The 236,619-nt window shown below is 52.5% G+C and overlaps 83 protein-coding genes across 83 annotated transcripts in view; 40 read left to right on the top strand and 43 right to left on the bottom strand.

Moving 5' to 3' along the window:
• Window positions 1-3,581, top strand: part of BO66DRAFT_426335 (putative HEAT repeat protein (DRIM)) — a gene marked incomplete at its 5' end in the record, with an annotated part of 7,962 nt that extends 4,381 nt beyond the window's left edge. The window contains one exon of the mRNA XM_025650283.1: window positions 1-3,581. This exon is cut by the window's left edge and continues 2,301 nt beyond it. Coding sequence (XP_025507206.1) covers window positions 1-3,452 — 3,452 coding nt within the window. The 3' untranslated portion in view covers window positions 3,453-3,581.
• A 36-nt stretch (window positions 3,582-3,617) lies between these two features.
• Window positions 3,618-4,680, bottom strand: BO66DRAFT_388966 (DNL-type zinc finger protein). Its single transcript, XM_025646687.1, has one exon. The coding sequence runs from the start codon at window positions 4,599-4,601 to the stop codon at window positions 3,864-3,866; it is 738 nt and encodes a 245-aa protein (XP_025507207.1). The 5' UTR covers window positions 4,602-4,680; the 3' UTR covers window positions 3,618-3,863.
• Window positions 4,681-5,009: 329 nt separating this feature from the next.
• On the top strand, window positions 5,010-8,212 carry BO66DRAFT_342604 (cullin family protein). The gene is made up of 4 exons (XM_025644467.1): window positions 5,010-5,182; window positions 5,376-5,762; window positions 5,830-7,703; window positions 7,766-8,212. The coding sequence occupies exons 1-4, from the start codon at window positions 5,141-5,143 to the stop codon at window positions 7,935-7,937; spliced, it is 2,475 nt and encodes an 824-aa protein (XP_025507208.1). The 5' UTR covers window positions 5,010-5,140; the 3' UTR covers window positions 7,938-8,212.
• A 36-nt stretch (window positions 8,213-8,248) lies between these two features.
• On the bottom strand, window positions 8,249-9,587 carry sld5 (putative GINS DNA replication complex subunit Sld5). Its single transcript, XM_025644468.1, has 2 exons — window positions 9,267-9,587; window positions 8,249-9,153 (listed from the first exon to the last, which is right to left on the bottom strand). Exons 1-2 carry the CDS (start codon window positions 9,441-9,443, stop codon window positions 8,512-8,514), a joined length of 819 nt encoding a protein of 272 aa, XP_025507209.1. The 5' UTR covers window positions 9,444-9,587; the 3' UTR covers window positions 8,249-8,511.
• Window positions 9,588-10,330: 743 nt separating this feature from the next.
• Window positions 10,331-12,668, bottom strand: nimT (putative tyrosine protein phosphatase MIH1). Its single transcript, XM_025642684.1, has 4 exons — window positions 12,248-12,668; window positions 12,104-12,171; window positions 11,816-12,032; window positions 10,331-11,746 (listed from the first exon to the last, which is right to left on the bottom strand). Exons 1-4 carry the CDS (start codon window positions 12,499-12,501, stop codon window positions 10,615-10,617), a joined length of 1,671 nt encoding a protein of 556 aa, XP_025507210.1. The 5' UTR covers window positions 12,502-12,668; the 3' UTR covers window positions 10,331-10,614.
• A 5,641-nt stretch (window positions 12,669-18,309) lies between these two features.
• On the top strand, window positions 18,310-19,304 carry BO66DRAFT_221194 (uncharacterized protein). Its single transcript, XM_025642685.1, has 2 exons — window positions 18,310-18,731; window positions 18,913-19,304. Exons 1-2 carry the CDS (start codon window positions 18,529-18,531, stop codon window positions 19,199-19,201), a joined length of 492 nt encoding a protein of 163 aa, XP_025507211.1. The 5' UTR covers window positions 18,310-18,528; the 3' UTR covers window positions 19,202-19,304.
• A 4,093-nt stretch (window positions 19,305-23,397) lies between these two features.
• On the bottom strand, window positions 23,398-23,667 carry BO66DRAFT_285178 (ankyrin repeat domain-containing protein; the record flags this gene model as incomplete). The annotated part of the gene is made up of 1 exon (XM_025643117.1): window positions 23,398-23,667. A coding segment is annotated over one exon (270 nt), but the record flags the coding sequence as incomplete, so codon positions are not given.
• Window positions 23,668-25,514: 1,847 nt separating this feature from the next.
• On the top strand, window positions 25,515-27,306 carry BO66DRAFT_388973 (zinc-dependent alcohol dehydrogenase family protein). The gene is made up of 7 exons (XM_025646688.1): window positions 25,515-25,856; window positions 25,921-25,978; window positions 26,041-26,110; window positions 26,161-26,446; window positions 26,497-26,642; window positions 26,695-27,007; window positions 27,065-27,306. The coding sequence occupies exons 2-7, from the start codon at window positions 25,941-25,943 to the stop codon at window positions 27,256-27,258; spliced, it is 1,047 nt and encodes a 348-aa protein (XP_025507213.1). The 5' UTR covers window positions 25,515-25,856; window positions 25,921-25,940; the 3' UTR covers window positions 27,259-27,306.
• Window positions 27,307-27,514: 208 nt separating this feature from the next.
• BO66DRAFT_418031 (uncharacterized protein) lies at window positions 27,515-28,880 on the top strand. The gene is made up of 2 exons (XM_025649713.1): window positions 27,515-28,212; window positions 28,366-28,880. The coding sequence occupies exons 1-2, from the start codon at window positions 27,791-27,793 to the stop codon at window positions 28,820-28,822; spliced, it is 879 nt and encodes a 292-aa protein (XP_025507214.1). The 5' UTR covers window positions 27,515-27,790; the 3' UTR covers window positions 28,823-28,880.
• Window positions 28,881-29,090: 210 nt separating this feature from the next.
• On the bottom strand, window positions 29,091-30,554 carry BO66DRAFT_315065 (DnaJ family domain-containing protein; the record flags this gene model as incomplete). Its single annotated transcript, XM_025643459.1, has 2 exons — window positions 29,091-30,281; window positions 30,375-30,554. 2 exons carry the CDS (start codon window positions 30,552-30,554, stop codon window positions 29,091-29,093), a joined length of 1,371 nt encoding a protein of 456 aa, XP_025507215.1.
• A 385-nt stretch (window positions 30,555-30,939) lies between these two features.
• On the top strand, window positions 30,940-32,033 carry BO66DRAFT_388975 (mitochondrial 37S ribosomal protein mS37). Its single transcript, XM_025646689.1, has 3 exons — window positions 30,940-31,202; window positions 31,384-31,463; window positions 31,608-32,033. The coding sequence occupies exons 1-3, from the start codon at window positions 31,085-31,087 to the stop codon at window positions 31,704-31,706; spliced, it is 297 nt and encodes a 98-aa protein (XP_025507216.1). The 5' UTR covers window positions 30,940-31,084; the 3' UTR covers window positions 31,707-32,033.
• A 198-nt stretch (window positions 32,034-32,231) lies between these two features.
• BO66DRAFT_367119 (cytochrome P450) lies at window positions 32,232-34,261 on the bottom strand. The gene is made up of 3 exons (XM_025645284.1): window positions 33,613-34,261; window positions 32,456-33,558; window positions 32,232-32,401 (listed from the first exon to the last, which is right to left on the bottom strand). The coding sequence occupies exons 1-3, from the start codon at window positions 33,942-33,944 to the stop codon at window positions 32,265-32,267; spliced, it is 1,572 nt and encodes a 523-aa protein (XP_025507217.1). The 5' UTR covers window positions 33,945-34,261; the 3' UTR covers window positions 32,232-32,264.
• A 181-nt stretch (window positions 34,262-34,442) lies between these two features.
• On the top strand, window positions 34,443-37,100 carry BO66DRAFT_342625 (F-box/WD repeat-containing protein). The gene is made up of 3 exons (XM_025644469.1): window positions 34,443-34,696; window positions 34,755-35,918; window positions 35,976-37,100. Exons 2-3 carry the CDS (start codon window positions 34,858-34,860, stop codon window positions 36,769-36,771), a joined length of 1,857 nt encoding a protein of 618 aa, XP_025507218.1. The 5' UTR covers window positions 34,443-34,696; window positions 34,755-34,857; the 3' UTR covers window positions 36,772-37,100.
• Window positions 37,006-38,813, bottom strand: BO66DRAFT_418035 (nucleolar and coiled-body phosphoprotein 1 family protein). Its single transcript, XM_025649714.1, has 2 exons — window positions 38,672-38,813; window positions 37,006-38,589 (listed from the first exon to the last, which is right to left on the bottom strand). The coding sequence occupies exons 1-2, from the start codon at window positions 38,729-38,731 to the stop codon at window positions 37,408-37,410; spliced, it is 1,242 nt and encodes a 413-aa protein (XP_025507219.1). The 5' UTR covers window positions 38,732-38,813; the 3' UTR covers window positions 37,006-37,407.
• Window positions 38,814-39,857: 1,044 nt separating this feature from the next.
• BO66DRAFT_388979 (GTP-Rho binding exocyst subunit SEC3) lies at window positions 39,858-45,117 on the top strand. The gene is made up of 4 exons (XM_025646690.1): window positions 39,858-40,316; window positions 40,384-42,686; window positions 42,754-43,874; window positions 43,938-45,117. The coding sequence occupies exons 1-4, from the start codon at window positions 40,118-40,120 to the stop codon at window positions 44,863-44,865; spliced, it is 4,551 nt and encodes a 1,516-aa protein (XP_025507220.1). The 5' UTR covers window positions 39,858-40,117; the 3' UTR covers window positions 44,866-45,117.
• A 1,926-nt stretch (window positions 45,118-47,043) lies between these two features.
• BO66DRAFT_221502 (guanine nucleotide exchange factor DCK1) lies at window positions 47,044-53,756 on the top strand. The gene has a single exon (XM_025642686.1). It carries the CDS (start codon window positions 47,182-47,184, stop codon window positions 53,548-53,550), a length of 6,369 nt encoding a protein of 2,122 aa, XP_025507221.1. The 5' UTR covers window positions 47,044-47,181; the 3' UTR covers window positions 53,551-53,756.
• A 443-nt stretch (window positions 53,757-54,199) lies between these two features.
• BO66DRAFT_408754 (40S ribosomal eS8 domain-containing protein) lies at window positions 54,200-57,007 on the bottom strand (the record flags this gene model as incomplete). The annotated part of the gene is made up of 5 exons (XM_025649143.1): window positions 54,200-54,586; window positions 54,929-55,636; window position 56,064; window positions 56,327-56,851; window positions 56,934-57,007. The coding sequence occupies 5 exons, from the start codon at window positions 57,005-57,007 to the stop codon at window positions 54,200-54,202; spliced, it is 1,695 nt and encodes a 564-aa protein (XP_025507222.1).
• An 828-nt stretch (window positions 57,008-57,835) lies between these two features.
• Window positions 57,836-59,153, bottom strand: BO66DRAFT_388983 (DUF2470 domain-containing protein). The gene has a single exon (XM_025646691.1). The coding sequence runs from the start codon at window positions 58,897-58,899 to the stop codon at window positions 58,129-58,131; it is 771 nt and encodes a 256-aa protein (XP_025507223.1). The 5' UTR covers window positions 58,900-59,153; the 3' UTR covers window positions 57,836-58,128.
• A 603-nt stretch (window positions 59,154-59,756) lies between these two features.
• Window positions 59,757-60,660, bottom strand: BO66DRAFT_388985 (uncharacterized protein; the record flags this gene model as incomplete). The annotated part of the gene is made up of 2 exons (XM_025646692.1): window positions 59,757-59,949; window positions 60,162-60,660. Coding segments are annotated over 2 exons (506 nt in total), but the record flags the coding sequence as incomplete, so codon positions are not given.
• Window positions 60,661-61,038: 378 nt separating this feature from the next.
• Window positions 61,039-62,357, bottom strand: BO66DRAFT_221674 (uncharacterized protein). Its single transcript, XM_025642687.1, has 2 exons — window positions 62,029-62,357; window positions 61,039-61,522 (listed from the first exon to the last, which is right to left on the bottom strand). The coding sequence occupies exons 1-2, from the start codon at window positions 62,152-62,154 to the stop codon at window positions 61,154-61,156; spliced, it is 495 nt and encodes a 164-aa protein (XP_025507225.1). The 5' UTR covers window positions 62,155-62,357; the 3' UTR covers window positions 61,039-61,153.
• On the top strand, window positions 61,999-63,565 carry BO66DRAFT_388987 (uncharacterized protein). Its single transcript, XM_025646693.1, has one exon. It carries the CDS (start codon window positions 62,434-62,436, stop codon window positions 63,319-63,321), a length of 888 nt encoding a protein of 295 aa, XP_025507226.1. The 5' UTR covers window positions 61,999-62,433; the 3' UTR covers window positions 63,322-63,565.
• An 819-nt stretch (window positions 63,566-64,384) lies between these two features.
• BO66DRAFT_315108 (putative plasma membrane phosphate transporter Pho87) lies at window positions 64,385-67,241 on the bottom strand (the record flags this gene model as incomplete). Its single annotated transcript, XM_025643460.1, has 4 exons — window positions 64,385-64,530; window positions 64,593-65,715; window positions 65,777-67,010; window positions 67,159-67,241. 4 exons carry the CDS (start codon window positions 67,239-67,241, stop codon window positions 64,385-64,387), a joined length of 2,586 nt encoding a protein of 861 aa, XP_025507227.1.
• Window positions 67,242-68,013: 772 nt separating this feature from the next.
• BO66DRAFT_388990 (mitochondrial 37S ribosomal protein uS7m) lies at window positions 68,014-69,669 on the bottom strand. Its single transcript, XM_025646694.1, has 3 exons — window positions 69,252-69,669; window positions 68,812-69,150; window positions 68,014-68,743 (listed from the first exon to the last, which is right to left on the bottom strand). Exons 1-3 carry the CDS (start codon window positions 69,591-69,593, stop codon window positions 68,321-68,323), a joined length of 1,104 nt encoding a protein of 367 aa, XP_025507228.1. The 5' UTR covers window positions 69,594-69,669; the 3' UTR covers window positions 68,014-68,320.
• Window positions 69,670-70,108: 439 nt separating this feature from the next.
• On the bottom strand, window positions 70,109-72,014 carry BO66DRAFT_221792 (calcium/proton exchanger). The gene is made up of 3 exons (XM_025642688.1): window positions 71,298-72,014; window positions 70,383-71,233; window positions 70,109-70,320 (listed from the first exon to the last, which is right to left on the bottom strand). Exons 1-3 carry the CDS (start codon window positions 71,685-71,687, stop codon window positions 70,248-70,250), a joined length of 1,314 nt encoding a protein of 437 aa, XP_025507229.1. The 5' UTR covers window positions 71,688-72,014; the 3' UTR covers window positions 70,109-70,247.
• Window positions 72,015-72,263: 249 nt separating this feature from the next.
• On the top strand, window positions 72,264-73,109 carry BO66DRAFT_388992 (uncharacterized protein). The gene is made up of 2 exons (XM_025646695.1): window positions 72,264-72,323; window positions 72,652-73,109. The coding sequence occupies exon 2, from the start codon at window positions 72,671-72,673 to the stop codon at window positions 72,953-72,955; it is 285 nt and encodes a 94-aa protein (XP_025507230.1). The 5' UTR covers window positions 72,264-72,323; window positions 72,652-72,670; the 3' UTR covers window positions 72,956-73,109.
• Window positions 73,110-73,809: 700 nt separating this feature from the next.
• BO66DRAFT_315483 (glucan endo-1,3-beta-D-glucosidase) lies at window positions 73,810-77,000 on the bottom strand (the record flags this gene model as incomplete). Its single annotated transcript, XM_025643475.1, has 6 exons — window positions 73,810-74,233; window positions 74,295-74,356; window positions 74,412-76,136; window positions 76,185-76,297; window positions 76,353-76,782; window positions 76,836-77,000. 6 exons carry the CDS (start codon window positions 76,998-77,000, stop codon window positions 73,810-73,812), a joined length of 2,919 nt encoding a protein of 972 aa, XP_025507231.1.
• Window positions 77,001-78,755: 1,755 nt separating this feature from the next.
• Window positions 78,756-81,992, bottom strand: BO66DRAFT_388996 (UTP14 family protein). Its single transcript, XM_025646696.1, has 2 exons — window positions 79,160-81,992; window positions 78,756-79,093 (listed from the first exon to the last, which is right to left on the bottom strand). Exons 1-2 carry the CDS (start codon window positions 81,875-81,877, stop codon window positions 78,911-78,913), a joined length of 2,901 nt encoding a protein of 966 aa, XP_025507232.1. The 5' UTR covers window positions 81,878-81,992; the 3' UTR covers window positions 78,756-78,910.
• A 152-nt stretch (window positions 81,993-82,144) lies between these two features.
• On the top strand, window positions 82,145-83,242 carry BO66DRAFT_426357 (mitochondrial 54S ribosomal protein mL41). The gene is made up of 2 exons (XM_025650284.1): window positions 82,145-82,407; window positions 82,472-83,242. The coding sequence occupies exons 1-2, from the start codon at window positions 82,225-82,227 to the stop codon at window positions 82,835-82,837; spliced, it is 549 nt and encodes a 182-aa protein (XP_025507233.1). The 5' UTR covers window positions 82,145-82,224; the 3' UTR covers window positions 82,838-83,242.
• BO66DRAFT_221868 (uncharacterized protein) lies at window positions 82,721-83,308 on the top strand. The gene has a single exon (XM_025642689.1). It carries the CDS (start codon window positions 82,942-82,944, stop codon window positions 83,245-83,247), a length of 306 nt encoding a protein of 101 aa, XP_025507234.1. The 5' UTR covers window positions 82,721-82,941; the 3' UTR covers window positions 83,248-83,308.
• Window positions 83,309-83,826: 518 nt separating this feature from the next.
• BO66DRAFT_468725 (uncharacterized protein) lies at window positions 83,827-87,941 on the top strand. The gene is made up of 2 exons (XM_025652671.1): window positions 83,827-86,953; window positions 87,014-87,941. The coding sequence occupies exons 1-2, from the start codon at window positions 83,963-83,965 to the stop codon at window positions 87,683-87,685; spliced, it is 3,663 nt and encodes a 1,220-aa protein (XP_025507235.1). The 5' UTR covers window positions 83,827-83,962; the 3' UTR covers window positions 87,686-87,941.
• Window positions 87,942-89,319: 1,378 nt separating this feature from the next.
• On the top strand, window positions 89,320-91,732 carry pab1 (polyadenylate-binding protein; the record flags this gene model as incomplete). The annotated part of the gene is made up of 3 exons (XM_025650840.1): window positions 89,320-90,816; window positions 90,870-91,495; window positions 91,573-91,732. The coding sequence occupies 3 exons, from the start codon at window positions 89,320-89,322 to the stop codon at window positions 91,730-91,732; spliced, it is 2,283 nt and encodes a 760-aa protein (XP_025507236.1).
• Window positions 91,733-92,399: 667 nt separating this feature from the next.
• BO66DRAFT_418043 (transcription factor) lies at window positions 92,400-96,357 on the bottom strand (the record flags this gene model as incomplete). The annotated part of the gene is made up of 4 exons (XM_025649715.1): window positions 92,400-93,124; window positions 93,280-94,952; window positions 95,233-96,032; window positions 96,111-96,357. The coding sequence occupies 4 exons, from the start codon at window positions 96,355-96,357 to the stop codon at window positions 92,488-92,490; spliced, it is 3,357 nt and encodes a 1,118-aa protein (XP_025507237.1). The 3' UTR covers window positions 92,400-92,487.
• Window positions 96,358-97,008: 651 nt separating this feature from the next.
• On the top strand, window positions 97,009-98,180 carry BO66DRAFT_468728 (Zn(II)2Cys6 transcription factor domain-containing protein; the record flags this gene model as incomplete). The annotated part of the gene is made up of 4 exons (XM_025652672.1): window positions 97,009-97,168; window positions 97,253-97,266; window positions 97,354-97,416; window positions 97,472-98,180. The coding sequence occupies exons 1-4, from the start codon at window positions 97,094-97,096 to the stop codon at window positions 98,178-98,180; spliced, it is 861 nt and encodes a 286-aa protein (XP_025507238.1). The 5' UTR covers window positions 97,009-97,093.
• A 1,111-nt stretch (window positions 98,181-99,291) lies between these two features.
• On the top strand, window positions 99,292-99,609 carry BO66DRAFT_435359 (uncharacterized protein; the record flags this gene model as incomplete). Its single annotated transcript, XM_025650841.1, has 2 exons — window positions 99,292-99,528; window positions 99,586-99,609. 2 exons carry the CDS (start codon window positions 99,292-99,294, stop codon window positions 99,607-99,609), a joined length of 261 nt encoding a protein of 86 aa, XP_025507239.1.
• Window positions 99,610-99,756: 147 nt separating this feature from the next.
• Window positions 99,757-101,705, bottom strand: BO66DRAFT_389001 (3-oxoacid CoA-transferase). The gene is made up of 5 exons (XM_025646697.1): window positions 101,340-101,705; window positions 101,090-101,284; window positions 100,299-101,030; window positions 100,143-100,240; window positions 99,757-100,075 (listed from the first exon to the last, which is right to left on the bottom strand). Exons 1-5 carry the CDS (start codon window positions 101,608-101,610, stop codon window positions 99,848-99,850), a joined length of 1,524 nt encoding a protein of 507 aa, XP_025507240.1. The 5' UTR covers window positions 101,611-101,705; the 3' UTR covers window positions 99,757-99,847.
• A 1,376-nt stretch (window positions 101,706-103,081) lies between these two features.
• Window positions 103,082-103,423, top strand: BO66DRAFT_435361 (uncharacterized protein; the record flags this gene model as incomplete). Its single annotated transcript, XM_025650842.1, has 1 exon — window positions 103,082-103,423. One exon carries the CDS (start codon window positions 103,082-103,084, stop codon window positions 103,421-103,423), a length of 342 nt encoding a protein of 113 aa, XP_025507241.1.
• A 426-nt stretch (window positions 103,424-103,849) lies between these two features.
• On the top strand, window positions 103,850-105,665 carry BO66DRAFT_389004 (class-II fumarase/aspartase family protein). Its single transcript, XM_025646698.1, has one exon. The coding sequence runs from the start codon at window positions 103,976-103,978 to the stop codon at window positions 105,404-105,406; it is 1,431 nt and encodes a 476-aa protein (XP_025507242.1). The 5' UTR covers window positions 103,850-103,975; the 3' UTR covers window positions 105,407-105,665.
• A 438-nt stretch (window positions 105,666-106,103) lies between these two features.
• On the top strand, window positions 106,104-109,284 carry BO66DRAFT_367166 (FTFMHR domain-containing protein; the record flags this gene model as incomplete). Its single annotated transcript, XM_025645286.1, has 7 exons — window positions 106,104-106,485; window positions 106,538-106,592; window positions 106,658-107,741; window positions 107,797-107,919; window positions 107,966-108,016; window positions 108,072-108,196; window positions 108,243-109,284. The coding sequence occupies exons 1-7, from the start codon at window positions 106,410-106,412 to the stop codon at window positions 109,282-109,284; spliced, it is 2,556 nt and encodes an 851-aa protein (XP_025507243.1). The 5' UTR covers window positions 106,104-106,409.
• A 188-nt stretch (window positions 109,285-109,472) lies between these two features.
• BO66DRAFT_426365 (uncharacterized protein) lies at window positions 109,473-110,700 on the bottom strand. The gene has a single exon (XM_025650285.1). The coding sequence runs from the start codon at window positions 110,405-110,407 to the stop codon at window positions 109,574-109,576; it is 834 nt and encodes a 277-aa protein (XP_025507244.1). The 5' UTR covers window positions 110,408-110,700; the 3' UTR covers window positions 109,473-109,573.
• A 254-nt stretch (window positions 110,701-110,954) lies between these two features.
• On the bottom strand, window positions 110,955-113,001 carry BO66DRAFT_342672 (NAD(P)/FAD-dependent oxidoreductase). Its single transcript, XM_025644470.1, has 3 exons — window positions 112,785-113,001; window positions 112,597-112,722; window positions 110,955-112,430 (listed from the first exon to the last, which is right to left on the bottom strand). Exons 1-3 carry the CDS (start codon window positions 112,893-112,895, stop codon window positions 111,441-111,443), a joined length of 1,227 nt encoding a protein of 408 aa, XP_025507245.1. The 5' UTR covers window positions 112,896-113,001; the 3' UTR covers window positions 110,955-111,440.
• Window positions 113,002-113,455: 454 nt separating this feature from the next.
• BO66DRAFT_342675 (putative GARP complex subunit (Sac2)) lies at window positions 113,456-116,042 on the bottom strand. Its single transcript, XM_025644471.1, has 5 exons — window positions 114,945-116,042; window positions 114,597-114,891; window positions 113,762-114,546; window positions 113,677-113,712; window positions 113,456-113,624 (listed from the first exon to the last, which is right to left on the bottom strand). Exons 1-5 carry the CDS (start codon window positions 115,809-115,811, stop codon window positions 113,583-113,585), a joined length of 2,025 nt encoding a protein of 674 aa, XP_025507246.1. The 5' UTR covers window positions 115,812-116,042; the 3' UTR covers window positions 113,456-113,582.
• A 188-nt stretch (window positions 116,043-116,230) lies between these two features.
• On the top strand, window positions 116,231-117,273 carry BO66DRAFT_389008 (Eukaryotic translation initiation factor eIF-5A). The gene is made up of 4 exons (XM_025646699.1): window positions 116,231-116,379; window positions 116,638-116,904; window positions 116,956-117,088; window positions 117,148-117,273. The coding sequence occupies exons 1-4, from the start codon at window positions 116,368-116,370 to the stop codon at window positions 117,216-117,218; spliced, it is 483 nt and encodes a 160-aa protein (XP_025507247.1). The 5' UTR covers window positions 116,231-116,367; the 3' UTR covers window positions 117,219-117,273.
• A 456-nt stretch (window positions 117,274-117,729) lies between these two features.
• Window positions 117,730-120,161, top strand: BO66DRAFT_389009 (TFIIB-type zinc finger domain-containing protein). Its single transcript, XM_025646700.1, has 8 exons — window positions 117,730-117,928; window positions 118,041-118,131; window positions 118,197-118,306; window positions 118,394-118,638; window positions 118,701-118,806; window positions 118,864-119,002; window positions 119,056-119,442; window positions 119,499-120,161. The coding sequence occupies exons 1-8, from the start codon at window positions 117,824-117,826 to the stop codon at window positions 119,915-119,917; spliced, it is 1,602 nt and encodes a 533-aa protein (XP_025507248.1). The 5' UTR covers window positions 117,730-117,823; the 3' UTR covers window positions 119,918-120,161.
• Window positions 120,162-120,845: 684 nt separating this feature from the next.
• On the top strand, window positions 120,846-121,860 carry BO66DRAFT_222092 (uncharacterized protein). Its single transcript, XM_025642690.1, has 2 exons — window positions 120,846-121,405; window positions 121,506-121,860. The coding sequence occupies exons 1-2, from the start codon at window positions 120,963-120,965 to the stop codon at window positions 121,672-121,674; spliced, it is 612 nt and encodes a 203-aa protein (XP_025507249.1). The 5' UTR covers window positions 120,846-120,962; the 3' UTR covers window positions 121,675-121,860.
• A 438-nt stretch (window positions 121,861-122,298) lies between these two features.
• Window positions 122,299-123,290, bottom strand: BO66DRAFT_315411 (Yip1 family protein; the record flags this gene model as incomplete). The annotated part of the gene is made up of 3 exons (XM_025643472.1): window positions 122,299-123,035; window positions 123,107-123,158; window positions 123,246-123,290. 3 exons carry the CDS (start codon window positions 123,288-123,290, stop codon window positions 122,299-122,301), a joined length of 834 nt encoding a protein of 277 aa, XP_025507250.1.
• Window positions 123,291-123,625: 335 nt separating this feature from the next.
• Window positions 123,626-125,404, bottom strand: BO66DRAFT_418050 (uncharacterized protein). Its single transcript, XM_025649716.1, has 3 exons — window positions 124,855-125,404; window positions 124,666-124,797; window positions 123,626-124,613 (listed from the first exon to the last, which is right to left on the bottom strand). Exons 1-3 carry the CDS (start codon window positions 125,108-125,110, stop codon window positions 123,727-123,729), a joined length of 1,275 nt encoding a protein of 424 aa, XP_025507251.1. The 5' UTR covers window positions 125,111-125,404; the 3' UTR covers window positions 123,626-123,726.
• Window positions 125,405-126,587: 1,183 nt separating this feature from the next.
• On the top strand, window positions 126,588-130,658 carry thtA (the record flags this gene model as incomplete). The annotated part of the gene is made up of 5 exons (XM_025650843.1): window positions 126,588-127,153; window positions 127,204-127,318; window positions 127,382-128,942; window positions 128,999-129,171; window positions 129,222-130,658. The coding sequence occupies 5 exons, from the start codon at window positions 126,588-126,590 to the stop codon at window positions 130,656-130,658; spliced, it is 3,852 nt and encodes a 1,283-aa protein (XP_025507252.1).
• A 223-nt stretch (window positions 130,659-130,881) lies between these two features.
• Window positions 130,882-135,092, top strand: BO66DRAFT_367191 (putative mitochondrial translation initiation factor IF-2). Its single transcript, XM_025645287.1, has 4 exons — window positions 130,882-130,983; window positions 131,245-131,746; window positions 131,855-134,337; window positions 134,395-135,092. Exons 2-4 carry the CDS (start codon window positions 131,285-131,287, stop codon window positions 134,636-134,638), a joined length of 3,189 nt encoding a protein of 1,062 aa, XP_025507253.1. The 5' UTR covers window positions 130,882-130,983; window positions 131,245-131,284; the 3' UTR covers window positions 134,639-135,092.
• Window positions 135,093-135,324: 232 nt separating this feature from the next.
• On the bottom strand, window positions 135,325-136,154 carry BO66DRAFT_367195 (rhodanese-like domain-containing protein; the record flags this gene model as incomplete). The annotated part of the gene is made up of 2 exons (XM_025645288.1): window positions 135,798-136,154; window positions 135,325-135,735 (listed from the first exon to the last, which is right to left on the bottom strand). Exons 1-2 carry the CDS (start codon window positions 136,071-136,073, stop codon window positions 135,325-135,327), a joined length of 687 nt encoding a protein of 228 aa, XP_025507254.1. The 5' UTR covers window positions 136,074-136,154.
• A 192-nt stretch (window positions 136,155-136,346) lies between these two features.
• On the bottom strand, window positions 136,347-138,655 carry erg5 (C-22 sterol desaturase erg5). The gene is made up of 4 exons (XM_025645289.1): window positions 138,406-138,655; window positions 138,178-138,328; window positions 136,863-138,111; window positions 136,347-136,811 (listed from the first exon to the last, which is right to left on the bottom strand). The coding sequence occupies exons 1-4, from the start codon at window positions 138,563-138,565 to the stop codon at window positions 136,776-136,778; spliced, it is 1,596 nt and encodes a 531-aa protein (XP_025507255.1). The 5' UTR covers window positions 138,566-138,655; the 3' UTR covers window positions 136,347-136,775.
• A 2,046-nt stretch (window positions 138,656-140,701) lies between these two features.
• On the bottom strand, window positions 140,702-141,696 carry BO66DRAFT_435376 (RTA1 domain-containing protein; the record flags this gene model as incomplete). Its single annotated transcript, XM_025650844.1, has 4 exons — window positions 140,702-141,108; window positions 141,170-141,395; window positions 141,456-141,478; window positions 141,534-141,696. The coding sequence occupies 4 exons, from the start codon at window positions 141,694-141,696 to the stop codon at window positions 140,702-140,704; spliced, it is 819 nt and encodes a 272-aa protein (XP_025507256.1).
• Window positions 141,697-142,118: 422 nt separating this feature from the next.
• On the top strand, window positions 142,119-143,231 carry BO66DRAFT_367202 (RTA1 domain-containing protein; the record flags this gene model as incomplete). The annotated part of the gene is made up of 3 exons (XM_025645290.1): window positions 142,119-142,407; window positions 142,465-142,707; window positions 142,765-143,231. Exons 1-3 carry the CDS (start codon window positions 142,242-142,244, stop codon window positions 143,229-143,231), a joined length of 876 nt encoding a protein of 291 aa, XP_025507257.1. The 5' UTR covers window positions 142,119-142,241.
• Window positions 143,232-143,481: 250 nt separating this feature from the next.
• Window positions 143,482-144,874, top strand: BO66DRAFT_408777 (Zn(II)2Cys6 transcription factor domain-containing protein; the record flags this gene model as incomplete). Its single annotated transcript, XM_025649144.1, has 3 exons — window positions 143,482-143,550; window positions 143,635-144,353; window positions 144,442-144,874. 3 exons carry the CDS (start codon window positions 143,482-143,484, stop codon window positions 144,872-144,874), a joined length of 1,221 nt encoding a protein of 406 aa, XP_025507258.1.
• On the bottom strand, window positions 144,711-145,353 carry BO66DRAFT_222306 (uncharacterized protein). The gene has a single exon (XM_025642692.1). It carries the CDS (start codon window positions 145,252-145,254, stop codon window positions 144,901-144,903), a length of 354 nt encoding a protein of 117 aa, XP_025507259.1. The 5' UTR covers window positions 145,255-145,353; the 3' UTR covers window positions 144,711-144,900.
• Window positions 145,354-145,919: 566 nt separating this feature from the next.
• BO66DRAFT_468747 (signal recognition particle subunit SRP68) lies at window positions 145,920-148,237 on the bottom strand. The gene is made up of 3 exons (XM_025652673.1): window positions 147,810-148,237; window positions 146,587-147,729; window positions 145,920-146,529 (listed from the first exon to the last, which is right to left on the bottom strand). The coding sequence occupies exons 1-3, from the start codon at window positions 147,998-148,000 to the stop codon at window positions 146,019-146,021; spliced, it is 1,845 nt and encodes a 614-aa protein (XP_025507260.1). The 5' UTR covers window positions 148,001-148,237; the 3' UTR covers window positions 145,920-146,018.
• Window positions 148,238-148,519: 282 nt separating this feature from the next.
• Window positions 148,520-153,058, top strand: BO66DRAFT_315244 (putative translation regulator (Cya5); the record flags this gene model as incomplete). Its single annotated transcript, XM_025643467.1, has 3 exons — window positions 148,520-149,001; window positions 149,119-152,398; window positions 152,885-153,058. The coding sequence occupies 3 exons, from the start codon at window positions 148,520-148,522 to the stop codon at window positions 153,056-153,058; spliced, it is 3,936 nt and encodes a 1,311-aa protein (XP_025507261.1).
• A 400-nt stretch (window positions 153,059-153,458) lies between these two features.
• On the top strand, window positions 153,459-156,900 carry BO66DRAFT_367208 (MCM DNA helicase complex subunit MCM3). The gene is made up of 8 exons (XM_025645291.1): window positions 153,459-153,647; window positions 153,709-153,727; window positions 153,798-153,849; window positions 153,912-153,958; window positions 154,015-154,120; window positions 154,177-154,440; window positions 154,502-156,561; window positions 156,631-156,900. Exons 1-8 carry the CDS (start codon window positions 153,581-153,583, stop codon window positions 156,665-156,667), a joined length of 2,652 nt encoding a protein of 883 aa, XP_025507262.1. The 5' UTR covers window positions 153,459-153,580; the 3' UTR covers window positions 156,668-156,900.
• Window positions 156,901-157,489: 589 nt separating this feature from the next.
• On the bottom strand, window positions 157,490-159,270 carry BO66DRAFT_222329 (Spo7-like protein). The gene has a single exon (XM_025642693.1). It carries the CDS (start codon window positions 158,977-158,979, stop codon window positions 157,600-157,602), a length of 1,380 nt encoding a protein of 459 aa, XP_025507263.1. The 5' UTR covers window positions 158,980-159,270; the 3' UTR covers window positions 157,490-157,599.
• Window positions 159,271-159,643: 373 nt separating this feature from the next.
• Window positions 159,644-161,844, top strand: BO66DRAFT_389022 (putative alpha/beta hydrolase). Its single transcript, XM_025646701.1, has 2 exons — window positions 159,644-160,046; window positions 160,135-161,844. Exons 1-2 carry the CDS (start codon window positions 159,891-159,893, stop codon window positions 161,620-161,622), a joined length of 1,644 nt encoding a protein of 547 aa, XP_025507264.1. The 5' UTR covers window positions 159,644-159,890; the 3' UTR covers window positions 161,623-161,844.
• Window positions 161,845-161,908: 64 nt separating this feature from the next.
• Window positions 161,909-163,633, bottom strand: BO66DRAFT_389023 (uncharacterized protein). Its single transcript, XM_025646702.1, has one exon. The coding sequence runs from the start codon at window positions 163,475-163,477 to the stop codon at window positions 162,095-162,097; it is 1,383 nt and encodes a 460-aa protein (XP_025507265.1). The 5' UTR covers window positions 163,478-163,633; the 3' UTR covers window positions 161,909-162,094.
• A 247-nt stretch (window positions 163,634-163,880) lies between these two features.
• On the top strand, window positions 163,881-165,253 carry BO66DRAFT_389024 (TatD family hydrolase). Its single transcript, XM_025646703.1, has one exon. The coding sequence runs from the start codon at window positions 164,039-164,041 to the stop codon at window positions 165,215-165,217; it is 1,179 nt and encodes a 392-aa protein (XP_025507266.1). The 5' UTR covers window positions 163,881-164,038; the 3' UTR covers window positions 165,218-165,253.
• A 312-nt stretch (window positions 165,254-165,565) lies between these two features.
• Window positions 165,566-168,886, top strand: BO66DRAFT_222381 (acetamidase regulatory protein). Its single transcript, XM_025642696.1, has 3 exons — window positions 165,566-166,006; window positions 166,080-167,259; window positions 167,314-168,886. Exons 1-3 carry the CDS (start codon window positions 165,946-165,948, stop codon window positions 168,401-168,403), a joined length of 2,331 nt encoding a protein of 776 aa, XP_025507267.1. The 5' UTR covers window positions 165,566-165,945; the 3' UTR covers window positions 168,404-168,886.
• Window positions 168,887-169,148: 262 nt separating this feature from the next.
• BO66DRAFT_222353 (nuclear transcription factor Y subunit beta) lies at window positions 169,149-170,279 on the bottom strand. The gene is made up of 3 exons (XM_025642694.1): window positions 169,989-170,279; window positions 169,798-169,925; window positions 169,149-169,701 (listed from the first exon to the last, which is right to left on the bottom strand). Exons 1-3 carry the CDS (start codon window positions 170,086-170,088, stop codon window positions 169,438-169,440), a joined length of 492 nt encoding a protein of 163 aa, XP_025507268.1. The 5' UTR covers window positions 170,089-170,279; the 3' UTR covers window positions 169,149-169,437.
• A 3,379-nt stretch (window positions 170,280-173,658) lies between these two features.
• Window positions 173,659-174,220, bottom strand: BO66DRAFT_435387 (putative prefoldin subunit 2; the record flags this gene model as incomplete). Its single annotated transcript, XM_025650845.1, has 4 exons — window positions 173,659-173,691; window positions 173,755-173,947; window positions 174,026-174,116; window positions 174,181-174,220. 4 exons carry the CDS (start codon window positions 174,218-174,220, stop codon window positions 173,659-173,661), a joined length of 357 nt encoding a protein of 118 aa, XP_025507269.1.
• Window positions 174,221-178,122: 3,902 nt separating this feature from the next.
• BO66DRAFT_315462 (putative oligosaccharyl transferase subunit Dad1) lies at window positions 178,123-178,961 on the bottom strand (the record flags this gene model as incomplete). The annotated part of the gene is made up of 3 exons (XM_025643474.1): window positions 178,123-178,209; window positions 178,420-178,527; window positions 178,662-178,961. 3 exons carry the CDS (start codon window positions 178,959-178,961, stop codon window positions 178,123-178,125), a joined length of 495 nt encoding a protein of 164 aa, XP_025507270.1.
• Window positions 178,962-179,326: 365 nt separating this feature from the next.
• Window positions 179,327-182,298, bottom strand: BO66DRAFT_367232 (putative C6 transcription factor). The gene is made up of 2 exons (XM_025645292.1): window positions 181,546-182,298; window positions 179,327-181,468 (listed from the first exon to the last, which is right to left on the bottom strand). The coding sequence occupies exons 1-2, from the start codon at window positions 182,176-182,178 to the stop codon at window positions 179,606-179,608; spliced, it is 2,496 nt and encodes an 831-aa protein (XP_025507271.1). The 5' UTR covers window positions 182,179-182,298; the 3' UTR covers window positions 179,327-179,605.
• A 913-nt stretch (window positions 182,299-183,211) lies between these two features.
• BO66DRAFT_435391 (putative mannosylphosphorylation protein (Mnn4)) lies at window positions 183,212-184,475 on the bottom strand (the record flags this gene model as incomplete). The annotated part of the gene is made up of 7 exons (XM_025650846.1): window positions 183,212-183,329; window positions 183,382-183,509; window positions 183,561-183,872; window positions 183,931-184,075; window positions 184,135-184,158; window positions 184,225-184,234; window positions 184,319-184,475. The coding sequence occupies 7 exons, from the start codon at window positions 184,473-184,475 to the stop codon at window positions 183,212-183,214; spliced, it is 894 nt and encodes a 297-aa protein (XP_025507272.1).
• A 3,816-nt stretch (window positions 184,476-188,291) lies between these two features.
• On the top strand, window positions 188,292-190,668 carry BO66DRAFT_315055 (C6 zinc finger domain protein; the record flags this gene model as incomplete). Its single annotated transcript, XM_025643458.1, has 3 exons — window positions 188,292-189,343; window positions 189,395-189,672; window positions 189,731-190,668. The coding sequence occupies 3 exons, from the start codon at window positions 188,292-188,294 to the stop codon at window positions 190,666-190,668; spliced, it is 2,268 nt and encodes a 755-aa protein (XP_025507273.1).
• A 1,678-nt stretch (window positions 190,669-192,346) lies between these two features.
• On the top strand, window positions 192,347-196,794 carry BO66DRAFT_389035 (TMCO4 family protein). Its single transcript, XM_025646704.1, has 2 exons — window positions 192,347-194,996; window positions 195,048-196,794. The coding sequence occupies exons 1-2, from the start codon at window positions 192,765-192,767 to the stop codon at window positions 196,353-196,355; spliced, it is 3,540 nt and encodes a 1,179-aa protein (XP_025507274.1). The 5' UTR covers window positions 192,347-192,764; the 3' UTR covers window positions 196,356-196,794.
• A 320-nt stretch (window positions 196,795-197,114) lies between these two features.
• BO66DRAFT_389036 (RTC4 family protein) lies at window positions 197,115-199,325 on the top strand. The gene is made up of 2 exons (XM_025646705.1): window positions 197,115-198,737; window positions 198,796-199,325. The coding sequence occupies exons 1-2, from the start codon at window positions 197,482-197,484 to the stop codon at window positions 199,076-199,078; spliced, it is 1,539 nt and encodes a 512-aa protein (XP_025507275.1). The 5' UTR covers window positions 197,115-197,481; the 3' UTR covers window positions 199,079-199,325.
• Window positions 199,326-199,549: 224 nt separating this feature from the next.
• Window positions 199,550-202,563, top strand: BO66DRAFT_389037 (M28 family metallopeptidase). Its single transcript, XM_025646706.1, has 3 exons — window positions 199,550-200,649; window positions 200,719-202,094; window positions 202,153-202,563. Exons 1-3 carry the CDS (start codon window positions 199,770-199,772, stop codon window positions 202,207-202,209), a joined length of 2,313 nt encoding a protein of 770 aa, XP_025507276.1. The 5' UTR covers window positions 199,550-199,769; the 3' UTR covers window positions 202,210-202,563.
• A 173-nt stretch (window positions 202,564-202,736) lies between these two features.
• On the top strand, window positions 202,737-204,946 carry BO66DRAFT_389038 (MFS transporter). The gene is made up of 6 exons (XM_025646707.1): window positions 202,737-202,873; window positions 202,971-202,994; window positions 203,096-203,124; window positions 203,190-203,708; window positions 203,789-204,164; window positions 204,220-204,946. The coding sequence occupies exons 1-6, from the start codon at window positions 202,825-202,827 to the stop codon at window positions 204,795-204,797; spliced, it is 1,575 nt and encodes a 524-aa protein (XP_025507277.1). The 5' UTR covers window positions 202,737-202,824; the 3' UTR covers window positions 204,798-204,946.
• A 293-nt stretch (window positions 204,947-205,239) lies between these two features.
• Window positions 205,240-205,936, top strand: BO66DRAFT_389039 (TMEM14 family protein). Its single transcript, XM_025646708.1, has 2 exons — window positions 205,240-205,262; window positions 205,473-205,936. The coding sequence occupies exons 1-2, from the start codon at window positions 205,260-205,262 to the stop codon at window positions 205,779-205,781; spliced, it is 312 nt and encodes a 103-aa protein (XP_025507278.1). The 5' UTR covers window positions 205,240-205,259; the 3' UTR covers window positions 205,782-205,936.
• Window positions 205,937-205,974: 38 nt separating this feature from the next.
• BO66DRAFT_389040 (putative C2H2 finger domain protein) lies at window positions 205,975-208,044 on the bottom strand. The gene is made up of 3 exons (XM_025646709.1): window positions 207,785-208,044; window positions 207,340-207,719; window positions 205,975-207,274 (listed from the first exon to the last, which is right to left on the bottom strand). The coding sequence occupies exons 1-3, from the start codon at window positions 207,945-207,947 to the stop codon at window positions 206,453-206,455; spliced, it is 1,365 nt and encodes a 454-aa protein (XP_025507279.1). The 5' UTR covers window positions 207,948-208,044; the 3' UTR covers window positions 205,975-206,452.
• A 704-nt stretch (window positions 208,045-208,748) lies between these two features.
• Window positions 208,749-211,140, bottom strand: BO66DRAFT_222739 (uncharacterized protein). Its single transcript, XM_025642697.1, has one exon. The coding sequence runs from the start codon at window positions 211,005-211,007 to the stop codon at window positions 208,785-208,787; it is 2,223 nt and encodes a 740-aa protein (XP_025507280.1). The 5' UTR covers window positions 211,008-211,140; the 3' UTR covers window positions 208,749-208,784.
• Window positions 211,141-213,158: 2,018 nt separating this feature from the next.
• On the bottom strand, window positions 213,159-214,358 carry BO66DRAFT_389042 (carboxymuconolactone decarboxylase family protein). Its single transcript, XM_025646710.1, has one exon. The coding sequence runs from the start codon at window positions 213,922-213,924 to the stop codon at window positions 213,355-213,357; it is 570 nt and encodes a 189-aa protein (XP_025507281.1). The 5' UTR covers window positions 213,925-214,358; the 3' UTR covers window positions 213,159-213,354.
• Window positions 214,359-215,448: 1,090 nt separating this feature from the next.
• BO66DRAFT_342761 (DUF5427 domain-containing protein MTC1) lies at window positions 215,449-217,442 on the top strand. The gene is made up of 2 exons (XM_025644472.1): window positions 215,449-216,095; window positions 216,153-217,442. The coding sequence occupies exons 1-2, from the start codon at window positions 215,540-215,542 to the stop codon at window positions 217,133-217,135; spliced, it is 1,539 nt and encodes a 512-aa protein (XP_025507282.1). The 5' UTR covers window positions 215,449-215,539; the 3' UTR covers window positions 217,136-217,442.
• A 280-nt stretch (window positions 217,443-217,722) lies between these two features.
• On the bottom strand, window positions 217,723-219,333 carry BO66DRAFT_389046 (5'/3'-nucleotidase SurE). The gene is made up of 2 exons (XM_025646711.1): window positions 219,032-219,333; window positions 217,723-218,877 (listed from the first exon to the last, which is right to left on the bottom strand). The coding sequence occupies exons 1-2, from the start codon at window positions 219,041-219,043 to the stop codon at window positions 217,963-217,965; spliced, it is 927 nt and encodes a 308-aa protein (XP_025507283.1). The 5' UTR covers window positions 219,044-219,333; the 3' UTR covers window positions 217,723-217,962.
• Window positions 219,334-221,813: 2,480 nt separating this feature from the next.
• BO66DRAFT_315174 (uncharacterized protein) lies at window positions 221,814-224,479 on the top strand (the record flags this gene model as incomplete). Its single annotated transcript, XM_025643464.1, has 5 exons — window positions 221,814-222,070; window positions 222,144-223,287; window positions 223,346-223,454; window positions 223,506-223,831; window positions 223,883-224,479. 5 exons carry the CDS (start codon window positions 221,814-221,816, stop codon window positions 224,477-224,479), a joined length of 2,433 nt encoding a protein of 810 aa, XP_025507284.1.
• A 519-nt stretch (window positions 224,480-224,998) lies between these two features.
• On the bottom strand, window positions 224,999-225,514 carry BO66DRAFT_435403 (DUF2462 domain-containing protein; the record flags this gene model as incomplete). Its single annotated transcript, XM_025650847.1, has 3 exons — window positions 224,999-225,121; window positions 225,213-225,297; window positions 225,459-225,514. The coding sequence occupies 3 exons, from the start codon at window positions 225,512-225,514 to the stop codon at window positions 224,999-225,001; spliced, it is 264 nt and encodes an 87-aa protein (XP_025507285.1).
• A 1,611-nt stretch (window positions 225,515-227,125) lies between these two features.
• BO66DRAFT_315388 (GPI anchored serine-threonine rich protein) lies at window positions 227,126-227,881 on the bottom strand (the record flags this gene model as incomplete). The annotated part of the gene is made up of 1 exon (XM_025643471.1): window positions 227,126-227,881. One exon carries the CDS (start codon window positions 227,879-227,881, stop codon window positions 227,126-227,128), a length of 756 nt encoding a protein of 251 aa, XP_025507286.1.
• A 2,822-nt stretch (window positions 227,882-230,703) lies between these two features.
• On the bottom strand, window positions 230,704-232,550 carry BO66DRAFT_468772 (aldehyde dehydrogenase; the record flags this gene model as incomplete). Its single annotated transcript, XM_025652674.1, has 4 exons — window positions 230,704-231,042; window positions 231,105-231,547; window positions 231,609-232,002; window positions 232,087-232,550. The coding sequence occupies 4 exons, from the start codon at window positions 232,548-232,550 to the stop codon at window positions 230,898-230,900; spliced, it is 1,446 nt and encodes a 481-aa protein (XP_025507287.1). The 3' UTR covers window positions 230,704-230,897.
• A 1,828-nt stretch (window positions 232,551-234,378) lies between these two features.
• On the bottom strand, window positions 234,379-235,356 carry BO66DRAFT_315119 (protoglobin family protein; the record flags this gene model as incomplete). The annotated part of the gene is made up of 3 exons (XM_025643461.1): window positions 234,379-234,808; window positions 234,906-235,176; window positions 235,242-235,356. The coding sequence occupies 3 exons, from the start codon at window positions 235,354-235,356 to the stop codon at window positions 234,379-234,381; spliced, it is 816 nt and encodes a 271-aa protein (XP_025507288.1).
• Window positions 235,357-236,619: the final 1,263 nt, after the last annotated feature.

Consider the following 236,619-nt stretch of genomic DNA (forward strand, 5'->3'; position numbering starts at 1 on the left):
CGGATATCTTGTTCCCTGCTTTGCAGGCCGGTGTTCGCCAGAAGTCAGAGCTTATCCGCGCCGAATTTGTTGCTGCGCTCGGGTACTTCATCAAGCTGAACCCTGAACGCCCAACTGTGAAAGACATGCATGTCTTGCTTGTGGGTGACGATGAAGAAGCCTCGTTCTTCAACAATGTCCTGCACATCCAACAACATCGTCGTCTGCGTGCACTGCGCCGTTTGGCAGGCGAAGCAGCCAAGGGCAATCTCCAGGCGTCCAACATTAGCACCATCTTCATTCCTCTCAATGAACACTTTGTGTTTGACGAAGAGGTCGATGAGGCGGCTCACAACTTGACCGCCGAGGCTGTGAATACCATTGGCACTCTGGCAGAATCATTGGAGTGGCCCCAGTTCCGTGCCATCTTCCGGAGATATCGCGGCTACATGCAAAGCAAGTCGGAATTGGAGAAGAGCATTCTGAGACTTCTTGGTAAGATGTCTGACTCGTTGACCAACGCCATGAAACAGCATAAAGCTATCAAGGATGCTGCTCAGAGTGGGATGGACGGTCTTGAGACGTCAGAGCCGACCTCTACTCTCGCACGAACCATCCCTTCAGCCGCAAAGGTTGCGAACGAGCTTACTTCTAATTTCATCCCTCAGTTGACCACCTTCATTCACCACAAGGATGAAGCGCAGATGAGTCTACGTCTGCCAGCTGCGGTCACGACCATCAAGCTTTTGAAGTTGCTGCCTGAGGAAGATATGGCCATCCGTTTGCCCCCAGTTCTTTTGGATGTTTGCAGCATTCTTAAGAGTAAGGCTCAGGATTCACGAGACACTGCTAGAAAGACACTCAATGAGATTGCACTCCTGCTGGGTCCTAGTTACCTCAGATACATCCTGAAGGAACTGCGTACCACTTTGACCAAGGGCTATCAGCGTCACGTGCTTTCATTCACCGTTCACTCTATACTCGTCGGTACGACGGACGTGTTCAAACAGGGCGATCTGGACGACTGCCTGACAGAACTGGGCTCTATTATCATGGACGACACGTTTGGCGCTGTGGGCCAGGAGAAGGAGGCAGAAGAGTATGTGAGCAAGATGACGGAAGTCAAGAGCAGCAAGAGCTACGATTCGATGGAGCTCTTAGCAAAGAATGCTACTGTCCCCAACCTTGCCAGGCTCCTCCGACCTCTGCAATCGCTTCTTCTGGAGAAGCTCAACTCCAACATTATCAGGAAAGTCGACGAGCTACTGCGAAGAATTGGCGTGGGTCTTTTGAGGAACCCTGGAGTGGAAAGTCGCGACATCCTGATGTTTTGCTACGAAATCATCAAGGAGACGTACAAAGGACCCATTCAAGCGGAGAACAAGACTGTCAAATCGGCACAGGAAGAAAATCTGTTGATTGACCTCAAGTTCCACAAGCGAAGCGACAAGAAAGGAAGCACGACTTCTTATCTTTACAAGTTGACGCGCTTCTCTCTCGATGTCCTGCGTACTGTCTTGAACAAGTACAATTCCTTGCTCACGCCCGGAAACCTGGCTGGGTTCATTCCTGTCATCGGCGACTCACTGGTCCAGGCACATGAGGAAGTTAAGACTTCAGCTCTCCGCTTGTTGTCGACAATCATCAAGCTTCCGATTCCGGAAATTGATGCCAATCATCACGTGTATATCACAGAAGCTGTCAAGGTCGTCAAGGAGGCACCGAGCACCAATACGGAGGCTGCGCAAGCGTCCTTGAAACTGATTACGGCCATGCTACGAGAACGGAAGAGCACCAAAATCAAGGACGGTCACCTTGCCTATCTCCTCCAACGTCTCAACTCAGATATTGAGGAGCCTGACCGTCAAGGTATAGCCTTCAACTTCGTCCGTGCAGTGATGTCTCGCAAGTTTGTGGTGCCTGAAATGTATGAACTGGCTGATAGCATCGCTACCATGATGGTCACCAACCAGACCCGCGCCGCTCGTGATTTAGCACGGGGCACGTACGTCCACTTCTTGATTGAGTACCCGCAAGCCAAGAACAGATGGACCAAACAGCTTAGTTTCTTGGCCAAGAACCTGGAATATAAGCACCAAGAAGGGCGCCAATCAGTCATGGAGGCCATTCACTTGTTGCTGTCTAAGACGGGCGATGAGCTGGCTCAAGACATTGTCAGCACGTTCTTCCTGCCCATGGTCATTGTGATGTCGAATGACGATGCGCCTGAGTGCAGGGAGATGGCTGGTCACCTATTGGGCGAGTTGTATTCCAGGGCCGATAGGGAACAGATGAAGTCTATGCTTACGCCTCTACACTCGTGGCTAGAACAGACGGAAAACATGCTCTTGAACAGCACTGGCCTACAGGCCATGAGAATCTACTTCGAAGTCGAGGCGACAGAGAAAGACAAGGAGGCTCGATTCGTTCTGGATATCTTGCCGTCCATCATGCAGCCAGTCCTCAAAGCCGACGATAATGAGAATTGGCAGACCCTGTACTTCGCTCTCCAGCTTTTCTCGAAGCTCTGCAAGACCGTCCCCGCTCTGGCGCTTTCCCCGGAGCGTGCGCCGATCTGGGCTGCCGTCCGCGAGAGTCTCTTCTACACCCACGCCTGGGTCAAAACCTGCGCCTCGAATCTGGTTGGTACATGGTTCGCGGACCTCGCACGCTTCAACGCCACCAATGGCTACGCGTCAATCCCGCTGGCTGGTTCCACGGGGTTGTCCCTCGACAAAGATGCTATGTTGCAGCTGATCCGTGCCAGCTTGCGCTGTCTCCACACCCCGGCAGTCAGCGAGGAGCTTGCCATGCAATCCGTCCGCAATCTTATTTTCCTGGGTCGCTGCTGCGCTCAGAACGGGTTGGAGTTCACGCGGTCGGGTGGCAAGGACGCAGAGTCGGACGCTAGTGACAGCGAGCACGAAGATGACGAGGAGGAAGCCCAGCGGTCGTCCTCTTCCAAGTCCAAGCCTGCCATTCGGTATATCTTCGAGCAGACGTCTTCCATTCTCCGCCGAGAGCTCATCACCACACGGGCGGAGTCCTTGATTCCCAAGACCGCTGCCATCGGTCTTCTCGCTTCGCTGTGCCGCCATCTCGAGGTTGACCAGCTCAGCGGATCTCTCGCGGTCATCCTGCTCCCTCTCCAGCACATGACGGACAACACCATCCCGGCGCCCCGCTCCTCGGACGAGGCGTTCCGCGAGTCGTACAAATCCCTGGTGGCCAACTGCCACGAAGTGCTCGATATTCTGCAGAAGAAGCTCGGTACCACCGAGTTCGTGAAGCAGATGGGCGAAGTCCAGGATGCAATCAAGGAGCGACGTGAAGGCAGACGCGTTAAGCGACGCATCGAGGCGGTTGCCGAACCCGAGAGATACGAGAAGGACAAGAGGAGGAGGAACGACCGCAAGCGCGAGAAGCGCAAGGAACGAGGAGCCGAGCACCGCGGCAAGAGACGTGGTTGGTAAGAGGAGTGGGTGATTTGCTAAGCGAATTGTTTCCTTTTTCTCATCTTCTGGTGCTGTCATATAAAAAGTCCACGGCGTTGACGGTGAGGATAGGAGATTTCTTTTCTTTTTCGTTCTAGTACATTATTTTACATGATTTTCTTTTTTTTTGTTCACTTCCATCATTTTCAGAGTCCAGCCCTAAGTAAGTATGTAGAGCAGAGTGTCATTGCACCTGAACCTCCCCAAAATTCTATCCACAGAAGCAAGTAGCCCAACCCAAACACGTCCATGACAGACAAGGATCCAAAACGCCTCTAGCACCACGCTCCACGCTTTGCGGAATACCTCCAGCAGAATTTCACAACCCCCCACTTTTTCTTTTCCCCCTTCACTTGATCATACAGCACAACCTCAGCCCGGGAAAAAAAATCAAGCAATCCGACTCTGCGCCTGCCCAGCCTCCCCACCCTTGTTCTTTCCATCCGCAGCCTCCGCCTCCTTCCCCTCCCCATTCTCCCAGAACTCCATGTCCCCATTGGTGTACCCGCGCATCAGCTTGTCCCCCTGGCGCGCCAGGATATCCTCGAGGGTGCTCTTCTCGTCGAAGAAGATGTTCAGGTGGTCGGCGATGACGTGCCGGTTGCTGCAGGTGGGGCACTGGATCAGCACGGTGCCGCGGTGGTAGCCGTGCTTGGACATGCGGTGCGACGACCGCCCGCCGCACGGCTTGCAGGTGAAGGTGATCTGGTAGGCGGGCTCCTGCTCGCGGCGGAGGCGGTTCTGCTCCGCGTGCGCCGCGTCGGTGGCGGCGTCGCCGTGGCGGTCGGTGAGGGTGTTGGTGTTGCTTTCGTTGGTGCTGGTGTTGCTCTCCTCGGTGGTGGCGGTGGGATCTGGTTGGCTGGTGGTGGTGGTGGTGGTGGAGTTGTGGCGCGCGGAGAGGAGTGCGGTGGTTTTAGTTGTGGTTCTTGTGGTTGCGAGCGGGGAGGAAGGGGCGAGGTGGGTGAATGTGCGCGATGACGCTGATGCTGATATGGATGAAAATGAGGATGCGGGTGTGAGAAAAGTGGCGCCGGCGCTGGCGCTGGCGTTGGAGATGGTTGCTGCGCGGGGGAGGGAGCGCTGGGTGAGGGCGCGGAGGCCGTGGGAGAGGGATTGGATTGAGCGCATTGTTGTCTGTTTGGCGTTGGAAGGTATTGAGAGAGGGAGGTGGTGTAGATTCAGTGAAGGACAATCGAAGAAAGAAAAAAATAAGAGATTGGAGTGAATACCTCCAAAGGTTGTAGAAAGCGGGAGAATGACGGAGTTTCCGCGCCGCGGAGTTTACATCGGAGATAAGTTCTTCCAGGCCCCTCGGCGGGTCTCGGTTTCCCCTGCTCGTCACTTTACTTTACTTTACTTGACTTGACTTGACTTACTTTACTGTACAATAAGTTACTATCTATCCATTCTCATATCTCATTTCCTCGAGCTTGATTTGCTCGCAAATCACCTTGATGTGTTAACTTGCTTTGACTATACCCTTGTTCTTCTCCAGCGCTAACTTGGGCATCTGGATGATCCCCTCTCGCCACTCTCGCTAGCTACTTTTCTCCGTTCCCTAAGGCACTCACTCTATCTTCTCTCGGAATCTTATCCAAATCTTATCCACGCCGGAGCTTTGCCCCGCGCATGCCAACGCCCGAGTATACAACGTCAGTCAAATTGAGATGGCCATGAGAGCACGACAGCGGATTCGCGCTCCGCGAAGGGTGAGTTTACATGTTTTTGGTTAATATTGTGTTCCTCTTCTATCTCTGTCGTCTATTATCTCAAGTCAAGAGTAATCCCTCGCGCGGAACAAGTGGTCAGTAGTAGGTGGCGATCAACGACCGACTCCGCGGCCACAACCGTTGACCTCCAGCCATACCCACCCGACATCTTCGCTGACTGGAAGAAATATAGGGCCTCACAGCGAATAAAGGCGACGATTTTGAGACGAATTGGGCCGATCTCTCGACCTCGTTGAAGAAGATCCACACCAAAGATGCCTCCAACCTCTCTTTCGAGCAACTGTATCGCAACTCCTATAATATCGTCCTGATGATGCGCGGGGAGGACCTCTACGAACGAATCAAGAAATTGGAACAAGACTGGCTCGACGATGAGGTCAAGACCCGGGTGACGGCGGCAATCTCGTCCAGCCTGCTGCTCGCGAAAGAGCTTGCGGAGGTGCAAGATCAGGCCAATGAGCGTCGGGAGGCCGGGGAGAGGTTTCTGGCTGCCATGAGGGAGGCCTTCGAAGACCATCAGCTGTGCATGGGTATGATCACGGACGTGCTCATGTATATGGTATGTTCCAAACATCGAGATCGGACGGAAGGCTTGACTATTGGTAGCTGACCTTTCTGGGCTCTAGGATCGAGTCATGTCGACCGACCACCGCAAGCCGTCGATTTACGCGGCAGCCATGGCACTATTCCGAGACCATGTATTACGGTCGCCGATCCGATCGGATGCCAAGACGACGGTAGTGGATGTGCTCGAGTCGACCATTCTTTTTATGATCCAGCTCGAACGGTCCGGGCAGATCATCGATCGCCCATTGATCAGCCATTGCGTCACCATGCTGGAAGGACTATACGAGACAATCACCGAGGAGGAGTCGTCGAAGCTCTACCTGACCTTATTCGAGCCGGCGTTCCTGGACGCAAGCAAAAGGTTTTACCAGGCGGAAGGACGACGCTTGCTGGAGACGGGCGATGCCGCGACATTCTGTAAGGTTGCCACAGACCGCCTCGCCGAAGAGACGGAGCGGTGCATGTACACCCTCGCATCATCCACCGCGCCGAAGATCAAGGAGGTTCTGGATCGAGAACTGATCGAGAATAATATCGCGGAGGTGGTCAATCTGGAAGGCACGGGGGTCCGGCAGATGCTCGACAATGATCGCCTGGATAGCTTGCGGAGTATCTATGTGCTGAGCGCACGAGTCGATCCGAAGAAGACCCCTCTCACAACGGCGGTCCAGAAGCGCATCGTGGAAATGGGCAAGGAGATCAACGCTGGGGCAGTCGAATTGGCACAAACACCGGCAGAGCCTAAGAAACCGGCAGACAAGGGCGAAAAAGCAAAGAAGCCGGCCGAGAAGGAGAAACCGGTCAACCAGCAGACGGCTGCGGCTATCAAATGGGTGGACGACATTCTGGGTTTGAAGAAGAAGTTCGATAACATCTGGGAGGACTCGTTCCAATCGGACCATGTCATGCAGAGTGCGATTACTACCAGTTTCTCGGAATTCATCAACTCGGAATCGCGCAGCTCGGAGTACCTGTCTCTGTTCTTCGATGAGAATCTGAAGAAGGGCATCAAGGGGAAAACAGAAACAGAGGTTGACTCGTTGCTGGACAACGGCATCACGCTGCTTCGCTATGTCAAAGACAAAGACATGTTCGAGGCGTACTACAAGAAACATCTTTCTCGTCGTCTGCTCATGAAGCGCTCGGTAAGCATGGACGCGGAGCGGCAGATGATCTCGAAGATGAAATTGGAGGTTGGCAATCAGTTCACACAGCGCTTGGAAGCGATGTTCAAGGACATGACGATCTCGGAGGATCTGACGGCCAGCTACAAAGAGCACGCCAAGAAGACTGGTGACCCCAACACGAAGCGCATCGACCTGGACATCAACGTCCTCACTAGCACTATGTGGCCCATGGAGATCATGGCCAGTGCCACCCGTGATAACGTGCAACTGGGCTGCATTTACCCGAAGGAAGTAGAGAGCGTCAAACAGAGCTTCGAGCAGTATTACTTGGGCAAACACAGCGGGCGCAAGCTCTCATGGCAACCCACCATGGGCACTGCGGACATCCGTCTAGAGTTCCCGCGATCGAACGGCAAGATTCAAAGACACGAGCTCAACGTTTCCACATACGCCATGGTCATCTTGCTTTTGTTTAACGATGTGCCCACGGGCGAATTCTTGACCTACACCGATATCAAAGAGCGCACGCGGATTACCGACCATGACCTCATTCGCAACCTGCAAGCACTTGCGGTGGCGCAGAAGACCCGGGTCCTGCGCAAAGAGCCGATGAGCAGAGATGTCAAACCCACGGACAAGTTCTTCTTCAACAACGACTTCCAGAGCCCATTCTTGAAGGTCCGCATCGGCGTCGTGAGCGGCAGTGCCAACAAGGTCGAGAGTCAGGATCAGCGGAAGGAGACGGAGAAGAAGATGAGCGAAGAGCGTGGCGCCAGCATCGAGGCCGCTATTGTGCGGATCATGAAGTAAGTTTGCACTGCATCTCAAGCCATTATACCATTAAGGTGGTGCTAATCTTCTGGGCCAGGCAACGCAAATCCTTGACCCATTCCAAACTCATGACGGAAGTCCTGAGTCAGCTGTCTGCGCGGTTTGTGCCCGATGTCAACATGATCAAGAAGCGCATCGAGAGCTTGATTGACCGCGAGTATTTGGAGCGTGTTGAGGAAGATCCTCCCACGTACGGATACGTCGCATGATTGGAATGATCTTTGAAAGTTGGTTTTTTTTTTCTTCTTGTGGGTTTCATTTATCGCCATCGAAGCGAATTGAGAGCAGGGAACGAAATGGGTCTTGAGCTTAGCGTTGAGGGCGCAAAGGCGAACCATATAGACTTTTTTCTGTCTTGTTGCATTTCCACCGGCAGGGGGTTCTGCTTTTGTTTAATGCATTTTCTGGGTTTAGTTTGCAGGTTGTAGGCGTGTTGGGATTGAGCCTGAGCCTGAGCCTGAGCCTGAGCCTTAGGAATTGTTCGGTCCAAGAATGGTCAGACATATGAAATGAAGTCTGTCACTTGTGCAGTGCAGTATACACTGTCGTATGCAGTAACTGTAGAAGCATGTATGCAGTAGGTATCATCGGGAAACATAACAACAATCAACGAAAAGAAGCTCACAACGCCACCATGCACCATGCAACCATGCAACCATGCACATTGGTATACAACCATGTCCCGAGCCCGAACCTTGCCAACAGTCCAACATAACATACAAAGAAGCTCATCCTGGCCTCCTCCTTGGCCCCATCTCACAACCCCAACCTCAGAACCCAAGACTAAAGAACCTCCACCTCGCCCCTGCGCCACGCATCCCTGACCCCCTCCCACCTGACCGCCCAAACATCCCCCATCCGCATCGCCGTGCCGCCCACCACCTCCTCCTCGACCCCATCCCCCGGCGGCACCACCACCCGCACCTCCTCCACCAAACACCGCACAAACACCACCTCCCGCACCTCCGGCCCCTGCACCATACTCGTCCCGCCGGCATTATCATCCAACCGGCGCAGCTGCGGCGGAAACGACCCCAGGAACGCGTCCCCGTAGTGCTTGGCCAGGAGGTGCTGATGCGCGACCAGGAACCTCACCTCGGGGGCCGAGAGAGGCGGGTGCGGGGCGTCTTGGCCCACGGTGGGGATGGAGTCCTCGGGGCGGAGGTCGTGCTCTGCCGTTTGGGATTGGGTTTGTTGGGTGGTGGTAGGCGGCGAGATGCGGAGGAGGTAGTGCATGCTGTGTTTTGTGAGTTTGGAGAGGCGCTGTCGGAGGAGGCTGCGGAGGGTGTATTGGGTGCGGGAGAGGTCGGTTTGGAGGATCGAGAGGGTGAGGTTTATTGTGGTGTTGGTTGTGGTGGTGCTGGTGGTGCTGGTGCTGGGGAGGGGGTCGGCGGAGGTTGCGGCTAGGTCTTCGATTGTTTCGATCTGGAATTTGGGATTTGTCGTTAGATGGGGTTGTATACTGGATACAAGGCTGAGTCTGGTGGGGAAGGGGAAGGTGGGGGGAATAAGGGATTATGTGAAGGCAGAATAAATACCTGTCGTCGAACGCGGTCCATCATGCGGTCCATCAAGGGCCCCGGCCAGGGAAGCAGCTCCGAGACGCCGCGCTCGGCCACCCAGAACCGCGTCAGCAATTGGTGGTCCAGCGCCGTGGACTCCGGGGTGGTCGGGTCGTGGCGGTCCACGGAGGCGAGGATGTCGTCGATATCCATGGCGGTCGGTGCATTGACTCCCCGCTGAGGGTAGTTGGTGTCAAATGGTTGAGTCGTGACTAGTTATGGGCAGGAGCAGAAGAAAGAGAGGAGCGGAGCGGAGGCGGAATCTCCGAGTCAAAGAGATCACCGCCCCGCTTGTGGATGCCTCAGGCTTGAGTTCCACCCTAGTACTCAGGGATCTACTCTCTCTACTCTATCTACTCCGTACGACTCAAAAACCATGTAGAAGTAATTCGTTTCTTCATTCCAACAAAGGAAATCTGTCTCTAATCTTCACCTCCCCCCTCCATTAATGGCCGGGCCAATAGCCGACCAACGCTTCATCTATGTACAGCTGCACTGGCAGCCTCCGTCAATCACTTATTAGTCTGACTCCGAATGCTTCATCCAAACCAAGTCAGCGCCGTGTCGACGAGGCCGCCGCGCACAACAAAAATTATCGTCTGGCAAGACGAGCCGTACATCGATATATACTTCGTACGGCGAGCAGTGTGACACTCCCTCGGGATTGTACAGGGAACCGGGAGGATGATTAAAGACGGTAAAGGAAAATAGGAAAAAAGTCTTCGAAAAGGAAATTGCCGGACGGCGAGGTATCATCGGTGGAGGGAAGTCCCTCGGATGCAGGTAAGATTCATCCTGAGGGTGCCTCGTTCAAAACAAACATAGGAAAAGGTCCGAAGGGAGTGATCGGTGAGAGGGATGTCGGTTCAAATAAGTCGTGATTGGGAGGTATTCTGTGTCGTGTTCGAGGGTGAAATCATCACTGTAGGTATGACAACGAACCGAGTAAGAAAGGTCGAAGCTTGGGGTGTCATCAAAAGTGCCGAATCCAATTCTTTCTTCACCACATCATCCCAAGGAAATAGGAAAGAAACCGAGAATCAAAATGAGCGGAACGGGCTGGTCAGGTGAGACGCTGCCTTTCCCAAGGTCCAATGCGTCTCCCTCCAAAGCCCAAGGATGCAAACCCTTTTGCGCCAAAACTCGCAAATGCACACGTTCAGCCAATTGACCTGCACTGGCCATTTTTAGGAAACGCCGAAGGGCAGATGGAAAGAGCCAGGTGCAAAAGAAAGGCCATCAGGTGGTCGCAGCGTGGCTTGTTCCAAGTCGGTCATAACATCATTGCGTGGTGCACGGTGCACTGCACCAAGGTTTCGTAACTTTAGTAAGAGAGCATCCGACGGCCGGAGAGTCGACTGGATGCGGGGCTTTCGGCAAACGGGGATCCCAAAAATCGGTTTCGCTCCCCGGGGCCATTGCGACACCGTCCGGTCGGGCTGTCTTCCATTTGAGGCGAATTCTCCCCGAACGCGAAAGTCTGAGCCCGATTCAACTTGGACCGTTGCTTCACCTTGCCGAGGCCTCGCTCGCAAGCGAATTCGTGCTCCTTGGCAGACATCTCGACATAGTTCTGCGGGTAGCACAGCGAGCGGTGCTTGGAGAAGAAGGAACTGTAACCACCGTCCAGGACATACAGATCGGGGTAGGTGAGTTGCGGGTAGTGGTCCGCGTTGAAAGCGCGATCCTGGTGACGAATGTACTTGGCCATGATCGGGGCGCGATGGGCCGAGTATTCGCAGTGGAGGATCAAGGCCGTCCGCGGCTTGGGTGCGGTGAAGAGCTCGGCGGCCAGGTGGTCCTTGTCGTTGTAGTTGACAGCGCCATTGATATGGCCTCCCTCGTACTCATATTCAAAGCGGCAGTCAATAATCATCACGTTGTCAAAACGATCGTTGTATTTCCCATCCAAGAGCTCCACCAGGATGTTTTTGTCGATACGAGGCAATGTATCTGCCTGGTCCTCCGAAAAGACGTGAGGAAGCTGCAGGCTGGGGGATCCTTCAATGTCGATGATCGACGGGAGTGGTGCATTTGTAACTAAAGTTGCCTCTTTTTCGACGACTACATCCTCGGGATGCTCAAACATGCTCAACGAACGTCTACACTGCTTGCGTGGGCGCATCGTGGGGTGTGAATTCTTGCGGACTGACGCCGCGGACGGGGATCCATTTCCCCGCACGTGGCTGTTGCTACTGCCAAATGGTGGTTTGAGACGAGAGCTGCTCAACAGATTGCCGGTCGAGTGGTTCTTCAACGACGGACGTTCTCTTTGGGGTGACTCGCAAAACATATCCTCCAACGATGCAGATGCGCTAAGCGACGTCCTGTTTCCCCGGCTCTGAAACTTGAACGGCGGGGCTTGACTCTCTGGGGCCGGCTTGTTCATTCCTAGTTGGAAACTCTGTGCTTTGCTCCGTGCTAAACTCGGCCGTAGAAATGTTGGACGCTTTCTCCTACAGATAACCATGTGATTAGATCCACGCAGACCTGCAATGACTCCAGTCTTGGGCTGCCTCTCTTACTCTTGTAGACCGTCTTTCGAGTTCACCAGCGGTGACTCTTCCAACGGGCTCGGGGCGGCCGAGATCATAGGTGTATCCATCGAAGAATCTAGAGAGGGCGATTCCAGCTCGACTTCGTTGACCAGCCCGAATGCTGGCTTGTGCGGCAAGGGAGACATTTCCATAGCGTCCATCATGGGAGCTGGCGAGGAGGGAAGCGGTGGTGTGGTCATTGACTCTATCGAATCGAGAAAAAAAGAATTGTGAGCTGATAGCACATTTTTAACACATGGAGTGAGTATCACTTACCACACCGATTGGCTTTTCCCAGCAGGCTGGAGGAGAACAAAGACCGCCGGGGCGTCGCCAATTGCGGACTATTTTTGGTCAGCGAACCCTTTGTCCATGAACACACACACATGGCCTAACAAAGGCCAACGACATGCGACAAACCTTTGATCAATATGAAAATTCTGAGAGAGGTCGGCCGCAAGACTCGCAGTTGGTGATGAGCCCCGCACAGGTTTCACATTGAAGTAGTCCCCATGGGCCTTCTTCATGGACAGTTCCTTAAAATTGAAGGTGCTATGTGCCAATCCAGCCATGGGACTGAAGGACGCATAGGCTGTCGAGGCATCGGGACGAAAGCAATGGCCGAACATCACAGACGGCGGCTGCATTGCAGCCAACGGGGACGAGTGTTCCATTGTAGCCGGCCCAGGTTCCTTGTAGTTCTTCCTTGCCGATCATTCACACGCACGGATTGGGCCCAAGTCGATCACTAGTCGTCAGAACGCGGCGAGTGTCTCTCCCCCTTGTATGCAATGCACGGCAGATGCGGGGACAATGGGAGCCGATCTAGATTGACCACCACCGAGCTCCTCTTTTTGCTCCTTCGTTTCCCAACTGTCAAAGTGGGAGATCCAACCTCGGAAATCGTGGTACCGGCTTTTGTATGTTGTTTCAGCTAAGCAGCCTGTACCCAGACCTCTCTCGCAGACGGGGGACAAGCGTTTAGAGCGACATGGCTGGCTGACGGGAACTAGATCAAGGTGCTTTGAGATAGGATATAGGTTGAAACAGGAAGTAGGCCGGACGGGAGGAAGGGCTAAAGATACGACAGGATCAAGTCAGCAATAGTCGAGAGATCTCAGCCAGTACCAGGGAGGAGGTGGGTGGTGAATGAAGAGGGAGGGGGGGGATTGGCAGCATAGATATGGTACGCTAATGCACTGGGAGGGAAAGGTTACCGAAGGGACGAGGGCTGAAGACGGGATCGGACCTGAAGCATGAGAATGCAATGCAACGGAAGGGCAGAGGCTCTTATGAAGAAGAAACAGAGCTGTCTGGGGTCGAGAAGGAAGAGAAGGAGAAGAAGAAGAGAAGAAGAAAAAAGACAATGGAGAAAGTGAAGCTGAAGGGATGCCCTTGTTGCAATGGCAACGCAAAAGTGGGGAGGGATCTCCAGATACTCGAGAAAGAGCTTAAGCGACGATGGGTTTAGTGCTTCCTGGGCTGGGCTGGGCTGGGTTTTGGTTTGGGGCTTTTGGTTGTGTCAGAAACGACTACGGAGGAGTAGTTACAGTAAGTAACTGGTAGTACTGGTACCTAGTATAGCAGTTACATAGTAAGGCAGGTTTAGTACTAGTCACTAATCTAGGTAACTGACCTAGTAACTGACCTAGGTAGGTAGGTCACTAAGGCTACCTAGTAAATGGTCGAACCGGTTTGGGGGTCGAAGACCAATCCATGATTGAATAATGAATGAATGAATGAATGACCGCATAAGGCCTCAGGCCTTGGTTCGACAACGAGTAGTTCCTTAGACCCTTTCTTCCCTTTCTTCCAATCTATGCTTCCATCCTTTCGATTCTTCCCCTTCTTTCATGAAACTAGTTTTCTAGTCCTTCCAAGTTGCCCTGCTGTGGGGGGGGTAGGTAATTCCCTGTGCCTTAACTTATAGCAATTGACTTCATACTACTGACCTGACACCTGTAGGTACCAGTTCGGGGCAAAAAAGAAGATCCATCCAATAATCATTTCTGCAATATTTTAATTTTTGCATTTGACATTTTCTTTTCCCCTTTCGAATTTTCTGATGAGCAGAAAATTTCTCCATCTGGATCTGGATTTTGCCTACCGGTACGTACAGTTGCTGGGGAATTAGGTTATGTACTCGTACAGTACAGATGTATGTATAGTAAGTAAGAGAGTTCGGTAGGTACCCGTACAGTACTTGAGTAGTACTTATTCATACTCATCCTCGTTGCCGGGACTCCCTTGCCGCCATTATAAACGCTAGCCGCTGCTCAGCAACCCCCCGCCTATCAGCGTCCTTACACTCCCTATTTCGCTGGCCGATGCATGGATCGTGCCTGTCTCATCACCGAACAGTCGTCCAGAGAGGAAGAGGACAAGAGGGCCCATGTCGGAGACCACACCTCCAAAGACCATACAGAATTGAGGTGTCTCCATCTGTCCCCTCTTGTGGACTTTGGTGGACTTTTCTTTCCTTTTTCTTTCCGCCTTCTTTGCTTTCCATTACTAACACCACACTGGGTCGCCCCGGTGGTATTCTCAATTTTTTTTCTGACAGGTTTCATCTGTGTAACAGTCGCACTACAATTGCTGTAGAAACCGTTGTCCATGTTTGACATTTGCCCCAGTAGTACCAGCAGCACCAGCAGCACCAGCAGCGCTATCAGCACAGCACGGCACTAGAACCTAGAACCTGCGGTCTTCAATCCGACCGGACCAGTGACCAGCTGCCTCTTTCGGGGATCATCGGTCATCCTGTCGTCGCACTGGTATGGAGGAGGGTTCTATTCTACTTTTAGCTCGATTCGGTGGTGTCGCTTGCTCGCTTCATTCTCCTAGCATAGGCCATGTCAGTCTATCACTTTGAAGGAGGCTCTATATCTATCTCTATCCACTACTAAGGTTTTTCAGGACCCAGATACCTCGACGATACAGTTAGTCTACGGAGTTCTTATCCCTTAACTAGTCTCGAAACTCGATTTAGATGAGGGGGCAGAGGGCTTTCTCGTTGACGAACCCACCAGTAAGACGACATGTGGCCTGAGGATAATTTTTGCATTGGATCAATAAATTTTGTTCCCGTGTGTGCCGTTCGAATTTTTTATGGATTTTCTTTTTTAATTCCTATATACATCATTCTCATGAACCCCAAAAGAGAAGATCGAATCTAATAAAATTCTCCACCGGGGTCCACTCGGTCGGAAAAAAGAGCTTGTCCGGCCGGTATCTTCTCAGGAACGAGTGCCTTCGATTGGAAGCTGTGGAAAACCGAGAACGCTGTCATTCATACGTAAGGTGTCGACCGTTTTTTTTTTCTCTTGACTCTCTCTCTCTGTCTCTTCCTCTCCCTTTCCCTCTTCTTGGCTCTACAATCCAAGTTCAAGTTTCGAACAATTCCATTCATTCCTGCCGGTGGAACAGGGCAAAGGGCGAATGAAGCCTTGGGGAATCTTCTTCTTCTCCAGATTGCTGTCGATCCTGCATACCTACTTAGCCGGACTACTACGTGGTTGCTAACTTGCTACTCTTCGTTAGCTCATTACTGTCGTCCGGTTGGGAAGCCAGAGGAACGGGTTCTATTCCCCATTCGGAAGTTCCTGCCTCAGGAAGAACATCGGCCGAACATACCAGGCGCTTAATTCTTCGATGGCTGAACCTGAAGAATAGCTGGTAAGTTAGCTGGTAGCTTCTATTTACCATCATTTCTCTCCTTGAGTGAGACAGCAACCTTGTACCGATCGGCATTGTAGATTTACTTTGGCAAAATTCCTGTCTACCCTGTCCATCTTCCAGGCTCATTACCATCTGCCGATTATCCCCGTTATCTCGGTCATTCGATAATGGGAAGCCGCCCTTCAAGCGAGGTATGTACAGTACTGTCTATGTATTGGGCGAACCGCTTGATCTACCCTACGACTCAACCATCTACGGTACCTTTGCCCGGTTCCTGGTGCACAGTCGTTCGACGCTTTGATCAAGCTATTGGGCTAACAAAATTTTTCCAAGCGATGACGATGGCTGAGTGCCCAGTGGTCGGACGAAAAGTTGTCTAGAAATACCGTGCTCGCCCGCGCACTGTTCGCATGGCGGACCGTTCACCAGACACGCGCCCAAACCCTTATTTGTCTCAACTCTCGACATTCCCGCCGATCATGGCCAAGGGTGGTCTTTTCCCTTCGGCTGCGAGCATGCGCTGCTCTCGGATTCCCAGAATCAGTGGTTTAATCTATCGTCGGCTCGATTTCTCCAGTTGATCTTACAAATCTTATCATTATCGCAGATAATGGGCAAGAATCCCCGAGCCGGGTCAGGCCCCATCTCAGCTGAACGAACTTGAGCTGGTCTGACAGCCCAGCTCTAGCACGCTTGCCTGGTGTGGGGTTAGCCAATTTCCCCCAAGCTGATGCCGCAAGCTTGCCCATCGTACCCGAGGTTCTGACGACGTCACCGACAAGTCTATTTCTTCCTCGGCCGGACGGGTCACAACCATGAGAGTCTGGAAATCCGCCATCTTCACGGTTGTTTCGGCAGAGTGAGAGACCTTCTGTCCCATGGTCTCCGCTCTTCTGGGTCTACTTCTCCCGGAGTCAATAAATCGTGCATCAGATCGTCACGATGAGGGCACAGAGGCTAACAGCTGCCCCTCTCTCACCCCCCGTGGGCGCCGAAATCCGCAATTGCCCAATCAACCCCTCTCAGGATTGCGATTTGATTTTTAGCCTCGAATTGTTACTATTTACACCGCCACAAATGGTGAGATCGGTAAGCTCGTATGCACAGCGATCACACCTGGTGGCCCCCCTCCTGTGGCCTTCAGATCCTTTCCCACGCCCAAGCCCCTCATCTCTGAGACACCGGTCGGCCCCCGTGCAACTCCCTTCTCGCATCGGAGGGGTTAGCGTTGGAGCTCATGAGGGTCCAGAATTGAGCCATGTTCTAATCACCATCTCGGTGCTAGGTGGCCTAACCGGACTTGCGGCTCAAGGGTCGGCCTTATCCGCCAGCAGGAGCGCTAGCCCCCAATAATGACTATTATCTTATGCCTCGCGTCGCGACACTGCGGTGCGAGTGGTAGGTGTCGGCGGATACGCCAGCCCGTCAATCCGTAAGCTTCCGAGCTCTTGTCGAAAGGTCAGCTCGGCGCCGTGCGGCTGAGTCGTCGATTCGCCGACCAGCCGCGTTGGACATTGCTATGGGCGGAAATTCGCGCGACGGTGAGCCGTCCTGGCAAACTAGTGCTCATACCTCGGATGGGTTGGTGGGGTCGCTGACAAGGATGGCTGACTCGAGACGCTGTGCCGCAGTGTCATGGCCATGTGCGCGTTGTTAGCAGGGTTAGCCGGGTTAGCAGGCAGTTATCTGTCGGGCAGGCCGCCCAGACACCCTGGAGGACCGAGCACCAGCATCGGGCGCACTCAAAAAGCACCACAGAACGTTAAACTACTAGCTCATTCAGCCAGCCAGCCAGTGAGCAGCCTTGGCGGGTCAGCAGGAATTTGGATTGTATGAAGGAAGCGCTGGTGCGGGGGGAGCATTCTGTTCTAGATGGAGACCGATCTGCTCACTGATTGGACCAGCAGTGCAGCCCTAGTGCTCGTGCTCCAGCGTGACTGTCTGCAACTTTATTTAGCTACGGCGCGGAGCGAGTGAGCGAGTGAGTGAGTGAGTGATGTCGTCGATGGTCTTGCAGTGACCAGTGACGGACTGGTGTGCTCCCAACCGGTTTCGCCAGTCGTGATGTCAGTGAGGGGGAGAAAGTCAGTTCTGTCCTTCACCTGCAGGAGTGGTCGATTGCTTTATCCCCGCCAATGCCAATGTACAATGTATGTATGTGTTGGCTGGCCTCAGGAAGTCAGTCGGTCTACGATCCGTATGTATAGCTGCCCCATTGTTTATCCTTCCGGTTCCGCGTTTCGCGTGTTTTGCAATGTAAACATAAACATCGAAGGGGTACAATGAGCCATGGTACTCTGGAAGTACCCCGACAACTGACTGACACTTGACAGTCAGTGAGTGAGTGTCAGTGAGTGACGCGACCGGCGAAGGCCGTCCCGTGACTGTTGCCTGAGGTTTCCACTGCTCGCGAGGGATGCTTGGTATGACATCACATTTCCCCAGCCTCCCTTCTTTCCTCTGCTTGTCCCCCTCCAGTCAGTCCAGTTATCCCTCTCTCCCTCTCTTCCTCTCTCTCCCTCTTCTCCTTCGTCCTCACCTTGCTTGCCTTGCTTGTTATCTTTTCCTTGCCGTCCCCATGACATAATACGGCGTACGGTAATAACGACCCCGACGCGTCTATTCCCCACCTTCTCCTATGAAGCTTAATCTATCTCTCGCTTCCACTCCCAGATGACGATATAGCGTACCTACCTTGAAAGTATCCAATCTTGCGATTCCATCTCCGATACGATCGTGGGAGCGGTTGGAGCGATTGATCTGCAAAACAATTCAAGACAGAACAAAACAAAACAAAACAACAATACCGTTCTCTTTAATCAGTCAATCAACAACGGTGACGTACTGTAGTCGCGTCTCTACGGAGTCCAGACTTGTCTGCTTCATTTCTCCGGGCCACTTCTCGGCCGTGGACCACACGCGTGCCCCAAGACCTCATCCCACCATGCCCACCTTTTTTAACCGGCTTAGAGTTTGCCACCGGAGCCCGATTCCTCTTCTAGTGCCCGGGCTAAAATGTCCATATGGGTCACACCCAGTGCCGGTTTTACCGTAGGGCCAGAAAAGCCGCCAGATGTTGGGGGCAAGGCTCCATCACGCTACATACACCCTCACTTCTTCTGCTTGGACAGGCTCCAAAGGTGTCGCTTACCCTAAAGGGGAAACCCCCTTCCATGCACAGCGGAAGACTAAGGAAAGCTTATGTGAACAAGAGACGATTATGCAGGTATGCACCTCTCCATCCCTTCTATCCCTTGTTTAGAGATCTACTGGTAAAACGCTTCTGGATGTTGGCACCACGAGTGTGGGCATGCACAGATCTCTCTCATGTCTGATTTCTTGCTCCCGGCGATGCAAGTTAATCAAGGTTCCTACTACCGAACAATCAATTGAACTCAATCTGATAGGGAGTTATCGAAGAAGCTTCAACGTTCAATAGCATTGCCACTATTGGGTCTGCAGGGACCTCTCCCCCTGCCCCCCCTTTCTTGCAACCCTCGTGGGACCCCCCAACTTGCTGCTCCTCGCAATAATCAAGCTAAAACAATCTATATGCAAGTCTATCTATCTCTCACTGCCCCTCTTCCCCTCCCCTCTGGTCCACTTTCCATGGTTTTCGACTATTGGTTCAAGATCTTCGCTGCACCCCATGTCGTGGGGAGAGAGGGGTGGAAGAGGGGAGATACAGATCGGTAGATCGATCAAGATAATCGCCAACGCCACCCGCAAGTCTATTCCCTGTGCTGGCTCACTTCAGTGCAAGCCAACCGATATCGAGGAATGGACAATCCCTCTTTCTCCCGAAAGAAAAACTCCGCAAGGGCACGTACCCACCGTATCAATCAATGCACCGCATCTACCCCTTCTTTCCCTTTTGTCATACAATACCCCTGCAACAATTTTCAAGATAGGGTCTGAAACCCTAAGCTGTAATTATCAATATAACCTGCATGAAATCCTCCGCAGTAAGCCCCAGGTTTCCCACCTGCAGCTTGGGCAGGGGGATGATGCCAGGCATACATCGACTTAAACATGCATGTAAGTGCTGCAGGTAAGCGTAACCCTCCAGTCGGTTCCTTGCTTGTATTTGCCTGGTGCTGGCATGTATTCAGCGCGGAGATGCACATACTTGGGACCGTCTGTTTATATGCATGTACTGTACAGTATACTTCCATGGTAGTCGAGCGAGGCAAGCATTCAGTCCATCGACTCAGAATGAACAGAACGTCGCTGCTGTCTCCACGGTAGAGTATACACAAGAAGGGGCCAGATACCCCTCTCACTATCGTCGAATAGGGCTTATTATTGTAGGTGATGAGATGATATTTCGCGAGCTCGAACACCCCCCATATTTCGAAAGTGCGGGTTGGCAATTGACGATATACACTATGACTTAATTAGATAAGATAGTATTTAGAACCGTGACAATGTGACCCATAGTCTGAAACTGTCGCCCATGAAATGCACAAGTACTCAAACCGCATCAATCCCGACCTACAACCTAGGTAGTATCCCCAAGAACAGCCAGCCCGGAAGCATGCATATGCATGTAATGCAATCAAAGCGATAGCTTCCCAAACCAATATAGTCCCAAGTAACTAGCTATCATACTAACCGTCCGGAAATCCAACACACCTCCTACGTCGTAATCTCCTATCACATTCCAGAAGACCGACCCGTCGTCAGCCCAAGAATGCCCAACCCAGCCAACCGCGCAGCCTCAACGGTATTGTACAGTCAGTCAGTCAGTACGTTCGTAGTCCCTCATCTCGCCTACTGGGTCCTTCCATTCCCCATCTACCTGCATAGTGCAGAATAGCGAAGGAAGCAATCGATCCTCGCATTCCATTCCCCCCTTCCCTGGACCAAGTCCCGAGCAAGCCATTGCCGGCGCTGCCTGTGCCTGTACCTGTACCTGTGCCTGTGCCTGTGCTGTACCTGCGCCTGTGCTATGCCATACCCCCACGCATCCCCCCCTCCCTCCCTTGACTTTGCCTGCTGCCTTCGGATAGGCCAGGCTCGCACTTCACAAACCCCTGCCCTGCACTGGCTGAGTGGTCCCGCGTGGGCGTTCCGTCATCCAACATTCTTGGGGTCAGGAACAGGGTTCCGTGTGTCGATCTGGGACCTTTTACCGAAAAGAGAGATGGGGTGTTTTCGGTCCCTGGGTGGATGTGGGTGGTAGGTCAGGGGAGGTTTTATTTGGTATTAGTTGTAGGGTGGGTGTATTCTGTATTCCGTGGTGCCGTGATAAGGTAGGTGGATTCTTGGAACCTGGAGGTTCGCGTAAGCGGGACTCGGATTTTGGGGTTGGTTCCAGGGTGGATGTTGGGTCGAGGGGAGGGAGGTGTGGATTTGGGCTGGGATTTGGTTGGGGAGGGTTGGTTGGGTCGGTATGTGCTGGACTGTACACAGATATAGCGGGTTCGTTTGGGTGGGAGGGATTTGGTGGTGGTGGTGGTGGTGAGGGACTGGGTTTTGCTTATAGAGGTTGACTCGGTTTTTGTGTTCTTTCCAAGGAGAGTGGGTGAGTGGTGACTTGGAAGAGATTGGTACTACTGTGTATACATGGATTGCATGTTGTGGTTTTACTTAGCGGGCATGTTGCTTGGTATACTGTTGTCATGACAGTTCGAGATCGATGTATAACCACAGCGCAACTCATTTCTTGGTTGGTTGGGATATGGGGTTGGATCACTGATCCTCATGTACTGTAGCTTATGATATAAGTGATTACTACCCACACAAAGAGCTGTGAAACTGGTCCTGGTTACGACACTTTCTGCCGGATCGCGCGGGATAGATATACACTACCAAGTGCCTGTTTGGCCTGCTGCACAACTCTTTCGTATGCGGTTTATGTTTCCTTCCTCTCGCCAGCCCAGAAACCGCCGTGGCCTCGTTCGCCAACTGTCTTTCAGTCCCCCTTGATAACCAGGATGCTGGTTTTAGATGTGTCTTGGCCTAGGGCATGGACTGAGTAGCTAGCTGGTAGGGTGGCTTCGGCCCTCGGAGGGGACGTGGTTTGTTCTCTCGGGGTGAGGATGTGCATATGCACTACATGACTCGGCAAGTACAGGGTTCTTATAGTCGGTGTTTTTGTTCGGGCCCTGGTTACATGCAACCATCGCTGCATGCCCATCGTGCTTCATGTTTTCTGCTCAGCATAATGTTGCGACGCGCTGTTCGTCAAACCACTCCCGTTGGAGGTGATTTGATAAATGAAGAGGACGATGCCGTCTTCGCACATTAGATGCAGATGTATGTGACTGACTATATCAGAGAATATGGACTAGTGGTTACGCGCGTGGTCGCGGTAGTAGACAAGTCAAAGTATGCACCACGATGAAAGATATATAGGATTCGATGGCGGTCTTGAAGAAGTATGAGTCAGTGATGAACCGCTATTGCATATACCGCACCAACAACAAAGGGATTCACAAAATGAAGGGGAAGCTAGATGAACAATCCCCAGAATCCATCTATCACGCCGCTGTGTCGACCTCAAACAAGAACGAGATATCCAGGGAGTCTGCGCCCCAATCGACCACACCGCACCGAATCTGCTTCTTCTGCTTCCACCGAGTGGTGTTCCCCATGCAAACATCACATCGTTCATGGTCCGCCGCTCCGAGGTGAGCAAAGTAATCCAGCGCCGCCTCGTTCTTGCTACAGACCGCATAATGCGCGGGCGGATTGCCTGCGTCATCCAGAAGCCATGGGTTCGCCCCAGCTTCTACCAGCAGCCGTATGCATCGGAAGTTCTCTCCGCGTGCGGCCCAGTGTAGCGCTGTCATCGCCTCCGAGTTGCCAGCGTTGACGTCGAATGATCCCTGCGACAACCCTAGTGCTGTGGCTCCATCTGCTGATGCTCCCACCGTGTCGTCAAGAACGGGTCTCGACTCCCCTCTCATAAGAGCTAAAAGCAGTTCCACTATGTCGGCAGCGCCTGTTCTAGCTGCGAAGTGTAGATAACCATTCCCCTCATTGTTGAGTTTGTGCAGAGCATTGCTGGCATGGATCATCTTCTGGATGATTTCGATATACTCTCCCCGGTTGCTGCAATCATTCACCAGACGCAGCATGATATGAATCGGCGTATCGCCGCTTCCGTGCTCTGCGATGTCGACGTCTGCGCCCGCATTGACCAAAGATAGGATTAGTTTATGAAACCTACGATGCATATATGCCCCACTGGATGCGACGTGGAGGATTGTGCGCTCCGAGTCAAAGGGGGCGGATAGATTCACCGCAGCTCTGCCGGTGCTGACCAGTTCTATGATCCGAGTGACTGCTTGCCATCCGAACTCGGTCGAGAGCCGCGACCAGAGTGAATCCAGGGACAGTCGGGGCTGCAATCGATGCCCCGGCCAGAACGCCGGGCCTCGACGGAGAAGCAATTGAAACACGTCCTCCGGGCCGTCTAGTGCTCGATCGATGGCACTTTTGCCATAGACATCCACGGCCAGAAGATCGCTATCGGAGTCGAGAAGTAGCTCAATCAACGATACACACCCGCAGGCAACGGCGTTGTGGAAAGGAGTGACGCCCCGGAGATTAGGGGCGAGGATGTCACTGCGCGATTCTGCCCCCGCCTCTAAGAGAAGCTTCACGACTTCCGTATGCCCTTGTTTACAAGCCAGGTTCAACGCTGTATCGCCGGTGGAGGTCCTCCCGAAAGGGTCGGCATGGTGAGCAAGCAAGTACTCCACGATGGGGATGTATCCCTGCCAAGAGGCTAAGTGCAACACGGTATAGCCCTGCGCGCCGGGCGTGTTGATGTCGCCCTTAGCGCTGGTGATACTAGAGATGAAAATCCTTGAAAAGTCCGTCAGGCCGTGAATGACGACCATTTCAAATGGAGACGCCCCATCAGCGTGACTTGTGAAAACGTCCGCACCCAGCTTGAGCAAGTGCGCCGTTACATCTAGATGACCCCCACGGACCGCCATATGCAATGGTGTCTGACAGTATCGATCGACTGCGTTGATATCTGCCCCAAGGTCTGATAAAGCTTGAACGACATCAAGGTGGCCCTGATACGCCGCTAGATGCAGGGGAATGACTCCATCCTCGTTCTTTGCGTTGACGTCCGCCCCTTGGCGAATAATGATATCAAGCAGGTGCAAATTACCTGCTCCTGCAAAGTGGTGTACCAGCGTAGAGCAATCTTGGCCCAGAAAAGTATGGGTTGGGACTCGAGTAAAGTAATCAACTGCATACTGCGATGTCCAGGTCTTGATGCTACTCCAGGAAGAGCGGTAGGTGACAGGCCTGGCACAATAGAGTTGGATCCATTGGGTATAAAGCTGCGGGTACAACAGCAGTGCAAACCTCTTTGCGGAGCTGGTCAACGCGGCGAGAGATTTGGGGCCGAGGAAATTCCCCAGATACAAAATAAGCTCGGGAGGAAGACTGTCCAGACTCATACTGACCGCTGAAAGGAGAGGAAAGGTCGGGAAGGAAGAGCTCCCTGCTAAACTTATAAGTGAAGGGGGCTGGCTTCATGGAATGTCCCCTAATGCACTCTTGCAGGCTTGCTGCTGGTCCCCTTGCGCATGAAAGACCCCCTGGTGGATTATCATTGGGCTAGTCTGCAGTGAAGGAGATGAATACGACCATATGGCATATCGTGCTTCCACCGAGACCAAGGAAAGGATTGATGCGCATGGAAGAGAAGCCATTTTTAGAGGGTCACATGGCGTTGATGCTTCAACAAGCTTCGTGACGGTAAGCTTCCGGTAGAGGCGTCCCTTGAAATCATGTGACCATTCTATGTACCGATGCTCTCACATATTTGGTAGTTATGACAAACACTGCCCGGGGCTTGAGTGTATGATGAAGTTATCCGCGAAGAGCATCCGGTTTGCTGATTGGCTGTTGTTGAATGTATCTTGGTGCAGTGAATGACTGGACATAGTCCGTCTCATATGCTGATTTGCCAGGCAGCCTTACATCCTGTCGTGCGGAAAGGACTCTCAGTGGCTCCTTTGTTCTTCTCTTAGCCTCGTTTGTCTTGTCAACTGGGCGTGCTCTGTACCCAAGTCGGACGACACGGGCAGGCAGCAGGCTTGAACCGTGGGTGCATACGTACACACACGTCCGTAGTGCATGCATCTCTCCGAAGGGTGGGTGGATGGCCCCCATGCTCTTGTGTAGCATCCCCCATCAGTCAATGTCTAAATCAGACTGAGAGCCAGTGTCTGAGACGTGGACCCGTTGGTTTACCACTGACTAGTGCGGTTGTGGTGGAGCAGCGGTGAGTGTTGCTTTGGAAGCATCTAGATCCCTCCGGACGAGTTGGTTTGGCTTCCCCGACTTCCCCTTTGTCGGGGAACAACCCTCCGCTCAATTATCGGCTCATCTGTTCTTTCTTTCCGAGAAATGGGGATTGTAAAGTGAAAGAGTCGAATGAAATCATCGGGATCGTGTGTGCAGTACTCGCCGACTGAGTGTCGTGATCAGCCTCCTGCTTGGGAGATCCAGGGACAGATGGGATCTGGAGACAGGAACAGGAACGAAGGAATCAGACGACGCGGAGAGCATGGAGGAAAGGAAAAGAAGCCAGTCAAACAAGGCAGGGCTAGAGAAAGTGGGGTTGAAAGTGAATCCATGAAGTCACTTAGTGGGGGGGGAAGTTCTTTAAGTTGGGTTAAGTTGAGAAACTCGGGATGAGTTGGGTTTAGTGTGTAGTCTCGGCACGGGATGAAGTCATGCTACCAGAATCCCGAGGTACTGTGTACTTTCCCGATACCTGGCCGTCACTGTTCCGAAATTAGTCCTGCCGGGTACCGAGAGGTACTGTATACACAGTACACAGTACATTAGTGTCTGGGAGTTTGTATGTCTCTCTATCAATTTGTTTGTATGTCAAACTGCCAGTTTGATTATCAAAATGGACGGTCATGCTGGGCCGATGTGCTGTAGCTTTTCTGGGGTCAGGGATAGATAGGCATTTTGCCCGTACTGCTGTTCTCTCGATTGGTCTCAACCTACCAGACCTCACACACACCCTGTCAGCCCATGCATGGGACCGGGATGAAAGAAACCACCAGCCGTCCGTACAGCACAGACAAACAGACAGTCTGTCTTGGATTCAATCGGGCAATGCACTGGCAGTCTCCTGTCCCCACTCTCTATACTCCTTGTCCCTGCTCTGACTTCATTTTCCATCCCCAGTCTTCGACCCCTCAACCCTCTATTGACTTTTCGCCTGTATTCAAATAGCCTCAACTTTCTCTTCGATCATGGCTCATTCTTCATCTCATCTTTTCTTCCTGTCTCCAACATTCATCTTCACAGATACACCCCTGATCGCTCCCTCTTTCCTTCTATACCCTTTCTTCATCTTGTAGGTCACTTCTTGTCCTGCCAGTGATCGGTTAGCCTAGCCAACTTGACTAACATCTCGATAGCATATCTCACATCAATCAACATGGCTGCTAACCTCCCCAAGACCATGAAGGCCCTCCGGTAGGTCCTGAACGGTTCTCCTTCGTTGACTGTCCTTTCAACCAATGCTGATCCAATCCTAGCTATGAGGAGCCCCTGAAACACGGCATCGCCGAGGTTCCCCTGCCCACTATTCGTGACAACGATGTCTTGGTAAGCCTCACAGACATTGAGGGTGTCAGACCTCGACTGACACGCAACAGATCAAGGTCAAGGCCTGCGGTGTCTGCGGTACCGACTTGCACATCCACGAGGGTGAATTCATTGCCAAGTTCCCTCTCGTCCCCGGCCACGAGACGGTGGGTGTTGTGGCCGCTGTCGGCTCCAAGGTCAAGGGCTTCGAGATTGGTGAGCGTGTGGTGGCCGACAACTCTGAGCTTTGCGGCGAGTGCTTCTACTGCCGTCGGGGAGACGAGCTGTTCTGTGAGAACTTCCAGGCTCACGGCGTCACCATGAACGGTGGCTTTGCTGAGTACTGCGCCTACCCTGGTATGCTCATCCATTTTTCTGGTACCACGGCATCGGCTAACACAGCGTAGCTGGCAGGGTGTTCAAGATCAAGAACCTCTCGGACGTCGACGCCACTCTCCTGGAGCCCGCTTCCTGCGCCGCGCACGGTCTCGACAAGATCGCCCCGAAGATGGGCTCGTCCGTTCTCTTGTTCGGTGCTGGTCCCACTGGTCTGGTAGGTGGCTCGCACCCAAGTGTCCATTCCGAATCTGGCTGACCTCTTTCAGATTCTGGCTCAGTTGCTCCGTCAATGCGGTGGCTGCCGTGTCGTTGTTGCTGCCCCTGAGGGTCTCAAGATGGATCTGGCCAAGTCGCTCGAGGCCGGTGATGAGTACATTGCTCTGTCCCGCAGCGACCCCAGCGCCCAGTTCCAGAAGCTCAAGGACGAGAACCCCTATGGCTTTGACATTGTCGTTGAGGCTACCGGTAGCGTCAAGATTCTGGAAGACTCGATCAACTATGTCCGCCGCGGTGGTAAGCTCGTCGTGTATGGCGTGTACTCCAACAAGGACCGTGTTTCCTGGCCTCCTAGCAAGATCTGTAAGTCTTCTTGCCTGTCTTGTCTCCAGTGAGTGCAGGTGCTAATGCTTTATATAGTCGGCGACGAGATCACCATCCTGGGTAGTTTCTCTGAGGTGTACAAGTTCCCTGCTGCCATTGACTACTTGGACTCTGGCAAGGTCAAGGTCAAGGGCATTGTCAACAAGGTGTTCAAGATCGAGGAGTGGGAGCAGTGCTTGGAGAGCATGAAGAACAAGTCTGCCATCAAGGCGGCTATCACTTTTGATTAGATTAGCATAGCTGGCTGTGCTTCTAAGTAATGATTAACGAATGAATATGTATGATACACTCGTGTGCTCGTCGACAACGGATCCAGTAGGCTTTGATGATTTTTGGACGCTGTGGGAAGGTGTTGTAGTATTTATAGAGGAGTAGTTGGTGGGTCGCGTCACCAAGGTCCTTACCCTGACTGCATCACAGTGACCTCAATTATGACCTGTCAGACATTGGATTTCTAACTCAGTATTATGTCAAGTCAACTAGTTAATTTACATAGCTTACTGTTTTTGCATCGACTAGTATTTGTCCATCCAAACGAGTGTAACTCGTCTCTAAACCCATCAAGCACAGCTCAAGTGGATCCACCTCCCTTATCGATAAGCAACTCCAACCCGTCACCTTCTCTCTTTCTCTCGCTCTCCCGCATGCACTGCATCTTTCTTCTCACTTTCTAACCCAGCTCAAGCCTCCAATTTCCCTTTCCGACTTCCACACTCGCCCCTCTCAAACATACCCCTCCTTTGTCCCAATACCTCGAGAAAAATGGTCAAACCCCTAACCTTCAAAGGCGACAAGCCCCACAAATCCAAGAAGCGCAAAGCCGACCCCTCCCTCCCGAGCAGCACCGCCAAAAAGCCCTCTTCGACACACCCAGCATCCGAATCCTCCGGCGCCAATGATGTGGTGGTGGCCGCCGACCACGACGAGGACGAGAACCCCGAAGACCAATCGTGGGTCTCCGCCGACGTGCCCTCCGACATCGCCGGCCCGATCCTCCTCGTCCTCGCCAGCCAACCGCCGACCTGCATTGCCAGCGACGCGCACGGGAACGTGTTCGCCTCGGAGCTCGAGAATCTCATAGACGGGGACCCCAGCACGGCGGAACCGCACGATGTGAGGCAGGTGTGGGTGGCGACGAAAGTGGCGGGCGTGGAGGGGTGGAGTTTTAAGGGGTCGCATGGGCGGTATGTTTTCTTTCCTGGGTCATATGAGTTCGCCCTGCTGCTATGTGTGGCGGGGTTGGTTCGAAGCGGGTGGGGGAGGGAGGTCTGCGGAGCTGGGGTGTTTGAGATATGGATTATGCTAATGTGATGTGTGATCGTTCCCCCCAAAATTAGTTATCTATCGAGCGACAAACACGGTATCCTGAGCGCAACCTCCTCCGCCGTGTCCCATTACGAAACCTTCAATGTTCATTCCGCCGCGGTGCCGCGCACGTTCTCCATTCAGACGGGCACCAGCGAGTCCGAGGAGAGCACCTTCATCAGTGTGGCGGAGGTAGCCTCGAAGACGACGGCGTCCGGGGTGAAGCTCGAGGTGCGCGGGGATACGGGGACGCTGTCGGCGGATACCAACGTCCGGATACGGATGCAGGCCCGGTTCAAGCCCAAGATCAAGGCGAGTAAGGAGGTCAAGGCGCGGGAGAAGGTCAGTCGGAAGGAGTTGGAGGGGATTGTGGGGAGGCGGCTGGAGGACCATGAGGTGCGGAGGCTGCGGAAGGCGAGGAGGGAGGGCGACTTCCATGAGGTGGTGCTGGATGTGAGGGTGAGGGGCAAGCATGATAAGTTTGCTTGATCCTCCTTTTTTGGGTTTGCTCGGCATGTATGAGATATGGTTGGAGCTATAACTATACAAGATAATATATCCTGCTTGTTGGTTTGTTAATGCCGTCGCTGTGGTATATGAAATTTGATTATAGGTTGTCTTCATTTACTATGGACATGGACTTTGGAGACAGTGTGGCTTGGTAGCTCATGATGAAAAGAAGACTCCTTTGTGCTTGTATAGACATGGCTGGATTGAATATGGTACAGATTCATTATACTTATACATATACACTGGTCTATTCTTTCTTGGCAAAGAGGTCCCGCCAGAACTGCTTAAATCCATAGCCCTTCGAATGATCCTCTTCGTACACCCGCACCGTATTCGAGGTACTCAGAGACTCTAGGATGCTAGCAGCTTTGGGCCCGTCCGTAGCCGGTCCTCGAGCCCGCTCAGTTGCTCGTCGTTTGATCTCCTCCGCCAGACCAGGAGCCACTTCAGTATAACAAGCGTTCAGCTCCCGCTCGAGGTTGAGATACGGCTTTTGCGCCACCGGTGGAGCCATTAAATTGTAGGACCGTGTTTGCGCGTTCAGATTCTTGACCATGAGTTCCAGGAACGAGCGCTCGGTATTGAGATACTGCGGGTCACGGAGAGGCGAGACATGCGGCAACGGCTCCTTCTCTGGAATCTCGTCGGCTAGTGCTTCAGTCGTACTCGCATCGGAAGAGTCCTGCTCTTCACCGCTGCTCCCGCTGCTGCTGCTGCTGCTGCTGCTGGAGTCTCTAAAAGCTTGCTCGATCTTGGCCCGTTCGGCCAAGCGAGCCTCCGCCGCGGCATACGCCTGCGCCCGACGCATCTGCGCTTCCAGCGACCCTCCCTCACTGGCAATCAGTCGGGCAGCGTGCCGTCGCCACTCAGCCCTCAGCCGGGACCGGAACCGATCGACCTCCCTCGCCAGATCCTGTTGCTTTTCAATCCAAGGCGGCACGATCTCCTGTTTCTGGATGATCTTGTTCATGAAGTACTCCGTCGTGTCGATAAAGGGACTATTCGCATTATGATCAGTGGTCACGTTCACCCCTTTGCCCCTTTTGATCTTGTTGAATTGCCCGCGCGCGATCGCGTCCTCGATCCGCTCATTCGCCAACGCCGTCAGTCCTTGCAAGGTGGCCGGCATCGGCCTGGCCCCGGGCGAGAACCGCTCCCTCATCTCCCGACGCATTGCCTCGCGCTCTTCCTCCGACGGCCCCGAGCTTTGCGCCTGAGTGTATGTTGCCGTGCGCTCCTTCGCCCTGGCGAGCCGCAAGCCGGCCGACTCGTTGGGCTTGGGCTTTATCCGCATGTCGACGGGATTGGGGATCTTGAAGGGCGTGCGCATCGGTTTGATCGAGCTATCCAGCATGCGTAAGGTGACGTCGTGGAGATTTTCTGTGCCGTTCCAGGGCTCCGCACCGGCGATGTCTCGTGTGCCTTGTCCAGCGCTAGCCTGTACAGCGATAACAGTTCTTCGTATTAGCAGTAGCACACTTCACGATCCCCGTTAAGCTGTATAGTAACAAAAAAGGATGCAAAACTATACCGGCGTGTTGACTGTAGCATGCGCACTCGCATACTCGCTCTGGAAAGCCGCCGCCGCCACCCGTTCCTCCAGCTGTTTCTTCAGCTCCTCCGAAAACCCGGCCGACTCGAGATTCTTGCGTGCGGATCGCCCGCCTTCGAGTATAGCTTCCTCGGTCATCTCGGACAGTCGACGAGCCATGGCCCCTTGCTCCGGGGACTTCTCATTTTGGGGTTCGCTGCTATCGCTGCTGCTGCGGTCATCGCTCTGTTTCGCGGTTGCCGCATCTTGCCGCCCCCGCGCACTGCTGCCGGAAAGACATCGAAACGTCGAAGGGGGGAGCTGAATGTGGCGCGTCGTCCGCGGCGCAACAAGAGTATTCACGTATAAGGTGCACGCATGCCTTTTGCTCATCCTTGTTCGTGTTAGCGATCTTACAATGCTGAGCGTTGGATGTTGTATCCGCAAGCATCGCACCTAGCTTCTTATCAGCCAGCGAACGCCGCTGCCGCCGGCGGGATTATGTCAGCGCGTCTCCATGCATTGCAAACCTCCGCGGGCAAAATTGTCCAAAGGTCTTGGCATGATTGATTGCCCTTCTCTTTTCGACCCGGTAGCATATTCGACTTTGGCATTGAGCTTGTCGCATCAACGATTCCTACTTTCGCTCTTCTTCTGATAACACCGCTTCGTCTCGAGCGTCTTACGCACATTCAAAAGAATCGCCCGCCATGCCTGCCTCCACCCGCCTCACCCCTATCCGTCTCCAGACCATCAACCACCTGCGCGTCCGAAGACCCAACAAGAACGAGCCCAACGGCTGTGTCAATGTCATGTCCGCGATGCTGAGTACGTCTTCCTCCTTATCCATCACCTAGGAAAAAGGTCCCGCAGATCTGGCCTGAGCCCGAGTCTTCGGGGCCCTCATCATCTCCAAGCCTTCGAGATTCGCTATGACCAGACAAACAGACCCCGGCCCTCCCCCACCTTCAAGAAAACCCCATCTCAGCTAACATTCCCATTCAATCAGGTTGCTGGGCTTCGGCCGGTGGTTCCGTGGAGGGTTGCGCAGCCTTGGAACAGCAATTGAGACAGTGCATGGATGCTCCTGTACGTTTTCCCTTGTTCTTTTTCCCCGGGGGTCTTGTTTCGGCCCCTTCGCATTTCCCTCCAACCCCCGTCATCAAATACTGCCTTTCCATTTATCAGGATGAGAGAGGGCTGGGCTAACGCTGCATTCGCACAAAACCACAGAAACCCAAACGCCAGGGCCGCAGCACCATCAACTACCACCTCATGAGAATGTTCCCCAACGTCCGTGGACCGCAGAAGAAGGATGGTGTTTTGGGTTAAGCAGCTTTCCGCTTTTATTTTTGGGTTCTTTCAATGTCGTTGGGAGCGAAGTTCAAGCTGAGCATTAAAGGTCCTGCTGTGGTTGGGAAGGGGTCGGGGCGGCCCAGGTTCGGGTTGCTTATGGCTACATACGTTCTGTTGTGGTGGGATGCAGGTGGATGGATGTAGGTCAGGGCAGGATCACCGAGCTCCGGTGCTGGTTCGGGTGCATAGGACAGGTCGGGCTGAATCAGGGCATATGGGCTTGCAGCTGGCGGCCGCGGCCGGCGATTGAACATACTGTATTCTATTGTGCTAATTGGAGTTTATTTTTTATGGTTCGAAAAACACGTTTGAAGTGTTTGTGATAGCGATTAGTGCGTAGTTGGGGTCTTGCGGCTGAGTTGCTTTAGTACAAGGTTAAAGGCTTCTGCACTTTTGATGGATCACCAGTGACTACGCGATGGCGATTATGGTGTGGTGTTGTTTTACTCCGACTGTGATGTTACTGGGCACGGGGAATAACTGTTACATAGCGTATATTCCATGAATAGTGGGTCAAACGAGTAATCTGATCTATCAGGCATTTTCGAACCGCAAGATCAGCTTCTCGCCTCGAGGTTTGACGGTGTAAGCATCGATCGCCTCAATGTCCTCGTCATCAACGATAAAGGTCTTGAAGTTTGTGTAGATGGCTGCCACGGCCAGTTTCATTTCTGACGAGAAATCGTTAGACAAGCACCGCCCAGATTACAGATCAAAGGACTCACCTTGCAGGGCTAAATTGCTACCCACGCACATCCGTCCCCCGCTGCCAAAAGCCCAAAACCACCGTCTGCGCTCCTCCAGCTCGGCGGCCGAGTTTTGGTCTTTAAGCCACCGCTTCGGTTCCCATGATTCAGGCTCGGGGTAGACCGTGGGGTTGCGGTGCAGCGAATAGGCTTGCGCATTCACCCGAGTGTTTGCAGGAATATCGCTGTAGCCTGCAAGCGTGCAGCTTGGAGAGGGCGTCACGCGTGGTTGGATCCCTGGAATCGGCGCATGCAGGCGCAACGTCTCCGTGACGATGGCTTCGAGGAGAGGTAATGCGTCAATCGATTTGGGAGACGGGAGTTCTCGGGAGGAATCAGACCGGGGATAGGTGAGTCTTGGCTCAAGAGTCAGGAGCTCCTTGCGGAGCTCTTCCTGCAGCTCGGGGTGCTTGGAAAGCTCCCAGAAGAGGTAGGTCAGAGCCACGGCACTAGTCTCGTGGCCAGCTGTGAGATGATCGTACAGCTCACAGGCAATCTCGCACTTCTGTTTCTCGGGGTCTTCGTCTGGCAATCCAGTAGCCTTCTGCTGCTTGAGGATACCTTGCTTGAGCTGTTTGTATACCATCGGTTCAGTTTCCAGCCTGGTCGACGCCATGCATTCGTCGGCCTTGTCGCAGAAGCCTAGCCCCCATGCGTCCAGTACCTCGTTGGCCTCATCGCACCATTTAGGAATGAGGCGGAGTCCGACCTTCTTTGTCCATGCCAGCAAGTCAGGGACTTCTTGGTGGTAAAATTCGAACGGTTTTCTGCATTGGTAAAGGTGCAGCATCCTGCGGCGGAAGGCCTCATCTTGAAGAAAATTCGACCCATTGGCCAACCCGTAGAGATACGAGGATACGAAGTCCATGGTCAATCCTTGGTTCAAATCGTGCATGTCCACCAGGGCATTATCTGACACTGCCTTGTAGATTAGAGGCAGAAAGCGGTCAAGCATTATCGTTTCAGAGATCAGGTGGATGTGTGGTGATGATTGCAGGAACGACTTGCTGTAGATGTTGGACAGCAGCCTTTTGCGGCTCGAATGTGCCTTGTTATCGGTCATGGTGAACATGCTTACGGTTCTAGGTGCTACTGTTAGTACTTCGACGATGATGAGGGCCTTGTAATGACCTCACCCAAAAGACCCGAATACACGTGGGTACCATTCATGTTTCTCGAAGCCGCCAGTGTACACACTTTTGATGCCGCCATCAACGCAATTGATTGAGATCTCGGAAGGTCCAAGTCTCACAATAGGCCCATGCTTCTCATGAGCTGCCTGGATGGTTCGATTGTTCAGGGCTCGATATCTTTTCCAGATAATCCAAGCGGGAGATATGGGTGCTGTCCAATGTGCGTTGGGGATTTTGGACAACGGTGATAGGAATGCCGGATATATGATTAGTTTGTAGGCCAACACGAGGACGCAGGTGAGGGCTGCGACAGTAGTGACAGCAGAAACCGCCATGATGCTGTGGGAATTCAGATGCAAGTGTAGATCGCGCTGGAAGTTTGCAGCGTCCTCCAGTAATGGTCTTTGACAATCTGTGACTGCACCTCGGCAAACAAGATTTGCGCAAGTAGATCGGCTATTTGCCGGTATACTGAGTAGTATGGAAGCTACCAAGCGCAAGAATCTTACCTTGCGCCTGATCCTTGAATAGTCTTTTGACAGTACTGTAAGAGCACAAGAAGTATACCATTTCAAGATCCTTCCAGGCAAGCAAGCTGAGACCAAAACAGGTGCAGCATGACTCACTTGAAGACAGACAAAGCTTCTTTAAGCGGGGAAAGACGCAGCAGTCCAGCTGCGATAAGACAATGTCGCCAAAGATAGGTAGATAAGAGCCTGTGGATGACTGCTTGCTGACATAAGTCATCCAATAGAGTCACATGTTTATTCATGGATGGAATTATTGGCTCTGTGCTCTTCTTGTAGGTCAAGCGACAGTATATTTTACTCAATTCATGAGTCAATCTTGCATGCTGTTATAAATCGAGTTGTTTGTTCCCATTTCTGACTGGAGCTCGTCAAGCTTGGCAACATGCAGAATGTTTTGCGCATTGGGCTGAGATACCTCCTTCTAGGCCCGTGAAGGGATTGACTACTACTTACTAGGTACCCATATTTTTTTCCATTCCACAACATGTCCATCGCGGTAGGATATAACAAATCCACTCGGTAGGACCAGGAATAACCACTTCGGTCTCTTCTATGAGGTGAGTATTGTGATCTTCTTACTGCGCAGCAACAAGCATAGCTGACTCCGTGGCAAAGAATATTGCATTACACCATACGTCATTTCTGGCCCTGATCTGCCTGGGAACCGCCAAACGCATTGGTGCATCAACACCAATCTCCGGCTTCTTCACACCACATCATGTTAGAAAATCTGCCTGCTGAGATTCTCTACCTCATTGCATGCCACTTGCCTACCGTCAATGCATTGGTGCAGCTCTCTCGGACCAGCAGACGTCTGCATGAAACCATCGCCGTTGATAATTGGCGGATCTTTCGTGCCTTTGTACAGAAACAGTTCCCCGGTTCGAAGATCCCAGATTTCTGGAGAGAAGCAGCTCACTCGCTCACGTCTCGCTCGCGAGCCTTGGACAAACATGCCGTCCTAGGTAGGTTTGTCTTTCCGCCCCAGGCAACCAGAATTGGATCTGAAAAAGCGATCCGGGGTGACAGGCCTACGCTTGGCTATCGCCCCGCCCTGGACACATACGAGACATGGAACGGTTCAGCGTGGAATGACCGCCGAGAAGTCCTTGCTTGGGGTGCAGCAGACGAAATCTTCCTACGAGCCAAGCATACAGGCTCGAAACCCCATGAGCAGTGGATTATCTTCAGTGATCTCGAGCATATCAGCAGTGTAGACGATATTTGCGGCCTACACCTTTTGAAACCAAACCATCCGGCCTATGAAGAAGGCAAGGAGCATCTGATCTTCGCTCGTGCTCGGGGTGAACTGCATCATCTCGCAATTACGATCGACGAGCCCTCGCATAGTTACCAGCAAGTATTCGAAACGTATGGCTTGGGCATTGAGCGCACCGACTTGAGCAACGGGGAGGAGCCGATACTCGCAGCGCACTGGAACAACGGAACCATCGCGCTGTACAACACGGTGTCAACGAGCTCGAGAGTCTCGGAATTTGCACGTCTTCAGATCGACCCGGCGAAGAGAGCTCGTAATCGATACTCCAAATTCCTCTCACCTGATCTACTCGCCATCGGAACGGGGCGCATCGACGATGCAATCGCAATCTCCTCTATCACCAGTGAGCGTGTATCGCTCGACCGACAAATCAGCCTGAGCCTGGTCGACTATGACAGGCTCGATTCCTCTACGGCGATCAAGTCAGACGTCAACGCCATCGCACCTTTAAGCACCACCGGACAGGTCTTTCTCGCCGGATGGGGCGATCGAGCCGTCAGGTAAGCACACATTCCCCTTCAAACACATACCCCCCAACCATTAACTTCTTGATCCAGACTCCACGACCTGCGGTCCAACAAAGAGCACGAGCTGACCTACCGCGACCCCACCGACGACAACCCGATCTACTGCATCCAACCCTTTACCCACAACCGCTTCGTAGTCGGCTCCGGCGGCGAAGCCCTTGTCAAGATCTTCGACCTCCGCATGGACCGCGGCTACAGCTACCTTGACGCAAAGCCCACAATGCGGAGCTTCACACCTCCCTCCCGACGAACCACTCCCACCACCTCTACCAAGTCCCTCGACAACCAACTCCGCCACCTAACTCTCGACTCCTCCAACGGCATCACTAACCACAACCCCCGCAAGGAGATGTCCATATACCTCTCCCACCCGGCCCCGACCATCTACCACCAACCCCGCAGCCAGCACCACCGCCCCTACCGCGGCGCCATCTACACCATGAGCTCCCCCTCCCCCAGTTCCCCGACCATCTACACCGGCGTCGCCGACGGCGTGATGCGCCTGGACTTCGTCGCGACCGACGACCTCACCACCGGCGCGGACTGCGCCTGGTTCGCGGGCCCGCTCTCCCTCAACCTGTCCTCGTCCTCAACAACCCAACCCTCGCGTCATCATCGTCGTCGTCATCACGCCGCGGACCGCATCCTCGATCTATCGGGGTACGAGCGTCCCGATCCCGCGAACAGCACCGCGGTCGTCCGGCTGCGGACGCAACAGCCGTTCGACGCGGTCACGGACGAGGACGTCGAGGATGAGCTTGCGACCGGCTGGGATCGTCGGTGGACGCAATTGAGGGATTTCAGCTCCTGGCGACGGGCTGTCTGATCCGAGGGGGAGTGGGGTTCAGCAGGGTTCTCGAATGCGCGTCATGCGGATTGAGTTTCCGGTTGGGGAGAGGGGCTCTGGTAACAGGATTGCATACACCTCAGGTAAAAGGTAAACTTTCCTTTTGTTTGTTTCGCTTGCTGTACAGTCAAACAGCAAGAACTACATGGATAGACTGGATGAGCTCGGGAAGTTGGAAAGAACAATCCATCATAAATATTGTAGGTAGACGTTGACCAACTTCGTTCTTTTGGTTGCTGAAAAATCAGCAGAAGACGGTTTTAGATACATTTGGGGGGGAAAGGCAATCAGAAATGACGTTGATTGAGAAAAAAGCAATAAGAAAAAAAGCAAAATTCCGACCCGGCTCCATTAGCGCCTTGCTGCAAGAAGCAAACATTTTTGAGGGACCCCATGATCTAAAGAAAAGCATCTAGATCTGATTATCTAATAATGTGACAGAGAATGGCTTTTTTCTCCCTGGGATCGGTTGACGTTGACCAAGTCCAGCAGCTTCTGCGATGTAGGCCAGTGCACATGGAAAGCTAGACCAAGTTGATCATAAAACCCCTCGACCAAATCGATGGCGGAAAAAAAGCGAACAGAATGGTGGACTTGACGACTGAAACGCATCATCTAGTCATCGAACTTGAATGACTTGCCGCCAGAGATGTCAATGGGACCGCCACGGTAAGATCCACGCTTCTTCTTGTTCTTCTCCTTCGTGAAACCCTTGCCGCGGGTGACGGACAGATCCGCCCAGGCCTTCTCGGCGTACGCGTAGGGGATGTACTCGTTAGACGGGTGGTGGTCGTAAGGCTGCTCGCTAAGGAGAGCCAAGGGCGTGGGGCGGGCACCGGTGTGCTTTTTCTTAGGATGGTCGTTGCCAGGGGCAGGGCTGGCGCTGGCAGAGGGAGTCTGGCTCACTTTAGCAACGGGTGCCGCCTTCTTCGAGTCAGATTCGGAGTTCTCGACGGTCTCGCTACTCTCGGAGTTAAGAGTGGCTTTCCCGCTCTCTTCTTCGGAAGAGGATTCAGAATCGGAGGAAGAAGAGCCGGAGGAAGAAGAGCTAGAGGCTGAGGTGGTCTTCTTCTCCTTCATTTCAGGTTTGGCCGTCTCCTCCTCATCACTGGAGGAATCAGAGTCGGACTCGGATTCAGACTCGGAGCTCGACTCGGAAGAACTTTCGTCTTCGCTGGAAGATGACGACTCAGACTCGGAAGAAGAAGATGAAGAAGATGAGTCAGAAGATTCAGACTCGGAATCGGAGGAGGATGAGGCCTCAGCAGAAGAGAGCTTGGTCTTCTTGGACTTGGGAGCCTCCTCCGCCTCGGACTCAGACTCGGATTCGGAAGAGCTAGATTCAGCCTTGCGCTTGGTGCCTTGGGACTTGGAGGCAGGGGCAGCAGCAACCCCTTCCTCCTTCTCGTCATCCGCATCGCTGTCGGAATCGGACGAGGAAGAAGAAGAAGAAGAAGAAGAAGAAGAAGAAGAAGAAGAAGAGGGTGAAGAGCTTCTGGACTGCTTCTTCTGCGTCTTCGGGGCATCATCCATCTCAACATCGGAATCACTGGAGTCGTCCGAGCTGCTGTCGCTGTCTGAAGAAGAGGGGCTAGACTCATCCGAGCTGTCGGACTTGGAAGACTGGGACTGCTCCCAGGTCTTGAAAAGCTCCAACAAAGAAGGCACGTTCTTGGTATCGGCACTGATGGACTTGCTGCTCAACTCTTTGGCGAGAGCCTCGTGGGTCTTCGACAGTCCATTCTCGGACAAAAAGGAGGAAATTGCGGCGACGAGGGGCGCAGGAGGGGCAGGAGCCTGTGATGTAGAGAATTTGTGAGTATACCCGCCCGGCGCATTCTAACTGATCTCGAAAATGAGTCAGTCAAAATTTGCTTACCGTCTTCTTGTCCTTAGACATCTTGGTGGGAGTGGATTTCTGAGCCTTCTTGCCGGCCATTGTAGCGCTCTGGTGCAGGAAATCTGAGGCTTGAGCGAAAGACAAAGACTCTCGGGCAGTGACTGGATGTTTTCGATCTTTCCTTTATCGGACTGACAGAAAAAAAAAAAGTTTAGAAGGAAAAAAGGGACGGCGGTCCGGGAGAAGGCGGTCAGTGGTTTGTCACGCTTTGACTGGACGGTCGGTCCAAGTTGTGCTTTCACGTGGCATCCCGTGACTGAGGCTTGAGTAAGAGTCACGTGGCTTGACCTGTACGGTAAATCAATCTGGATCGACCGATGAAATGCATCATCTTAGTAGTCCATGATGAACAGCCAAATAGCAGCTGGAAACCCCGGGTGAGGGATCAAAGGCGTCCTGAGGTTGCCCATCATGGTGTGTCTAAAATCTGAGACTTGTTTCATTAGCAAATCAGTTCTACTTAAATGCTATGCTTGACTGCGGCAATATATTTGTTCACCGGGTTCATCAATTGATGTGATGGCAACTTAATTTGGACATCATCTCTAAATCAGTACTGCCTCACCTCTCTCAACCCTCTGCATTGATATCTCACTCAACAATGCCATCCAGGGCAAGTTCTAGATTGGTTCCTACCTTCATAGTCTAAAAGTATCTTGTGCAACACTACTCCACTCTTCGCCAATGACATCTGGCCGCGACGCGCGGGGAAAAACCGTCAAGGAATCAATCAATGCACATGATTAGAAGAGGGCAAGATCAAGAGAACTGATTCTACTGGTAAGGTTCCAGTTGTTGGATCATATTTAGATACAGCTCGATATAGATGAGCAGACTGAGCGATGACTTTTGGTCATCGTCGTAATGTGTAAGCAGAGCTAAGATGAACTTGTCATTCCTCAAACTGTGTTGTGAGGCGGGTTCGGGTTTATATATTGTGTGCCTGAAAACCGACCTGAATCCTCAAATGATGAGTCGAGTTAATGCATGTCGAGTCAGCCTCGTTCTGGTGTCGAGTGTGCGCTGCCCGCGCACGAGCTCCTCCGTCGACTCTCCGCCTGCGACAGCTGCGGTTCAGTTAGTTCAATTAGTTCAGTTAGTTCAGTTAGTTTCCGCTGCCGCCCATACTCTCTCACCACCGATCAATGACCTAATCCAACTCTCCGCCTCCTCCACCTTGGTTGTATTTCGCATTCGAGATTACTCTCAACGTGAGTATATGTCGCTCGCCCCCTTATACTGAGAGTGCCCGCCTTATTCCAAGCTCTGGCTTGCTGCGACTTTATCCTTCCACGGGCTGTTCTAATCCATCCCCCCCCCGTCGCGCTGCGCCCCTTCTCGTGTCTTCCTTGCCCTCCCCGACAATGTCCACTTGGTGTCTGGCACATCCTGAGTGATCCAGGCTTCCGTGCTTAAACGATAAATATGAGCAGCCGTGATCGTCCACGGGGCCCTCCATCGAGTGATTTCCCTCCTCAAAGGGATCCGCGTCGTGGAGGCGATGGTCGCAATGGCGGATTTGCCGGGCCCGGGGATGGCTCCTTGTCAAGGGCGGAGAAGTTTGAGGACGAAAAGAGGCGGATCATTCACAGCTGCTTCTCAAAGAAAGATAGTGATGGGACCTGTATGCCATCCGCCCCTTCAAGGTCAATTGTACTGAGCCAAACTGATTGCCTTTTTCTCTGTTCCAGTGGTCGAGTCCTACATAACACATGTCCGCATCATTGAAGATGCGGCGTACCCGTCTACCCCCGCTCCCCCGAACTCGCCGCCCGAAAACAAGAAGCCTAGAGTCATCATTGTCGCAGTCAGAAGATCGGGCAGAGTGCGCTTGCACAAAGCGAGGGAAAATAACGACGGGTCTTTCTCGATTGGGAAAACATGGATGCTGGACGACTTATCCGCCATTCAATCGTATAACGCCCTGGTACCGTCGACTCCATTAGAACAACAGCAGAAGCAGTGGGCTCTCAATTTCGGATTTGTGGTCACCGTGGGAAAGCCCTATTATTGGCATGCACGGACCTCGAAAGAGAAGGACTTTTTCATAGGCAGTTTGATCAAGATCTATCGCAAATACACCGGCGGCAAGGTGCCCACGCTTATCGGATTCGACGATCGTGAACGACAACTGCTGGCTGGGCCCCCTCCGACTGCACCGCCTGGCCCTCAAGCCCCTCATCCTGGCCCTTCTCGATCTGATGTGACCTTACCTCCCCCTCGCCCACCTTCATCCCAGGGCAGTCGACCCCAGTCTCCGTACACAAGCCGTGCCCCTAGTCGCGATGGGCCCAAGCGGCCTCCGGCCGAGGAACACACTCTTCGGAGTCAGAAGAGTCGAGAGCAGATGGCAAGGCCATCCACTGGTCAGTCTGCAAAAAGCGGGTTTTCACCACTCGGTCCCCCGCCACACCCGCCGCCGATACCCCCGGACCATCGTGAGCAGCCTCCCCCTCGTGCGACCGAACGATTGGCAACAGATCACAGGGGCCCGAAGGCACCGCTGCCCCCTCCGCACGAATCTAGAAGTAGGGACTTCCCTTCAAGTCTGCAGGTTGTCCCTTCTACTGGGTCACTGGAGAGGTCCAATGGCCACACCGCTCAGATTGGCGAAATCAGCTCTGGGGTTTCTAACCTGGATGTCCGGCCACCGTCCTCCCGAGATGGAAGGCCAGGTCCCGAGTCCAGACCTGCTATGCTTCGTACCCATGATTTACACACTAGTCGCAGCAAGGATGGTCTTCGACCTACCACACCCGGGTCGGTTTCCGGAGAAAATCGCACTTTCTTGCACAGTCCAGCAAGCAGTGCGGGACCGCGGTCACCTCTGCGAGAAGCATCAGAAAGGTCGTCCAGGTCAGATGTACAGATAGAGCCCCAGGAGCTGGAGGCTCCTGTCAGCTCGATGGTCGGAAACCTGCCGTCCACTTTGATGCCCGGCATGTCAGCAGGCAATAAGACGCCAACGACTCCCCAGAATCCCGAGCCTATCACTGTTCCAGTTCCAGCACCCGCACCCGCACCTGCACCCGCACCGGAACCGGCACCAGCACCGGAGTTGATCATAGCACAACCAGAACCTCCACAGTCACAAGAGGCTGCCGAACCAGCTACAGAAATGGAACCTTCAATGCCGACTAGTTCTCCAGATGAATCTGAAACTGTAGCTGAAGACCTCGACACGCATCGCCCGGGCCTTGGTCCGATGGTAAAGAAAAAGCAAAACAAGGACATTGCTGGAGCATTCCGCAAAGCGGCCACTGCTTACGGCGCTTTCAAGCCAAGACCCGGAGGTGCAGGCGAGAGGCTTCTTGCTGCGGCAAAAAAGCAGAAAGCAGCTACGGATGAACCCGACGGTATCACGAGCGTTGTTCCGGCCCCATTCTTGCTTCGGACGAACAGCGACAACACAACGGCTGGCCCCGACAGCCCGGACAAAGAGGAAGCTCCTGCTTTGCCTCCAACCACGGAAGAACAGCCCGCTGCGCCTCCACCAATAAAAATTCCTGTAACGGAGCCTCCTACGGTCGAAGTAACCCAAGCTCCTCCGCTTGAGCCCCTCGTCGACCCCGTTGAGGCACCCAGTGATACGCGGAGTACATCGAGACCCGCGGTACAAATTGTCACGGATGAGAGGTCAAGGTCTGTGTCACCTTCACCACATGACCGTCGCCGTCGACGTCACGAAGACAACACAATCAAGTACTGCCAGTCACTTGGGATTAACCCCAGTATTTTGGTAGGGCGTGGTGTGGAATTTGATGATATCTTAACAGACCTTGGCTGGAACGGACGGCTGAGCGATGAGAAACGGATCGAAGATCTTGAAGCGGATATTCGTCGTGAGATTGGGCGGGTTGAGGCTACCAGCTGGCTTGGTAATCTGGAGCAGCAGGAGGGGAAAATCGATCAACTAGCCAGACTCATTGACAAGACGGTCGAGGAATGCGAAGAGTTGGATAACCTTCTTACTCTGTACGCGCATGAACTGAACGTAAGTCATAGATAGCCCCTGGCATCTCTTTGGACTGACACGCAACATCATGCTAACCGAGCTATAGACACTTCACGATGATGTGGCCTATATTGAAACACAATCGCAGGGTCTGCAGGTGCAGACGGCTAACCAGAAGCTACTTCAGAACGAGCTACAGAACCTTCTGAAGACACTCTCTATCTCTTCTAATGATCTACGTGCGCTAAAGGAATCGTCGCTCAGCAATCCGGATGGTCTACGAGATACTGAAGTCGCGCTGTCAACATTGTACAAGGCGATGCTGATGATTGATTCTGATATACGGCAGAACAAGAGACGGCTGGCCGACTCTGCCGGAGATCATGGCAGCCTGGGCGTTTACGCTGATACAGAAATTGGACAGATGCGAGCCATTCAGGAGAAGAAAGAGGAATATCGCACCCATGCTCGTGTGTTCTTGCAGCGACTGAAACAATTTATGACGATCGCCTACAGAATTGCAGAGCAGAAGAGGATCGACGCTGTAGCTGCCGCTGCCCAAAAGGATCCGCTTAAGCTCAACAGCGAAGCTCGCGCGTACTGTCGTCGAGAGTTGTGGCAGTACCATGCAGTGATCCTCTTTGCGAGAGAAGTCAGTGGGGGAGAGTGGCAGGCCTTGATCAATCTCTACGAACAACAGGCTAAAGCACCTTATCAGAATGACTTCCGAGATAATAATTTGTCTTGGAAGAAGATGGCAAGAAAACCCACAGGGGATGAGCAGGAACTTCTTTTCACCCATCAAGAGAAGGAGAAGGAGAGTGAAGGTATTACGATGGCTGCTCGCAAGCTCACCGTCCGAAGAGGCAAGACCATCCGAGCGGCGGCAGGACTCAAGCTATCCTCTAGTGATAAGCAACACGGCAAGCTTGAGCCCTGTGAAGCATTTGCAGGTACACTCCAAGAGACACTGAGAATGATTTCTGAGGAGCAGAACTTCATTGTTCATTTCTTCCACCTGAACTCGCTCTCTACTGTCGAATTCCCTGACCTAGTCGCTTCGGGCGCTCCCGACGAGCGCCGGGTTCCTAATTTCAGCGTCAAACAATTACATGACCCGGATCGAGGCATGGCAAAGAAGGTGGAACAGGGTATGGACGAGCTTTTCTCATTCTGGCCCACTGATATGCAGAATCTTGTAGACTGGGCTATCCAAGCCGATCCACTGTAAGTGTCAATTGAGCGTGCCCCACATTATCACTACCCGAGATGCTGACTCGCATAATACAGACAAGGAATTGGCATTCTACTAGCGTTAGAGAAGGCTCTATCGGAGTTCGATGATGCAAATCAAGATTTCATTGTTCACTCACTTCAGAAACTGCATTCTCGACTTCTTGGCCTATTCAACCGTTTTGTGGATGAACAAATCCGAGGCATCGAAGAAACCAAAGTCAAGGTGAACAAACGCAAGGGGGTCATCTCTTTCATGCGAGTGTTCCCGAACTTTGCCACCGCAGTAGAGAATCTCCTTTCGCAGCAGTCGCAGGAATTCTATGACATCCGGATCAGTGTCAATGAAGCTTACGATCGCATCAATCGTGCCATGTGGGAGTCGCTCAAATTCATCGCCAAGGAAGCTCCAGGCCAACCTTCAGCAGCGACAGCCGCGTCTGGCGATCCAGAGGATAAAGAGATCCTGAACTATCACATTCTCTTGATCGAGAACATGAATCACTACGTGGAAGAAGTCGGGATCCGGGATCTCCTGGTTCTGGAGCGATGGCACGCCCGGGCGCAGCAAGATATGCAAGAGCACTTGAAGCTGTATCTGGATTCGGTCATCCACCGACCTCTAGGTAAGCTGCTCGAGTTCGTCGAGTCTGTTGAGAATCTACTGGCGAGCGGTATGAGCCCCACGGACATCGCCAGCCGGCCCAGCCACTCGCGATCGGTGGCGAAGAAGGTGTTGGCTGCGTACGACGGGAAGGAAGTGCGACGAGGCATTGAAGGGCTAAAGAAGCGGGTTGAGAAGCATTTTGGTGATGCGGACGATCCGGGCCTGAGCCGGAGTCTGGTGTTGAAGGTGCTCCGAGAATGCGAGGGTCGTTACGGGGAGGCGTACGACCGTACCCGGCGCATCATTGACACAGTGTATGAGGCACAACTGGAGCTGGAATGGCGCAAGGAGGAGGCAGCTGCCATGTTTCAAAGATGACAGATGGTTATTATTGGTATTTTTAAGTTTCTGCCCTTGCTTGGCTGTCTGCTACCTGCTGTTGAGTGCGAATCATACAAGGGGCGCATGGATCTGGGCGTTTGCTTCTTCATTTTCCAGGTTTACATCTCTTGTTATAAGCCGTTGGCTCGTCCGAGTACCCTTGTCTATTTCTGTACTTATAGTTCATGGATGGTTCGTTATTGTTTGAGTGTGGGAAGGGGATTTCCCGCACTCCTGTATTGAAGAACTACTACACATCAAAGAAGGATCGATTCTATGGCGTTGCTAGCTCAGGCTAGACGTCGTCTCCGGCGGGCTCACGCATGGTCCGAAGTAAGGACTCGGCCCCTAGTTAAGGTACTTAGCCAGTGGCCCATGCGGAACGCGGCAAGTACCTGTAGATGGAATCGCGTTTGGTGTCGATCCCTCGGCGAGAAACTTCCAGTGAACTAATAATGTCAGCGGCTGACCCCTGGTTCTGTGTTTGCAGACAGCCGATCTTCACCTGGTCCAGGTAAACGGCCAAAATTGCGGCCGCGACACGAGCCAGTATTGGAAGGATTCAGGGGTGGGAATGGGGTCTGTGCTGGAGGTGAAAGAGGATCTTGGTCAGGCACTTGTGTCACTGTGGCCACTGTGGTGTGCCTTGCCTGTCAGTCACTAGCATGAATCAATGATTAGATATGCCATTGCCAGGACAAACCAACAGATGGATGGATGGATGGATGGATGGATGGATGTATTTGACCTGCCAGAAAAAGCAAAGAGCTGGAAGGGAACAGTAACGTGCTGTTTGTTGCAGTGCAGTACTGGCAAGAAAAGCCACCAACCGGTGAGTGAGAGTCGATCGATCGGCTCGATCCCGATGGATCCATGGATGGGCGATAATAATTAGTCTCAGATCCCGTGAACTGGGCGGGCAATGGGCAAGGGAACCAAGGCTCAAGCTGGAAGCAGACAAGTTATACTAGGTAGAAAGAGTTGTTTGACGCCGAATTGTTGACAGGAGGCACGTCAATAGCCAGATACTGCATATAGCAGCAATAGAATAATAGGTAATCAAAGTTAATCTCGCAGGTAATTGCATTTCCTTAAGGAAATACTGAGTACGAGTCATTGATCAATGTTAAAATGAGATAAAAAGTGGCCCGGCCAAGTCTAGCCTCTTCTATAGACTGGTTTGCCTCAGGCTTCCTCCTCTGTGGCTCGAGTCTTCCCTCTCACTCTTTCCCGATTGATTATTGTTGTCTCGACTAACTAACTTACACTACACTACACTACACTACGATACACTATACTACTTGTAACTAACCAGTAAGTTAACTACCTTCTCCGTACTCCGTCCGTACCCTTTCAGTTACTTCTCGACTCTCCCTCTTCTTCTCCATCCACTCCTCCTCCTCCACCCCCCCCCTCCCCCCTCTCCCCATCTTCCCATTCAATCATTTCCCCATCCTTTTCGGGCTTCAACTATCTTCTCCCCCATTTCTCAATTCCTTTCCTTCTCTTCTTGCTTATATTCTTTTGTCCTTCCCTTCTCGATCTCTCCAACTTGGTAAGCTTCTCCCGCTCCCCCTGCCTACGTTTCAGTTGTGTGAGGTTTCTCCACAGTTCCTGCCAAGTGAACAATTGGGCTCCACTCCCATTCCAACTGCTTAGGGGAAAAAGAGGGCGCGCGTCCGCCGCACCCACGAATTCATTCAAGCTCCCCAAGGCAGAAAGCAACCTCGAATTAGTCAAGTCGATGGGGCTGACTCGTCCCGTGTGAGGGATGCTTCAATCACCGACCTCATAACTATTCCTTCTACGTTATACCTTGTGCAATTAACAGGGTAGTGGTCACGGTCCCGGAGACCCTGCGCGATTCCCGCTCCTTGATGGACACACAGCTCTTTACACTTCCGCTTATCATGACCCTACTGACTCCTTCGACTCGCATTGAAACATCCTACGCTTGCGTTTCGCTTATGAGAAATTCACTCACTAACCGCACAATTTCCGCGACGTATCTAGTGACCACAGAACCACACCCCTAAACCAAAATAACCTTAAGAGAGAAAGCACACCTCCGGGTCGCAATCGAATCGCGCTCGCACACGCCTGACGAATTGCCCGCATTCCTTCCCTTTCCACTTGTTGCAGACGGCTGCATGTAGCGCGCCCCCCCTTATCTCTATCGATCAGGCCACAGATTCCCTTCTACCCCTCGCGACCCCGCTTTCGTGCTGCGCTCCTCATTCCTGAGACGATCCCCCTCCCTTTAAAAACCACCGCGGCGGGGTGTTTTCGCAATTGCCGCCTCGCATCGCAGTTATGCCCTGGCGGCCTCTGCCTCGCATTGCTTTTGCTGTGGCCATCTATCCCTTCCAGCCTTCCACCCCGGCAGACTTACCTCTCGAGCTTGGCGATGAACTATACATAATTGAGCAAGGAGGCGCTGATGGGGAATGGTGTCGCGGGTATTTGGTCGCTCCGCCGTCGCTACTGGCAGGACTGACCAGCACCAAGGGACAAACACTGGAGGCGAGGGTCTTTTCGGGCATCTTTCCGCGGAATTGTGTCGAGATTCGCGAGGTCTTGGGCGACGGGGAGAGGACTATAACCAATGGAGACCGGTCGAGCTTAGTCCTGACGCCTGGTACGGACGGAGATGTGCGAGACAGCATCACTTCCTACCACGACGATGAGGGCCCGCTCGGGGAAGTCTCCGATGTGGTGATTGCGAAGAAAGGGAAGCCGTCGCAGATCTTCATCCACAAAATCGACGATGATGATCAGTCGAGTCCACGCTCACTTGTGAGCCATACTTTCGGAGTAGTGTCGGTACCTTCGACACCTGTCATTGTGGCTCCGCGCGACCCTAACGCACCCAAACCGGCCGCACCAGTGCCAATGCTCAAAATTGGTGATGAAACGCCCACATCGCTTTCAGAACCGCTCGTCGATGAGATTGCATCCTGCCTGCGCGAATGGCATTCGACTAATTTGCACCAATTGCTACTGTCGCGCCAGTACGAAACCGTGGAGGAATTGTCGAAGATCGTGAAAGAACTCGACCTCGCAAGGCGACAACTTCAATACAATGTGCTCACAGCCAAGGAGAAGGTTCATTTGCGACAAGAGGTAGTGTGGAAGCTGGTACAGGGCAATAAAACGTTGGGGGGAGAAGTCATTGTCAGAGATCCCCTGCAAAGGGGTCGTCTGCTCACGGGTGACGATTCTGCGGTGCAATTGACCAAGTTACAATCCGAAATGAGTATGCTCGAAAGTACTCCCACGCAGCAAGCCGACGCGGCTTCTCTGCATCATTTGCTGTTGGAAGTGAACGCTGTGTCTGGTCATGCGCCAGGGCCCGTGACACTGGCACTCTATTTGTGTTCACAGTCGGAGACTGGTGCTCTGACTCCGCTGTCAGAGACCTACCTCCTGGACATTCCTTCCCCCGACAAATTCGCAAATATGGGTCACAGTAACAAACTAAAGACTCTTTTTACCGACATGAGCAACACGGATTTCGGCGATGACACTTCAAACGGTTCAAAGCTGTATCTGATCGTGGCCGTTCGAGCATCGGAAACCGCCTCTGTGGCCAGCGCCGCAGCTCAATCAAGGTCTTCACTCTCGCGCGACGGCTCCACGATCAGCAGAACCCCCACTGTAGCCAATCACGCGGCGAAGAACAGTTTGAAATCTCGTCGCAGTATGATGTGGACATCCAAGCGCGGCGCGACAAGCACTGAAGTGCTAAAAGAAGCTAGCAAAGGACCCCCTCGGTCTTCGGAGAGTGTCTCAAGCATTAAGGAACGGGCCAGTGGTAGCCAACCTACAAAAGAGTCAACTCATATTCGGACATTAGGGATCGGCTTCTTGGAAGTCTCTCAAATTTTACGCTCAGAAAAAGATGCAGAGGAAGTGATCAATATTTGGTCACCGTCTGACGATAGCGATGAGAAGGAAGGACGCGCCGACAATTTCGACAGCGTGGTTCGCACCCTAATCCCAAGTTCGACAGGCAAATATGTTCGATCCCAGCCAGCTGCTCGGCTCCATCTTCATCTTTCTCCGCACACCAATCCCGACGCAGATGCTTTGGTCCGAAAGAATCCCACAACCATGCTGAACGTCACCCAAACCAGACGCATTGGCTTTTCTCAAGCCCCGACCAAACCCAGATCTGATATTTACGTCACTATTTCTCACGCCACTTTCCCTGAAGATGCCCTCCTCTCCCATCCCCAGTCAGGTCAAGTCCCTGTACCGACGCTGACTGGCCTTCGTAACCTGCAACTGACTCTTGAGGTCCGGACCTCATCAGGAGCACGCGTTGACCGCTGCGTTTTTCCTGCATCTAATCAGCCTTCACAGACCGCATGGCGGACCACGGTAGCTGAACGAGGCGCACCGTGGAATCAGACAATTCGGCTCAACATCCCGACGGACCAGATCCCAGGATCGCATCTGATAATGAGTATCGCAGATGCCCCGGAATTCCCCTTTGCTCTGGCCTGGATGCCTTTGTGGGACAACAAGGCTTTCATGCGAGATGGCCCTCATTCACTTCTGCTGCATGCCTACGACAAGTGTACCTCGAGTATCGAAAATGGGAAGGGCGCTTATTTGTCTCTCCCGTGGAGCTCACTCGGTAAGAATGAGTCAGCAAAGGACGAAGCTATCACAGGACCCTTGGCTACACTGCGCCTGGACACGCACTTGTGCAGCACCGAATACTCTCAGGACCAAGTGATACTCAGCCTTCTAAACTGGAAAGAGCGACCCGTCAATGAAGTTTTGGACACCCTGAAGCGGGTACTATTCGTACCAGAGATCGAAATCGTGAAGCAACTCAGCAGTGTCTTGGATTCTTTATTCGGGATATTGGTTGAGAATTCTGGAAATGAAGAGTACGAGGACTTGATTTTCAACAACTTGGTGACGGTTTTGGGTATCGTGCACGACCGACGGTTCAACCTTGGTCCGCTCGTTGACCACTATGCTGAAAACCAATTCAACTTCCCTTTTGCCACGCCGTGTCTGGTTAGAAGCTATACCCGCCTTCTTCTGGCCAACTCTGACCCGCAACAGTCGCGCAATTTGCGCGCCACGTTCAAGGTGGGCCGACATGTTCTGAAGTTTATCATCAATGCCCGACAACAGCAGAAGGCCAAGGAAGAAGGCATTGGAATTACCCGAGTGCAGTCAACCTTCAATCGCGACTTGCATACCATCTTCAAATCACTTGAAGCTCTTATGAAAGACACGTCGCCTGCGACGGTGGGCAGCAAAACGCTCGTGGTCCAGCATTTTCACACCTGGTTGCCTGAACTGTCAAAAGTTCTCGGGCGAGATGAGACGATCATGATTGCGCTCAGTTTCATGGATGCCTGTAAAGACGTCAAAGGTATGCTGATCCTGTACAAGCTGGTTCTCATTCAGCATTACACCCGCCTCGAGATATTCAGCTCCGGCTCGGAGAGACGGAGCCTGATCTCCAGCTGCATCAGCTGGTTGGCTCCGTACTGGGGTGCGACAGGGGCTGTATCTGACCTGTATCGCGACCAAGTACGCTTGTGCTGCGCGGTGGTCGCGGAGCTGTTAAAGCAGCCCGATTCTCTTATTTATGAGCTCATGCCAAATATCGTTTCATCCTACTATTCTATTATACCCGATGGGGTGGAAGAAACCAGCTACCTCTCCTTACTCTTCAGCAAAACGTTCCCGTTCCAAGTCAAGTCCTCGAAACACTCGCAGCGGTTTGATGAGGCTTTGGTTGAACTTTCTGCGATCATGGCCGCTACGGCAGCGGTGCCCAACCCCAAACGGCCCCGCTTGAGGGGCTTGGAGCTGTCTGCTTTCCTCTCCCAGGCGTTTGAGGTTCATACCTCGATACTGAACTGTGAAGCCTACCCTGAAAGCTGGCTAAGTGTGCATGTTTACAATCACCGCGCGACAGTCAAGAGTCTCGAATTTCTTGCAGGAATCCTTATCAAGAAGTTTCTTCCAGCCCCGGAAGAGGCTGAGACTTTCGACACAAGACTCTGGGAGAGTTTCTTCATGACTTTGCTCAAGGTGGTTTCGAGCGAGGCGCTTGCCCTTGAGACTTATCCAGAGCAGAAGCGACGTGCCATCTGGAAAATTGCCGGCGATGTTCGAGAACAAGGCGCGGATCTACTACATTCCAGCTGGGAAGCCATTGGATGGGAGACTACCGACGAGGAGAGTGAGCGCTACGGATTGAGTAAGCTCGGGGGCTACCAAGTGCAATATGTTCCCGGACTGGTGGCACCAATTATCGAACTTTGTCTCAGTGTCCATGAAGGATTGCGACATGTTGCTGTCGAGATCTTGCGGACGATGATTCTGAGCGAGTGGGGACTTAACCAGGATTTGTCTATCATCGAGACGGAAATTATTTCCAGCCTCGATAACCTATTCAAGCGGAAGAATATGAGCGGAAGCGTGGTGCAAAAGTTGTTCATCCAAGAATTGATGGATCATTTTGAGGGCTACTCTGTGTTCGATGAGGATCTTTCCGAAGCAGTCGGGGCTTTGATTGCTACGGTGGATGAGCTTCTGGATCTCTTTGTGGCGTCACAAGGTGGATCTATGGCTGAGAGTCTGCATACTCTTCGATTAATGAAGTATATGAAAGACATGGGCCGAGAGGATATCTTCATACGTTACGTGCACGAACTGGCTCAAGTTCAAGCCGCCGCAGGCAACCTCACTGAAGCTGGCCTGGCGCTTCAATTCCATGCTGACTTATATGACTGGGATCTGAGACGGACACTGCCGGAGCTGCTCAATCCTGCTTTCCCTGAGCAAACGTCATTCGAAAGAAAGGAGTCGCTGTATTTCTCGATTATTCAGTACTTCGAGGACGCCAAAGCTTGGTCGCACGCGCTGGTGTGTTATAAGGAGCTCACGCAGCAGTACGAAGACACGACTATGGATTTTGCCAAGCTTTCGAGGGCCCAGAGTTCCATGGCCAAAATATGCGACCACATCGCGAAGCAAGACAAGCAGATCCCGCGATATTTCCGTGTGTTGTACAAAGGACTTGGCTTCCCACCTACTCTGCGTGACAAGGAATTCATCATTGAAGGTGCTCCGAACGAACGAATGGCTTCCTTTGTGGACCGTATGCAGAAGGAGCATCCGGCAGCGCAGATTATGTCGTCAGGTGAGATTCAAGACTACGAGGGTCAATTCCTGCAAATCAGCTCTGTCAGCATCTACCGGGATGTGGATCACCCAGTCTACCAGCGGTCCAAGGTTCCGCAGTCAGTCAGAGATCATTTGCTGGTTTCTGAGCCTTCCCAGTTCACAACAACGCTCAGGAGACATGTGCGCGACACGGATGTCACGCAACAGTGGGTGGAGAAGATCATTTACACCACCGCAGAACCCTTCCCCAACATTTTGCGTCGTAGCGAAGTGGTGGAGGTGAAGGAAGTCTCGCTGTCGCCGCTGCAGAGCGCCCTGGAACGGACTTGGCGTAAGACTCAGGAGCTGACGTTGCTACAGCGGCGGGCTGCATCTGGTGAGGACACTAGCCTGAACAATCTTACGGAGGCAGTGCAGCAATTACTAGATCTCAATGCATCCACTCCAAACTGCGTTGCGTCTTACCGGCAATTCTTGTCGGATGTGCCAGACGAGGACGAGGGTGGACTAGTGACGCCCAAGCCCGCGGATCCGATGAAGAACGCACTGGCAGTAGCTCTCATCGACCATGCGTTGGCGATCAAGCATGCTCTGGCGCTTTATCACCGCCCGGCCCACCAAGCCACACAAGCGGAATTGATGCGTCGGTTCGAGGAGGCATTTACGCCGGAAATCGCCTCACTCCGTCCAGTCGAGTCCGAAACTCCTCCAAGGTCCCCACGCAAGTCTCCCAAATCGGTGGAAGGGCGTCAGAAGGCGTCTAGCTCGCGAGCCTTGAGTCCGGAGCAGGAGTTGATTCGCAACTCGCGCAAAACGCATGGTCGTAAGCACTCGGCGAAGCAATCAGTTAGCCATCGGATTAGTGTCATGAACCCTTTCAAGCGGTCCAACCATGCGGCAAGCAATTCGGTGACTACCGTGCAGGAGGAGCCGAAGAAGCAGCCAGGCGTCAACGGAACCCAGGCAGCGGAGCAAGGTCAGGGAGAATCCGTAGAGCATGATGATGCGGCCACGATTCACAGTCGCACTACGACCCAATCGCGCGATACTCAGACCAAGCGACGGAGCCTCTTTGGCGAAGTACTGCACAAGCACGGCTCATCCTTGTCCATCAGCAGCAATGCTCCCGAAGAGACCCAGAGCCAGAAGGAACAACGGTCAAGAAGTGCTTCTCGGGACACTGTTGCCATCTCACAAGACTCTGTCAGCCGCACGACTTCTCGTACCAACGGAACTGTTGAAGGGCGTCCCTCGGTGAGCGGTCCGAAGACTGGGGGATGGTCGACTATTCCTTCAATCAGTGACTACCCACGGCCCGTGACGCGGAGCAGCATGGCGTCTGTGCGCAGCCCGGAGATCACTAGCCCGACAGGACATAGCAACGGGCACAGCAATGGCCATGGTCATGGCCATGGAAAGCGCGATTCGATGATGAAGCGATTCAGTCTGCTCAAGGGCGTCACTCGAAAGAGCAGCCGTCATGACTTCAAAACGGAAACTCCTCTGCGGGAGGAGTGACTTTATTTTTTTTTCCGAATTCTCTCCCTGGCCTTCTTTTCTTCTTAATGTCTGGACATTAACCTTTTTAATTGTGCGTTTTTTTGACCGATTCGACCAGCGTTGAATTCGACCTTGTCTTGCATTGCAGCGATGCTTTGATCTTACTTGACTTCACTTCACTTCTCATTCTCAACCCTTTCGTCCACCGATCCAGGCACGATACATCTTTTTTATTACCGAGATACCTTATTTCTCTTTCCCTCCTTCTTCCTTCCCTTCTATTGGATCTCATTTGTGATTAGAATATTCTTTTGTAAGATATTTCGACTATCTGTCCGGACCTTGCATTCAAAACTATACCCTGGAGAAGGTGAAACGGAGTGAGTCCCGATAGGTGTATTATTAGGTAGTTCGGTGTTGTATACAAGAATGTTGCCGAAGTCCATTACCAGTACACAGTTGTACATTCTCTTGATAATATCGAATGGGGAAGCAAAGTGGATATATAACAATAGAAACAGAAGCAGGCCACAAACAAACAGCAAAGCAAATAGCAAAGACAGCCAACAGACATTAAGGTCATTTCTCTCCCTCTCTCTTTCTGTTTCTCCCCTCCAATTGAAGTAATCTCCACCCCTTTCATCTTGAGCTTGGGGTTGGATTACCCTCATTCCCCTTCGACAACCGGCAACTCCATCTCCACCAGCCACGGCGCATTGATGGGATGATACTGCACGTTGACGACGCTGGCGTTGACGAACAGGGTCTCCTGGCCCGGGTTCAAGGGCATCATGCTGGTCTTGCTGACGTCGACGCGGGCGCAGTGCTCCTCGCGCGTGCGCGGCTGGTCGCACTGGATGATCGAGTCGTTGCCCGTGCTCCACTCGCGGCGCATGGCCCCGTACCCCTCGTGGATGTGGCCGAAGACGTGCAGCCGGGGGCGGGCCCGCTTCACCGCGCGGTACAGGTGCTCGCACCCGACGCTGACATGGTTGGGCACGACCTGGTCCAGGATCCCGTAGGGCGGGCCGTGGGTGATCACGATGTCGATGCCCTCGGGAGAATCGGGGATCGGCGCGGGGGCGACGAACCCGCCGCGGCCGGAGTTGGCGGCGATGGCGCCACGCGCGCCCTCGCCGCGCGAGCCGGTGCTGCCGTGCGTGCGGGTGCGTTCGCGCGTTTCGGCGGTGGTTTCGTTGGGTTGGGAGTTTGGGGGTTCGTTGTGGTGGTGGTGGTGGTGGTGAGCATGGCCGTTTGTATGGTGGTGGTGGTGGTGGTGATGGTGATGCGCCTCCGTCCGCGTTCCAATGGCCGGATTCTCTTCTTTCGCCCTATTATTCCCCTGACCTTCCTCCTCCTCCTCCTCCTCCTCCTTCTTCTTCGTCTTCCCCTCGACAGTCCCAGACGAAGAAGCAGCAGCAGCAGCAGGCGGATTGAACCGATCCACGCCGCGCTCATACCCGAACGCCCACTGACAGAACTCGGGCGTCCAACTCGACGCATACACCCTCAGCCGTCTCTTTTGTGGTGCTTCCCCCGGTAACTCGAACTCATGCACCCCCTCCCCCAACAGCCGGATCCCCGCATCCCACGCCTCCGGACCGGTGTACAGCCGGCGAATCGCCTCGGGATCCTCCAGCTGGCCCGGCTCCGCCTTCCCCGAGCTGATGTTCGCCGCGGACGCCGTCGCCGACGGCGCCGTGTGGTCCGTCCGGTTGCGGTGGCGGTGGTGGCCCAGCGATTCGTAGTAGGGCGCGTCGAAGGTGATGTCGTGGTTGCCCGGGATAATGAGCTTCAGGCGCGCCGGGTGGGATTTCAGGTACGACAGGGTGGTGAGGTGTTCGTGGCGCCGCGAGACTTTGGTCAGGTCGCCGGCATGGATGAGGATGTCGGCGGCCGGTAGGGGGTCGAGGAAGGCCGGGGGTGGCGGGGAGGAGTCTTGGTCTCGGGAGGAGGGGGAGGATGATGGGGAGGGTGAGGATGTTGGGGGTTGCGGGGTGAGGGTGTGGGTGTCGCTTAAGAGGAGGAGGGTGGTCTTTTGGGTGGGTTGTTTGCGGTTCATTTTGGGGTGTGTTGCTTTGGGATGGGGTTTCGCTTTGGGTGTCTTATGGGTGGTGTCGGTGGGAGGTAACAGGTAAGTTGATTAGAGGTTGGTGTTTGGTGGTGGGATTGGGGTTGTATGTAGGAGGATGTAGTGGGATCTTGGAGAGATGGTGTGATTAGTTAGGTGACTGATGGAAGGAAAGTGGGCTGAACCAAGATTGTTGTTCTGGGGACTGGCTGGGGAAGAGAGCGGAATAAAACACCGGGAACAGAGGGGAGAGAGAAATTATATCATCGATGGGGTGGTCAATGGGGTATAACAGCGACGAACGAAGTATAAGATGAGGGGAGAGAGAGGAAGGTCCGCGCGGGTGAAGTCTCTCTTTCGTCATCAGACGATCAACCCACAGGCATTCATTCACTAACACCAAGACCAAGTCCAACAAGTCCAACAAGGTAACATACAACTTCACTACTCATACATTCACTCTATTCATACCAATACCAGTACTGTCTGTCTGTCTGTCTACGACCTACTCCTACTGAAAAAACCCAGTATCATCAAATCTGAACTTTGCATAATTCATCCATTGCTCAGAGCTACCAGTTCATTACTTTGCTAACTCCGAAGAATAATAATTCATTCCCTCCCAGAGACCACAACCACACCAGCACAGCGCGCGAGATATCCATTTTTTGTAAAATTTTATGAAATTGGAAAAATTTTATATGAAGTAAACACGACGCTTACTTGCGGATAGCACGCTGGTAGAAAGCCAACTCCTCACCCTCCAGGATGTAGCCGTCCACACGGCCGCTCTGGCCGGGGCGGGAGGAGACAACGGCGTAGAGGCGACCGGACTCGAACTGCTTCTCAACGGCGCCCTCGACCTTGCCGTGGTCGGCGAAGCGAGCAGCCTGCTTCTTCTGGACGCTGTTGCTCTTCTTCTCCTCGGTGACCTCGGTCTTCTGCTGGCGTCTGCGGCCAAGGGGCTGACCGTAGTGGGCCTCGTACCATTGACGGAAGGGGGCGGCATCGATCTGGACAACGGCGGACTTGGTCAGGGTGTTGGTGCGGACCAGCTCGTTGTTGGAGGGGTGGTAGGCCACAACGATGACACGGGTCTTGCGGGAGACACCCTCGGAACCCCAGGAGAAGTTGCCGGAGTCGAGACGGAGGGCACGGAACTTCTGGTTACCACCACGGGTGCGGACCAGGTGGATTCTCTTAGCACCGATACGGGTGTTGGCGGCCTGGCGACCCTTCTCGAAGGCTCTTGAATTCGACCAATGTCAGTGCACGTTCGATTGCTTCGCAACTGGGAGCAGTGCGTGTACTGGCGACAGGTGTTGCATACCTCTTCTTGCGGTAAGTGGCCCGCTTGGCACCGGTGGCCGAGCGCTTGTGGCGCGAATCACGAGAGATACCCATATTTGCTGTTCGTGGGGACTGAACCAAGAGAGAGAATTAGTGACCTTGTTTCGTACGGAGCCTGATGCGATCCCCTTCTGTGTGGGCCACAAGAGATTCTTCCTTCTTTCCTCAAAAGTCTCGTATTTGATGCCGTCGGTTGGGTGGATTAGAGCGAGCAAGCAAGTAATCAATCGATCGTCGATTGTGTCGTCACAGAGTTGTTGAGTCGAAAGCAGGAAAGAAGATAAAAAAAGACTGATGTTGCAATTGTGCGATCCAACCGAACGTAGATAGACGGAGCAACCGATCACAAGGAGACTTATCGAATGATAAAAAACTCTTCTTGTACCGGCTTCCTTGCAAATCGTGTCGATATTTCACCCCAACTATCCTGTCGTCGTATTCTTGCGCCCGTTCTTCTTATAACGGCTTCAATTCGAGATTCGAGACCGAGACTTGCACGCGCACCAACCGACTTGTCGAACGAGACCGGAGAGACAGAAAAAAAAATCCAGAGCTTGACGAAAGGGATCGCAAATGATCACGGAGACTGTTGCAATAAACTCACCTCTAATCCTGCAGCCCTTCACCAGGAACGCAGCGGGCAAGGGTCGATGGGGTTGGTCGTAGGAGTTGTTGATGCTGGTCGTCGACTGTCTCGTGAATTTCGCACTGTGGCTCGCTTGTTGGGGGGGGACACTTGCCCTACCCCGGGCTAGTCTGCATGGGGCTAGTTCTGTCAGGTGATGTGCTGAGTCATCCCGCCTCTCGCCAGGCGGTTTTCGGACGCACTGTCTGTCCGCCCCTCTTATCTAATCGGCCGCCAAGGACAATAGCCACTTGCCCTATCTCGGTAGTTTGGCGCTAAGCCTGAAACGGGCTTCCCAGTAGAGCTCCAGGATGGCACTGAACCGAGCATTAAAGAGCCTGGAGGTTAAGGAGCACAGCCGGACAAAGCACCATAGTGTGAACTACTACTGCTACTACTACTACTAGAGTACCTCAGTACCTCAATGCATAGCATAGCCTATCTACCCCAGATCTCATCAAATGAACCTTTCAACCACCGCGCTCAATCTTTCCCACATCCACAACTAAAAAATATTCGTAAAACAGTCCTACCACCACCACTACTACTACTACTTCTTCTTCGCCTCCTCCTCGCGCACCAACCGATCAAACCGCTTGAACCCCTGAAACCCCTCGATTAGCGTCGACAGCACCCACGCCCACCACACGCGGGACCCCAGCGCGACCCCATGCCTCCGTAGCCGCGTGTACGCCAGCACGGATGCCTCGAACGCATGCACGACCAGCGTGAACGCCAACACCGCCGGCTGCATCCTGGCGCAGAACCCCGCGAACCCCTGGGGCCACCACCACCCGGTCTCCAGCCGCAAGCCCTCGCACACCCACCCGCCCGGCAGCAGGTTCTCCCGCCGGCTGAACGCCAGGATGCCCGAGAGACAGATCAGGAAGGCGAGGATGTCGCCGGGCCGGGACGGCACACGGTAGGCGGTGATCTTGATGTCGGAGAGGTCGAGCCGCTCCAGACATTCCTTGTGCATGGCGACGAGGCGGGCGCGGGTCTCGCTAAAGGACTGCAGCGGCGGGTCCAGCGCCACGGTGTAGCGGGTGCCGGTGTTGTGGTTGTGGTGGTGGTTGGTGCGGAGGACGAGATCGGAGAGCGTGATGGTTTCGAGGGTCGCGGTCGAGGCCTCGGCGGCGGAGACGCCGTTGTACACGCGGAGGTAGTAGGCGAGGGAGTCTTGGTGGTTGGCGTTCATGTGGGTGATGGTGAAGGAGATTCCGTTGTTGTTGTTGTTGTTGTTGTTGTTGGTTTTACCAGCGGAAGAAGAGGATGAGGCAGACGAGGAGGGGGTTGATGATTGGGGTTGTTGAGGAGACATTTTTTTTGTTTTGCCCGTCGTTTCTTCCTCGCTCCTCTGGTCTCGATTCGAATTATAGGTTAAGTCACTCGATGGGAGATGTCACAAGTAGCGGTCTGTGAGTTGTGGCTATATACTACTCAATGACCGGCGAGTCAGGCGAATACAATAATGTAGTGGTGGTGGATGTGGTAGGACACTGTTGGACATAACCGGAGTGATGGATGAGCTGGACTCCCTTTTGCGATGCCAAGAATCCACAGGGGCCGCCGGAGACCTCGGGCTAAAAGTCACCCCATGCTTCGCATGTGTTTTCCCCCGTGCAACCCCATTTATGGGTTCTTGCATTCGACCATGGATCATGCTGTCTTCTCGGTGTTCCTGTGCTCACAACAGTTGGACGGCAGATCTGTCTGTTTCTCGGTCTTGGATGGTCGCCAGTGTTGTTGGCTCGAAATACGCCAAGCCGTTGTATAGTCGGAGAAGCCCGCACCACCTGGGAACTCCCTCTAGCAGTACAACTTGTTTTGAAGACAACCCTGGGATACTATGTGACAGGATCACAGACCATTGGTCAGCCAACGGCAAGCCCGCTAAATCTGTCCGACTTGATGTCAGCATGGTTCACGCACGCATCCTTGTCATGAAAGATAGACATAAGCAGCGGTCCCCCTATGCAAGAATCACGAAGGAGGATCGATAGTACACCGTGCCAAGGACCGGATGCATTGACTTGAAATAGATTATTACATTTACCGCTATAACGCGAAATGACCAACGATGGGAGTATAATTATGCACAATAAACACTAGCCAAAGCTCTATGAGAACAGCTGACAACACAAAGAATAAAGCGACAGTAATCAACCAGTCAGGTAAAGATCCTTTCATAATCGTCGTAACGCGACAAGCACAGGCGGCGGAAACGGGATGTTTTGCGATGGCGAGGAAACTCTCGAGAAGAGATTCGGATGGCACGGTCGCTCTCGAAGCACAACAGAATCGAATCGGTGAAGAGCATGTCGGATCATGCGCTGCGTTCATCAAAGAAAAATCGTCAATCCGTCAGGTTCTATTTCAGTTGCTTAAGCGGAGTCCAACGGGAGTTTTTTGTGGGGTTGTTGTTGTTGTTTTTCAGTGTTGCCGGGTCGGAAAACCCCCGAAGACTCTCTCATAGGAAAGATACCTCGAAGGTTCTCTTCGAGGCGAACCACAAGAAAAGCAGACAAGCACGAGAGAAAGGAGGGAGTATGGGGGTATAGTGCAGGAGTGGGGGTCACTTACAGCAGAGCCAATGTCAAATCACCGTGGATGCGAGCCTTCAGCTCAACCTCGATCTCCAAGTTCAGTTCCAACTTCAGGCGCATACCCTCCTCATCTGCGCCCTTCTGGTCGTTCGAGGGTGCCGGATCCATTGCGCCGTTGGAGAGGTTCTTGTTGTCACTGCTGCTTATCGTAGTAGGCTGCCAGCGCTCCATCGCTTGCACAGCTTCTTGCTCGTCATCGTCATATTCATCGTTGTAATCGTCGTCATCGTCGTACTCGTCCGAGGCATAGTCATCAGAGTACTCTGCATCGTCATCGTCATCGTCGTAAGTCTGGCCCTGGGCTTGAGGTCGCCGGCGACGCTGGGCCGTCTGCTTCTGTTGTTGCGGTGCTTGATCTTCCTCTTCCTCAGAGATGTAGTCATCCGAATCGTAATCAGTCTCCGAGTCGTCAGGGTCGTTAGTGTAAGTGGGAGGCTGTTGAGTCTTGGGTTTCTCGGCTTGTGCGGTGGCCATGGTGTATGCTTGTTGCTGCTTGTTGGTGCAGGGAAGAGGCAATTAAAAGGTAATCAGATTGCGGTTTATACTACTTGTATATCTGTGTATCTTCCGAGGGATCAATCGTGGCTAGTGCCTAGGCGCGTCAGGTCAACGACGAGTATGAGTATGTAATCAAGCAAAACGAGAGGAAGGGAAAGAAGAGGAATAGAGCGAGCCGGAGCGACAATGGTGGGTTTACATACGAGATGGCTCAACACCGATGGGACGGGACTGACAAGTAGAAGGCGAATCGTCAGAGGGCAGAGGGTCGAAGAACGACAGAGACGAATAGGGTGAGTGGTACGAGCAAATGGTCTGTGAGGAAGGACAGGTCTGGAAAAGCAGGCGTAATGGGCAGGGAAAGACTGCGATGACTTCGCATGAGCGACTGGAGAAGTCGAGCGATATGACGTCGGAGGGACAGGGAAGGAGAGCCAAAGAAGCGCCTCCGCACCACGGACATCAACGACATCATCGTCGTTGCAGCATCGCTCCAGCTCTCAGGTCAGGCGATTCCTGATCGGCCGGGCCACGTTGTCTGGACCCTCGTTTGAGGACGCAAGGGGTGGTGGTGGTAGTTGTGGTGGTGGGGTTACAATGACCACCGAATGAATTCATCGTCATCATGGGGGGGGGGTTGTGTTTGGAGGGAGGAGTACGTAGACTGCACTGTTCGGACATACTGAGTAGTACATTTTCATAGAGTACAGTAGTCAAGTTACGTACCGGAGCATAGTCCACGGTGTGACCATCGGGTAACCAGAATAGCATGCCAGGTGTAGTTACTCGGTACCTGGAAATGGCAGAGGTACGGCCGAGAGAAGAGCCATGGAAAGTGCACTGCGGGTCATTCCAAGAAGTCAGAAAAAAAGAGGCAAATCGGCACTGCGTATCCGATCCTGACACATTCCTATACTTTTTATCTTGACTCCTATCAACTCTTATGTGCTGTGAAGAGCAGCAATTCATCAAGTGAATCCCACGTACTGAGCTCCAGAGGTATATTGATTGTACTTGTGGTAACAATGAGGGTATTGTCCGTGTAATCAATCCATGACTTCTCAAGCCGTTGGAGAGTGACGTCTGTTGGCCGCGGGCGTCATCCACAGTGACTGGAAAGGGCATAAGTTGGTGGAGACACACGGCACAGTCAATCAAACAATAAATAGCATATTGTCCGATACCATCTTCTTATTGGATGATTTGGTATGCCATTGGCAATGAACAAGAAGAACAAAAGGCCCCTGTCACTGTCAAAAAACACTAACTCCCCTCCCTCCTCAGCAATCGACGTCATCATCCCCAGCCCTGGCAGCAAAAGCAAAAAAAGAAAAAAGACCACCTACCAACGACGATCGCCTCCCTCGTCGGCGGCGCAAGCTGACGTCGATGGCAGTCCCCCCCAAACTTCCCCCCAACCCACAATATGCCCAGATCCTTGCATGACTGAACCGAGCGGGGCATTTTCCCATCTTGCAATCGAGGAATTGAGGTAATCGAAAGTAATCAAGGTAAACCGAAACAAAACGACCTCTGGTCCCAAATAACCGGCTGGGATTGGTGGTGAAAGGGGTTGGTGGGAGTGGTGGAAGCCTGTATGTAACATGCACAACGCAAAGGAAAGAAAAAAGCCCTATATAGATCTGCGACCCCGTATCACCAGACCGGTAACATCACCAGATATATTCGTCCTTGTGCCCCCCGTCAATCCTCCTTGAGATTCTTCTTCTCTTTTTCTTTTTTCTTTCATCATGTCCGAGCAGACCAACAATCCTTCCTCCAACCCTTCCACCCCTCAACAAGAGAACACTCCAGGCTCCCCCCAGCCCCAGGAGGAAGACCAGTCCGAGCAGCAGCAGCAGCAGCAGCAACAACCTGACCAGTCCAAGGAAGAAGACAACAACGACAACAACGAATCGGAGCAAAAGCCCGACGAGGAAAAGGAAGACGATAAGGATAAGGATCAAGATCAATCCCAAGAACAAGATCAAGATCAACCCCAAGACCAAGACCAATCCAAGGACCAAGATAAACCCGAGGAGAAGTCTCAAGAACCCGAGATAAAGCAAGAAGAAGACAAAGAAGAAGAAGCAGCCGAACCCCAGCCCAAGAAAGAAGAAAAAGAAGAGCCCCAACCCAAGAAAGAAGAGCCCGAATCCGACGCTCCTCAACCCAAGCAAGAACCCCAATCCGAAGAAGCCGACAGCAAACCCAAGAAGGACCCGCAGCAGCGCAAACGCCGTTCGCGTCCTCCCCAGAAACTTCACAGACAACAAGAAGAATCCGACACGGAATCGATCCCCCGCAACAACATGGACAACGGAGCCGTTGAGAAGCCCCGCCGCCAGCGCCGCCAGCGCACCCAGCAGCAGCAGCAAGGCGGCCAGGACGGCGGTCTGGGCGGCCTCCCCGGGGTCGGGCAGGCGGGCGATCTCGTCCAGAACACGGCGGGTCAAGCCCTAGGCGGAGTCACCGGCGGAGCGGGCAAGACCGTCGGCGGCCTCCTCGGCGGCGGCGGCAAGCAGGAGGAGGGCGATGGCAAGGACGAACAATTGCGACTGCGGCTGGATCTTAACCTGGACATCGAGGTCCAATTGAAGGCCAAGATTCACGGTGATTTGACTCTGGGCTTGTTGTAAGTTTTCCCCCCTTCACTCTTCCCTATTTATTCCCTCTTCTCCCTCTCCACTCCGAATATATATTTGAAGCCAGCTCATAGTGCGAATAGTAGCTAACCACGTCCGAAAACTCACCGTAGGAACTAAACAACGACAACACACCCCTTTTTCGATTCGAAATCCGCCCTCCCCTTCCCGTTTTTTCCCCACACTTTCCCAGTGACTTTGAAGCTTCATTTTCGATTTTCATTTCTTTTCTGGTTCTTCGTTCTGCTGCAGAATGAAAAATCGAGGGTCTCGATAGAAAAAGTGTTATCCCGCACGGTTCCTACCCCCCACCCCCAAACACACCACACCCTCCTTAGCGGGCGGTGTTTCATGCTTATGCCTTGACGGTTTTGATACCTCCACTTTTCTTTCGCCTTGAGAACTTTATTTCGTCGTTGTGCTTGGTTTCGAGTTTTCTTGATTGTTTCTTCATCATGCCTGCATCCTCCTAGAAGATATTCGTGTGTGTGTGTGTGTGTGTGTGTGTGGTTCCTCCTTGCCTGTCTAATAACTCGCTTATCTTCATTACTCTACTACCTCCTGTTATGTCGATGAAACGAATGTGATGAACCAGCTATCCTATAAGATTGATCTGATAATGTAGACACATGCCAATGACTGTAGGAGTTTGTCAAATGGATGAACCATCAATGCGCCTGGGTTTTCAAACGTTCGAATGCTGTAAACATCAGAAGAAAGGTCTGACAGTAACCGCCATCTTGTCTTAAGCCAGATATATGAACAACACTCTATATATTTCCCATCTAATTGAAACAGTTAAGCAAGAAAGGTTAGGTAGGTAAAACAAAATAAACATGAACAGAACCGATAGATCCCCCCTCCCCTCTCCCCCCGCCACCGCGGCTATTGGCATGCATACAATACACTCCAAGTCCAGTACTAGACCTCAAAACTCACCCACCGTAACGACACCGTTAGCCATGGTGATTCGAAGTCATTGCGCCAAGAACAGTCATGTACCGCAGCCCAGCCACGCAATTCCCAAACCAAGCATACCCTCTCATGTCATCCTCGATTACAACCCCGCAATGTACATCAACCCATAGCCTACCGTCACGACCACGACAAACGCCATAAGACTGGCCGGGATACCGCGCGTAAAGAAGTGCCGGACTTGCAGGTACCGCTGGCCGGTTTGCGGGACTTCAGTCATGATGGCGGCTAGAGACAAGTGTTGGTTAGATGCATGGTAAGAGTCAAGAAGAGAAGTGCGGGTCACGTACTCATATTAGGGAAGCCACTGGTGGGAAGTGCCATGGCCACAGAGCACATCAAGGCGCTGGCCATCACGAGCAGGTTGGGGTGAGGATCCGCCATGCTGACGCCGATCTGGCGGACCAGAGGGAGCATGATCAATGCCGCAACGGTGTGGGAGATAAAGGTAGCGATGACCAGAATCAATGCGGAGAAGACGATTAGCACGCCGTAAAGACTCAGATGCTCCACGCGCATCCGGATAGCATTGGCGAGTGTGTGCAGAAGCCCAGACGATGTGACGGCCTTGCCAAGACAGAGTCCGCCCGCGGCAAGGATGATGATGGTCCAAAGAAAGTTGTTGAAATCCTCCTTGTTGAGGATACCAGTGCCGAAGAACAAAACCATGGGAATGATGGCGATCACGCCCATGTCGCCGAAGATATGTTCGAGTTGGTGGCTGCCACACCAGAGGCCAATGGTCGACAGAGTCACAATGGTGATGAACCATTGCACGCCCGTGAACTTGTCCTTGAGTGGTCGAATCGGAACAATGGTCGTATCCTGACCCACATGGAAACTAACCAACAGAAGGACCCAAATCAGCAGGATAGAGATGATACACACAGGCAAAGAGATGAAGAACCATGTACCCCAACTGATGCTCGGATACATGTTCTGAAGTGCAATGATGTTCTGTGGAGAAGCGATCGGCGATGCGGCGCCCCCGACGTTGGCCGCCAGAGCGATTCCGAGGACAAGGGCCTTGGCGAAGTTCGAATCCGGTGACAGGTTGCGCAAAAGCGGCTGGATGATCGAATAGCACAAGACTGGGGAGGCGACGTTACTGATCCACATACTCAAGAACATGCTCACGAACATGTTGGTGAGAAGGACCACTCGGGGATTGGAACCCGCTTTGCTCAGCACGAACATAGCCATCCGACGGGCAATATCGTACTTGGACAACGCTGCTGCAATGGTAAACCCGCCGAGTAAGAGCATGATTACCGGCGTCCACATGGCACTAAAGGCGGCGCTGGTGGCCTCCTTCGGTCCCAGCCGCTGGTGAGGCTTGTCCTCGGACTTCATGATACGAAGCATCACGACAAGGAAAGGGATAAGTAACGAAGTCACGAAGAGAGGAATGACCTGCAATCAGTTAGCGCTGTCCGTGATAATGTCTGACAGCCCGAAACGTGGCCAAACATACCTCAGTAGCCCATAGCAAACTGACAAACACAAGCATAGCCAGACAATTCTGTTGCTCCGGCTTTTCCAGGATAGGAACAGAAAGCAAAGTCGTAAAAACAACCAAGATAAAGACAAGTGTACCGAAGCTCAAGCTGCAAACCCACTGAGGGAGGTGGTAGACACCAATCGGCGTCCTCACCACTGTACCTTTGGTTTCTTGCTCGTCACCCTGGCGGCGTGCGGCTGCTGGATCGTTGTCTCCCCCAAGTAGAGTGCGACGAATACCAACGTTAGCAGCCTGAGCCTTCCGTTCGATGCCGATCATCTCCCTCCAGACGGTGTTCCTCTCCCAGACAACATGCTCTCTCAGATGCAGTCGCAGTTCACGCTTGGCTAGAGGCAGGTTGCCCGTAGTAATCACCTCAGCGTAAACAGCCTCGATCTTGTGGATGTGATCATCTACCCTTTCCATGGTGTAATCCGTAAAGGGGTAGGCCGGAGCCACAACCGCGTTCATGTAATCCCGGCGCAAGTTACGGTCCATGATCTTGTCATACTTCTTCAGAGCCTTGGAGAAGCCCGTCTTGTTCAACTGAATGTACGACTTGAGCCCGCAGATGGAGACGTAGGCGGTAACAGCCTGTTTCTTGAGCGAGACACCATCGTTATAGAGATCCACCACGGTGGGATCGGCGCTTTGCTCGTCGTGGGCGCCTGCACGGCTTGTAGATTGGCCGTGGTACCCTAGCAGCCTAGAATCTGCCGCCCAGACGCTCGAGTCCCTCATATCCTCCGTGCGACTACCGTCGTGATTACTGGATTCGGCCCCATGCGACCGAGGTCGGTTCTGATCCGTCGGCGCGGCACGGTCATCGTCACTGTCTGCATCGTCATCATCGTCATCGTCTTCAACTCCGATCGTGCCGCTGAACGTGCTACGCCGCCGCTCCTGTCGATTCCTCGAGCCGGAACTCATGGTCCTAGCCTTGATCATGTTCTCGCTCATTGGGTCGATATTTGCTCTGTCGGCCCTAGACACATAATCCTCCGCAAGTCTGGCCACATCTTCGACCTCCTTGAACACCTCCACCTCCTTCACTTGGTAGAAAGAGCAGATTTTCTCCAGCTCCGCATCTAAAGCCCGACGGAAGATCGCATCCGGGTTCGGCGTGTTATCGAGCAGCGGCGCTGACTCAATATCGGGATGGCTCTGACCAGTCGAGCGGTGCGCTTCCTGTTCTAGGGAATATATCCTACCACAACAGGTTAGCTCAGCACTTTGACGCCTCGCAAAGGAGACCAGTGGATACAACGATTCTCCTTCCCCCCAACGAAAGCAATGTCGCACAACGCGAGCATTGTGCTAGCGGAATTGGGAAGACGGGGTGTCGGACGACGTACAATTTCTTAAGGTTGCTGTAAGCGAGGTAATAGGCACTCCAATCCGGGACCGCGTTGAACTGGATGCTGTGTGAGAACTTCATCTTGGGCGAATGGGTGCGCTGGTGGTGATGAGCGCAGCGTTGGAGAGCTTCTATCCAAAACTTGATTCTATCCGGCCTTCTGTGCTGGGTGCGCCGGGGGACCCTCTTCTCGTCGTCGGTGCCGTGTAAGGTACTGTCCGGGTGGTGCGCAACGGCTCGAGATCGCGGATCGTGTGACTTGGCCGATGTTGTGACAGGAAGGGATTCGGGGAATTCGACGAGTTCGATAGCCTGATGACCGAGAGGGGTTACGGTGTTATCGTAGTGCGTGGAGGCACCCCTCGCAGAAGCGATGCGTGCCACAGATCGGCCAACGGCATTCGACGACACGGTGTCGGACGAGAAAAAGAATGCGAGGGAGGAGCGGGGCAAGACCGGCAATGATTTAAATATCGGTTCAATGCACTCGCACTCGTGGATTTGACGGTCTGGCTGAATGTGTATTTTAGGTTGCACCTTCGAACGCTAGCGCACTAGTGTTGGTTGATAACGACTCTCGTTTCGTGGTTTAGTTAATGGTATCGTTATCGTCCCCGGGTAGTTAGTCGATGGCTGTGCAAGACTCCGGTCGGCGAACCGCCAACGCACGTCTACAACTGCAATGTGCCAGGGCACCTGTCAAAACCAGAGCTGATGAGAAGCAGTGAGAAGCAATGAGAGAGAAGTGGGCTAGTTCTCATCCTAGGGAAACAAAAAGTCAGATTGAAGTAGGAAACGTTGGAGATGAGCTGAGCTGAGCTAAACTGCTACAGCTGACGCCGAGACAACCCAATCGGGAAGGGGGCGTTAGTCATCCGGAGGTTATCGGGGAGCTTCACCTTTCCGGCGATTGCTAGAAGATTTAGATCGGTGAACATTAAATATACAAGACTCTTTGAAACAGTGACTCGGCTTGTTGAAGAAAAAAACAAACGAACAAAGTAAGGAATACACACTGGGAGAAAATAAGAAAAAAATATACAACATCCCCCAAAAGCAAGTTAGCCAATTCCTGAACCCGTATTCCATGGAATGCAATTAGATTGAACCCCATCGCTGCAATCATGGCATAATCAAACTGAACTGGTGATACAAAACAACTATCTCCGGTTCATGAGGTATCCAAGGTTCGACCGGCCTGCAACACCAAGCTTGTGCACCATCTCCCTGCGATCCCACGCACCACTACGGCCCTCCGCAACGGAAACCAGCTCCTGTGCAACTCTCATAGCGAAGTTGCTGTCCCGACGCTTGTCCGAAGCGTCGATGATCCACCGAATGGCCGTCCGCCGACGCTGTCTGAGAGCGAGGGGCACAGGGATCTGCACCGCTGCACCACCACCAGCAATACCCTTCTGTTGGCGGATCTTGACCAAGGGAGCAACGGAGTCGATGATGAGAGTGAGGTAGAGGAGAGGGTTGAGAGGAAGCTGGGCGTTAGGGGGGCCGGGAAGCAAAGGTCGCCTCGGGTTCCTGTTGGGTGGAGGCGAAGTCCGCAGGTGGTCCAGAATGAACGACATATCCTGCCAGAGCATCGCAGTTAGCATGACTATGGCTCAGAGGACCAGGTCCGATGGAGTTAGCCACATACCTTGTAAGCCCTGGACAACTTGCCATCACGCATGAGCTGCTTTGTGAGCTGCTCCAGTAGCCCGTCGTATCGGGAACGGAAGTTATCGGTCTTGCCCAAAGGCTTGCTGGGCGCATCGAATTTAAGTCCAGGGTGCAACTCGGCAGCTTGCGCGTTAACCTGAGAAACCATGTTCGCCACAAGGGCAGCCGAAGCGTCGTCGAAATCAGCCGACTTTTCTAACTCTGGTTGCATGCGACGAGCAGATGTTGAGAATGAGCGCTTGCCCGACTGATTCTTCATTTGGTCTTGCATGACCTTGGGGGCATGTTTTTGAGCATTCTTATCACGCTGCAAGATCTGCGCGGAAAAGTAGTCAACGTTAGTGTTTAGACGCTACCAGAAGCACGGGGGAAGACATGGCGCTGAAGAGGCAACAGCAGTCCAGACGAGCTACTCACCTCAGAGATAGGCGTTCCCTGCTCCAGTTCCGGGCTGGAGACACCGCCATCGCATCTCTTGTCCATAATCTTGCTGACCTCGGCGGCCTCTTCACTAACATGAGGCAATGGGTCCTCGGTCGGGCCCTTAAAGCCCTCTGACTTTTCCTTTCCATCGCTACCGGACGAGTTCCAACGCTTCGTCATCTGGGCCGAAGCTGAGAGGCCGGATTTCACGCCATTGGTGGTCGAGGGCCGGTTGGCATTCCAAATAGTCGCGATGCTGCGGCGGGCAGCGGCCGTCGAAGGCTGGCATAAAGCGGGAACCGCTCTTGCGGTGAAGAGATTGAGACGCGGCGGCATGGTGATATGAGGTCTTCAATGACCGGAGACTATCTGTCAATTGGAAGGGAATGAAAGTGGATGAAGTCACTCTAATCGGGCCTGGCTCCTTGCCATGAAGTCCGGCGAACGATTTTCCTCCTCCACATTTGCTGAGTCATCGATTGCCAAGATTCCAGCGAATGTGAAGAAAGAAAACGAGAACCGCCACAACTATGACGATGTTTTTGTACACTACATCATTCTTAGACTTGAGTTATCGAAGATCCTGGACACAATTGCTAATCCCAAAGGATTTGCACTCTACAGTCTAGCACCTTCAATACAGTCAATCTTACGCCGCAATTGGACTCACCAAGCTTATTTAAATTCCGTACGCACCACGGCACGCTTGTAGAAGCAACAGAGTACGATAACTACTTAACTGGCCAACAGCGTTTTTCGTCCAGCAGAGCAAAAACAAAGAGCCACCAACAATGACACCGAGAAATGAAAATCGCCGCCGCTTACCACACGCGAGAAATCACAGCTGTATTACATACAGCATGACCTAGATGCACAAAATGAGCAATTGAAAAAGGACGGAAGATTGTCGAGCGAGCGCGAGAGTTTGAGACCGAAGAATGCTAACAGCATTAACAAAATAGGCTCTCACATCGCTCTGAGATGCTACATTCAATGATTGAACAGAGCATCGTCGCTAGCACTGTCCGGATACACGTAGAAAGCGAGTGCGAGAATGATGTACCTATGATGATAGTCAGTAAATTGAGCGACCAGTCACCATTGGATGGGGGCTCGGATGCTTACATTCCCAGACATAGCCCGCCTTCAAGGTAGTTAGACTTTCCATCCTGAATCAGGAAAGTAACGACCAAACCAGAGATGAAGAACGCGACAGTCTCGAAGATATGGAAATGCAGTGTCATATCCACATTCATGATCCAGCCAAGAATGACGAGGAAGGGAGTAACAAACAGCGCGATTTGGAGACTGCTCCCGATGGCAACTCCAATAGCCAGATCCATTTTGCCCTTCCAAGCAACAACCACGGCGGTGACATGTTCGGCGGCGTTGCCGACAATTGGAATCAAAACAAGACCAATGAACGTACGACTCATGCCAGTCTTCTGTACAATGCTGTCGATACTACCTACGAGGTAGTCGGCGCAGATAGCCACCAGAATCGTCACGACAATCAAAGCAACTGTGGCAGCCCATGGGTTGAGCAGTCTTTCTTCTTCTTCCTCCTCCGCTCCCGCGTCTCCCGCTTGGTTTTCGGCGTCATTAATCTCGTTGTTGGCTTCTTCGAAAAGTTCCGCGTGCGACTTGAGCTGGAAGTATAGGTACATCACATAGAGTATCAAAAGGATGATGGCGGTTCCGTGGGAAAGAATCAGGATGTTATCTCTCCTTTCCCCTTTGTCAGACCCGCTCAGAGAGGCATAAAGCGTAGCAGGAATGATGAGAGAAGCGGAAGCGACGGTCATCAGCGAAGACATGGTTGATGCCACTGTACTGTTAAAGGTTTGCTCGGAGTAACGTAATCCTCCAATGAAGAAGCAACATCCAAGGACGAGCAAAATGTTGGACAAAATGCTTCCAAGCATGCTGGCTTGGACAACTCGAATCTGATTGTCTTTCAAAGCGATTATGCTAACCTGGAATCGACCATTCGTGTTAGACCAAACACCATTTTGAGAGGGCTCTAGCGAGCGGGCTTACAATCAGCTCAACGGCATTGCCAAATGTTGCATTCATCAAGCCACCTAGAGCCTGACCCATCGTCGCGGCCAGCTCCTCGGTTGCGAAACTCAGGAGCGAGGCCAGAGGAATGATTGCCAAGAAATTGAGCGTAAAAATGACGGTGCTATCCCAGTGCAGAACACCTGCGATGATGCCCAGAGGCACGAAAACGAGAAGGACGTTGACATAATCGCGGACCAGTGTCGACCATGTTAGATGCGCAACTCGTCTAGGCCAATGAGACCAGTGGTGTCGAGGCTTCTGATGTTGCTGGCGAAACCCAGAGTTGATGCGAGCTGTATCGCTGATCAAAGCCTGTCTCTCATCTGGCGGCTCGACGGAGCCATTTCTTGACGAGAATCCCGTCATGTTTCTTCTGGGTCCCCAGGAGACCCTTCGAACTGTCGAGCGAATGCTTGTAGCCGCTGCGAGGCCAATGACAGAAACTTGTTAGCGAAAAGTGTTGAGTGGACTAACTATGGTGGATGGCGCAAAGCGGACTAGGGAGTATGAAGATGTAAAAGAGAAAAAAATTCACAGAAGCGACAAGAGAATGTGGATAAAATAATCGACCATCCAACTTTTGCTTTATAACTTTCAAGCAAGTCTAAGATGAGTTTAAAAGACCGGAATAATAGTTGGAGGGTGATAGAATGAAACTAATTGTAGAATGATGGGGTAATGATGGGGTCGGAGTGGGAACTGCTGAGGGAAAGACGACCAGTTTGCGCCGTCGATCAGAAGGAAAGACGCGGAAAGGATTGAAGGGAAGTAGATAAGGGTGAGGAAATGGGGGTGGAGTAATTGGAGTTGAAAGACAAGGTGGTAGCACTACTGCTTCCCAGAAACGGTCGAAACATGGATTGGCAGAGCCAAGGAACTGTGGTTCAAACACTTACACATCGGAAAAGATGTAGTGTGGCAAGGAAACAAAGCCACAACTCTGCGACAGTCGGGGAATTATAAGAGGGGGAGATTTGACAGTAGTATGGATTGTCCTTGGAGCTGTAAGCCGGTAATTAGTTCAAATCTGCAGGATCGATTGACAAAAGTCAGAGCTCGTGATCGGATGTGCTGGGATTGAACGTTGTGTGGCTTGTCGCGGTGGGTGGTTCTTGTTCCTTTGCGAGTCCAAGCAGGCCTAAAGCACAAGCCACGTAATTCTCGGTGGCCAGAAAACCTTGTACTGAGGAGTATAATAATGGGGAGTGAATGACCGCGCGGTTTGTGATGAAGCTCTCAGTCCAACGACACAGCTAGGGTCTCGAAAAGAGGGGATTGGAACCAGGGGGTAAGGGAAGCCAAGAGGATGGGCTTAAGAGGGTCGACGTACCGCAATAAGTCGCTAAACAATGAACAAGATTCCGGGAGTTCCACTAGCCACGACAATTGGTTGTGAAAGGTCGGGTGGATCGAGATTGATGGCTGGGACCACAAGAGCAGGTGGCAGGTGCGGTGCACAGCCCCAATTCGAGTATCTCACGGTGGTGTCTGCTGCTTGGGTACCGATCGACGACCTTGAGGGAGAAGATCAGGTTGTCAATTTTAAAGACTTGAAGAAACCTTGTAGCGACAAGTGGGGTAGAAGGGGGTGGGATAGCAGCACAGCTTTTAATATCGAGGTTATGCTCGATTGAGATGACGTTGGGTCACATCGTATGGAGATGTTGATGAAATCATGGCTGGCTGGCGAGGAGACACGACAGTCAACGAGGGACACTGACACTGACACTGACGCTAGCCGCTCAGCGATACGAATTCCTAAACGATTTGTCTGGACCGAATCGTGTGCCACCATCAACAATTGATAATTATTAACCGGGCCCAGAGGTCCAGAAAATGCCTACCCCAGGCAGTGTAGACACACTTGCTGGAAAGCTTGACATTTGAGAGAACAGACCATTGTACGGAGTACTAAGTAAGAATCACTGCATGCATGCATCATCGGCAGCTTCAACACTCAAGCTTGACCCGATTGGGGATGTTGGAGGTGGGGCAGAGCCGAGCTTAACTCCCACTGCAAGTCTCGATCAATACCACCTCTGTACGGAGTAAGGTATCTACTAGTAGCGACGCTAGAATGACAATGTGCGAAAGAATCATTTGTATCACCTATCGGGCCCATGCTGAAATTCCCAGGATCTATCTAGTATGCACCAAATTGATGCACTGCCACGCTAATGTCAACGGTCTGGTCTCATGCGTTGGTCAGGGCTCGCTTGGCATGCTGATGTAGCCAATAAATAACCCTGCCCATGCTTTCCTACGACTGAGAACTCCGTGTCAAACAAGCCGTGTGCAAACAAACGCTGCAGCTGCACTTGGAAATACACCATACAAAACTAAGACCAGTACCTCACTAGTATGGATTGGTCATTCTGACACGAGCTCCTCGTCATTTGCAGTAATCCATCATTGCATTGACACGAAAAGGCCTATATCGACAAATGGTATAGATTGTATAAGATAAGAATTTGCAGGCACAGACATCTCATTCATGTCGCCCGAGCAGAACGGAAGTCGAAGCCATAAATAACGAAAATATATGAAATACATCCTCCACTAACACCGACCTCTCACGGTCTAGGCTCCTCCCAAAGCTATCGATGTGGTCAGTACTAAACTGTGTCAAGCTACCCAAAGTATCGAACTTACCGGCTGCATAAGCCAGATACCATGTCCGAGAGGCACCACCGTCAATCCAGCTGTAGTCGAAATTGGACTGCGCGAAGAAATTCCACGAGGTTGTGGGATCGATCAGAGCCAAGTTGGCATACAAAACACCCTTCCAACCCCCAACCACGTTTGAAGCAGGGGTACTGGCAGTGCTGGCGAAGAGAGCATTCCACTCTTCGCGGACGAAGTTCTGCCTTCGAGTAAATCCGGAGAATGGCATTAGTGGCAACATGTGAATTCTAGATGAGTTAGTCGTTGATCCTGGCAGAAAGACGAAACAAACGGGAAGCCCCAACATACCCTTGAACATATTCAAGATTGGCACCAAAGTAGGTAGTGTGATCTACCTTGTTCTCAAAGAGCTAGATATTGTGTAAGTCATGCAACCATGAATGGGCCGATGGGATTGTCACTTACAATACCAGTCACCTTGTTCGCAATGAAGTTAGCAGGCTGGTTCTTATTGTCGCTTTCCAATAGGAAGTAGTTGTGCAAGCTGCGCCTCAGAATTCCCAACATCAAATTGCCTCGAGCTTCCAAACTGGGGTCGCTGATGGTCTTTCCCCACATTTTGAGCGCATAGGCAAACATAGTATCCTCGGAGGTAGACTCCTGGTCCTTGCCATCGAAGGATTCAAACAGTCCCTTGGCCCACGAATGTCCATTGAACCAATCGAAAGCGCGGGAAAATGGGAAGTAGGGATCGTTAGCGGCGGAGTTTCCAGCATCCCGAACAAGCATGTTGACCCAGTCCTTGTTGGATGACAGCCAAGTCGGATCCAGAGAGCCTATGATAGCAGCTGCATGGATGAAGTAGCCATAGTGAAAATGGTGGTCATTGTAATAGGTATTTCCGAAATCAGCACCCGAATCACCGCCGTAACTCGCCGATGACACCACGCCTTTCCAGACTGTGTCATACACCAATGGGAATTGCTGCTGATTGGTGCTGAAGCGCGAAAAGGCAGTTTTCAGATTCTGCAATGCCGAGGCGGCCAGAGCAGGATCCCCGCCTAGCTTGTTCACAGTGTACACCAAGGTTGCGAACTTGCTCAGAGCTTTCCCACTGTAGTACATGCTGTTCAAGTTGGTCTGCGCGTCAATGCTCTGGTTGAGCTCCGTCGGTGCGACAGCCAAAATAACCTTCTGCGCTGCCGCCGAAATACTGTTCACATTACCTGAAGACGCGGACCATGGAGCAAATCCCATGTCGGTAGGAAGATCCGACTCGACCATAGTCCACGTTTCTCCAACGACCGCAATCGCATTCCCCTTGGTGGTTGTGCGAAGATTGATACTCGTCATCCGACTCTTCGTCGTAGCATCGAACGACTCAACATGATGAGGCAGAGCGTACATCATCAAGGGTGTATCCTGGGTCTTTGTCCCTGACTTAGCCCACGACAGCTGATACGTGCCTGTACGCGCATTCACGGTTCCAGAGATAGCAGCTTCGAGAGCAAAAACACCGGCTGAGCCGTCGAGCAACTTCTCCCCAGAGTCTCCACCAGGGTTTTTGGTGATTTGCACAAACCCAGACCACCCAGCTGGGCCACGGAAGTTGGTGTTGGACTCCAACTGGAAGTTAGGATCCTTGCCATCCTGCGGAACGGCATAGATAAGCCAGATGCTTCCATCCTCCATGGTGGCCTTATACTTGAAGATACCAACTCTTGGAGAGGCGGCCGTAACGACCTGTCTGAAGAAAACCCCAGTCTGAATTAGAGGCTGCAGGTTCGTGTACAGGCCGGTCACAAAGCCCATGCCTTGAACAAGGGGGACTGTGAGGCGCTGGCTAGACCCGCTATCTGGTTTCAGGACAGCATCCGCAGAGAACGGCAGGAGGTTCTCCCCAGTAAGCACCGTGGAAGCCTTAAGCTCTGTTGCCGATAAGATCAAGTGCTGAATGCCGATCGGGTTCACATAATACGAAATCGGGTTTCCAGGAATCTTCGAATTCGTCGGCCCGTTGGCGACTACGTTGGCCTCGTTGTGCCAAACTGCCATACCGTAGCTCTGTGCACTACCACTGCCTTTAGCCCAGGCAACGGCATATGGGTGAGTGAAAGTAGCATTAGTCTGCGATCCCAGGAAGATACCACTGTAGAACTTGTTGGTCTCAATTGGAGTGTTGACATTTTCCTGTGAGAGTCAGTCGAGTGCTCTAACAGAATTGACCATTCGACTTACGATTCCTTTCTTTGGCACGGGGTGATCACCTCTCGATGTTACAACTGGAGGGATTGCCCCCGTAGCCAACGGAACAAATACATCTTGACCGCCAGACATTTGTGTAACTGAGCCTAAGGCCAGTCAATGTCAGACAGCATGCCACATATGACTCGACGCACAACTTACTTGGCAAGACGGTTGAAGGGGTGGAAGTAGCAGCGTTAGAAGTTTCGCTTGGCTCAGTGTCAGAATCAGTCGTAGTCGGGGTTGCAGTCGAAGGCTTGTCGGTGGAGGACACAGAAGTTGAATTATCATCCAAATCCTCAGATTCGTCGTCGGCGTCGTCGTTATCGTCAATGTCAGTAGGGGTTGGTGTGGGTCTGTGCCCAGTCGGCCTATGAAAAGGACTGTCTTCTGTCGAGGTAGAATCTGCTGCTGGCGCAATCGCTGGGGAGTCGGAATCACCGTCTTCGAAATCGGGTAATAGAAGATCAAGCAGATCTGCAGGACTCTCTAAGTCATGTAGCAAGTCGTTGAGATTATGCGGTACGTTTGTGACTGTCGGATAAGGTTGTAGCGACGTGCGGCCCTCGCGTTCGAGACTGGTAGGGTAATACTGGTTCATAGTGAGCAACAACAGATCATCAACCATATGATGGTCTAACTCACACCCTGCGCTTCGGGAATAAGTAGCCTCTCGTTTTGGGCCGGGGGGAACTGAGTCCTCAACGCGGTCGACGCGGATGATGTGATCTGTGGTGCTGAGTAGACCTTCTCTGCGGCCAACAGCCACGTTAGCAGGAGTGACTGGTGCCATTTCATTCGTCTCTCCATCTTGACTAGATGCGAAGACCAGAGCGCAAATTTCAAAAGCCAGCAGTCTCGGGATCGGTTCAGGGATAGTATCTCGGTCGTTGAACTCGACGACAATGACCGGAAATGAGGTGTCCAAGCGATGCGAAATCAATGTAAAATGTAATGCAACTCGAGCGAACGGATATTAAGTAACAATTAAAGGTGTATATAGAATAGAAATAGGGAAGAATTGGCTAAAGAGTGCATCCAATTTCTTCCTCTGGTAATGGGCGCCAGTGCACTAGACACAGAGGAGGCGCCGACGCACACCAAAATAGATATGAAAAAGAGTGTAAAGAAAGATTGAAGAGGAAGACGGGGGAAACAAAAGACTAAACCAGACGGTACAGAAGGATTGCAGGTCCAAATAAATAGAAGAATGTCAACACTGCTTACCTGGTCAGATGTATAGATTCCCGTCTCGGCCAACAAGAATCTCAGCAGGCGCGAGATAAACTCCGCTCCTCGTGCATCAAGATACCAAGAAAAATAGTGATCTCCCAAGTCAATTTACAGAAGGGGTATCACAGCACGTCGATCTGTCAGGGTATTAGCGACCACGAAGGCTTTAAAGCATAACAACTCATGGAGCGGAATGCAGGGTCGAGGAGGGGAGGAATGCATTGAAAGTCAGGCACAGCGGCAGCGGCTTATGCAGTGCACCTGGAGTCCGGCGGGTATGTGCATGGGATCTAGGTAGATAAAACTTACAGGCAGACAGCTGATGGGAGCATATGATAATCAGATAGAGAGTAGAGGTACAATTGGGAAGAGCAATCTGAGAGTCGAGACAAGAAAGGTTGTATTGAGGTGTGTGTGTTGTGTAGAGTAGTTACTTGAGTAGCAATAGAGGTGTGGGTGGACGGTAAGAAAACCATGGGATGACGGCGATGGCTGCGGGATGGAGCCGGGAGTGGAGCCCTAGGAACAAGGCAGCAGCGGCAGCACCAGCACCAGCACCAGCAGGAGCAACAATGATGATTCAGGCACAGTAACTTAACAGGTACCTACTTCTACGGAGTAGTATTCTTGTGAATCCTCGCGACCCCTCCTTCTGACCTCTTCTACTCCGTACAGAGTACGAATACTAACTCTCAACTTCTACCTACTAGGATTGTCTTCCTTCCTAAAATTGACATCAGTGTTACAGTGTGCCCTTACCCAAAGAAAATGACCACCAGCCTTCCTTTACGAAGGCTGGAAGGAACCTACCCCCCCCCCCCCCCCCCCACTACTAAGGAAAGCCTAAGCTTAATGTCTGCCTCCCAGCCATCGTCCGGCACATTCCACCCGTCAGCCTTCACTGTATACGACATGAGTTCAAATGCGAAGTAGCCTGGCTGGTTGTGTCGATGTGACTGTGACAATAATCTGTTTCAAACTCAACGTCCATGTGGTCCGGCCTGCAGTCCCGGAGCTGACTGTCGCATGAGGCTGACGGTTCACCCGACCAGATCAGCTCCAGCCAAGCACTGCTAAACCGTCAACCTTAAAACCCAATTGGGGATGACCAACCCCGGAGACTACTAAAAAACCAAACCATAGATGGCGTTACTATGTTTTAATCTCGAACTTGTTCTTGGTTTTTCAGTCTGTTTCTTCTTAGAGGCAGACGCTTGTCGACGATCGCATGCACCGACAGGATCGAAAATTGCACCCTGCTTAATTGCCGCATCATGCGGAGATTGCTACAGAATCAACTTTCTTTGACAGTATTCTTCAAGCTGACTTGGTATCATGACTCCATTCGACTCCACAATTCTTCATAAGGACAATGTACAGTGCGGGCAAGACGGTACAACACCGTCGAACCCTATCAAATGAGAAAAAGCCCACCAATATCTTGTATGAAATGAACCACTGACCTGCAGTCAAAGCAAACGATGCATTTAGACCATGGGCTTCCGCATGGGCTTGATGACACCCTGCTTGATCATCACGCGAGGCTTGGTTGCAATCTGGAAAGTCTCCTTGGTAGACCATTCGGGACCAATAGGAAGACGGAGGGACCTTTCGTATTGCTGTCTGGTCTCGAACTGGTGAGGAAGCTGAGTGGCCATATACTTGTTGTTCTGGGACGGCATAAGACATTAGTTTGGATATTCGCATGCAACTGATCTGGAGGCGATTATTCTTACCTTCTTGATTCGTTTCTCATTGATGATGACTCGGGATAACTTAGCATCTTTCCGGTCTTCAGGCTTGACTCCCTCCACCTTGGTCAAGAAACGCTTCTGACGCTTCTGCTGTTTCTTGCTGATACCATCACCAGCCCAACTGCCCCAGCCAGGCAGGGTGTTGTCGATAATCTGGTCACCCTCTTCTTTGATGGTATCAAGCTTCTCTTGCTCGAAGTCCTGCACGACCTCGTCACCCGCGAACGCTCTCTTCACGAGATCGTGATTCTTGAGAAGCACCGGTACACCGTCTTCATCGCTGTCGTAACCTTCGGCGTCAACGGTCTTGGTTGTTGCGACTGGTTTCTTTTGAACCTTGGAAACACCCTTAGCACCAGCAGGGCTCGGCTGGGCATCTTCAAGCGTGATGTCGACCGTCTGCTGAGTGTCGTCTGCTGTCACCCGGCGATTATTCCTGGTAGTTTGCACCAACCATGGGTTTTCCTCCACTGGGGATTCTTCTCGTTCCGCAACCTGGCTCAAAGGCCGAGCGTTGGACTTGTTTTTGTTGGGAGCCGGTCCCTTCTTCTGCGGACGGTCAAGAACAATCTTCACGTCCTGGTCGATTTCGTGCACGTCCGGCTCCTCGTCTGATCCCGGAGCTTCTTCGAACTCATTGCGAGGCGCTGCTTTGAGCTTGCTCTCTTTGGCAGACTCATCCTTTTCAGACTTGCCGAACTTGCGTCGTCCAACCTCAGATTCGGCCTCTGACTGGGATTCCTCACCATGTAATTCACGGTTAAGACGTCGGATCTCTGCATCATTCTCTGCTTTGCGAGCAGCCTGTGCATTCTGCATGAATTTCATGTTCATCAGGTTCGCATGAGGACCCTTGTACTCCCCTGCATCGTCTTCGTCGTCCCCTTCAAGCTTGCTGAGTTTCTGGCGGATCTTGCGCTTCTCAGCATCGGAGGCAGCTTCCTCGTCCCAGGGATCCTCGTCCTCCGACTCGGAACTAGAAGATCCGAGATAATCTTCGTCGCCGGTTGTGACTCTCTTGCCTTCAATTCTCTTGCGTAGTTCCTCCTCGCGCAATGCTTGCTCCTGCGTACCACGTCGAGCATCTTCATCCCATGCAGTGCGACCGGTCTGCTTCAGGCTCTTTGCCCACTTGCTTTCCTTGTGCTTGGAGCCCATTCTCGCCTCCGCTCTCAACCGTTCGTTCTTTTCTCTTTCCAGCTCATCTAGATCAACACCGGCTTCCAGCAGAGCCTGTCTTTCTTGAAGTTCCAGTTTCTCGCGTTCCTTTCGATGAACCCGGCGATAAGATTTGCTCTTGATCTTCTTGATCCGTTTTGCGCGTACTTCCTCCCGAAACAATAGATCACGCCTTTTCCGTAGTTCGGCTCTGCGGGCCTGAATTTCTTCAATTGGTAGTCTGCGCTCCTGTAATTCTTCCATTTCCTGCAACTGATCTTCAGCCGACTTGCCATTCGTCTCCGCAAGCCCACTCTCAACAAGAATATTCTGAATCGTACTTTCGAGGTCCGTCCGTGGCTGAGGTGCGCTCATACGATGCGCCTGGTTCGCATCTGGATCAGGCAAAGGAAACATAAGATGCTCAGCCCGACGATTGGCCTTGACGGTCTCGAGCCACCGGTCAAGTGTTTCCTTGCTCTTTTCATATGCAGCCGCTCGATCCAGGCGATCCTGCTGGCGCTTTGCGAGGGGAGCATCTAGTTTCCCGGGGATACCGGACAACTTCTTAGGTGCAGATGCATCGGAGTCAACGTGCTTCAATGAGCTTTTGAGCCGAGAGTCCGTGATGGAAGGCAGAAGATCGGCAACTGTCAGCTTGCGCGTAGATGTCAAGCCGAATTCAGTCGGGGCTCCTTGTTCTTGCCCACCACCTGTCTTCCGTTTCGATTTGGGGGCAGCTTGCGTATTCATAGAGTCGACGAAGCTTTGCAATTTCGCGAGCCCATGCTGCTGATCGTCATCGTTTTCGTCTTCGGAGACAGATAGAGCGCTGTCATCGTCGGAGTCGCTTTCTTCAGTATCGCTGTCATATTCTTCGGAATCATCGCTTCCTGGCGCCTGCTTCGATTTGGACTTTGCATTCTTGGCTTCCTCCTCCTCCTTTTCCATGGCGGTGTTCATGTCCCAGGCAGTGGCCAGGTCGACTGCGTCCTCTCCGAGGTCATCATCTTCGTCTAGCTCGTCGTCGTCGTCTTCTTCGGACTCATCCACATCTTCAGACAAGGTAATCTCACGAACACGCTTTTTCTTCTCGGGAACCTTGTGTTTTGGCTTGGAACTGCCACGGAAGGTGAAGCTCTCGAATCTTTCCTCGTCGCTAGAGCCTAATGCTTCGTCACTGTCAATATCCTCGTCATCATCGCTGTCCACCTCGCCCAGTCTCCACCGATTTCCTTCACCGTCGCTGCCGAAATTCGATCCCATCTCCGACTCGTCATCGCCGGTTCGACGGCGCTTGTTATCCGGTGTGTCTGAGTCTTCGGGATCGCGACCGATGTTTCGCTTGCGTTTGAACTGATCGTCATCTTGTTGTCCGAAACGACTCCGTCTCATCTTAACTTTCGTGGGGTATTGACTTTCGGCGATGGAAAAGGCATTCAGCATCTTTCCGGACGTCTTCTTCTGGGAGGGTTTCTTCGAAGAAGACTGGTCGCGGTTCCGGTCTTTCGGACCGCGCAGTTGCGTCTGTTGGCGAGGCATGGTTGTTGGCCCTCGCTCTGGGCGGCGATATCACCGGTGGAATTTTCTGTATGGGTGAAAGACACTTCGATGGAAAGATATGCTGATGTGTCGTGGATTATATGACCATGCACCGGTTTTGCGCAGGGATATTGTTGTTACTATGCGACTGCAATGCGGTCGATTTTTTTTTTCTAATGCGGAACAGAGAAAAAAAGGTTCTTGGCGGGGCGGAGATACTCCTAGCGCCGCCCGACTTCCAGAAGAGCCTTTTTGTCCGCTGACCGTCCGCCCGTCCCCCCATTCTCCGCAAAACAGTGATTGTGAAGGCCCACGCAAAGACTGTCGACCGCTCCAATCCTTCCGCCATGTTCAAACCCTCCAAGCCGATGATGGCGCGCTTGCGCCTGACCACGAAGCAGGTCAATGGCGGCTACTACAAAGGAAACCGGACCGGCTCCATGGGTTACTTCGCAAAGAACGGATCCTACGTGATCGACTGGAAGAAAGTCCGCACATATGTTGTCCCCGAGAACCTGGATCAATTCAAGGTACGAGAGTCAGGCTTAACGTGGATGATGATTCCATGAAGCTAATTTGTCTATCCATGATCAGCTCACCCCGTTCGTCACGAGAGTCATGAGCCCGACGCAATCCAAGTACACTCGACAGCTTCAGAAGAAAGGCAGGATCATCACGGTTGAGCGCGCTCTCGAGGGCAAGGACTACCTGGATATGTGGGCGCTTGATAACGGCCGGGAGGTCCTTGAACAGGAGCAGATTGACAAGCAGCTCGCCATAGAGGAAGAGCGCAGGGCTGCCCAGGCCGCGAAGGCCGCGAAGGCTGCGGAGGCTGCCAAGGAGGCTGAGGCCGCTGCCAGGAAAAAGGCTAGAAAGGCGGCTTGGGCAGTTATCCACAAGGAACAGGAGCAGGCCAAGCTTGCCGCCGAAGCCGCAGCGACTAAATCGACGACATCATGAAATATCCGCAGAAGAAATACGTTGACTCCGAACCAAGTCTATCACTGCTTACGGCAGTCGCTCACCCCTAGCTACAGCGGTAGCCAACGGTGATTCAACGAGGCATGTTGGCTCTCACGCTTGGGGGGGGGGGGTTCAGCTTGTCCTCATGCGCTGGTTTGTGTGGATTGTATCATATGTATAGTGGTTTGTTTGTGGTGCTGGAGGGCTGTCGCGATGGTTCATTTGGACTTCACATCAGCCAGGGCGCAGAGGGGCTGACAGGTTGCTATCGCCTACTGGGTCAGCATCTCATAAATGCATGTATTGGTTTTGGGGCGTCTCTCGGGTTTTCTTGCAGTTCAGCAGTTGATCATACAGTCTTGCTTTCTTCTTCGAGTACCTGGATTTTCTTGAATCGAATTGAATAGACCTTCGATCTGGGAATAGATGATCTGCTCAGAAGCAGATCACGGCTGCGGTTCATTGATAACACACTTCTTCTGTATCTCGCATCCATAATCTGCTAGGTTGGCACGGTTTGCCAGTAGCTCATAGGTCTGCAAGCGAGTACAATGGTTGAGCCTGTTTCACCGAGCTTGCAGCCAAATACCCGGTGGTAACCAAGTATATATATATCCAACTCGCGGCCCGTGTAGGCTTCAGCAAGCTAGAAGTTACCCACACAATGTTGCTAGCTTGATTCATAGTCCCCTCCTATTGGGATTCGTCGAAGGCGTGGTCAACAGAATAGCACTATTAAAGCATCATCATATGCATGGTTGGTAATCTGCAGCAAGTAACTAAAAGCCCGTGCCCGTGGCATTGTGGAGAGTGGCATTAGTGAAAACGGTGCGGCAGATGGTGCGTGGCCGTAAAAGGCCGCTCCGCACCCGCTCGGCCAAGTCGGCGTAAGTTAAGTTAGTAGTTGGAAGTAACTTAATAATGGCATAAGAATAGCCCAGTCCATCATCCACCCATTTCCCCTCCATCGCTTCCAAACGCTTCGCTGCATATCCGGGCCTTTTTCTTACATTCTGCGGCATGGGGGCGTCTGTGTCATGCTTATCCCCCCCCTCACAATAAATTTAATCTTGTCATATCGATCATTGCTTCCTCCGGACTCGACGTGCACTCGGGCGAGCTATGTTTCAGTCATTTACGGGGAACTCCCGCCGTCCACGGCAGGTCAACCTTGGAGGCCGCAACACGAACCCTTTCGCCGCATATCCCTCCGGCAGACAGAATCCTCACGGCGCAGGGCCTCAGAATACGCTTGCAATCGCCCAACAGGAACGGGCACTCAGACAACAGGAGAGAGAGCGATTAGGGGCGAGCCGGACCATACAACGGACATGGAGGGGTTATCGGAGCAGGAAGATAACGCGCAGTGCGTGGCGGACCGAGTGGGATGCCACGGAGACGCAGGCGACTGAGGGGCTTTTCTCCTTCGAAAGCCTTCTCAAACAGCAAGATGCGTTTCTCCAACGGCCTCACCGCTATGGAACGGCCGCGGCTTGTTTGTCGCAGCTGCGCTTGCTGGTGCAGTTCTTGGAACCGTGGAACAGTGAGGACGTTCTCCGGCTGGCGTACTTCTCGGGCGTCTTCCAGAAGACCTTGAACGAAGTCCCGACGATAGCGACCGAAGGAGAATGGACGACGCCGTTGAATCGACTGGCACGATTGACCCTTCGTGTGCTACGTACCGCGACCACCCCGACGCTGCCGGCGTTCGCGGTCGGTCCCCTTCTCCAGCTGCTTATCTTTCTTACGGGTCTCATACCGAAGCAAATAGCTCGTCTCGCCCATGACTATTACTCTGTCATGAGGATCCTGACAACAGACAGAAAGTCTCAACTCTCCGGAGACAGCCTTGTCGAGTGTGTCCTGGCTGTGCTTCGACCTATCACTTCCAAAACCCTCACAGCTTATGAGTGGTTTGCGAAGTTCTATTTGACCATTCCAAACCTTCCGCAGTATCTCGGTAGCTTGGATAGCCTGGCCAACAGTATCAACTATAAGCTTCTGACTTCCGCTCTTAATCCGCTGCAGTCGTATTTTCGTGACCGTCAGCGCGAGGATACAGATTCTTGTCTCTGGATGCTCGCTTACTTTATCTACTTCCATCGTTTTGTATTGGGAAGCCAGGCCGGGCAGCAAGCTCCGGATACTGGCTTCGTCAAGGTCGTATCTGACATGCTCAATTCCACTGCAATGCATATATCACGACGGATGGAACAGGATGACCCTAATGACATCGATGACGACTCCGAAAGAGCTCCCCTGCATCCTTTCATCAAGGATCAACTCATCAGCCTTGTCAATCAAAACAGCATTACAGGCCTTCTTTCCCAACTCCAGTCCACACAGCTTTCACAAGGTGAGCTGGCGGATTCTCAGTCGGATGCATCTCGAGAAGCAAAGATCCTCGCTACCTATGCACTGACGTTGTTGCGGGTGTTCCCTCGGCGGGGTGACGATATCCGCATGTGGCTCTATCTAGGCTCAGCTACATCAGATCAACAATCGATAGGCCAACAGGGCACCAAAATCCCAGCCATCAAGTACTTCTGGCATGCATCCAGGTCTAGCCGAATCTTTACTGCCATCAGCCAAGACTCAACCAAGGTGTTGCCTCTCTTGAAGCCCGTCGAGGACTCAATGGATTCCAGATTTCGGGGAATGTCCCAGACAGAGAGGGATGAAGAATGGACTATCATCCTTCTCTTCCTTGAGCTCTATACATTTGTACTCAAGGTGATGGACGACGAAGAGTTTTTCTCCAATGAGTCGTCTTTCACTGCTTCCTCAAATACCAGGGTGTCATGGACTAAGGAGAGTGCATTGCCATTGACAGACATCAAGGAGATGACACTCTTCCTGAAGAATCTGGGCTTCACACTGTACTGGAATTCAGCCGATTTGAATGAGCACGAAACTGTTCAGGGTACTGGTGGAATCCGAAGCTACTTCAGCTCCTCCGCGCTACAGTCTGATCCTGTGGCTAGCGTCAAAGAGATCGAGACGAAGAACAAGGAGAAAGGTCTTCCTGGCGTTACGGGCATTCCGCTTGACTACTTCAAGGGTCTCGTCACAGGTCTTCTGAGGATGATTCACGAGCGAGATTCGAGAAGGAAGTTTCTCCCCGACGGGCACTGGTTGATGACAAGCCGTTTCGACATGGAGGGGTTCATCCCCGCTGTTGTTGCGGAGGAGGAGAACCGACACCAACTTCAGGATGAGGATGACGAAGGACAGGGCGATCTCACGCCTGATGCTCTTCTTGAACCATCTTTAGGGCTCATCGGCACCGGCCGTGCTCAGCAAACCCGTCGGATTGAGGCTTTAAGGCGCCGTCAACAACAGGCTGCTCGCCGGAAGCAGCTGGAGGCAGTAGCACCGCGACTCGAAATACTAAGGAACATGCCCTTCTTCATTCCATTCGCAACAAGAGTCCAGGTATTCCGCGAGTTTATATACCGCGATCAGATCCGCCGGAGACACGGCTTTGTCGATCCAGATGCTTGGCGTATGTCCGTGGCCGAAGCCACTATGGGCCGCATGATTGACGGGCGCCCTGCTGCACAAGATGTCCTAAGTCGGCACCATGCGAATATCAGGCGCGAGAGTGTGTTCGAGGATGCATTTGAGGAGTTTTACGAACTGGGCGAGGGTCTCAAGGAGCCGATCCAGATCACCTTTATCGACAAGTGGAACACTGCGGAAGCTGGGATTGACGGTGGTGGTGTCACCAAGGAATTCCTGACCAGTGTGACCAGCGAAGCTTTCAAATCCAGGAACGAGATGAGTTTGTTCGAAGAGAATGACCAACACCTGCTCTATCCCAACCCGACAGCGGTCGAGCAACGGAAAGAGCTACTAAGACAAGTAGGCTTCATTGAAAACAGCCCAGATTGGAACGAAAAAGTACGGGAGTTACTTAGACGATATGAATTCCTTGGCCGGATCATTGGAAAGTGCATGTATGAAGGCATCTTAGTCGATGTCAACTTCGCGCCGTTCTTCTTGCTCAAATGGGCATTGACAGGAGGGGCAGGTTCGGCTCAGCGAGAATCTGCTTATCGTGCTAATCTTAACGATCTGAAGGATCTGGACCAGGGGCTCTATCAGGGCTTGGTAAGTTTCTAAGTAGTGAACGACCTTGTGCCACAGTCACTGATTCGTATTTGATTGCAGCTTCAATTGAAGAACTACCCGGGCGACGTGGAGGATTTTTCGTTGAACTTCACTATTACCGACACTATACCTCTCCCTGGTTCTGGCAGTCGAACCATCACTCGCGATCTAAAAAGCCAGGGGTCCGACATACCCGTCACGAACCAAAATCGACTGGTATACATATCCTACATCGCTCGTTATCGCCTCCAGGTCCAACCTGCACTGCAGACCAACGCTTTCCTGCAGGGACTCGGCCAGATCATACAACCCTCTTGGCTGTCCATGTTTAATCAGACGGAGCTGCAGACTCTCGTGAGCGGCGACCGAGGGGACATTGATGTCGCAGACCTGAGACGTAACACGCTCTATGGCGGGGTATACACAATTGGAGATGACAACGAAGAGCATCCTACGATCAAGCTATTCTGGGAAGTGATGGAAAAGATGACCAATGAACAAAGACAGAACGTGCTTCGGTTTGTTACCTCCACTCCTCGGGCGCCTTTGTTGGGTTTCAGCCATCTCAACCCCCGCTTCAGCATCCGTGACTCGAGTGAGGATCAGGAGCGACTCCCTAGTACCAGCACCTGTGTCAATCTCCTCAAGCTTCCACGGTACAGCAATGCTGACGTATTGCGAGAGAAACTTCTTTATGCTGTCAACTCTGGAGCCGGCTTCGACTTGAGCTGAGTTTTGAGACTGTTTTTGTCAATAGAGCTTTTGCATGCGTGTTTGGCGTGTGCCCATTCGGACCTCTTTGTTTTTAGGTGGCATAGCTAAGGCGTCATGGTGACCCATGTTTCATTGTTCTTGTCGTTCTTTATCTTTGTTGATTGCGAATTGCTCATCCTGGTCCCATATTGCACATGAGAGAGAGAGAGAAGAAGAGTACGTATGGATGATGAGTATTTCCGGAACAGCTCTTGTCCAGTTCTAAGTTTCGGGGATCATGACAGCTAATAATCATACTGTTTAAAAGTATGGTACTCTATCATCACTGCCAGGCTGTAGTATTTCAGGTGTCCAAGTTGACACCTGAGGCATGTAGTGGGGGTGGTGGGAACAATGGATAGAACCTGAAGAAGTGGAAGTGGTGGTTGCCATTGCTCTCAATGCACAGCAGCACATTTTAATCCCGGTTGACTTTTTTGCGTTTCTTTGCCGCTGGAAGCTAAAAATTTCAGGTAACAAACGACAGGCAGAAAAACCCACCATCCCGTAAAGAGCCGTTGAGGCGGCGATGACTATCGCTCAAAACAGACTAGTCTGGGCGTCTGACCCAAAGAGATTCTGAGAAAATTCTCTTTTTGACTTTTCCAGAACAGACACTGTAAAAAAAATTAAGAGTGAGTAAGAAAAAAAAAGAGACGAAAAAAAGACGAAAAGAAAAAAAGAAAGAAAAAGAGAAAAAAGAGGTTGTTTCATTCTTCGCCGTCTTTTTCTCTCTCTCTCTCTCTCTCTCTCTCTTTTCCCTCTTTCCTTCTCTTCCTCTTCCATCCGCTTTTCTTTCTTTTCCTCCTTCCCCAAAAAAATAATAAAAGCCTTTCTTGCTGCCTCATCCCCAGCAATTTCTCTTCCCCTCTTCTTCTCTTCCTTTTCCCATATCTCTCTCTCCCTTATTTTCGATCCCCTCAATCGGAAAAAAAACCTATAAAAAAACTGGAAAACCTACAAAAAAACTAAAGTATAGCTCCCCTCTTCTTCCCCTCCTCCTCCCAATATCTTGTTCTTGTGATCTCGTGGTGTGTTCTGCTTCCCGACTGTCACTTTTCCCACACTACTTCTAAGTTGTGCGGTGTGTGTGCGTTCGTGCGTGCGTGCGTGCAGCTCAAGAAATCTTTCCACTTCCAACTCACCTCACCTTCCCTTCTTCTCTGCTGTCCACTACTTCCTGTCTACATCTTTGTGATCCTGTGTTGCTTGGCTTTTCCCATCTTATTGTCGTCTGTATCTTCATCATCTCGACTGTCGTCTATAGACCTACCTGGTATCTTATCTAGGTTGTACGTCTGTTGCTTTGATCATCAAATTCCCCCCCCCCACCACTACCGCAGAGCACTTTGCCTGGCTTTTCATCCTATCGGTAGAAAAGCAAGACACCAGCCGCCTCTCTCTGACCTTGCGCATCTTTTGTGCTTGTCATATCTGTCCATCTGATTTTGTCACCACTTCAAGTGGATGAAGCTATACCTTGTGTCTTGTGATTCTCGCTTACAGCCGAAACCCTGTGATTGCACGCTTATCCATCCACTTCCGCTGCCTGGCTCAAATTGAGCTTGAACTTCGGCTAATCTGCCTTCTCTCCCAACAGTAACACCATAAAAATGTCTTCCGACGCTGCTACCACCCCTGCCACCGACAACACTGTCAACGGCACCCCCGAGACCAGCCCTGCTGCTGCTGCCCCCAGCGAAGCCTCCGAGGTCACCGCTGTTGAGAACGCTGCTCCTGCCCCCAACAACAACCAGCCTCACTCCGCCTCCCTCTATGTCGGTGAACTCGACCCCTCCGTCACCGAGGCTATGCTCTATGAGCTCTTCTCCTCCATCGGCCAGGTTGCCTCTATCCGTGTCTGCCGTGACGCTGTTACCAGACGCTCGCTCGGATATGCCTACGTCAACTACAACAACACCGCCGACGGTGAGCGCGCCCTCGAGGACCTTAACTACACCTTGATCAAGGGCAAGCCCTGCCGTATCATGTGGTCCCAGCGTGACCCCGCCCTCCGCAAGACTGGTCAGGGCAACGTTTTCATCAAGAACCTCGACAGTGCCATTGACAACAAGGCTCTTCACGATACCTTCGCTGCTTTTGGCAACATTCTGAGCTGCAAGGTCGCTCAGGATGAGTTCGGCAACTCCAAGGGCTACGGTTTCGTTCACTACGAGACTGCCGAGGCTGCCAACAACGCCATCAAGCACGTCAACGGCATGCTGTTGAACGACAAGAAGGTCTTCGTCGGCCACCACATCTCCAAGAAGGACCGCCAGAGCAAGTTCGAGGAGATGAAGGCCAACTTCACCAACGTCTACATAAAGAACCTGGACGCCGACATCGATGACGAGGAGTTCCGCAAGCTCTTCGAGAAGTTCGGTGAGATCACCTCTGCTACCCTGAGCCGTGACCAGGAGGGCAAGAGCCGTGGTTTCGGTTTCGTCAACTTCGCCACCCACGACAGCGCGCAGGCCGCCGTTGAGGAGATGAACGAGAAGGAGATCCGCACCCAGAAGCTCTACGTCGGCCGTGCCCAGAAGAAGCACGAGCGTGAGGAGGAGCTGCGCAAGCAGTACGAGGCTGCCCGCTTGGAGAAGGCCTCCAAGTACCAGGGTGTCAACCTCTACGTCAAGAACTTGACCGATGACGTTGATGACGAGAAGCTGCGCGAGCTCTTCGGACCTTATGGCACCATCACCTCCGCCAAGGTCATGCGCGACAGTGTCAACGGTGAACGCACCCAGTCTCCCGACTCTGCTGGTAAGGAGAAGGAGGCCAACAAGGAGAACGAGGAGGCCGAGGAGGCCGCCGAGAAGGCCGAGGAGAAGGCTAGCGAGTCCTCCGATGAGAAGGACAAGGAGTCCAAGAAGTCCGACAAGAAGGGTCTTGGCAAGAGCAAGGGCTTCGGTTTCGTCTGCTTCAGCAGCCCCGACGAGGCTTCCAAGGCTGTCACTGAGATGAACCAGCGCATGATCAACGGCAAGCCCCTCTATGTCGCTCTTGCTCAGCGCAAGGATGTCCGCAGAAGCCAGCTTGAGGCCAGCATCCAGGCTCGCAACACCATCAGACAGCAGCAGGCCGCCGCCGCCGCTGGCATGCCCCAGCCTGTAAGTGTTCTCCATCCAATCCTCCCCCTCGATTTCCAAATTAACATATCCAGTACATGCAGCCCGCCGTCTTCTACGGTCCCGGTCAGCAGGGATTCATCCCCGCTGGTGGCCAGCGTGGTGGTATGCCCTTCCCCGCTCAGCCCGGCATGGTCATGGGTATCCCCGGTGGACGCCCTGGCCAGTACCCCGGTCCTTTCCCCGGTCAGCAGGGTGGTCGCGGCATGGGTCCCAACCAGCAGATGCCCCCCAACTTCGCCCAGGGCATTCCCATGGGTGCCATGCAGGGCCCTGGTGGCATTCCTAACGGCATGGGTTACCCTCAGATGGGTCAGGTTCAGTTCGGTCGCGGCGCTGGTGGCCGTGGTCAGGTTCCTGGTATGCCCATGGGTCAGGGTATGCGCGGCGGTCCCGGCTACGGTCGCGGCGGTGTTCCCCTCCAGGGACAGATCCGCCCTGGCCAGGGTGCTCGCGGACAGAACGCTGCTCAGCCTGCTGCCAACCAGGAGGGCGCTACTGGCGGTCTGAACGCCCAGACCCTTGGCGCTGCTCCTCCTGCTCAGCAGAAGCAGATGCTTGGTGAGGCTCTTTACCCCAAGATCCAGGCCCAGCAGCCCGAGCTTGCCGGCAAGATCACCGGTATGCTTCTCGAGATGGAGAACACTGAGCTTCTCAGCCTGTGAGTATACCCTTGCAACTATACCCCGCCCTTTCAATTCTGGGTCGCTTGGAACAAAGCTAACACATCTCTTACAGGCTCGAGGACGAGGAGGCTCTCCGCGCCAAGGTCGACGAGGCCCTCAGCGTTTATGATGAGTACATGAAGAACAAGGGTGGTGAGCCCGAGGCTCCCGCCGAGGCTGAGAAGCCCAAGGAGGAGGCCAAGGAGACTGCGACCGAAGAGAACAAGTCGTAAATTATCGTCTCAATGCCTACCTACTTTTGATGACCTCGATTACTCCTTCCTACTCAATTAACGATTTATCTCCCATTTTCTTAACCTCTTTATTACCCTACCTCTTCACCTCTCTTCCTCCTATTTCTTCTACCTTTTTTTTTCCTTTTTCCGTCCTGGTCTGATATCCCTGGGTTACTAAAAGTTTCTTTGTGCGTGGTGTCGTCGGGCCTTGTTCAGTGAGCAACATGTTATTGGATCCTTCTCATACCATTCAATTTTTCTTTTCTTTCCCACTCTTCAAGGGACCGAGCATCCTTTGTGGTCGACTTCTTCTTTTTCACGATTCAACTGATGGAAACGGTGTTGCGCGCAAACAGGTTGATTCCATGATGCCAGCGGGGAAAAAGCTTCGAACTGTTACAAGACTGGGATCGGAGATAAAAGTTGCTTCGGATATGCCATGGTTGTAATCGTCTTTTTCATTTTCATTTCATGAACCAGACAGGGGACGGAGGTTGCGATAGTGCTTGTATCTCTTCCTATCCCGTCAGAACTTCAACCTACCTCGTATCCGATGGTATGACACGAGTGTAATATAGACTTATGACTTCCTCACGGGACTTTACGATCTCTGGTTTCTGATTCTCCAGTAACATATCCCAGCCAAGCTTTTGTAGTTGATTATCATGAAATCTCACTAGCTGCCCACGTGGCGGCAGCTAGCAATGTGTACAGTATATTTACTATACAGGGCATGCATGCCATCCCTAAATCTAGAAGGTAGGGAACTGCTGTCCAAACATATCCGCCAGATCGTCAAAGTTACTCCTCTGCAACAGATCCATCATGTCCGCACTCACGCCGTCCATGGCCGCGAACCCCGACATTGTTGAACCCGGGTGATCATCGTCGCCCCACGTGAATCGATCGTGATTGTCGCCCCCCACGAGTCCAGCGTCCAGCGAGAATTCCGCCTGAACATTGCTGTTGCGCGTGGTCGTGGGATGTCGATGTCGGGCATCTCCCTCGTCATTATCAATATGGATGTTATTCGTGGTGTTGGTTGGATTGATGGTGGCCGTGATAGGATCGTGAGCAGATAGGTGGTTGTTTGATGGTGGATTGGTGCTTGCTGCTGCTGCTGCACCAGAAGGAGGAGGAGGAGGAGGTCTGCGATGGCGACCACTGGGTGCTGGATGGTCTGATGTTTGCTGCAAGTCGTCATTCAAGTTGCGTTTGCGCGTGAGGGGTGGTGTGTCGGTTGAGGGTCGTCGTGCGGTGGAATCTGTGGTATTCTGGTGGTGGTGGTGGATGTAGCGGGAGAGAAGGGAGAGGGATTTGTGGCATTGTTTGGCGGTTTCCCATTGGTGGGCCATGGTTTCTAGGATGGTGAGGCATTTGGAGATTTCTCTGTTTGGTTGGATTTAGTCATGAGGGTGGAGATGCGGAGAGAAAGGGGGGGTGGGGGAGGGTTTGGTTGGAGGTTGGGAGGATTGCAAGGAGAGGAACTGCTCTTGCTATGCTATGTAGACGGTGGATTGGAGGGGTTAAGATGAGACACATACTGGGATCCTTTGGACAACACGTATTGGCGGAGTTGACATGCAAATGCGAGCACGAGACCGGACATCCATGCCGCCGATAGGAACCCGGGCCAGAAAAACGCCTGTCCGCTTTCTTGCTGGGTGGTCAAGGCTGCGAGGATCTCGCGGGCGGCGCCGATGCAGGTTTGGAGGCCGGAGCAGAATTCCGGGCTGGACGGATTGAGGGAGAGGGAGGGACGGTTGATGAGGAGGATGAGGTGTTGGTAGAGGACGGTGAAGAAGGGGGCGAAGTTGAACGGGGCGTTGGGGTTTGTCGTGACTGTTGCTGCTGGGTTGGGGTCCTCGGGGGAGGCTGTTGGTGGTATTGCGGCAGGTTGATGGGCCCCTCCTTGCTGGAGAGACTCGATCGATAGACTATTCCACCACTTGTGGACGTCGGTGACGAGGAAGAGCACCGAGCTGTGAGGGACGGAGCGGACAAGGATGGACTTGTGGAACAGCTCGATCGCTCGCCCTGTTAGTTTCCCGGACTCGACGTAACTTGCGAACACGAGCTCACGCCGGTGCTGTTCGTTGTCTTCGGCGGGATGTCTCGGTGTTGCGGACAGTGGCTGTTGGCCATACGCTGACCTCTCGAGCCTGCGCAATCGGTCTTCTGTAGAGATGGGCGAGGATCCTGCAGTGCTGGGGGTAACGGCACGTCTGATGGCATTGATCCTCTCATAAGAACCTGGGATGTGGATCTCGGAAGCCAAAGGCGGGCAAACGTCAATATCGGAGTCTTGGATTCCAAGAGGCAGACCAAGCGTTTGGCTCAAGTATCGATCGATGGCGTATGCAGACCAGAAAATCCGCTTGCGTAGCTGCCGATCATGAGAGGTAAGTTCCTTGTAGCGATATGGACAACGATGTAGGCCCGCATGCAGTATAGATCGAAGCATACAGCCACCGACGGTGGAGGCTGTCCGAAGTGACATCTTAGCTACGAGATATAGTTGCGAGGCGAGCAGCGCCTGCACAGAGAGGATATCATGCCTGCAGGATAGAGTCCCAAGTAAAGCGTGCATGTTGTTAGATGACTCGATGCGCGATTCACGAGGGAAATCGATCTCTGGACAAAGTACACTGGCTAGATTGAAGACACATTGGAAGATGGTCGTCCAGCAAGCACTTCGATGCTCCTCCAAAGGCAAAGCCTCGGTGGCCGACTGATGTCGTTCGGAGCATAACGCTTCCATGGCGTTCAAGAACGACGGACCGTGCAAGAACGGAAACAGTGGATGCCAGACTTTGAAGTACATCATCATCAGCTCCCGGGCTATTTCCAGCGGTGGGAACTTCCCCAGGATTGCTGCCACCGTGGGGTCATATCGCCATTGTCGCGAGGCATGGCCATGCCCTTGAACGGTTGGAGATGTTGCGGCAGGCAATGACGTTGATCTTCGGGCAGATGGTAAGCCCCCACTGCCTACTAGAGTATCTTCCGGAGGAGGGAACCCCTGGCTAGAAGACGAAGCATCCAATGGGCCCAGACTGTGGGAAAAAGCCCGTCGGACTGTCTTGATGAAGTAAACGCCGCTGGAGCTGCCGACAAACTCACTTTCTTCCAGCGAGTGTGCAGTCAAGGACCCGATTTCCGTCGGGCCAGACGCGGGTACTGGGAACTGCATCTTGACAGGAGCATGATGCCCGTCCTAATGGTGAGTTAAATCCGGATTCGAAGGATATCAGGACTCTGAGAATTGAAATTGATGCGACTGTCGGTCCATCACGCTGACTCGGAGATCGGCCGGAGCGGAAAAGCCGACCTGCTTAGTCAGATCCCGCCTTGACGCCTACCACGCGGAGTATACAACTTACTATACAACAAAAGATCTTAGACAATAGTGATGTATACCGTATTTTGTATTTGGCTCTAAGAAGCTACTAGATCTGAAGCTAATCCGTCTTCAAGTGTTCAATCTCCCTCTTTACTGCATCGACCACGTCTTGAGTGGTGGCCGTGCCTCCAAGATCAGCAGTCAAGACACCAGCTCTGCACACCTTCTCAACGCATTCTATCAACTTCTTCGCCGCTTCCTTTTCGCCCAGCCATTGCAGCATCTCGGCAGCAGACCAGAAAGTAGCCACCGGATTGGCGATGCCCTTGCCCATGATATCGAAGGCACTGCCATGTACCGGCTCAAAGATGGAAGGATTCTTCCGAGTAGGGTCGAGGTTTGCCGAGGGAGCCACACCAATTGACCCTGCTAAGCCAGCAGCGAGGTCAGACAGAATGTCCATGTGCAAATTGGTGCCCACGATAGTGTCCAGTGACTCCGGCTTGTTCACCATACGGATAGTCATGGCATCCACCAACATCTTGTCCCAAGTCACGTCGGGGAAATCTTTGGACACTTCCTCTGCGATCTTGTCCCAGAGGACCATGCCATATCGCATGGCGTTGCTCTTGGTCACCACCGTGAGATGACGGCGTGGCCTCGAGCGTGCAGTCTTGAAGGCAAAACGCATGATCCTCTCGATGCCGACTCGAGTGAAGATCGCCACCTCTGTCGCAGTTTCCCATGGCTGATCGATATGACTGATTCCGCCTTGCCCACAGTATTCACCTTCTGAGTTCTCTCGCACAAGCATCCAATCGATTCCCTCGGCTGCAGTGTTCAGAGGGGACTTGGTACCCGGAAACGTGCGTACGGGACGTACGTTGGCATAGAGTTGTAAGGGTCCGCGGATGGCTAAGAGGAGGCCCCAAAGGGAGACATGATCAGGGACATCTAGGGGACTTCTGTTAGCTCTACTGCACAAATCTGGCAGCCGTTGAGGCGCCCTCAACAGGGAACGGGTCCAATTACCTGGATGTCCCACTGAGCCGAACAACCCTGCGTCAAATTTCCGCAGGATGTCTAAGGCATCTTCGGACACATATCGACCGTGTTGCTTGTAGTAGTCTGTTCCCCACGGGATGTGCTCAAATTCGATATTAAAGGTACCGAGGGCTTGCGCGAGTTTGCTGACTACTTCAATGGTCGCTTTCACCACCTCCAAGCCAATTCCGTCACCGGGAATAGATGCAATCCGGAATGAAGTCTTTTCGGCCATTTCGTTAAGGAAGAAATAGTTTGCCTGAACAGAGTCAATATTGTTTCATTAGTTGCTAGCATGCAATACACCCTCATTCTTCGTCGAGTCTTTATACTTCGTACTTTGCATATGTTCTGCCTGAAAGTTCATCCATTCTAATTCTGACGATCTATATCCACTCGGACTGCATCCGAGACTTTCTCGATAGGTCTCTCCATCTAATGAAAGCTATACCAAAATCTCGAATCGAGCCCAACATATGAAATGAAGGACCCACTGGTACAGTATTGTTGAAGTCATTCTGCGTTATCTTATCCATGCCTGCGGCAATGGTACGTATAGCCTACCGAATTCTGCTGGTCCAAATTCCATGGCCACAGCTGGAGATGTTGCTTCTCTGGAAAACAATCATCGAAAGCTATCACAGGTGTTACATTGCTTCAGATGTGATAAAGACGACATCATCTACCAGGGATACAAAATCCAGGAGGATGATCGTTGATCCATGCAGCATTGCCGGGACTTCCCAACAGGGCAGGAAAAGCAGTTGTCGGCTAACCGTTCAGCCGGCGACTTCTCCACTGCTTCCCGCACTTAGCCGAATCGGGGGCTTTGCGACCTCCTCCATGCGATAATAATATGGGGCAAGAAAGGTCGAACTTCCCCGATTCCCACAGGCGTGTGACTTTGGCCTGCAGTCCCAACTTTCCCAGGATCTCTATCTGTATTGCTGCAATAAGTTCTGCCTGAAGAAATGGCCCCTAGCAAAGCGACCAAAGTCTCTCGGATCACCGTGGCATGCAATTCCTGCCGGTTCAGGAAGCAGAAGGTAAGCTCCACCCATTATTTGCTATCAACCAAGTTAGGTTCTTATCGCAAGATGCGATGCTAACGTGAACCCCGCAATTCGCAGTGCAATGGAAATAAGTGAGCAGCTTCCACTCGCTCCCACCCGAAAGACATTGTTCGAAAGTGAAAAAAGACACCTCAGAGCTGACTATCATGGTTGTTAAGACCGATTTGCACACAATGTCATCAACACAACCGGCGTTGCGATTGGCCCGAACAACTGAAACGGTACGCCGACGCATTGTTTCCCTCAATCATTTGACATGCTTAACATTCCCTACAGAGGCCCCGCCAAAGGCTACATCGAAGCTCTCGAGCATCGGCTTCAAGAGACCGAATCTCTGCTTTTGAAATTCCTGGCACACATGTCCGACGCCCAAATATCATCCTCGATACATAGTGCTCAGTCAGATATCCACCCCGGCATGACTGCGGCTCGAAGTCCTCCGCCGTCGTATACGCCGTCCTCGCGATCGGGGAAACGAGGAACGGAGTATTGGAAACAGTTTCCTCTCAACAGCGTACAGGATGTCAGAGCGTGGCAGCAGGACTGCCTGAATCAAGAACAACGACCGGGCTCAGGACGAAACTCGGCGGACAGGGCGGTCACGAGCGTCTCCGACATCCTCAATTCCAGGGATAGTGAACCTTTGAGGGAGAATTCACACGAACCTAGCGACTACCAAGCAGCGGCTGCCTCCAGATCTGAGCTTCCACCGCTAACCCCATACCGAGCCAACGTATATGCGAGACTGGACGAAGGAAGCGAACCGGTGAAAGAACCGATCAGTAGCCTCGAGAATCACCCCGAGGCGTACCGAGAGAGGGAGGCCGAGCCACATTCGGGTCCGATGTTCCCCGCCATACAGCTCCCTCGTATCAGTTGTTCTCAGTCGGACCACTTGCGAGGGCATGGGCTGAGCACACCACAAGCACCGAGTTTATGGAGGGGCGCACCTTCTGTGAGTTTTCAGCAGCAATATCTTTGGTAGTGACGGGCAGGAGCATATTACACACATATATATACCTAAATGGAAATATTTTCAGATTGTTGTATGTTGGCCATGGGATCGAAGGACTGATGCTGTTAACGGCGCAATGTGATTCTTGAAAGCGTTCTCGCATGTGAATTGATACTCTCAGTCACCATGATATAGCTATTCTTCTTTGATAAGTAAGTAACAACAAAACTGACAGTAGTTATACTCTCTTAGTTCAGTCTGACAAAGCCATTGGCGGGTGGCAGTAGAAGACAAGATACCCGTAGACCTCAGAAGTACTCGTAGTAGGCCAACCGCTCGGGCCCCACGAGGAACCCCACATGCGGGGATGGCAGATGACATGATCAAGTGATGCAAGGATTCTGGACCAGTAGCGATACTTTCCAATCTCAAGGCTCGACTAATATCTGTTGATTCGACCGCTAACTGAATACATCTAAGTCAGTAACTAATACTAGTTTGGTGTGGCTGACTCAAGAGAAGGGAGGGCATCGTATACCCGCTTCAAATAGTCGCATAGCGTTTCTTCACAAGACCCAGCCAGGAAATATCATCCCCTGCAAAGAACTTCATTACGCCGAGACTTTTGCGTCACATTCGACTTCACCAGAGTACCTCCGCTATCAAGGGCTGACGAGTATCCTCGAACCACCAATGCGTCCTTACATCGCCATGACGCCATGCCCTCTAAAACACAACAACCATGCAACCTTGAACAAAAAGCCTTCCATTGCCATCTGGCATGATACAATATTCTTATCCTTTCGACCCAGTTATCTATGAGTGTTCCATAGATAGCTCCATCAACTCAGAAGTACGGGGAATAACTCGCCATCGAGTGGAGCAAGGCACAGATACTGTACTATGAAAGTAGCATGATCTCATCCCCTATTCCTCCCCGGGGCCGGGGGTGGGGGGAAGGCAGCATATAAGCCCCCATTCCAGTACTGTACAATACCCCCAAAGAAACGATCTCCCACTCCAAAGAAAAATCCACTATCTCAAAATCTTAGTCTCATATCTCCTTAGTTCATTACCGAGCACCCACACAGATATTCAAAACTCAAAAGAGCACTCAGCTATTTGAAGAAGGGAAAGAAACATGCCCCCTAAACCAATCAACTCGCCCCCGCTGCACCCCAAGAAGGTCGACGGGTTCGTGCGCCACGACGACGCCCCGCTCGATGACTACGAGAAGGAGGCGTGGAAGTCGCAGGAGGAACACGAGAAAGAGAGTGAGGGGCTGGCGTTCGACGCACCGAGACGCCTTACGGCGAAACATATCACTCATCAGCCGGTGATGGATCCGGAGCTGCGTTTTTATGCGGGTTGTTACGGGGTGACGAGGCATTGAACCCTTTTCTTTTGTGTGCTTGAAGGGGCTGGCTGGCTCTAGGGTGATGTGGTGTTTGGGGGGTGAAGTAGCTTTGCGTTCTGTTACATGTTGGGGATGGATTTGTCTTTTTTTTTTGCTGTTGTTGCTGTGATGAAGTATTGTCTAAGACATGATAGATGTGGGATTGTATGTGTAGAGTTGAGTGGGTGGAATGGTGGATAGTTCTAAATTTGTTTGTCTAATTCCGATGGTAATTCAATAGGTCATTCTCACATTATATACACAAATATCTATCAAGAAGTACTAGGTCCTCTAAAAGTTTTTACAGCATGGGCTTGAGGTCCTCGGCGACCTTGAAAGGAGCAGCAGTCTTGCTGCGGATCTCCTCGACGCTCACGCCCTCGGCGTGCTCGACCAGGGTCAGACCCTCGGTGGGGCTGACCTCGAAGACGGCCAGATCGGTGATGATCTTCCACACGCAGCGGGGGCCGGTGAGGGGGAAAGTGCACTCGGACAAGATCTTGGGGTTACCCTTCTTGTCGGTGTGTTCCTGTTTTTCGAGTCGAATTAGTGAACTGCATTGAAGATTGAAGGGGGTTTGGGCGGGGAGTGCTTACCATAGTAACAACAACCTTGGTCTTCTCGGGGTTGGCGACCAAGTCCATGGCACCACCGACACCCTTGACCTTACCGGGAAGCATGAAGTTGGCCAAATCTGGAGAAACCGAATCAGCAATTGCGATCGACGTAGACACCGGTACCGGGATACTCACCTCCGTACTGGCTGACCTGCAGAGCACCGAGCATAGTCAAGTCAATGCGACCAGCGCGAATCATGCCGAAACTCTCGTGGGAACCGAAGAGGGAAGCACCGTTGTCCAAAGTGACAGTCTCCTTGCCGGGGTTGATCAAGTCGGGGTCCTCCTGGCCGGGCTGGGGGTAGCCACCCAGACCCAGGATACCGTTCTCGGCCTGGAGGACGACCTCCACACCCTCGGGGAGGTAGGCGGGAGCAATCAGGGGCATTCCGATACCGAGGTTGACGTACATGCCATCGCGGAACTCCTTGGCGGCACGCTTGACGATGCGCTCGCGGCGGGCGGTGGCGGCGCTGTCACCGGCCTGGAGCAACTCGCTGGGGTCCTTGGCGAAGGTGAGCTTCTCGATTTGCTTCTCGCCGGTGCTCTTGATGACCTTGTTGACGTAGATGCTCTGGATGTGGATGTTCTCGGGAGCGATCTCGCCAACCTCGACGATCTCATCGGCCTCGACGATGGTGTACTTGGCGTTCTTGGCCATGGCCTCGTTGAAGTTGTTCATAGCCTTGCGGAACTGGCAGTTACCCAGCTTGTCGGCCTTGTGGACCTTGACCAGGGCGTAGTCGCCGAAAATCGATTCTTCCAGGAGGTATTGCTTGCCGTTGAATTCGCGGGTTTCCTTGGGCTTGGACGTGAGGGCCACGGTACCATCCTTGTTGTAGCGGACGGGGAGTTCACCAGTTTGTACTATGTCTCTGGTTAGCTGAAGTCACTTCGGGCTGGTTGGCAGTCATGCGCAAACATACCGATAGTTCCATAAGCAGCGGGGGTATAGAAAGCAGGGACACCAGAAGCGCCAGCAGCGCACTTCTCAGCGATAGTGCCCTGGGGAGTCAATTCCAATTCGAGATCACCGTTCAAGTACATCTTCTCGAAGACCTTGTTTTCACCGATGAAAGACGCAATCATCTTGGTGATCTGCTTGGACTCAAGCAGTTGACCTGCTCACAGTCAGAATGAAGTCCTCCGCTATGTCTCCGGTGCAATTGGACCTACCAAGACCACGACCAGGCATGCCAGCATTGTTAGAGACGACAGTCAAATCCTTGATATCCGGGCGATCGCGCACAGCATCGATCAATGTGTTGGGGACACCCGAGAAACCGAAACCTCCGACCAGAACCGTGGAGGCCCCCTTCATTTCCTTGATGGCTTCCTGAGCCGACGGACAGATCTTGTTAATAGCTCTTTGCGAGGTAGACGCGGAGAAGTTCCGCCGCCATACGGGGCGGAACACGGCGGGGACCGCAGGGAAAGGCCGCGACATGATTGTCGATCAGCCTGGCCAAATGTGAATTGAGTACAAAACTGGGGAAGGAAGAAAAGAAAGAGAGTAAAAAAAAAGAAGGGGAGGAATTGGGGGTGTAGAAGTACTAGTCGAAGAATCCCCGGGTCTTGTCCTTTGGGTAACCATTAGCTGCATAGCTCGTCTCCGTTTCGGCTAGTGACCACCGCCACGCAGCCGACAAAAGCGATTATCCGCCGAAACTCCAACTTCGCTTTGCCGCCTTCCGAAGCCGACCCCACTGCGCCCGTGACTGCTGGCTTGTATTGTTTTGTACGTCTTGCCCGCCCATGGGGGAGAAACGTTCAACCCTGCGGGGGTGGACGGGGGATCGCGCACAGGGCTCACGCGACTCCGATCGGGCTCGAATAAGGTATTCGCCATTCCGATGAAGAGTCACCGAGGCTAGAACATTTTCAAGATCATTCGGAGTCACTCGCGGTGAGATTCATGGTTTTCTCAGGATTTGTAAACCAGAAGTCCCTAGGCATGCTCACTGAACGAACCCCGTTATGAATACCGCGTATTTTACGATTCCGAAAGCGGGAAGGGCATCGGCAAGCCTCTGGAGGCGATGGCAGTTGGCCAACTGCGAGATCGGGTGAAATCGCACCTGCTCACGGGATCTCAAGGAATTCATTGCCGATGGAATCCGACGAACAGACAGACTGTGGGGTGGATCTGCCGAATCCTGGGGTATTCCTGCCCATTGAGTCTCATCTTACCGTCTCAGCAATAAAGACCAGGGACTTATGACTGGCGATACCTGAAAGACAAATCTTCAGTAGCGCTGCTCTACAATCGTGCCGTGATTGCGGCAATATCTTATCAAGATGGTAATGGAACTGCCGAGGTGCATTAGCATCATTTTTCCTCTCCTTCCATTGGTCGAGGCCAAAGTAGATTTCAATCCTCGGTCTCGGTTTGCCTAACCTAGTGTCTTCCCGTCTAAAGTTCCCCACATCTCAGTAGTCTGTGCCTGAGGATGAGCATAATCTGTTTTTCAGCACGAATTGGCTCAGCAATTGAAGCTCTCAACTGGTCTCAACTCCCAAGCAGCATTCCTTTTCTTCTACCAAGATCCTTACCTAGTATGAGCGAGCGGAAGTTGTTCTGTGGTTGTCAATACCCACGGAAACTATACCGCCAGTGTCATCTTGCGAGCCATTATGACGTGAAAACGATGAAGACCATACATGGCTCGGAATTGATGAGATTCACATGCCATCATCTCACATATATCAACTGAACTACCTATCAAGGTGCCAGCTTACGCATAGTCCGGCAAGACAATCACCCAACTCGTTTCGACTCTTAGGTCACAAGCGAGGCTCACCCACCAGAAGACTCAAGTCCACAGCCCACTTATCGCGGACAAACACACTCGCGCACCCGACAGAATGCCCTTCTACGTCCACATTTCAAACCGTCACAATGGCAATTACCCCGGCGAATGGCATCGCTGGCTGTTGACGGCCGCCACCCGGGACGATGCGAAGAGGTTCTACTGGGGCTGCACAAGTACACCAAGACAGACAATGCAAGCATCAAATCTGTCCAGGCCGAGACCATGGAATGGTGGAACTACGACGCCAGTGACGGCTTCAGTCTCCAGAAACTCTATAAATGGATCCAGCAGAAGCAGACGGACCAGTACAAGAACATCCAAGAACTTACCGACACCCGCGAGAGGACCCTTCTCACCATACTGCCGGATACCAACTTTGGAGACAGATTCTGGCTGGTTCTGCCCGGATTTCAGGATACGTTGATTGAGGATCTGTGGGAGGATTGAGCTCGTCTTTGAGGGACCAACCACAATGTGGTCAGGATGGCAATTGAGTGGGCTAGCTGCAAGTCTGATCTTGAGCATCTCTTATCGTGACCCTAATCTATGTCGTGCTCTTGGGTCGATATAATGGTATTTCATTGAGCTCAGGCTGTTTCAGTTTCAGGAATAATCAAAATATCCAGTTGCAAAGGAAGTCTATCGGATATAAGTTGTATTAGTTTATCGCTGAGGCTCTTTATCTACAAGTCTGTTTGTACAAGATCTTTAGGCGCAGATTACTACTAGAAATAGGTCGGTTGAACTTATAACCGATACACCTTCAAGTGCATGCTGTCTAGCGGGCCCCACACAATGACGACAAGTCGCTGGGTCACTAGGGTAAGTTGATGTTCTTTCTCCGCATCCCCGCAATGGGATGATGTCCCAGGGACACTCACGAGTCGGGACACATTCCAATCGTCAGCAACTAAGCGTCAAAACTCTAGACTATCCTGGCTGTTCACCAATACACGTTTGCTAGTAATCTCTGCCTATTTCGCCAAAGTAGCAGCAACAATGTTAGCATCACGCTCACTTGCTCAGATAGCTCGTCTGCTTCTACCGCGAGTCCAGCAGGTCACATCTCGCAGAACAATCGGCTCTGTCAGTGCAATCGACTCGGGCATCTTTCGCACCTTATTCGGAACAGAGGAGATCCGGAAAGTGTTCGACGACGAGGCATATATCCAGCGATGTATCGACGCCGAGGCCGCGCTCGCCAGAGCCCAATCACGATGCGACGTGATACCCCCACGGATCGGAGACCTCGTGACGCAGAAGATACGTCAATCGCAATTGGACATGGACCGTCTGCGACAGGAAACCGAGATTGTGGGATACCCGATTCTGCCGCTTGTTCGTCAATTGTCGACGATATGTGGCGAGGAGGCTGGCAAGTACGTTCACTGGGGGGCCACGACGCAGGATATCATGGATCTTGCCAGTGTCCTGCAGATGAAAGAGGGTCTGAATATTGTCGAGCGACTTCTCAAGGAAGTCATCTGTACTCTACGCGGCCTGTCCGTAAAATACCGTGACACGCCCATGGCAGGCCGCACCCATCTGCAGCACGCCCTGCCCGTCACCTTCGGCTACAAGTGCGCAGTCTGGCTGTCTGGTTTCCAGCGCCATGCTGAGCGCTTAGAGCAGCTGAAGCGTCGATGCTTACTGGCTCAGTTTGGCGGAGCAGCAGGGTCTTTGGCGTCGCTGGGCTCCGGGGACGACGGGCTCCGCGTACGCAGAGCCCTGGCGGAAGAGCTGGGACTGGAGAACCCGTCTATCACTTGGCATGTCGCGCGAGACGGCGTGGCGGAGATTGTGAACTTCCTGGCGCTGGTGGGAGGGTCGATGGGCAAGGTGGCCCTGGATATTATCATGATGTCGTCGAATGAGCTGGGGGAGGTGTCCGAGCCGTTTGTGCCCCATCGTGGCGCCTCCTCCACTATGCCACAGAAACGCAATCCCATCTCGAGTGAGGTGATCCTTGCTGCATCCAAGATCTTGCGGTCGAACGCAGGCCTGGTTCTCGATGGCATGGTGGCAGACTTCGAGCGCGCATCAGGTCCCTGGCATTTGGAGTGGGTAGCAGTGCCGGAAAGCTTTGTGATCACCGTCGGGGCGCTGTCGCAGACGCAATTCGCGCTGTCCGGCTTATGTGTGCACAGCAAGCAGATGATGGCCAATCTGCACTCGACCAAAGGGATGATCGTGGCGGAGGCAGTGATGATGGGTCTGGCACCGCATGTGGGTCGCCAGAAAGCACACGATATTGTCTACGAGGCATGTCGGGAAAGCATCGAGTCGCAGCAGACATTGTTGCAATGCTTGACGCAGAAGCCGGAGGTGACCTCGAAGCTGACAGAGGAACGCGTGAGCCAGCTCTGTGACCCGGTAAACTACCTCGGTGCATCGATGCGGATGGTGAATGATGTATTGGCTGTCGATTGAGATATGCTGTTTCCTGAATGTATATGGAGGGGACTGGAAGGAGTGCTTTCCTTGGCGGTGTTGATAAGAAGTGAGGGATTTCCGGGAGCGTCCACCATCCTGGCACCATCCACCATCCACCATCCACCATCCACCATCCACCCTCTCCCACATGGCCCCACGCTAAGGTAGTCCCTCTGCACGGACGCAGACCATGACAGGCATGACAACTGGTAAGCATAAGTAAAGGGGCTACCCCGCATGATTTCATACTACTCCGTAGATAATGTACATAGAATCATCATGGATTGCTTTCTTCCCTTCCTCCCTCGACCTCAAGTATTACGCTCGTTGAGCTGGTGATGATTGTTCTACCATCATCAACTTCAAGGCTCGAAGACTGCTACCTAGCACCAAACCAAACCATGGCCTTTTGAACTACATGCGTATCGCATACTGCCCAATGAACATGCATTAATCGACTCACTGTTTTGAGGTCACTTACTTGGAACATAAGAAGGTAAATTAGCGGACGGTGGCGCATGCACTAAACCCCATGGGGAGGCCACTCTTTGCAGCCCAGCTGAGCCCGGCTCTCTGGGAGCTTAATTTAATCCAAAATCGCAATTTGATGAATTCAAGTCATGACGATGGCATTTCCCTTGTTACCCCATCCCATAGGATCGCGATTTCTAACTAAGGTACTCAATATTCATTGCATACCTACAGTTCACTCACTCCGGAACTCGTTTCGCCCCACTGTTTTTAGGATCGGCGAGAAACTCAGCTGGAAACCACGCTTGACCAGATCGGAGATAACCTGTCCCATTTCCCGACGGCTTGATCTTCGAAGCTCTTCAGAGTTCAGACAATCTTCCTCTTCCCCTCACACTTTGGTTGCAAGAATCTTTCCCTCCTTGGATTTCGACCTATACTCCTTCCGCATGGTGCAACCTCAATGCATTCTTCTGTGTGACTGTCTCTTTGACATACCCACCTCAGTGGCTCCCCGACGAGCAGAATCATGGTCATGAAGCAGTGCACTATCTGCGATCGGCAATTCAAGAAAACAGAGCATTTCAAGCGCCATGAACGGTCGCGTAGGGCAATCTCCCCGTGGGGTTAGTTCACACTGATGCTCATATGTACTAGACACGAAAGAGAAGCCCTACCAGTGCAGTGTTTGTTTGAAGCGGTTCTCACGGAGGTGAGTCTGGTGCCCCAAATTGTTGCGCGCGGTCTGGTCACTGACCCCCCGGGGCTCTCTTGCAGTGACGTCCTGAGTCGCCATGCCAAAGGCCACAAGAACCCCCGCAAGGAGGAGACAAGCGAACCAAAGAGTCTTCAGGCTGCCTCGCCGGCCACTATACCGCATAATGATCCAACACCGGTTATCTCGCATGCGAGCCAGCAGGGCATGCAGGGAATGAGCCCCAACGATCTCCAACAGATGCAGAATCTCCCGTCGCACCGAGGCACGTCGCTGTCCGCAACGCCGGGGATCCCATCATCGTCTTTGGACTTCTTGGCCAATATATCCACCCACCAACCTCGCACGGAACCAGAGGTCAATCAAATGATGCCTGACGAGCAACAACATCAATACTTCGGATGGAACCACATCTCCGGCCCGGACCAGCAATACTTCAGAGGAACCATACTCGATCCAATGCAGAATGACTTGCTGCAGTTCTGGCTGGAGCCCCGTGGAGACTCGATTTCGCACAATGGTTCCCTGGACATGATGGGAGAGCCAATTGGCAGCCTGCCAGGTGGAGATTCCGTGTCAACACCTCAGCAGCACCAACAGCAATTCTCAACCGATGGTGAGACCTCAAAATCGGGGAACCTGATCCCGAATGAGCGATTCTCTCGCGTACAGCGCTATTGGCTCGCTCCAGCAAATAACACCGGTCGCCTGATGAACGGCCTGTGGCGAGATGTAGCCAGCAGTGACATGAACAACATATTCACCCTGTCGGCAACACCCCCGTCAGATGGCCCAGTCGGACCACAGGGATCGAGGTATGGGCTTGACGAAGCGTGTAGGCAACGCCTCTATCTTGCTTTTGGACAGACCGAACAGTCGCAGCTACATGCGCTGCCTGGGACCAACACGCTTCCTTCCTTGGCTTCGGGCTCCATTCCAAAGAACCACAACTTTCCCCCAGCCGAGGTACTTGATATGGCGCTCGATCTTTACTTCCGCGAATTCCACCCACTGGTGCCTTTCATCCATGTTCCTACCTTTTCTGCAAGCGATACGCAGCCTGCGGTACTGTATGCTATGTGTCTCATTGGAATGGTCTTACTGGGGACTAGAGGAACAATGGATTTCGTTTGCAGGAACTTCTCGGTGAGTGAGCAGGACTTCACACGCTGGGTGCTTTGCTGATCAACGAGCCCAACAGTTGATGCTTGAGCGCCTCACGGCCGATCTCGCTAAGTGTTCGGTGGGCGTGGAGAACTCGGTGTGCACCGTCTCTACCTTTGCCGCCTGCTTTCTGTTTCTCAACCTGGCTGCTATGACTGGGGTATGTCATTTCCAATAAGTATCTAGGACTTGCTGACAGTGCGCAGGAGAAGGAACATCTCGAAAAATGTCAGATGCTCTATGTCAATCTCATATCGGTAAGTACCGGAAGACATGATAAATGTTGGCAGCTCGGCGCTAATATCCTTGCAGATCGCGCAACGGCATGGTCTTTTCGCCGCCACAGAAGGACAAGTGCTTGACATGAACCTTTTCGACACCTTTACTGATGTTGAGACGAGGTGGAAAGCCTGGAGCAAGGTAGAGTCTGTGAAAAGGTCGGTACATCGCACCATTCTTTTGTGGACTTGGCTAATTGTTTAGATTAATTACCGGTCTGCTGCTATTGGACTCTTGGTATTCTTCATTTATGTCCACGAGTCCCATTGTCGTGCCCGATTCAGTCCAGTTAATACTGCCATGTGACGACGCACTTTTCCGAGCCATCACGGCCATGCGATGGATGCAGTTGATCTGTAGCGGGAAAGGCATGCTAATGCCTACGATTGTGGCACCGTCAGAAAGCGTGGGCCTTCCCGAACTGGAGAGCCCGGTCGACGACTTTTGTATGCATGCGGTGCTATCACTGGTGCAGTTGCGGCTCTCTGAAGCCTACTACCGTCTTCTCTCGAACAGACCACAATTCCCCTTCGCGCCGTGCCACACTTACAGTATGGATCCTCGTGCCAGGTGTCTCGCGCCCCTCCAGCTGCAGATCGCCGACAAGTATGGAGACTTACTTGCTCGATTGAATCCCAATGCGGCTGTGACGTGGCACAATATGTGCTTGACGCTGTCGGCAGACACCCAGATCTTTGATCTAGCGGCAGGGCGATCAGGTCCAGCTCCTGGCCGGAAAGCTTTGGCCGACATTGCCGCGTGGTCGCAGACACCGGCTGCCAGACGAGCCTGTCTACATGCGGCTCATATCTATAGGGTGTTGACGAACCGCAAGACTTCCGACCATATGATGTTCCACTCAGTCTTTTCTCTCTTCTCCGCGGCGCTAGTCCTGGGACTCTATGTTTTCATGGTGCCGAATGTCGCTGATTCGCAGGGAGGGGGCACTGCGATCGAGCTTTTCGATGACATCGACTGGCAGAAGGTGGGTACTGAGGGACTTACCAATTACATGGTCCCGCACGGCAGTCAACCTTTTTCGCTGTCCGATGAGCCGGCTGTGAACTTCATCCGCAACGGGGGGACGGTGTACCTCCGAGGGATGCCCGTTCAAGGCGGATATCAGTCCGCACGACGCGTTCTGCTGGACTATGCCGGGTTGTTGAGAGACGCTGGCAAATGGAGCGTGCGCAAGTTTTCTTATGTGCTTCACATCATGAGCGATGTGTTAATGGATGTAGAATGAAGCGTCAAGTGGCCACTGGCAAGGGTTATTGACGTTCATTCTATGCGTGCTTGGATTGACTGGCTCAGGTCACAGTCACAAGTCTAGCCTCGAAGACGCTCCGGTATGTAGTGGCATTGATCAGCCGGCTGAACAATCCCCACTGGTGTCATGAGCGCACAAATGGTCACTTTGCTTCAAAAGTGGTTGCAATTATGATCCAAACTTCTGTACAATAACAAACAGGCCAGACGCCAAACAGTATCCCATGAGAAATACGAATGAAATGATTTAATCTTTTTCCGAATGTTCAGACCCAAGACCGATTCCTGACCCTCTCATTCAAAAGCTCCAACTCCTCCTTGGAGACGACGAGTCCTTTCAGCATTTGCTCATTTGCCATTTCCCCAACATCAAGCGACTGATGATGATGATGATGCTCCCCGGCCAACACGACCCTCGAACACCCCCTCTCCGGTCTCCCTTCCGCAAACCACAACCCCTCCCCTCGATCCTCCTCCCCACCACCGCAGCTGCTAATCGTACTGGTGGTACTCGCACGCCGCACCTGCAAATGCTCCGCCTCGCCTTCCCCTTCCACGCCGACCACCACCGGCAAGAGGCCCTCGATCTCCCCTGCCCATTCCCCCTCCTCACTCTCACTCTGCCCTCCCACACTGCCCCTCCCACTCCCCCTCCGCCACCCCCCATTACCACCACGACCAACACCGCAATCAAGATCGCAAAAATCCCCCGTAAACTTCGCCACGCTGATCCCATTGCACCGGGCGTGCGGCATGTGCAGCACGTCGCGCAGCACGAGTGTCGTCGTGCGCGGGTCGTTGGGCGCCCGCCGCACCCGCAGCTGCACGGTCCCCACGCCCAGCACCCGCTGGTTGGCGATCTTGCACGGCGCCCGCCGGTACGTCTCGAACGAGGCGCGGTTCTTGGCGAAGTGCGTGTTGCTGCTGGCCGGGAGGAGGAGCCAGTCCCAGCATCGCGCCGAGGTGGGGGCTGGTTGGTGTTTTCGGGCGCGGCGGGTGGGTTTCTGGATCTTGGTGGGCAGGGTGGAGGTGGTTTGGGGGGGTTGTGACGGGGTGTGAATGTTGTTGGGTTTGGAGGGGGATTGGAGTCGGGGAGGCATGTTGGGGTTATAGCTGGCTGGCTGAGGTTGTGTGTTGTTCGATATCGGTTGGTTGTTGGGAGGTTGGTGGTTCTGTGGAGGATAAGGTGTGTGTGTTGTCGAGGGAGGAGGTGGTTATGCGTTTGTGGGATGTAGGATAGTATAGTATAGTATAGAAAGGTATACCAGTGAATGTAAGTGACGGGGAGTATATGTATACCAAAGATGGAGTATGTACTCTCCAAGAATTGGAAAAAAAAAAAAGGTATAGGTGCAGAGTAGGAAGAAGCTGGGAAACAAAGAATCGATTGACTACCTCCCTCCCTCCTTCTCCACCTCCTACTACTAAAGTACAGAGGAAAAGGAAAGGAAAGGGTCTGGTGGATCAGCCACTGCAGGGTCTCCTCCAACTGCACTGCACAACGCGTCAACCAGCAAGGGTCTGGTCTGGACTGGACTGTGGCAAACCGCAAACCCACCCTGCCGATTCGGGAAGGGATCCATTGTCTCAGCTTTCACTTCACAGTACGTAACATGGATGTGACTCCTTACATGAACCCCCGTATATATTGGACCTATGCGGAGATGGACAGTATACGTTCTCAATTAATGTCTTAGAATAGAAGTGTAACTAGTGGGTTGTTTGTCAAACGAGCCCCCTTTTGATGCGGTGATTGTTGCAATGGCATAACCTGACAGACGTCTTTGCCAGTTGTGTTCACCCCCCCGAAAGTCTTGACGTCACGTCCGCTGCGATGGCGAACCCACTTGAGCTTGCTGAATAAGGTTGTGGGGAGGGAATGCCGCTCTTTGACAGGAGACCCGATTTGAGGGTTGATTTGGGTCTTCCAGAACATACCTTATCGAGTACTGTGTACGGAGTACTGTGGTAGATAATGAATAAGGAATAAGGAATAAGCAATCTGCATTGCTGAGATCTGGCTGCCAATTCCTTCATCAAACTAGCCCGCTTGTTCTTCCATCGTTTGCTGTATGACTTGGTTTATGTATCTACAACTGGTTTCTTTGCACTATATACATGGACTTGATCGCTCTAGTAGAGCATCTCCTTCACCATCTTACCAATGGCCAAGCTGCTGGTCAATCCGGGGCTCTCAATGCCCAACAGATTGATAAAACCCGGGAATCCCTCCTCTTCGCGAATCTCAAAGTCCTGCCAGACCTTCGATGAGCCGAAAGAGGAACCGCTGGTCTTGCTCAACTTGGGCCGGATTCCACAGTAAGACACGCTGATCGCGTTGACATCCACGTTCGGCAGATACTTCTTGATCAGAGGCAGCGCCGGCTCGAGCCGGGCTGGGTTAGGCGCCAGGTCCTCCGGGCTATCCACCCACTCGGAGTCGGGGCCGAACCGGATCTGGCCGCCCATGTCGAGCGTCAGATGGATGCCCAGGCCGGCCTGCGCCTTCGTCACGGCGGGGTACACCAGCACGGAGGTCTTGGGGAACGAGGCCGCGTACGAGAGGTAGGTGCCCTTGGCGTAGTGCATCGTGCGGTGGCGCTCGGCGGGCAGCAGCATGTTGCTGACCGCGCACGCGCCGAGCCCGGCGCTGTTCACCACCGTCTCCGCCGTGATGGCCGTCTCCACCCCGTCGGCCGACACCGCCGTGATCTCGTAGCCCTGCCCGGGGCCCAGGTGCCGCAGCCCCGTCACCCGCGTCAGGAACGCGCAGTCGCCGCCGCGGTGCTCCAGGTCCCCCTGCAGGTACGTGATCAGGCTGTGGCTGTCGAAGATCCCCGTCGTCGGACTCTCGAGCACACCCGCCAGCGCCCGCACCTCGGGCTCCCGGCGCTCCTGCTCCTGCCGGCTCAGAAACCGCGTGGGCACCCCAATCCGCTGCGCGTGCTCGTGCATCCGCTCCAACGATTCCCGTTCCACCGCGTCCTGCGCCACCAGCCATTTCCCCGTGTTGCGGTACGGGAGCCCCTGCCGTTGCAGCAGGTCGTAGAGCATCTCCTTCCCCTGGATACAGAGTCGGGCCTTGAGCGTGTCGCTACCGTAGTATAGTCCTGCATGGATGACCTAGTCCTTGTTAGCTCAGCGGAATATCACTATCCCCAAAAACCCCAAGCCCAAACCCCCCCCCTTTCAATTGTTCCTTCCTTTCAAAGTATACAACGCGCCCGCACGCATGACAGAGCTCGAACCGCAAACGGTACATCAATGCATCAGTCCTTGAATCTCTCACCTCGGAATTCCGACTACTCGTCTCCGTCCCAGGCGCATCATGCCGTTCCAGCAAGATCGTCGACGTCCCCTCGCGACCGGCTAATTCGCGCGCCACGGCGAGTCCAACTACTCCGCCACCTATGACCTTTCGAAGAAGACATGTATAAGCCTTCCAGTCCACAAAAAAAATCGTCTGTTTTGACTTACCGCATGAGTGACGTCGGCTCGGGCAGCGGCCGTGCTGGAGAAGCCGCGCCGGCGAACGAGAGGGAGGGGGAGGCTTCTGGCAAAGAACCGGGGAGTGCTTCTCGTGGCCATGGCAGATTGTTAGCAACTGCGCTGGAACAATGAGGAGGCTGTAAAGTCAAAGTATCTGAAGTAAGGATTGAGTAGGATACGGAGGATACAATTGACTTGAAGAGTACTGTGTAAGTAGGTACTAGGTCTTGGTTGATAGCGCGGCGGTCGCGCCGGGATGAGTTGCCCCGACGGGTCGGCCCCGGGGTCCGATTTAGGCATCTGATAACCCACTCGGGCTCCAGCTGCAGCAGCCCGCCGCAGCGATAAGTAGATAAGGATGTGGCTGGGGGGTGCCAGAAAATACAGGGCGGAGGAAACAATTGATCTTGGGGCATAGTGAAAGAGAAGCTCAGGCTGAATGAAGATGCAGCTGCATGCCATTGACTCAAGGACTAATGCAGACTGCTTTCAATTGTTCATGACAATGCCAGGTAGGTTAGGTAGCACTCCAGGCCCGCTGGAGTGTGAAGGCCCTTCTTGGAGTCAGTGGCTCCGAAATAGGAAGGTATCCTACTGGCCCGTGGCCTCCCCGGCCTGGCCTCAGGCATGACTAGAACAATTGAAGTGCAAATGGTTTTATGGTACGGTAAATAGTAGTAGTATCTACTGGAGTCTATGGCACGCTTAAAATTATACATATGTAGGACCAATCGATGCACACCAGAAAATAAGATAAATGCAACAAAGGATACGATCGGTTTCTTATCAAGACCGCTTCCCCACGTTCTTCAGCATCTCGTCCAAATGCTGGCTGAAGTCAGTAGGAGCTCGGAACTACCGTTGATTGAGGATGACATACCTGTTTCTGCTCAACCGCTAATTTACCTTGGGTATCCTATTTCTCGGTCAGCATAGTCACCCCTCGAAGAAATGAAGTTCCTTACACTAATTATAGCCAGAACAAGCGAGTAATTGTTGTAAAGGAATCTCTCCCGTCTCTTCGCATCACCGCCAATACGGCTGAGCTTCGTCAGAAGGTTGTCAAACTCAGCTGTCAAGCGCTTCAAGCTGTTAGCAACGGGCTCATCATCTCCTGCATCACTGCTGAGAACCAGTATCCCATGCAATAGCTGGCCAAACCGCTGCGTGAGGAAATGAGGCGCCGACGACTTGTTCAGATCGTCGCCTCCGGCCAAGGACAGAGCGGATACCGCACTACGACCCGTATTCGCGGCCACTCGTTTCAATGATTCGCACTGGGTGTCCATGATGACCTGGAATCGTGGCCATAACTGCATGTTCACTCCGTTGATGTACGAGTCGGCAACGGGGACCTTGCGACGCTGCAGCTCAAAAGCGGCGTGTTGATTCAATCGAACGCAGATCAAGACTCCTAACGCATCCGTCGTGTGTTCGATCAGCTGCTTTGTCAGGGCTTGCCCCAGACCAAAGACTGGTTCGAAAATCTCGACCGCCTTGCGCGAAATTTGTTGGAAGGTCAATGTCGAGAACATCTCGGTCATGAACGAGTATTCGGCAGACACATTATCCACAACGGCAAGATTGAAATTGCGGAATGGCACTTCAAGGCCATGGAAGGAGTTATCTTCCTCTGCTAGATAAGAAGAAATGGCAATCTGAGCACCAGCCCGCAGAATATCTACCCTCCTGCCTAGGGAAAACGGGTCGTGCGCCGCAGACCCTGCGCGACTGCCGGCAACTGCAGAGCCTAGGATTGTCAGTATTGGATGTTATCACACGATTTCTCATTCGGCTTACCTGTTTTGTGAGCTGACGGGTCTCCTCCCAGAACCTCGTTCCGGTCACTGGGGTAAATCTTGATTGACTCGAGCGCTTGACGATACCGCGTGAAGTGCGACAAATAGTACCATCGCATAGTGTTGATATAAGCTTGCGTGATTTGCCCCGTAAGTGCTGGGTGGGCCCTGGAGATATAGCTGTATAGATCTTTGAATTTCACCAGCCGCTGCTGTTGGAGGATCTGAGCATTGATGTTGGGGGACCGTAGCGCTCTGATTTGAGACACCAAATAATCCCTAATTCTTTCCACTGCCTATGGGAAAGGTCAACCTCAGCGTATAACACATGCACAAGGGCAATACTGACCTTGTTCTTGATGTCCGTGAGAAGCGGCCGCACGTCCTCGACGGATTTGGTGCTGTTCGAGCCCGAGACTTTGGCCTCAATGCTTGCCGACCGACTTTCCATCTCATTGAGCGCTTTGACCCAATTCTCATCGATCGGTCCCTCTGCAATCAACTTCACTGTTTTGGGAGAGATACTGATCTCTTCCACAGCAGGCCCAAGGAGCTGTTCAACATTGCGTCGGTTTTCCAACATTGCAGTCAGTTGGATTGAGCGAGACTGCAGAGTCTCTATCTCTGCCGAAACAGTCCCGAGTTCATTCTGGAAATCGTTCAAATATGTCTCCATCGAGCTCGAGACTTCGTCACAACTGGTGATAGCCGAATGTAGATCCTGAAACTTGTTCTGTTCTCTTTCGAACTGCTGAACGGTCTGAGCACCGACATCAGTGCTGATAATTCGTCTCGGTTCATCCTTCTTGGAGACAAAATCCTCCAAGCTCAGCCCTTGGAAGTCAATGTCCTCCACAAGTTCCGAAGGCTTCGAGTCGAAGTCCACATCCGGAGACGAGTCCCAGTTGGCATTCTGCTTCCCAAGAATGCCATTCAGAACATCGAGCGGGTCAGCAACATCGGAGGGGCGGGATCTTGCAGCGATTTGTCTCAGCGGCGATCTGTCACCACGTGCGGTTGCGGGAAGGGAGGTGGTCGAATCACTAGGAGTCAGGAGGACGGATAAGGAGGAAGTTTGTCGACTGGACCCGGGACGGTTGTTATGTATGTTAGGCGATAAGCGAGAGGATGTTCTTCGGGGAGGAAGAGGGGAATTGCTGCGACTGTCAACCTGGCCCGAGGGAGTCGAATGGCCAGCAATGCGGTCTAGCCACATCGTAGAAGGCCGGCACGGAGAAGGGTGCGGATACCGGACAGCTTCCCGGACCTCATTGAGGGGGGGAGGGGAGAGAGGGAAAGGTGGATCAAAGGTGGGAAGGTTTCCCAAAAGGTAGAATTGACTTGACAAAGACGTGAGAGAAAAGAATGAGTGCTACCCAGCACCTGGTGAGAAGGAGAGAAGAAGAGAAATCAAAGTCCGAAGTGGTGGGGAGTTTGCAAGCACAGCACACAGCACAGCACCGGGGAAGTATACGGAGACCAGCACAACTTAGCTTAAGATAAGCCCAGGGCGAGATGCTACGGTGACCCACAGCAACCACGGATGTGGTTTCTCCGACTCTAGCCCCAAAGCAGACTAGCGACCACAAAACCCCGCCACAACAAGTGCCTTTTTTTCGCAGTCCATTTGTCGATTTCTTTTCGCCTGTTCCCCCTCTCTCTGCCTTCCATCCATTTTTCTCTCCTTCTCCTCCTCCTCACTCCTCAGCGTCCTTTTTCCTTCCACTCTCTCTCTTCAGGTTTTCCTTGCATTTACCTTCAAATCCATCACCATGTCTGACGAGGTACGTTATGCCAGCATTACTATGCTCTGATTGCCGACACCCAATCCGGCATCTTCCATTGTTGCATCACTGCAACTGCTGGGCTTCTGGGCTTCTGGGCTTCTGGAAGCCTTGCTTGCATCGTGCACCCCTTTCCCACCCCCACCTATATGTCCATTTGTTCCTGCAGGCAATGCATGATATCTTCCGTCTCTTGATTATACATGGTCGCCGTCATGTCTATCATTGATCTATTATTGACTGACCGCCGTTCTACAGCACCACGAGACCTTCGAGTCCGCCGATGCCGGCGCCTCGACCACCTACCCCATGCAGTGCTCTGCTCTGCGCAAGAACGGTCACGTTGTCATCAAGGGTCGCCCCTGCAAGATCGTCGACATGTCCACCTCCAAGACTGGCAAGCACGGTCACGCCAAGGTCCACCTTGTCGCCCTTGACATCTTCACCGGCAAGAAGTACGAGGATCTGTCTCCCTCCACCCACAACATGGACGTCCCCAACGTCTACCGCAAGGAATACCAGCTCGTGAGTGATCCAACGTGATACGGAATAATACGGTTACTAACACTTCCACAGCTCGACGTCACTGACGACGGCTTCCTTTCCCTGATGGATGAGGATGGAAGCACCAAGGATGATGTCAAGCTCCCCGAGGGTGAGATTGGTGACAAGATCGAGCGCATGTTCAGAGAGGAGGAGAAGGACTGCAGTATGTGGAAATCCTATTATGTGACCATTCTCAACCCCGCATCTAACCATACCCTACAGACGTCACTGTCCTCACCTCCATGGGTGAGCAGTGCTGCATGGATGTCAAGGAGGCTCCCCAGGGCAAATAAACGCCTTAATCGTGTTCACGGATCTTGTGACTGCCCTGTCAGCTTTTCTGTGCTCCAAAATGGCCTTGCTGTCTTCGTCCATGTGTCAGGTCGGATAAGACACATGGTCACGTTACGACATAATCTGCTTCAATATAAACTTGGGTATGTGAGCCAGTGGCGCTAGTCACGTTCACTTGGCAGCATAAATCGTGCTCTGTCAGAGGAACAGCTCTTGAAATCAGCACCGTCACGATAGTTTTACGAATAAAAAACCTATTATTGTTCCACCCGGGTTTCGCGCTGTAGTTGTAGCATCTACATGTCTTCGTCATCACGTCCGTAGTCACTTTGGAGTGATTTGCAATCATAATCTTTGATTTGACCAGGTCTCGGCGAAAGAACATGGCCGTAAATTGCCAATCTTAAAAAGGTTATAAAGTGTTGTGGATACTGGCTATGTCACGGGTTGATGTACATTGTATGGTTGCGACAGGGGGAAAAATTTTTGATCAGTACGGGAAATCCATCTTACCATTCGACATTGACCCGTCCGTATCTTAGGGACTCAGGTCCTCACTTCTTCATCTACTCTGCGACCACAAGAATGAAGAGTACTGCCCTGGATGGAGTACATCACACGAGGGGTCTGTGGACAGGAAGGGTGCCGTGAAACGCGGTATTACCTTGACAATGGCCTCTGGTTCTGTAGGCGGGGTCACCAGCAAGAGGTATGAGATGATCATGACTTGCTTTCACAACCCCACCTTTAGGCGCGCTGCTGTTGCCGATCAGACCACCACGCCATCATCCTCTAGAAAACTGACGTTATTATGCCTATAGGGGCGACAAGTGGAAGCGGATGCAGATGATTTTGGTACTCAAGGTCGAACGAGTCGCATAAAGAAAGCGGCGGTCGAAAAGGCCCAAAGGAGTAAGCATTCGCAGACGCCCGCGGCGACGGTGGACCTCAAGTCATGCATCACTAACATCAGGCAGCTTACCGGGGTCGTCAGGCATCTCGTCTATTTCTGCAAGTCTATCAATTGATTCTCTGGAAACAATCTTACACCTTGGTCCAGAGCCGCGGCTTTCCGCCAGAGTTTGAGGTATGCCTGCAGTGCACGCTTTTCCTTTCCCAATCCGGAAATACCCGTGTTCACCGTCTGTATGCGACTAACCGGGTCAACACATAGAATGTGATTCGAGACCTTTGGGCGCTCCATCTGGATACCTTCGCGGACCAGATCAATGAACCGTCAGAGCTGGATGATGAACCACGATTCTTCAGCTCCCAGCCTGCTTCCAGCTTTGATGAACCTCCAGAGGCGAAGCTCGGTACCACGCAGACGAAATGGCCTCGACTTATCGATAGTGTGGCCCTATGCTATATTGCCGCGCTGCTAATGAGGCTTTCTGTGAGCATTGAGGATTTCCATGGGTACTTCCACCCTGACAGCTCGTTTCGTTTATCGTTCATGCACTGACCTGAGCTCGATATAGGATGGCCATACGAGGAGAGATGCCCTTTATCAGAATCATCAAAGATATTCCCCGCGAGATGCGCGATCGACTCCCTCCGCAATTTATCGCCATTCTTGAAACTACGGTAAGTCCTGGCTGTCATCACGAACGGAGTGTTTTTTATGTCCTAATCGTGAGATAGAAATTGATTCAGGCCGAGCATCTTCATGGAGCCGTGGCGGATCTCCTTTCGTATTATCACCATCGATTCGACATGCAATTTCCACCTTTGAACTGGCCCTTCTTGCTGTATAGATACATCAGGAGGCTTGCGCTGCCGAGTGAGTGGGACCTTGCTAGCATGTTATATTGCATCCTAACCATGTGTGTCTAGTCGACATCTATCCCGCCGTCAAAAGGCTACAGCACCTGCTGGGGTTCTCTTTCGCATACCCCACGGGTACAAGTGGCAGGAGAAGACCACTTCAATTGCCGGAAGTACAAGTGGTTGTCCTGATTGTCATTTCTACCAAGCTTCTATTCCCTTTCGACGACTACAACAGATACCCTCTTTCTTCGAAGGAACCTTCTGTTCAGGTCATCGACTGGATGCTTTGGGCACAGAACCAACGGATTTTTGACCGTGGGAGGACCTCTGACGGTATGCTGGGCAAGGGGAATGAGATCTCAGTGACCGAAAAAGACATAATGAGCATGACCCCGTCCCAGATAGATGAGTATATGGATTGGTACGAGAGCTCCTGGCTCGACCACAGCAAAGGTAATACAATCCCTAAACTGCTTTTCTTCAGGGCGTCTAGACTGACTTCGACCTAGCACAAAATCCATTGGCCAGCTTCTTCCCAGTCAGTGTCAATGCAAGTGAGAGTCAGACAGCCAGCGCTTCCGTAGAGGGGAATGATGCGGAGGCTCTGCTTTCGATGCTGCGAACCTCTACGAGTCAACTGAAATCTGCCAAGGTCATCACCGGGGAGAGTATTGATACACCCCGACCAGGCTCCGCCTACGCGCGCTACCGAACGGAGGCCGATCTTCCTGATACGGCAAGGCCCTTCTTCGAGACTACTGCCAAAGTAGCTGGAATCTCGCTCTCCACTCTTGTCAGGGCGGTGTCGCAGGCGGAACATAAGATAACCAGATGGCTGGAAGAGCACCGACGGGTTGAAGCGATCAAGGATACGTTGGACACGGACTCCTCCAGAGAAACTAGCGAAATGGATGATCAAGATGTCTGAGACTGGAGAATGAGAATGATGAGATGTACATCTACAAGTGAGAATGCAGCTACGTGGACTGTGCTTCTTTAGTGGGGATGAATATAGAACGCACTGTGAAAGCCTCAGCCTGTCCATGAAGTTCCCAGAGAGCCAAGGCTCATATCAATGGAGAGAAGACGGTCTCAATCACGAGGTCAAAAGGACTGAGGAGTAGTAGGCATGACGGCTGCAGTATTGAGGAATATCGACCAACCAGGATGCAATGGTCTAAACTGCATACCCGCAACCTTGATAAACTGAAAGCCTACAACTACGCGTGTGCCAAATAAAGAAACCAGGGAGCTCCGTTCGATGATGTATGGATGATGGATTGGTACCGTATTGTATGGACGGACTAGATATGGACTATGGAGACATGCGGAGGGGCGCCCCGAGCGGAACGGACTGCCCTAAACCCTGATCACGTGCGGGGCCCGTCCACCTCTTGCTAAGCGAGAAATGGTGAAATTGACATCGCCTCTTCCGACCGACCCATTCAGCGAGATCGTCAGCCAGCAACAACGAAAACCGCAGCCAGTACGTATAGCACTATCATGATGAAGAGGGATATATTCAAGTCTGGGAAATCGCAAAACTAACATGCCGTTTTTTCCGCGCTCGTACAGTGCAGATGTAGGTCTTCCCCAGTGCAAAAGTCTTGAACCCGTCACGAATACTTCCCAATGCCATACAACGCCATCCGATCTCGAAAAAAAAGGAGAAGAAACCGGAAACACCTTTAGAAGATGACATGGTGGAGGAAATTGCAGGAGGGGAAGAGAACAAGTCGCTGACCAGTGGTTCTTTTTCGAATTCCATAGTTTCGTCAAGACCCTCACGGGTAAGACCATTACCCTCGACGTCGAGTCGAGCGACACCATCGACAACGTCAAGACCAAGATCCAGGATAAGGAGGGTATCCCCCCGGATCAGCAGCGTCTCATCTTCGCTGGTAAGCAGCTCGAGGATGGCCGCACCCTGAGCGACTACAACATCCAGAAGGTATGAGCGACTCTTCCGAAATATGATTCTTTTTCGCACATCGGTTCAGACATTCTATGTTCGCTGCGCCTGGGGTCTCGGGGTTTATGGATTGGAAAGATGCTCTGGGTTATTCGATATGGAAAGCTACGGTCGCCTTGCGTCGATCTTTGGTGATGAATATCCTGTCTGTTTGATGATGGGGCGTTTGCTTGTGTCAAGTCCTTCGGGACCGCTTGCGCCTTCACATACCATCATCTTTGGAGGATTATCACTCTCGGAAACCTCACCCAGCGCTGCGAACCACGAACGATCCGACCAGCATGTGCGATCAGGGAGGGAATTCTGTTGGCTAACGCAATACTCGTCAAATAGGAGTCCACCCTTCACCTCGTCCTCCGTCTCCGTGGTGGTATCATCGAGCCCTCCCTCAAGGCCCTCGCCTCCAAGTACAACTGCGAGAAGTCCATCTGCCGCAAGTGCTACGTACGTTCCTACCTATTATTCCCTTCAGGATCAACCTTCCAGCGGCTACCTCTCACCTTCTCCCCGCAACCGACCAATCTTTCTAACATCTCCCAACTAGGCTCGTCTCCCTCCCCGTGCCACCAACTGCCGCAAGAAGAAGTGCGGTCACACCAACCAGCTCCGCCCCAAGAAGAAGCTCAAGTAAACGATTCTCCTGTTACGGTTTTTCTGCGTTGCTGGGGGGAGGAAAGCGCTGCTGGGGTGGTTACGACCGGATTGCAACGTAGGGTATTACACGGCGTTGGAATGATAAAACATTATGGCCGAAGTCAAATGTCCATAGTTGGCTGCTCGGAAGAAGTTGCAATCGAAATACAATTGTAAAATTCAAATTCCCTTTGGTTCATTTTGATCTACTGTGGAGGGAAAAGTAGGAAAGGTACACATCACACACGCAGTGCTGTCGCGCCGCGTTGGGAAAGTTGCAACAAACAAAAGAGGAAAACACATTTAACATTTGTCACGGGCAACAAGGGATTTGAAACAGCGTTTTTCAGAAAAGGGAAAATTCATGGACCTTTGACATGGGTGCTACCTGAGCACAAGCGTCTGAACTGGGGTCTAGATGCGGGCCCTTTTCCTGCTTTCTCGATAAGATATGACTTCCTGGGTCACTAATGACGCCCGTATTTTCTTTTTCCGTCTTTCCTCCGCAGCTCTCCCCCCAAGCCTAGAACATGAGCATTTGCGCCTTGCCATCATTGTTATCATCGCCGTCGCTCTTGTTCTTCTTCGAGACTGGGCTTCCGTGACTGCATTTGCATTAATGACCCGCCATTAGCAAGCCGTTCCAATGTATCATGGGAGACCCAAGGATTCGTAGAAAAGGAGATCTGGCAAAAGGAGGGAACTCACGCAAAGAACAAGATCTTGATGGCCAAGGCGAAGCCGGCATGCAGCAGGACGACCAGGATCAGCAGGATCCTGCTGGCCTTGGCGTCGGTGGCGCTGAGCACGGGGTAGAGGTTGCGCAGGAGGAAGAAGACGGACCAGCCGAAGCCGACGCCGACGAGGGCCCAGTTCAGGGCGGTGAGGGGGCTCCAGCTGACGAGGGCGACGGCGATCCAGACGAGGTTGGAGTAGCCGTAGAGCGCCCACGACTCGACCAGGTCGGCGCTGGAGCTGCCGAACCAGCGGAGCGCGCCCCAGAGCGCGACGGGGAGGACGCCCGTGTACCCGTACACCAGGCCCGCGGCGCCGGACAGCAGCGTGAAGTCGTAGGCGAAGTGCGCGTCGTCGTTGTTGCTCAGCCACTGCGAGATCGTGCCCGTCAAAAACAGAATCACCACCACCGTCGTCGCGATCCAGAACGGCCCGTACAGGTCCGGGTTCCCCTCCAGCACGTCCAGGAAGTTGTTGCGCGGGTACACCGTCGCCACGCACCGCCGCAGCACCTCGTTCGTGTCCACGTCGAAGAACTGCGCGTAGTAGTGGATCGTCCACCACGTGTGCTTCGTCGGCGTGCCCCCCGGCGACCGGTCCCGCCGGCCGCCGCCGCTGCGCGAGGTGCTGTGGTCGCCTCCGCTGCCGCCCAGGAATGGGGTCGAGTCTTGTTGGATTTTGGCGGTGCGCGGGTCGTTCTCGAAGTCTGGGTTCAGGGTAGGTGGTGAGTAGAGGGTTTTGGAGGTTGTGGAGATCTGCTATGAAGTTTGGCCTTACTCGAACGGTGGAATTCAAGGTCCTCCTGAAGGTCGGTGTGGCCGAGGTCGCCCTGTGCATTTGGTTAGAATGACATTAGCTGGGATTCCCTGGGATGATTGGCAATGTTCCCTGAGTGATGCAGTGGTGCATTGCTTACCTCGGCGTCCACGTCGACTACCACATCGTAGCCCTGGTTTGCCATCTGGAGGGGGGCTGGTTTATTTGGAATTGTCAATGGAAAGGTGGGTTCGTTGTGGTGGTGCAGGTTGCGGGAGTTTGTTGCAACTGAAGAGTACACATCAGCGAACAAGCGGCTCGGGCAAGCCACGCACCAGCCACCATTTATGTGGAGCTTGGCTCTCCATGCCGCCCGCTGCTGAAACCACTCAGCTACGTACTCGTATCAACGTCCGCATGGACAAGATGGCGAAATTTACTTTGCAATCATGCTGGATCTTGGGCCTGGGGGTATGTTGGGCCATACAATCACTTTTGTTATTTATACACTCATGTCCAGAAGTTCTATGCCAAGGGGGCAATTAGTACTGCATAGTATACAGCTCTAGATACAACCATCATAGACAGTCCATCCTCCTCTAGAGATATTCGGATGAGAAGAGACGACACTATTGAGCTATTCACAAATAGCCGCGGTGCTGCAATGTCGACTTGAGTCGACCCAGATAGGACCAGATGGTACTGTCGAGTCCCTTGCGTCTTATATAGATCGACATCGCCCCAATCAAGACGGTGACGGCCACCGAACCGATTGTTCTCCTGTGGTTCCATAGGAACGCAACTGTCTTTTCTCTGCCCTCCTCGTAGCGTAGCTGCCGTGTTTGCTGTCTGAAGTATTTAAGAGCTTCATCTTTGCTATGAGTAGGCACGAGTCCCCTGGATGTCTTGAGGGCGCTGCATGATGGGACCTGCTTCCAAGCCCCGAATGGCAACGATTCCGGCGGATAGTCTTTGAAAAGCCGAACGGCAAATAGGATCAACCCGTCAAGGTCTAGAGGATTGGGTAGTTTTGATAGGGTGAAGTGGAGCATCTCTGGCTCTTCTTCGGGAATTGCAAGCAGTTCTTGCTTGCGAGAGAGAATGATCGCTGCGAAGAGGTATGCCGACAACACGGGTTCCTCAGCTAGCAGGAAATCGAACAGGCGAGCAATGTCGCTATACTCCTGGATATCATGTGCATACAAGGTCAAAGTCGCCGCGAGGGCGAAGAAGGGTTGGATCCCGGCAAGGTGATGGCGTAATGACGAGTCGGCCAGCTCAATAATCGCCGGCAGTAGTTGTAAGTGTTTCAAGGCAGGAGAAAGAGTCGGGAGCATGTAGTCTCGGATCCGCAAGAGCGAGATCTGCGCAACGGCAGGAGCAGCCTCATGGCCGCCAAGCACAAGGTAGAGCACTTGCACGATATCATGGTACCCTTGGAAGTAGCACAGCATTGGATATTTCCGCAGAACTTGCTTGATGAGTTGAGAAAGCTCATCTTTCTTCGTCGAGATCTCCTCTTCAGAACCTATTCCAGTGATTAGTTGGCGACGTGCTGGGTTGGTCGGGGAAAAGCATACCATCAGGGTAGTAGACGAAAGACCGATTTACATCTAGCTGGATCTGCTCCTCGTCCACATGCGGTGGCAGGTCTTCCCACCCCGTGAAGTCGTGAACAGACTCTCTTCGATCGCACTGAAGGAGAATGGGCCCTGAACAGGTCGGATGTCAGTCACGTAAGGCAGGGTTTCAAGGTTACAGGGACTTACAAGCCACTCGTCTAATATCGTCATTTAAGAAGCCACCCTCAGAAGTTGCATAGGAAACCAGTGCGTCGAAGTCACGCAGGTCGCATGCTTGGCGGATGGCGTTCGCCTTTTCAGTTGCACGAGCTTCAAGTGCCTCCTCAGCCGACGAGTCGGTCGTATGCAGAGATTCCTCAGTTACTATGCTGTTCTGCTCCTTCTCGTCGACCGTGTCCGGGTCGCCCGCCGGCTCCCTGACCTGGGGCTGGTGATGATCCATTATTGCCGGGGCAGGCAATGGGATGTTGTGGCCAGCCTCGTCCAGTAACTCACCGTGCCGTTTGAGGCTAAAGGTGACAAAGATGTGGTATGGAGACGAGCTCAGGAAAGACAGACGGGGTCCGTCCGATAATGTACTAAGGCGATTATCTATAAATCCACCTCAATGCGCACTAGGCAAGATCGGCAAATGGAGATACTTTGCATGCAGATGACGATCGAACCTCAAGTCATTTCGATAAGTCGGCTTATTGTCAGTCTATGTTTGGGCAAGAAGAACCCTACAGTGCCAGCCTGATGCCATCGGGTACTGAATTAAAGAAGATAGTTGGAAGAAATGTTCCAAGGAAAAAGAGACGAGTGGTCTTTGACATCCGCGGAAGTGGCTGCAATCGAATCCCAAAGGAGATGTTTTGAAGCCTTGCAGCCTTAGGCCAAATGGCTGCACCCTCCGACCGCCCAAAGAAGAAGTAAGGGAAGCCGCAGGCATCGAACAGCTACGGAGTTAGTCTAAGTTACGGAGTACCTAGTAATGATCCGCGTCAACCGTCAACCCCTCCGGCAAGTTGTGCACATCACGTCACTATCTTCGCCCTTGTCATTGATAAGGCTGGACAATAAATAGAGCCTACCATCAATCGATTGATTTTTTATTTCTCCCGTATCTGTCAGTTATAGCCTTGACCTGGCCAGGAGACTGAGCACACTCCTTCACCATGCGTGCCTGAAAGCACAGCTGCAAGCAAGTTTGGAGGTAGCGAGCGGCCTATGGCATCATACCTACCAGAACTAAACATACTTACCCGCTAGTCGATTCTCCCACAATCTGCCCGCGCTGGGATTTCGCGGTTAGCAACTGCAGCCAAAACCGCAAGGCTGACGCCCAATTCCTTAAATCTCAGACACGATTGAGATTGACCGGATCACGGGATCACGGCTTGGGCGACACTCAACAATATTATGAGACACTGATATCGTTCCTATTATCAGCGCGCAGCAAGTGGTGTCTGCAGACCCTTGCATCGTAGGTTTTCTTCCCCCCCGTTGATCTGTTTCAGAATTAGCTCACGGATTAGCTACGACATATTATTTCTCCTTTGCATGACGGCTATTCATGTTTCTGCAGATCGTTTCTTCCAGCTACATTTGCGGAGAGACCTCGCGCTCGCTGTCCACTCAGTCTTCGGCTTTTGCTCTACTCGTTTTCGGAGTGGCATGTGGTTCCTGGACTGTCTTGAGCATGGTTAAGGCAGGACCGCACGAGCCGTAGTGTCATCAATTCTGGGATTTCTCAAAGTCTCCTTCATTTTCGTAAAAGAGGAATTTGAACCCGACAGGCGCTTGAGGTTATTCGCAAAGCTTGCTCAATTCAGGCCACGCTACGACATTTCTAACCGCCTAGCCAGTCTTGTCAGACAGTACTTTTGCGGCGCTTGTTACATTATCATCCGTCGCTGCAGGCCTTTCTTATAGACCCTATGGCGCAACCGAGGATAGATCCAGGTCTAGCTGGAAACCACCCTGAAAATGCCCAGAGTGGAGAGCCGATGGATATCGAAGCAGATGACATCTATGCAAAGCCCCAAGCTAGAGCGGGACTACTCTCGCACACTCTCGTGCCAAGCCCGATTATACAGTGGATTCTACCTGCGCGTCTAAGAGGGAAGCATCAAAACGATGTCGTGTTCGTCGGCGAGAGATGCCTTCAGATCAAGGAGGCAGTGTCCGGCGTACATCTTGAGGAAGTTACAAACAAGAATGACTTTGACTCATACATCATGGCAGCCAAGGTCATCAATGTGAGCACAGAATTACCCTGGGAAGCACAGATGAAGTTGAGCGATAGTAGATCCATCATGTCAGCAGATGCAGCCATGCATAAGGACTTGCCGCCTCAAATTCTGGTGCTTAGTCTCGCATCGAGAGAGCTCACGTTCCTGTACTACTGGAATGCTGGCGAACAGTTCATATACCACCATCGTCCATTGCCAAATGATGTCAGTGCCTTTGAGAGGTTTGGTCGAAACATCGCTGTAGAGCCGAGGTGAGTGTTCCCGGTCAGAAAGATGGTCATTGGACTGAGACTTTTGGCAGATCTCGAGTTGTTGCAGTTAGTGCTTCTTCGGACTACTTTGGAGTCTTCGTACTCAAGGAGCCTGCTGTCCTTCAGTCACAGATGGCACAAAACAAACTGGACCCAATAGCAGAGGTATGTGCATGACGTCTATCAAAAACAATCTGCGGCCACTGACCCCCTTGTCTATGAATCTAGGAACGCTTCTTTCGTGTCGACGGCGATATCATCTCAATGGAGTTTTTATATCCTACCAATGAGGATGGAGATAAGATCATCTTACTTCTACTCATCGCCCAGGATCAAGTCACGTATGCCGTCTGTTATGAATGGAACGCTTATGAGTCGCTACGACAAGCAGCCCCAAAAGTGACCAGAAAAGTGCTGCCGCTTGAGGACAGGCTACCTACCATGCTCATCCCCTTGACTAAGACGTCATCATTCATTCTCGTCACTACAACCTCGATGGCTGTATACCAGAATAAACTCGATCCTCAAAGGCAACCAACTAGATACCCGCTTCCAGTTCCTGATCGTGAATCTCAGCGACAACCACTTTGGACCAGATGGGCAAGGCCTTTACGCAATTGGTTATACAACCAAAAGCACGACGACATTTATTTGTGCCGGGAGGACGGCAGGGTCTTTTATTTGAGTGTCGGCAATGAGGGCGAAGTGGAGAACCAAACTCATCTAGGACAGCTATGCTGCGATGTTGACGCTGCGTTTGATATCTTGGATATCGGATACGAGGGCGGTGATCTACTTCTTGCAGCCGGCACGACAGGAGATGGCGGGCTTTTTGTTCAGAAGGCCAGGGATCATCCAAGGTGTGTTCAACGTTTCATGAACTGGACGCCAGTCACGGACTCTGCCATTGTCAGGGATGACATCGCCTCGAATTCGGGGGCTTCCAGTGATCGCTTCTTTGTTTGCTCGGCTTCTTCCTACGCGCGCGGGGCTGTGGTTGAGCTCCGTCATGGCATTGAGGCACAGAGCGGTCTAGTTGTTTCTCTAGAAGAACTCTTGAGCACGACGGGCATCTGGATCATGTCAGACGGTATGAATGGAGGCATCTTCATATTGACATCTGATCCAGTTTCTTCAATGCTTTTATATTTGGCAGCTGATTTTATGGAGGAGATATCTGCTATTGATGAAAAAGACTCAGGCCTCGACTATGGCACACAGACTCTTGCCGCCGGATGCACTGACACAGGAGCCATCATTCAAGTGACGGATAAGGCTATCCATATTGGAGCAACCTCCGAGTTATGGTCCAGTTATCGCCACGAATATGGTCCTGAGCATCACATTGCAGTGGCTGCTGTCAATGGATCCTCGTTGCTTGTTGCTGCTGCAGTCCGAACCTCACATGATGTGCACCTTCACCTCAAAAGACTCGATTCGGGCGGTGGCCAAGCCCAACTACAGGATATTGGCCCTGCTTTGCCTATCCGCTATGACCCTGTGTGTATGTCTATCGAGACAATGGGCTTCTGCACATATGTGTTTATAGGCACGGGCAATGGAAAGGTTCTGGTATACCGCGTAACAGACACTGTTTCTTTCGTGTCGGAAACAACCATTGCGGTTGGGAGCTCGGATGATATCTCGAAAGCCATCGACAGCCTTGCACTTATCAAGCCGATGAACGACAATTCATCTGATAAGTACAACATGTTGTGCGGTCTTCGAAGCGGAATTCTGGTTCCGTTCGAACTGATAATAGACAGCGAGATTGGACTGTCTCATGATGGTACGCACTCACACGTGTCATAACTATCATCCCATACTGATTTCTCATCATGACAGCGTTCAAGCAACTAGAACCACAGCGACTAGGACACACCTCGGTGAAGGTGCAAAGCAGGGGCGACATTGCCCTACTAACCTGTGGGCACGGATTCTGGCAAATGTCATGCAGTCAAGATTCTGTGACAACTCACTATATGACCCAAAGAGTTTGGGTCACTGACCAGAACAATGTTAGTTCTTACTACTTCTGAAAGATATGAAGTACTAACCAAGATGCTAGCCTGCCTATCATCCGAACACAGTCAACAGTTTTTGTATATCTGCTGTTGGGGGTCCAGGCGCAGAAAATCTTTTCGACACGCTTTTCTGTGTCGCTGAGGGTCAGCTAATGATCTGTACTCTCGACCAGAAAGCGAAAACTGTTCCAAGAAGGATCGACCTACCAGGAAGTGCTAGCAAACTCACATATTCGCGGCATCTGAGGAGTCTGGTGGTCGCATATAACCAGACCGAATATGATACGGATACAGATCCCATCCGACGCTACACTCGGCCATACATCGAGTTTGTGGACCCAGATTCGCAGCAATCCATGGCCAACACTTCGGAGTCTCTCATTGACGAGAGCAGCCGTCCTTGGAGACCACAAGGAGTAGCGGGCGAGAAAATCAGCTGCATCCTAGAGTGGACGCCCAGGAAAGGTGATGAAGAATACCATTTCATCGTCATTGGTACTTCACGCAAGAACCAGCAGGACCGTGGCAGGGTCATCTTTCTTCAAGCATACCGTGATCCAACTAATCCGTCGCGGATCGAATGCAATGTGAAGCATATCCATAAGTTTGAAGGCCCGGTTTTCTCCATCGTTCCCTACGGTGATTTCACCTTGATGGTTTCGACGGGCCATATGATAGTACCGCTAGAACCCAAGCTTTCTCAAAGCCAGGGTGTTCGAACAGCAAGATACAAAGTCCACTCGCCTGCGGTTCTCATGACGGCGCGTGAACCACATCTGTACCTTACAACATCACGAGAATCACTCATGATCCTCAAGGCTGGCGAGGATAAGTTGACTCTTCGTGCGCAAGACCGCCAGAAGCACGATGGTCTCTCCCACATCCATCTAGATGGCAATACAAATCTCATCTTGACGTCCAGCAGAGGCGGTCGGGTCAGTCTTTCGACCGAGGACGGGGTCAATGAGCGCGATACCATGATGCCTCCAGCCTTGTGTGAGGCGCACCTTCCCTCCTCTGTCATAAGGCTCGGCGCAGGGGCTAGACAGTCCCCATTATCGTCTCAGTCGCCAGTGATTTACGGTACTGCTTTGAATGGTACTGTCTATCGGCTCTTGCAGCTCAATGAAAAAGAATGGCGTCTCCTTCGCCTGCTACAAAATCTATGTATCAGGGATCCCATCTTATGTCCCTTTACGCCCAGACGACAAAGACAACGCAATCCAACCAATCTGGCCGGCAACCATCCGTCTCAAATGCACATCGACGGTGATTGTTTGAGTCGCCTCTTGACGCGGGGTACCCAGGACCTCTTTCGCATGTTGCATTCCGACGATCCTTCTTCTGGGCAAACCCACAATTCAGCGGACATGATCTTCGAGCGATTCTCGGAGCTCACGCGAGATGTTCTTGGAGAGACTAGTTCTCCGGTCGAATCGGCGATAGGGTGGTTACGACGGATCCTTCAGGTCGAGTTTTAGATAGGGGCTATTTGATCTTGTTAGATAGAGCATTATGATACCGAGTTATTCTTATTCCACTTTTCTTCATTGTTTAATTATTTGCAGCTTGTCACTAGTGGTTGTGTGTTAGTAGTGAACCTTGCAGAAACGGGACCAACTGGCGGGACGCCACCCGCAACAAAGGACGGGCTCGCATATCGCATAGACTAAGCCGATCCCCACCACCGCCGGGCCCAAAATTCTTAATTACCCCAAGAGGCACTTGCTTGCCTGTCCTTCCCGCTCCATCGTGTCTCCAGCCTTGGACCGACCTTATCACAATCCACTTGAGAGGTGGGAAAAGGTACGTCTTCTTCCATTCCTTTCCTTTTCTTCTGTCTCCCCTGCTCGTGTCTCTGAGTTTCCCGAGATCGCACTCGCCACCCGTCATTTGCTCTTCAGTTTTGCCATCCCGACTGCCACAGGTTGCGGGCCGGACAGAAAGTAGCTGGCTGGCTGGCTGGATTGCTCGTGCGCGCACACCTCCGTCAGACTCTTTCGGGCGAGCAAACTGGTCGGATTTGACTTCTTTACTCTCCTTACTAACGTGCGGTCTACATTCCAGGTTCATTTTCAACGCAACCCTCCCTATATAACCTTTCAACATGGCACCCAAGAAGAAGGGAAACAAGAGACAGGAAGAGGACTGGGAGGCCGATCTGGGCGAGTCGGCTCCCGCCACCGCTTCTCCTCCTGCTGAGGACGCCGCCGCCGCTCCCGCCGAGGAGGACAATGGCATGGGCGGTGGTCTGCTCGCCGCCCTCCGAAAGAACAAGGCGAAGAAGGGCAAGAAGGGCAAGCCCGTCAACGACTTCGTCGAGGGCGAGGATGCCGCTCAGGATACCAACGACGCGGCCACCGACTTCGCCAGCAAGCAGCCGGAGGAGGGTGGCTTCGATGATGAGGATGACGTCTTCTCCGGAAAGGCCAAGCCCAACAAGAAGGCTGCCGCCGCCGCCGCTCCGGCGCCCAAGGATGCTGGCGATGATGGTGAGATCCGTGTGAAGTCTAAGAAGGAGAAGGAGAGGGAGAAGAAGGAGAGAGAGAAGCAGCGTAAGAAGGAACAGGTATGTCTCTTCGGCTTGCTGCTGCGGAGGCGCGAGTCGTGTTCTCGAGCTTATGTTTTTGTGATGCACACGAGACTGACACTTTTTGATTCCTTTTTTAATTCATAGGCTGCTAAGAAGAAGACGACTGCCCCCGCCGAGACCAAGGCTCAACCCACTAAGGCTGAGCCTGTGAAGGAGGAGGCCGCTGCCCCTGTTGCTGCTCCTGAGCCTGCTACTGGTGGTAAGAAGAAGAAGATCCCAGCACACTTGCTTGCCATTCAGAAGCAGCAGGAGGCTCTGCGGAAACAACAGGAGGAGGAGGAGCGTTTGGCGGCTGAAGAGGCCGCTGCTGAGGAGGAGAAGCGTCGCCTCGAGGAGGAAGAAGAAAAGAAGAGGGAGGAAGCTCGTCAACGGAAGAAGGAGAAGGAGAAGGAGAAGAAGGAGCAGCTCCGCAAAGAAGGAAAGCTTCTCACCAAGGCTCAGAAGGAAGCCAAGGAGCGTAACGAGCGCCGCATGCAGCAGATGCTTGCGGCTGGTGTCGGCAAGGTTGCCGGTCTTGAGGAAGGCGGTGCTGAGAAGAAGAAGCCCGTCTACGATAACCGCAAGAAGCGCGGCCCCAAGAAGCAGGAGGATGATCTGGAAGCTGCTGCTGCCCGCGCCAAGGCTCAGCGTGAAGCCGAGGAGGAGCGCCGCAGAAAGGAAGAGGAGGAGAAGGCTAAGGCTGAAGCTAAGGCCGCCGCTGCCGCCAAGGGTGGCGATGACGAGAGTGAGGTCGAGGACTGGGAGAAGGCCGCTGAGGAGGACGATGTGAAGGACAGCTGGGACGCGCCTTCCGATGAGGAAGAGGAGAAGCCTGCTACGAACGGTGCCGAGAAGGCTGCTCCTGCCCCTGCTAAGAAGGAGGAGGAGGAGGACAGCGACGATTCCGATGAGTCCTCCGACGAAGATGATTCGGAGGATGAGCAGTCTGCGGCCCAGAAGGCCATTGCTCAGCGCAAAGCAGAGGCTGCCGAGCGCCGGAAGAAGCAGCACGAGGAAGCTCTGGCCGCTCGTTCTAAGGACAACCTTCGTTCCCCCATTTGCTGTATTCTCGGACACGTCGATACCGGTAAGACCAAGTTGCTGGATAAGATTCGTCAGACGAACGTTCAGGAGGGTGAAGCTGGTGGTATTACCCAGCAGATTGGTGCCACCTACTTTCCCGTCGATGCCCTGCGCCAGAAGACTCAGGTCGTCAACCAGGACGGCAAGTTCGAGTTCAAGATCCCCGGTCTGTTGGTCATCGATACCCCCGGTCACGAGTCTTTCTCCAACTTGCGTTCCCGTGGTTCTTCGCTCTGTAACATTGCCATCCTGGTCGTCGATATCATGCACGGTCTCGAGCCTCAGACTCTCGAGTCCATGAGATTGCTCCGTGACCGTCGCACTCCTTTCATCGTCGCCCTGAACAAGATCGATCGTCTTTACGGCTGGAAGAAGATTGACAACAATGGTTTCCAGGAGAGTTTGGCTATGCAGAGCAAGGGTGTCCAGAACGAGTTCCGTTCTCGTCTTGAGCGCACCAAGCTGCTCTTCGCTGAGCAGGGTTTCAACGCTGAGTTGTTCAGCGAGAACAAGTCGATGGCCCGCAACGTCTCTCTGGTCCCTACCTCCGCTCACACCGGTGAAGGTATTCCTGACATGCTGAAGCTGTTGACTACGTTGACCCAGGAGCGTATGACCAACTCCCTTATGTACCTGTCCGAGGTCGAGTGTACCGTTCTCGAAGTCAAGGTCATTGAGGGTCTTGGTACCACCATCGACGTTGTTCTGTCCAACGGTATCCTTCGTGAGGGTGATCGGATTGTGCTGTGTGGTCTCAATGGTCCTATTTCAACAAATATTCGAGCATTGTTGACGCCTGCACCGCTCAAGGAACTGCGTCTCAAGTCGCAGTATGTTCACAACAAGGAGGTCAAGGCTGCTTTGGGTGTCAAGATTGCTGCCAACGATCTTGAGCATGCCATTGCTGGTTCTCGTCTGATGGTTGTTGGACCCGATGACGACGAGGAAGACATCGAAGACGAGGTCATGTCTGATCTTGAGAACCTGCTCAGCAAGGTTTCCAGAGATCAGCGTGGTGTCAGCGTTCAGGCCTCCACCCTTGGTTCCCTGGAGGCCCTGCTTGAGTTCCTGCGTGTCTCCAAGATTCCGGTTGCCAACATTTCCATTGGTCCTGTCTACAAACGTGATGTCATGATGGCCGGAACGATGTTGGAGAAGGCCCGGGAGTATGCCGTCATGCTGTGCTTCGACGTCAAGGTGGACAAGGACGCGGCTGCGTACGCCGAAGAAGTTGGCGTCAAGATCTTCACGGCCGATATCATCTACCATCTGTTCGATGACTTCACCAAGCACATGGCTGAGCTGCAGGAAAAGAGAAAGGAAGAGAGCAAGATGCTTGCTGTCTTCCCGTGCGTGCTCAAGACCGTGGCCGTGTTCAACAAGAAGGATCCTATCGTCATTGGTGTCGATGTGGTTGAGGGCAGTCTGCGCCTGCACACCCCTATCGCTGCGGTGAAGACCAACGCCGAGACCGGCGCGAAGGAGATTGTCAACCTTGGGAGAGTGTAAGTTTCCATGTCCTTTTTTGAATTCTGTGTTCTCGGTGACTAATGTTTGCACAGTTCCTCCATTGAGCGTGACCACAAGGCCATTCCTGTTTGCAAGAAGGGTCAACCTTCCGTTGCAGTCAAGATCGAGGGTGCTAACCAGCCCATGTACGGTCGTCAGCTGGAAGAAACGGATACTTTGTACTCCCAGATTTCTCGTGTCAGTATCGACACTTTGAAGGAGTTCTACCGTTCGGACGTGACGATGGAAGAGTGGGGTCTTGTCAAGAAGCTCAAGCCTGTCTTTGACATTCCATGAGCGCCTCCACAGCTTCTCTAGTCAACCCTGGGGCTTCTCAGAGCCGAGTCAGTTACGGGTCTAGATTCGACGAGCCATAGCCACTGGTGATGGCTGTGGCTTAGGAAGCTCTCAGCCTTTACGTGCTGTGGATCATCATATTGTGTCTTCGCTTGTTGTTTCTACTGTTGCTTAGCTAACACTCTCTTTGAGGGATATTCGAACGCACGATAGATGGTCACCTACCCAGGGATGAGTAAAGGATGGACGTTGGATATCGGGGGGTGAAAAGAAAAGGCAGAAGGCCTTGAACGAGGAATGACTACGACTTTTTTCTTATCACCAATACAAAAGCAAGAAGATGCCTGTACATGAGACCTTTGATGTTGGAAAAAAGCTAGCCGTGGTCGATTGCTTTATCTCCTTGTTAATGAATAGCTATGGATCTAGTTCGAATTGAGTTTTTCTATCGAGGCTTGAGGCACTGTAGATATTGTAGTCTGGTGATTGTAGAGTCTACAGAATAGTCTACAGAAAAGAAGAATGCTCATCCGAAATATGTCTCGTAGGCAGGAAAAACTGGGTACATCCGACACCATCCATCCTTGAGTACAAATATATTTACATCTTGCAATTCCCACTCTTCCAAGTGACCTAGTTCCCACCCACCCCCCCTTAAGTATTTCTTTTTCCAGAATCAAAAGAAATCAATCATCCCCCTCCCACCGCTCCACCTTCCCGCCCCGATCCGCCCAATCCAACCAACTCCCCTCATACACCCCGATCCGCGCCGCATCGTACCCGGCCTGCACGGCCAACTGCGCCGCCGCCCGCGCGCGCACCCCGGCCTTACAGTAGAACACGATCTCCGGCGCCGCCGCTCCGGCCGTGTCCGTCACGGCCAAGGACCCCTCCTCGACCCCGGGCTTGGGGAACCCGAACCGCGTCTCGAACTCGTCGGGCGTCAGGAAGAGGGCGTCGGGCTGGGAGGCGAGCGGGACGTTGACGGCCGTCGGGATGATGCCGGTCGCGTTGAGTTCGGCGGGTTCGCGGACGTCGATTAGGATGAGGGGTTTTTGCGGAGACGATGGGTTCGCGGAGGGGAGGGAGGTTGTTATCTTTTGCGATGGGGTTAGTTTTTAGGCGAGGGTTTGGTGTGCTGTACGGGTTGGTGCGTTACCTCTTCAAAGTCCCATTGTTTGAACCCTTTGTCGGCTGTGGCGTTGGTGCTGTTACTTCGGCGTTGGTGCTGCTGCTGCTGGGTTTGGGGTTGCGGTTGGAGTTCGAATTGGGGGTGGGATTGAGGGACGAGGCGGAGTATACTGCTGCTGCAGGGTCGGGTTGGGAGTTGGCGGGTTGCGCTGGTCAGGATGGAGCGCCGGGCGTTGGGGGTTTGTTTGATGGCGCGAGTGAGGAGCGTCGCAGAACGGCGCTGGATGGGGAGGAGGGAGGACATTTTGTCTTGTCTGCTGTCTGTTGCTTTTGTTGCTCTTGTAGATTGCCGGGTGGGAGTGAATCTTTGAAGGCAAGAGGTAAGTTAGATGCAGTGATAAGGCCTCGCCTCGGAATGGATGCGGCGCCGCGGGTGATGTCAGGTCCGGGGTTCACCGCCTGCCTCTTGGGATATACTGCTGATTATCTACGTGAATTTGTAGTTGTAGTTGCCGGTCAACCATTCGAGGTCGCGACAATGTGGCCAGCCCTACACTACTCTTTTATTTCAAACAGTTTCAACATCGAGTCTCGCATTATTATTAGTTCTAGGTAGCGTAATCTAAGAATGACAGGTCACTTCAATGCTTCACAATTCACTGAAGCGGACGAGTCATGGTTCGTTGCAAAATCATATACCTCCAGGCGCCTTGTCTCTTCAGCGACGCTGGACACACCCAATCAGCAAATGTGATCACCCTTGACCCTCCGAAATGATAAGAGAAGAAAAAAAAAGGCGGGCAATGCGGTAAGTAGTTACAAGGTCGAGAAAGGAACAGAAAAGGTGGTTCGAAGAAGAAGATTGCCTGCAGCCATATCACCAGGATAGGATGCAACGCAACACATGCTGGACACGAGTGCTTTCCATCCACCTTTCAATGTGTCTGGCAGGTGGGAAAGTCCAAAGCATCGGGCGTCCTGTCTCGAGAGCGAGTCGGAAACTGCTTTAAGCACGAGGACGGAAAGAGAGCAGGCAGTCATCCTAGAATAGGTCAGCAAAGTGTACATGAGTCAAAGCGGTCCAGAAACATACCTTAGGGAAGATAGTGGCAAACACCTTGATCTCCTCAGACTCGGGAGTAGGGGTGTGCTCCCAGTCCATCTCCATGCTGGCCTTGCCAATCATGGCCATCAGGTTCAGCTGAGCATAGGTCTGGCCCAGGCAGTAGTGGGGACCAGTGCCGAAGACAAGCCAGTTCTTCGTCTGCTGCTCAGCGGTACCGGTGATCCAGCGATCGGGGTCGAAGGAGTCAGCGTTGGGGTAGGCCTCCTCATCGTGGCAGGCGGGCCAAACAGAGGGGATAATCATGGAGCCCTTGGAAACAGTGACGTTCTCAGTGATGGGGAAATCCTTCTTGACCAAGTAAGGGACCATGATGACGGGAGGGCGATAACGCAGAGTCTCCTTGACAACGGCGCGAGTATAGGGCAGGTTATCCATCAATTCCATGGTCAACGGGGCGTGAATGTCGCCGTTGCGGACCCGCAGATTCTCCTCGCGAACCTTGTCGAGCACATCGGGGCGATCGGCCATGATCTGGAACAGCCAAGTACTGGCAGCGCTGGTGGCGTCCTGGGAAGCGAAGAGGAAAGTGAACACGGTCTGGGCGATTTCATAGTCGGTGAAATCACGGAGGAGTTGAGGCGGCTTCTCGGTCGAGTCCACAGCGATACCCTGGGCAATCTTCTCACGATACTTGGCGGAATCCTGCTGAGCCTTGACCCACGCGTCCATGATGCAAGTGATGTCTCCACCAGCGGCCATACGAGCCTTGCTCTTGGCGGCGCAGTTCGAGAACTCAACCAGGACCATGTCGGCGGCCTTCTTGCCATACCAGGCCTTGGAGTAGGGCAGAATGACGGGGAAGTTGACAAGCTCAAGAGCAGCGGTGATCAGGTAGTAGTCATCGGCAATCTTCTTAATGGCCTCCTCGGTGATGTAGTGGCCAACAAAGGTACGGCAGGAAACAGCACACATCAATTCACGGAACTCGGGCATCCAGGGAGTAGGAGTGAAGTTGTTCTCCTTGGAGATCCGGAGGAAGCGAGCATAGTAGTCATTGTAAACCTCCTCCATGCGGGGAAGATAGTAGGAAAGGGCCTGGCGGGTGAAAAGGCCGTTGAGACCCTTACGGAACTCGACGTGATCTTTGCCATCCAAGAACACCCAATTGTCGGCACCAAGGAGCTTATGCGCAATGTCGACGACACAGGGCTTGACAAATGTAGGAGAGTTGAAAATCTTGCGGGACATGTCACGGGTGGAAGCAATGACGACGAACCTGACGACAAATCAGTCAGATTGCACCGAAGTCGCGAGAGGGGCCGCAACAGCCTGTGAAACTTACTTGTGGAAGACGGAAACGCAGCTCAGCGCGCCGCTATCCCATTTGGCCTTGTATTCATGGAACTTTGGGTTGACAGACTGGAGAAAGGGTCCCATGAAGGGCAGCTTCCATGCTGGGCCGACAATCGAGCCCTTGAGCCAGAGGTACCGGACTGTTCTAACGGTTAGCCATCTTGGCGCACTCCAGGTAGGGACACGAAAGTGCACTGGGCACCGGGAAAAGACATACACTGATCATAGATCACGGCAGCGATGAACAGAGTCAACAAAGCCTTCCATACGGTGAAACCCTCAAGGACAGTGGCGACCAGGCCGGAGGGCTCGAAAAGTCTGGGGGAGATCACGGCGTCCGCCGACGGGGAGGCAAAACTCCCATTGAGACTGGCCATGTTGGATAATGAACTGAGCAAGCGAAGGATGCTCTCCAACAATTGGCAAGGGATTAAAGGAATGGAAAGGGATGGGGAAGGAAGAAGTTAGGAAGAGAGAGAGAGAGAGAGAGTGGGAACTGGAAGAAGAGAAAGATCGAAGAAGCCAATCCAGGGGAGACGCAACTCTAATTTGGCGAGGGAAAAATGGGTTGTTTTGATTAGTTGATAGGATCGGGGCCGGAGGGGGAGAGCGGAAGACTCTGGCAATTAGACCAAGTATACAGTATGTTCTGAAAGGTACGCGGTAGACTACATCTGGCATTCAGGGCACTGCGGCATTGCACCTGGAGTACTCTGCAATTTCCCCATCAATGCAAGTTGTTCAATAGTCCTTCCAGTCGAGTAATAATGCGCCTGCATAAAACCTTACCCTGACAGGCGCCTTGCTGGAAGGGGAAATTTGCTGCCTTCGAGCATAAAACTAGTCTTGAAGGAGTATAAACAGGAACCGTCCACCCGCCGCCCGACGGGCGCTTCACCAAGACTGACTCGGGGGCCTGCAGACATGGCCAGTGGCAGTGTGCATGTATCAACATTCTGTGAGTTAGTTAGTTAGTTAGTCACTGCTGATAACGTAATCGGTAAGCGAGTCGGCCATGTAAGCCAGTCGGCCACCTATGTATTGTATATACAAAGCTGATTTTAATCTTTGAATAGTTCAACAATCTTAGAATATATACTTTAGAAATCCTGTAATATATAATCTAAGAACTTACTTAAGAGAATAAATTAGTTTATTTTCTTCTAAAATCTATTATTTACCAGTGGTAATTCTCTAATAAAGTGTTATTTTTGTAAGATATATAAATAGTGTATATAAAAGCTAATAAAGATAATTAAAACTTTATCTTCTGTAAATAAGAAGATTATATATATATAATATTCTATATTCAGTTTTAAAAAGATTTAATAGAAATTGGTGAAGATAATATGACTTAAAAATCAGCTATTTTATATGTAATACATGGGTGGCCGACTGGCTTACATGGCCGACTCGCTTACCAAATACGTTAAGTTACATGAGTCAGCTATAAATTCCTAATCTTCAATCCCCGTACGGTTTTCACCTGGCAGGTAGGTAACTCAATCACCAATGGCAATCGTACCATTTGATAGAAAGGTGATCCGGCTATCAACCTTCCGGGTCGGCTTTTCCGGATGGCCCGTGCGGGCTGCATCTCAATCTTGGAATATTATGCTACGTACTCCGTACTACGGAGTAAGTCTGATTGACGGCGGGGAAAATCATGGCTGTACGTGGACTTTTCAGAAAAGACTGTGGTTTTTTCACCCTACGCTTGTTTAAAGTGTAGGATTCCTAAAGTGAATTAGCTCTGAATTGACAACATAGACAATACAATCATTGCTGGACATGATGAGTAGGGCGGTAGAAGTATCATTTGGCCCACATAGATTTGTCTCGTCAAAGGGCGGTACTGCCAATGCGGAAGATAGGACGAATGGTGATGCTGTGAGTTGGGTTGCCTGTTACATTGCTGCTACAAACAATATCATAGATTAGTAGAATTCCTCGTTGGTGGATATCGCTATGCTTCATGCATTGCAGTCTCTTGCTGACCAATGTCGTGTCTACAATGGTGTTGTCTTGAAGCATTCCGTACTCTGCAGGCAACGTATGTAGGCTTTCATCGAATAGTCACGTTTTTTTTCTAGTTTGATATAAATTGATCAGATTGTTCATACTAGAACGCGTTTGTTTGGCGGAATCTATAAAGCTCGTTAAGTCTGACAATTGAGAGTCTTGGGAAAGACATCGAGAATGTCATGTTCTTTCGTGGCGCGGCAGAAGGTCGAAACCAGTGATCACATCAGCATGATTCATGCGAGACCATACCTTAGACGCTATTATCCTTTTTTTCTTCTAATTTCGATGCTAGATGTCGACATTGGAGGTTTATCTAGTGACTGGCATCACAATGCTACTATCTATCTGCAACGGATATATAACACGATCATGGCTCATTCATTGAGTAGGGCCCCTCGGTACAATTACTGGACAATTGGAAAGCAGCAACCACTAGCCATCTTCTCACCCTGCTAATTGACCCCATCCACCGAGTAAACCGAGAAGGCTCACCAGATAGTCCTGTTACTAGATTTCAGCAGTGCATTGATTTCGCTCGGGTGAATCCAGGCAAAGACCATCATTGCCAGGACCATCAGACACCCATCGAAGACGTACATGTACGCTTCGTGCGAGACCAGGTAGCCATTGTTGCCCTGTGCATACTCGACCAAGCGGAACAGAGAGCGGACAAGGATAAGAAGGCTGCCAGCATACAGGGCATACATGTGAATTTCCCAGGGTGGTTGCGACGACAGTACCTTCCGGGTGGGGCCGTCACGCATACCGATATGAAAACGAATGCTAGTGACCGTGAAAAGCGAGAAGAAGATTAGTTGGATGACCAAGCCAGCGATGATAATACGCTCGCCAGTCGAAAGGGCGCTGGCCGTGCCGCTGGCCATGATGCCGCCGCCTGCGCGGAATTTTAGTCCGTCGTGATTAGTTTGTGAGTTGGGTGGACTGGAAAAGCCTACCAGCGCCCTGCATCAGGAATGAAATGATGTCACCCAGCAGAAAGATTTTGGTCAACCACTCTCTCCGGATCCAACAGTATGCCTCCCCGTGGGTGAGCATGACGATCCGACCCAATTCCATGTAGATACTGGCCGCGAACAAGGTCGGTGCGATTAGGAGCAGAAGCGTCTGCACGATGTAGGGCTTCACGGTGAAGTGAGGACTTTGCGTTCCGGACACGGCGCGCTGGTGATCTTGATCAGCTTCCTTTATCCGTGACTGCGGTGGTAGTTGAGATATACTAACTCCAATGTAACCGATGAACTCAACTGAGCGAGACTGCGAGTCAGTGCTTTTCGCCAGTCATTCATTTGACTAACTCACAATAGCCGCCGACTACAAAGGGCACAAAGAACCATGTTCGTGTCCGAGCCACTTGGTAAGTATGAAAACCAGAAGCGAGTATAAATATAATGACCATCACAACGGCCGCGCCAAAAGATGGATCGTATCTGTAAAGTCTGAAGGTAGAGACTTCACCTGCCATTTCGATAGTGGGTAGGGGTCAAGCTGCGGGAATCAAATTCGTCAAGAAATGCCCTGAAATAGGTCGAAAGAGAGAAGGTGGAAGGCGTCGCTCACACGTAGAAACCAGCAAACGTCTTGCAATGGTGCGTACTAGGAACACCCCGAACTTGTTTATGTACCTTTTTCAACCTACCTCCATTATTAGTACACTAAAAAAAGGGGGTCCCAGTCATATTGCCTGCAGGTGGCATGCACCAATAGTAATACTGGAGAGACATCGATTTCTGGAGCTTCAAAGTCAAATCCTCGTTATCGTAGCCGTAATCGTATATGTCTTCATTCTTGCGGATGTGCGAGGAGTATAAATCATGTCTCTAGATCGTCACCTGCACGAAACAACGAATTCCCTGCTTTAATCCCTCAGTCCCATTGCCTTTTCACCTCACCCATTGTTCTCTCTCTTCTCCCAAGGGAGAAAATACTCGCCTACTTGCTTGACCTCTACAGTGGCTTCCTCGCTCCCATTGCTGAATCCTCGCCAAGCTGTGAATACAAACGTCCCTCATGGCTGGCAACAACAAGATCGACTTCAAGCTCTATAGATACACTCCATCTAGAGTTGCAGCCGTCATCTTCGTGGTTCTCTTTTCCCTGACCACAGCGTACCATGTCTACCAGCTCACGCGGCGCCGAGCATGGTACTTTCTTGCTTTCGTGATTGGGGGGACTTGTTAGTAGAATCCCACTCTCCGACCACCAACAATGGAAAGCTGACGAGCGAGAACAGTTCAGATTATTGGATACATCTGTCGCGTTCTGGCCCATGACCACAAGGATTCAGTACCAATCTACAGCGTGCAGACAATCTTGATTCTCCTTGCCCCGCCACTATACGCAGCGTCGATATATATGGTCCTGGGCCGGCTCATAATCTACTTACGAGCCGAACGCCTGAGTATTGTTCCAGTACGCTGGATGACGAAGATCTTTGTCACGGGGGATGTGGTTGCATTTGTCATGCAAGCAGCAGGTTCGTACAGATTTTGACCATACTGCATCTGTGCTCAGGATCTAATCAATGCTGCAGGTGGTGGTATCATGGCAAGTGGCACTGTCAGCAGCTACAACCTCGGAGAACATATCACCGTCGGTGGTCTCTGTGTTCAATTGGCATTTTTTACCTTCTTTATGGGAACCTGTGCGCTCTTCCATCGCCGCATTCGCCAGTCACCTACAACGGAGGCGGTGGTAGTCACGGCGCGCCTGCACGGGAGGAGTACGAGGAGCTGGGAAGGTATCCTCGTGGGCTTATACATCGCTAGCATTCTGATCCTAGCGAGATCGATATTTCGCCTGATCGAATATGCGCAGGGCAACGATGGGTTTCTCATCAGCCATGAGGTCTTCATGTATGTTTTCGACTCGACGTTGATGGTCCTAACCATGGTGGTTATCAACGTATTTTACCCATCGATTGTTCTGGGTAGATCACAGAGAGAGCGAGGGGAGGAATTGGACTCTCCTGCTGTATCTGAGACAGGGTTGCAGGTGTGAACGGGCACTGGGCAGTGAATTCGGGGTCTTCCCCCAGGATCCGCTAATGGAACCTTGAAGTTCGCCGAGTGGACCCGAAAAGTGCGGCAGTGCCAATCAAAGCTTCCCGCGTATTCGTACTTCGTACCTCGTACTTTTTTATCTTTCCTATACTCTTACTTCACCTTTTCAGGTACTGCCTGAAAGACCCTTTTGTGCTTTTCATGATAACTCACTTGCACTTAACCCTACCATTAGATACACTGCCAGTATGCATACGCGGAGAGCACATCACAAGTCCCGCAATGGGTGTGAACAGTGCAAGGTGCGAAGGGTAAAGGTGTGTGTTTGCATGTGTTCTCTGGGGCTTCCTTTTCTTTGCCTTTCTTGCTTACTCGTTCAATAATACGGATCATCGAAATAGTGCGACGAAGTTTACCCCTGCCTGCACTGCGTAAAGCGTGGTATGGATTGCACCTTCAAACAACGACAGAAGACCTCCAACTCCGGAGAGAGACCCAGCAAGTCGCCCGACTCAATGCCCGCTGCGAGACGGATTGCTTCACCCGGTGGAGAAGACGCGTATGGCTCCTTCCATGCCAGGCTCGCTGAAGCCGCATTTGCATCACAAGAATGGTCTATGCAGGACCCCGAGCTGATGCATCACTATACCCTTCACACGTCCCAATCCCTTGCCCGGCGACAAGCGATGCAAGACACATGGCAGGCCGCGCTACCGCACATTGCCTACTCGTACGAATTCCTGATGCACGGCATCCTCGCGCTCGCCGCCGTGCACCTCGCCTATTTGAAACCGGAACGCTATAGTCGGTATCTGACGAGTTCCCGATTCCATATTGCCCTAGGTGTACGGTCCTTCCGGCGGACGCTTCTCGTCCCGTCTGCGGACAACTACTGTGCCCTTTTCGGCTTCTCCAGCTTGCTCATGGTCTACATCTTTGCCGCACCGGTGGATTCGGAGAGGGCCGATCCGCTACCCGGGGCTCTGGACACGATCCTGGACCTGTTCAAAATCTGCCGAGGGACGTTGGTTCTCAAACCATATTTGCCACTGCTCGCAAAGAGCCCTCTGGGGCCTCTCTTTCGTCACGAGTTCGACATTTCCTCGTATCAGAATGTAGTGTAAGCCTGCCCTTGTTCCATACCTAGGCAGTCATTTGTCCTAGTCCTTTCCAACCTTGCGCCAACCATTGACCCTGGCGAACAATAGAGACATCCCAGAGTGTGCTTTGTTCGAGGGCCTGCACGACCAACTCTCCCGACTCCGGACCTTGATCCTCGAGATTGATCCTACATCAGAGTCGTGCCCGCGAACGAGCTGCTTGCAGGCGCTTGGACAGCTGGAGCTATCCTTTCAAGCGATCCTGAGCGCAGATCTGCCACTCGAGTGCGGCATGATCTTCATGTGGCCGCTCACGCTGGACGAAGAATTCTTGGACCTGGTGCGGGGCAAGCACGCGGTGGCACTGGTGCTCCTCTCCTTCTATTGCGCGCAGCTCCACGCCTTTGCCAATTACTGGTTCGTCGGTCACAGGGGGCTGGAGTTGTTGGTCGAGATTGCCCAGGTCGTGCCTGCGCCGCTAGACGCGTGGTTGGAGTGGCCCAGAAGGGTGACAGGTCAGCAGTGTCATGTCGTCAGTTAGTTTCTGCCACATCATTAAGATAGGTGCTACAGCAAGTCTTGTACACCGCGAACATATTGAGCCCTGCCCAAGTAGGTCAGGGTCTTCTTTGGGAGAAGCCATCTTGTAGCTTCTAGGGTAACAAATATATTCTTTATTTTGAATGTCTGACAGAACTCCTGTGAATACTGGCAGAACTGAGTAGAGAATTTGATAGCATTTATTGCCACTGTGTTTAGCTCGAGGTATGGTATAGCTAAGTTGTAGTGATTGATATGAGTTAACATAAACGGCGAAGACTTGTTATGAAAGTGGTTGAATTGGTTGTTGATGGTATGGGTAGGACTTTGAGTCGGGCTATGAGTAGGTGGGCAGCGGTACGCTGTAGCTGTTGGTGTCATTTGATGCGATTAGCCTACCTAGTAGGAAACATCACATGCCAAGTAGCTTACGCTGTTGCGGTATTTGTTGTTTGGAGTGTGCTAGAAGTCTAGTCTTACTAGTTGTCGAGATACAATATGTGTGAACGGCTATTGTTTAAAAGTTTGGAGTCTGGACTGGATGGTAGCGAGTTCTGAAGAAAGCTTGAGTTATAATATTATGAGACTCGTATGGTATTGACGGAACGTGTTAAGACGCGTGGGGGATGGTTGAGTTGGAGCCTAGTAGTTTTTACCAGCTTGTATCCACGCACCAGAAAGCTATAGATCGGATGGCGCTAACCTAAACAGGGACGCTATACTTTTGTACCTAAGTAATTGGCCGTTAGTTACTGCAGGATACGGAGTAGACAATTCAGTAGTATTGTTCATGCGGTGTAACTTTATCGACGCATGATGCAAGTTCCTTGTGGTAGGAAGGAGGAGAATCCAAGTAACGCATCGCGAGTCTCTGAAAGTGGACGACACCTAGGCATAGTATGTGCAGATTGTCTATCCTTGGTTTAGGCCTGCCGATCGGAACCAGATATACAGACGGTCAACACTGGGCATACGGCCCAGAGCTCAAAAGCATTGCTTGCATCGGTTATTTTGTTTCAGTCCAGCTTCGCTCAGCGCAACAAGTCATCACATCATATTCACTTTGGCTAAGGTATTATGTAGCTAACGATCAAACAGTGTGTCCTACTGAAGTGTAGATTCCCACCCAACACTTGGCTGCGTCCTTACCGACCGAACCCAAACCAGCCGCGTCGCCCGCTCTTCTTTTCTTCTGTAGTCGCTTCTTCTTCTTGGGCCTGCGGCGTCACCTGAGCTACCGAGCTTTGACGAGGGTAGTCAATGTAGTTCCAGGCCACATCCAAGAACAAAGGCTTAACAGGAACTGGCTGAATCTGCAGCGGAAACGGGACGACATTCTTCAGGTCAACAGCATCGCCGGAGAATTCATGCAACCGCTCAATCACTGGACGCTGAGTAGTCGACCTCGCTTGTGCTTCGACGGAAAGCTTCTCGACAGTGACAAGGCCTCGGTATTGAGCCACCAAGCCTCGCAGACTTGACCCTAAGGTGGAAATCTGGGTGTGTGAGATGTCCAGCTTCGGCGGGCCCTCCGCATTGATCGAGGACTGGAGAGACTCCGCAGATCCCGTGGTAAGAGACAAGGCTTGCGAAAACAGGGCAAGGGCATTGGTAGGTTTCCCGAGAATGCCATGCGAGCGCCCAATGGTCAAGCATCTGTGATTTAGAAAGGTCAGTAATTGCTTATGGTTTTCAGTAGATATAGCAAGTTACCTCAAAGCGCGGAAGTAGCTCCGCTTGGCGTCTAGTTCGCGAACGAACGCCGAGTCTGCCGCAACTCCAGGTAAGTCCAGAATAAAATCGATACTCTGCAGGGTGGAGTCATATAGCACGACTCTCTCACGCAGTCGCCCAAGTTTCTTGCCAATCGTTTCCTCCACTTTCCCAGAGCCCTTAGCATTCTTGAACTGCTTGGCGGTGCCTGCTTCAAAGGAGATACCATCATGCTCTCCGCACAAGACGCGATTACGTCCAATTCTCCATCCCACCAAACCGTAATTCACTGCCGTACGTGTAATTTGTAGCGCCTGCATCCTCTTATCGCTAGGATCGACGCCCTCGGCTGCTAGGTCATCAATTGCAGTCTTTGTGGCATCGACTGCATCCTGACTCGCAATGATTACACTGTCATATGCAGCGGCCTTGTCCTTTGGGGAAGCAGACTGGCTGGCGCTCTCTGATAGCCAAGCGGCAAGACGGGACTCCGCTGCAGCCGCAGATGCGAGAGCTTGAGAGATAGTGGCATCTTCGAGTGCGACCGTCCGCGATCTCCAGGTGATGGTTTCAGGAAGTTGCTGTACCTCCCCCTCGGCAGTCCTCCGTGTTCCAGCGGCCTCCTCTTTCAAGCAATTAGGATCGACCTTCTCAACTTCAGATCTGATGGTCGCATCGGAAGGAAAATAGCTGATTGCCAAGGACGGGAGAGGCTTAGACCGAGGGAGTTTCATCTGATATGCAGCGTATCTGAGACTGGGATCGACAGTTCCAGAGAGCAGGTCACGGAAAGCATCCTTCTTAACCTGCTGGCCTAGAGCCACGTAGATGACTCGGGCAATAGCATAATCTCGAAGACACTGTTCCCACTTGCGCTTCTCCAGGAACATCGCTCCCGAGAGGGATGCCAAGTATGCGCGTGCCTCTAGCACATCAACATCAGTGGCCCCCGAAGTTGCCTGATCCTCCAGAATTGTGACCAAGTGGTTCGCATAGGTGGTAGCTCGGTTTAGTCGTGCAATAATGTGACTCCGAGCAGCACCGGCGATCCCCTTGGCGGACGGATCTGCCGAATGCGCGGTCTTCTCGTGCATCGCTTGCGCCCATGCTCGTTCAGCGCTGGTGAGTAAGATGTGGACGTATCTGCGAAAGGGAGAACCCAGATCTGAGTTAGTGGACTGTTGTGACAATACCAAGGAAAAAGGTCGAGGAAAAAAACCTACTCCACATTCTTGTTCACATCCTCTGCACTAATGGCAGGTTTGGCAGTGTACTTCCGGCCTTTGGGGGTTGTCTGTCCAAGCCGCTTCTGAAGCTTGTGCAGCTTCCGGCTTGTGTATGCATGGTAAGCATTATAATTTCCAGTGAGAAGAGTCTCCTCCCGGTGAGCAAAGATGAAGTCGGTAATGTCCATCTTCCTGGTGATTCTATCGATTATCGATTATCGATTGATTGACCGAGGTATTGCCAGGTGGTGGTGCTGTTCCCACCCGAGCAGTTGCGGGTTGATGTGGTCAAGTCTCGGCCAAACAATCGGCCGGCTGATTTTGCGGGTGTTGCTTTTGCAGCATCCAACCTCCAAGCTTGTTGCTACACCTCAAAATTTCCTTCCGCAGCCACCATCGACCCCTCCCCAGACACCAAACTTCCCCAGTCCGCCGGAATATACTTGAAGCTCGAAGGTTAACGCCTCCAAGCTCATATTTCCCCCCCTTGCAGCCTGGTGTGCTGGCTAGTAGCACATCTTCGGCAATCGGCATAGTCTTTCTTCGGCGTGGTACGACTGGTCTCCCTTCGCAGCGCCTCAGCCCATGCTCGATTGGCTGTCCGACCAAAATCTAACTCGTTGTTTCCAGCCCAGGAACCCGATATGTTATGTATAGCAGTCAATCACCGGTGATAATAGGGTTAGACGCCGCAATTCTTCGAGGTGATGCTGGAACGAGCGGCGGGATGTCTTGAAAACGCGGGACGACGTTTCTTTCGAGATTCAAATGGTGCCATTCGAAGCCGAAGATCGTTTTATACCAGTCTTGTGCAATTCCCTGCGACCAACCTGGAGTTTCATCATGGTTCTTCGACCATCCAGTCGCCGCAAAGACCCGTGCCGAACGATTTGAACGCCACTCCGCAACTCAACGATACACGAACGCCACCCCCAGTACTCGATTTCTTGTATCCGCTTCCGACCCAGCAATTTGCAGCCTCCTGCCTCTATCGTGTCCAAAAACGGCTCGTCCCGCGTCGAAGGAGAAGGACGCCCCCTGGCTTGACGAGGCGAACCTACACATCACAAGCTGAGGATCTTGAAAAAGAGGGGACAAGGAGACCCGATACATCGGAAGCTGAGGATCTTGAAGAAGAGGGGACAAGGAGACCCGATACCTCGCAAGCTGAGGATTTTGAAGAAGATGAGTCAGGGACAACTCATACATCACAAGCTGAGGATCTTGAAGAAGAGGAGGACTTTTTCGACGCGGCGCAAAGTGGTCAAAGTCCTGGTCTGAAAGCAAAGAAGAAAGCTTCTGATAGGTTCCTCGACCCCGCTACTCTAGAGGAATATGAGGCCTACGATGGTGCATGGTCTCGTTATGTCGCTGCTGGTCATCCTACACAAGTCAATGCGGCTCTCATAGCGTTCCTTAGGGATTCAAACAGGCATGTGGATCATAAACGTGCTAGAAGAGTGTTAAATTGGATTCCTCTTGAGTCACGGTCCGAAGAAGACTACTTGAACATAGTCAAATCAGCTCTAGCCACCAACAAACTGCCAGAGGCGGAAGATCTCTGTGCAGAAGCCATACGTTATGGCATTGGCATGAAATGTTGGGCTTTTCTTCTGGTTCATTATGCGAGTTCCTCGCAGTGGGATTGGGTACAGGCATTCTGGGACCTCGGGTCATCATTCGCAGAGAACGACCGCGCTCAAACGTGGAGCGCTCTCGTTTCGAATTTGAATATGTCTACTCTTGAGGACCCCATGACTGGCTTGGCAGACTATATACAAGAGCAGACAGAGAGCACGTCGCTACATGATCTTGCTCGCTTTTTGCTCGACAACGCTTGTACCAGCCAAGCATTCGTCGAACAATCTTCGGTCGATGGTATTTTGCTAGTTTTGCAAAAATACAACAATCTTGGCATGCTCAAGCCTGCACATTATATCAAACTTCTCAACACAATTCGGACAACCGAGAACCGACAGATATTTGTCCGCTCTATCGTGATATATCGGAACTTTCGTTGGAGGATGGATGGTCACGCTCCTTCAGCAAAACTTTTGGGCCATTTGGTGAGGCGCCTTGCCTCTTTCGAGATCACGGCTGGGCTTTTGTACTTTCTTGATGAGTTCACCCATTTTTATGGAAAGCCAACCTTGGACGCTTATAAGCACGCGCTCGTTGCTTTCTCCAAAGTTGGTGACGTTGACAACGTCAATGATATTTTTGACAAAATGGTATCCCACCATGGCAGGCCCCAAAGCCGAAGGCTGGTGACTCCTCTTCTTTACGTGCATGCACGAGTCGGTAACGTGCGAGAAACGTTGCGTCAATTCTATCGCATCCCTGAGGAATTCGGTCTTCGCCCAAATACAGTCTGCTGGAATGTTCTGCTTACAGCCTACGCCAACGCTGAGGACTTGAGTGGATGTTTCAAACTCTTAAGGGATATGTTTGACCAGGGCATGGAACCGAGCTCGCATACTTTCGGTATTGTGATGGGTCTCTGTGCCAACCGGGGCGATGTCCAGGGTGTCCGTGACTTGCTCGAGTTAGCAAAACAAAATCACGTACAGATAACGGCTCCCTTGATCGACACTATTGTGGAAGCGCACTGCCAGAACCAAGAGTTTGAGGAGGCGGAATGGGTTGCGCAGACGTGCCTTGGGTTGGACGTTACAGGTTCGCGTGTCAGAATGTGGAACGTCCTACTGTGGAACTACGCTTTCAGAATGGACTTGGAGGCGATTTCTCGAATTCGCTCGCTCATGGATGAAGCCACATTGCTCCCAGATAGCATGACCTATGCCGCTCTCATGCTGAGTCTAGTTCTCATTGGCCAAACAGAAAATGCTCGTCGCATTCTGAGACAGCTTCATCGCAACAATCGCGTATATGCCACCGAATTTCACTACGCAATCATCCTGTATGGGTACGTGAAGAAGAGGAACCGAGATATGGTACATGTGATTTTCAACGAGATCCAGGAGCGATTCGGAGAGGCTGGTCTTGCTTCAAGGCTCCTTGTTCTCAAGAGCCAACTGCGGCGAGATTTGCAATTAATCACCGCTGGTGGCGGTGGCGCTGCCGGCGCATATACTCGCTTGGAAAACGCAGAGAAGTTCCTTAAGGAGACTATCTCAGAGTTCCACACTAACAAGACAGCGACAAAGGCTCCTGTACTGGGCGCTGGCAGAATGTCTGCTAAGCAGGCGTTCCCTACCGCATACTACGAACACATGATGAATGCCTATGGAAGGCGCGGAGCTGCTGGGCGAGCTCGAGAATTATTCCACGAGTTCATCCAGAGTCAACGAACATCACCTGACGATGACGCTCTCGAGTTAGCCCCAGTTCGCCTACTAACAGCGCTGATGCTCGCTCATATCAGAGGCAATGAGCCTGAAATGGTCGAAGAATACTGGAACATAGTTTTCCCACGCGCCATCAAGATGGCTAGTCGACCGAATATTGAGGCATGGTTGTCCAGTCCCAGCAATTCCGACAGCGCACCGCTTCCGTCTCACAAGGAGCTCGTCGTCAGCTCCGAAGCCCACAGTGAATATAATGCGGACGAGACCAATGCGGACAAAACCAATGCTGAGGCAGCAGAGACTGCGGGCTTCTCCATTCTGTCTGCTCATCGCTTCATGCTTTCTCGGGCTCTTTCGTTGTTCATGCGTTCTCTGGCTTACCGAGCCGAGGTTCGGAGAATACCTCAAGTCATCTTGGAAGTCGAAAGTGCAGGTTTCGCTTTAACCACCTACAACTGGTCTACTTACGTCCAGATGCTTGCATCCTCATCCGAGCCGTCGGATCAACTCGAGGCATTCACCATGTTCGAGCATCGATTCATGCCTAACTTCCCTGGATGGAAGTATCTGCGCCGAGGATTTGGTCTCAAGCCGCACGGTGTACCCTCTACCATCGATGTTGTGGAGACAGGCCGTCCCAAACCTCCACACCTGCTTGGTAGAGAAGGTCGACGGTACTGGAGCAAGATTCAGCCAGACTTCATGCAGCCTACTTATGTATCAATGGTATACCTGGCTGCTGCCTTGAAGGCGTTCCGAGAAAGAAGTGTCAACGATGGACCCGCGGAAATCCAAGCTCTATATGATCTTGCGCCGAAGACAGTCGATGCGGTTGCTGAAATCCCTTACCTTCGTGACAAGTTCCAAGGTGTTCTGCTCCGTGGTCGCGCACTACGAACCGACACTCCAGCCAACGAGCGTGATGAGTTCGTATGGACAGGAGGTATTCTGGGAGCAGGCGGTCTCACGAGGACTTTCTCCAGAGAACATGAGCCAGTGGATGAGGAACTTGCTGATGATACGGCGACTACGGAAGGTGACGAGCAGGCCGAAGAAGCTGCAGACTTTGAAGAGGCTATCCCGGATATCGAGGAGTTCCGAAGCCTCTTCATGAGAACACTGGAGAAGTCGGATGAGTATGACATTGAAGTTGAAGCCCGCCTGAACAGGAGACGCAAGGCAACAGGTACCAAAGAGGAGCTAGGGGACGATGAACGGAACCAGTCTGTTCGTGAGGAAGATCTCTACGAAGAAGATGAGCTCGACGAAGAAGCTTCTGTAGATGTTTCTAAGCAGCTTCCGGATGATTTCCCCACCGAAGACTTCTTCCAGGAGCAACCGGATGAGCTGCCATCCGACGACTTTTTCCAGGAGCAACCAGATGAGTTACCATCCGACGACTTTTTCCAGGAGCAACCAGATGAGTTTCCCCCCGAAGACTTCCTCGAGGACAATCACGAGGAGACCGAACGGGAAGCTCAAATGGGAACGACACGGACAAGCCCGGAAAAGGATCCCGGAGAAACTCAGCAGGAGGCACCAGAGGAAGCCTCTGGAGAGGCCCCAGCGAGGCTTCAGGAAGAGTTGCCGGTGGTGATTCGGGCTGAGCCTCTGCCGTCGGAAGATCTCTTTGAAGTTCATCACGACGAAACCCTATCCAAGGCTCAGAGGAGTGCTCGCCCAGTGAGTCCCGAACAGGACACGGGAAAGCCCCAGGAGGAGGATCAAGTCCGAGTCGTTCAAGAGTCTCGTGATGGAGTCCAGGAGGGTCCACCAGGAGACCACGGAGAGAATCTTGAGAAGGCACAGGAAGAGATCCAGGAGGAGGCTCATGAAGAAGCCCAGCAAAGTGTTGGAGTGAGGAACCCCGAAGAGAAAGACGGCCGGAAGTCTCAGGAAACAAGTGGTCAAGAGCCCCGGGAAGAGGACCGACAATAAGTTAGGCCAGGTGTGTAGGATATAGGGGTATTACGGTGTACATATAAGAACATTCTCCTTGTATATTTATCATACAGACTTGTACAAGACTCTGCGGCTCAGCGTTTTCTATATAATTGTATTCACATTGTCCTTTGCAAAAAGACGAGAAGGAAGATCTTGAATCATCTGTTATGTAGCTAACTAGTTGATTAGTTGATTAGCTGAGTTAGTGAGTGGTTTATGCACTTGGTAGAAGCTGACTCAGCAATACAGTCATAATCCACCTATGCAAGGTACGCTTTACGCGTTCCGTCGCAGGACGCGCTCTAATATTACCCGATTCAGATGTCGCGTTTGAACCCGAAAGAACGGTTTCTCCGCCAACCCACCCTTCCATCGAGATCAAGCAAAAATCACCATTCGCATCCCCGCGCTTGCACTTTGACCCCAGAGATAGAGGTCCCCCATTTTCTTGCTACTTCATTTCCACTTCGATCATTTTGAGATACCCTTTTCGTTATTAGCAAGAATCTGTCTGTCATGGAGGGACAATTCGATGATGCCGCACAGGATCGTGTGCGTGCCGCTGTCGAATTTCTCGATCCAAGTAAGCCAATATGACCTTTGATCCTTTCGGCGTACAGCGTACTGATTGCTTGACATTGCAGGTGATGCTAGAGCACGCAGGTCTGTTGGCCTCTGACTACCATAGCAAACTGCCATGCTTTGCGGTAATAAGGGTCTAACTTGGAATTAGTTATCGAGCCGATATCTTGTTGATGCTGAACAGAGGGCTACGGCGGTTAATAGTGAGTTGTGGTCATCTGTATACTTCAGGCGACTTAGCCTAATCATTATGCTATGGGTGTAGGTCAGCATTGATGAGATTCGAGCACATAGCCGTGAGATGGCTGATGGGTAGGATGCGCCCGCCCCTCTACTTCACCCTAATCACATTGGCTGATAAATTACAGTCTTCTCACATCTCCCTACGAATACACCGATGCCTTCGAGAGGGCCTTGAAAGATATCATTAAGACACTGCCCAACCGACCGTCGAGAGAAACTGCAGACGATGTGGTATGGCGATTCCGATCTCTAGGACCGCTTGCGCAGCAGGAATTAACAATGTCTAGCATTATCACTGTGGCTTCGTTGGCGCCTTTGGAGAATTTTCCTGCAACCCCAGAACCCTTGGCTCCTCACATCTGAACCGGATGATCTCGCTGGAGGGAATTGTGACTAAGTGCTCCTTGGTCCGACCGAAAGTTATTCAGAGTGTACATTGGAGTGAGCGCACCAAGAAGTTCCTCACCAGGAAATATGTCGACGCGACGATGACTGCGAGTGGAGCAACTAGCATGAGTGTTTACCCCCAAGAGGATGATGAGAAGAACCCAGTACGTTTTTACATGAAATGTGGCTAGAGAACCAACTCTGACATTGTCCGATTTTCCTTAGTTGACCACGGAATACGGCTACTCGACCTACATGGACCACCAGACTATTTCGATTCAGGAAATGCCTGAACGGGCACCGGCCGGCCAACTTCCGCGCAGTGTGGATGTGATCTTGGACGATGACTTGGTGGATCGAGCCAAACCCGGAGACAGAATTCAGCTTGTCGGCACTTACCGTACTCTGGGTAACCGAAACGCATCTTCCACATCCGCCACTTTTCGTACGCTCGTATTAGCCAACAACATCATCCAGCTGGCATCTAAATCAGGCGGTGGCATCGCGCAAACTACCATCACCGATACCGACATTCGAAACATCAACAAGGTCGCTAAGAAGAAGAGCGTGTTTGAGTTGCTATCTCAGTCCCTCGCGCCCAGTATTCACGGCCATGACTACATCAAGAAGGCGATCTTGCTTATGCTGCTTGGTGGCATGGAGAAGAATTTGGACAATGGAACTCACTTGCGTGGTGATATCAACATTCTCATGGTCGGTGATCCGTCTACTGCCAAATCACAGCTCCTTCGCTTTGTTCTGAATACCGCACCGCTTGCTATTGCAACCACGGGTCGAGGTTCTTCTGGAGTCGGTCTTACTGCTGCTGTCACTTCCGACAAGGAGACGGGTGAGCGCAGACTTGAGGCCGGTGCTATGGTTCTTGGTGACCGTGGGGTTGTCTGTATTGACGAGTTCGACAAGATGAGTGATGTTGATCGTGTGGCTATTCACGAAGTGATGGAACAGCAAACAGTCACAATCGCAAAGGCTGGTATCCATACGAGTCTGAACGCTCGATGCAGTGTCCTGGCTGCCGCCAATCCTATCTACGGTCAATACGACCCTCACAAGGACCCGCATAAGAACATCGCTTTGCCCGATTCTCTCTTGTCGCGTTTTGATTTGCTTTTTGTTGTGACGGACGACATCGAAGACGCTAAGGACCGAATGGTTTCCGAGCACGTCCTTCGTATGCACCGCTACCGCCAGCCTGGCGCTGAGGAGGGTGCACCGGTTCGTGAACAACAGCATCAGACCCTTGGTGTCGGTTTAGAGGACAACCAGGATTCAAACCATCCCACTGATGTCTACGAGAAATTCAATGTCATGCTACATGCTGGCATGGCCAACCAGCGGAGCAAGAACAAGAACGTCGAGATCCTGAGCATTCCCTTCATCAAGAAGTATGTTCAATACGCGAAGACTCGTGTCAAGCCCGTGTTGACCAAGAGAGCTGCCGACCACATTGTATCGACTTACTCGGCGCTGAGAAACGACGATTTGGCCGGCAACCAGCGCAGAACGTCTCCCATCACCGCTCGTACTCTCGAAACCCTTATTCGTTTGTCCACAGCCCATGCCAAATCGCGCCTCTCGAACAGAGTGGAAGAACGCGATGCCAAGGTCGCAGAATCGATCCTGCGATTTGCCATGTTCAAGGAAGTGCTTGAAGACGAGCGCCGGAAGAGGAGAAAGGTCACTACTTTTGACGAGGACTCGGAAAGCGATGACTCCGATTCTGAGAGTGATGAAGATACCCCTGCGCAGACTGCAAGCGCGACCCCCCGATCTACCAGACGGGGCGGGATGAGAACTCGCGGTGCCAATGGTGTCTCGACCATAACCGAGGACACCGAGATGGATGCGGAGGGAGACAACGTGTCTGAGGATGGGGATGGCCTGTACAACTCCAGTCCCCGTGGCCAGCGGCTTCGCTCCAGCCGGACTCAGCCCGAGTCGCAAAGCCAGTCTCAGATGTCGGTAGCATCGTCCCGTCCGGCGTCGCAGCTGGTCGAGTCTCAGACGGACACCTCGCAGTCGCAGACCGCCAGCCTTTCGTCTCAGCCTATCCAGCCTGCCCGTCTGACGGTCTTCCGCCAGGCTCTGGGCCCGCTGATGGGCACCCGCTTGTTTACCCACGGAGACACCGCCGACGTGGAGGAGCTTATTGGCGCGGTCAATACCGCTATTCGCAGTGCTCCCTCACTTGGCGAGAGCCACGTCTTCCAGCGTCCGGAGGCCCTGCAGGCCCTGCGGGCCATGAATGAGAGAAACGAATTGATGTAAGTCCCAACTGACCCCCTATGCTTCACTGTCAAATCATAGGACTAGATCTCTAACCACGAATACAGGTACCTTGAGGATGATGAAACTGTTTACAGAATTTAATGAGCTATTCGGTTGAGGATCTTTTCGGCATAGAATCTGGGGTGTTCTGTTGTTGTTGTCACGAAATCAAGCAGGGTTGTACGTGCATGGTATTTTTTGTTACACGACGACTTTGTTCTACATAATCGACATTTGGAGAAAGATATGGCGTTTTTCGGAGTAACTTCGGTTGTGTTGCTGAGAATTTGAAGTAGTCTATGTATCATCGAATTGATAATACAGCTATATCTGATCATGTGTACAGTCTACCTAGTGGTATGCTACCTTTCTCTCAATCGAGCACTCCACATAATAGATCACACCAGCCCCAAACCTATTCCGCCTTAGTGTACAAGAATTCCAGGTATAGTAGACAACGCAGCGCCTATATCCAGAATCCACACCAACGGACCATCAAGACTGTCACTATGCACGTACCTATATCCAGTCCCTTTTCTAGCTTTCGTCCTATCTATATCATTTCCTCTCTCATCGCATCTGCTGAGAGACAATAAACAAGAATCCAAAGTTTTTACTTATTCACTCACTCTACTTTCAAGGTTTCAATCATTCCTTCATCCTTCCTTGATGTCCAAATGGCAACATGAATACAAAGACATAGAGATATAACAGGGTATTAAAAGGAAGAGTAGAGGGGGTGGGGTTGTGATGAAGAGGGAAGAAATATGGCGATAGAATAGAAGAAGAATAGAAGAGATGCCACACGCACACATGCACACACACACACACAGAGGAAGAAGAAAGTCTACGTCAAGACAATAGGACGTATGGCGCTGGAGAACGGAGGATGATGGGGAGGGGGCCCGCGGGGTATAATTTAACAAGCATGTTGTGCGATTGGGCTTAGGGATTTCTCAGCTAGAGAATCAAGCCTGACACCCTTGCTTTATTTGCAGTATATTCCTTTACACTTTTTGTTTTGAGATTTGCTTTCATTTTATATCGACCGGAGTACTGCTTCTCATTGAGGAGGAATCTTCGGATGAAAAAGATGGAGTGCGCAGTACACCCTCGCGGATTTGTGCCTGGGTCAATGGCGAGAGCCCGCGAGTGATTGTTTTGGTGCTTTTCTTCTTGCGCTGCTGCTGCTGCTGCTGTTGGTGATGTTGCGCGTGATCTAGGTGGGCGATTGGGCTCAGGCTGCCTCGGCGCGGCCGGCCGCTGATCGACGATCGCGACGGTGGCCGCTCGTCCGTGTCCACGGGAGTAGTGCTCCGGGATGGGGTTCGGGAGTGCGATTCGGAGCGGGGGCCCCGTCGCGCGGGCGATTTGGACTCGAGACCGTGTTTCGAGGAGATAATGGAGTGGTGGTGGTGACGAGGTTGGAGCCCGGGTTCTGCGGATCGGCCGAGCGTTGCTGCGGCGAGTCGGCGACGCTGGGAGGTCTTCCAACCGGATCCAAGCCACCAGAACCAGCCGCGGTCCTGCTGGGCAATCTGACGCTCTTTCTGGAGCAGTTTCTGACGCAATTGAGCGCGCCGCTCGTTCTCTTTCTCCCAAAAGTCGGTGCGGTAATCGTCCCAGTTCTCGCGGAATTCGGGAGAGAACGATTTGGGGAGGAGGAGCAGTCGGATGTAGTCACCCCCTGGGCTTAGATCTTCCTGCACAAGGCCCGATTCTGTGTCCTGCCCGTAATACTGCTGATAGTGCTGCCGACTACCGCGTTTCTCGGACACAGGGCGCTCAATATAGTGAAAATCCCCAACGGGAGAAGGGGAGAAGGGGTCGATAAACGGAAAGAGGAAGGAGATGTATGAGAGCAACTCCTGCCACCAGGGACCTCGAATGACGATGATTTTGGTATTCATGGTGCGGAGGCCACGGTTGGCCACGGCGAGCCAGCGCCGCGGCCACCGCACCCCGCGCTCCCATTGTCCTGTTCCCCAGACCAGCAAGGCAGTGACCACGCCTCCGAGTAGAGCGACCTTCTCGCCCATCTCGACCACCCAGTAGACCGATCCGCCCACCCCGCGGCCATCCTCGCGGGGCCGGAGGAAGAGCGCGTAGGCGAAATAGGTAATCCAGATGGCCAGCAACAGCAGGAAAAAGGTGTTCTGCCTTCGACGTTCACGCAGGGCTAGATATTGGGCTCGTAAGGAGCTTTCCAGTATGAGGAGATTAAGGTATATCTGGGGTGGGGATGAAGGCAGGTTCGAGTATGCGTCGGGCGTGGCCGGGCGTGGCGGGGAAGAGGAAGAGGCATCATCGGATGTCGGAGTCCCATTGTATGGGGCGGCCACAGAAGTCGACGAGTCGGACGATTGTGTCGCTGAAGAGCCTTTGACAAGCTGATCGAGGCTGGCGGAAGCCATGGCGTCCTCGAAGCACGCAGTAAACTGCAAGAGGGAGATAACCCAGCTGCAGATGGGGAGGAAGATCGGAGGATCCCTTGTGGAAGTAAGTACAGTACAGTAAGTACGGGGCAGTACAGCACAGGGCAGCGAGATTCAGGCGCGCGCGCGGATCAGATGAAACGAAAAGGTGCCAAAAACAGAAACAGGAAAATGAAATGGCCTTTGCGGCCCTACTCTATCTCATCGCATGAACGAGAAAAGACCGAGTTCTGGGAGAGGGGAAGATATGGAGATGGAAGTGGCTGGGAGGGTAAGACTGGGAAGAAATGGGAAGCAATCAATCAATCCATTCATTAACATTAATCGTCATCTGCCAAATTGTTGGCCGTTGAGGCTCCACCACAACCACCTCCTCCATCTTTTTCTCCATCTCACTTCAACACCTCACTCACTCCTCTTCTCGATAAACCTGAATTAATTAATTCTTATCAAGATTACCTTTAGTACCTGACTAGCTAAGTCGTGTACAATGGTCTTATTATAGCAAAACCTACTCACCTACTCACTCTAACTACTCGTCATCTTCTGCGGGCTCGAACTGCTTAACTCCATCCGAGTCGGAATTATCGGTCTTTGGCGTCGCCTCAACCATTTTCTTTTCTTTGCCTCCACCTGTCATCAACTCATCAGCCCCCCCTGGCCAACCTATATTTCCGTCATCTTTCCTCCTCCGCTCTTCTTCGACACATACGCGCGAGTGACAGAGATATTTCCTCTGTCACTCCATCTCTCTGAGCGACAAGGTGTATACCGCGCGGCTCTCTTGCCTTCCCCTCCAGGCCTCCACGTTGCAATCCTGGACTCCCCGCAATACCCCTCGCATCTACTTTGCACCTACCCTTGTCGCATCCAGGCGATCGACATCCTCAATGGCTTCCGAGCAAATCAATTCGTCCAAGAACGAGTACAGTGAATCCGGCCCCCAACGCAGGGACGGCACTCCTCATGCTGCTCTCGGAGCAAGCGCAACCCCTGCACCCTCCGGTTGGTTTCCTTTGGGCTACCGGGAGGGCTTCAGCCAATGGGTAGGTTCCTCATCGCAGCAACAAAAGTGATTTTCTAGTGTTTATGCTTTGTGGCAAGGGTCACTGAACCGCAATTGTATCTTTACAGTGGGCGTCATTACCGGCTGCCACAACCGAACACAAAGTCCTCTCCTACCTACCCTATCTTCAGCACCAACCCCCGACACACCTCCAAACCGGAAAGACCAGCACAGTCCCCAACGGCGGATCGGGGAGTCTTCAGTCCGCCGATCACACTGAGGAGGGCGATGTCACTATCAATTCCACCAACGATCCGTATGGCCCGCGACGGTGGCGCTCAAGCATGGTGGAGCTCAGCGGCAAGAATCGAGCTTTGAACGAGTTTTCTGTCGAGCGTGTGGGTGAGGAGGTGGACCAGCATTTGGTCATGGTTCACGGCTATGGAGCCGGCCTGGGCTTCTTCTACAAGAATTTCGAACCCCTCAGCCGATTGAAAGGCTGGCAGCTCCACGCGCTGGACCTCCTAGGCATGGGCCGCAGTACACGCCCACCGTTCCGCATCAAAGCCAAGGAGCGAGAAGAGGCCATCAAAGAAGCAGAGGCGTGGTTTGTGGACGCCTTGGAAGAATGGCGCGTCAAGCGCAAGATTGACCGCTTCACCCTCATGGGCCACAGTCTGGGAGGCTACATGGCAGTGGCCTACGCTCTCAAGTACCCAGGCCGTCTGAACAAGCTGATTCTCGCCTCACCCGTGGGCATTCCCGAAGACCCCTACGCAGTGAAGGCAGAAATGCCCGAATCCTCGACGGTGGCGAACGAGCTCACGCAGAATCAACGCACTATCGCCGAATCCGCCTCCTCGGTCGCGCCCGGGGAAATCCAGAAGGGAGACAACAACATTCTCCTCAGAGGTGCTCCTCCCGATTCCCCAGACCGCCCTCCTCGCCGGTTGGTTCCGAAATGGTTCGCCTATCTCTGGGATGCCAACATCTCCCCCTTCAGCCTGGTGCGGTGGGCGGGACCCCTCGGCCCGCGCCTGGTCTCCGGGTGGACCTCTCGCCGCTTCTCGCATCTCCCGGCAGACGAAGCCAAGGCCTTGCACGACTACTCTTACTCGATCTTCAGCCTCCGTGGTAGTGGTGAATACGCCCTATCTTATATCCTGGCGCCCGGTGCATTCGCCCGCAGCCCGTTGATCCGTCGCATTCAGGGCGTCGGCCGGCAATACATCGAGCAGAACCCATCCCCCGCCTCCACCCTCCTGGACTTTACCAAGGCCGCCGCAGCATCTGAAGCCGCTGTCCCCTCGTCCTCGTCACAATCCTCCTCGGCCAAGCGCGAAAACGGCCTCCCCGTGGTGTTCATGTATGGAGACCACGACTGGATGGACGTGAAGGGTGGCATCGCCGCCAAAGCCAAGCTCGACGAGGAAAAGGAGCGGGCCCTCCGGAATGCGACGCCGGAAGAGCGCGAGGCGGACAATGGCTCTGCCAAGGTGGTCATCATCAAGAACTCTGGGCATCACGTCTACCTCGATGGGTGGGAGGAGTTCAACCGGGTGGTCCTGGCTGAGATGGAAGAGGTAGAACGCAAGGAAAGAGCGAAAAGAGATTAAGCTTTTCTATTTGTTCCTGTGTGTGGTTGCTCGGCTTTGGGTGGGGTTTTCCCTGGGAGTGAAGAAGTCACAAGGAGTTTGGATCCATTTGCAGCGGTGGGTGTGCTTGATTGATCAGAAGCGTTGTTGATTCCATGTTGTTTTTGTCCATATACTATAACTTATACTACACTATACAATGTCTATGGTCCGAAGATAAGGATAATGAGAAAGAATATCGTCACTTACAATCTGATTTGTTTTGGCGGATTGAAGCTAAGTGAAAGAAGCTTTCATGTATGCATGTCACGAAATTAATAGACTAGTAGAGTGCGCAGGCTAATCGACTAGGACATATGACACAAAATTTTCCCATGCATCCAACCCAAAATAATGAATGGCTCCAAGACTATGGATTTGGGCCCTTTATGACCGAGTAGTCACTCTGAATGCAACGTACCGAACAATTCCTACAACAAGCCAGACCAGAGCTTCAAGGCTGCAGGAACTGAACGCCTGAGTTCGGTCCGGATATACTTCTTCGGCGGTACCGCAGGCCCGTGGAGTAATGCACCATCGATTTGCCCGGTGGCCGGGGGGACCGCTGCCCTCCTTCGACGGGGGTCACGGTTCCGCTGCTGTTGGAACTAGCCTTGCTCGCCGCGGTGGGTCGTGCGACGAAGTAGCCGCCGCCGCCGCCGCCACCACCCGGTCCGGGGGTGGCATCGAGAACTGCACTGGAGGAGTGGCTCTCAGCCGAGAGTGCTGTCTCCGGGAAAGAGGGTAGCTGGTGGATGGTTGATGATGAGGACGGAGACAGAGCTCTGAGGCCGCGGGGGGCCTCGGACTGTGGTGCTGCTGCTGCTGCTACGCTGGGTTCCGGCCGACTGGACAGGGACAAGAACAACGAGCTGGTCGATAGCTTGGAGACTTGGAGCGAGGAGGTGGTTGCTGAGCGGTGGTGATGGCGGCGATGTCGGCCGCCGTGGTGCGGCGGTGGTGGGTGCTGCTCCTGCGATGGGCGTCTTTGGCGCCAGAATGATGATGATGATGATGGTTCCACGAGCTCCGAGGTGCTGCTGTTGCTGCGGAGGGTTAGGGGTTGCGAGGGGAGCTCGAGGCGTTGGTTGATGGAGAGCCAGGCTCGCTCGTCTTCGCCGTCGGGGTCGTCGGATCTGTTTGTGTTGGTATGGGTGTCGTCTCTGAGGAGGCCGTTCGGGGTTGTTGTTGGGGAGTGCGTGCCTGGGAGATGGTGGTATCTGGAGGTACTGGGTGGTGGTGGGGGTGAGCGCCAGCCGCCGAGACCTTCGAAGTCCCGGCCGGAGTTGCCGCTGATGAGGCCTAGGAGGCCCGCTGCTGCTGCTGTAGAGGCAGGGGCGTGTCCGTTACGTTGGGATGGTTCCTTGCACAGGCGGGTGGGCGGGATGTTGCTGTCTTGTTGGTCGTCGGAGGAGGTGGAGGCGCTGTTGGTCCGGGTGGCGTGGTTAGGACGTTTATTGCTCTGGGCGCGTGCAAGTGAGTGTGCCAGGTGATGGCTGTGATGATTGTAGGCATGATGATGTTGGTGCTGGTGAGACGTCAAGGCGGGTGGTGAAGGCCTCGTTGCGCCATGGTCTATGGAGAGTCTTTTGGGGGTCGAAGAGGCGGGCGTCGAGGGCTCCGATGCAGATAGATTCAGCAACGAGATGTTTGTTGCTGTCGGGATCACGAAGAAGTTGGCGATGATTGCGAAGCATAGCTCCAGGTAGATGATGAGAAGTCTGAGGATGAGCGCTAGCAGCGAGAGGCTGATCGTGATCCAAGCGGTGATGACGAGGGGGATCGAGATGATGGCTAAGAAGGGAAGTGTGAGCAGAACGGACAAAGAGGTAGACATGAAGACGGTGGGTACTGTAGAACAAGTCTTGTGCTTGATTTGAGCGGATATGATTCATGAGCTGGGATACATATAGACCAGCACTGTATCAGAAGCAAGGCCAGAAGCGACCCTTGAATCTTTTCACCATGATCTGATTTGAAGAGCAGATGGTTCTTATACAACGGATGGATGGATCTTCTGGTGGATTTCTACTTCGGGATAGTCAAATTCCCCGAGTTTGCGGAGAACTGCATGTGATACCGGCTGCCCCAGGCATGGAAGATTTGACACCTCACACAGCACTGCTGTGGCAATTGGCCCATAGCCTGTGATTTTAGGCTTACATATATCAGGGAGAGAAAGAAAGAAGTACCTGGGTTATTAAATCCTAGCAAATACATGAAGTATAGCAGTAGCTAGTGCGCTACCTGCGCTGGTTCTGATGAACCCGATACTGTTACGTCACTGCAACAACATCCTCATCCTCGTACTGTAAATACCGCCCATCATCTCCGATTTCCGTCTTCCCCTGTCTCTCTACCTGCTACTCGCCACCTTCACCATCTTATTGTTGTGTAAATGTCAGACACAAAGCACAATGACGAGTTTCCATGGCACTTGGGTGTTTACGACGCTCATTGCCATCCCACCGACACGATGTCGTCAATTGAAACGATTCCACAAATGAAAGCAACGACCTTGACGGTCATGGCTACCCGGGGAGAAGATCAATGTTTGGTCCTCGAAACTGCGATGTCATTGAGCAAAAATGAAATTGATCCGACAGGCACAAAACCACCGCCTGTGCTGCCATGCTTTGGCTGGCATCCGTGGTTCTCGCACCAGATTCTCGACGACGCTACAGACTCTGCAGAACCTGACGGTTCTCTGCGGGACGATCGAAAGGCACAACACTACAAGAAAGTCCTTACACCGGCACCGGAAGATGAATTTATCGCCTCTTTGCCGGACCCCAAGCCGCTTTCGCAGCTGATCGCAGAGACGCGCTCACGCCTAGAAACTTATCCCAGCTCCCTTGTGGGCGAAATCGGCCTTGATCGCGCATTTCGGCTGCCCAATGCATGGACCCAAGACGACCAGCAGAAGCGGGATGAGACAGTGACGCCCGGTTCACGTGAGGGCAGGACTCTCAGCCCTCATCGGGTGCAGCTGAGCCACCAGAAGGCTGTCCTTGAAGCGCAGTTACGTCTTGCTGGGGAGCTCGGTCGACCAGTCTCTGTGCACAGTGTTCAAGCCCATGGGGCGGTCTTTGATCTGTTCAAGAAGCTTTGGTCCGGCCATGAGAAGAAATTGGTCTCAAGGCGGGAGAGACATCGTCGGCAGAACGAATGGAATTCCTCTGCTGAGAGTGATGAAGAAGAAAATCAGAAGCAATCGGACCCGGCGCAAGCAAACGAGCGACCGCTTCCTTTTCCACCCCGGATCTGCATGCACTCGTATTCGGGACCTGTGGACCCGTTGAAGCAATTTTTGCATCCATCGAATCCCTCCGTCGTCTACTTCTCGTTTTCCGCGGTCATTAATTTCAGCAACCCTTCATCTCAGAAGGTAATGGACGTTATCAAGGCTCTGCCCGACGATAGAATCCTCATTGAAAGCGATTTGCACACCGCCGGACCACAGATGGACGAGCTATTGGAGCAGATCAGCCGGCAGATTTGCGAGCTTCGTGGTTGGGCTTTGGAACAGGGAGTTCAGCAATTTGCAGACAATTGGAAACGCTTTATTTACGGTTAGAATGAGCTTAATTAGAGATCAATAGAGATGCGTGGCTAGAGTATGATTTTCTTTTAACGCATCATTTGTTGAAAGAAGCATTTGTTGAGGGTGGACTGGATTGATAAGGGCCCATTTGGTCCAGGCAGTGAGCCAGTCACACCCAGTTGATAGGGCTGCTTGATAAGGGAGTCATTCAAATTTGACACTAAGGTTATCCAGGTGGGTCGGCTTGATTCCTTCCACAGTCACCGGAAGAAAGCCGTCTTCCTGGACAGTGGACCAACATGTTGCGTGTTGACAAGGGGGAGGATGGGAATAAATTCCATTCTTCGGGCCTTGGAAGTTCAATCTGATCTCACCCCGCCCAACATTCCATGCGGATTCTGGAAACTACATGATACAGTAAGGCACCAGCCGTGGCTTTTTCTCCGCACGTGCCACGTGACTCCCCCAGACCCGGCCTCGTCCACGGTTCCTGCCCCACATTCCACTTGCAACTCTCTCGCTTTCCCGCTTGTTGTCGGCGTGTCTCCCTCTTCAGTGACCTCTTCCTCTTCCTTTTCCACCTCTCCCTCTCTCCTCTCTTCACCACTCATTCAACCCTCACCTTGGTTCCTTGATCTCTCATAGCCTTGATTACGAAGACTGAATCATGCCATAATCTCCGTCTCCTGCTCTCGTGCATCTGATTATGCATGACGAAGTAACGAGTCTCCGGACCTGGAATCTATATCGATGCTTCGGCTATGTCCTCCGCAGCGCATAGCAGTCCACCCACCGGGAATGGCGTGACTAAGCGCAAGTCAGGTATGTACTCGCTCTGGCTCATCATCTGCGCTTCTTAATTACTCGGATCCTCACCAATGTCTGTCTGCGCCAGGCTCTGCCGCCTGCATTCACTGTCATCGGCGCAAAGTTCGCTGTGATGCTCGGCTCGTCGGGTTGCCTTGCTCCAATTGTCGCTCCGCGGGAAAGTCAGACTGCCGCATTCATGAGAAAAAGAAACGCTTAGCTACACGCTCAATCTTGAACCCTGTACCTATTCGCTGTCGTCCACCTCCTGCTTTTGAACCTACGCACAAACCATCAAATCCTGCTTCTCCTGCTGCTCCGCCAAATGCTTTCACAACTGCCTTCCGCAACGTTCAACCGGACGTTGTGGCAGCTGCCACTTCTCTCGTCAATGTCCATGCGATCCATCGTACAACCAATGACCATGTTGATCACCAACAACAGCATCACAGTTCTTCACCAACGTCCGATGCCCAGGCATACCATCGCCCAACGGAATCGGAGATCCCCATAGACCAGGACTCGCATGCGGATTTGGAAAGACGATTGGTGAAACTGATCGACGAGGAAGAATCAGGCAGTCGAGAAATCCGTCGGGGTGTGCGAGCGATCTATGTCGGTCACGAGCTGTCCAACATGTCTTTTTTGATCCGCCAACAGCGAGACGAAGTCGACGACGTGTACCACTTTGCTGGAAATGAAATACCTCGGCGCCAACTGAGAACAGGCCACGATCAACTTTTGATGGATGCTGTCACCTTACCTGAACCGGCTCTGGCAGATGAGCTGGTTCAGGCTTACTTTGACCACGTCAACCCAGGGTATCCCATCATAGATGAGGATCTCTTCATGACTCAGTACCGGAATCGGGACCCTGCCGACCCGCCGCCAATCCTGCTTCTACAAGCAATACTTCTAGTCGGAGCACACGTAGCCCGGCAAAAGGTCGAGCGTGATGCACTGAAAGAGATCTTCTTTCGTCGAGCTAAATGGTTATTCGACAGTCGTGTCGAGCGAAACCGCGACATCATGATTCAGGCCGCTCTACTTTTGACTTGGCACTCTGATAGCCCTGACGATGATGTCTCAGCTAACGCTCATTACTGGGTTGGCGTAGCTGCTAGGATTGCCACAGGACTTGGGATGCATCGAAATCCTGTGTCAAGCAGATTTGTTTCACGAGACCGCCGTATGTGGAGGAGGCTTTGGCATATCCTAGTCCAATTTGATGTCATGGTATCTCTCTCATATGGACGCCCACAAGCTATGTAAGTGGTCCAGATGTCTTACACTTGATGCCCATGACTGACAGTCTCCTTTAGTAATCTTGAGGACTCAGATGTGTCTTCGTTAACACTTTCAGACTTCCAAGGATGTGGACCTGGGGTTCAAACAGACTTTGTGATTCATTTTTCGGAACTCTGCACAATGATATCTTACATTGTTCGCAGTCGTTTCGGACTGAGAGTCAACCCAGAGCGTCGCAAAGCGGTGTTGCAAGAAGCCGACGAGAGCCTAGCTAATTGGTCCTTGAAGCTTCCAGACAAATTACGCTTACGAGCATCTGACATGGATCCATGGTCTGCTATGCTTCATTTGACCTATAACAACTTCCTCATTTTACTACATCGACCCCATCCAAGAGCCTCTGCATATTCGGATGACTACGGACCACACGATGCTGAAATCTGTAGCGCAGCTGCAGGTGTCATAGCCTCGATTTTCGAAGAACTTCGTCTCCATGATCGCTTGAAGATTCTCTGGTACTCCGCTGTTCATACCCTTTTCACGGCAATGATACAAGTGCGAGTGGAGCTTCGCTTCTCAAATCCTGTGCTAGCGATTAATGCCCTTCGTCGCTTTGATTCAGCTTCTTATTCGCTTCGTGAACTGGCAGGATACTGGTCACATGCCACCACTATCTTACGGTTGTTCGAAGATTCCAAGCGCCTTCAGGAGGATCTTCGCTTGGCTACAACTGAAAGACCCCGTGGTTTCAGCAATTCCCAAGAACGGGAAAAGATTGTGGCCCATACTTCATCCTCTAGCTCTTCCACAAGTACAATAGCTACACACACTCCACAACAGCAGGAGGAACAGCCTGTTTCCTACGATGTTCCGACTCCAGAGTTGACACACATTCCAAACTCCACTTCCTCTGCGGGCCTTCAACAGAATCACGCGATCGATCACTGGATGCCAGCCGCAAACATGGCTCCGATAGAGACTCTGGACGCCCCCCGCGAATCTCTCGATTGGCGGCAGCTGTTCTCTTTCGCAGACATGGACCAACCCGTCCTTCCGATGGCCATGGAAGGTCTTCCTGAATTGGAAGATGAGTGGCGTCAAATTTACTGGCAGGAGACACCACTGTCGGATCTCTTGCATGATGGGGGCTGGATGCACGGCTGACATTTGCATTGCACTTGTATTTATGGCGTACTCGTCATTGCCACATATCATTGGTCTTGAAGCTACCCGGATATTCCTTGAGAACATGGACTGTGCGCGAACGATAATGACTTGATGACCCTCTCATTGCTTGTCCCGGCTTTCATTGATATTTAGCACCATCGATGTCGGGAAAATATCGGTGACCTTTCTGCATTTATCATACATAGCCTCCCTAACATGGAATTGTCATAAATCAGTATACCAAAATTTAGCCCCAATCAGCTTGTTGTGCCGCGAAAGCGCTAAAGGACAGCGATGTCCAAGCTTGATTCTATCTGCCAACACTAAGATCCACCGCCCGAAAGCATGTGCCCATACAAATAAGCTAAGAATAGCAGATGAATATAGGTGTAGACGAGACAACTCGACGAAGACAGATAAATACAAATGATCCCAGATCGAAGGGACCAGCATACCCGGACCTACCGGGTCATGCAAAACAGCCTCTTTTACACTGATTGAGGAGACAGGGTGAGTCTCCGAACGAAACAAGGAAAGGAAAAACTGGGAATCGGAGCGGGTAATACAATAAATGGCAGTTGATGTGCCCAGAGAAATCAGGGAAGTGAGAAGCCGCAGCTCATGTAACAGAAGAAACAACCGGTGAAAAGCCAAGATAAGCGCGCCACCCGTAAACTGAGATCTGAATCTGTCGGATTGCTTAAGTTAAAAATCTCACCCACTTTCCGTCCGTCACAAGTTCCGTGAGTAAACAAATCCCCATAATGCTCGTGCCGCACCGCTTGGGGAGATGTTATATTGTCAAGGGAGTAAGGACCGGAAGTGTAGTTTGAAACGTTTGTAGTAAGGGACCGTGTATGTTACTGTGAGCCCTCAGGGGCTGGATACACGGTGAAACCAGTCTTGGACTCCTTTGTGCATTTTGGGACACAGTGTGTAGATCATCCGTGGGGATATGGTTGATGGCCTTGGAACCAATTATGATTGCACTGCGTCAGTTGGAATGGTTCTCCTGCACACAGACGCTTACTCTAGTAGGAATCACCGCCAGTGCCGTTGTGGGCTTGGCCGACCATGGGAGGGTAGCCGTAGGCGGAAGCATCCTGCTCAGAGGGGTCCAAGCTTGGGTTGATGATGTTATTGGCAGCATCCGTGGTATCAGGGAAGGCCCCCGGACCCGTCGGTGCAACTGGCCGTCCGGATGGACCGGCGCCGGGAGGGCCTCCAACGGGGCCGCCGGCGTTGTACCCACTGCTTGTCGGACGGTTCTGATGCTCTCCTCTCGCGGATTGGGTCTGCAGATTAGATCAGCAGTGTTCTCTTCAAGGCAAACCACGCTTTCGCCAGTTGGGGCGAGGGCAAAGTGGCTAGATGCGTTGCACAAGTCTTACCTCGCGGTATTTTGATAGGTAGATCTTCAGTGCCTCTGCGTAGTTTTCGAAACCGAGTGAGGTCATGGCGAAAAGGATATCCTCTCCGTTGACTGTTTTACGCTTTTCCTGCTGACATTTGTCGGAAGCTACGCAAAGGCTCGACAGTCAGTCTTCAGTGCTGATAATGAGACGATATTGACTGTACAGACCTTCACTGGTGATGAACGAGATGAATTCGCTCACACATTCCTGCATACACTCCTTGGCCTCCTTCGCGATCTTCGCATTCTCAGGTAGAGCTAGTTTCATGATGCGAGCCACTTCACAGGCAATGTCAGTATTCTATACAGGCATGCAGTGGTAGTAACAACGAAGAGGTGGAGATGGGCATAATGCACCCAGCATGCTATAGCACACTGTAGACATGTCTACCCAATCGGATGAATGCTGGCAGTGGTGGCAGACGACAAATAGGGACATGAACCGAAAGGCTCGTGGTCATCAATCCCCGAAATAGATGTTGGCAGGTAGATGAATAGGATAGCAAGGAATGGTGACGATTGACCGAATCAGCCTCCTAGGCGGTGGAGAGGCACGAGCAATCATAGTAGGGCAAAAGGCGGTTGACCAGCAGGTGAAAGGTAAGGTACGCACAAATCAGGACGAAGCGACAAGCTGCAAGGGAACGCAACTAACCATTTGCAATTGGTAGCCATCTGTCCTGCTCCTTTACTTCGAACTCTCCCTGACCTTGCGCCTGGGAGTCTTGTTGGTCTTTGTCCATTTGTTCCTGGTCTTCACCCGATTGAACTTCCGGTTCCACCTCCGGTTCCTTCGAGGGGGAGGTCGACGACATGATTTTTAGCTGTCGGGAGAACGTGCAGAGATACTGGATTTAGGATGGAAGGGCTGTCTCTAATTGCTCTGTTGGCAAACCACGTCAGAGCTGCGTACAGGGCGTGGTGGATTCTCGATCTTGGACGTTATGATACAGCCGCGCCAAGGGTACTGAAGGTGTGTCTGGCTGGGCAGCGATTCGCTTCACAACAGCCTGAACGGGGAAGGATGACTGTGACAACGCGTGTGGGGGATTGGCAGCGCTTCCGCGATAGTGCGTGTGTGCCTTAGCGTTCTGAGCACGGCCTGGTAGGATCTGTTATTCCGACTGCGATGACGAGACACGGTCCGAAAGATGGTTCTGTTTGTTATTGCTCTATTATTATTGCTGGTCTAGAGATTGGCTGCAATGGGTTGAATGGGACGATCTGATTCGAGGGCCAGTGAAGTAAGGGCAAGCTTGCGGCAGGTTCTGGAAACATACACAACTGATCTTGGGCTTCGTTCCTTTTCTTTTTCGTCTTGCTATAATTGGAGAAGCCCCAATCTAGGTCTTCCGAAAATAATGCTGTCTGAATGACGTTAGAGCTGTCAAACTAGAGGCGATAGTAACGTCAGCAAGCTGAAAAGTCCAAGTCTCTTTGCAGCACGCGCATTCATGGACGCGGGAGAAGGTCAACAGGGCAGGCGGAATGTGACGCGGGTAATACAACACGGAAGTAACCGTGGGTCAGACAGGATTGGGGGGGCGTGGCACGTTGCGCAGCTGGGCGACAAAAGATACCAACAAGAAAAGCAAGCCAAAGCACGACAGTGATTGGACTGAAATGCAAGAAACGAGGACGCTGAGAATGGGTAGGGGGGGGGGCGGCGATGTAAGGGAAAAGGTAATAGGCTTACCGGCCAGTCAATGGCAGGCACCGGGGGAGGGGGGCGTAGGGCAGGTCTGACTGGAGACGGCCGCAATGCGCGCAGCTCTCAATTGGCGAACCAGAAGTCCCTGGCTGTCGCGATGAATATATCCAAGCGCCAATGAGCTTTGACGCGGTTTGCAATGCACAGTTTCCTGCTCCCGAAAAGCACTCGATAGATGAGTATTATTCGAAGAGAAGCGATGAGCGGAATACGATGAACGACTTTGGTTGCGCCCAATGTCCCAGATTGAGTGAAGAGAAGGAAGAGCGATGAGGAAGAGGAGAGGAAGTTGAGAGTCGATGAGCCGCGGTGGGAAACCAGCAACCAGCGCTCATCGGCGGCCTCAGGACTTCCATAACGCCCCTCTAACGCGGTATCGCTCTGTCACTTTCTGTTCTAGGACTAGCTTCTCACAAGCTCACGGGGTGCGAGAGGGAGGGGTGTATTGATACGGTATTACACGTGACATTCGTCATCGGCCCCGGATCTCTTGGCCATCGGCGTTATCTTCTTTCATTCTGCAATAACATCCTCCAGGCCATTTCAACGACAGTGACAATAGCAAAGGACATTCGTACTTCTTACGTGCCGTGCACGCTTGACCCCAAATTCTGACGCTGAGCAGCTTCTATCGCGTTTCAAGAGACCTAGTCACATAGCTCTTACATGCGCAGAAATGTTTATCGGTTACTTCTTATCTCTATCTATACATAGAGTACTCCGTACCTCTGAGACCAATGCTCCAATCAATGTCAAGGACAAGTGGGCCGGCCAAACTTCCCTCAGCAACCTTAAGATATCATAGCACGCATAATAATACCTCGCTTGCTCTGTCCTTTGTCTCAGGATCCGTGCCGACTGAACTGTATCAATCTCTTATGTCATTACGTGCCCTATGAGGACTGACGGACCGTGTACGGTACATGGCGTCAGGCATCAACAGCGTTTCCTGACAATCTGGGCCAGCCATCTATTCGGGGAACCTGAACTTTCATGCATCTCTTCGTCTCATCACATTCCAGAGCCCTGCTCGGCATGAAGCACTGTATACTTTTGGAAAAGGTGCCGATTAGGCAAAAGCCACAGAAAGTTCTACTCCGCAGCCCAATCTGCGAAGGTGTGGATGAGGGCATCCATCACTTGCCGCTCTCTGCTACATAGAATCCAGGTGGCTTCTACCCAAGCTACTCGCTCCCCAAGAGGACAAGGTCGGCATATCAGCCTCGAAGATCATCTGTCAAACAAAGTTGGCTGAGAGCTTGCTAGCTATTGAACGTGTCACACACACTCACACACACATGCATCGGGATAGTTCCAGATCTACTCCCAAGGCTGACATGAAGCAGCCAGTAGGAAATCTCGGGAACAAGATTCTATCAGATGAAGTCAGGAGCAATGTGCTTTCGTGCAGCTGTCGTGATCCGGCCTCGAATCGGCCAACTGCAGACGAGTACAGCAGATGTTTACTTCAGACGCCTTGTTCCACAGGGGCCAACTCAGCCGAGCCACACCTTCTCTTGGGTTGCATAAGCGTTCTCGGAGAATTCCTGACTAGACGACGCCCTCTCTGATTATGTCAATTACTAGAATCCCTGCGTTGTAGACGAAGATTGCGGTAACAATAGTGATAGAACATTTGAATCGGTGGCGATGCACCCTGGAAGGCAGAGTCATCAAACAAGGTGAAAAAGGCACGGAAGTTGTATTATACACTATTTGCTGTCAGGGATGATCAAAGCCTTGAAATGAGCGCCTCAGACTTCAGCCTTATGGCCTGATATGAAATCATCCCCAGACAGAGGTGAACCTAACAATTAGGCATGAGTGCATTCAGGGCCCCGACCGTCCTGTATCAAAGTACTGGTTTGTGTTTAGCTGCCACACATCGGCCTCGTCCTAGGCGAGCGAAACTGGCAAAGTCCTGTCATAGCAGATACCATGAGCCACGAATTGTTCAGTCCATGGGATTGTCGCAATGGAAGCGAAGTCAAGAGGCTGTCAAGATGGCTGTGGGCTCCGAATAATGCTGCTCCTGCCCTGCTCTCCGTTTGATTCCTCCAAAGATGGCACCAAGGGAAACATGAAAGGTAATCATTGAACCGTGGTAACTCTCAGATTATTGTTCTCCTATGGCTGTACGACCTGAATGTTGTTCTTCTTCTGTAAAGGGAGATCCAGGTCAGAGCGGGTCCTTCTCATGAGGATTGGCATGAAATGACGAACCTTCCAGTTGTCAAGATCCGACTGCTTCGACTTGTATTGCTTCAGCAGTTCATCTAAGACCTGCTTCAGGCCGTCCGAGTTCGTTTTGAGGGAGGGAAGAACGTCTTCGACGGTCCGTTCAACCAGAACCCCATTGACCATGCGGAAACATTTTCTATCCTTGGGAAGAGGTTCGAGTGTCTCGATCACAAGTCTAACGACAGCACGCTGGCATTAGCGATCCATGCTTGAACAGCTAAAACAGGTTGGGGGTAGAGCAGGGAAGACTAACTTGTGCTCCTCTGCTTCCTGCTCGATATCGCCGATCTTTTGTGCTAACTGCTGCAGGGTGTTTTTGTAATTGGTGTACTGGAGCTGAAGCTCTGCAAACGATCAGCACGAAACCCTTGAACGTTAGAACAGGAACTCAAGCTTGTACAGACATACCCTGCTGCTTCTTAGGGTTAATCTGTGCTTGACTGGCCATTTTCTCGATATTCGGTACACGCAGCGTACTTGCAAAGCTGGGCTGGAGTTGCGATGCGGGGCGTTGGTTCGATATCCGCGGCGGCGGCGGCGGACCAGGCAGAGGGTCGGAACTGGAAGCCAATACTGAATCCGGGTCCACTCACGGCGCTGCCACGTGCAGCTTGGAGCTCAGTAAGAATCTAAACTTGGGCTATCGTAGTGCAATTACTTAGACTGCAACTGTGATCTTGTCTTGCCCCGAAATGAGCTCTAAATCTGCGTCATTGGGTGGTGTGTATCAATCACGTGTTTGACCTCTGTTTGCAGGGTTTGCATGGTGACACTATCGCCCATCGCCCGATAGTCCATCGAATCCGCCTCCGAAGCTATCCCAACTCATCGCCAGGAGGGCTCAAGCAATCAGCTGTGGCCCTTCTCGCAGACATTTTCCAAAAGTCAATAACTTGTGCTGTTTACTTTGTCTCCTCCCAAAACTTCTACACTTACAATTCAAAATGGCGCCGGACGACATGCCCCCAGCCAAGAGGCTGAAAAGCTCCAACCTGCCGGGCCCGTTGCGCGACGCCAAGCGCAAGGACATTGACAACTGGGAAACCAACCGAATGCTCACGTCCGGTGTCGCTCAGAGAAGGGACTTCGATGGGGACTTCATGCCCGAAGACGAAGAAGGAACTCGAGTCCATTTGCTGGTTCACGATCTCCGCCCACCGTTCCTCGATGGCCGCACGATTTTCACAAAACAGCTGGAGCCCATCTCCGCTGTCCGGGATCCGCAAAGTGACATGGCCGTCTTCAGTCGCAAGGGAAGCAAAGTCGTGCGCGAAAGGCGTCAGCAGCGGGAACGCCAGAAGCAGGCGCAGGAAGCAACAACGATGGCCGGCACGGCCCTCGGAAATCTGATGGGTGTCAAGGAGGACGAGGGGGACAGTGCGGTCGCAGTGCCTGTGGAGGAGGCATACAAGAGCGGAAACAAGTTTGCCAAACACCTGAAAAAGGACGAGGGCGGGCAGAGCTCATTCAGCAAGAGCAAGACGCTCCGCGAGCAAAGAGAGTTCCTTCCGGCGTTCGCCGTGAGAGAGGACTTGCTGCGGGTGATACGAGATAACCAGGTGGTGGTGGTCGTCGGTGAAACGGGGTCTGGTAAAACGACCCAGCTGACACAGTTTCTGCACGAAGACGGCTATTCGAAGTTTGGAATGATCGGGTGTACGCAGCCTCGACGGGTGGCTGCTATGAGTGTTGCCAAACGAGTAAGCGAGGAGATGGAGGTGGACCTGGGAGAAGAGGTTGGCTATGCGATTCGTTTCGAGGACTGCACGAGTAGCAAGACGGTTATTAAGTATATGACTGACGGCGTCCTATTACGAGAATCGTTGGTTCAGCAGGACCTCGACAAATACTCCTGCATCATCATGGATGAGGCGCACGAGAGAGCTCTTAACACTGATGTCCTCATGGGGCTTTTGAAAAAGGTGCTGGCCCGACGCAGGGATCTTAAGTTGATCGTGACATCGGCTACAATGAACGCCGAACGCTTCTCTCGATTCTACGGCGGCGCACCTGAATTCATCATCCCTGGACGGACTTTCCCCGTTGATGTCCACTTCTCGCGTACCCCATGCGAAGACTATGTGGACAGTGCGGTCAAGCAGGTCTTGGCCATTCACGTGTCGCAAGGACCGGGTGATATCCTTGTCTTCATGACAGGTCAGGAGGATATCGAGGCTACATGCGAACTGGTGGACGAACGGCTAAAGCTACTGAACGATCCACCAAAGCTCAGCATTCTGCCCATTTACAGTCAGATGCCCGCGGAGCAGCAAGCGAAAATCTTCGAACGGGCCGAGAACGGGGTGCGCAAAGTGATTGTTGCCACAAACATCGCTGAAACCAGTTTGACGGTCGACGGAATCATGTTCGTGGTGGACTCGGGCTATTCTAAGTTGAAAGTATACAACCCTCGGATGGGTATGGATACGCTGCAGATCACACCAATCTCTCAGGCCAACGCCAACCAGCGCTCGGGACGTGCCGGTCGGACAGGGCCTGGCAAAGCATATCGATTGTACACGGAGGTCGCCTACAAGAACGAACTCTATTTGCAGACCATCCCCGAAATTCAGCGCACCAGTCTCTCCAATACCGTCCTCCTGCTCAAGTCTCTCGGTGTCAAGGATCTCCTGGATTTTGATTTCATGGATCCTCCGCCGCAGGAGACGATCACCACATCGCTTTTCGAACTCTGGTCTTTGGGGGCGCTCGATAACCTTGGTGACCTCACCCACCTGGGTCGGCGGATGACTCCATTTCCCATGGACCCTCCGCTCGCAAAATTGCTGATCAAAGCCTCCGAGGAGTACGGGTGTAGCGAGGAGATGCTCAGCATTGTCTCCATGCTGTCCGTTCCGAGCGTATTCTACCGCCCCAAAGAACGTCAGGAGGAATCCGACGCCGCGCGAGAGAAATTCTTTGTCCCCGAGTCAGATCACCTCACGCTCCTCCATGTCTACACGCAATGGAAGGCCAACGGCTACTCCGACGGCTGGTGTACCCGCCATTTCCTGCACGCCAAAGCCCTTCGACGCGCCCGGGAAGTCCGAGACCAGCTGCACGACATCATGACGGTGCAGAAGATGCCCCTCGTCAGCTGTGGAACCGACTGGGATGTCATCCGCAAGTGCATCTGCTCCGGATTCTACCACCAGGCCGCGCGCGTCAAGGGCATCGGCGAGTTCCTCAATCTCCGCACCAGCGTGAGCATGCAGCTGCACCCGACGAGTGCTCTGTATGGTCTGGGCTATGTGCCCGAATACGTGGTGTATCATGAGTTGATCCTCACCAGCAAGGAGTATATGTCCACCGTCACGGCTGTCGACCCACACGTAAGTTCTGATTCCCCGCCATTCCCATCCCGCCCCATCATCATTGCCCCCTCATCCTCATCGCCATGATGATCTTAAACTGACCGTGGAAAATTCTTGTATGCAGTGGCTCGCCGAACTCGGAGGCGTCTTCTACTCAGTCAAAGAAAAGGGCTATTCTCAGCGCGAGCGCCGAGTCACCGAACAGGAGTTCAATCGGCGCATGGAGATCGAAACGCAAATGGCCGCGGATCGGGAACGGGCCGCCGCGGAAAAGCAGCGGGAACAGGAGCGCAATGACCCCTCCCGACGCCGGCAGGAGATCGAAGTGGGCAGTTCCGTGGTCCGTCGGCCGGCTGCCATAGCCCGCCGTGTTGGAGGTGTGACTGCCTCCAGCTCTTCACGCAATGGAGTTGGAGCTGGAGGTGGTGGAGGAGCAGGAGGAGGAAGAGGAGGGGGGGGAAGTGTGGTGAAGAAGCCCCAGGTGAAAAGAAGACCTGGACGGGCATTTTGATTGTTGTTGTTGTTGTTGTTGTTGTTGTTGTATGTACAGTACATATAGAGGTATACCCCGATCTTGGCAAAGAGTTATGAGCATGAACATGAGCATACTTCAATTGAGAGTCCAACGGAGACCGCGCATCTGTTTGCCGGGATCTTGCTCCGACAGGACGTGAATTACGGGAGTGAATCCCACGGAAAGTCGAGTACTTCCATGACTGGGAATCAGGTACCTCTCGAGGATGAGACTAACATAGACAGTCGACACATCGACTCTTGTTCTTTTCCTTCAACTAACTTTACAACCAGAATGATCAGGCCAGACCAGACCCAGACCAGACAGATCAGAGTTACAGCATCAAGTCCACCAGGGATCTTCTTCGAACCGCAACCTTCACTTCGCGCCCAGTCCAGCCCCAGTTATCCTAACCCTTGAATAGTCCTGATCCCACTCATCGAAATCCGTCCCACCCAAACCCAACCTCGCACCCCCGATTTGACTACCTTCACGCCCTCGAAATCCAACCCGGGCATCCACTCAGTTAATAAAGTTAATACAGAAGAAATGCAAGATCAAGCTCCCGAAGATATAATCCGCGAACGCCCTAATTCCCGAAGGAGTCAGCTTGGTCCAGCTCAGCTCAGTCCGAATTCAACCCAACCCAACCCAACCCAACCCAATCCCCCTCCCCCTCCCCCTCCCACACCCAAACCCAATTCACTCACAACCCCCTAAAAATAAAGAAAAAACTCACCTCTCATGCGAAATCCCACCCCCCGCAGTCTCATTTCCCAGCGCAGCAACTTTCCCCTTCGCCCCCTTCCCACCAGACACGACCGCCGCAGCCGCAGCCGAAGAAGGGGAAGTCTGCATGCGCAAACTGGCGGTAAGCACGAACTGGCCCACCGCGGCCGAGAAGCCGCTCAGGAAGGCGTTGAAGGGCTATGTTTGGGAGGGAGGAAAACAGTTAGCCATGGTTTCCATAACATACCCAGCCATGCATACAGACACACAAAAGTCGAATACACAAGGAAGGTTTGGGGTAAGACACAAGGAGAAAAAGTAAGTGAGCTCACGTAATTGCCGGCCAGAACACAGTAGAGGAATTGCACGCCGCCGACCAGGACTAAAAAGCCCATGAAGGCGTCGAGCAGGAGCGTGCGCTGCGGGGTCGTGGCGAGGTATTGCTGCCACACGGTGTGGGCGATGTCGAGGACGGAGGAGTTGGTGGTTAGGGTCTTGGGGCCGGAGGAGAGGGAGGAGGAGGAGGAGGAGGCAGGAGCAGCAGCAGCGGTGGTGGTGGAGGATGAAGGTATAGTTGGAGGTGAGGGTGCGGGGACGGGGCCGGCGGCGGCGGCGGTGCGTTTGGCAGGCATGGCTTTTTTTGGAGGTTGGGTTGCCTGGGTCTCTCGTCTCGGATTGGGAGTCAATTGTTGTGAAAGATCGTGAGAAAGAGAAAGACTGACAGGGTGAGAGAGTGTCTGGATATCGGCGGAGTCGGTCGGTGGTGTACCTCGGGGATCCATTACGCAAGCTGTCCGTTACGCGGAGTCACGTGATGTGCGCTGTTATCGGCCGGGGCTTATCTACTAGTAGATTCACTGTACGGTATCCGTACGTTACACGAAGTTCTGTTTGCTGATCGCTGATATGTGCAAGTTTGGGGTGTTCTACGGAGTACTATGATCCAGTACATGGTTGTAGCAGATCTGATATGGTAGTCACCGTGGCCAGGTCTCATACAACCTCAAGGAAACATCCTGGTAACATTCAGACTTATTATACATATAGTCATTATATCATATTCATCGATTCATTGTGATTAAGATTGGAGAGGGGTATTTCTGCATCGTGAAGAGGGGGGTTTTGTATGAGAATAATTGAGAAGGTTCGCCAGTTATACCACAACACTGAGCCCGCTCGAGCGAAGGGCGAAATGCCTCTTAGGGCCACGGCTGGATTAGAGGGTATATAAAGCACACTTCAGGTGCATGGTGCGCTTACTTGCCGCACAGGCGCATCAGGCAAGCCAGTCAGAGATATTCGCAAAAGGGTTCTCGGTGTTGGCTTCTTGTAAATCCATCTGGAAGTCGTGCATGACCCTATCCCACTCATCCCAATTGAGCTGAGGGTCCGGCTTGTTCTCGTTCTGCTGCATGGGCACTGGTCCGGCGAATGAGTTCATCGATGCGTCCCCAGAAGTTGTGGTTGGCTGCTCCATGGCTGCCGCCATAGCTGCCGCTTGAGGAGACAACCAGTCAACACCGGGGAACAAATTGATGATTGCGTCCATCGGCCCCTTCCGCAGATCGATATCAAGTCCGTTTGTGTTGGACAACGTACCCCCCTCTGGCATGGCAGATGATATTTGGGGTTCTCGTTGCGCAAGAGGCTGGGGTAATATGGGAGGGGCTTGAAGAATTGAGGGTCCAGTGCCACCAGTGAATGGCACAGACTGAAAAGAGCCGACATTGAGACCCAGCTGTGTTCGCATCTCTTCTTGCTTTGCTCTATGAGCGGCCGCGCGCTTCATGAGCCTTGACAGCGGTCGCCAAAGCATGCCCTTCCGTTGTTTGCTGTTGCGTACCCAATCTCGGTAAAGATTGCTTACAGCCTCCCAAGCACGGTCGGTCAGAGGGCTCAACGGGCGTACACAGAGCTCCGATAAGACAAATGCGATGGCATGCCATTGCATGTTCGTGGCAAAGAGCCAGCTCCACTTAAATGTGTTCTTGTCGGCCCCAAGTAGGCGCGCGAATTCGGCAACCTCCACAGAAGTTGCGAACAAGCTCTCTCGATTTGCATTCGTCAGAGCAACGTCACGGTCAGGCCGAGTCATGGGATGGTGAATCACAAGCCATAGTTTCGTGAGAATGAGCCGAGCGACTGTAGCGCAAACCCATTGGATTGGCACGTTCATGTCACAATGCTTGATGTATCGTTCCTCGATGCGGGCATTGATGGCTTTGATCAGGTTTCCGCAGTTATCCGCGGACACTGGTCGAGTACCTGGAGTGAAGTGGCCATTAGGGCAGGCATAGCTCACCCGCCGAAGGGCTACTGTGATATCGCAGCGGATCAGACAGAAGGTCACCTCGGTAAAGCCAATTCTCTCCGGGGGCGGCTCTTGCATGTCCGGCGTAATGTCATCATCATTGACGTTCAGTGGAAGCCGAGTATCATAAATCCGTTCGTGGATCTGCGAATCAGTGCCATGGTCTTCGGACGACCGAATGTCCAACAAACAGATATGCCACCACAGTCTTCGGCGCATTTCCGTATCAAAGGGCTTTAATCCGAACTTCGTCCCGTCCCGGTGAAGACCAAGACCTTGCGCGAGGCGAAGAACGAGAGCCGTCATAGACCACACGAATTTAGTATCATCCTCACGACGGATACCAATGAGAAAAATGACAGCGGCTTGCAGTAACATCAAGTTCTGCGTGTTCAGGAAATTGGCCTTCGCCAAAGCTTGCTCGACCGCAAATCGATAACGTTTCACAGCAGCATCACGGTCCTCATCTAACTGGATGACACACTGCTCATGAGACAAGCTAATGACCGCCACCAAGCACATCGCCAGGAAAAGTGCTTCCTGGTTTTTATCTAAGCTGCCCGGGTCCTGGGCTGCGATCGTAAAAAGCTGTTTGGCTGTAGGTTTATGGACGACGGGGACCAGCGGCGCCACATTCTCGTAGTACAAAGTCCAGAGCACCGGGATCTTCGACGATGGTGGCAGGAAGCCGCGAAGGGAATGGGAAAGCGAGTAAAATCCGAATAGGAAGCCGTCATGGTTGGCGGAGTGAGTCGACGACGACTCTGGAGAGGGGTAATCCTCGTCCTCCGACGCTGATGGGTCGAGGATATCCTGAAGCTCTTCGATCTAACACGTATTTCTCTGTCAATACCTGAAAAGTGCCTCATCATAAACAACATAAAGGAAGCAAGAAAGCGGCTCACCTCATCACCGAGACTGGCCCAGAACCGATTGCTCACATAACGACTCCGGCCTTCATCGATAACCAGTCGTCCAAATTCATGCTCCATGTTTCGCGTGGGCATAGGCCTGCGGGGGTCCACATTAGCAGCATCCAGCATCAGCGGACACCCGTCGCCGTCGCCGGGGCCTGCGTGAGGCGCCGGCGGACCCTGTGTGCTCGCGTTCTCACTGCGCGATTGGCCTGGGGAAGGCGTATCCGATAGCGACGCTGTTCGTTTCTCGTTCAGATGCTCGATGACACCCTCCAGGCGCCTGAGTCGAGACAGGAGCTCCGCATCTTGTGGCCGCTTCGATTTGCGGGGCGCCCTTCCAGGTGGGGGGAAAATACACTCGATCCCCGCCTTGACACAATTCGAGCACGGCGATCGCTTGTTGCAGCGGACTTTCCTCCGACGGCAGGTAACACAGCTGCGTATGCTATGCAGCTCGTGCGAGGAATGGGGGTCGGTATGATGGTCAACAACGATCGCAGCCTGGCCATGATTGAGACTCTCCGAATCTTGTCGGGAGTGCGTCGCAGATAAGGCTGGCGAGGTCACAGTGGGTACAGGCGGGCGTTGTTGTGCTGGAAGTGGTGGACTATGGAAGGACATGACAGTATAGGTGGAGCATGCCACATCGTCAACAGCGACAGCGGCAGCGGCAGTTCAGGGGAAGTTTGCGCTGAGATGAAGTGGAATAGAGAAAATTATTGATCAGACCAAAGGAGGTGAATCGGTCCGGATTACTGTATTATTATGATCGGGGCCAAGCTCACTAACTAATAACTACTTCCGTGCCTCAGTCATCGACTCATAGTGGGGAGGGGAAGAAAGTCGATTCAGGTCTCGAACAACACCATTGGCCAGGAACGGTAGCTCCTCACGTAATCATAAAGGAAAAATACGATCACGTGCATCTGACATTTTGTCAATGAACATACTTCAGTAAATTAGTCCGTGACTAATAGAAGTTGGGTACAGGCAATTTAACTTGCGTGGGGTCATTTCTATTGTTCGCAAAAGAAAGATGGTCTTTCTGTCAGCGGGGAACCATCGTCCGATATTATACAATGGCTATATCATGGAGTACGTATAGGTAACGATTAGCCCCTGACGTTCAAGTTCACCGACGGGATAGTTTTGCCTATAGCCTCGCATACGTGACACATCTCAAACGTAGTCCTTGCAATGACCGTGGATCTGAGACTTCGTGCAAAGGTCAGGCGCTTCAGTAGCCTCCCTGCTGCTTCCCTTGTGATATGTGCATCAACCGTGGTTCAGTACATGGGCCGATGTCGCGGACAATACTAGATTATATATTTGATATATTCACAAAAGTCTCCGTAGACTCAATTGTTCAGTTGCCCAGACTCCGGGAAGCCAAGTCACCAAACTCTAGATTTGTAACAGAGAAAGTCTGAAATGACCCCAATGAATAGAACAGAAGGCCGGAGAAGCATAATAGAACCCAACGCCGAATGTATCCAACGTGCGAATAAATGGTATGCGTTCCGAAGGATAACGCCATATATATGCAAACAAGTGACGACTATACAAAAAAAATTGAACCCGGTCAGATCGTAACTGTCATAATCAGGCCCAGATGCGTCAACGAGCCTTGAACTTTGAAAACAGTCTTCGAGTTTCATCGAAACAAAGGCCCGAGCGGCGTGGTTCGGACGGGTAGGTCGACTGGCTGGCGGCGCCAAAACTGCCGTTTCCTTTGTTTATCCCACACTTCTGTGGCATCGTTGAAATGGTGCCTGGATTCGAGGTTTAGTTGGAGGGCCTATTGACAAAGGCATGACAACTTACCCTTGGAAGGTGGTAGCGGTCATAGATTTCGAGCCATATTCCTTCTTGAGAAGTCGGACATATTCAAACGGAATTTTGACAGGGACACCCTCGAAATAACTATTCCGTAACGGGAAGATTTCGGTCTCCTGTAAACTGGTTAGCTGCCATGTTGTGCCAGTGGTTTGCGCGCCATTTACATCAAAGCGATGGCCATCTTTACACATCAGAGCACCGGAGTCACCGCTTTCTCGTCTGTCGTCATCTTTGCGCACGGCGGTGATGTCGATAAACAATCCGGAGGAAGTGTCAATCCAACGCGCATCAATGACATTCAACTTATCGTCGGTAGACCGGATGACGTAGTTAGGATTTATCTCGAGTAAGTACGTTCGTCCGCCCTCGACCCCTGGGATCTCGAAATGGTGTTCCGTCATGTTGTAATAATCGGCAAGGAAGTGAATTGTGGGCTCAGATATTTGGACATCAAGGTCATTGTCCCAAGGGAAGATCTAATCAGCTGTCAGCGGGAGGCACAACGCAGCGACCATGGGAGTCGGTAACGACAACCTTCTGATTCCACCACCATGCCAGAAGAGTACCATGCATGATCCATGTCTCGGCACCAAGGTCTGCCATTGTTGACAGGTAGGTTCGGATGAGTTCCGACAGGTGCGGAATGGTCTCTTCGTCCGAGAGAGGCTTATCGGCAAAGCTGCGACCACGGACCAAGTTAGCACATGCTACATCCAACGGGTCAATTCCAACACCTACCGGCCGTCATAATGGTAGTGAAAGCTAGCCAGTGTATATGTCAGCTCAATTCGAAAGCACCTCAAGCATAAAATCGAGATAGTGACCTACTCTGATTCCTCTGGGAAAGAGTCAGCATGCACCTCAGCTAATTACGGGAAGCCTGCAAATTGGCGCGATTCGATATGACGGGGCCAAAACTTACTGAAATACTTTGGACCTGGTTCTCCCCCTTTTCCAGAGTACTCCTTGGCCACAGTAGGCCTCACGCTCATGAAATCAACATCGACAGCGGATGACCCCACGACAGCCAGTGATAACCCATAAAGTCCGGCGAGTAACCGGGGCGTCGAAAACCACATAGTGCGGCACGTCTAAATGTGAGTGTGTATGAATATATATATATTTTTAAACAAAATATATATGTATATATAGTTCAATCAGGTTCGATTCAAGAAGGCGACTGCATGCTCTGACCCTGTGTTGCACAGGCCCGGAGATAAGGACGTGGGACTGGGGGGGGGAGAGTGGTGATGATACGGTATGGGCGGGATCGCAGTACCGATGTCACTTCTAGGGATGAGCGCGGCGACAAGAGAGGAATGCCTTTAAGAGGAAGGATGACCAGTCCAGGCAGCCAGACAGGGGATGCGGTTCGAATGGAATGATATGTCAGAAGGGAAGTCGAGTTGTGAAAGAGCATAGGAAGAGAACAAGAACAGGACGTTGAAAGGACAAGGATCACAACCAAATAATAATGGAGAATAATACAAGGTCGGAGACGACGACAGAGAATGAGCAGATCCACAGTACCCGGGATCGGCAGGGAAAATGCGTACAAGAATAGTAAAGACCGTAAGAGAAGGACGAGGGGGTCGCGTGCGCAATTACCAACTTACCCAAGTTTACTGACTGTCGTTACCGTTCCTTCCGATCATTTAACTACCTAGTAACCAACTAACTAACTAAAGATGGTGGCGACGGGCAAGAACCGGGCGGGCGGCAGCAGTACGGAGTACCGTCACCACAGAAGAGTAACAGACACCAGACGGCGCAGACGCAACAGACAGCCTTGCCAGCCTTGGCGATGGGGGATGGAATTACCGCGCCGATCCGGCTCACTTTTTTACTTTTCGCAATTATCTTTCTTCCATTCCTTGCTCGGGGAGGGTTTCGAGGTCAGCGACAAACAATAACAAATGCGATTGTTCCTTTTCTCGCACTGCAGACACAGCATACAGACACGGGGTATGTGCAGTATTGTACTTGAGTACGTTTGTACGTCTCTTCCAATTTATCTCATATCACCGTGCTACGTACGACGCCCGTGCTGGAGGAACCATGGCGTCAGCAGGCGGCGGTCGTCACCAATAGCAGGGCAACAAGCAACACCGCCTAGCCATTCCTTTGGCTTTTTTCAATAGCGGCTGGGGGGCTCGGTCTCGGTATCTCAATCCAGAAGATTGGGGCCGCGTCATAGTCCAAGCCCGGTATTTTCGTTGACCAAATTTTCTTCACCTCTCAACCACCACTATTTCCCCCCTCCTCATTCTCGCGTGACAACTGGCCTCTTTCGTCGGGAACAAACACGGGAATTGGAAGATAGGGGTCACTGATCGGAAGTTGGGAATCGACATCTGCTGTTGCTTTTGACTTCATCAAAAGTCAGGACATGATTCATGGATTCCCCACGCTGCCGCCGCTGCTGCTCTGGAAATGCAAAAAATCTTTCCGGGATTCAAGTGGGGGATTTCCCCACCTGACGAAGGGGAACCCGTGTTGTCTGTCAGTCAGTCAGTCTTCTCCAAGCCTACAGCAACATTGCACTATTCTTGCGGTTGGTTTGAGGGTCTGGCCGACAGACATGATATGGTCCTTTGCAGACTAGTCTCCGATTCAGACGTGCTTAGACCTCCACAAGTGTCGCTCATCTCGTCTCAATCAGAAATGTCGAACATGTCCAAGGACTACCCTCCGAATGGGCCGCTGAAGGTTTGCACCAGGTGCTAAAGCTTGATGACAGACCTAATCACAGTGTTTGCGTGCCTCGGATCCTGCCAGGCATCTTCCCCTCGCATGAGCACGCGCAGCCCAACGCCCTAACTTAAAAGGCCAGGTAGTCATTATTTCTGCGACACCGTAATGTGGTGATCCACGTAAGCTTTGAGTTGTGGAGTCGAAGAGTAGCTATACCGTTTAAACGTAGACAATTGCCAGTACCTCCAGCTTTGACATTTTGGGAGATCGGTTCTGGATCGCAAGCCCCGGATATCTCTTGGCAAGCCCCCGAATGCTTGTATAGAGCCCATGACAGCCATCTAATCTGCCAGGTATCGAGTGTACTGTACAGTACTCCGTACCGCTACTCCGTACCGCCGACTTGTTATCGCAGCGCCGCCCTTGGCGTCCTTCCATACAGGATACACAAATACATCCTTGCGCAGGCATGGGCTCATACAACATTGGCAGTCGTCATATGGCGTACACCGATTACACTAATTAATCTCTATCCCTCCTTTCGAGTTCGTCCTTTCGTGTTCCTTCGGTCTTCGCCTTGGAGAAGAACTTCATATAGGATATCTCTTTTGGCGACCATCAGCACAACTCCACCATCATATCATGATCCAGATCCATAACTCTAAGCTCTAAAGTGGTCGAAGTACATTGGGAAGTGCATTATCTCATGCTGCCTTAAAGTAAGTAAGACTAATTGATATTACCAGGTACAGTACATAGCCCTGTAGAGAGACTTGTATTCTAGAAGGAAGAAGAATGCACAGCCAGGGTTGCCAGTTGAATTACTCAAGTACTTCGTATTTCCGACTCGACTCTTCATAGTTCATCCAGGTCGACCGCACGGCTTCAAGTTACCTTATCTGCTTCCTAGGGAGGTAACGAGGAAAAGCCTCAGGGTCGGCGGATTAATTGCCCGTGGGCAGCAGGGAGTGCAAAGACTGGAAGGACTGGACCTTTTTCTGAGGGTCCGAATTTAGTAGCACGGATATAAACGACGGTGATTCGTCAAGTTTGACATTCTATCAACTATAGTTGGATTATGTTCTTAGCCCCCTCCAATGAGAACTCCTTGCTCAGTTTCTCTTTAGTCTACTAACACTTGCTGTGCGATTTTTAGAGGGGTATTCGTTTCGATACTACGTAACCTTGAAGTTGCTTCCAACAATTGTCTTCCCCTAATTGACCTACTCATTGCTTGTACATACAGTCACGATATCATGCTTCCAACGTAAACAGCATCTGAACTAACTCGAGTATCATTGCTGCTTTTCATTGCAGATATTCTTCCAAACCCAGGTCTCTCATAACAACTTAACTTTACTGAGAGCATGTATACAGTGCCCACTCCAGGCTGCCCAGTGCAGGTGCTCTCCGGGTGTTTCTTGATCTAGACTAGTTGATCTTGTCTCTCCACTTCCGCACTTCCAGTCATCCAAACAGACAACTTAACTAAACCGACTGCACTAACCTGCACAGAGGATTCGCCAAGTCCCCTCAGAGGGAAAGACACTGGTTATCAGCCTTCATGGTTTGATCAAGAAGGCCAGGGGATTTCTTGTCCCCCCCTCTCTCTCCACTCCCACCCACCCCCCAGTAGCTACTAGACTAGCTGGAGGCTGGAGCCTCACATGACTGAGGCTTGAATTCGAGTCCCACTGTTCCAGCTGCACTCTTCAGCTGCATATCAGTGACCCTGGGAAACACCTTAATCGCCGTCTGGGGTACATGGCGATTTGTGCAGAAATCCTTATCGCTAGGCATCCAATTGGATGTCCTCCATAAACAAACGTGCACTCTAGGTATGTGACTGCTGATTCTGACTAGCATCGCTTGATTGCAGACGTCCAGCCTGGGCTTTGCGACTGAGCTGTCTAGGTGTCTTTTGATCCCATTTCCATCATTGTGATTCACGGCACCGATAATGGAGACCTTGACACCACTCCTCCATACCCGTGCCTAAAGCCCTCCCAATTGATCAGTTTGACACGACCTTTTCGAGAAGAATGAGGCCCATTGCGAACACCTGCTAAGAGATTTATCGAGTGCGGCCCAAACAATTACCTCACTCTCAGACCCCTGTTTCTTCTAAGCTACTGTCGATCGCCTCCGATCTAGATATCCTGCAGCACCAGCACGATAAGAGCAAACGTGGGGGCCAAAAGATGTCGACTACACCCAATATGCTCCCGGGCGACTCAAACCTCGTGCTTCAACCAGCCGCGACCCCGCAATTGAACCGCTCCTGTGAATCTTGTCGCGGCCTGAAAGTCCGATGCTTACCCGATGCCTCAACTCCCAATCAATGTCAACGATGCGCGAAAGCAAACAGAACCTGCGTCTTTGTAGCACCCCAGAGGCGGCGGCCGCGTAAGCGAACCGATTCCCGGGTAGCCCAGTTGGAAAAGGAGATGCGACAGATGCGATCACTCCTCAAAGATAGGCTGCGGGTTGATGAAAGCAGTGCAGAGAGTGCGAGCAGTGAAAGGGAGGACTCCCGGGAGCCTGAATTGGCCGCTGAACCCAGCGAGGCCATCTCCACTATCGCAGAGGACCATAGCAGCGGGGCAGATTCGGCTCGACCCATGGACTTCTCACCCAGCTTCCCATCAACGTCTCCATATCCGAATACCTATGATGGTGGTCCTGTGAATGCCCCCATCACCAATCCAGCGCCATCCCCCTACTCATACGATGCAATGCCGAGGGAGGATGTCATCGATCGAGGCGTATTATTTCTCGAGTATGCGAATGAGTTGGTCGCCTTCTATGTGACCGAACTCACGGCCTTTGCGCCAATAGTGGTGTTGCCCCCACATACGACTGCCACTCAATTGCGCAATTCAGCGCCGGTCTTGTTCCTGTCCGTTGTCGCTGCAGCGAGCGTTGCTCTGGATGGCCAGTTGGCTGCCATTCTGAACCGGGAGATCATCCGAGTCTATGCGGAGCGATTCTTCATCAATGGAGATAAATCTTTGGAGTTGGTGCAGGCATTGCTAATCATGATCGTCTTCTATCACCCGCCCGACTCGCCTCTGAAGCTGCAGTTTTATCAGTACACGCACATTGCTGCTACAATGGCGTTGGAGATTGGATTGGCCTCAAAGCGTCGTGTAGACAGAACCAACGATCGCAGAGCAAACAAAAGGGCCACTTATGACGAGCAAATGGCGGAACAGGCTAGGACGATACTGTACTGCTATCATCTGACATCTATGTGAGGCAAGCGTTCGTGCAAACAGATGCAGTTGTGCTAACCGATATACAGAGTTGCGATGAAAACGCGCCGACCGAATTTGCTCTTATTCAATGACTGGATGGCTGAGTGCGTGAAGCACTTGGAGCGATCACCAAATGCAGTAGATAGGCATATGGCCACCTGGTTCGATCTTCAGCGAATAGTGGATGAGTCGATGGCCTCCTTCGGTCTCGACGATACCAGTTCAACCGCGCCACTGACAGAGTCGCGCCTTCAGGCCGTTCTGAGGTGGTTTGACAACCGTATGCTATCGTGGCGTAAAGAGCTCCCGCTTGATATGCTCACAGGTAAGTCTGTCGTGCGGCGAACCCTGACGGGAAGTTGGTGGTAGCTGATAGTGATCAGTCCCCATGACTTTTGAATATCATTACACCAATCTTGCGATCTATGAACTGGCCGTCGGCGAAGGGTATCGTGATCCAGATGCAATCAAACAACAATACTATACTCTTCCCTCCCCGGAGGGTAAGGTGAAATCGGCTGGCTCACAGCTCAGCGCTGTGCGCGTAGACATCACGATAAAATGGATGAATGCCGCCCATGAGATGCTGGACTTCTTCCTCAGCTGTGACACCGAGATGTTGCGCAAGATCCCGAATCTGATCTATACCCGGGTCGGGACGGCGATGATGTCTCTCCTGAAGATATACTTCTCAGTCAGCGCAGGTGCCCTTGGAGAGTTCATCACAGCAGAAACTGTCAAGGTCGACAAGTATCTAGATGCAATGACGCAGAAACTGGCAGAGGCTAGCGGTGGCCAGAAGTTCAAAATCCCGAGTCGATGGTATTACGTGGTTGCGGTCAAGGCTCGAAATTGGTATGACCGCTTGCAGCATCAAAACATGCAGAAAGCAGTTGGACTCGGCCCAACAATCAATGCAGGAGCATCAATGTCCCATCCGAACGTCCCGAGCCAGAATCAATCGCCATTTGAACTTCCTCACCAACCGGTGCCGCTCGGGAATTATCTGCCAATCGCGCCTTTTCATCCAATTGCTGGAGGTTATGGCGTACCGGCACCTGTTGGGGATTCGATGTGGTCGCCAGACCAAGGTGGCTTCCGGAATGTGGCTAATGTTAGCCAATATGCAAGCTACCAAACACCCAACCCCGTGATGTCCCCTCGTTATGTGTATGAAATGCAGCAGCAGCAGCAGCAACAGCGGACTCCATCAGATAGTAGTCTGCAGGGTAATCCGTCACCTCCTAAGACAGGCATGGAGCTGGACGACTGGCTCCCGGACGGGAGCGTATTTGCGTTACCCACTTTGCCTGGCTTTTAAGGGCCCTTGTCCACCATAGATGCGGTCTATAGATGCATTATTGCATATTCGATAAAAGTTCCATTTGTGCCGTCGCAATGGCTGCTAAATGCCGTTGAAAGTGAATCGAAGTAATCGAAGAGCAATCAGTAACAGGCTGGGAGCAAACAGCCGTCAGCCCCCAGGAGAAAGATAACCCCAAGTTGTCAGAAGGCAGAAAAGAAATTAGCATCCCACTTGAAAAGCAGTTCCCCGCTCACTATTGACGCTTATAAAGTAGGGATTATGGAAGCTTGTCATCGGACATCGGCCGACATGGAACTTCCGACGATCCGAAAAGCGGGATAATTACTACCCAGAAAGTCACCGAGGCTTTGGCAATGCCTTCCTCACCTAGTAACTCATAGGTCTCTGTTCCCTTTTGCCTAAGAGCAGCAAGAAAACAAGCGTGGGGTTACATGTCTAGAGCGCCGGAATGATCGGAAAGCGCTGACTCAGTAGTGGAGATGCTCTTCCCTTCACGTTACTCGAGAAAAATCGTGCACTTTTTCATTCGACAGACCTGATGGTGGGAGCATTAGGCATTGGGCTCCGTGGCGTACCTTATCTCGCTAGGCCTTGAGTGCGCCTACCACATATAAGCAAGTTCTTACCCTGGTCATTTTGATGGACGGTCAAATGCCAATAGTAAGTAGTTAGCTAGTTAGTGAGTGTCACCTATTCTATGGTACAGTACCTATTTACTTTCTATATGCCTTCAAGATGTGGTTGACATGGAATGACCTGCGTACTTTGCGTGACACAAGCATGCTCACTGTGCTGATGCCTGTAAGGCTATAAGATGCCTGCCATGCCTTTGCAAGTGCATATCGAGACCGGGTTGGATATTGAGCGAGGTACCGAGATCCGTACCTGGTCGGGATAATTGCAGCCCAACACGCCAAGAGATCTCGAATCGATTGTTAAGCTTTGTGTCATACAACTGATCAATAACACATAATTCGGCGTCTGAGATGATCAATTGAAGGAGACTTGAAGACCCTGGCCACTGCAGGTAGGACGAGCAGCGCGAGTCCGACCAAGCGATGCGAATGCATGTAGTTTATTTATGTAATGAATCTGTGACGGGGCCGCGTAAACTTACAGTAAGGGCGGGGATAAACACTGTCAATCAATCCCATCGATTTACATTCCCTTAACGCAGACCAACGTGGTCAATCATCGTCCTATCGCTGTCGTTGGTCTTTCGTTGATCTATTTATCTTCCAAGATGCAGCGATCAATTTGCAGCAAGGCCGTCAGCTGAACTGCCAGCCACAGGACGTGACGTGATGCTCCTATCACCACCAGATAACTCTGTCTCCATTTCGTGCACTAAGACCGCTTGCGGGACTCTAGTTCCAGTTGTCTCCCTCTCTTTCCCATGCGGGCCACCATTTCACTCACTACTACGGTGTAGTCTACTGTACTTGAGCACTAATTTCCACTGCACAGTACGTACCTGGCTTGGTCGCAGGCTTGTTTCCAATTCGGCCCCAAACGGATTCGTTTGTACTGCTGACTGACTAGGAAGCATTGCAGACTAGCTACTAGGTAGACTCCCTTGCCTCTCGCTACCTGCCACCTTCAATTAACCATCAGCGGGAAACTTGGCTGATCGTCCCATCCCCCCCCCCCTCGTTCATGATCAGCCACCCACCAATCTCCCCCCTCCGCGTGCTCCACCCGGGATTCCAAGTCCCTTGAACTCAACCTTGACACCTCCGCGGCCTGCTTCTCTGCTGGCTTTGTTAGTGTGTATCATCAGCCAGCCCTCGAAACCTTCCCCGACCCCGATACCTGGTTGCCAACCACCTTTCCTTCCCTTCCTTCCTTCGACCTGTCCCCGGATCATACGAGAGCTCAAGCGAGTTGTCGAAAAGCGTCGAGCGCAGCCGGAGACATCGCACGAATGGGTGGTCGGCAAACCACATCGCAACCTGCAGCACGGTGGTATTAGGGATAGAAACTTAGAGGGAGCACATCCACCTGAAGTGTGGTTCCGAGCTAAAGAAAAGTGATAACTCTTTCTCTGTTCCGAGCCAGTGTGGGGGGCATATCAAACACTCAAATGAAGAATGAGCGCAGTCTCCAGTCCCAGTCCTGTTGACCAGTCTGTCGACGACGACACTGCCGATCTGTCACACCATTCGGGCGCCTTGAAGGGATTGACCAATGCCCCTGTTTCGCCAAGCGAGACACCTGATATATCATCGGAGGAAGATGTCAAAATCAACGCTGTTCATAAAGAAAGGGGGGAGGCGTCTTCAGACAAACCGGCAGCGCCCACCAGTGCATTAGCCACGGCGGCGACTAGCTCGCAAACCCAGCAGCAGCAGCAGCAGCAGCAGCAGCAGGATGAGCTTGACGATTTTGGATTACCGATCCGGGTGCGGCCGAGGAGGGTGTCTTCTGAGAGTGAGGAGACCTGTCATGATGTTCCCCAGAGCCAGGGGAGCGAGAGCGACGGTGAAGATGGACACCTGAGCACAGACGATATCGCGGCCAAGCAGTCAACGCCTAGTGAACAGACACCGGCAGAGCCACTGGTCGTTGGGAAAGATGACAGGGAAGGAACAGCTCCATCATCTCTGACGCCTGCCGTACAAGAGAAGGAAGTCTTACCTCAAGTTTCAACAAATCTTCCTGCGGCCCGCGAGACGTGCGAATACCCTAGGGACCAGGAGCCTCCACCGCCATATACGAAGACTCCATCGCAAGATGATGCAGTGCATTCGATCGAGCCTCACAAGACCAAGCGGAAGTCCCTGGAGCCATCCGAATGGTCGCATCAGCGCCTGAACACAGCGGCAGATCATGAGGAGGAGAGTGATGAGGAGGATGATGATGGAGGCTGGAAGGAGATGCCTGCTCTGGGCGACATGGATGTTTATGACGACTACGGCCGACTTGTGGCAAAGGGCTCAAGGGACATAGAAGGCGATGAAGCTGTTTACAGTGGCCTGGGTGGGGCCGGTAAAGGATACACTCGGGTGCAGCTTGATGATGATGCCCAGTCTGCGACCAGCATGGACGAAGACACAAGTTACCTCTTCAAGGACAGCCACGCGACCTCCACCGGGGTAGACGAGGAGTTGCGTGACCCCACAAGCCAGATGCAGGCTACAAAAGACCTTTTGACCGAGAGCCAGAGGATCGCATACGTTGGGGTCACCCGGCTTACATTGTGGCAAATGGCCCTGGACATGAACAGAATACCCTCCATCAAAGGGTGCCGCAAGGCGAGACAAGGTGGTATCGACTCTATGCGCAAGTGGAGTCAAACGATGATGGCCAGGCTCTATTCTCATATGGAGATTGATGCAGCGGAGCAGGTCATGATTGAGCAGTTGGCGGAACACGGCGTGCAGCCCGCAGATCTCGTTCGACCGCTCATGAGCAATGCCCGCGTTAAGAATCCTCTAGCTGATGAGACTGATACACCCAAGAGATCTATGTCTTCGCCTACGTCTCCTCGCCTCAGGGAAGAGTACCGGAGTAGTATCTCAACAGAATTGGACCAGTCATCCAGGTCAAGATCTCCGCCACCTTACGAGACACATGAGGGGGAAGATCTTCCGGAGGTTCGGACCCCATCCCAGTTGCCTACCTCGGCCAAGATCGATATTGATCTGCGATGGACCGTGCTCTGCGATTTGTTTCTCGTCCTTATCGCCGATTCTGCCTATGATGCCCGTTCACGAACCCTACTCGAAAGAGTAGGTGAATCAATGGAAGTACCGTGGCTGCAGATTGCCCGATTTGAAAAACGTGTGATCGATGCTCTTGAGATGCAAGAGGCTGCAGATAAGGAGAATTGGGACGAGACTGAACATATGGAGAAGAGACGCAAGATGGCGCTGAAACATAAATATATGATTATGGGCTTGGCCACAGTGGGTGGTGGCCTGGTAATCGGCCTCTCCGCCGGATTGCTGGCTCCAGTCATCGGTGCTGGCTTAGCAGCCGGGTTTACCACCGTTGGTATTACAGGAACAAGTGCGTTCCTCGGCGGTGTTGGAGGCACAGCGCTGATAGCTTCTGGTGCTACACTTACTGGGAGTACGATTGGCTTGAGAGCTTCACAGAGAAGAATGGGAGCAGTGCAGACCTTTGAGTACCGCCCTCTGCACAACAACAAGAGGGTAAATCTGATTATCACTGTCTCTGGCTGGATGACCGGCAAAGTAGATGATGTACGGCTGCCCTTCAGCACCGTTGACCCCATCATGGGTGATCTGTACTCAGTCTTATGGGAGCCTGAAATGCTGCGGAGTATGGGAGATACTATAAACATTCTAGCCACGGAGGTGAGTTTATAGATTAGCTGAATCGACAGCAGGGCTAACGATAAATTCTAGGCTTTAACGCAAGGTCTTCAGCAAGTCCTAGGACAGACTGTCCTGGTAGCTCTGATGGCGTCTCTGCAGCTGCCTCTTGTACTTACCAAGCTGTCATACCTCATTGACAATCCTTGGAATGTCTCGCTCACTCGCGCAAATGCGGCCGGTCTGATTCTTGCAGACTCCCTCATGGTGCATAATCTAGGGAAAAGACCTGTCACGCTTGTGGGGTACTCTCTTGGTGCTAGGGTTATCTTCTCTTGCCTGAAGGAACTTGCAGACAAGGGCGCATACGGATTGGTGCAAAATGTTTACCTCTTCGGGTCCCCCATGGTGGCCAATAGGGACGAATATCTCAAGGCGCGCAGTGTCATCTCTGGTCGGTTCGTCAATGGTTACGCTTCGAATGATTGGATTCTGGGATATCTATTCCGAGCCACAAGTGGCGGTATCATGAAGGTAGCAGGCCTCGCTCCCATAGAAGGCATTCCAGGACTGGAGAACTTTGATCTCACGAAACTGGTCAATGGCCACATGGACTACCGTACCGCAATTCCCCGGCTGCTCAAGGAGGTCGGGTGGGAGGTTGTGAGCGAGGAATTCGCAGAGATCGAGGACCCTGACCCGGAAAATCATGCCGAGCGGCAAAGGGAGCTCATTCGTGAGATTGACGAGGCACGACGTGACGCCGAGCAAAAGCCGGAGAAGAAGCGCTTCGGATTGTTTAAGCGTGGCAAACTTGCACAGAAGAAGAAATGGGAGACATATGATGTGGATCGCAATGATGCCACAGCACGGAGCTCTACCGATACCAATAACGGAACTGGTTCAGTATTGTTTGATATTGATGCCATCCGGGCTGAGCTCGCTTCAGAGAATCTCGAAGTTAGACAGCTTGAATCTACCCTTCCACCCATGAAATTGGACTTGAGCACTCCCGCGAGTCCATCGCCTGCCCTAACACCATCGAAATCTCAAGCGACAAGGTCTTACGAGCCCAGCCCGCCTCCACCGGAGACGATTCCGGAGAAGCAAGAAAGCCATAGTCCTTCCCGCCAGGCTCCGCCGTACTCTCAGCATCACGAAGAGGAAGTTGAGATGACCTTTGATACTTCCTTTCACGAGCCACCGACGCGGACTCATTCCTCGTTCGGGGCTTCCAACTCATATGATGCCCACCCTGCCAGACCCGAGCTTCGGTCCGCAGTCACGATGCCTGCTCTGGGTGCTAGTACCATGGGTGCTATGGCTTTGGAGCCCAACGCCTGGGCCGAACACGACATTGGAGATGGCGATGAAAGTGAAATTCAGATGACTTTCGAGTAATGACGAGGCATGAGAATATGCTACTATGACGTGAACGAGACTTCCATTATTGTACATGCTGACGTTGCTCAAGCGCTGAGTCAGTGTCTTGGTTGACGGCCTCTTCTACCAGATTACCCTGGGTTTCCGATTCGTTTCGATTCTTCTTTGTGTCTTACATGCCACGTCTACAGCTGATATGGCCAACCGGAAAGCTTAGGCATGAAACTGCGTTACTGTTGCTGATTCTGTTGCAAGCCATGCGGTTCGATTCTCCGTGTCTGACCGTCGACTTTCTCCCCCATTCTTCCGGGCCAGAGGCTATCTCTGACGTGTTTTGAGGCCATTAATTTTCGCTGCCCAGGGGATTCAGGCCCGCTGTTTACCTTTCTATATGGGTCTCAATCTGGAACCAATATTTGTCTACTTAATTACATATTATACCTTATATACAACTCGCATAAGTTTTGAACGTCAAGTTTGGAGGGTGCCTTACCGATAGCTCCGCAAGCGTCTCGCAAAACAGGGATAAACCCTGTATGGGATGTGCCTACCTTAGCTTGATAGGGGGAACATTGTAGTACAAATTAATCAGCAGCTGTTTGTGGCGAAGGTTGGTGTACTCGTATTGCATGAAGGCAGAATGTGTCTTCGCGGGAGGATCTCCATCCGCCCACCGTCCAAGCTGCCGTGCGGAGAAGGGCCGCCGATAGCGTGTCACCCGCGCGCGTCCCTCCTCGACCGCATCTTTCATTTCCGAATCCTCCTCTTGCTTCTCCTTTTACCTCGAATACCCGCCCTTATTGGACATACTATTGCTTCCTTGCCTTGATTTCTGAGTACATACTACCTTGATGGTACTAGTTCATGTGAGCTGATTATATTCTGGATTGACTTCTTCTTATCAGCGAGATTGTCGTATGTTTACCGAGTTACGCCCGTCACTCCTTATACCACCACAAAGAAAAAGCACGCTCAAAACGCACTCCGCATAACACATCCCTCCGATATCTGAACAAGCAATACTGCTCCCAGCACACCACTCGCATCTTCATCTTGTACCCACCTACCTCTTAATTGATCTAACTGCCGAACCCACGATATCCTCTTTCCTTCTCCCCCCACGTCCGTCAAACCGCCATCCGTCATGTCGGTTACCACACGCGCAAGAGTGAAGCCCAATTCGAGCTTCGCCTCGAATCGATTGACCAGAAACGATCCCATCCCTGGAGGGCATCTCCTCACGAGCTTTCGCACCCACGAGCGAAGCCTACCAGAAAGCTCGCGACCTGAACCGGCAACGGATGACGAGCCCCTCAGCACAAGCGAAGACGAAGGTCACACCCCCACCGAGCTGTCGGACGATGAATTGGGCGAGCCGAGTCGTTATACGGCCCGAACCGGGCCTACATTGAAGGAGAAACTTGCCAGACGCTCACCTGAAGGCGAGGAGACGCCGCGGGCTTCCCGGCAAAGACCCGCGACAAAGAAGGCGAAGTCCGCCACCTCGGACCGCAAGAGGACATTCGTGGACACATTCAATGGCGCAGATCTGACAAGCGACGGGGAGGATGTCCTCTTTTCGTCGCAATTCCGGTCATCGCAGAGCTCCAAACGACGGAAGCCCGCGGTCAGCTATGGCTCGAGGAAATCGTTCGGGACGGGCTCTACACCGAGCTGGACGTCTCCCGCGGCCTCGCAGTCCCCCTCGGCTGGTGCGCGGAACGGAAAGCTGAGAAAGAACTCGACTGGCGCAAGTGAATCGCGCAGTTCAAAGGAGGGGTTTAAGATGCCGCGTGCCCTGGACTCTAGCCCGAAACCCGAATTCAAAGCGCCTCCTCCCCTTCCTCCGACTGCCACTTCCGGCTCCTCGTTCGCTACTCCCTCCGCTCGTGACCTTGTCTCGTTAGTCCTCGATGATAGTGACTCGTTGTCCGACGGGGCGCTGAGCTCCGCATCGTCAACCTTGCTGCAGGAGCTGTCTCGGTTTGACGATCCCTCCCTCGACTCCGACGACGAGATGTACACCTCGGAGCCTTCTCTGTGTCCGTGGTGCAAAGAGCCGGTGCCCCGCGAGCTCCTCGAACGCTTTCAAGCACAGCCGCAGCAACGGATGCGCGAACAACGACGATTTTGTGAATCCCACAAGAGTACAGCCGGCGAGAGAGAGTGGCAAGAGAAAGGCTATCCGACCATCGACTGGGAATTATTTGAGGACCGGATCAAGCCGCATTTGGAGGGACTCGACCGGGTCTTGGAGCCGGGAAGCTCGTCATTTTATAGAAACATCTTGGACACCAAGTTGAAGGCTGGTGAAGCAAAGAACTTCAAGCTTGATTTGCTCAGTGATGGACTGGAGGATATTTCATGCGGCTATTACGGAACGCGCGGTTCTTCCCTGATGTGAGTGACCCCCTTCCTCTTGTTGCTCGGTTGCGCGACTAATGCATCACTACTTTAGGCTCGAATGTATTATGGCACGGTATGCTCGCAAACTGCGTCGCCTCGGCCCTCAGGACCATATTATCAACACGGCAGGCGTCGCCGGGTATGCACAGGCCGTACTAGTCCCCGAATTAGCGATGAGGCTTGTCAAGGAGGACATGAAGGTGGGCGACGAGCGGGCGAGACAGATTCTACGCGACAGTATGGAGCTCGGCGAAACTGTGAATCCTGCATTGAATGACAAGATCACGGTTGAGGAGCCAGATGGATCGAACGTGGAAGAGACAGCGTCTGTTTGATTGTAATTGGCGGCTTGATGATTGGGCGGGAAAATCTCTCTTTTTTTGTCTCAGCCTATCTGTTACTCCTTGCATGGTCCTTTTTGTGCATCGGTAGGGGCGTGTTGGCGGTGCGCTGTATGTATGTATGTACATTCTATGTTCTACGATTGATACCTATCTGTTTGAGTGAAACTAGCCGGGGGGGGGGCTCTCATCAGCGGAATGTTACGTGAAAAGCAGGAAGTGGATTCTTGATGATGGCGTGCGATTCCGTGATTGTGAGTAAATCAGTTGGGAGATTAGCGTACAGTAACTACAATAACTCTCCAAAAGATCCATGGAACGGAATGAAGGATGCCGCACTGCCGAGACTGTCACGGTGTGGAGCTGACGCTAGACCAGGTTTAGCAGGTGACTGATAGTGCAGTGATAAGATAGACGCTGATTCATCTGCGGAGATCCAACTGGAGCTGATAACCTCGTCGTCATCTCACCTAACGAACGTTAGCTGCCCACTTGCTTTTCCTTCCTCTCCTCCTCTTCCTCCTCTCCCTCCCTCCCTCCCTCTCTCTCTCTCTCGCTTCCTCATTCTTCCTGCGATGGGTGCTGGCTAGCTAGCTGGTTCTTCTATCTTTTGTCTCTTCCATCATTGGGTCTAGATTGATCCATTTTGAAACACATTATGGTACCCGAGATGAGGGAGAAAGCCATGGCTCCCTCGGAATCCACTCCGTTGCTCACGAGTGTCGCTATCGCGCCTCGGCAGTACCGATACCCTCACCACGCCCTTCGACGATCCTGTAACTTCGTCCTGGGCTTTATCCTTGCTGTCTCTGTCCTTTTCTTTCTCGTCCCCTCTGCCATTCTTCCTCGTGAACATGGGTCCATCTGGTCCTACCTTCCCTGGGCGAATCCATTCCCTCATGCCTCCTGGCCTCACGGCCATGGTCTGGGCTTCGAAGAGCTGCAGGCTCTGCTCCACGAGACCCCATCCGCCGAGAAGGCTCGGGAATGGAGTAGCTACTACACCGCCGGTCCCCATCTGGCTGGCAAGAACCTGAGCCAGGCCGTATGGACTCAGGAACGCTGGCAGGAGTTCGGAATCGACGACACTAGTATTGTCGCCTATGACATCTTCCTCAATTACCCCGTAGATCATCGCTTGGCCCTGTTGAAGAAGAACGGCGATGCCACCGAGGTGACCTTTGAGGCCACCCTGGAAGAGGACATCCTCGAGGAAGACCACACGACCAACCTGACGGATCGCGTGCCGACTTTCCACGGATACTCGGCGAGCGGGAACGTCACGGCGCCCTTTGTGTTTGCCAACTTCGGCACCGTGTACGACTTCCAGGACCTGATCGATGCGAACGTCAGCCTGGCCGGTAAGATCGCCATCTGCAAGTATGGCCGCATCTTCCGCGGGCTGAAGGTCAAGCGGGCGCAGGAGCTCGGGATGGTGGGCGTCATCCTGTATGATGACCCGGAGTCTGACGGGGAGATCACCGAGGAGAACGGCTACGAGGCGTATCCCAAGGGTCCCGCGCGGAACCCAAGCGCCGTGCAGCGTGGTAGTACGCAGTTCCTAAGTACGTAAACTCCTCCTTTCCTACTTTCAGCTGCATCCTGGCTCCGGTGTGACTGATCATGACAACTAGGCATAGCGCCTGGTGACCCGACTACCCCCGGGTATGCCTCCAAGCCCGGCTGTGAGCGACAGGACCCGTTCAACTCGATCCCGTCCATTCCCTCGCTGCCTATCTCGTACCAGGAGGTGATCCCACTTCTGAAGGCACTGAATGGTCATGGTCCCAAAGCCTCGGACTTCAACAAGTGGTGGCAGGGCGGTAAGCTGCGATCCAAGGGTGTAGAGTATAATATCGGTCCTACGCCAGATGATGTCGTCATCAACTTGTACAATGAGCAGGAGTATGTGACGACACCCCTCTGGAATGTTATTGGGGTTGTAAAAGGCCACATCCAAGATGAGGTGGTGATTCTGGGCAACCACCGCGATGCGTGGATCGCTGGCGGCTCTGGCGACCCCAATAGTGGATCGGCCGCGCTGAATGAGGTCATCCGCAGCTTTGGAGAGGCCCTCAAGGCGGGCTGGAAGCCGCTTCGAACCATTGTCTTCGCCAGCTGGGATGGTGAGGAGTACGGACTACTGGGCTCGACGGAGTGGGTGGAAGACCAGCTCCCGTGGCTCTCCAAGGCCAACATTGCCTACTTGAACGTGGATGTGGCTGCGGCCGGTACCCTGCTGGAGCCACGGGCGAGCCCGCTGATGAACCAGCTTATCTACGAGGTGACCGGCTTGGTGCAGTCCCCCAACCAGACTGTGCCGGGTCAAACCGTGCGGGATGTCTGGGATGGCCATATTGCTACGATGGGTAGCGGCAGCGACTTCACAGCCTTCCAGGACTTTGCGGGCGTGGCTAGCTACGATCTTGGCTTCGGGCGTGGTCCCACGGATGCCGTGTACCACTACCACTCGAACTATGATAGCTTCGATTGGATGGACCGGTTCGGCGATCCAAGCTGGAAATACCACGAGGCATGCACCAAGATCTGGGCGCTCGCCGCGGCCAAGTTGATCGAGACCCCGATCATTGCCTTCAATGCGACTGACTACGCTCTGGGGCTGGAGCAGTACCTCAGCCAGATCAAGCCGGTGGCGAAGCAGCTCCCCAAGGGCACATCGTTCGACTTTGCGCCGCTGGACCAGGCTATTGCGCAGTTCCAAGCGGCGGCCGCGCGGTTTGAGGCCCATGCGGCGGACCTGGCCTCGCAGCTGGGCGAGGATGTGCCGTGGTACCACTGGTGGAAGAAGGTCCGGCTGCTCTTCCAGATCCGTGTGGTGAACGATAAGTACAAGAGCATCGAGAAGCAGTTCTTGTACCAGCCGGGGCTGGATGGCCGCAGCTGGTACAAGCACGTCGTGTTTGCCCCAGGCATCTGGACCGGCTATTCCGGGGCAACTTACCCGGGCCTGGTGGAGAGTCTGGAGGCGGGCGATCTGACCAACTCTCAGGTATGTTCTCGCTTGCTATTGGTAGAATGTGAGGGATGTTGCTAATTTTGGTTTCCAGAAATGGCGCTCAATTATTCTGGAGCGCATCGAAGCGGCCACTCGGCTGCTGCAGTAGAGTATGTGTATGAGGGGGCCAGCAGGATTGCATGCCAGCTGACCGGGAAGTGCATGCATGCAAGGACCAAGCAAGAGGGGCTGGCGAATCGGAGATTGTTTCACCTTGTAAATTGAGACTGTCTGATCGTAGACAATTTTTGGTAACTTACAATCTGTTGGGACATCAGTTGTTGAAAGCAAGAGCAATCAACCATAAGGTCAAGTCGGATATAGTTTGATGTAGAAGGGCGGGAAGCATTCTAAGGTAGCAGCCATAAGCATCAACATGTAGTTGAAATGTCACAGACCGGGAATCGGAATATAGTGTCGATGCGCCTTAGTTAGAGCAGATAAGCAGCCAGTTTAGTTCGAGTAAGCTGCAAAACACCCCGAACAATGATTCGGAGAGCAAGTGGGTTTTTTTGCATGTTGATCATCTTCTTTCCGGTCACACGCCCTCGCGCCGCCTCTGCCTCGACTGGCTAGTCTTCTTTCCGGCTTCTCTCTCGGCTTCTTCTTTCTCTTCTTTCCTCCTCCCCAATTTCTTTTCTCTTTTTCTCTTCACCTCTTCACCCACTTTCTATCCTCTTCCTTTTTCTTCTTCTTGCTATTGACCCGGTCTCACCAGGTCAGCATGTTGAAGAAAACCCCCCAGCTGCCCGTGCGGCAGCTGGTCATTCTTTGTAAGTCCAGAAATCTGCTTCGGCTGAGGTTACACCCACCCAGTCAAGATCTCACATCGAAAGAACTCTCCTCGACTGACCGGGTTATTTACCACAGCAATATGTCGCTTCGCAGAGCCAGGTATGCATATCTTATGCCCTCTCCATTAAAAGTCCGGTTGCGCGCGGCTCGTCCGTACATTGCATTCACCATCCTAACAATGTCCCCCATCATTACCATAGTGGTCCTCACCTCCGTCCTCCCCTACCTAGTGAGTAGCATACATACCCCCGCAAACCCCCAAACCCCAATCCAACTAAACTAACCCCCAAAAAGCCCGAAATGATCGAATCCGTCGGCGTCCCCAAGCCCGAGATCGCCAAATGGGTTGGCATCACCGCGGCCGTGACCTCCTTCAGCCAGGCCGCCATGGCCGTCACCTGGGGCACGCTGTCGGACACGGTCGGCCGCAAGCCCGTCATCCTGACGGGGCTGACCTGCACGATGGTCATGTCGCTGGTGTTCGGGTTCGCGCGCAGTCTGACGTTACTGGTCATCGCGCGCGGCCTGCTGGGCCTCCTCAACGGCAACGTCGGCATCATCCGCACCATGGTCGCCGAGATGGTCCCCGAGAAGGAGCTGCAGCCGCGTGCCTTCAGCATCATGCCGCTCGTTTGGACGATTGGGAGTATCTTTGGGCCCGCCTTCGGGGGCGCGCTGGCCCGTCCGGTTGAGAAGCACCCGGAGGTGTTTGGACGTTGGGAGTTTTTGCGACGGTATCCCTTTTTGTTGCCGAATCTGGCGGCGGCGGGGTTCTTTGTGGTGGGGATTGGGACGGGGTTTTTGTTTTTGGAGGTGAGTTATGCTTCGTATACCTACTGTGAGAGGGGAGGGGGGAAAGTGCTGACGGATGCTCTCGTGGGGCTGCTGATTAGGAAACGCTGGCTGCAAAGAAGCATCAACGCGATTATGGGCTTGTGTTGGGTCAGGCTTTGACGCGGCCGTGTCGGAGTGCCAGATCAGACAAAAAGTCACTGTCGACAACAACCATCACAGAAACCGATGAGGAACGAACGGCGCTGCTGGGCCAGCGCCGCGCAACCACGCGCACCAAGTCAGCCCGAAAACCCAGCTGGGCGGAGGTGTTCTCCCCGCAATCCAACCTGATTCTGCTGGCGTACTCACTCATGTCGATGCATACCATGGCGTTTGACTCGTTATTTCCCGTCTTCCTGCACACGCCGCCGCAGCAGTTCGAAGGCAACCCGGACGTGCGTCTGCCGTTCAAATTCATTGGAGGGTTCGGTGTGGGTGGGTGTCTTCATCCTGTGTTGTTTCGGTCACGTACGTGCTAACTGGCCATCAGACTCCCAAACCATCGGAATTTACTACACGTTGATCGGCATCATCGGCATGATGGTGCAGTTCCTGATCTTCCCCGCGGCCGCCAAGCAGTACGGCGTGCTCAACTGCCTCAAGGTGGTCTCAATCGTCTTCCCCGTGCTTTACCTGTTGACGCCCTTCACGGCGCTCGTGCCGGGGTCTCTGCGCCACGTGGTCGTGTTTCTGCTGATGCTGGGCAAGCTCTCCGCCTCGATCTTCGGGTTCCCCTGCACGACGATCCTCCTCACCAACTCGGCGGCCAGCCTGAGTGTGCTGGGGACTTTGAACGGGGTGGGCACGAGTGTCAGTGCCATTGGGCGCGCGGTGGGCCCGGCGCTGACAGGGTCGGCGTTTTCTTTTGGGGTGAAGCGGGGCTTCATCATCATTCCGTGGTGGCTTCTGGCGGTGTTTGGAGCTGTCAGTGCCGTTCCGGTGTTTTGGACAGAGGAGTCCGATGGGTTTCATGGAAAGGAGGAGGATGTGGTGGTAGAGGTGGAGGGTGCGGAGGAAAGCCAAACTGGTGGATATGGAGCTGTTGAGAATACGGCTAGGCGGGGATGAAGGGAGTAGAAATGAGCTGGTGGGATAAAAAAAGGGAAAGGGAAAAGAGAAAAGGGAAAAGTTTAAATGATGCGATGATACTGTATATGCTTGCTAAACGTGTTATGTGACACATGAAATATGAGTGTGATAGAAGTAGATGAAGACTAGCTATATTGATGATGATGTATACAGTACAGTAGATGATGCATAAAGGCGGATCCAGACTCGCCGACCCGCCGGGCCCGGAGGCCCGAACGAAGGAGGAAGGAAGGGAAGGAAGGAAAGGGAAAGCATTACTAATTCCCCAGCAACCCCGGATATCAGACCATTTCGCCGGGAGTGAGTAGGAGCATATAAGCCTGGAAGTGGCCGGCGCCAATAACCACCGATCCGTAACATATCTGAACACCACACCACCACCAACACCACAACTCACCCTTGTACTGTACCTGAACCTCTTCAAAACACAACCCCATCACAATGGTACGTCCACTGCAGCAATTCCCATTCCCCCAAATCCTGCAACTTCAATCCAATGCAACCCAACCCAACCACCCAGCTATCCAGCTACCCAGCTAGTCACCCAGCTAGGAAGCAAGCAAACCATCACCCCCTCAACCCTACCCCCTACCACAACATCCACCTCCACCCCAACACCCCCAAACCATCGATAAACTAACACCAAAAGAATAGTCAACAACAGCCCTAACCCTCGCCCTCCTGACCTCCCTGGGCGGCACAATCGGCTACCTGCGCACGGGCTCGGTGCCCTCGATCGCGGCGGGCCTGACCGTCGGGCTGCTGTACCTGGTGAGCGGGCTGCGGCTGCGCGCGGCGCAGCCCTACGGCGCGGAGCTGGCGCTGCTGGCCTCGGTGGTCCTGTCGGGCAGCTCGATCCCGCGCGCCATCCGGACGGGCGGCAAGCCCGTGCCCACGGTGTTGAGCTTCGTGGCGGTCTATGGGGTGTGGGTGTTTGGGGGGTTGGTCTTGAACCGGAAATGAATTATGGGGGGGAGGGATTGGTTTGGTTTGGATTCGACCGGATCCGGTTATGACTTGACGGTACCTTATGGGTTTGGTACTGGGGTATGGGTTGTTTACTGTGCGGGGCGAGGGTATACGGTTGCGTATAGCAAAAACAATGATGATAAGTTTGGGGTGCACACTTCAACAACAAAATCTACCGACTACTACTGATAGATATCTGATATTCAATATTCAAGTGGCCTACCTTCTAGACGCAACTTACATCGTCATATAGCACCTCGGCCTCCATACTAAACGTCCAATCTTGTCCCCAACCCTCAATCAATCGAGTAAAATCCCTGGAATCGTCGATTCGTTCGATATCGAAGAAAGTAACAAAGCAAAAGGTTCTGCACTCACCAACTACTCTTTTTTCTTGTTGCATGCACAGTCGGTGCTCACTTTTCCGAAGGAGAAAATGAAGGCCATGCCCAAAGGTCAGGGTCACGGCCTACCACTGCCACCGAGTCAAGTAGTAGCAACAACAAGACATTGCCAGTTTGGTGTGCGTGTGTGTGTGTGTGTGTGTAAACAGAAACTTAGCTGATGTGTATGCACTGAACTTCTTTTTGTTTTTGAACTTTTCTTCTTTGCTTTGTTTTCTTCTTCGGCATGTGTTTGTGTCTGCGTGTACGAATGTGCTCGCACTAATCCGTCGCATCCACCACCGTGTCCGACTCCCGGATCGCCCCCACCACCACGGCGGATGGAAGCTCTTCAAGTACCGTCTCCCCTCGCTGGTCAGGAACATATGCGTACCTTGACAACCTAGCCATCTTCTCCTCCGGGCTGGTCTCATTATCCGAATACACCAATCGCGCCTTAGACTTGTCCTTCTTGGGCTTTTGGTCCTCGCCCTCGGCCGGTTTGCCGCCAGTCGTGGTCGTCGTGGTCGTCGTCGGTGGTGTCGCCGTCGCCGTCGCCGCTTCGGCCTGCTTCGCCGCCCCGGAGATCAAATCGTCCACAGAGCCGGAGAACCCGGTGCTTTCCGCCGCCGCTCCGGGAGCCTTGTCGGCGCCGTTCATGGTGGTCGTCGGGGGCACCGTGTGGCCCATGTGCATCTGTTGCATTTGGTAGGCGTTGACCTGCGGTGCCCCCACGGCCGGACGCTGAGGGAGACCAGGCGCAGCGGGTAACCCGACAGGACGGGGTGGGAATGCGCCCCCGGGCTGCGGAGGGGTGTGTGTTTGGGGAGGGGACTGTTGCGTCGGGTATGTCGGAGGTGTGGCACCGTACGGCGGTTGGCCGGAAACTCCAGTCGGGAACGGCTGCGGGGAGAAGGTCGTGGGAGGAGCAGCATACTGCGCATTCGCCTGGCCACCGGGCGAGAAGGTCGGATACACGGGACTGGCCGTTTGTTGAGGGGGTTGCTGGAAGGGAGAAGCGGCGGCGGCGGCGGCGCCGTAGGGCTGAGGATATGAGAATTGAGAGGGAGTGGTCGCAGGCGGTGGTGCAGTGGACGTTGCGGCCTGTCCGAAAGATATGACATCAGTATACGAAGTCGAATTGATTCAAACGCCAACAAATCACTTACGTATCCACCCATAGTTGGTGTCTGACCGGCTCCCACAGGCGTAGCCTCGCCACTGCTGCCGCCCGCACGCGCTTCCGCCATCTTCGCCTTGTGTTCCGCCAGACGTTTCTTGAGGTCCGAAACGCTCTCCAGCTTGGGCTTCTTCGCCGGCTGTCCACCCGTCGCCGTCGTCCCGGGAGGCGGATTGCCCGTCACGGCCTGCCGTTCGGCCTCTGCCTGCTGGAACTGTGTCGCTACCCGCTGGTTGTGCGCCTGGATGATATCCTCGGGAACACCCTCCATCCCAAAGATCTCGACGTCGAGACTGGATCGGTTGGGGAGAGCATTGTCGACCGCCGACAGCTGCTCCTTATGTACCTGGCTCATGTGCACGGACAAGCCTAAGAACCAAGGACCCAGATTAGACAATGGCTTCCTCGTCTTGATAGGATAATGGAAAACTCACCTCCGGCGGTGTTCAGTCTGCGCCCACATCGCTCGCACTTGAAGTGCTTGGCTTTTTGGTGGGAGATAAGGATCTTGAGGTCATCGAAGTCGCGCTCGCAGTAGTAGCACCACGGACGAGCCAATACTTCTTCTAACGTGGGTCCGCGTCTCTTTTTGCCCATGATGAGACTGTGAAGCTGGTCGCTTCGTGATATTTGAGAAAGAGAAAGAGAAAAAGGTTGGTGGAGTAGACTGGAATGCAGAGATTCTGGTCGCGAGTGAGTCGCCGCTGATGAGATTGAGGTTGGTTCGGTGAGCCTTGTCACGTGCAGGACATGCGTCGTCAGTCACATGATACGACATCATAGCTTAGTCCTTGAGAAGTAAGATATCAGGTTGACTCTTGCTAGCTAGCGAAGCAAGTTTTATCTACTAGGTGATCGTATGTGATCGATAATATCTTTCTTCACACTCAATAGTCATAGCTCAGACATCTTAAAGCAATATACCTCCATATGACGGAGTCCGCTTGATTAAGGTCTGTCTCAGATCTAATCAAGACTTTGCATGTGAGGACCAAAATGTTACGCAATTCACATTCAGGAACAGAACAACAGCACAAACAACCAAAGCAATGTTTGTTAGAATCAAGTCAGTGTTGCTCGACAGTCAATATATTACATCTAATAGCTTTTCATGCTCCAAGCCAGCAATTCTCCATCCAACAATGTACAGTACATACCCGCGAAGCCTCGAAATCTTAAATCGATACACCACAACAGACCTGTTGAACCAACCCAGAATCCCACAATGGTACAGCAGAATCAAGCCCCGGCGCCAATCGCTAGCAAGACACAAATAGAAGGGACAAAACAGACAAGCACTGACACGCGAGTCTCCCGGCTGCCTCACAAGGATGGTAGTACATATGCACAAGAATCACTGTAGTGTACATGGTGCATCCAACTTTTTCCTAGGAACTGCGCAATAGATATTTTAATGATAAGGTCAACCAAGATCTAGGCAGGGCGTGGGTGGCCAGGTGGTGGTGGTAGCGTGGGTGCGTAAGGACTGTAATACTCCGGATAAGGTGTGCGGTAAGGTTGAGGTGCCGGCTGTTGGAATAGAGTGTGAGGTCCAGGGAAGGGGACTCCCCGGGTGTCAATGGGTGGGTAAGGGTTCAGAGGAGGTCGCGGTGCAGGCAACGGCGCCAACTGAGGATGAGTCGGGTGATTGGGAGCTAAGGTAGGAGGAGGTGCGGCAGGCTGAATGGGAGCTGGAGCCGGTGCAATTCCCTGCTCGATCCTCGGGCCTACATAGCCCGGACTGTCCATTTTCTTCTTTCGTGGACCGACTTTGGGCGGTTCGATAGCTTTGCGGGCAGCTTCGGCCGCGCGATCCGCCTCGATCTGGGCTTTGGAGCGTTTGGGATTGCGAACCCGACCCTCTTTGTTGAACCGGGCCCAATGGTTGAGCATAGCTTCTGTCCGCTTTGGATTCTTCGAGTTGGCAATTTTCTGTCGTCGAGCAAGCTCCGCAGGGTCGATCGAGTCTTCCGGGGTGCTCCCGACTGGGGTGCCCGCCGGAGGTGCAGCTGCTTGGTTACTACTCGGCGCTGGCTCAATAGGCGTCAGTTGAACTGTGCCAGGTCGAGTCTGCAGGATGGTGGTGGGCTTCTCGATGCGAATTGTCGTCGAGCGAGGAGGGGCCACTAGCGCTGGCGCTTGAGACGGGTCAGACGGGCCATTGATCGTGATGGTACGAATGCCACCTCGCCCGCGCCCGCGCCCGCTACCACGGCCGCGCGTGGCAAACCGGATGGGCGGAGCGGAAGCGGAGTCGGATTGATCTTCGAAATCCGTGCCTTGGCGACGGGTGCGCGTGCGCCGTTGACGTATATTCTCCTCTGGTTCCACCGGAGCGGGTGAGTCTGTCGCGGCCTCGTCTGAGACCGACGACGCCTTTTCTCTGTTGGCTGCCTCCAATTCCGCGGCTTTTCGCTTGCGGGTAGCCTTGCCGACAAAGTCCTCCCGAGGCGGGTTCTGGAATTTAGGGACGTGCTCGACTCCGAATTTCGTAATAGTAGGCCAGCCATCTGGGTTGGGATGATTGGGCCCGAGCTTGGCGGTCATCTTGCGATACTGGGCCGGAGTAGGTTTGAAGCCGCCCTGGGTGAACGGATTCTGACAGCCCACCTTATCTTCCTTCGGCTCATGCTTGTATCCGTAGAGCATAGCCTCTTTCTTATCCTCAAAGACTTGCGGCCTCAGTAATTTTCTGGGATCGCTGATTGGTTTAGCGTTGTGTCGGGTGGCGTGCTTGTTCAGCCTTTCGATGGCCATATACTCATCTTGCCATACCTTGAGAGCGAAAGCGACGTTTTCAGTGATAGCATAGAGTTCCTCGTAGGAACGGTGCTCAGGGTCTCGAAGCTGACTCAAGAATTCCTCGAGAGGCGTGATTTCAAGAAATTCTCCTGGAGAGACCTTCGATTTCTTGTAAGGTTCTGGTCGGTCTTGCAGCTCATCAGGGGCTTCGCGCTTTCGTGGGCGTTTCGATTCCTTGACCAATGTAGTCCAGGAGTGTTCTAGATTGGCAGTCTTTTCATCATGATCACTGCAGAATTGGTGGACATCGTGAACATTCCAGAGGTTATGGAGGCGTTGGTCCAATGTCACGGGATCTTGAGCGCGCGAAAATTCATGCAACTGGCTTGACACATCGGCCTCGGCAACCTCTGGCTCTTCGCCATCCGCATCTTCTGGTAGCTTGTAGCTTTCGTCGTCGACTTCAGTAGTGTCGGCCACGCCGTTTTCTAGAGTATGATTTGCATGATGGTCATCATCATCCTCAGCTTCGTGAAGGTCACTGGCGTCAACGTCTGCATTCTCATCCACGCTTTCATCTTCCATTTGCTCCTCGTCGTCGTCAAGCTGTGACTGGTCATCGCCGCCTTCCGCGACAAAACGCGTCTTGGGCGCAGCAATGTGCGGATGCGCAGTGGCAATGTGGGCTTTCATAACATTATTTTGGGAATCAGAACCTCTACTATACTCAAGGAGCTTTCCGCACAAAGTGCATTTGGTCCATTGAGTTACTGGGGAGGGGGATGGAGAGGCCTGGGTTGAGGTAGAACGAGCATTCAGTGGCTCGGAGAATTGTCGGCGCAGAGGGGAGTCCTGGCTGGCCATGTCCGAAGTATGGCTGTCCATTTCCAAGTCGCTTTGAGCGACAGAATCCATGGCAACACCAGCAGAGACTATCAAGAAGAATATTCGGGAAAATATTCAATAGAAGAGACAAATTTTCTCGACGAAGGGGACACGCGGATCGCCCTTCTCGATGCCCAAGACTGGGGATCTGGAGTCGCGTTAGTGAAGGAACTTGGGGGTTGAAAAAGTTCGCTTGTAGTGCCAAGCCGCCAGAAGTAACTGCAGCGCAAGCTTCTACACCAGATGTCCCGAGGGGGAAGGGTGAGCAAGGCGAAGCCCCAAAACACAATCGCTGATTAGGGGAGCAGTAACAGTGGTATAGGCATTGGGCAGCCTCCTCGCGATCCATCACGGATCCAGCGTTGACAGAAACGTGGCAGGCAGGCTGGTGTAGGCACAAGGAGGCAAAAGTATGGCTCAAGCAGGTGATATGTAACATACCTTGTGAAAGCTGAAACAGAGCCAGTCTGTATTGCAGAGCAGGAGATTGATAGTCAAGATGGAGGGAAGAAGAAATCTCGCTAACAGACTCGAGGTATGACTGGGTAGAACAACGATGTGTTGTCTACAGGTAAGAGTAGAATGTGGGTGGTCGCGAAGGGTGGACAGGGATAGTAGAAACTTGTACTTCTGGAAATGCAAAAGTAGAAGTCGAGCGGGTAAGCAGGGAAAAGAAGGGGAAAAAGAAACGATGATCTCAATCCCGGACCAAACAGAGGTCACAAAGAGTAAATAGAGTCGAAAGACAAAGGTAGGGGTACGGGTGGAAGAGAATTGATACGAATAGTAGATAGCAAAGCAGAGCTTGATGAGGGTGACGCGAGTGGAGAGAAACTAGTCAGGTGTGTGGACACTGGTGGTAACAGTGGGAAGTATGAAGTCTGCCGGACTGGAAGTAGGCAGGTGGGCGAAAGGAAGAAGGGAGAAGAGGGTGAAAAAGAAAGGGAGATGACGGTAAAATTAGGTGGGTAGAAGCAATAGCAGTAGATAGCAGTGGGAGAAAAATTCAATACATGATCCGAGGTTCAAAGCAAACAGTAGGAGAAGTAAGTAAGTAGAGAAGATTGTGGGATGTTGTAGTAGTCGAAGTTGAATACTTTGGGGGGGGGAAAGGAAAAGAAAAAGCGACTAGAGTTTGTAGACTACTACAGCCAGCAAGTCAAGTCGCCTTCACTCACTGGAACTAACTACCTGTAAGTTAGTACTGTAGTAGAACTGGCACACACACACACACACCAGACTGCGTGGTACTGTGTAGGTTAGTAGTAATAGTAAGGTAAGTCTAACTAACCACACTAAACTGTTGTAGGTAAAGTGAGTCTGAAGGTAAACCAACTTCGTACCTCGCCGTGACCGTACCTTACGCCGATTACCCTTTTTCTCTACCACTCTGGATCCATGCCCGCAGCGAATCTCTGACTCTGGATGTTCCGGAACAAACCCATCTTCCGGTCCGATTTCTCATGCAGCCATTTCAATGGCCCTGGGAGCCAATGACAGCCACTGTAGTTGTCTACTCCCCGGTGATTTCCTGACGGTAACTGGTATTTCCCTCAATAAAACCAATTTGCCTATGGCAAGACTAACTTACCGCGTCGGTCATTGACTATCCGTTTCATTCCCCCCCCCCATCTTTCATCTTATTTTCCTAGCCTAGTGGGTTTCTTGATTGATATGCTGCGATATGCTGCGATATAAGACTGTACCAGGTACAATTGAATTGATGATCGTCTCATGTGAACTGTACAGTACATTTTGAACTGTGTCTAGCCAACAAGAAGCTCTGCGTCTTCCGCGCTATCATCGGAATTGATGCTTGGTATGGAGTAAGTAAATATCGTCACCCGATGTACGTGACATCATCTTAGGTAGTCAATAGTAACTAAGAGGGAGAATAGAAACCAGATCCAAGTAGTAGTGGAAGCTGGATTAGTATACTATGAGGGGAAAAAGTCTCAACACCCTTGTCGACAATGGCCTGATTGACTGCGGAAATCCTTCTGATGGTTTAGACCCCTACCCCCTTGGCCTGTGGAATGTCCCGGAATGAATCCGTGGTGAGCGCGCACTTTATACTACCTTTTATGTAAAGAAGAGGGCGGGAATGTATCGGATAACTGTGCTATGAAAATGTTATTATGCCTATGCCTTGTTGATGACACTTTTTGGCTCGGTGGGCCCGGTTTCCTCGCGGTCGTTTATCGCTAATCGACTATATTCACTTTGTACTGTACTTATGTGATACTCGTAAAACATACTCCTCGGAGCAACAACACCGAACAAAACTGACAATACATGTTTAATCACCCCCCGGCATTGTGTCGAAGATGGAAGATCCAGCTGCCGAAAATTAAAGATCTATAGAGATACCATCCAACTAGACATGCCAGCATTTAGCATGATTCCTCTCTCCCACATCCAATGCAACCAAAAAGCGACTAACACCGTTGTAGGCCGCTACCGTCGCCGTAATTTCCACCACCTGCTTATGATCGAAACACTCCTTGACCTCCTGGAAGATCTCCTCCGGCACCTTGACCGTCTTGGTCATAGCGTCCGTATACTTCAGCACCACGCTTTCCTCCCTGCTGAGCGCCCTTTTCTGTGCCTCTGGACAGATTTCTGGTTGCCGAATCAGCTCTAGCGCTTCGTCACTGAATCCTCCTGCCTTCAGCAACGGAGCGTGCTGCTCCCACTCGAACAAGGCATCATTGAGGACAGCCACACGACACATGATCAGCTCACGGACAATGGTCGAGAGACTCGTCCTCGTGCGAAGGGCGCCCATGAATGAATTCCAGCCATCCGTGACTGGAAACGAGTGCATCAGTGCCAAGTCCAGAGGTAGCAGCGTTCCGGGGGCACGTCGGGCTTGCGTTTGTGCTAGGATCTCAGCTTCCTCAGCATCGCTCGTCTCCGGGGGGTTCGCAACATATGGGAGGCGCATGATGAATGTTCGGGCTATTCTGGAGGTCGGTCGATCTTCAAGGTATGTCCTCTGCACGTTGTTAACTTCTTGAGTGCCACGATCTATCTAGTGTAGGGGCCTTGTACCTGTAATTGATATCGGGATACTTGCGGCTAAACTGGCGATGACTTTCCGGGTGGAAAGGTCTGATCTGTGTAGTACAATGAATGTGCAAGTCGATGGATGCAAAAGAAGGTGGGAATCAATTTGTTTTATGCCATGCGTCCTCTTTATCTGTAATCTATCTCTGTCCGCCGGCGGGTGGCCAGAAGGGTCGCTAGGCGCCAAGGACCGCATAGTGCGCATTTTGCACTCGATCATGATCGACGGCGTGTTACTACTCTTGTGTCCCGGTAAAGAGACAACTAATCTTGGGAATGAATCGATCACGATCTGAGAACTCAATGTGTTTAAAGCATTGGTGAAAGCGACTTGGGCTGTAGGAATCACTCGGGCTACGAACACCCTAATTTGATCATTGCGGATGTCACTGAGATAGCTCGCAGTCATAGCAGGCTTTCAGCAGCAGCATGTGAGGGTTGTATATGGCCTGGTGGCTTTGTGATGAGCTTTTCTGGAAAAAGAGAATACTTAATTCCTTGTTTTAGCCTTGTTGTAAAGAAAGACAGATCAGATCCGGTGGACCATGGATTGTGAAGTCGACGAATCAACCTCGGGCACACTTCACTCATCTGTAAGGAGTTGTGTGGCCATAATATGATCTGACCGTGCCGGCGGGATCCCATTCCGCGCAATCATCGTGTGATATCATGTCTCAAGATCAAAAAAGCTTGGAGAATCCTTTGATCTCGTCATTTCGCCTTTACAAACGAGGAAGAGGAAGCTGGGCCAGGCAGCCTGCAGGTCACCTCTCCGTGAGTAATGTACATCCACTTGTCCCGAGATGTGTTGCAGAGAGACAGGAGACAAGACTAGCAGTGGCAGTCTGATGATTCCTAAAAGGAATTCAGAGTACTAAGTATATCTTAGTGGGATCGATCGATCTACAGGCGGTGTGAAGAGTGGATTTTGATCATGGCTAAAACTGAGGACTTTTCCGAAATAAACTTCGATGTGACAGAGGCCAACATTAGCATTGACTGCTTTCTGACATTGCTCCGAGAAAATCGGTAAGAAGGCTATGAAAAGATGATCAGAAGGATCTTCCTGCTCATATTGATTGGGATTGTTTGGCAAAATAAACAAACAAACACCCATACAAGAAGCATGATAACGAAAAGTGGGCGCTAGTTTGGCGCAAAGCTCAATACTCAATTCTCTCAAAGTAACAAAGTATCATTAGGCATAGTACTGCGTAGTGACTGATCTCTGCTATGCCCAAGCTCCGATGATGCTCGAGTAGATAACTTATAGTTCCCCTCCTTACTAGCCCATACAAGCCTTGGTTGTCAAAGGCGGAAGGCGGCCACGCACTTGAGCCTCTTGGCACAGGTCATCCCGTCTCCACCGCCCAAAACAACCAAGAGAGCTTCACTCCACCAACATCGATTGTTCTCCTTCTTTATCCCTCCCCATAGCACATACAGATATATCAGAACTGATTTTCTAAAGTGCGTCCGCATAGAACGTCACCATGCGTCCCAAGTCCTCAAAACCCACAAATGATGAGCTTCTAGCTCAATTTGACGATTTGACCGTGGAGTCGGCCGTCGACCAAGAACCCTCCAAGACTGCCTCCAAACCCCCCGCTACTGCGACGACGCAGTCCGAACAAGACATCTTTGCTGAGCTGGACAGCCTGACTGCTCAGCGTCCTAGCAGTGGCCCGGGTACCCCACGTGTATCGACCAACGAACCCCGTCCAGTTATCAAGTCACCCAAGCCCGCTGCGGCCGGTCGGGCTAGCGAGGAGAAACCCGTCCCGCGGAGATCGGGTGAAAGTGTGCGAGCCCCGGTCCCGGAGAACAAGAGTACCAATGTCATCAAGTCCGAGTCAGAGAAAGTCGTCGCAACAGAGGCAGCTACATCTAGTGGCGGCGGTGGCGGTGGATGGTGGGGGGGCATTTTCGCAACTGCTTCGGCCGCCATGAAGCAGGCCGAGGCCGCTGTGAAGGAGATCCAGCAGAATGAGGAAGCGCAGAAATGGGCACAGCAGGTCAAGGGAAATGTCGGCGCATTGAGAGACTTAGGTATGGTCTTCTAGAAGACTGTTTCAAATATGAACATGTATTGACTTCGGTTCCTAGGCGGCGAGCTTCGCAACATGGCCATCCCGACCTTCACATCCCTAATCCACACCATCGCTCCTCCGATCTCCTCTCATGAACGTCTGCAGATCCGTATTACTCACGACCTTTCCGGATACCCCAGCATCGACCCCCTGGTCTACGCAGTCTTCTCCCGGGTGATGGCCCAGGTAGAGGGCGGCGATCTTCTCGTCATCCAGCGCGGCCAGGAGTCAGCGCCCAAGCGCGGACTCGATATCGGCGGTCTTCAATTTTCGGGACCCGGATGGCACGATGGGCCCTGGTGGCGGACGGTCACTCCCGGCCACCCTCGTACGCTTTCGGCCATCCGCGGCTCCGTCGAAGCCACCAAGCTCGCCCGCGCAAGCGCCGAAGCTTATGCCACCGAGCTCTTTTCCACCAGGGGGGGAGTGGAGGAAGCTGCGAAACAAGCCACTCAAGATCTCAGCGAAAGCAACCCCGTCCGCAGTAGCGATATCTTCCTAGCCATCCAAGCCATCAGCCAGCCCACAGCGGCGGACCTTTTCCAGGCGGGCCCCACAACTGAAAAAGCCACCCCGCCAGGAGTCGTTGACGCTCCAGCCGAGACTGAGGACGAGGTGGTCTTTGCGCTATATCTCCACGACCCCATCCACGGCATCGCCTTCCACACACTCTCCCAGGCTGTTCCTCAGAAATGGATCGACTGGCTCGAGGCGACGGCGGCTCCCACTGACGACGCTGACAGCGAAGACGCCAACCTGCCTCAGACCGTTGTGCCCGAGGAAATCGCGGAGATTATCCAGGGCGGCGGCGTGGATCCCCGCGAATGGGCCGCGGAGTGGATCGAAGAGTCCCTTACTCTGGCCGTCGGGGTTGTCGCGCAACGCTACGTCGCCCGACGCATGGGTGTCGGCGAGAGGGCTGCGGCTAAGGGAAAGATGCGTGCTGAGCAGGCCTCGGTGGTCGAGAGCGGTGCAGGTGAGGTAGCGCGGGCGCTGTAGGCATCAGGGTAATGTCTGCCACGGTTCCCGGTGTCCATTGTTTTTTCTTCTTTCTGTTCCAACTTCCTAAGCTCCTCATGACCCATTTGATATTCCCGCAAATGATACTCCTGCCGACTGTTTGGGTTCTATTCTTCTTTCCTTGCAATATGATATTACCATCCATCTTGCGATTGCGCCGTAGCCGGCGTACCAAATTCATCCCTCCATGTAATTAGCGCAATATCCGCATGCTGAAGCAGAAGTATAACCAAGAAAGTCTGCATAATCCTTATCATGATTGAATGTTCAGACAGAAACATTTTTTCCTTCCCAAGCCCCTCCAAACAGATAATCAAAGCCATCGTATATATATCGAGTTCCTTTCCAAGATCCAGTCGAACATAATGCAGCGTAGAACCAGAAGTAAATAAACCAAAGAACCGTTGCGGGTATATCTAATTGTCGCAAAAGAAAAGAGGACGTGATAATCATCCGATCCCGTCCCATGCATGAAAGGATGTCGTTTTGTTGTTCCCCCCTCCACCTTATCCGATTATGCATATTGAGCGAATCGTGATATATACTTTTAATTTTATGCATCGTCATCATCATCATCATCATTCCAACTCCAAAGTTCCCTCCAAGCCAGGAACATGCCAGAAGTTCGCGCGAAGGGCGGTGACACTATGCGACAAGGGAAACCCCACCAGAATTAGCCCAGTAACTCTCAAGAACAAATGCAAGTTGAATCGGAGAACGAGTTGCAGCACTCGCCGCTGGCTCTTCTCTCACGATGGCGCGCCTTTGCTCGTTGCCCCAATGATGCCAAAATCCAGCTTGCTTGCTTACCTGGTACTCCCATTCAGCACGGTATGGGCATCCGTCCCCTCCTCACTGGCCTGCAGCGCTTTCTTCATGTCCAACAGCTGGGCGCCCCATTTGAAGTCCCTTTGTCTGAGTGTCGTTGCAGGCTGTTGCTGCGTCTCCGAGGCTCCGTTGACTTGTTGGGTTTGTTGCGTGGAACTGTCCGCCTCGGCGTAGAGGTACCCCCTGGCCCAGTAGTAGGGGAGGGTGCGGGTCCACAGCACGGGCCGGGACTCGACGTCGTCGCGCATGGGGACGTTGATGTTGTAGAGCTCGACGCGCTCGTCCCAGTGGGCGATCAGGTGGTTGACGACGCGCACGGCCAGGCGGGCGGCGGCCGCGATGACGAGCGCGGGCTGCTCCTCCTTGCTGCCGAAGGAGATGGCGATGCCGCGCTTGCCGCAGGTGGCGGCCTCGAGGGCGCCGCCCACCGTGCCGGACGAGAGGTTGTAGATCGTGGAGGCGTTGCGGCCGTGGTTGGGGCCGGAGATGACCAGGTCAATCGGGGGCCGGTCGGGGAAGAGGTTGAAGAGCCCGAGTTGCACGCAGCTGGCCGGCGTGCCGTTGGTGATTACCACCCATTCGTCGTTGGGGTTGCCGCTGCTGGGGGTTGCGCGGGTTGTAGTGGTTGTGCCATTGGTGGGGGGATCGGTGTCATTGTCATTGGGCCCGGGGTGGGTGTAGGTCTCGTTCCAGGTGCCGTCGTTGTGGAAGGCTTGCGGCGGGACGTAGGTGGCTTTCAGGGAGGCTTCGATGAGATGTGCCTTGCCGATCCAGGAGCGCGAGGCGGCGGGGATGGCGACGGAGACGAGGTGGCCCGCGGCTTGGAGGGCGGAGACCAGCGGCTGGATGTATGGAGACAGGCGGCGCGAGGGAGGTCCGTCGTCGTTCACAACCTGTGGGAGCGGGAAGGCAGATGGGTTTTAGTATGGGTCCTTTTTCTTGGGTAGTCGAGGTGGTGACTTTTTTTTTTATTTTTTTTTTCCTTTTTGAAGCGCAAGTAAATCATAGTTCAATTGATTGGATTGAGGAGAGAAACATGAAGCATACCAGGATATGCATGTTGAGCAAGTTGATTAGTACTGGCTTGTGTACTTGGATGGTATGAATGGTATAGGTAAAGTATAGACGGTACTAACTATACAGTAGTACTCCGTAGTATACTAGTAGTAGGTATAGCCCGAGGCAGCCCTGAGTCGACAAGTTCAGGCTAGACTCGGCTTGCTCGCTTTGGGTCGGAGGACGTCGATGAAAAGGGTTTAGTGCGGATGATAGGCGGAGTTTCGACTCATACGTAAGAACTTCTCCCCTGGAAACTCCAATTCGGTATTCGACGTCCTACTGGGCCGGATTCTCCCCAGACAAAAAAAAAAGAAAAAAAAAAAAAAAAGAAGAAGAAGAACAACGGCATCCTGCATTTATAGGGTCGATCTGAGACTGGGCAATATTCAGCCCCGGAGAGACCAATTCCGTTCTTTCACCCTTCCAGACCCCATTTTACCCCGACCGGCGAAGAGAAACCGGGGAGAATTGCAACCGCATCTCGAATCTGGTCACGGTGAAGCTCTTGATGCTGCGGGGGGGCCGATGGAATGGGCAGGTCTCGGGAGACTTGGTATTGTCGGTGTGACGAGCGCAGAACAGTCGAACTTGCAGTGGTGGGGGCTGTGTCCAGGGGGAAAATTACCATCCGAAACCAAGCATTACCAACGGGAAGCCGAGGGTCCGCCAAAAAGAGTCTGCGGTGAAGCTGGCAACACCGTCTGTAGTCGGCTTCGTGGGGAAACACATTCCGATCAGCCACGAATCGTTCGATTTCTAATGGTAAGAGAAAGGGAATTCTGGCAGAGAAACGCGGCAGTGACTTTGTGCAACCGGCTGAGGGAGTTCACACCGGCTCAATTGCACCCCAGTCTACGGTGTATGTTACCGGGTGCAGTCCCGGTGGCAGAATGAATAACCACTGGGATGGTCTTATAAGTAGACGCTGGAGTTCGCTAAAGCTTGGGGGGGGTTGTTTTATGTCCATATTCTTTGACAACCTCAGCTCAATACGCCAGAGCCCTCAAACAGCAGACGGGGACCCTAGTCGAGGAAATTGAAGGGCACCTGGGAGCAATTCAACTCAATTGTGAAGGCGCAAAGGGCAACAGCATCGACTCGGACATTCTAGTTGAGGTGCATGTCTAGGGCATGGAGCAGACCAGGCCAACAGCATTTAGGTTCATGTTACCACCAACCCACGGAGCAGCTGGATATTTACAGACATATCAGCCCCTCAACTTTGTTTGGGATCTCGCCTATGCATCACACACATGCACAGAACCATTGCCTTATGCTGTGTACGGAGTAGCTGTGTGTGGTCTTAATTACTAAGATCTAGGTCCATTGTGCCGTCATCGACGGATCGGCCGGTCTCTTATCAAGAAAATTTTCTTCTTGTTGACGGTCAATGGTAGACCCTGATGGGGCCACGATGAATTTTGCAAGGACTGTTCATTGCACAAGAGGAGAGGGGCTTCTAGAATCGCTTCCAAGCGGTCCTTGATTTGTGATTGCTCGGTCCTTATGGTATTCTTAGTAGAAACGCCGTCTGTTCCTTGCGGCGGCGGGGCTACGATGGAGCCCAGCAAGCCTCAGAGCGTAGTACCAACCACCTATCTTCTGCCCTGCCCTTACGGTCCTTACCATTCTTTGAGTCCTTGAGGTTTGAGGTCCTGAGAAGTTAAGGTAGAACCTTCAGGCGACTAGCCTCATCACGCCGCACGGAGGACATCAGCCCGTGCCGAACTTCCCATCAATACGCAGAATCATAATACGTGATGGAGTATTTCCATTTTCCACTGAATCTCTCGCGTAATCTCCATCTGTCATGTCAGGCTCGGAGTTCTCGGAGACACTATCAGATCGTATATCACATCACGCCAGGGCTAGTTAGTGGTCGGTGGTCAGAAGGTGAGATGCATGAGTCTCCATCCTCAATCCTCCTTCCTCAAGGTTGCAGGACGGGACTTGTATAATAATAGCCGACACTAGAAAGAGGATCTTCTGGCGAACGAAGAGTGGTTTCAGACACGGTTCAGAACTTCAGATGATTTGGACGATCCACGGCAGCAGCAAAAACCCCTCTCCTGCCAAGAAGCCACAACCCATTGTGTATGAGACTGACTATCCGTAACCCTTTGTAGATAAAACCCAGATATCAACATAACTACTCCGTACTCGTGTAAGTTACATGCATGCATCTCGACCTTTTGGATCACAATCACAAACTACCGGTCAACTGGGATCAGTCCCACCCAGAAATAGTTGATCTGCCCAGATTCATGGTCGAGCGCCACTGCACCAGGCAAGAAACCTGCAAGCTGACTGGTCTGTGCGAAAGGAATTGTTGCGACAAGACATCGACGTTGTAGTGAGGCCGATCGCCGCAGCAGCAAAATCTTTGGTGGGGACATTTGAGTATTTCAGTATTATTGTTCAACTCACTCACTCCGACCCAAACCAAAACCAAACCAAATTAAACCAACCAGACAGAGTCAGCCACGATCTTTCGGTTTGATTTTCCTGCTTGCGCCATCAGACCATCATCATCTTCTTCTCCTTTCTCCTTCTCCTCTCCCTCCTCTTCTTCTCATCATCATCAACTTCGACGTCCATCCCATTTCCCCTCCATCGTCCGTCCTCCGCTATCGCAAACCCAAGCCCACCCGCCTCCCCGAGTGTGCTTTTTTCCCGCGCGACTCTCCGCCGGTTCCCAACAATCTGGGAACGCGCTAGAGTTCTGGCCAGCTCTTCGAGGTCTTATTAAATCATCCCTCGCAGACCCTGTATGGACTGCGGGAGTACTGGCACCGCTGCGGGCATTGACCCCAAAATCCTCGAGACCTGGCAAACTGACAACTTTCCTATTTCTGCGTACGAGCATCCGGGCTACGAGCAACCGCAGGAGTGGGATACGAGCCAAGATTCCAGCCAGGGCGATGCCGATATCGTTGAGATAAATGGGCCTCATGGCTCCCTCTCGCGGGACCAGTCCACAGTCTCGATTATCGGACAGCTGGACGACTATCAGGGCAGTGACTACAGGTGCGGTTATCTCAGCTGTTCCCCTCTTCTGAACCCCTCCAACTGATGCGCGAGCCGCCCCCCCCCCTTGCAGTAAACAACCAGGAACCTCCACCCCCGACAAATTCAGCATAGTAGATGGCACAATCTCTGGCACTGTCAGTGCCACTATCAGCCCTAGAACGCTGCCTTCCTCCGCCGATGACAACTTCCAGCTGGATGAGTCATGGCCGCCTTACCACCACCTGTTCAACGCCATTTCGGTTGGCATTCCCGGCGAACCTGGTCTCCTTTATCCATACGCCAAGGAGCCTGTCGCCTCCACCAACACCGTCATTGTCGAAGATTCTGGAGACCTGTCTCAGGGACAAGGATTTTCAGATGTTGCCTCCGATCAGTTCGGGCCGTTCCAGCCACTGCCGCCGTCGTTTTCCTTCCCCCCACCGGAATACTGGTCTGAACAGCCCGCCGCCATTGCTGAAAACATTTCCCGCCAGAGTCCGATGTCGCTCGCAATGGGCTCGCAGTCAGCGACTAAGGGAATGCGCAGCTATCACGGGCATGTACGGTCTCTGGATTCACGCTGGCTAGATAGCTTGGAGGCTCAGTTACCAAGCAACATGACCTCCCCTGCGTCAATGACGATGCCGCAGGAGTCCCCCTACTTCAAAGAAGAACCCAAAAATCAAGACGGATTTCAGTACAAGTCGGAGAGCTCCTCAGTGTCTGGGGATTTCTCCACCATGTACGACCCTTACTCGGTCACAACGGACGGCATCCCCGCTTTTGCCGACCGACAGTTGGATGATGAATGGAAGGATGCGCGAAATGATGGTTCACCATCCGACGCAGCGCAACCCCTGCAGAACGCTACTGCTTTCATGGTCAGCGAGAACCCGGCGGAATCCTACTACGTTCCGGTCGATTCTCGGCCGAGAGCGTCCTCTGCCACTCAGCGAGCGCCTGCACGCCCACAGGCTCTATCTATGCAGTCGGTCGCTACGGTTCGAAAGCGCAAGCAGCGCAACCTTAGTGTGAACCTGGATCAGGCACAACCCAAACCACTGCAGATTGTGCAAGAGGATGGCCAGGGCGGTTCGATTGCCTCCGCTGACTTCATTTCTCCGCCTCGTGGAGCGCGCCGTAAGGGGCCTCTGTCTATGGTCGGAAGGGCAAATGCTGGCTTGCGAAGAAAGAACAAGGACACGTGTGTCCAGTGCCGATTAAACAAGCGCAAGGTTCGCATTTCACAAGAGAAACACCCTTCTGTGGTAAAATAGCTAACGCCGAAGACAGTGCGATGGGAATGCTCCCTGCGATGCGTGCCGCCCTACGCTGCATGAACAGCCTTGTGCTCGCGCCTGCTTTTCCAACATCGTTGAGTATGGTGTTTGCAATTATATCTGTACGTGCCACGGTCTAGTTGTCGATTTTGTAACCTGGCTAATCTTATCAGCTCAACGAGCGGTCAACCACCCCACCCTGGATGGCTCAAGGCGAGTGCGGATGGAGATTCCTTCCGAATTCGATCTGAATGATTTGATTTCATTCCTCGGCGAACGCCAAGGCCGGTTCAACATCCGTGCCAGCCAGTCCTGGGGATCTCTCTATACCCTGGATTTGGCGGAGACCTATCGGTTTTTGCGTGGCTTGAGCGAGTATAATGGCAACTCGAAGTCGACCTTCCTTGAATTTGTTGACCGACGACTCGTCGAGTCGAAGGACAAATCGAAGAATTGGCTCACGTGCGTGAAGGACTGTGATCCAATGGCCAACACTTATGTATGTCACTCCTACTAAGGTCCGAAGCCTTTTACTAATGTTACTCGACAGACTCTTCTCGCGAAATGGAACAACATGCCTAGCCGTGCGAGCTACAGCTTTGTTCCTCTTCAGGCGGGTGGCGCCGAGAGACCAATGAACATTGACGACGCTGAAGATAGGCGAGAAATTCTCATGGCGGCCCAGTTGTCGCGCATCATCTGCCGTATGCTTGAAGTTGAGGGATTCCGCAAACTGGAACGTGACTTCTACAACATTAAGTGGAAGCAGATCTCTCAGGATACGCACCTGCGATTCCTTAACGAACTCGGCCACATACTGCTGACTCTGCGTTGGCGCATGTCTTGGTGGAAGCAACTCGGAGATGGGGGTCGCGAACCTGACCCCAGCAAACAGCACTACGTCGATCGGGTTCATCTGCTGTGCAGGATCCTTTACGTTTACTACACCTGTGTGATGGCGAAGCTTCCTTCGTGGTCCGCCTCGGAGGTGCCCAAGGGGACGTGGTCTACGTATGCGGACTCGGAGAACCCTGTTTGGGATGATTTCCCTAGCGATCCCACTGACGACGGCTTTGCTCGCTGGGTTGAGCACGGGCAAGAGCTGATCGAGCAGTCGGGGGCTCCGATCCGGATGTCGAAGATGTGAACGGCCCTTCCACAAGGAGGCAAAAGAAGCGCCGGAGTGACTGATACTGACTGCACTTGAGATACCCTTTTGAAGCGTGTTTTGTGTTTTTTTTTTTTTTTGTTCTCGAAGACGATGATGATTGATGATTGTTGATTCGTTTGGTACCTGGTCACCTGTACATTTTTTTGGACATATGACTACTCTTCTCATACATAATTTTGTTTTATAGTTTGTTTCTGGATTTAGATCTACATCTGCATAGAATTCGGGTGTCTTCCGGTTTCACCTCACGTACCACACAGCCTTCGTAAAACAACGAAGCACCAACGAAACCCAACCAATAAAGCCAACGCAGCCCCAGCGGCCAGATCCAGATAAAAAAGGGTATCTAATTTCATTACTCGTATGTATGTATCCTATCTCCCCTCCAAAAATTGAATATGTATATCCCCTCCTCGACTCGGCTTGATCATCTTCAACCAAAAGCCACCTTCCACTCCCGGACCCAAAAAAAGCAAACCATTTTCCCGCAGATTATCATTTCTTCCCCTTGGCAGCACCCGCCTTCTTATCCTTCTTCCCACCGGCCAACAACTCCAGGTGGCCCGCCTTCTCGGCGAGATTCTTCTCCGTCTGGGCGGTCAATCCGGCCGTGAGTTTCTGTTTCGTCGGGGAGGTGTTAGTTGCGCCAGTTTTGGGACAGGGTGTAGTCTTCGTGGTCGACGTTTAAGAAGAGGGGAAGACAACGGACCTTGGTCAATTTCTGCTGCTTGATGAGCGAGGCTTTCTTGGGGGCGATCTGGCGGGGACCGCGTTTGGGGGCCAGGGCTGTGGGACTGTTTATTCGGTTGCAAGTTAGTCTTTTGTTGATGATGCATGCAGAGATGGATTTGTGAAGGGGGTTTTTGTTCTGTTGGAGGGGGAAGGGAGAAGGGGAGGGGAATGAGTCTGGGGTAGGTAGAACTGCTCTGCCAGGAGAAGAGTAGGTAAGGTGTACCGTTTCGAGGTCGAGCCGCCCGAGGGCTTGGTCTTCTTGAGGGATCCTTGGACCATTTTTCTGTTTGGTTGGTTGGGTTGGGTACACTGCCTGCAGCGATGGGGTTGAGATGGAATTTGGGGAGGGGGTTGCGAGGTGCTGTGGTTGCTGGGTTGGGATGGGGGATGGGAAAAATTGCTTATCGCTGGAGTCGATCGATCTTATCTGTCACGTGAGGGTGGGTGGTTTCTTGTTTGGTTTGGTTGGTTTGGTCGCTCCGTTGGATACATACTCGTTCTCTTGCCCATGGGTTTAGTTGGGAGTTTGGTCTCTGTTGGGTTGTACTTTGGCCATGAGTGCTGTAGACTTATTCGAGGGGGCTTTGGCGCTGCGATCGATGATGGTTTTGTCCGTGATGATCCATTTGCACATTTGGGTGGGGTGAGGACATTCCGTTAGGTTGTATATTGTTCGACACGTAGGGGAAAAGTTCCTGGGCAGCGAGTGATGCACACACGTCCTCTTTCTAGAAATCGGCACACACTACCTACCTTACCAGCTCATAGGTCTATTAAGGACTTTCAGTCACGGTAGAAGCTCTGGCGACGTTGGTCACACCAACACGATAGAGAAGCCAGCTAGTGGTTTAAGCTTCGCTGGTGATGCGCTCGTGGTGTGTACGATCAATGCCGGTAGTTGGTCGCAGGCATGGGTGGTCCAACAAATCCTCCATCAGCCTGTAAACCGTGCGAGTAGGTAGGTACCTACGCAAAAGGTGCCCTGCTCTTCCAGGCCACCAAGACCTCCCTCCACTTCCTGGCATGACGCCTAGCAGACCTAGAACAACCGGATTTTCTCTACTGTCTCCCAAGTTCCAACAACTCCAGACAGAAGTATACGTATACGCAACGACCGGAAAGTCCCGAGCCGCGATTAACCTCCCTCCAGTGGAAATTCAAGTGTGTAGTGGCATGGAATAGATTAAAAAAAGTAAAAGTGCTGAGTAGAAGTGCCTCCCGCGCCCGTTGAGACAATCGTGTTCTACTCAGTACTAGTGATCGATCCCGTCCCACACACGTGCATGTCAGCCTTGAAAGGAGACCCAAATCTCCGACCCGGCCCCGTTAGCAATTTCCAGTTTCTTAATGATGGGTATTAAGCGGATCGTGGATCATTCGAGTAAGTGTCACCCCCGAGGGGCTGATTTCATTAAGATGAAACATTAGTGGGAGATCAAATAAGTACAAAGGGCCACCAACCCAACATCCCCCCATCAACGTTGCAAGTTATTTGCTTGGGCAGAGTGACGGCAAACATACATGTAAAACATTAAAAACAGGGGGAAGGAGGGTTTTTGGTTTTTGTCTCTTGTTTTTGTTTTGGTCATCAGGTATTTTCTCCCTTGGAGGTTCATTCATGTTTGTCAAAATAAAGGGGGGGTATTAACTGAGAACTAGAATAGAAAAGAAATCATGTCGAAGAAAGGTAATTCCACATGCTCGGGGAGGCACCGGGGAAGGGGGTTTGTCTTGTACAGAAAGATAAAAACAACAAAGCTTAATACATCCGAAGTTCTTTCAAATTTGTCCTGGTCGAAGAAGTATCAAAGCAATATGAACAATCAAACTAAGCTTCGTCACAGCTGCAAATCCACATCATCGCCAAGCTCAAGCTCATGCTGGGCCAGTTTAGATGGCAAGGACGGCAACAACACCGGCAGCCAGGGCGCCCATGCCCAGGTTCATGGCGTTGCGGTCAGCAGCACCGGTGAAGATGGGAGAGACGGAGGAGGAGCTGGCAGCGGGGGTGCCGGAGGGAGCGGCGGAGCTGGAGATGACACCAGAGGGCTTGGAGGTCACGAAGCCGGTGGGCTTGATGACGGGGACGGAGGTGGCAGCGGGCTTGGTGGCATCCACCGTCTCGGCGACAGTGGAGGTGGTGGCGGCGCTGACGGCAACCTCGGTGGTGGTAGCGGCAGCAGTGGTGGTGGCAGCGGCCTCGGTGACAGCGGAGGTGGTAGCGGCGGCAGTGGAGGTGGTGGCGGAAGCGGCAGCGGACGAGGACGAGTAGTAGGGGTTGGTGATACCGAACTGGGTGGAGTACTGGTACTGGCCAGTGCCCTCGACGACGAGAAGGAGACCGTAGTGGGTGGTCTCGGGCGCCAGATCAGTGCTGGGGGTCCACGAGAAGCTGCCGGTGTTGTCGATGTCCTCGGCAATCGCGTACAGGGTCTGCATGTTGGTGCTGGGGCCGTGGAGGAGGACCAGCGAGATCTTGCCGGTGGTGGTGGGATCCCAGGTGACGCTGTAGGCCTTGCCAGCCTCGACCTGGTCGTTCAGGCCAGGAGTGTAGATGGCATTGCCAGTGGGGCTCTGGGTGTAGTCGGGCTGGGTGTAGGCCGAGGCCAGGGCAGCAAGGGCAGAGATGACGGCGAAGAAACGCATTTTGATTTGTGGTTTAGGTGTTTAGGTTGTAGAGAGGGAGAAATTCCTTCGTGAAGATTGAGTGAATCAAGGAGTGACTGGAGTGGGTGAAGACTCGAGATGGTTTGTAGTGCAAAAGAGTGACTACCGTGGGAATGGTGTGTAAAGAACGAAGGACACGAAGTGTGGGTTGAGAAGGAAGAAAGAAGGAGGGAAGGAAGAGAAGAAACATGAACGAGGGGGCGGGGGGAGGTTTAAAGATGATATGTGAAATGCGAAATTAGTGAAGGCCCCCGTCATCTCACTCCATCTCTACTACTAACGGAGTACAATAATACGGGCTTACCCCTATGGAGGGGGGCGAGAAGGAAAAGCTTCCAGGCTGCCAGACCTTCAACCTGGCCCAATCTGCGGCTCATTTGCGATGGTGGGGCAGAATGAAATTACTTTTGCGACGGATGAGTATGTTAGAACTTAGTGAGATACCCAGATGATACATACATACATAGTACATACTACGGATGACTTGCCCGGTCGAGGGTTGGGGGATGCCAGGCCAAACCCTGAAGAGCCGTGGAATGTACTACGTATGGCTGCAAGCCTCTTTAGCCACCCCGAAACCCCGTCTGGATTTCCTAGTAAGATTTAGCGATGTCACCTCAGGGTGATTTCTGTCCTCCCACTGGCTCATCCAGCGGATTAGTCTGAGAATTAGCTGTGCTAGCTCGCTTGGATCCCAGCATCGCCGCCATCGCTTGCTGCTGGACGGGGAAGTAGTTCCATCAATAGTCTATGATATTGATACCAGCACTGGGCGGGTAATTTCAATTGACGGACTGACTGACTCAACGAGAACAAGAATAGGGGATGGCCGACATCCGAGGACGGAGGCGAAGAGTGTTCTCGCCTGAATGAAGGCGAGTGTTGATGAACTAGAATCGTTAGTAGATAGAACTAATCCAGGCACCCACGGTACCAGACTGGATGGAGCCATAGATCATGGAGTCGGGGGGAAAGTCTAACAGAGTCTAAGAGTGTACAAGTGAAACACACATAACCTTATGTGCGAGCCAGCTCAGGAACAGGGATAGATCACGGCAATATTTGTGATTTGTTACTGTTATTATCTTATTATTTACATGAACAATTACGGTAGAAGAGGTAAAAGAGGCCGAAAGGCGAAAAAAAAAGAAAAAGAGAACTGGGAAGTGGCACGCGGTGGGCGGCGACAGCAGCAGCAGCAGCAATGGATTCTGCCACATGCTTCCTCCTTCCTCATTCTTTCCAATTGTCCGGATAATGTCCGGTTCTCCTCTCAGCTCTCAGCACTCAGACTCTCAGACCACCAGACTCTCTTATTTCTCGCCAGCTGAGCCTGTGATTTCATTTCATCCAAATTAGATCTTACACTGCCTTGTCTGCCAGTCAAGCCCAGGCCTCCAGGAAATGAGGCAGGCGCCACGAGGTCGGAGCGTTGCACAAATTGGATGGCGACATTGGCTCCAGGAAAAACTCCGATTTTTTGGGCGTGCAGGCAAAAACACTAAAATCCCACGCCAAGCCGATTGTGAAATCCGCCTTCGTTCAACCCCACTATCTTGACTTTTTGACCTCGAAGTTCAGCCAGGTTTGTTGACTGCTCACTGTTGGTTGACCATCAAGCCTGGTGATGATAATGCACTGTGCTCTCTCCTCTGTCCGACCGTTGATCCGCGCATTCTTCCAGGAGCTACATAGTAGGATGTTCATTCTGAAACTATCATCTGGCCGAGTGAGACTTTGTGAGAATGATGATCGCTGATCACCGGTTTCCTCCAGTGGCACATGAAGTCATCTCTCATCCCACACAACGGCCCTACCCTCGCCGCCCGCTGATTTTCAGGTTCCGTTCCTGTCGCTCATTTCTCGTTCCTGACCGGGTGGGTGGGGACCCTGTCCGAGTGGCAGCCAAACACAGCCCTGGATCCTGGACACCGCAGAAACTTTCAGCGCAATGGATGACAGACTTGCGCCCCCCGGCCAATGATCGCATCTAATGCTGATTCTACGAAAACCTCATCCGTCATCCAGCACCGTTCCTGAGGGATGGCTGGCCTTCTGCCCTCCCCATTGGGCAAGTAACACGAGGTCAACACCAGAATAAGCAACAAACTTGACCTCACGGCAATGGTTGTACGAACTAGATGCTTGATGCGTACCGCCGGGATTCTTTTCAGGGGTCCAGGTCACTCGCGGGCGGTCCGACCAAAGAACAAAATAAATACCCACGTGCCTGTGAGAGCAGAGGTCTTCCTCTCCTGCGAGTAGGTAGGGCCCTTTTATCTTACAGGCTTACAGTATAGCTAGGGTATCAGACTACTGCCTATGTCTCGGATCTGATCGCAAACTGCGACCTGACTGATAGAACTAGTTCCTTCACAGGTGGGGAAGAGCTGGCCACGGGGGCCTGAACTGGCTTAGTCGGCTATGCAGGGCCGGTTCACCGTGTCGGTTGTTTCCTAATTCAGATGACTTGTCTTACTCTCCTCCGAGCCTGGCAAGCCTTGTGGGAAAATATATGTCTATTTACGGTACTCTTTCATCACATTCTGTGACAGAAGATTGGGATACGATCGGGAGTACACCCGCGCGAAAGCGGCTGTGACACGGCAGGAACAATCAATCCCAACACAAGACCACAGTCTTACGGCACATTGCAGCCTTGGGTGCACTCGTCGCAAAATTTCAAGGGTCTGACACGCTGCCGAGCTACACCAAGGACTTAGCGCCTGAATACGGGAACTCGGTTGGAGGAATTCATATGATTAGGCTCTACCCTGTCGAACCCTGCCGTAAGTGGGTATCGTAACAAAGAAAACATCCTAGACCGTCGCTGTAATCCTGCCAGCTAGGGTCCCAATGGCTGAACTGAGAAAGCCCGTCGCCTCGACCCGATCCCTCCTTTGCGACGACGGAAAGGCCGGCCTCGACCCCGGGCTTGCAAGTTATGTGCCAATAGCCATGGATCGTTGCGCGTGGATCATGCGGTCCGATCAGACTATTCCACCCAAGTCACAGTCTTAGTTTGCAACCACTCATCATAACCACCCACACCTCCGAAACGGCCGTATCCGCTACTCTTCCAGCCGCCGTGCGGAAGGACCGGCTCGTCGTGCACCGTCAAGGAGTTGATATGAACAGCCCTGGGTCATAGCAAGAGAGGTTAGGGACAAATACTCCTGAGCAAAGATAACGATCCACTTACCCGGATTCGATCTGTTTGGCAACCCTGAGTCCTCGGAACAGGTTGCTCGTAAACACCGCAGAAGTAAGGCCGTACTCTGTGTCGTTAGCCAGGGCCACCGCATCCTCCTCGGTATCAACGACAAGTAAGGACACAGTGGGGCCGAACGACTCCGTGGCATAAAGATCCATGTTCTTGGTGACATCGCCTACAATGACCGGCCGCATGCTGTTGCTATTAGAATCGATGCCTTGGGTCTGTCCGTAAACAAGGTTGGCGCCCTTGGAAAGTGCGTCTTCCACCAGCCCCTTATTCTTCTTCACGGCAGCCGAGTTCACGAGGCCCAGCGGCGGCACATGCTTTCCGAATACCTTTTCGGACGCTTCGGCCACCAGCTGCTTGAACCGGTCGGCGACCGATCGCTGCACAACAATGCGTTCGGTGGACATGCAGATTTGACCGGACTAACTTCTCATCAGAAAACGTCACACGTAGGCCGAGTGTCAGGTAGGTAATGGTCCTTACATGCAAGAATGCTCCCATGGCGCAGCACATCGCAGCCTTCTCCAAATTGGCATCGTCCAGAACGATAGCAGATGCCTTCCCGCCCAATTCGAGAAGAACCGGCTTGACATACTTTCCGGCCGTGGAGGCAATAATCGAGCCGACGACAGTGCTGCCGGTGAAGTTGATCTTTCGCACGGCCGGGTGAGCGATGAGAGCAGTGGTCACGGCTGCGGCATCCGAAGTTTGATGGAAGACCACGTTCAGACAGCCTGCAGGAAGACCCGCCTCACGAAAGATGTCTCCAATCGCCCAGAAGCATTTCGGTGCTAATTCGGAGCCTTTCAAAATCGTCGTGTTACCAGCAGCCAGAGGCAGAGCCACTGCGCGTACTCCGAGAATATAAGGTGCATTCCTGGTTCGGGAGTTAGTTCATGATCAGATGATCGACCGACCGCTTCAGTTAAGATGGTCGTGCATAGGGAGGTGAGTACAGTACCAAGGCGCAATGCCCAGAACCACTCCGTAGGGCTGCTTGATGACCATGGCAGATTCTCCATTGACCGAAGGCACCGCACCCTCTACGGACGGGATCAATGCCGCAAAGTCCTTCAGGAACCCGACCCCAAGCATGAACGTTTTCTCCACAAACATCCGACCCGCCCCGGTTGAATCCATCTGATATCGAATCAACTCCTCCTTCCGGGAAAGCATGATATCCGCCGCCTTGTTCAGTATGTCTCTGCGGTCGGAGGGTTTTGTCTGGCTCCATGCGGGGAAAGCAGCCTTCGCGGCGGCCACAGCACGGTTGGCATCGTCGACAGAGGCGCCGGCGCAACGGTCAATGACTTCACCCGTCGTGGGGTTCTTGACGTCGAATGCGACGTCGGTAATGACCGACTCGTTGTTGACAATCAGGGGGATGATGGCCGGTAGACCATTGGTGTTGTTCTTAGCGATCATTGTGACTTGGATGATCGACTGATTGCCTAATATCTCGAAAGGAACAAGATCGATAGTTGGTGGCGACCAATGCCGAGGTGGGTGGGAGAGAGACTTCGGGAGACCCAACGGGCAGGGGTATGAGATTCAGGGCAAGGTTCGAGGGGGAGGGGGGTGCTGTGTTTATATCAATCGACTAGAGAGGGGGTGACAGAAGAGCGAGCAATGATCCAGGAGAAGAGTTGGGGCCGGCAGCGCAATTATTCGTCGGTTGCTGACGCTTGTGTTGTGTAGCTGCAGCCACCGAAGTGAGGGGATGAAAATGCCGGGAGGTTGGCCCGGGAGGGGGGGGGGGGGGGGGGGGAAGGATGGGAAAGTAGAGGGGCGATGGAGCCGAACCTTTCCAATGTATGGAACGGCTTCCCCAACTACTAACTTACTAAGAACTCGAGAAGGGAAAAGAAATGTCACTCATCCATGGGCGTTGACTTTCGGCTTGGGGGTGTGGGGGAGATATGCCGAATGCAGTCGGCCATTCATTATCTAACGTACAGCAACTACGGTACATTCACCAGGCTGTTGGTACTCATGATAAGCATGCATAGTTAGTCAGTTGGTCGGTTTGATAATTGACTGCCTTGTGGCTTCCATGAGTGCATCGAGTGTTCGACTGCATCTGATATGTACAGACTGCAGGACGTACGTGCAAAGAATGGTGCATGTACTGTATGTCTGCCTGTCCAGTAGGCCGGTCGGTTATGCTGGGTTCCGTGCCTTTTTTTTTTGTTCCCCACCGGGCAAGGGAATATTAAGGTTGACGGCCGGATGACGCTTGAGACGCCCAGTCCAAACCGTTGCCGCTTCCCCTTAAACTGTTAGTTCGAAGCTCGCTGACATTAGGTTCGGTTTCATAAATCTTATTCATGCTTACCAATCATGCTTTCTTCTGGGTTCATGCTTGGAATGATACTCTTAGGAGGACTCCGTAACGTTCCTCCGTCTGTACTCTAAGTTACTACTCATAAGTACTCTACCAAATTGCTCCATTCAACTTCTCAAAGCGTCTTAAAGGAGCAGGTTGGGGGGAGGGGAAGCCTTTCCATCGCAATCCAATGACAATCATTACTTGAGCCCCTCGCATGCCCGCTGCAACGGCGATCTTGCCCTTTGTTGGATCCCGTGACTCGTGGCGTCCCCGGGTCTTACTTAATCTAGCATGGATCATGACAGCACTTCTACGGAGTAGATACACACCCGACCTATTCAAGTACTACTTACTCTCCGGCATTTCGACAATCCAACATGCGGTCCTTGATGCTTGCCATCCCCTTATATACCGTGATCAATGTTTGCTGACTCGCTGAGCGTCCGTGAATCAGATACGATAGCGCAGGCCACGGCCCATCCCCAATCACTTGCATGTCGATCACAAACCAGGGGACAATGACATGCAGGATCTCTCCCCTTTACAACCCCCCTACCCCCAAACGAAGCCGACATGACCACCATCTATAAAGCTTGTGAATGGTAAAGGTCTGGAAACTTGTATTCGCGTGATTGACGGAAGAGGTGGCGTCATAGTGCCTAATTAGAGTCGATTATCCTTCCCCACGAGGCGCGCTTTCTGCGTTACTTCATCGAGATAGAGAGAGCAAGCATACTCTAGAAACGAACAGACAAAAAAACAAAAACCAATAAAGCCAATAAAATCAGTGTCCGGGAATATATATACCTAACGCCCGCTATGCTCCATGCCCCCTTTATATAACCTTTTCAGCACAACGATGGAATCCACACTACCGTGTGGCTCGAAAAAAAAAGAGCCCAGCCCCAGCAGTCGGGCTCCAATTTACTTCCCAGCCCAGATCTTCGTTTGGGATGAAGTTGGCGCCATGTCAGCAAAAGGGCAGGCAGGTGTATGAGTGGGAACGTTGCCACTTCGGACGCTGGAACGATCATCCTCACTCGAGGTGCCCGAACTGCTATCGCCCAGGATCTTCTTGTCCCCCAGGTAGCCTTCTTTCTCATCGACGATGATCTCCGACATCTCATCGGCATACTCCTCGCCATCTCGCATGCGCCATCTCGCCACGAGGTCGTTCTGGATCCAGATGATCTTGCTGATGGCCCGGATCAGGGCGATCTTGCGTGGTAGGGAGAGGTGCGGGTGCGACATGAGGGCTTCGGTGAAGATATCCTGGATGTAGCCCAGGCAGGCGCCCATGTGGATGTACTCGATGTTCAGCGAGTAGAGACGCTCTTGGGCCGTGTGCATCATTCTGGGGCTGGTCAGCCTTCTTCTCATTCTCTCAATTCTCACAGCATGTGACCCTGCTATGGGTTTGAAGCCTCCAGTCTCGTCCAAGGTGAACTTACCCAACTTTGTTCAAGTATCGCCAGAATTCCATCTGGGACGGGTCGGAGCAGAGCTTAGTCAAGTACCATCGCAGGAACATCTTTCGACGTTGAATCTGAGGGCTCTCCTCGGTAAAGAACTCTTCTATCGGGGTCTCGTCGGAGGTGTCTCTGGTGTGGAAGGCACGTGCGGTGATGTCGGTTTCGAGGAGTTTCTTGTAGACGATGTTGACGACAGCCGGGATCAAGGCTTTGATGTATTTGGAACCTCCCACCAGCGCTTCGACGTCGCCTTATGTCCCCACCATCAGGGTCAGCTTGGGAAGTTTCGAACGGTCAATGAGGACAAGCACTCACTTGAGTTGAAGTCCAGGAAGTCTCGAAGATAATTGATGCGCGCCTCTAGGCGGGTATACAGAGCCTTTCGTTCGACATGCTTCATCGGCCGACCAGAACCGAGCGAGTGTTCCATTTTCAAGAGGAGTTTGTTCGTCCTCAAGAGATATCAAGGTGTGGCTGATTGAGAATTGAAGGGGGCGTTCTGACAGGGGCTATATGACAGCGGCAGGCTTTTCACGAACTCCTGGGGTTGGATCGAGAGATAAATCGGGCGAGGATGGAAAGATAATAGAAGAAAATCGAAGAATAATTGGAGACCCATGAGAGGACAGCGACATCATGCGATTATATATGTCGACTGGGCGGAGGGGGGCTACAGACCGGGGGGGGGGGGGGGGGGGGAGAGAGTCAGCGATCATTGGGCATATCAAGATCCTGCACTGATTGCCAGTTCAGAAAATCCGAATTCGAACCCGACCCTCCTCCACGCGGGAACGGATCCATCATGATAATTGTGGGCACTTGATCAAGAGGAGACGAGGGGAGTTTCACTATCCCAACTAAGGACGGCGATGTATCCAGCACGGGTCGCAGGCGTGCAGCATCAGACCAGACAGGGACTGTCACCGTCCAACGGCCCTAGAGGATCCCGAGACTTGGCGATTACTTTTCGAAGCACCTCGGTGGTCTGATGCACTTACTATACTTACTTACTCCCTTTAGACCAATGGTCTAAGTTACTACCCACTGAATGCCGGCTAGCATCATATCAACATCATATCACCCTCGTACTCTTTTTCTTACAGTTGTTACTCATCGTCGCCGATCTCATTGTGCAGTCCCGACTGCTGCCGGGGCGCTGGGATGCATCCAACCAGACTTCGTATTAAGTCGCATCCTCTCCTCCACGCGTCGCCGCCTGGCTTTCGGAAGCATCCTCTTCGGCGAATGGCAATGGCGAGGAATTTCTCCACGAACATGATCGAAAGAGGAAAAAAGCAAGAAAAGGAAAATTCAAACGTTCTGGCGTGGGGCGTTCGACGTGTCCATGTTCCACGCAATGGACACAATCATCCTAACTTAACTCCCGTCCTCATCAAAATGTTTAGTGCAAGGGAAGAGCCGAATGACTATTGTCAGCTTCGTCGAATATGAATGGCGGAGAATTGAAGGGCAAAGCTATGTTGAGCTACTATTCCAAACCAGGCGACTATGTCCAGCGCCCAAAGCGGACAGAAACCATTAAAACTCCCCTTTTGGTAAACTCCTACGCAGGCTTCGCAGATTAAGGGAGCAATATTCGGATCATGGATGGTTTAGCTCTGTTTCTTCTCATCATCCTCCTCCACCGGGCCCGACGTCGTCGCCAGTCGGAGCCGATGGCCGACCGACAGAA

Source organism: Aspergillus aculeatinus (genome assembly GCF_003184765.1).
Source record: "Aspergillus aculeatinus CBS 121060 unplaced genomic scaffold BO66scaffold_7, whole genome shotgun sequence".
Lineage (NCBI taxonomy): Eukaryota > Fungi > Ascomycota > Eurotiomycetes > Eurotiales > Aspergillaceae > Aspergillus > Aspergillus aculeatinus.

Excerpts from the sequence above, each read along its gene's own strand:
- BO66DRAFT_367208 (XM_025645291.1), top strand. The coding sequence starts at position 153,581 with ATGGAGGGACAATTCGATGATGCCGCACAGGATCGTGTGCGTGCCGCT. Across the intron at positions 153,850-153,911 it reads GAGGGCTACGGCGGTTAATA|GTCAGCATTGATGAGATTCG; the intron begins GTGAGTTGTGGT and ends CTATGGGTGTAG. Across the intron at positions 154,441-154,501 it reads AGGATGATGAGAAGAACCCA|TTGACCACGGAATACGGCTA; the intron begins GTACGTTTTTAC and ends GATTTTCCTTAG.
- BO66DRAFT_389036 (XM_025646705.1), top strand. The coding sequence starts at position 197,482 with ATGTCGGTTACCACACGCGCAAGAGTGAAGCCCAATTCGAGCTTCGCC. Across the intron at positions 198,738-198,795 it reads ACGCGCGGTTCTTCCCTGAT|GCTCGAATGTATTATGGCAC; the intron begins GTGAGTGACCCC and ends TCACTACTTTAG.
- BO66DRAFT_388973 (XM_025646688.1), top strand. The coding sequence starts at position 25,941 with ATGGCTGCTAACCTCCCCAAGACCATGAAGGCCCTCCG. Across the intron at positions 26,447-26,496 it reads TGAGTACTGCGCCTACCCTG|CTGGCAGGGTGTTCAAGATC; the intron begins GTATGCTCATCC and ends AACACAGCGTAG. Across the intron at positions 27,008-27,064 it reads CTGGCCTCCTAGCAAGATCT|TCGGCGACGAGATCACCATC; the intron begins GTAAGTCTTCTT and ends TGCTTTATATAG.
- BO66DRAFT_221194 (XM_025642685.1), top strand. The coding sequence starts at position 18,529 with ATGGGTCACACCCAGTGCCGGTTTTACCGTAGGGCCAGAAAAGCCGCC. Across the intron at positions 18,732-18,912 it reads AACAAGAGACGATTATGCAG|GGAGTTATCGAAGAAGCTTC; the intron begins GTATGCACCTCT and ends TCAATCTGATAG.
- BO66DRAFT_468725 (XM_025652671.1), top strand. The coding sequence starts at position 83,963 with ATGTTTCAGTCATTTACGGGGAACTCCCGCCGTCCACGGCAGGTCAAC. Across the intron at positions 86,954-87,013 it reads AGGGGCTCTATCAGGGCTTG|CTTCAATTGAAGAACTACCC; the intron begins GTAAGTTTCTAA and ends ATTTGATTGCAG.
- BO66DRAFT_388990 (XM_025646694.1), bottom strand. The coding sequence starts at position 69,593 with ATGCCGCCGCGTCTCAATCTCTTCACCGCAAGAGCGGTTCCCGCTTTA. Across the intron at positions 69,151-69,251 it reads AGGGAACGCCTATCTCTGAG|ATCTTGCAGCGTGATAAGAA; the intron begins GTGAGTAGCTCG and ends TTTTCCGCGCAG. Across the intron at positions 68,744-68,811 it reads AGTTGTCCAGGGCTTACAAG|GATATGTCGTTCATTCTGGA; the intron begins GTATGTGGCTAA and ends ATGCTCTGGCAG.
- BO66DRAFT_389023 (XM_025646702.1), bottom strand. The coding sequence starts at position 163,477 with ATGTCTACCTCTTTGTCCGTTCTGCTCACACTTCCCTTCTTAGCCATC.
- BO66DRAFT_388979 (XM_025646690.1), top strand. The coding sequence starts at position 40,118 with ATGAGCAGCCGTGATCGTCCACGGGGCCCTCCATCGAGTGATTTCCCT. Across the intron at positions 42,687-42,753 it reads TGTACGCGCATGAACTGAAC|ACACTTCACGATGATGTGGC; the intron begins GTAAGTCATAGA and ends ACCGAGCTATAG. Across the intron at positions 43,875-43,937 it reads GCTATCCAAGCCGATCCACT|ACAAGGAATTGGCATTCTAC; the intron begins GTAAGTGTCAAT and ends CGCATAATACAG.
- BO66DRAFT_389038 (XM_025646707.1), top strand. The coding sequence starts at position 202,825 with ATGTTGAAGAAAACCCCCCAGCTGCCCGTGCGGCAGCTGGTCATTCTT. Across the intron at positions 202,995-203,095 it reads ATGTCGCTTCGCAGAGCCAG|TGGTCCTCACCTCCGTCCTC; the intron begins GTATGCATATCT and ends TCATTACCATAG. Across the intron at positions 203,125-203,189 it reads CCTCCGTCCTCCCCTACCTA|CCCGAAATGATCGAATCCGT; the intron begins GTGAGTAGCATA and ends ACCCCCAAAAAG.
- BO66DRAFT_389024 (XM_025646703.1), top strand. The coding sequence starts at position 164,039 with ATGTCAGACACAAAGCACAATGACGAGTTTCCATGGCACTTGGGTGTT.
- BO66DRAFT_222381 (XM_025642696.1), top strand. The coding sequence starts at position 165,946 with ATGTCCTCCGCAGCGCATAGCAGTCCACCCACCGGGAATGGCGTGACT. Across the intron at positions 166,007-166,079 it reads CGTGACTAAGCGCAAGTCAG|GCTCTGCCGCCTGCATTCAC; the intron begins GTATGTACTCGC and ends TGTCTGCGCCAG. Across the intron at positions 167,260-167,313 it reads TATGGACGCCCACAAGCTAT|TAATCTTGAGGACTCAGATG; the intron begins GTAAGTGGTCCA and ends AGTCTCCTTTAG.
- BO66DRAFT_389037 (XM_025646706.1), top strand. The coding sequence starts at position 199,770 with ATGGCTCCCTCGGAATCCACTCCGTTGCTCACGAGTGTCGCTATCGCG. Across the intron at positions 200,650-200,718 it reads TGGTAGTACGCAGTTCCTAA|GCATAGCGCCTGGTGACCCG; the intron begins GTACGTAAACTC and ends CATGACAACTAG. Across the intron at positions 202,095-202,152 it reads GCGATCTGACCAACTCTCAG|AAATGGCGCTCAATTATTCT; the intron begins GTATGTTCTCGC and ends TTTGGTTTCCAG.
- BO66DRAFT_222739 (XM_025642697.1), bottom strand. The coding sequence starts at position 211,007 with ATGGATTCTGTCGCTCAAAGCGACTTGGAAATGGACAGCCATACTTCG.
- BO66DRAFT_388996 (XM_025646696.1), bottom strand. The coding sequence starts at position 81,877 with ATGCCTCGCCAACAGACGCAACTGCGCGGTCCGAAAGACCGGAACCGC. Across the intron at positions 79,094-79,159 it reads ATGAGAAACGAATCAAGAAG|AACAACAAGTATATGGCCAC; the intron begins GTAAGAATAATC and ends ATGCCGTCCCAG.
- sld5 (XM_025644468.1), bottom strand. The coding sequence starts at position 9,443 with ATGGATATCGACGACATCCTCGCCTCCGTGGACCGCCACGACCCGACC. Across the intron at positions 9,154-9,266 it reads TGGACCGCGTTCGACGACAG|ATCGAAACAATCGAAGACCT; the intron begins GTATTTATTCTG and ends CCCAAATTCCAG.
- BO66DRAFT_221792 (XM_025642688.1), bottom strand. The coding sequence starts at position 71,687 with ATGACGGGATTCTCGTCAAGAAATGGCTCCGTCGAGCCGCCAGATGAG. Across the intron at positions 71,234-71,297 it reads GCAATGCCGTTGAGCTGATT|GTTAGCATAATCGCTTTGAA; the intron begins GTAAGCCCGCTC and ends GGTCGATTCCAG. Across the intron at positions 70,321-70,382 it reads GGCGGGCTATGTCTGGGAAT|GTACATCATTCTCGCACTCG; the intron begins GTAAGCATCCGA and ends CTATCATCATAG.
- BO66DRAFT_388983 (XM_025646691.1), bottom strand. The coding sequence starts at position 58,899 with ATGTCTCCTCAACAACCCCAATCATCAACCCCCTCCTCGTCTGCCTCA.
- BO66DRAFT_222353 (XM_025642694.1), bottom strand. The coding sequence starts at position 170,088 with ATGAAACTAGCTCTACCTGAGAATGCGAAGATCGCGAAGGAGGCCAAG. Across the intron at positions 169,926-169,988 it reads CTCGTTCATCACCAGTGAAG|CTTCCGACAAATGTCAGCAG; the intron begins GTCTGTACAGTC and ends GCCTTTGCGTAG. Across the intron at positions 169,702-169,797 it reads ACCTATCAAAATACCGCGAG|ACCCAATCCGCGAGAGGAGA; the intron begins GTAAGACTTGTG and ends TCTAATCTGCAG.
- erg5 (XM_025645289.1), bottom strand. The coding sequence starts at position 138,565 with ATGGCCAGTCTCAATGGGAGTTTTGCCTCCCCGTCGGCGGACGCCGTG. Across the intron at positions 138,112-138,177 it reads TGCGTTTCCGTCTTCCACAA|GTTCGTCGTCATTGCTTCCA; the intron begins GTAAGTTTCACA and ends ATTTGTCGTCAG. Across the intron at positions 136,812-136,862 it reads TTGCCACTATCTTCCCTAAG|GATGACTGCCTGCTCTCTTT; the intron begins GTATGTTTCTGG and ends GACCTATTCTAG.
- BO66DRAFT_367191 (XM_025645287.1), top strand. The coding sequence starts at position 131,285 with ATGGCACCCAAGAAGAAGGGAAACAAGAGACAGGAAGAGGACTGGGAG. Across the intron at positions 131,747-131,854 it reads AGCAGCGTAAGAAGGAACAG|GCTGCTAAGAAGAAGACGAC; the intron begins GTATGTCTCTTC and ends TTTAATTCATAG. Across the intron at positions 134,338-134,394 it reads ATTGTCAACCTTGGGAGAGT|TTCCTCCATTGAGCGTGACC; the intron begins GTAAGTTTCCAT and ends ATGTTTGCACAG.
- BO66DRAFT_342672 (XM_025644470.1), bottom strand. The coding sequence starts at position 112,895 with ATGGCCACGAGAAGCACTCCCCGGTTCTTTGCCAGAAGCCTCCCCCTC. Across the intron at positions 112,723-112,784 it reads GAGCCGACGTCACTCATGCG|GTCATAGGTGGCGGAGTAGT; the intron begins GTAAGTCAAAAC and ends CTTCTTCGAAAG. Across the intron at positions 112,431-112,596 it reads CGAGTAGTCGGAATTCCGAG|GTCATCCATGCAGGACTATA; the intron begins GTGAGAGATTCA and ends AACAAGGACTAG.
- BO66DRAFT_418031 (XM_025649713.1), top strand. The coding sequence starts at position 27,791 with ATGGTCAAACCCCTAACCTTCAAAGGCGACAAGCCCCACAAATCCAAG. Across the intron at positions 28,213-28,365 it reads TTTAAGGGGTCGCATGGGCG|TTATCTATCGAGCGACAAAC; the intron begins GTATGTTTTCTT and ends CCCCAAAATTAG.
- BO66DRAFT_389001 (XM_025646697.1), bottom strand. The coding sequence starts at position 101,610 with ATGTCGCGGCCTTTCCCTGCGGTCCCCGCCGTGTTCCGCCCCGTATGG. Across the intron at positions 101,285-101,339 it reads CATGCCTGGTCGTGGTCTTG|GTCAACTGCTTGAGTCCAAG; the intron begins GTAGGTCCAATT and ends GACTGTGAGCAG. Across the intron at positions 100,241-100,298 it reads GCAGGTCAGCCAGTACGGAG|ATTTGGCCAACTTCATGCTT; the intron begins GTGAGTATCCCG and ends CGGTTTCTCCAG.
- BO66DRAFT_342761 (XM_025644472.1), top strand. The coding sequence starts at position 215,540 with ATGCGTCCCAAGTCCTCAAAACCCACAAATGATGAGCTTCTAGCTCAA. Across the intron at positions 216,096-216,152 it reads CGGCGCATTGAGAGACTTAG|GCGGCGAGCTTCGCAACATG; the intron begins GTATGGTCTTCT and ends TTCGGTTCCTAG.
- BO66DRAFT_222306 (XM_025642692.1), bottom strand. The coding sequence starts at position 145,254 with ATGACACCAACAGCTACAGCGTACCGCTGCCCACCTACTCATAGCCCG.
- BO66DRAFT_389022 (XM_025646701.1), top strand. The coding sequence starts at position 159,891 with ATGGCTTCCGAGCAAATCAATTCGTCCAAGAACGAGTACAGTGAATCC. Across the intron at positions 160,047-160,134 it reads GGGAGGGCTTCAGCCAATGG|TGGGCGTCATTACCGGCTGC; the intron begins GTAGGTTCCTCA and ends GTATCTTTACAG.
- nimT (XM_025642684.1), bottom strand. The coding sequence starts at position 12,501 with ATGGAACACTCGTCCCCGTTGGCTGCAATGCAGCCGCCGTCTGTGATG. Across the intron at positions 12,033-12,103 it reads GGGAAAAGCCAATCGGTGTG|AGTCAATGACCACACCACCG; the intron begins GTAAGTGATACT and ends TCGATTCGATAG. Across the intron at positions 11,747-11,815 it reads TCGAAAGACGGTCTACAAGA|GAGAAAGCGTCCAACATTTC; the intron begins GTAAGAGAGGCA and ends GGTTATCTGTAG.
- BO66DRAFT_388966 (XM_025646687.1), bottom strand. The coding sequence starts at position 4,601 with ATGCGCTCAATCCAATCCCTCTCCCACGGCCTCCGCGCCCTCACCCAG.
- BO66DRAFT_426365 (XM_025650285.1), bottom strand. The coding sequence starts at position 110,407 with ATGCCTCCCCGACTCCAATCCCCCTCCAAACCCAACAACATTCACACC.
- BO66DRAFT_426357 (XM_025650284.1), top strand. The coding sequence starts at position 82,225 with ATGTTCAAACCCTCCAAGCCGATGATGGCGCGCTTGCGCCTGACCACG. Across the intron at positions 82,408-82,471 it reads AGAACCTGGATCAATTCAAG|CTCACCCCGTTCGTCACGAG; the intron begins GTACGAGAGTCA and ends ATCCATGATCAG.
- BO66DRAFT_389009 (XM_025646700.1), top strand. The coding sequence starts at position 117,824 with ATGGAGTACATCACACGAGGGGTCTGTGGACAGGAAGGGTGCCGTGAA. Across the intron at positions 119,003-119,055 it reads CAGGAGGCTTGCGCTGCCGA|TCGACATCTATCCCGCCGTC; the intron begins GTGAGTGGGACC and ends ATGTGTGTCTAG. Across the intron at positions 119,443-119,498 it reads CTGGCTCGACCACAGCAAAG|CACAAAATCCATTGGCCAGC; the intron begins GTAATACAATCC and ends ACTTCGACCTAG.
- BO66DRAFT_221502 (XM_025642686.1), top strand. The coding sequence starts at position 47,182 with ATGCCCTGGCGGCCTCTGCCTCGCATTGCTTTTGCTGTGGCCATCTAT.
- BO66DRAFT_389040 (XM_025646709.1), bottom strand. The coding sequence starts at position 207,947 with ATGGGCAAAAAGAGACGCGGACCCACGTTAGAAGAAGTATTGGCTCGT. Across the intron at positions 207,720-207,784 it reads CAGACTGAACACCGCCGGAG|GCTTGTCCGTGCACATGAGC; the intron begins GTGAGTTTTCCA and ends CTTGGTTCTTAG. Across the intron at positions 207,275-207,339 it reads CACCAACTATGGGTGGATAC|GCCGCAACGTCCACTGCACC; the intron begins GTAAGTGATTTG and ends TCTTTCGGACAG.
- BO66DRAFT_388975 (XM_025646689.1), top strand. The coding sequence starts at position 31,085 with ATGCCTGCCTCCACCCGCCTCACCCCTATCCGTCTCCAGACCATCAAC. Across the intron at positions 31,203-31,383 it reads TGTCATGTCCGCGATGCTGA|GTTGCTGGGCTTCGGCCGGT; the intron begins GTACGTCTTCCT and ends CCATTCAATCAG. Across the intron at positions 31,464-31,607 it reads GACAGTGCATGGATGCTCCT|AAACCCAAACGCCAGGGCCG; the intron begins GTACGTTTTCCC and ends ACAAAACCACAG.
- BO66DRAFT_468747 (XM_025652673.1), bottom strand. The coding sequence starts at position 148,000 with ATGGACATTACCGACTTCATCTTTGCTCACCGGGAGGAGACTCTTCTC. Across the intron at positions 147,730-147,809 it reads GATGTGAACAAGAATGTGGA|ATACGTCCACATCTTACTCA; the intron begins GTAGGTTTTTTT and ends TCCCTTTCGCAG. Across the intron at positions 146,530-146,586 it reads AGCTACTTCCGCGCTTTGAG|ATGCTTGACCATTGGGCGCT; the intron begins GTAACTTGCTAT and ends TCTAAATCACAG.
- BO66DRAFT_389035 (XM_025646704.1), top strand. The coding sequence starts at position 192,765 with ATGAGCGCAGTCTCCAGTCCCAGTCCTGTTGACCAGTCTGTCGACGAC. Across the intron at positions 194,997-195,047 it reads TAAACATTCTAGCCACGGAG|GCTTTAACGCAAGGTCTTCA; the intron begins GTGAGTTTATAG and ends GATAAATTCTAG.
- BO66DRAFT_342604 (XM_025644467.1), top strand. The coding sequence starts at position 5,141 with ATGGCCATGAGAGCACGACAGCGGATTCGCGCTCCGCGAAGG. Across the intron at positions 5,763-5,829 it reads CGGACGTGCTCATGTATATG|GATCGAGTCATGTCGACCGA; the intron begins GTATGTTCCAAA and ends TCTGGGCTCTAG. Across the intron at positions 7,704-7,765 it reads GCTATTGTGCGGATCATGAA|GCAACGCAAATCCTTGACCC; the intron begins GTAAGTTTGCAC and ends CTTCTGGGCCAG.
- BO66DRAFT_418050 (XM_025649716.1), bottom strand. The coding sequence starts at position 125,110 with ATGGATCATCACCAGCCCCAGGTCAGGGAGCCGGCGGGCGACCCGGAC. Across the intron at positions 124,798-124,854 it reads CGATATTAGACGAGTGGCTT|GGCCCATTCTCCTTCAGTGC; the intron begins GTAAGTCCCTGT and ends CGACCTGTTCAG. Across the intron at positions 124,614-124,665 it reads TTTCGTCTACTACCCTGATG|GTTCTGAAGAGGAGATCTCG; the intron begins GTATGCTTTTCC and ends TCACTGGAATAG.
- BO66DRAFT_221674 (XM_025642687.1), bottom strand. The coding sequence starts at position 62,154 with ATGGGAAAATGCCCCGCTCGGTTCAGTCATGCAAGGATCTGGGCATAT. Across the intron at positions 61,523-62,028 it reads GAGGGAGGCGATCGTCGTTG|TGCACTTTCCATGGCTCTTC; the intron begins GTAGGTGGTCTT and ends AATGACCCGCAG.
- BO66DRAFT_342625 (XM_025644469.1), top strand. The coding sequence starts at position 34,858 with ATGTTAGAAAATCTGCCTGCTGAGATTCTCTACCTCATTGCATGCCAC. Across the intron at positions 35,919-35,975 it reads TGGGGCGATCGAGCCGTCAG|ACTCCACGACCTGCGGTCCA; the intron begins GTAAGCACACAT and ends TTCTTGATCCAG.
- BO66DRAFT_389008 (XM_025646699.1), top strand. Across the intron at positions 116,905-116,955 it reads ACCGCAAGGAATACCAGCTC|CTCGACGTCACTGACGACGG; the intron begins GTGAGTGATCCA and ends ACACTTCCACAG. Across the intron at positions 117,089-117,147 it reads AGAGGAGGAGAAGGACTGCA|ACGTCACTGTCCTCACCTCC; the intron begins GTATGTGGAAAT and ends CATACCCTACAG.
- BO66DRAFT_342675 (XM_025644471.1), bottom strand. The coding sequence starts at position 115,811 with ATGTGGCTAGACCGCATTGCTGGCCATTCGACTCCCTCGGGCCAGGTT. Across the intron at positions 114,892-114,944 it reads TCACGGACATCAAGAACAAG|GCAGTGGAAAGAATTAGGGA; the intron begins GTCAGTATTGCC and ends CCTTTCCCATAG. Across the intron at positions 113,713-113,761 it reads TTGTTCTGGCTATAATTAGT|GATACCCAAGGTAAATTAGC; the intron begins GTAAGGAACTTC and ends ACCGAGAAATAG.
- BO66DRAFT_367232 (XM_025645292.1), bottom strand. The coding sequence starts at position 182,178 with ATGTCCTTCCATAGTCCACCACTTCCAGCACAACAACGCCCGCCTGTA. Across the intron at positions 181,469-181,545 it reads GGGCCAGTCTCGGTGATGAG|ATCGAAGAGCTTCAGGATAT; the intron begins GTGAGCCGCTTT and ends AATACGTGTTAG.
- BO66DRAFT_389042 (XM_025646710.1), bottom strand. The coding sequence starts at position 213,924 with ATGCGCCTCCCATATGTTGCGAACCCCCCGGAGACGAGCGATGCTGAG.
- BO66DRAFT_222329 (XM_025642693.1), bottom strand. The coding sequence starts at position 158,979 with ATGGCTTCCGCCAGCCTCGATCAGCTTGTCAAAGGCTCTTCAGCGACA.
- BO66DRAFT_388987 (XM_025646693.1), top strand. The coding sequence starts at position 62,434 with ATGTCCGAGCAGACCAACAATCCTTCCTCCAACCCTTCCACCCCTCAA.
- BO66DRAFT_418035 (XM_025649714.1), bottom strand. The coding sequence starts at position 38,731 with ATGGCCGGCAAGAAGGCTCAGAAATCCACTCCCACCAAGATGTCTAAG. Across the intron at positions 38,590-38,671 it reads TGTCTAAGGACAAGAAGACG|GCTCCTGCCCCTCCTGCGCC; the intron begins GTAAGCAAATTT and ends TCTACATCACAG.
- BO66DRAFT_367119 (XM_025645284.1), bottom strand. The coding sequence starts at position 33,944 with ATGGCGGTTTCTGCTGTCACTACTGTCGCAGCCCTCACCTGCGTCCTC. Across the intron at positions 33,559-33,612 it reads CGTGTATTCGGGTCTTTTGG|AACCGTAAGCATGTTCACCA; the intron begins GTGAGGTCATTA and ends AGTAGCACCTAG. Across the intron at positions 32,402-32,455 it reads TAGCAATTTAGCCCTGCAAG|AAATGAAACTGGCCGTGGCA; the intron begins GTGAGTCCTTTG and ends ATTTCTCGTCAG.
- BO66DRAFT_221868 (XM_025642689.1), top strand. The coding sequence starts at position 82,942 with ATGTTGGCTCTCACGCTTGGGGGGGGGGGGTTCAGCTTGTCCTCATGC.
- BO66DRAFT_388992 (XM_025646695.1), top strand. The coding sequence starts at position 72,671 with ATGAACAAGATTCCGGGAGTTCCACTAGCCACGACAATTGGTTGTGAA.
- BO66DRAFT_222092 (XM_025642690.1), top strand. The coding sequence starts at position 120,963 with ATGATTCTTTTTCGCACATCGGTTCAGACATTCTATGTTCGCTGCGCC. Across the intron at positions 121,406-121,505 it reads CCATCTGCCGCAAGTGCTAC|GCTCGTCTCCCTCCCCGTGC; the intron begins GTACGTTCCTAC and ends TCTCCCAACTAG.
- BO66DRAFT_389004 (XM_025646698.1), top strand. The coding sequence starts at position 103,976 with ATGTTAGCATCACGCTCACTTGCTCAGATAGCTCGTCTGCTTCTACCG.